The following is a 286,691-nucleotide window of genomic DNA, read 5'->3' as shown; positions in this document are numbered from 1 at the left end:
GTGCGGCACTGGAAGGATACACATAATGAATTGTCCCCGAATACTGTTTAAGCCGCATTTTCTTCTTACTCAGTAGCTTTTGAGGTTGAACCGAGCCCTGATGCGATGCTGTGGCATCCCGGTCTCGTGTTCCTGCAGCTCCTTCTGCCTTCGACAGGCAGCTGGCCGTGGGAACGCCAAGGGGCATTTCCCTTATGCCCGCCAGTGGCAGGGGACTGTGACTTCGGAAGAGATGCCAAATCCCCCCTCTTCCCTTTCACGTGCATCGGTCACAGCTCAAAATGGGTAGAGGCGTCTCAAGTGGGGAGGGGGATCTCTCAAAAGGTTTAGACACGCCGGGGAGGGGGGAAAAAACCCTGCCACCCATTAATCACTGTGGGTAAAGCAGAGAAACAGACACGTCCCCATTGATCGGGTGGCTCCAAAGGAATCTGAACTCACGAGACCTCTCCAAGCGTAAAGGAGGGGGAGACAGGCCTGCAAATAAGCCTTGACCCTAAATCTAGGCAGAACTCTCTGTCTGCACCCGCCAAACCATGCCCACCGGTGAGGGTTAGGCTACTGGCACCCCCTCCCCCACCCCAATCCCACACGACAGACAAATCTCTAAGGGCAAGGTGAGTAATGAATTTAATGATGCCTTAAATGTTAATTTTAAATTAATTAGATTTGTTTTATTTTTTTTAATATTCCGGCATTGTGACGATGTGGTTTTTTAATTTATATTGTGAGTCTGCCGTGAGTCTGCTGAGTTAAGATGGATTAAAAGCTGGTAGGTAGGTAGGTAGGTAGGTAGCTAGGTAGGTAAGTAGGTAGGTAGGTAGATAGGTAGATAGGTTGGTTGGTTGGTTGGTTGCTATGGCCTTCCTCTTCAGGACCTTCCATTGTGGTCTCCCATCCAAGTACCAAACCCTGTTTGGTTTTTGAGAGCCGTGACCATGCCACTTTCCCTCCCTGGACACCTGTTTAGAATATGTGCAAAGTGCTTCTGATTTGGACCGCTTTGGCTGAGGCTGCCTCTGACTGCCTCAGCTTCGGCCAGGGCCGCTTCAGACTGCTTTGGCCAAAGTGGCCAAAGCGCTTTGGCACCAATGAAAGTCAATGGCACCATTGACCTTCATAGGAATCCCTGCTTCCCTGCCTTTCCCAGGGGCTGGGGGAATGTAGGTTAAACCCCTCAAACTTCCCGAGTAGCTCAAGGAGGGTCTTCCCTGACTCCCCTCCAATTTCCAAAAAGATTGGACCAAGGGGTCCATTCCTAGGGGCTTCAAAATAGGATGCCCCCATCCCCCCCCCATTATATCCAATGGGACAGAATTTCCCATTCTGTTCAGCTTCTTGTCACCTTAATGGGTCCTTTTCCAACCTGACCCCTTCAGCTTAACGCACAATGCCTCCGTTAAGGTCAGACGCCTATATTACGGTGCTCCTCAAGCAAAATCGAACTAGTAAAGCATTTTTTCGGTTACAACTGTGTTAGAGACAGCTATTGACTCCCCTTTTTTATTGCTCTATAAAATGTGCTATAGCCACAGACCAAAGGAAAAAAAACAACCCCAACAACTTTATTCTGCAACAGACAATTGACAGGCACCATTTACAGCCGACTCTCCAGGTCCTTGGCTACATGTCCCGCTGCTCGGGGTTGCTTGAGATATTCAGCCAACCAATTAACTCTCCCCCAACCGGCTACCCTGATGTGTATAATGAGAGACGGCGCTTTTATACACTTGTATAAGGAGATGCTAAAATGGTCCCCTGAGCCTTTGGTTGCATAATCAAAATACAAACGAAAGGTTATGAGTCCCCATTTCTTTGCTTTATTACTTGGAGGCAACAAGCTGCTTCCCTTGCGTTGACTCACAAGTGGGCTGGCAACTGGCCCCAGGAGGTTCTTGTCCCACCCGACCTCGGAGGATGTCAGAGCCTTGTACATAGATCTCTGCTGCTCCATTTGGACTTCACAACCACCCTGTTGAACTGAGAGGGAGGGAGCAAGAGGCTCAAGGTCACCCAGGACGCATCATGGCCAAGTGGGGCCATGGCTGAGTGGTAGAGCATCTGCCTGGCACGCAGAAGGTCCCCGGTTCAATCCCTGGCGGCATGTCCAGATAAAAGGACCAGGCAGTAGGTGATGGGAAAGACCTCAGTCTGAGACCCTGGAGAGCAGCTGCCAGTCTGAGTAGACAATACCACTTCTTGTCCCCATACAAAAATGAAATTTCCATGATTCGACCACACTGTGGTATGTTTATTCCTCCCTCCCTCCCTCCACCTTCTTTCTTTCTTTCTTTCTTTCTTTCTTTCTTTCTTTCTTTCTTTCTTTCTTTCTTTCTTTCTTTCTTCCTTCCTTCCTTCCTTCCTTCCTTCCTTCCTTCCTTCCTTCTTCCTTCCTTCCTTCCTTCTTCCTTCCTTCCTTCCTTCCTTCCTTCCTTCTTTGTTTCTTTCTTCCTTCCTTCCTTCCTTCCTTCCTTCCTTCCTTCCTTCCTTCCTTCCTTCCTTCCTTCCTTCCTTCCTTCCTTCCTTCCTTCCTTCCTCTCTGCCTCTCTCTACCCCCTTTCTTTATTCCACCCACAACAAAGAGCTGCACCTTAATTGCCTGATTTGATCTATTTCATTAAAACTCTACCCTCCCCCCCCCCCACCACCCCTATACTTCAAAAGGTTAATGCCACTCATATTTCCTCCTTTTATCGTCTGGCTTCACATAACAGCACGGGACAAGGCAGAATAAGCCACGGCTTGGTTCTTTCCAGCTCAGCAGCGGCTGGTTGTAACTCAGGCTATTTTTAAATACAAAAAAAGAAAGAAAGAAAGAAAAGTGCTAAAAATACAACATCCCACCAAGGCCAGGCCACTAGACCTCAAAAGGCGTAACAATTAGCACTCCACCGCAAGGGCTGTCGGCTCTGATGTGGGATCCAGGCTGTAATATTTGTTCTTTGCAATCAGGCCAGTCCATTAGGAGACACTTAGTGCCTTTATTAGAAACAGATTTCCCTTCTTTTCAAACGCCGCTGAAATCACCGCCAGTGCATGAGCCCCCTCTGTCACCGGTCCATTAGTTGACCTCGCTCGGGGGGTGAATCCACAGGGTGCCCTTCAACACCTTTCCCGTAGCCCACAAGTCATTGTAGAAAGTGGGTGGGGGCAGCCAGGCACTTGCCCAGCAGGGGCCTTGAACTGGTGACCAGAGATCCAATGGGCTGGGAAGATCAAAATAATGTTCTTTCCTTAGCAGCTGCCACCACAGTGTTGGCTGCATTCTCTCTCACTCCTGTTACCTGGTGTATTTTTAAAATTATCCCTCCCTCTCCCTTTCTTCTGCACTTGGGCTTTCTGCCCACCACCTTGTGTCAAAATTCCAAAGGTGCTCAAAGGCTCAAAAAGCTTGGAGACCCCTGGTCTCACACCTTCCCTAAATGCAAGTTACTGCTGGCAGAATTTAAATATGTAAACAAGCAAAGAATAATTGTTGAATTTTTGCACCTATAGCCAGTAATGAGGAATACTATGGCATGAGTTGACTGGACCCTGGTCACCAAAGGGGCATACTTTCACTTAGAATCTTTTCCAGCTCGTTCATGGCTGCCCCAAATAATCACACCACATTATTTTCCTCTCCTCTGTTTTTATCCTCACAACAACCCTGTGAGGCAGGTCAGATTGAGGGGAAGTATCTCAAGATCACCCAGCATGCTTCCATGAAAGCACGTTGGGGATTTGAACCTGGGTATCCTGCATCCTTCTGCACACGTTCAATAATGCACTTTCAATGTGCTTTTGCAGTGGGATTATGCTGTGCGTAATAGAAAAATCAGCTTCTAAAGTGCATTGAAAGTGCATTATCTGATGTGTGTAGAATATCCAACATTCTAACCATAATGCCTGGTTTGTTTCATGGATTTGCTAGCTGGTTTAATGCCTCCCTGCTTTGGACCCTTACTCTCAGCCTGGACTTTCTGGTTCAAGGCTGCCACGCTTTGCTCATGTGCATAATTTACGGTTGCCAACCACCAGGTAGCACCTGGAGAGTTCCCACTGTTACAGTGGATCTCCAGACAATCAAGATCAACTCCCCTGGAGAAAATGGTTGCTTCGGAGGATGGATCCTCTAGCACAGCATCCTGCCAAGGTCCTTCCTTCCCCAAATCCCACCGTCTTCAGCCTCTGCCCCCCAAACTCTACCCCCACCCAGATATTTCCCAACCCAGAGCAAAATTCTATGCCATCATAGTCCTCTGCCATGTACATACGATGCTCAGCAAAGCTATATAAAACTTCCTTAAGTGCTATACGGCTGTCAAAATAGCAAGCCAACCTCTTCTGTGCTGCAGAAATGTAGTCCTATTTAAATCCCAAACAAAACAGGGATCTTTATCAAAGGAGAAACGAGCTCAGCTGACCCATCTCAGCAATATCAAGAGTGATGGGCCAGCTGCTGTGTGCCACCTGTACTGTACTGCAGTGCTCCAGAGCCCCTGCCAAAATGCCTCACCTTCTGCGAGTTGACAAGAGCATCGTGGGACTCCATAAATCCCCCAGGGGAAAGTGCTGATTAATGACTGGACGAGAGCCAAAGGGAGAACGATTGTCACAGTGCCCCTTTAGCAACTTTACTGGGGAGATTTATATATATATATATATATATATATATATATATATATATATATATATATATATATATATATATATATATATATATATATATATATATATATATATATATATATATATATATATATATATATATATATATATATATATATATATATATATATATATATATATATATATATATATATATATATATACACACTATTAATTCAAATAATTGTCTACGCCATGAGAAAATTATTTTAACACTTGGAGTTCTGCAGTTCACAGGTCGGGAGATTGTTCCTTGGGGTCTGGTGAAGCATTTATCGAGGAGCTTCATGCCCATGTTGAAATGAAACAGGTTTCTTGCTCTACTCGTTTCTCCTTTAGCACAGACGCACAGACGTGCACACACACACATTCCAGCGAGTTTAACACATTTCAAACCTGGTGGTCTTAAAATGTAGCTCAAGGTCTTTTGCATGTCTGCCATGCTTCTGGCTTCGCAAGCAGCGGACATGAAGTCACGCATTTATGGCATTGTGTAAATAAAGAACCCATGACCCCATTCTTTGGAGTCATGGGGGGAGCTGTACCGTGAGAATACATGCAGCCAGATGGGAACGTGTCCTTTTGCACACAGCATGACGCCCTGCCCTTGCGAGATCTATGATCAGCTCGTCCCAGCATCCTTTTACAGCTTAATTTCTGCTGTGCGGAATCCCTGTTGGGATCACCGTTATGCAGGAAGGTTAGACTGTGTTTAACTTTTTCATCCACGCATTTTTTTAAATGCGGGTTCTTTACAACTGTAGATTTTTTTTAACGAAAAAGACAGGGAAATAATGAACACACCCTTTTCCTTTAACAACGGTGGGTTTTTATTAGTGGAACCATGCGTGGATTAACAGGTTCACCCTGTATCCTTCACCAGAGCTACAAAACTAGAAAAGTGTCACTGGGAAACAAAGTGAAGGATAACAGAATCACAGAATCATAGAGTTGGAAGGGGCCATACAGGCCATCTAGTCCAGCCCCCTGCTCAACGCAGGATCAGCCCAGAGCATCCTAAAGCATCCAAGAAAAGTGTGTATCCAACCTTTGCTTGAAGACTGCCAGTGAGGGGGAGCTCACCACCTCCTTAGGCAGCCTATTACACTGCTGAACTACTCTGACTGTGAAAAAGTTTTTCCTGATATAACGCAGGAAAAGTTACTAGCTTTTTTGGGTCCCCATTGGGGAGAGAAAAACAGAATATTCACAGAATTGTGATGGATCTTCAGACTCCAAAAATGGGTTTCCTGGAATCCAAGGGTTATTTTGTAAGGTCTGCTCTAGGGCATATCCTGCTAGCCTCCCCCCAGCTCGAACACCAAATTCTAAATCCAGGACCGGAGACTGTACTCATGGTCTGTAAACAGTGCCATGACATCACTATGGGTCTGCCCCTGTGCTATTTAACTGTCCTGGGCCCATTCCGCACACATTGGATAATGCGCTTTCACTCTGCCTTGGCAGCTGGATTCTCCTGTGCAGAACAGGAAAATCTGCATCTAAAGTGCATTGAAAGTGCATTTATTGTGTGCAGAATAGGCCCTGGACTTTATACAAATGACAAATTGGTTTGCCTTTCACGCATTTTTGTAGAACTTCACCCAGTCAAGGGGGTCTTAGGACTTCCTTAATCCTCCCCCCCCCTCCGCATCTACTATGTTGTTTTTTCTTGGTATTCAGTCTGAGCGGTTTGCTCTTCACTCCCTAAGGTTTCTAGGACTTAAATCCGTAGGCCAGGATCCAGTCTTTTTGAACCATGATAACCAAGTGGTCATTCCTGACTCAACAGTGTGGTCATCAGCAGGTGGCTAGAGAAACGTAGGGGGTGAGTAAGCTCCAGTTCTAGATTAATGGGTGAAACCAATGGACACCAGCATCCAGTGTTCTCAGAGGACAATGAGATCACGTTAGCGATGAGTCTGAAATGCATCATCTGGCCATAAGGAGTCTGGTAACGGGTGACAGTCTCTCTCTCTCTCTCTCTCTCTCTCTCTCTCTCTCTCTCTCTCTCTCTCTCTCTGTCTCTCTGTCTCTCTCTGGTTGTCTCCACATCAAATAACTCACAGGTAGAGGATTGGTACCCAAAACGGATACCTTCATGACTTAGAGCTATAAAATGCATTTTATGCAAGGCTGCCCTACATCAGGGGTAGTCAACCTGTGGTCCTCCAGATGTTCATGGCCTACAATTCCCATGAGCCCCTGCCAGCATTTGCTGGCAGGGGCTCATGGGAATTGTAGGCCATGAACATCTGGAGGACCACAGGTTGACTACCCCTGCCCTACGTGACCCTTTCAAAATCTGGCAGATGATAAATGCCACACACCCCATGTTCTGATAGGGTTGGGTCATCATAACGCATGACACGTATGCTCCCGTATCTGGATCAGTTTCCTATTGCCTTCCAGGCTCCATTCACAGTGCTGTGGGTGTGTACTGAATGCTCTCAAGTCACAGCCAACTTATGGTGGACCCACAGGGTTTTCAAGGCTAGAAGCCTTCATAGGTGATTTCCCACTGTCTCTCTTCCTCTCCTTAACGACCTTGGACTTCCTTGGTGGTCTCTCATCTTAATATTAAGCAGGGCTGACCCTACTTAGGTTCCTATAGCTGATGAGGTCAGGCTGGTGGTTATAAATCATCTGAGTGCAGAGTATGCAAAACATTTGCCTTAGTGCTGTATTCAAACACAATTTATAAAACAGATCGGCAAGGCTTTCCTTTGTATACTATGAATGTGTCAACTCAGTAACTGCCCCAAGACTTTGGAAACCTGGGTGTCGTCTACATGGGGCTTTTTACCCACTCCCAGTTTGAATGAATCCCTGCAGTCTACACTGAATTCGATTTCCACTTTGATCTGGGGCACTTTAACATTTTTCCTCTACAACATCCATGATTGATTCATGGTGACCCCACCTTTCCCCCACAATATCCTTGATATAAGCCTTGATAGTTGAAAGACCACCATGAATAAATGTGTAGATGGCTCCCTTTTGAGAATTATATTACTGTTCCATGCCTGGGAGCAAAGGAGTCTTCCCTGATTGGTCACGGTGTCAGTTCAAGGACTTCCTGGTTCCCAGTTGCAAGGTTTCCCTTAAAGTGACTGCGCTTCAGAAGGCCTAACTTCTCTCAGCAGAAATTTGCCTCTTGTTATTTCCCCCTCCTCAGCTGTCTCCAATCCTCCCCCCACCCCGCTTCAAGAAAAGAAAGAAAGAGACTCCTGCTCAAAGTGGAGTGGGGAATCGAACCCAGTTCTCCAGACCACCTCTCTTAACCAGTATACCAAGCTGGCTCTTGGATGATGGCCAAAATGGGTAGACATTGGTTTGGATCTTGATATTGATTTGGAACTTCCACTGATGACAACCCTTTCTTCTGGCCCAAAGAAGTCTCCTCCACTTATGCCCGTCAAAGTTCCTTGCCCTGAAGGAAACTAGCAATGATGTTAGCAGGATGGCTTCCCTCCGTACCTGCAGAATCCAGCTCAGGGTGATCAACATGTTGTTATCCACCTAAGCCCATTGGATGTGATGGACCGTACTCCGATTAAAATGCATACAGGGATGAGACCATATTCCGAATACTGGGTTTGCCTTCAGAAGGTGTGAGCTCACAAACAGTTGCGAGGAAATCTGATGCTCCGTGCCTCAGTTCCCCATATGTAAAATGGGATAATTAATGATCTGCTCCATATATTGTTGTGGAGGAGAATTAGACTAGGAAGACAGCACCGTGCTCTGCGATCATAAGTCCCGTATGAAGGCTTAATTATAGTTCCTTTGTCTTCATCGAAGCAGCATTAAGTATACGTTTCAGGCTATCCCTGACAGATGTTTACCCAACCTGTTATTTAAAAAGCTTTAGAAGAGGGGAACTTCACAACCTCCTGTGCTTATAACTTGCATTCTTGTGGTCGGGAAGTTGCCCGTGCCATCTAGAACTCCCTCCTGCAATGGGTGGCCATTCGCTCTGAGAACAAATTGAACGGAATCAATATGCGAAGCATGCCTTTTGCAGCTTTGGAAACGGCCGTCTCATGAAGCCCTCTGCAGTGATGATGGAACAGGTGAGGTCTACGGTTGAGGCAGGCAAGGCAAGGAAGATCTGAATGGCCCCCCTTCCAGGATAGAGCAATGTGTATGGCAGCTCCGAGTTCCTTTTTTCCCCCCTTCCCACCTCCCTCCATAAGATTTTTACTGGGGGAATGGATAGTGTTTACAAATTGTTTTTTCTGCCATGTCTCCTTTTTTGTATTGCGATTACTGGATCTATGTGGTTTTATTGGGGATTTTATTCAGACTATTGCAACCCGCCACGGGCCACTTGGGAGTGGTGGGTAATATATTGTTGTTGTTGTTGTTGTTGTTGTTGTTGTTGTTGTTGTTGTTGTTGTTATATTTATTTCCCGCCTCTCCCCGCAGGCTCGATGATAATAATAATAATGATGATGATAATAATAATAATAATAATAATAATAATAGCAACAACAACAACAACAACAACAACAACAACAACAACAATAACATTCCTCTAAGGACTGGTCCCAAGACAAAGAGTAGCATGAAGAAACAATCAAGACAAGCATGAAAAAATGGATGCTACTCTCAAAAACTTTATCTATTACACGTGGACAAAGGTGGGGATCTGTGCGTTTCCTTACAGGGAAAGTGAAATTTCATTTTTCCAACTACCCCATTTTTCGCTGTGTAAGCCTTGGTGTTTGTGGAACTGTCAAGGTTGTCCCGAATTTGCAGAGGTTTTGATCCACACCGGAGCCAGCTCTTGGTTACTGGATACAGAGAGGGTGAAGCTCAGCTACAGTACCAAAGGACATGTGATATTCGTGTTCTGCATGTAAAACTCCAGAGGTGTGTCCTAAAATACAACGGAGGGGTCTGTGGCTGCAGACCTGGGGAACAGAGGAAGCTCTTTGTCCCTACACCATTCCCAATCAGAAAAAAAAAGAACAAGGACATTTTTTAAGGAATAAAAGTTAAAATCAACTCAAGGGGTTCAAATTCCAATCAGGAAAACAGCACCCAGGGAGCGTTAAAAGCTCTCATCCTCAGAGACATTGTTCTGATCCATATAAGACCCTCTTAGGGGCACAATCACAATTTTGTTGTTCCAGTCTCGAACCAAAGCCTCTGGTGTAGTTTGGCCCTAAGACAGGCCAGATAGGCCAGGAAGTCCCTGGTTCAAATCATGCTCCTGCAATGGACTCAGGAGGGACTTAAGCAAACCCGTCTTGGTGCCTTGCCTGGAAAAATGGCAATAATAATAATAGTCACCTTTATGTGCACATGATTTCATAGAATCCTAGAGTGGGAAGGGGCCATGAAGGCCATCTAGTCCCACCCCCTGCTCAACGCAGGATCAGCCTCAAGCATCCAGGATAAGTCTCCGTCCAGCTGCTGCTTGAAGACGGCCAGTGAGGGGGAGCTCCCCACCTCCTGAGGCAGTCTAATGTATGAGATGTCTCCATTGGCAAGAGCAGAGTTTGAGAGGATATTGGTTCATATTAACACCTGCTGATTAGCCCGGGGTGACTCATTCACACACGTCAGTCAGTCAGCAAATGAGAAGCACTGCTGAAAAATGCAGAGCAGTACAGGAAACTGAGAAGTTTAAAAGGAATCTTGGATCCCAAGTTTGGCAATGACAGAATCCAGTTGTACAACTGCCAAGTCTTCCCTCGTTCAGGGCAAGATTGCCCTTTCATTTGTTCAGGCAATTGTCCTTGGTGCCAGTGGCCTATGCCAGCCTTTATCGACTTTTTTACCATTGAGAAACCCCTGAAACTGTTTTCTGGCTTCGAAAGCCCCCAGGAGTGGCTTGATCATGCAGAATAGAGTTGGGAAGTACAGCTGCGGACAGGCCAATCCGGGGCTCCTCCCCTTCCCACCCCCTCCAGGCCTATCATTGGCTGGGCGGGGGATTTTTTATGTGACCATATATGGTCAAATATAATTAACTCTCACCCATTTGGGCCATCAAGAAAGCCTAGCCAAAGCAAATTCAGCAGGACAAGCCAACAAGCAATTCTGGCAGGAGCAAGGAAACAGCATGTGCTGTAATACTAGCACCCATTCCGCACACATAGGATAATGCACTTTCAATCTACTTCTAAAGTGCATTGAAAGTGCATTCTCCATTGTGTGCAGAATAGGCCTAGGTGAAAGGAAGAAAATTAGACTAGAGGCTTCCCGCTTGGGTGGGAGCCTCGTGTTGAGTGTAACCACTCACTCTATCTGATATTTGGTTTGCAAGAGATCATCTTTTTTTTTCCTCCTGCACAATATCCCTGTGGGTTGGGTCAGAGTAGGAGGGAGGGTTTTGTCTAACACCCCTGTAATTCATAGGCATATGTGTGATTTTTGTTGCTCACTTCCCTCCCTCCTTCAGAAACCCTCTTGAGACTGCACAGCAGTTCTGAGCACCTGATTTTCCTAACAAATAACAGCTGCTAATGCCATCAAGTAGCTTAAAGAGCTGTCAAAGACAACACTCAGCATCTCTTTCTCTCTCTCTCCCTCTCTCCCCCTCTCTCTGAAGACAGTTGTTTTCTTCTGTCAAGCAGTCAGAGAGTGATTTTGTTGCTTCAGAGGAGGAGAAGGAGGTGGTGGCAGTCAAGGATGTCTTGAATATTACAATAGCCTCTTTTTAACTCTTCCATCCCTCTTTTGCCTGTCACAGAGTTTCGAAAGGACGTAAAAAGCTAAGCGCCACAGCTGTCACCATGTCCCCGTGGCACTGTGCAGAAAACGAGCTACACCCTTCATAGAATGAGGGGGCAGAAATCCAATCTGCGGCACTTCAAAAAATAAAGAGGCCGTGCGTTGGGTCGGTCAACATTCTCCCACAGAGAACTAGCAATTCAGGGAGGGGTATGTCGTGAGGCTCTCTCCTTTATGCTCTTGTTCTCTTCTAGGCAGAAGGTCTTTTTTCCTGAGGAGGGTAGCGATGCCAGAATATGCCCCTCCCCCAGTTTGGAGAGAGGAGACTCCAGGATGATAATCTATCTGGTATACTCGCTCGTTCTCCAAAAGGTCTGCTGATTACTTTTTTAAATCCTGCGTTTCCTTCAAGAGCCTGATGTGGGGCATGGACATGATCCAGGTCACCCGCCATGAGCCAATTCTGAGAGTGGCGGATAAGAAAACTAATAATTAATTAATTAATTAATTAATTAATTAATTAATAATTTCTCGTTTTTACCTCTGCAACAGCTAAGGAAGAGAGGAACTGGGCCGATGAGTTTTTCAGATAGATAGATGGATGGATGGATGGATGGATGGATGGATGGATGGATGGATGGATGGATGGATGGATGGATGGATGGATAGATGGATAGATGGATAGATGGATAGATGGATAGATAGATAGACAGACAGACAGACAGACAGACAGACAGACAGACAGACAGACAGACAGACAGACAGACAGACAGATAGATAGATAGATAGCACCATGGCTAGATTTTGAGGGAGATTAAAATGACATTGCTGCATTAACACAAAAAAAGGAAAAGTGAAACAGTGAGTGATGCATCATGGGAAGATGCATCATTTTGGAAAAGTTTCAGAAAGATACAGCAGGAAACAAAGCCCTGCTGCAGAACACCTTGCAAGGAATCACAGTTTTCCTTTGGAAACCAATGCGGAAAGCAAGGAAGGAATGTCTGTACTGTGGGAAAGGGCTGTAAAATCTAGCTGTAAAGTGCAATGAAAGTATTTTGACAATGCACTCCTTATTGTGGGTAAAAATGCCCTCTATATTCATTGCTATTTGAATGTGTCTTACGCTGATGTATGCCCCATCGGCCCTTTTTGGCTGAAAAGTGGAGTTCAAAATTACAACAAACTGACAAGTTCTAAATATTGTTGACAGGAATCAAGTGTGAATCTATTCAGTGGGGGAAAAGGTCAGACTTGGAGCTAGATGCAAATCAATCATTTTGTCACAGATCTCTTCATTATACCCTTTCCAGATTCTACTCCCCGGTCAACTTGGAAACAAGGGATTTGAAGTGCCACTTAATAATGGATTTGGAAGTAAAACATTACATGTCAATGTTTGAAAATGGTTAGAGCAATGAGGCTGTTAATTGGCCCTGGGTGCACATCCATTGAGCGGTTCTCAAGCCCAGCACAAACCTCCATTACAACCTTGAATATTTTGGATTTCACGTGAGATCCTGCAAGGTTGTGACTATCAGCCTTTTTAGCGTTGGCTGTTCTTTACTCTTTTGAGTAAATATGGAACTTCCTCCTTACATGTCCAACTGGGCTGTTCTTTCCCTCTTGATGGAAAAAGCAGATCAACAAGGGCTAGGGCTAATCCTGCGTTGAGCAGGGGGTTGGACTAGATGGCCTGTATGGCCCCTTCCAACTCTATGATTCTATGATTCTATGATTCTAACAAACATACAAAAATACCAGAAAATTACAAGGGACAGTTGAAAAAAAGACTTCTGTTACTAAACTCTGTACATGGCAGTGGTTCTCAACCTGGGGGTTGGGACCCCTTTGGGGGTCGAACGACACTTTCATAGGGGTCGCGGCAGGGCAAGCAGCTTGGCTGGAGGGGGGGTGCCATCTATACAACAGCCTTGCGGTGTAGATCGAGATAGAGGGTTCATCTGTCTGGGGCAGCGGAAAAGAGCAAGATCGGCATGGTGGGACAAGAAGCAGAACTGAACTGAGAAACCATGGAAAAAAACCAATTTATATACAATCATGAACAAAGAAAGCCGCCCATGCTTCTGACAGTCAATAGATTCAACTCCCAGGGGGTTAATCTATCACAAATTTCCAGACCTCTTCAAAGAGATGTTTAACCCTACATTCAACCCTATTAGGCTTCATGAATATGAGTTCATTAAGCCGGGTTTTGTTTTAAAGGACATCGTTGTTATGCTTCTCCCTTATTATGCCGGCATGCATCAGAAGCACAAAATTCGTCCAAATCAACAGAGCAAGATCCAAAAGAAAACCCAGGAAAGGGAAATGGAGAACGAGCGGCGTAAAAGGCGTGCTTGTGTGGATAAAACATAGAATTAATGCTCAAAAACGTTTTAAAACTATAAAATAATATTTATTGGGCACACAAAATATCTCAAGGAGTACACCAGTAATGCCAATAAGTTTATATTTTCCTACATTTGGTTTTATCCCTAACCTTTTTGGGTCTCGTCTGTTTTGCAGGTTGGATTTCTGTTTCCCCTTATGTTAAAAGATAGGATTGCCAGATCAGAGTTGCAAAATTCCTGGAGATTTGGGGGGGAGGAGGCCTAGGCCAGGGAAGATTTAGGGAGGGATGGGATCACAACAGGGTACAATGCCATAAAAGCCACCCTTCCAAGTAGCCATCTCACGAAGTGAATGGACCAGCGACCTGATTTGCTATAAGGCAACATCAAAGCAAGGGACAGTGGTAGGGTTGCCAGCTCTGGGTTGGGAAATACCTGGAGACTTTGGGGATGGAGCTGGGAGTGGGCAGGATGTGGAGAAGGGAGGAACCTCAGTGGAGTAACTATGGAGTCCACCCTCCAAAACAGGCATTTTCTCCAGGGGAACTGATTAGTCTGGAGATCAGGTCTAGAATCTGCGTAATTTTTTATTATTGTAAGCCACCATGAGTCACTGGAGAGTGGCAAGATATTAATCCAAGAATAAATAAATAATTAAATAAAATAAAGGCTCACTGGGTGGGTTGAGCCAGCTATCACCTCTTGGCCTAGCCTACCTCAAAAGACTATTCTGAGATTAAAATCGAGGAGTAGAAAGCTACGTTCCCTGTCCTGAACCCTTTTTGTGGAACAGCTGGAAACTGTAAGTTCTTAGGACTATATTGTTATTTTATGAGATGTTTTTATTGTGAACAGCCACAAGCCAATTCACTGAGAACAGCGGTATACAAATCCAAAACTAACTAACTAGAATCTGGGTGATCCAAATTCATATAGAATCATAGAATCATAGAGTTGGAAGGGACCTCAAGGGTCATCTAGTCCAACCCCCTGCTAGTTAACTAACTAACTAAACAAACAGACAAATAAATAGCTCAAATGAAAGACCAAAACTTCACTCCGTTTTTGGACCAGAAGATTATGCAAAAATATATAACTGCTTGTGTATTTTTTCTCCCTCTTTTGAACACGGCTCATTTTTTAAAACATCCTTGTGTGTAGAATTGCTACTGTTGTGTATATGGACCGGCCAAGGAGCTGAGCTTGAGGTCTGAAGCAGGATCATAATTCTGTGCCACGGATTGGCTTGTGCCTGACCGGTCTGGCCACAGGAGCCAGTGGATTCAAAGGTATTTGCCTCATCCTGATTGGACAGTGCGCATCCAGATCCCCCCAGGATCCAATCACTTTAAACCGTGTAGGCATCCAATCGCCTGCAAGCAAGGGAAGTCCTTTTGTCCTTGGGGGGGGGCAGCCTTTTCTAGCACAGTTTGTACCATGAGCTGAATCACAATAAAGATCTGAATGATTCTGGTGCCTCCGTGTCCCTTGACCAGGGGTAGTCAAACTACGGCCCTCCAGATGTCCATGGACTACAATTCCCAGGAGCCCCTGCCAACATTCGCTGGCAGGGGCTCCTGGGAATTGTAGTCCATGGACATCTGGAGGGGCGCAGTTTGACTACCCCTGCCCTTGACCCACAGATCTAACAGCTACACAGAGGCAGGCCAAGGGAAACCACTGCCAAACATCTCTGGCTTTAAAAATCTGATGGAGTCACCATAAGTTATCAACAACCTGATGCCGCTTTCCACCATCATAAAAACGCCACATAGACATTTCCCCAAAGTTCATGTTCTCTTCTGTATCCATTAAAGTTTGCCTTTAAAAAAAGAACAAGCCTAACTGCTACCAGCTGTTGATTTACTACTAGGTTTGACAAGAGCTTTACCATTCTCCTCAAAAGTACATGCGAGGGGGGAGAGTTGTGGGCATGTGGAAATTATGATTGCTCCGGGCCAATGCGTTTCTTGACATCCCCGGTGTGTGAATTGCTCCCAGCGGTGTGGTCCAAGCAATCGATACAGCACAGAATATCACTGAAAGGAAGGGGCAAACACCAGCACTGGAACGCCATGGCATACTTAATAACAGAGTCGCTAATCTCACCGCCCTGCACAAAAAGCAGCTGAAAGGGGCCACCTGAAAACAGCTGCGATTTTGGGAGAGCTCCAGGCCTCAGGCTGGCACCCCTAACCCCGAACTGTGCTCACTGCGGCCCTGAATTGCCTGCACTAATTGAGAGAGCAGAGAAACGTGAAAAGAACCCGAGGAGATCCCACACATGGACCATTCTGGCAGCATGGTATAGTGGTTAAAATGCCAAACCTGAGTTCGAATCCCCAGTTGGGAAACCAGAGTTCGAATCCCCATTCATGCCATGGAAACTTGCCATGGAAACCTTTGGGCCAAATGATCCCTTGACAGCCCCCTCCCTTTTTTCCCTTGACACTCCCCCCCCCCCCCCAGTTTCCTAGGCAGAATAGAACTGCCGTAATCTTCAAATGGGCAAGAGGCAGTGCAACGTCCTACGTGGCTCCAGATTGCTGCTGAGCAGGGCTTCTTGTGTCCATGCACTTGGAGGGAGCCCTGCTTGGGCCAGATATGCTCTCAGCCTAACCTACCTCAAGAGTGTTACATATGTGGACATTCTGCACAGTATGCCAATAAAGCAACTGATGGCTTGAAGGTTGCCCTGCCACTGACTGTTAAAGACTGTAAAAATGGACCAATACGGGGGACAATCAAGTTCCTCACTTAAGGGCCGATCAGACCTATTAAGAAGATTGATAGGGATGCCAGCCTCCAGGTGAGACCTGGAGATCCCCCTGGGATTTGTTAAGCTTGCGGGTTCGGTAGACACAGATGCAGTTTCTTCTAAAACAACATCTCTTTATTTGACTTCGACTCCGAAATAGTAACACAGCATGAACATGTATAGCTTTCAGATGGTCCGTCAAAAGCTCCGATTGGTCCTTAATGGAGTAATGTGATTGGCCCATGAGAATGTTCTGAGACAAGTCCCTCATCGGCTGGATTTGGATCTTTCATTTGCATACTGTAAGCCTTGGACCTACTGTCTACACAACAGAATCACTGCTCATCTCCAGGCAACAGAGATCGGTTCCCCTGGCGAAAATGGCCAGTTTGGCAGATGAACTCTATGGTTTTATACACCATTGAAGGCCCTCCCCTCCTCAAATCCCACCTTCTGAAGGCTCCGCCCCCAAAGTCTCCAGGTTTTCCCTAACCTGGAGCTGGCAACCCTAATTATGTTAGTTGATGTGGGTCCCCATTTGGGAGAAAGGCAGGATCTAAATCAGGGGTAGTCAAACTATGGCCCTCCAGATGTCCATGGACTACAATTCCCATGAGCCCCTGCCAGCGAACGCTGGCAGGGGCTCATGGGAATTGTAGTCCATGGACATCTGGAGGGCCATAGTTTGACTACCCCTGAGATCCTGCCCTTCTTCCAAATGGGGACTCAAAGGACAAGGAGCAGATCGTAACAAAGTATTGTCAGACCTCATAATATGTCTCTGAAACCTTCCCCCATTTCAGACAGCATCGCCAGATAACAATTCCTGCGACGGTTGGCAGGGAGGGGAAGGACAGTAAATCCTGAGCCGATACGGCCAGCTCCCAAATAGAGCTATCGCTTTCTAAGAACACAGAGCCACGTGTATCTTCCAGGCGGCTTGCCTAGAAATTCTTTCCCTGTGAAGTACCTGACAAAGCAGTTTCATTTTCACTGCACTTAAATTTTTTTTCCCCCAAGCGTGCTGTCCAAGATGTTCTCGTGCAAAGCGACAAGTGCATTTCCGGCTGGTCGCTGGCTCTCCATTGCTGGCTCCAGGGGAGGGAGCTGCTGTGCTCAAATCAATGGGCATAAAAAAGGCATGACCCCCCCCTCCTCTCCAAAAGCCCCTTGTTGAGAGTCCAGGAACGGGGGTGATTAGGGGTAACTCCCTTGAGGAGACCTGGCATTTTCCTAGAATTACCAGTGAACTCCAGACCCCAGAGAGCAATTCCTCTGGGAAAAAGAAGAGTTGGTTTTTATACCTTGCTTTTTACTGCCCAAAGGACTCTCGTCTTCCCTTCCTCTACCCACAACAGACACCCTGGGAAGTAAGTGGAGTGGACAGAGCTCTGACAGAACTGCTCTGTGGGAACAACACTATCAGGACTGTGACTAGCTCAACATCACCCAGCTGGCTGCATGTGGAAGAGCGGGGGATCAAACCCAGCTAGCCAAATTAGAACCCGTAGCTCTTAACCCCTACACCATGCTGGCTCCAAACAACAGATTTGGAGGGAAGACTCTATGACTGGGGTCTCCAAAATGGCAGCCATGAACTGACATGTTCTAGTTGCCGGCCATGTTGAATTCCCACCCTTTCCCATGCTCCATCCTTCCTGGGCACCATTCCCAATTCTCCCTGATGTCCCCAACCTAGAGATAACAATTCCACGGGGCCTACGGCACTCTTTCAATCTGGGGAGTCTGGTTTGATTCCCTGCTCCTCCACATGCAGCCAGCTGGGGCCAGTCACAGTCCTGATAGTTCTGTTCTCTCAGAGCAGCCCTGTCAGAAGTTCTCTCAGCCCACCTCCCTCACAGGGTGTCTGTGGTGAGAAGGGAAGGCAATTGTAAGCCGCTCTCAGACTCCTTCGGGTAGGGAAAATCGGGGTAGATAAACCAAAATTTTTTCTTCTTGTTGTCCTCCCCCCATCCCGTCCCCTCCCCGTACAGCAACTAAGATGACATTTCCCCTTCGAGACCCCATCCTTTATGACCCAGCACGGGCAGCTTTTGCCGTTGCTATGGCGAACCAAGTCAGGAGAGAACATCCAAACTGGGAAATCCTCCCTCTTTCACGCCCCAAGCACAGGCCACGAACTTTTCTCCCATCAGTCGGATCTGCAGCCAGTGAGAGTCCGCTGGGAGGCAGTGTCTGGCGCAATCCCCTCTCCCCCCTCCCCTGGTGTTTGACACACCACAATAATTCATGTCCAGCGTTGGGCCTGACTGCTGCTCAGCTGACAATTTTGCAATTCCGTAGCCGTGGCTATTTTTAAGACGGAGCCCTCTCCTGAGCCCCCCAGTGCAATCCAGAGCCAAGACCTGCAGGAGTCATGCAATCCTCATGAATGATGGGGTGGGGAAACAGATTTAAGGCTGGATGTAGGGCCTGCAGGGAACTGCTACAGTGTTGAAAATAGCTCTCCGTGTGACATCCCCTGACTTGAGACTCTAAACCATACAGTTAGTGAGATAGACAGGAACTCTGACCTCTCACCCTCTGATCTCACTGACCTGTCCCTAGAGGGTCATTTCCTGTTTCAAGAATCTTCAACCTTCTTTCTCCTCCATCCCTCCAGCCTGCAACTTCATGGATGCAGAGATGCCTCAAGCATCGCTCTCTGTCCAGCGATTTAGATTAGAATAGGAATCTTCTCTTGACATCTAAGTACCGTATAGAGAACCAAGTTGACTAGCCAAAATTCACGATGAACTTTATTTTTCTTTTCAGGTTTTTATACAACCCTTGTCCGGTTCATCAGCCAGTTCGTACCCATCTCTACTTACCAGCAGAAAGGATAAGACCTTGGCCACATTGCTACTTTTGCAAAGGAGTTGATGTCCTCGTGCTGGTGACTTCTAGGTGACGCTCTGGTATTGGGGCAAAACTCTATGTTAGAAGCTGGGCTTACCATAGAGTTTCTTCCCAAATACCAGAGTATCACCTTGACGTTGCTGGCATGAAGAGGTCTCTTCCTGTGCGACCCTGGTGACATGGTCTAGGCCTTCTTTCTACTGGGAAACCCACCTCCCTCCATCTCTCACTGGTTGCCAAAAGGGACTTAGCAACTTTGTTCAGAGTTCATCAAATCAGGATTGGAAACCAGGGTCAGAACTTGGTTTGTTTGGCATAAGCACACACACAAATAAACACCTGGCCTTGTTCTCCAACACCTCCTTCCCTGGCTTAGAACAGGCTGAAGTTCTAGAACTGCCAACTAAGCAGAAGCCATAACTTTTTTAAGGCAAACCCAGATTTGAGGAATCATCCGTAAAAGAGCCTCTTGTGGCGCAGAGTGGTAAGGCAGCCATCTGAAAGCTTTGCTCATGAGGTTGGGAGTTCCATCCCAGCAGCCGGCTCAAGGTTGACTCAGCCTTCCATCCTTCCGAGGTCGGTAAAATGAGTACCCAGCTTGCTGGGGGGGTAAACGGTAATGACTGGGGAAGGCACTGGCAAACCACCCCGTATTGAGTCTGCCATGAAAACGCTAGCGGGTCAGACATGACTCGGTGCTTGCACAGGGGATACCTTTACCTTTACCTTTACCATAAGCTGAGGGATGGTTGACAAAATCAGCCCAGCTGTTTAAATGATGCCTGAAGAAAACTGCTGGATGGTTTCTGTGGACCAGGTCAGTCAGAACACAATACCTCCATTGATCCAGCACAGGGAGTTTCAGTGGATTTGGGTTTTCTTAGCAAATCCTGCCTCCTTGCCTGCCTCCCAGAGACCTGGCTGTTGTCCCAGCCTGCCTTGCATTTGGTTGCACCACCAACTTCCTTTCTATTGACTGCCAGGGAAAGCTTCTCTTGGGCAACTTCCTTTGTTTGCAGAACAGGAACTGGAGCACCCCTCTGCCCAGCCTTGCCTCCCCTCTTGGGGGCTAGCCAAGGAAGTTGCAAGGCGTTTGCAGCAACTCTCTCCTCTCAGGCAGATCAAGTCCTGCTTCTGGCGTTAGAATCTTCATGAACACGCAGGAATCTGCCTTTTTGGTCCATCAAGGTCAGAATTTAGCTGCACAGATTGGCAGCAGCTCTCTGTGGTCTCGGGATCTTTCATAATAATAATAACTTGGAGAAGCTGGGGATTGAACCTGGCACCTTCTGCATGCCAAGAGGATGCTCTTCCACTGAGCCACAGATCCTCCCCTTCGGGATAACTTATTCTAACTGGCTGCAGGTCTCAGAACAAGGTCTTTCACCATCATCAGCGGGCAGATTCACTAACTGGAGAAGCCGGGGATTGAACTAGGGACCTTCTGCATGCCAAGCGGATGCTCTGTCACTGAACCACAGCTCCTTCCTACCCAAGCAACCTTTCTCTGCTCCAGGACATGGCAGCAGGGACTGCATGTTCTCCTCTGGAACCTTTTCCACAGTCGAGAAATAACAAATGTTTCACCCAAAAATCTGGCGCTTTAGGACTGGATCCTAATGCAATCCCTTTTTGCAGGGTGGTCTGTGAATATTCAGAAACTACAATTCCCCTGCCCCCAAGGCAATTTGCAGTTATCCAATGAGGAAGCTCATTACTTGGCTTTGTTTCCTCCTCCATTCCTGCCTCCCGTGACATCATCATAGATACACATCAACTCCGCCTACTACCTGCCTCTCCTCCCACCTGAACCCCCCCTCCCCTCTGTTTTTTTTTTTAATTGACCGTGATGGCATTACAGTGGAAATTTCTAATTTGGCCCTCTGAATAACGTGTCATTCAGCCCCAAAGAGAGCACAGGTAAGGAAGGAGAGAGGAGTCTGCTGCAAGATGAACTCAAAGCCGTGGGCAAGGGCAGTCAGATAACCAGAGAGAGCCAATGGGTTAGAACAGAGGTAGTCAAACTGTGGCCCTCCAGATGTCCATGGACTACAATTCCCAGGAGCCCCTGCCAGCGAACGCTGGCAGGGGCTCCTGGGAATTGTAGTCCATGGACATCTGGAGGGCCGCAGTTTGACTACCCCTGGGTTAGAAAAACCATCTTGTTTTGGAGCCAAGTGACTCTGTAGGCAGGATAAGGGCAGGGTACTGGTGACCAGAGAACAAACCAGGATCAACCATGGTGGAACAAAATGCAAAACCATAGTTAAGAGCATGGGCCATAAAGAGGGCGGCCAGCTCCGGGCTGTGAGCTGGGGGCTGTGGAGGGCCGGATTTGGGAAAGAAGGGACCAACAGGGTATAATGCTATGGAGTCCACCTTCCTGAACAGCCATTTCCCCAGATGAGCTGACCCGCTACCTCAGAAGAGCCAGCTTGGTGTCGTGGTTAAAAGCGGCAGCCTCTAATTTGGAGGACCAGGTTTGATTCCCCACTACTCCTCCTCTACGTGCAGCCAGCAGGGTGACCTTGGACCTGTCACAGTTCTCTCAGAGATCCCTCTGCCTCCATTCTCTCAAAGGGTGTCTGTCGTGGGGAGAAGAAGGGAAGGTGACCCCTGTGTTGGAGACCCCTGTGTTGACAGTGACAAACGGGGTACAAAGAAACCCCAGCTCTTCTAATCTCCATTGCCTGGAGATCAGTAGTAATCCCAGGAGACCTCCAGCCACCACCCAGAGCTTGGCAACTCCATACCATGCCTTCATATCCTGATCAGAGAAACACAGCCGGTGTGCTGTTACAGGTCCAGATGATCCCTTAACCACGGCTCTCTTAATTCAACCGCCCTTTTGCCTTACATTTGAGTAGACCCTTGTAAGTTTTTCCTGTTTTAAAGAATGGGGCCTCCAGCTTCAGGAGGGCTGAGAAAAGGTAATAATCTTTCAAGGCCTCAAACTCCCTTCTGTCTGCCCCACCTCCCTCCTCCAGTTCTGGCTTGCTCGGTCCATTGGATTCCCTCAGCTCCCAGGGAGTTGACTCTTTCCACGGTCTGAGCTCTTCGGATCATTTTCCTGCAAGGCCCCCCCTCTGTTTCCATTTCATCCTGTTAGGATTTGCCTTCCCCCCTCCCCCTCCAGTGAAATAATTCTTCTCCCTCCCTGACGTTCACACCTTCCAGAGCCTTCCTAGACGTTTCTACCCATTGTTGTTGACGTCTGGCCAAGCTCTTTGTGTCTACTTCTTCGGCCTGTTCCAAGAGGCTGCAGCCGATTAAGTAAACAAGGACGGTCATTCTTCTGACTACACTTGGCTCCGCTTAAAGGCGTCCATCGGAGGGCCGAACTTGCATTTGGCTGCTGCTTTCTATGGAAAGATGCTGCTAAATGCTAGACAGTCTGGAAGGACAGAGGCGAGGAGTTTTCACCGTGTGAGAATTGCACTGAGCCCAAAAGCACGTTCAGTGTGCAAGAAGAAACTGAAGGGAGATGAACAGTCAGGGTCAACATTTCATCGAGTGATGGGAGAAAGAACACGCAGAGCCACACAGTCACCCCAGAGCAGGGGTCCCCAACCTATGGCTCTAAGCCAAATGTTGCATGGAATACAATGTGGCTTTTTGACCCCCCCAAAATAAATGCTTGAAGTTAAGCTTCAAGAAAGGGTTGGTGCCTGGAGATCTCCCAAAGTTACAAGGGATCTCCGAAGCACACAGCTCATTTCCTCTAAGGAGAATGGCTACTTGGCATGGTGAGCTTTATGACAGCTGAGATGAATGCTTCCTTGTTTTGCTCAGGCAAGGTACTGCACACACAAAAATGGAAATAACTTCTTATTTAGGAAGCATTTTATTTTATTAGTGCTGCCATGCACACTGTCAATGTGTGACTTCCGGGGTTGTGGCAGGGATATAAAATATATATTTTTAAAATTAATTTACTCTCACCCAGCCGTGAAACCTTTCCAGGGCCGTCAAGAAACCCCCAGGTTTCCCGAAACTCTGCTTGAGAAAGATTGTCCTAGAACGCCACAGTAGCCTGTGACATCACTTCCTGGGATCCACTCAGAAATTACATCAAGGCATTTTTTTCAAGGCATTTGCTGCCCATTGATGAGTAGCAGGTGAATGGATGGGGTGGTGGCCATTATTTGCTGCAGCCCTGGAGCATACACTCTTATTCTCCTGTTTGGGGAGAGAGAGGACCGAACAGAGGAAACCGCTCTCAGGTTTTTAATGTCCATTTTATTACTAGAGGCCTCCCTCCTGCACACAGTCAGACTGCTGCAATCCCATTGACCCTGCTGGGATTTAAACTGCCTAAGTGCATGCAGGATCTTGGCCACAATAGGCTGCGCTTGGCAGATGTGTGGATCTCAGGCAATGTCGCAATTCATTCCAGGCCTCTGTAGAAACCTCTGATGAAATTTCCCTCCTTTTTGCGAATACGGAATCTTGGCCCGGCCTCGCGGTTTTGTAACTGAAGATGATGCAGGCCCTGGATCCATATGGCATTTGGAAGCCTGGTGGACTCGAAATAAGGGGCAAAGTTGTGTCAGCGTGGCTGTGGAGGGAGGAGGATGGGGAAACAAGTGCCAGAGTCCCAAGACCAAATCGGGTCTTTCTAAGAATTCATTCTGGTTTCCTGCCTGTATTTGAGGAACTTTGTACCCGCATTCTGCAAACACTGATCGGAAACTAAAGCATCTTACACTGAACTGCATGTGATCATATAGAATCATAGAGTTTGAAGGGAGCTGCTGGGTCATCTAGTCCAACCCCCTGCACTATGCAGGACACTCACAACCCTATCGCTCATCCACTGTCACCTGCCACCCCCTTGAGCCTTCACAGATTCAGCCTCTCCATCAGATGGCTCTCCAGCCTCTGTTTAAAAAATCTCCAAAGATGGAGAACCCACCACCTCCCGAGGAAGCCTGTTCCACTGAGAAACCTCTCTAACTTTCAGGAACTCCTTCCTGATGTTTAGATGGAATTTCTTTTGAATTAATTTCATCCCATTTGTTCTGGTCCGTCCCTCCGGGGCAAGAGAGAACAACTCTGCCCCATCCTCTACATGGCAGCCTTTTAAATACTTGAAGATGGCTAGCAGATCCCCTCTCAGTCGTCTCCTCTCCAGGCTAAACAGACGGAGCTCCCCCAAACCTTTCCTCATACGTCTTTGTCTCCAAATCCCTCACCATCTTTGTTGCCCTCCCCTGGAAATCCTTGTGGTTCCCAAAGCTGAACATAATACTCCAAATGAGGCTGAACCAAAGCAGAGAAAATGATGCTGATGGCGCCTTAAAAATAAAAAAAACTAACAACCCCCCCCCCCCCCCCCCAAAATTAGCCTCCTTGCTTTGGATTAAGACCCAAGCACAACCTTTGCCCCTTCAACCATTTTCCAAACCTGGCATTGCTCCCTAGAGTTACTAACTGGGGTAAAGATCCAGACAGCATTCAGAATGCTGCTGTATTTACCCAACAAGGCCATTTTAGGTCAGGAGGAAGAAGGAGGAAGATGGAGGAGAAGGGGAAGCTTTTCACTACCTGAAGGAGTTCCAAAGCAGTTTACAAGGGGGTATAGCTCAGTGGTAGAGCATTTGGCTTACCAAGACTTTTCTGTTCCTCTCTTCACAACAGACACCATGTGAGGTGGGTGAGGCTGAGAGAGCTCTGAGAGAACTGTGCCAGCCCATGGTCACCAGCTTGCTGCATGTGGAGGAGGAGTGAGGAACCAAACCTGGCTCTGATCCCATCGTCGTCATCATCGGCTCTCTGGGAGCGCTAACTGATCGCTCACGACCGCTCGTTACTCCCTGAATGCCGGTCATCCCTAAAACAGCCCTGCAAGATCTCCACCGAGAGCACGCTCATAGCTAAAGTTTTGGGGATAAGTGAGCCATCCTGCCTTTTTCAAGAGAGCAGCTACTTTCTAAAGCACCACTGGGCAACTGAGAGCTTGGCTGAGAGACGCTTTCCTTTTTTACAACGTGGATCTGGTCTAATCTCACAATGCAAACGGCCTTGGTCTGGCTTCTCTTCATGGCCGTACGGCAGCCTGCTTCCCAGCATCTCGCTCTCTTTAGCAATCCTCAATCCAGAAGGCCTGGGAGGGGCGCCAGGACGGCCTGCTTGCTGCCCTTTCTGCTGAGTTCTCTCTGAGGACGGGGGATTCCGTAGGAATGCTCCGAGTGGATTACTTAGCTAAATATTGGCTTTGAAGTGCACATAACATCATTTGCCCACATCCACTCCACCCCACCCGTCTCTCTCTTTTCCATCCGTCCCCTTTCTGTTTTCTCCATTAGTGGGTCTCTGGCTCAGGAAGAGGGCCCAGACTTGAGATGTCAAAGGTTCCCGGCTCAGCCCTAACACCTTGCTAAGGAAAAGCTTTCCTCAGTCTAGAGTCCTGAAGGGCCTTTCCCAGCCAGCTCACTATAAGCCTGGTGGATCGATGGTTTGACGCAGCTTCACACTTTCGATGAAAGATTCGCACATGGACAAGGATGGCCACCAGCTTGGAAAGGGACACATTTATAGAAGGTGAGGCTATCAAGGGCAACTAGTCATGATGGAGATTGGGTCACTGAGAAGCACGGGAGGGAGGAGGCAGTTGTGGTCACTTTAGATCAGGGGTAGTCAAACCACGGCCCTCCAGATGTCCATGGACTACAATTCCCAGAAGCCCCTGCCAGCATTCGCTGGCAGGGGCTTCTGGGAATTGTAGTCCATGGATATCTGGAGGGCCGCAGTTTGACTACCCCTGCTTTAGATAAACTGGAAAATGCCCAAATCGATGATATTTAGATACCTTATGGGATCTATCCAAGCCGAATTGCCCATTCCTGAAATTTGTTGAAGGCCACCACAGGATGGCTGGTTTCAAGAATGGCAGCATAATCACCCAATCAATCAATTAATCAATCCATTAATTAATTAAAGGGGCCAAATCAGTGGTGGTTGAATCTTGATTCGGCAATTCGGCCATGATTCGGCCAGCTTAAATGCCTCCTCCCTTTCCTCAAGCAGTGCCTGAGAAGGCTGAGGGAGAGAGAGTGAGTCCACCAAGCCTCTGATGAGGATGTCCACTCTGCCCCCAGTCTCCCCAATCCTCACTTGGTGCACCCTTTAAATGCCTCGCCCACAGTCATTTTCTCAAGCAGCTGCTTAGTGGACCCTTTAAATGCCTCCCCACCAGCTCCTGCCCTCCCTGAAGTTTCAAGAGATCAGCCGGCTGCTTTCCAACCTTTTCCGATTCAGCTGAATCAGTTCGGCCAAACCAAGATGTCCAAGGGTGCTTCAACCTCTTCCAGATTCAGTCGAATAAACTGGAGCCGAATCTGAAATGGTGCAAAGAATTTTTTCCTGAGCACATGCCTATTGTGAAGTGTGAAAGAAGCTGTGTCATGATCCATTGTATCATATAGTCTGAGTGGCATAAGCTTGATGAGATCAGCTGGAATTAAGGGAATAGGTAAGGCTGGGAGGTGACTACTCAGAACAAAGAGATGAGCAGCCATGTCAAAATAAGATCACTCAGGGGCAACACAGCAGGATGTGAAAGTTCAGTCTGAATTTAAAAAAAACCCAGGATCTTCAGGACCAAGGACAGCTCCCAGGCAGAAGACAAGTTGCTCTGACAAGGTGCGACACTCATTTGAGATCTTATCTCTTGGATTACTAATCAAATTGCAACTCAGCATAAAAAGTGAAGTCGCTCAGCAACATCTCCCAGCATCCCAGGTAGGCTTCACTGGGATATCTTATATGGGCTCAAGCTTCACAGGCAGACTGGTAGAACCGAGACCATATCTGCAGTTGACATTGAGGTTTTATCTTCACTGGAGTCTACGAGTGACTCTCTCTCAGACTGAGCTTTGGCTGAACTTGGGATATGTGACTTGCTTTGAGCTTCTCAGTGCCATTCTAGGATCTGGTTAGCCACCAGCATTGGCTTTCTGATTAGCTTTTGACCCAGGCCCTGCTATTGCTTCTGCTGCACCCTTTAGACTAGTTATGTTTGAACACTCACTGGTTCGGCTCACGTTTTGCTTGCCAGTTAGCATCAGGGAACTGAGATTCCATCCAATTGTTCTGCTATCTGTGAGGGGCCCAGCCTTGTTCACCAGGTCACCTGCCAGAAGATGGTGGCGGAGCACAGTTAGGTAAAGGATATTTCTAGCATCCCTCTATCTGCCCAGAAATGTGCTTCATACAGAATGTCAACCAGCATAAGGTATCCCCTGTGCAAGCACCGAGTCATGTCTGACCCTTGGGGTGACGCCCTCCAGTGTTTTCATGGCAGACTCAATACGGGGTGGTTTGCCAGTGCCTTCCCCAGTCATGACCGTTTACCCCCCAGCAAGCTGGGTACTCATTTTACCGACCTCGGAAGGATGGAAGGCTGAGTCAACCTTGAGCCGGCTGCTGGGATTGAACCCCCAGCCTCATGGGCAAAGCTTTCAGACGGCTGCCTTACCACTCTGCGCCACAAGAGGCTCTAACCAGCATGGGGGGACCTTAATACTAAGCAGAGTTTTACCAGAAGAATCTGATCCTTGGCCACACCTGCAAAGAGCTGCCCCTCAGTCCGCCCAGGGCCCCGTTAACCTTGCAGGGTGGGGGGGGGGGAGCAAAGCCATATTCTCACAACAGACATCGATGGGGACCAGCCATGAGAATACTTAGAATCAGAGATTCATAGAGTTGAAAAGGAATAAAGTGGTAACATCACCTCACATGATCTGGACACTATACTTCTTTTAATACAATCTAAAATCCTATTTGCCTTATTAGCCACTGAACCACACTCCTGACGCATGTTCAGTGTATGGTCTGCTAAGACCCCCAGATCCTTTTCACATGTACTACTGCCAAGACAAGTCTCACCCATCCCATAGTGAAGCATTTGATTTTTCCTACCTAAATGCAGAACTTTACATTTGTCACTATTGAATTTCATTTTATTCACTTTAACCCACTTCTCAAGCCTACCAAGATCATCCTGTATCCTGATTCTGTCATCTGGTGTGTTTGCATCATCTGCAAATTTAATAAGCACCCCCCCCCTCATTCCTTCATCCAAATCATTTACGAATATGTTGAACAACACAGGCCCCAGGACAGACCCCTGAGGCACTCCACTCATCTCTCCTCTCCAAGTAGATGCCGAATCATTTACAAGCACCCTTTGGGTGTGATCTGTCAACCTGTTCTTGATCCACCTAACAGTAATAGGATCCGTATCGCATTTTAGCAACTCGCCAATAAAAATATTGTGCGGAACATTATCAAAAGCCTTACTGAAATCAGAGTTAATGATGTCCATAGCATTCCCATGATCTAGCAAGGTAGTAACTTTCTCAGAGAGAGAGAGGGAGAGGGAGAGAGAGGGGGAGAGAAGGTTAGTCTGACATGACTAACTTTGATGTCTGCACTTAAAAAAAAATCACAAGAGCTGCCTGAGAACTATATTTAGTTTCAGTTCACTTGCAGAGTCAGGCTTCCCCGTAGAGGCCCTCTGTCTCTCTCTTGGCAGCCCTACAAGATCTAATTATGGCTTTAAAATCTGGCTGCAGAAAAGCAATAGTACTGTCCCTTTATTCATTACTAAACAAGGACCTTCTGTGGACAGCAACGCAGGCCTGGAGCAAAGCCTCCCATTCTCCGTAGGGAGGGGGAGCCGGGATGTTCCGCAGATTGCCGAGAACCTCACGTGAGGATGCAGAAACATCTCATTGGACAGGCAGGAGGGGACCGAAAAGTGTTTTTGGTGCAGGGTGCAGAATCAGACTGGCGCATTCCAAGTCAGGCCACTTCAGGCTCTGTAAGGAATGTTTTAAAATGCTCCTTCATGTAAGGGGGGAAAGTTCGTATATGTGTAGAAAAGTAACGCCCTGCCTCAGATAGCCTGGGGTAGCCACATCCCATCAGTTCGTGGAAACTAAGCAGGGTCAGCCAAGGCTAATATTAGGATGGGAGACCTCTGAGGAATACCAGGGTCGGGACACAAAGGTGGACAACCTGTGGTTGACGCCTAAAGGAACATCGGAATCTGCTGGCCTCTCCGTCAGGTGCCACCAAACTGAAACCCCAGTGAGGGTTACTCTGTATAATGTCTCCCCTTCCTTTTTCCCAGACGACAGTCAAAAATCACAGTGGGCAATTGCGTGTTTAATGCTCTGTTTTAATGTTTTTCCAAACTAATCTCAATTCTGGTTTTTTTGCATTTTGAAATTTGATGTATACAATTCCATCTTTGCTGTGATCCGTCCTGAGTCCGTGCAGGAATAGAAACTGATGAGGAAGGAAGGAAGGAAGGAAGGAAGGAAGGAAGGAAGGAAGGAAGGAAGGAAGGAAGGAAGGAAGGAAGGAAGGAAGGAAGGAAGGAAGGAAGGAAGGAAGGAAGGAAGGAAGGAAGGAAGGGCAAACCACCTCTGGGAGTCCCTAGCCTTGAAAATCCCATGAAGTCACCATGCCAGCTGCAACTTGATGGCAAAAAGAAAAGAAAACCAGGTTCTCAGGAAGAAAGGTTCCATGTAGCAACCTCTCCTTGACGTACAAATTTACATCATGCAGAGAGGATTTTTTTTTAATGTGGGACAGCATCTAAAAATATGATACCTCTTGAAATCTGGACATCCCAAAATTTGACTCTGTTTTTCTGGCTAGAGCATCTGACTTCAGCTGAGGAGACTGTTCTGTAAACCTCATTCAGTGGGGAGGAAATTATGCATTCAAAAGCTGGTTTTGAATCTATGATTGATCTATGATTTATGATTGATCTTGATCTATGATTTTACTTACGGTGAGTTCCGCAGAATATAAAGGGTGCCTTGCCAGTTCGCCCAATTTTTAAGAGGCTGCATTTCAAAATCAAAATCAAGTGCACCTTGCCCTGGTCCCAGCCTGGTGGAATGAACTCCTGGAAGAGCTGAGGGCCCTGACAGAACTACCTACATCCCGCAGGGCCTGCAAGACGGAGCTCTTCCGCCAGGTGTTTGGTTCAGGCCAGGTGGATGATAGGGATTGTCAGCTGTGGGTACCCCCTGGTTATGCATTGATATCAACTCCCTAACTTATATATAGGGGATGCCTAGACTCCCAGGTTGGAGTAGCAGATCTGGGACTGAGAGATTTATGCCCCGATGTATTGCTCTCTTTATTGTTTGGTAATTTTTATAGGGCAATTATGGGGTTTTATGGTGATTTTTTTCTGTTTTATATTGTAAACCGCCTTGGATGGCAATTGCCATGATCAGTGGTATATGAATCTAAAATAAAGAGAAGTGGCACTTCCTGGAGGGGATGTTTTTGCCAAAATGGGGTTCACATTCAATAGGGGGGTTGCCTTTCCTTTTTGTCAGATGGATCAAATTAAGCCAAGCAGAAATAATAGGGGAAATACTTTGGGTGAGTCAATCAGGAATAGGCCTTAAGTTTTTCGTTGCACAATGAAATTTTGACAATTTAGGGTCAGGGTCCGCAGCACGGTGTCCCAGGGCACCATGGCATATGGGGGTTGGACTATATGACCCAGGAGGTCCCTTCCAACTCTGTCATTCTATGATTCTATGATTCTCAGTGGAACAGGCTTCCTAGGGAGGTGGTGGGCTCTCCATCTTTGGAGATTTTTGAACAGAGGCTGGAGAGCCATCTGACAGAGAGGCTGATTCTGTGAAGGCTCAAGGGGGTGGCAGGTGACAATGGATGAGTGAGAGGGTTGTGAGTGTCCTGCATAGTGCAGGGGGTTGGACTAGATGACCCAGGAGGTCCCTTCCAACTCTGTCATTCTATGATTCTATGATTCTCAGTGGAACAGGCTTCCTAGGGAGGTGGTGGGCTCTCCATCTTTGGAGATTTTTGAACAGAGGCTGGAGAGCCATCTGACAGAGAGGCTGATTCTGTGAAGGCTCAAGGGGGTGGCAGGTGACAATGGATGAGTGAGAGGGTTGTGAGTGTCCTGCATAGTGCAGGGGGTTGGACTAGATGACCCAGGAGGTCCCTTCCAACTCTATGAGTCTATGATTCTTTGATTCTATGTATGACTGAAGGTAGAAATTGGACAAGAGGAGAATCGATCCGTTTGAACTCTGGTGCTGGAGAAGGCTCCTGCGGGTTTCATGGACAGCAAAAGTCACAAACAAGGACATACAAGAGCGCATAAAGCCCCATCTATCACTGGAAGGCAAAATCACAAAACTCCGGCTCCCTTACTTTGGCCACATCATGTGATCCAGCTCAACGGAGAAAGCAATCTTGCAGGACTCTAGTTTACAACTCGGTCACTTCATGTCCCATCCCCCACCCCCTGGGCCATAGTTTGAAGGTTCTTTTGCTTCAGAAAAAACCGGCATGATGTAGCCATTAAGAACAGGGGGTCTCTAATCTGGAGAACCAGGTTTGATTCCCTACTCCACCTCCCCATGCAGCCAGCTGGGTGACCTTGGGCAAGTCACAGTTCTCTAAGAGCACTCTCAGCCTCATCTACCTCACAGGGAGTCTGTTGCGGGGAGAGGAAGGGTAGGCTATTGTAATCCACTTTAAGATACCTGAGGCCTGGTGAGTGACCTTTTACAAGTCACGGTTCTCCCAGAGCTCTCTCAGCCTCACATACCTCACAGGGTGTCTGTTGCAGGGAGAGGAAGGATCGGCAATTGTAAGCCACTTTAAGACACATGAGGCCTGTTGGGTGGCCTTGGGCCAGTCATAGTTCTCTAAGAGCTCTCTCACCCTCGCCTACCTCATAGGGTGTCTGTTGTGGGGAGAGGAAGGGTTAGCAACTGTAAGCCACTAAGATACGTGAGGCCTGCTGGTTGGCCTTGGGCCAATCACAGTTCTCTCAGGGCTCTCTCAGCCTCACCTACCTTAAGAGTGTTGTGGAGAGAGGAAGGGAAGGTGATTTGGGTAGTGAAAAGCAGGGTATAACAACCAACTCTTCTTTTCCTCCTTTATCCTCCAGGCTGCATCCACAGCATGACACCTGTTCATGAACTCTTTATTTACATCAAACAAAACCAAGCTGTGTTTTGTTCAAGGCAGGCAGGTTACAATCGCCTTGTAGGCCCATAATCCTGCTGGCTGTGATTTCTCTTCTTTTCCCCCCGTATCTCTCAAGCTCTTTGCTTTGCTCAAGCCTTAAACAAGCTCCTTAAACAAGATACGGGCTGCGGATTTCGCAACGCTGAGACTTGTCAAAGATATAAACTTCCTTTGTTGTCCAAGGTTATGACAGAAGGGGTGGTGGAAGAGGTGGGCAGCGGGCGTGGCGTTTGATAAGGTGGCCATGTTCACCTGTCAAGCTTGGCATCTTTGTCCAAGGCGGGTCTCCCGGTGGGGCAGGGGCTCTTCCCCGGCGGCCCGGCACTTTGAATATGAAAGATATGGCCCTTTCTCCTGTGTAAACGAAGCAATATCTCCCCTCTAGTAAAACGGGGTCAAAAATCACAGAGATTAGGACTGGAGGTGAATGAGTTTCGAGAGCAATAACAGGTGCTTTGAAATCAGAGCTATTTCCACAATACACTTCCAAGAAGATGGTTGAATCACGCCGGGCGTTTTTTCTCCCTTCCCAGAAATCTTGGCAGTAAGGAAAGCAATGGCCGTTGACGTGAGGACTCTCAACGAGAGCTCGAATCGGTTTGCAATAATATAAACAGATTATCTTTCGTTATTTTATTGCTATTTTCAGCATATGATTCCCCCCACCCCCACCCACCAAGTGGCATCATGGCAGGCTATTTTGCTTTAGCAATTTGATGCAAGACTTTCTTGCCTCTAATGGCATCACTGGGCTCCAAGATAGGGATGCCAGAACAACTCCACGCATGCATGTGTCCATATGACATCTTTGTAGCCCATGAGCACACACACACAGGAGTGAGCACGTTCGTTCATTCATTTGTTTGTTTGTTTGTCTGGAGGCTCAGGGCGGTAGGTTCAGGGCGGCCTACAAAGGGTTAAAATACATAAACAAAACATTAAAGATTAGGTTTTAAAATATTTAAACTAATGAATTATTAAATATGAAATAAGTAAGTTGGTTTCTCACCGCCTCCTTCCCCAAGAAAAAAGAGGGAGGAATACATTAAATGATTCGGATGGCTTTTTGTGGAAGGATGGTAGACAGGGAGGCCAGCAACTCAATGTTGTTTCTAGGCCTCAGCCATAGACCTAGCAGAACAGCTATGTCTTGCAGGCCCTGCGGAACTCTTTAAGATCCTGCAGGGCCCTGATCTCATTTGCCAGAGTGTTCCACCAGGCCGGGGCCAGAACCAAAAAGGCCCCGGCTCCAACCGAGGTAAATTTTACTTCCTTGAGGCTGGGACCCCAAGTAGTTGCATGAATCAGGTTTAATACCCCACTCCTCTTCCACATGCAGTCAGCTGGTTGACCTTGTGCCAGTTGTGGGGAGAGGAGAAAAAGGATGTTGTTGTTGTTGTTGTTGTTGTTGTTGTTGTCACTATTATATTTTGTTTTATAGGCCGCCTCTTCCCATGAACAGGCTCGAGGCAGCTGACAGTACCTTTTAACATCAATAAAACCTTTTTTTGAAAATTAGTTTAAAATTATCTATTGCCTTTCTCTTCCCATAGCTCTCCTGCCATTCTATATTACGTTATTCCAAGCCTCTGCCTGAAAGTCTTTCCATGCGGGGAATAACCCACATACCCAGAGAAGTTGAAATAGGGGAGACAGAGGGACGCCCATAGTTGTTCCCGTTTTATCCTGGCCTCAGCAATTGTAAGCCACTTTGAGACTTCCTCGGGGTAAAAAGCGAGGTACAAAACCAGACAGCTGTTCTCCTCCTCGTTGCCCAACATGACCAAAGCAGCAGACCATCCTACCATGTGGGGAAATGCAACACAGCGCATGAACTTTTCACAACCTCTGGCGAGGGCCCGTTTTATCTCCAGAAGGGCCGCCGGCAACAACTTTAATCAATAATAAATCCATCAATAACGAGGAGAAGAGGGGAAACTTGGCAACTGCAGCCTCCTCTCCAGCCTCGGAAGATCTCTGGGGTGACGTCTGGTGATTCAGCCCATGCGCTGTTGAGATTATTTTAGCTCCAACCAGACCATTGACTGCTATGCTCCATCGAACGCATCGCTGGCAGTGAACAAGCATTAAATGGCAGCGGTCCTTTCTCAGTCTTTCAGCCGAGAACTAATAAGGCCAGCTTCACCGTCCCAGTTCCACCGTAGCTAAGCAGAAGCTCTTTGGCCGCTTTGCCACGCTTGCATTGCCACAGACCGTGGCCTGATCTCCTTCGGGGATTAAAGCAGAATCCAAATGCACGTCATTCGGTCCAGTTTGGAGTCTGAGGCGAGCGTGCCTAGTTCAGCTAATTAATTAACACGTCCACTCCCTGCCCAGCGCCTGCCTCTTGAGACTCGGGGTTAACAACCGACTCAGAGTTGCATTCGGAAAGTGGGACGGGTTGGAAAGCAGGAAAGTGAGTGCGAGACAAAAATAAATCCTGTTTGGCCCTGCCTGGAGTGGGCAAAGGAAGAAAAGAAAGAGCCTTTGGCTGAAAATGAGGAACAAGGCAGAGGCCTTCTTAAGAATATCAGAAGAGTCCTGCTGGATCAGACAAATGGTCCATCTAGTCCAGCATCCTGTCTCACACAGTGCCCAACCAATTCCTATGGAAATCCAACCAAGGGCATAGAGATCAAGGCCTTCCTAAGATCATAAGAAGAGTCCTGCTGGATCAGATCAATAGTCCATCCAGTCCAACATCTTGTCTCCCACAGTGGCCAACCAGTTCCTCTGGAGGGACAAGAACAGGGCAGAGAGGCCAAGGCCTTCATAAGAACATAAAGAGAGCTTTGCAAGATCAGACTGGTGGTCCATCTAGTCCAGCCTCCAGTCTCACACAGTGGCCAACCAGCTCCTCTGGAGGGCCAACAAAAGGGCAGATAGACCAAGGCCTTCATAAGAACATCAGAAGAGCCCTGTTGGATCTAACCAGTAGTCCATCTAGTCCAGTACCTTGTCTCATACAGTGGCCAACCAAGTCATCTGGATTCAGAGGATTTATGCCTCTGAATGTGGAGGTTCTCCCCAATCACCATGGCTAGTAGTCACTGATACGCAAATCTTCCATGAACCTATCTAATCCCCTTTTAAAGCTGTTTATTCCTGTGGCCATCACTGCCTCCTCTGGCAACAGATTCAATATTTTAACCACTTTCTGTGTGAAGTAGTATTTCTTTTGGTCCCTCCTGAACCTACTGCCCATCGACTTCACTGGATGCCTTCAAGTTCTACCCTTTTGGGAGAGAAAGAAACATTTCTCTTCTTCAACTCTCTCTCATCGTGGCTTTCTCTGGATCTGGAGCCTTCCCCGCCGCCCCCAGACATGCTGGCAGTAAGGTCTGCATATCTACTGATGAGGTTGGGAGAGGGGGGGGTTGGGTTTCTTTCGTCTCTAGCCTGATATCCTGAAAGGACAGGGGGCTGGTTTTCTTCTGGAAGGTTTTATTTGCAAAATCTAAGCTCCGGCTGCCTTTATGAGCTTCCTCTAAGGCCAAGAATCTCTTCCAAAGGGAACGGAGGAGAGCATGTATGTCCATGGCGTTTGGAAAGGGGGCTTCAAGAATCACCATATTAGGCAATCTGTCTGGGCTCAGTTCTCCAAGGGGGGAAAAAAACGCATCAATTGGAGATCAGAAACAGCAGAGAGTACAAAGTCAGGGCGTTTAATCGTGTCGCTGCTTGACAATTAGAAATGCTGTGAAGAGGCTTTCCAGACAATGGCCAAAATCCAACCCAGAATTAAGTGCACCGAAAGACACTGGAAGGAATGAGATGAAACACTCTAAGCTCCTATGTCGGATTGCAGAGTGTACAATTGCACGGTATATTAAGGCCGTGCAAACATGTTACTCCCATGTCATGGCACGGAGATGGTCCCCAGTTTAGGTCATCAGAGCTGCCAGGGGTGGGGGGGGGGTGGGGGGGTGCACTTACCAGGAGTGGGAAGGAACTCCGGAAATTAATGTGACGTACCTATGTGAACCATAAGGGATATAAACGTGTCAGGGATGTCACGGGGGCATGACACTCTACCTTTTGGGCAAAAACTCTATGGTTGAATTAGCTTCTAACCATAGAGTTTTACCCAAAAATCAGAGTGTCGCCTCCCGACACCCCTGATGTGTCTGTCATTTCCGGGTCATGTGTGTACATTGTGTTAATTTCTGCCATTCTTCCCTGGGGCAGGAGGGTTAATTGGTGAGGAGCTGCATCCTGAAAACAGGGGACCCCCCCCCCCTGGACTGGGGTCTGGGAACCCTATCCCCAGTTTCAGTCCCCGGCATTGAACTCACTTCTGTCTAATCCTGCTCCAAAATTGACGGCCCAGTAAATTAACTACACCGCACTGCATTGACTGTCCAGTAAATCAACAAGAAGCACCCTTTAAAGATGAGAATTCCTGCAGACTCTTAATCTCAGGGGCATGCAGTAAGAAGCCCTGTATGGTTTCTCCAAAATTCAAAAATCCAATTCCTCGAATTCCAGTGAGAGAGTTGGGGGGGGGGCTGGGTCCCTACCTTGTGTCAGACAAATGCAGCCACAGATGAATTGCTGGTTCTCCTCAGTACCCACCCAGAGAATAGCGTTCTCTCTATCAGGACTAGAACTTCTAAAACATGGAGATCGTTCCCAAGGGTAGCCGTGTTGGTTTGCAATAGAACAGCTAAGCCAGGCACATTTTTTATGGGTCACTCATTTTTTAGAACAGATAGACTTGAGTGAATGAATGAAAGAAAGGTGACAGGGAGGAAGTTGATTCATTTGAAGAACATTCCTTAATTGGATGGAGACTCTTATCTGAAAATTTGACTAAGGTATTGAATAATTATATTGGAAGATATTATCTTCCAGAAACGGATTTAATGAAATCATGTAAAATTTATACCCAACTTGGATGGAAGCTCCTTTCTCCTGATTTCGCTTTTCTTTTCCCTTTTTTCTTTGTTTTTGCAATGTACATTTCACCTTTTTTGTTTTTTCTTTAATGGTTGGAACAACGCTATATCAGCGGGTGGTTGCTGATAACTGCCTAACTGATCATTTTCATGGGTTTGGAAATGGCTTTATCACTATTAAGTGATACACATTTTAACGTTTATTATCAGTTTTATTGTCACTGTCCCCGCAGATTGTTGTTCACAGCCCCGAGATGGTGAGGCCGAGAGGGGCAGTATATGAATCGATTAAATAAATAAATAAGTAATACGGTCTCTGTTTTGGATATGAGATTTATCAGATGGTTTGGTTTTGCTGCGCTTTAGTGTTGTGGCATTTGTGTTGTGTGTGCAAAACCAATAAAACTTAAAAAAACAAAAAACAGAAGCCCTTCCACTGTTTCCCCTAATAATGGTGGCAGGGGTTAGGGGAGTTGATTATTTGGAAAGGTGACATTGGCAGCGTGTCATGGATACCGTGGACTCCCCAAAAGTGGGATATAGATCAAATTGAGCCTGAATTCTCCCTAGAAGCTAAAATGATGAAACTGAGGCTATTGCCCTTTGGTTGCATTATGAGATGACAAAACTCACGCACAGAAGGACAGTAATGCTAGGAAAAAATTGAAGGCAACGGGCAATCCAGCATGACATGGATTGTGTCTATTAAGGAAGATGGCTCCACTTTGCAAGACCTGGGAAGGCTTTTTGGAGATAAAGTTAATTTATAGGTTCGTCGTAAGTCAGAAACCAACTTGACAATTTTTAACACAGAGAGATTTTGAGCGCTGTAGCTCCTTAGAACCAACACGATTTTCTAGATATCAGACAGAGTGACCTTTGACTCTCAAAAACATATATTCCCAAAGTTTTGTCCATCACTCAATATTTGGAAGGTAGCTGTTTTAAAATATGAGCAGTCCAACTCAGGTTAGCTAAACCAGGGGTAGTCAACCTGTGGTCCTCCAGATGTCCATGGACTACAATTCCCATGAGCCCCTGCCAGCATTTGCTGGCAGGGGCTCATGGGAATTGTAGTCCATGGACATCTGGAGGACCACAGGTTGACTACCCCTGAGCTAAACCTTAAAAACATTTTTCCCCACGTCTGGGTTGGGGGAAGACTTTACTGCCTGGCCTTTTAAACTTTCGATTCTGTAGCGTTTAGTAATTGTTATCTTGGTTTCATTTTTGATGAAGCTCTTGAACGGAGAGGGGTGGCAAAGCCGTTTGCTTTGATCTTTCCCGGCAGCTGTATGAAATGCAAACAAATAGTCAAACAGCACTCTTGATAAGAGAACAGCTGCCTCTGTTTCTGGAACACAATGACCAAAGTGTTTGGGTCGCATGCATGCGTGCACACTGGGCAATTGGGGAAATAAAAGAAAGGCGATAAAAAGGGGTTGAAGGAAACTGTCCCTTGAGTTGCACAATTGCCGCCTTTCCAAGGTGCGAGTGAAGCCAAAGCAGAAGTTGGAGTGCAATTCTGTGCAGGATTAGCCCCTGGTAGACCCACAGCAGATCTAGGAGGGTGGAACTCTGTTCCACATTGCACTGTCACTCACCCCTCTCTTTCAAAAGTGACTTGGCAGGGGTGCTGTTCCCATCCAGAAAATGCCCAGGTGTTGCAGGGAGCTCTTTATAGTCCTCGGCGGGTTTTAAAATAAATGCAAGGAAAGGGAATATCCAGCCTTGGGTCTCCACGATACTGTATACTCTAAAGCAGTGGTCCCCAACCCCCGGTCTGGGGACCGGGACCGGTCCATGGATCAGTCGGTACCAGGCCGTGGCTCCTCCTCGTCCTCCTCCCCAGCTGCTGCCTCAGAGGCTCCCTTGCCACTCTGCTGCCAGCTCACCTTTGATGCTCTCCAGTGGCCTCCAAGGCTGGGGCTCCCCCTCGTCTTGGCACTGTGCAGCTGCTGCTGGCAGCGCCCCCCAGTGGGCAGTGGGAAGTCAGGGGTGCTGGCGGGAAAGCAAGTGGAGCAGGGGCTCAGGTAGCGGCAACGTCCCTTGGCAAAAGACTACCCCCCCCCCGGCCTCAGTAAAATTGTCAAGCATTGACCAGTCCCTGGTGATAAAAAGATTGGGGACCACTTGTGCATTCTATCATGCATGGGATTAATCCATCCTATTGGGCCTATCCTATTATTGCCCATGGACTGGGGAAATCCCCTGCAGCCCCCAGTTCCACAATCAGATATATCACAAGAGTTTGTTAATTCTGTGTTTTGCCTCCCGGCGAGGAAGTGCAAACATTGTGCACTCTCTTGCACATAAAACAATGGCAACCTCTAGTCTTAAGGCATTTGCTCAGGAGAATCAGGTTTCACTTCCCTTCATCACAGGTTTCTCCTATTCAGCCTTTGGTTATTATTTGCCCAGAAACTTGAAAAGAGGAAAGGCATGGTAGAGTATAATGAGATCTCACTAACCCCACTGCTTAGAGGCACACCCATCAAGCAGCTAGATTTAAAGAACCAGCAGCCATTTCAGGCTCTGAATAAAAGCTGATTCCCCCAGCTTTTATTCAGGCATATTCAGCAAGACCAATTCAGCAAGACCAATCAGCTATCTGTTTTGCTCCCCCATCCCCAGCTTCCAAAAAGAGGGAAGCGAAAAGAATCATCGGAATGTCTGCAAGCGAAAGGAAGGAAGCGGAAGCTAGGGTCGTAATGGCTACCAGCCATTTAAACTTAACAGCCGAGAGGCAGACTTATCAAGCTGCTAGGTTTAAATGGCCATAGTGTAAGGACAACACAATAAGAATTTGTACAGTATAGAGACAAGCTTTATCCAATGCTTTGAAAGCATAAACAAAACACTGTAATCCTACAAAGGTATTAAGAAGCTGTAGGAATGCCACTGGAAATTCCAAATGCAAACAAAGAACCGGTAAATCCTGCATTTCACTCATGAATGCTTCCTCAGTGGGCACCAACAAAAACTTTATTGCACAGTTGTCTAGAGGCCTCGATATAATATTCAAATCCTAATGAGTTTCTTCACAGTTTCATTGCAGAGAACTCCTAAATATATAAAAGATTAAGGAAGGTACAGAGGGAAACAGGCACCCCAAAAGAAGAAGAGTTGGGTTTTTTGGTACTCCACTTTTCGATCGTATTAGTATTAGCATTAGCATTAGCATTAGCATTAGCATTAGCATTAGCATTAGCATTAGTATTAGTATTAGTATTAGTATTAGTATTAGTATTAGTATTTATTGCCCTCCACTCTCAGTGGAGTCCTCTCCTTACAACAGACACCCAGTGAGGTAGGTGGGGTTGAGAGAGCTCTGACAGAACTGCTCAATAAGAACAGCTCTAACAGGACTGTGACTAGACCAAGGTAACCCTGCTGGCTGCATGAGGAGGAGTGGGGAATCAAATCCGGTTTACCAGATTGGAAGCTGCCACTCTTACTCACTACACCACACTGTCTCTCCAGCTCTGAGCTGAGAGCTCACCGACTGCACAGGAGACCATAGCCAGGCTCGCCTCAACAATAACTCCCACCAGTCACAGAGTAACATGCAGGTGAGGCCTCTTTTTCAGCCATCTATGGAGCCAGCCAATCAGAACTGGACGCTGACCACCTGTCAGTATCTCCGCAAAATTCGGGCACTTTCACACACACTCTGTCTCACACCCACCCACCCACAAACACCCGTACACACACAAAAATGCATTTTCAATCCACTTTGCAAGTGGATTTTACTGTAGCAAAATCCCCTTGCAAGCCATCACTGAAGTGGGTGGAACCTGTGTTGTTTGACAGGTGATGGAAGCATCCTTAGGGCTTTAAAGGTGCCGCTAGATTCAAACTTCATCCTGCGGCTTCAGACCGACACGGCGGCCCACCTGAACATGTCAGGAGGTATGCAAGGGAGGAGTCTTGGTCTGCACTGCAACCTATTGCAAACCTGCCTGGAGGGAGGGTTCTTGCGGCCGTACACGGTCCAGGTCCCTAGGACGGGCATGGGAGAGCCTCAGGGCAATTGCAGCTTGGGAAAGGGAATCCCTCTCCTGTGCTTTCCCACTTGAGCTCCACTGTCCTTGTATCAGCAACTGGAAAGTCAAAGGTTTGCTTTCATTTGCAGAGCACTGAGCTGAGCACGGTTTAAAGCAGGGTAATCAAACTGCAGCCCTCCAGATGTCCATGGACTACATTTCCCATAAGCCCCTGCCAGCGAATGCTGGCAGGGGCTTATGGGAAACGTAGTCCATGGACATCTGGAGGGCCGCAGTTTGACTACCCCTGCTTTAAAGGATGCCACAGCAGCGGAGGTTCTCTTTCTTGGCAATATCTGTGCACAGTACTCCCTTTTTGTGCAGTGTATCTTTGCTGTGTGTTTCCAAACACCAAAGTGAGTTCCCCAGGTACCAGACACAAGGACAGAGAGATATCGACCCGTACAGAAGGACGGTCTATAAATCCAATAAATAAATAAAATAAATATCAGGCTAGCCAGTCGGCATGTGTTTCTAACTTTCTCTCCTTCCTGACCTATGTTTCAGTTCATATGTAACCCTAAATGGTTTTAATGCGCAATTGAGGGGGGCTTTTTGGAGGGGGGGGGTTAAAATGTGCTCTTATTGTGGACATCAGAAAAGGTGTACAATGAAATAAATAAAAAATAAACTTGTGCCAAATACTTATTGGGATATCTGGTTAATATAGCAGAGTTTTACCCAGATGCAGTAGCCAAGACGACCAACTTGAGAGGGGTAGTACATAAAATCTAAATTGAATGAATGAATGGATGGATGGATGGATGGATGGATGGATGGATGGATGGATGGATGGATGGATGGATGGATGGATGGATGGATGGATGGATGGATGGATGGATTAACCTGATCCTGTGCAGTCAATAAATCTCCCAAGAAGTATATTGCAAAAAAAGGTCAACACACATTTATTCAAGTAGACCCAGTTCACATCCAGCTTGCCGTTGAAAAGGAAGAGAGAAACCCAATCTAAAGACTACTTTCCTTATCACACATGGCCAGCTTCTCCAGCCTCATGGGTGTGGGGATGAGAACATTGTCCCCACACGAGAGCCCTGTAGAAACACGGATCTCCATGGAAAAGCCATGTGGAGAGAGTGAGAGGACAAAGCGAGGAAGGGTCAGAGGGCAATCCCAAGTGAAGACAAAGAGCATAAACATCCTTAGAGAGTTGGGGCACCACCCCCACCCCCAATGTCCAGGCATGCTGAGTCGCTCACCCCAACTATACAATCATCTGAAGCAGGGAGCATGCTCCCACCATGTTAAAGGTCCTAATTGCCTTGCTGGCCCCATTAACTCCATGATAACAGACCAGAGTAATGGAAAATGAAAGGAAAATCAAGCCTGGCAGTTGGGTATCTTCAACTGCGATCTCAGTTCTGCAATTCTGCAGAGAAGATTGGGGGGGGGGGGGGGTGTTTAAAAGTGAGCCGGTAGCTTTTGTTTGCCTTTGAGGGATTAGTGGCTCCTCTCTAGGAGATAAGATCAAGGAAGTTGCAGGATAGATAAAAGCTCTCTTCCCTTCTGCCCCCACCCCACCCTCATTTCCTCCATCACTGGCAATTCAAAGGAGCACGACAAAATCGGAGTCCAGGAGCTTTCGCTCACGCCTTGAATAAATCTTTGTTGGTCTTAAAGGTGCTCTTGGACTCTGATTTTGTGGTGCTACTTCAGACCAACCTGGCTACCCACTGGAATCAGTTCAAAGTAGGTGACTCCCAGTGACTCTTATCTTGGTAGTACAAGTACAAGATTGGGAAACATTGAATGAATGAGTTTATGACTTCCGGCAGGCGGCATATCATTTTAGACTGTATTTCTCTCTCTCTCTCTCTCTCTCTCTCTCTCACACACACACACACACACAGACACACGAGGTCTTCAGTTGATGGCAAGGAAAACAAAGATGCTGCTTAGGGTTGCTAGCTCTGGGTGAGGAACCACCTAGAGATTTGCAGGATGGTGCCTGCAAATGACACTCAGTCCTCCCTCCCCAGCATCCATCTTCTCTGGGGGAACAGAAGTCTATTGCCCAGAGGGCAGCTGTCATAGCAGGGCATCTCCAGGTCCCACCCAGAGGTTGGCAATCCTATAGACCAGGAGGATCTCTGTTGCATGTTTTAGAGTCGCTGTGGACTGTCTCTTTGTCCTGGAGCTGGGAGAGGATTGGCAAAGGGTCACCTGCCGCTGGGCATCCAGGAATTTTCCAGGCTAGAGATGGTACCCAGCTCCTCCCAGTGGAGACTCATAATTCTGTGGGTTCAATAGACACAGACTCCAAGTTCTTTGAAAATGCAGTACTTTATTCAGTCCAAACACCAGCCTGACACCAAACAACAACTGGCGGGAAACATGGACTTATATGCAAGATTAGGAGCACCTTGGGAGGTCAGTGGGGGACTGAGAGAGACCTAAGAGAACTGGGACTGGCCCAAGGTCACCCATCAGGCTTCAGGTGGAGGAGTGGGGAATCAAACCCAGTTCTCCAGATGAGGGGCCGTTGTTCTGAACCACTATAGCGATAAAGGCCATGAAGATTCTTGAATCTAAACATCCGGAAGAAGTTCCTGATAGTTAGAGCGGTATCTGAGTGGAACAGGCTTCCTCGGGAGGTGGTGGGTTCTCCATCTTAGGAGATTTTTAAACAGAGGCTGGAGAGCCATCTGACGGAGAGGCTGATTCTGTGAAGGCTCAAGGGGGTGGCAGGTGACAGTGGATAAGCAATAGGGTTGTGAGTGTCTTGCATAGTGCAGGGGGTTGGATTAGATGACCCAGGAGGTCACTTCCAACTCTGTTATTCTATGATTTTATGATTCTATGGATCATCCCTTTGATGATCCCTTTCCACTGCATTAGATTTTATATGTCCCTGACAATGAGAAACAGTGATCTCTTTGCTGTGTACAGAAGTTCATGGAATTTCCAAAACCTACACACAGACACATAGTCCCCCAATACATTCATGTGCATCCACTAGTTCAGTCTCATCTATGACTATAATGATTCAACTTATCCTTCAGGAGCAAAAACAGTAACAGAATTCCAAAGGATAAGAGATTTGGGTTTGTTATATTATATTTTTTTAAAGAAAAAAAACATATCTCCCCTCCACCCCCCTTCTCTGCAGCAAGTAAAACTGTGGGAAATAAGATTGAGTATTGGAAACAATACCATAAAGCGTCCTTAATTTAAAACATTAAAATCCTTCTGGTTTGTGACTCTCTCTGCAGAAGGCAAGTTAAAAGAGAGCAGACAGTGGAAAGTTAAATCACTTTATCCGTAAAATGGCGGGAATAGCGTGAAGTCAGACATAATGTCTTGAAAATGACAGAGAGGCCTTGGGGGAAAATCCTGAAAAATGTGTTTCTCGGTCAGGGACGGAGCAATGAGGAAAATGAGCGATGGTGTAGGTCTTACAAAGAAGAAGAAGAGTTGGTTCTTATACCCCACTTTTCACTGCCCGAAGGGGGCTCAGTGTGGCTTACAATGGCCTTCCCTTCCTCCCCCACAACAGACCCCTGTGAGGGAGGTGAGGCTGAGAGAGCTTCTGACAGGACTGCTCCATCAGAACAGCACTATCAGGACTGTGACTGGCCCAAGGTCACCCAGCTGGCTGCATGCGGAGGAGCGGGGAATCAAACCCGGCTTGCCAGGTTAGAAGCAGCCACTTTTAACCATTACACCATGTTATAGTTTCCAGCTCTGGATTGTGAGACTCTTGGAGATTTGGTGGGCTGGTCCCTGGAAATGGTAGGATTTGGGGATGAGAGAGACCTCTGTGGGGTATAATGCCTTAGTGGCCACCATTTTCTGCAGGGGAAAGTGACCTTCTTTTTCAGATTTTTCTGCAGAACTGACAGGCCCCCAACATTATAGAAAAATCCTTTTGTGTAAATCGTGGGCCCAATCTGCAGATTTAACTATCTGCAGGTGGGTCCATGCTTCACAAGTCGATATAAGTCTAAACTGTTTCCAACCTTACATGTAGACCAAACCTTTCAATCGGAGGCTTTTACCATCACATTCTACAATGACCCCAAAATTAGGGGAACCTCTATTAAAAACATAATAATGCCCTGCTGGATTTGACCAGTGGTCCATCTAGTCCAGGGGTAAGTCAAACTGCGGCCCTCCAGATGTCCATGGACTACAATTCCCAGGAGCCCCCTGCCAGCGTTCGCTGGCAGGGGGCTCCTGGGAATTGTAGTCCATGGACATCTGGAGGGCCGCAGTTTGACTACCCCTGATCTAGTCCAGCATCTTTTTCCGCACAGCAATCAACCAGTTGCTCCGGGATTCCCAACCTGGGTCCCAGGAAACCCTGGGATTATGCGAGATGATTGCTGACATCACTAGATGCTCTACAGGCCTAGTCTCTTTCTCCACCATGGAAATGGTAAATGACTGGCTGGCTGGCTGGCTGGTTGGCTCCCACATCTTATTTCCATGCCCAATTCTCTGTCACTGCTTCCAGGGTTCCTCGAAGCCTGACAAATATTCTGAGGTTCCACTACAGTCAAAAGGTTGAAAAAAGCCTGCCCTGGAGGGTCAATCGCAAACCGAACCAACCCCGAATTTGCCTTCTAGCACTGGTATTCAACGATCTACTGCCTCTGAATGAGGGTTTCCCTTTAGGCTCCACGATTAGTAGCCTATTGGTCTCCCCCCACTCATCCATGAGCCCCATGTGGAATACTTTCCAATTTCCCTTAACAAGGCATGAAAAAAGTCAATAGGGTGTTGACCAATTGGGTCAGAATGAAACCATAATTGTACCATTCTGGGACAACCCTGCTCCGAAAAACTCAACCCGAATCATAACTAAAAGGTTTTGAGCAAACGGAAATCAATTCACGGGGAATGTGCAGCTTGCAAGAAATGGAGAGAGAGAGAGAGACTCGGATAGCTTTTCCCTCCGTCTCTTCCGGAGATAATAAATTAGATATAAAGCCATTTAGCTGTAAGATAATGAGGTTTATGCAGATAATCAGTCAATCTTGTACAGAATATTGCTGACTTCATTGTCTGTGTTAAGCCAATCTTTACTTGTTAAAGCGTCCTGTTCGCTTCCAACTGCGTTGTGTCTAGTCCGATAGCCCGAGGAAAATGGCCAGACTCTGAAAGTATTCCATCCCAATGGCACTGAGGGGGAAGAGAAAGGCAAAATTAGAATTAAACAATGATAAGCCAAGAGGATAGTTAGTCAGGACAGAACAGATGGAAAGAAGAGTGCCATTTGCTAACAATCATAGGGCTACTATTGGTCCACTGAAGAAGAAGAAGAAGAAGAAGAAGAAGAAGAAGAAGAAGAAGAAGAAGAAGAAGAAGAAGAAGAAGAAGAAGAAGAAATGTTGGTTCTTATATGCCGCTTTTCCCTACCCGAAGGAGGCTCAAAGCGGCTTACAGTCACCTTCCCATTCCTCTCCCCACAACAGACACCCTGTGTGGGTGAGGCTGAGAGAGCCCTGATATCACTGCCCAGTCAGAACAGCTTTATCAGTGCCGTGGCGAGCCCAAGGTCACCCAGCTGGTTGCATGTGGGGGAGCGCAGAATCGAACCTGGCATGCCGGATTAGAAGTCCACACTCCTAACCACTACACCAAACTGGCTCTCGGGAAGGTCAACAGTAGAACAGAGACGATCTGGACAGGCATGAATCACAGAATCCTAGAATTGTTGTGTTGGAAGGGGCCACAAAGGCCATCTAGAAAGTATCCTTGACAGCGGCCGCTACTTGAAGACTGCCAGTGGGGAGGAGCTCACCACCACCTCCCTAGGCAGCCCGTTCCACTGCTGAACAGCTCTGTAAAAACTTTTTCCTAATATTCAGCCAGTACCTTTCCACCCATAATTTAAATCCATTATTCTGAGTCCTATCCTCTGTTGCCAACAGGAACATCTCCTGCCTTCTTCTAAACGGTAGCCTTTCAAAGGGTTAGAGCAAATGTGTCTCCCCTCAACCTCCTTGCCTCCAAACTGAACATTCCCGAGTTCTACAAGGGAGGGAGGGAGGGAGGGAGGGAGGGAGGGAGGGAGGGAAGGGGAGCGGGGGAGAGGGAGAGAGGGAGAGAGATAGAAATGAAGGAAGGAAGGAAGGAAGGAAGGAAGGAAGGAAGGGAGGGAGGGAGGGAGAGAGAGAGATAGAAAGGAAGGAAGGAAGGAAGGAAGGAAGGAAGGAAGGAAGGAAGGAAGGAAGGAAGGAAGGAAGGAAGGAAGGAAGAAAGAAAGAAAGAAAGAAAGAAAGAAAGAAAGAAAGAAAGAAAGAAAGAAAGAAAGAAAGAAAGAAAGAAAGAAAGGTCAGCTTTGGGTGTCAAATTCCTTACTCTGCACAAGAGCCTATATTTTTCCGCAAAGATCTCTGCACAATTTGTAATGATCTGGGATGGAGCTCTCATGCTCTGCGTGGCTCCAGAAGAAGAACACTAAATTATGCCAAATAAGTACATTCCCCTGATTGCACAGGGGCTGCCTGTCCTGCCATCTCCCACTCATTTGTCAAAGTGCTCCTCCGGCAGAGGTGGTGGTTAGCTGGGTCTTTGTGCTTTGCAGGCTTTGCCTGCATTCTATTGTTAAGCTGCCAATCTTCAGGAATTCCAGGAAATGCGAATCTAAACCCATCAAGCCCGGACGACCGGCTGCCTCCGTCCGTCTGCACGTAGCGCGCTGAGAAAAGTGACCCAGTGCAGAATTGACCTTCACGGCCCTGCATTTGGGGGAGGCGGGGCCTGTCTGTTGCTTGTTTGTTTTCTCCCTATCCCCAAAGGCCCTCAGAATATCAGAAATCAGCTTCATTGTCGAGGATGATTACTTGGGGGTGTACGGTAGCCCAAAAACAGGCCCGAGAGGCTAAATCAAAACTTGACACAAACCTGTACGCAAGTGCACACAAATAGTTCAAAGAAGAATCATGGGCAAAAAAGGCAGAAGTGTTACAAACTGCTTGCAATGAAGGCAATCCCTTTTCAGGGAGCAAGCTGTCCCCCGGGCACTATACATAGGGCATTTCCGCACAGACTAAATGACACGCTTTCGATCCACTTCGCAACTGTTGCGTGGAAAGGCAAAATCCGCATGCAAACGGTCACTGGAGTGGCTTGAAATGGCAATATTTAGCACAGCCTTTCTCAGCATTTTTACCATTGAGAACCAGCTGGAACATTCTTCAGGTGTCAAGAAACCCCAGTGGCCTGATTGTGTAGAATGTGGTTGGGAAGCAGAGCTGTGGACACGCCCACCTGAGGCCCCTCCCTTTCCCACCCCTTCCAGGCCCATCATTGGCCATTTGAGGAGGAGGCTCAACATAACCATATATGGTCATATCACATGATAACTGTGTAACAAATTTTAAAAATATATTTAAAAAATTTATTTATTAAAAAAAATTATTTAAAAATATATTTTAAAAATATATTTAAAAATATATTTAAAAAATTAATGAATTACCACTCCTTCAGGAAACCCTTTCAGGGTGGTCAGGATACCATAGGATTTCACAAAACCCTGGCTGAGAAAGCCTGGGTTAACAGGTGTGAAACTCTGTCCACAAACAGGCCATCCATCCCATCAGCAGGAGGTATTGGTAGGGTTGCCAACATTGGGTTGGGAAATTCCATGAGATTCGAGGGTGGAGCTTGGGGCTGGCAGGGTTGGTGAAGAGGAGGGACCTCAAGAGGGCCTAATGCCAGAGCCCACCCTCCAAAGTAGCCATTTCTCTCCAGAAGAACTGATCTCTGTCGCTTGGAAATTACTTGTACTTCTGCGAGGTCTCCAGGATCACCGTGGTGTGAGAACCAGCATGGTGTAAAGTGGTTAGGAGTGCAGACTTCTAATCTGGCAAACCAGGTTTGATTCCCCGCTCCTCCTACACATGCAGCAATGATAAAGCTGTTCTGACCAAGCAGTAATCTCACAGGTACAAGAGAACTGAAACATGAACTCAGGAAACCCCATGAAACATCCAGATCGATACAGCAAGAGACAATAGGAGATCCCTGCCAGCACGCGTGCCATTGGTCAGTTTCAGCTGATTGGATCCAGCAGACAAGATCCAGCCATGCAATTGCAGGATTGCAATCCTGCCTCGGACCTCAGGTTCCGGTCCTCAGCGGGTCCACATGCACAACAAGTATACAAGTACAATAGCAGACAAGCTGCTGGTTAACGCTGTGTTTCAAAGTATTCTTCAGCAGCAACAATCTTTCCCTTCCACCTAGCAAGCATGCATGTTGCATTACAGAGAGTTTCGTCTGCACATCTAAATGTTGGAGCCGTTGGAGCTTTTTTTGCACTGGGAAATTACTATCACTGACAAAGGATGCTTAAAACACAGCATTCACTGGTGGCTTGTCTGAAATTGTACTTGTGCATCAATATTATTATATTTTACTCGTCTTATCGGTACTCCTGTCTTTTCTGCTTGTGTAGGATAATGCACTTTCAGTCTACTTTTGCAGCTGGATTTTCCTGTGCAGAACAGGAAAATCTACTCCTAAAGTGCATTGAAAGTGCATTAACTAATATGTGCAGAGTGGGCCTCAGTGTGGAGATGTATAGTATTGATTAGCAAGCAGATTCCACAGAAATATATGTTTATGAAACTGAAGCAAATATATAATCTGTAGCCTTGTCCTGGGAATCACATGCACAGTAAGTGCCTTGTGCTTATAATGCATTATAGTTTCCAGGTGGTGAATGGAAATCCTTTGCTATTATCACTCATCTCCAGGTGACAGCGTTCGATACTCCGGGAGAAAACGGCTGCTGGGGAAAGGAGACTCGGTCCCCAAACCTTTCTCATGCTACACCCCAGGATTTCCCAACCTGAGCTTGTGTGAAATGTGACAAGCCACTACGGTGTGGAAGAACCCACCTCTTCTGGACAAGAACGGTTGCATCCTTGTGGTTGAACTGGGCTAGAGAGATAAGGAAGAGGAACTGTGGTCCATCTTATCTACTGCCTGCCCCCTTCCTCATCTTTCCCTTCTCCCAAGGATCTCAAAGCATTTTGTCTTCCTCACGAAAATCCTTTGAGAGGCTGTGTTTCCTACTGATTAAAGTAGGCTTTCTCAACCAGGGTTTGATGAAAGGGTTTCCTGAATGGGTGGCAGTCCATTAATTTAAATATATATTTTTAAAATTGTTAAATATTTATTGGGATATGACCATATGTGGTGGTCATGTTGACGTCCCCCCCCTCCCCAAATGGCCACTGATGGGCCTGGAGGGGGTGGGAAGGGCCTTGGGTGAGCGTGTAGCGTCTTTCCCAACTATGTTCTTCACGATTGCTCCACTTCTGGGATTTCTCGAAGCCTGAAGGACGTTTCAGGGGTTTCTCAATGGTAAAAAAGTTGAGAAAAGCTGGATTAGAGTGTTGGACCAAGACCTGAGGAGACCCAGGTTCAAATCTTCCCTCAGGCACCAAGGTCAGCAGACGACCATGGGTCGCTCATTCTCTTACACTTTAACCTGCCTCACACAATGGTTCTCAGGGTATAGTGGAAGGGAGAGCCATAGAAGCCACTCTGATCTCTGTAGGGGAGACTGAGGCAAATATTAAGCAGCAGGGTGGAGCAACTGGAATGAGGTCTCCCAGGGAACTTTGTGGCTGAATGGAGTAGGGTTTATCTATTGATTTAGGGATTTGGTATAGTGTAATGGTTAAGCTTGGTGTAGGGGTTAAGAGTGGCAGCTTCTAATTTGGAAAACTGGGTATGATTCCCCCCTCCTCCACATGCAGCCAGCCGTGTCCCCCCTTGGACTAGCTATGAGTTCTGTTAGAGCTGTTCTCCAAGAGCAGATCTGTCAGAGCTCTCCCAGCTTCACCTACCTCACAGGTTGTCTGTTATGCAGAGAGGAAGGGGAGACTAAGCTGCTTTGAGACTCCTACGGGCCGTAAAAAGCGGGATATATAAAAATTAACTCTTCTTCTTCTTTATATTCCACCCTATCTTCAGAAACTCAGGGCGCATTACGAAATTGCAAAATATACACAGAATCCATGCATAAAAATTAAGATTAAGTACCACATTACTGTATTATGACGTTCAATTTTATATAATATTGTTGTTGTTGTTAGGTGCGAAGTCCTATCCGACCCATCGCGATCCCATGGGCAATGATCCTCCAGGCCTTCCTGTCCTCTACCATTCCCCGGAGTCCATTTAAGTTTGCACCGACTGCTTCAGTGACTCCATCCAGCCACCTCATTCTCTGTCCTCCCCTTCTTCTTTTGCCCTCGATCGCTCCCAGCATTAGGCTCTTAACCAGGGAGCTTCCTTCTCATGAGGTGGCCAAAATTAAATATCAACATTGGCCACGGTGCTTCCTCTCAGGGGCACGGCAGGGGGAAATCATTCAAAACCTACATTATCAGCTTCAGCTTGGCGAGGTCGGACAGAGAGGCCAATGGCTGTATACGTTACTTCTGGATCTTTCTCCAGGTGAACCAATTGTCACTTAGAGGGCTGATCCTGCATAGAGCAGGGGGTTGGACTAGATGGCCTGTGTGGCCCCTTCCAACTCTATGATTCTATGATCAGTCAGAATGGGAGAGCTCCAGCTACCCTTGGCAATTAGCAACCTTAAGGTGTGGCGATTCTTCTCTCACATGGGTCATGTTTAGGGGCCAAAAATCTCTAGAGGATCCAGACCAGGAATGGTGGAAAGGGAACGGACTCTGTCGCAGACTCGGAAGCAGAGACCTCTCAGACAGATGAGGCATCAGGGTGAAGCGGTCCAAGGTAAGACAGAGCCGGGGGTGGGGATTCAAACTAGGTTTGGGGCTGGTTATGGGTTGCGTGCTATCCACAGGAAGGGTGCCAAGAAGTGAGAGAACTGGGGAAGGCTGGATTTCATACCGTGATTCCTCCTAAGCAGCCAAATCTTTGGATGACTGCAGTCAAGAAAGGCTAATCCTTTAAGCCAACGACAGTTGAACTGTGATAAGATTGGGGATGTTATGCCAGAAAGGAAAACTGCAAGTTATGGGAACCTGCAGTCACATGACACCATAAATCCACTGGTTCGTAGTAAGCAATAGAGAATATAAAGAGTAAAATATCCCGCTACAGAAGGTCGGGCCTGCATTTCCACTTCTGCAATAATTTATCGTACGAAAACAATTCACTGACCTTTCTCAGCTTTACTTATGCTTAGGGGAAGCAGGAACATTAATTACACCTTTGCTGTTTTCTTGAGCAGCATTAGCATACAAAGAGGCCATCAATAACCGATTATTATCGGCGGTACAGCAAGCAGAGGACTACCCGTCCACAGACGGAGCGAAACGTTTGATGACCGGATACTGAACCTACTTGTTTATTATTAATTTCAAATCCACGGTGCCCCCTCTTCTCCTGTAGCAGCATGAGACAACGCAGCTAAATGCAATGCGAAGATTTTAAAAACGTCCGCTAGGTTATGTCCGATATCAATCCATCTTACGCCGGTTCAGAATATTTGTCTTTCAAGGTGGCACCCCACAGTGTCCAGCCGAGGGCTTTCACATCAGTCGGGGTGGCCAAACTGAGGCCCTTCAGCTGTCCACGGACTACAATTCCTCCAGGTGCCCAAGGATTACAATTCCCATGAGCAGGGGCTCATGGGAACTATAGTCCATGGACTTCTGGAGAGCCACAGTTCGGCCACCTCTGATAGGGTTGCCAGTTCTAGGTTGGGAATACCTGGAGATTTGGGAAGCGGAGCTAGAAGAGGGCAGGGTTTGAGAAAGGGAGGGACTTGCAGAGTGGCATGATGTAAGAGGATCCCCCCTTCCAAAGTGGCCATTTTCTCCAGGTGATCCCTACCACATGATGGATGGTTAATCTGTTATACAAAGTCCCTACGCATTTTGCGATAGCCTGAGGAAGGCCGCACGGAGAAACATGTAGCAGCATTGCATAATAACCTAGTCATCCATCACCTGGCATGATAGCCCTCTTTAAGTATTTGAAAGGTTGTCATTTGGAGGAGGGCAGGATGCTGTTCCCATTGGCTGCAGAGGAGAGGACACGCAGTAATGGGTTTAAACTTCAAGTACAACAATATAGGCTAGATATCAGGAAAAAACTTTTCACAGTCAGAGTAGTTCAGCAGTGGAATAGGCTGCCTAAGGAGGTGGTGAGCTCCCCCTCACTGGAAGTCTTCAAGCAAAGGTTGGATACACACTTTTCTTGGATGCTTTAGGATGCTTTGGGCTGAGCAGGGGGTTGGACTAGATGGCCTGCATGGCCCCTTCCAACTCTATGGTTCTATGATTCTATGATTCTATGATTCTATCCCCTGGTTGTACCAGAATGCAGTAAGTGATCTACCGACTGGGATAGCGGAGGAATGTTGCTTCAGCCATTTACAACCTCCAGTCGTTTCCCAAACCAGACCTAATCCATGGAGCCAGGTGATGAGGTGTAATTCTGGGAAATCCCAAGCCCTATCTGGAGGCTGACATCCCTATCGTATTGGTCGTTCATACCTGAATTCCTTATGTCCCTCCACAAAACATGTGAGATGGGGTGGTGTTAGCCACAAAGGGCCTCAGAATTTCAGGAATCCTTCCTACTAACAAAGGAATATCCATGCCCTCTCTTTTCAGGCACCGCTAGATCCCAAGATATGAGTGGAATCTAGATTATTAAAATGCTAGGCATACCTACAGAGATGCCAAAATATCTATACTCTTCCATAGTCAACGAGAAGGAAATCTAAAGCCGCCCCAGGATAGAGCGAGGTATTCCGGAGACGGGAGCATCGGAGAATTATGCTTTCCATCTCTTCGATGTGGGAAGTCAGAATCAAGCATGCAGGCAGAGTCTACAAATAATATCTGTCTATCCAAACCATGTGAGGATAAGGACATGCTGTACATGTTTTAAGCATGGGTGAAAACAACGGTCTTCCAAAACCCCTGGGGTCATATTTCTAACATTTCGACTTCCGATGCACTTTTAGAAACTTTATTCAAAAAAAAAGCTGACTGCATCTAGGACAGTGGTCCCCAACCTTTTTATCACCGGGGACCACTCAACGCTTGACAATTTTACTGAGGCCCGGTGGGGGGGGGGTAGTTTACTCCTCTACTCTCAACCACTGCCCTAACGCTCTCTGATCGCTATGGTCATGTTTAAACATCCCTTCAAAATAAGATACAGACACGCCACAACAATGAACATAAGGAACATTTTATTTTCATGGAAATTTTAACTCATGACAAGGACAAATCAATGGGAACCCTGAGCTTGTTTCTCTGCAACGAGATAGTCCCATCTGGGAGTGATGGGAGACAATGACACCCGAAGTGTGTTGTAAAGGGCCGGGGGGGGGGGATGAAGTAAAGGGCCGGGGGGGGGAGGCGTCCTTCGCGGCCCACCTCCAATTAGTCGATGGACCACATGTGGTCCGTAGCCCACAGGTTGGGGATCGCTAATCTAGGAGATTGGGGAAGGGATTATAGGACTGCAGTGCCAAAGTATGAAAAAGAAAGACCTATATATATAAATCACGGGTCTCCAGCTGCTGCTGCCAGGGCGTCCACTCACATCTTTCCTGGTGTCTGCCAAGTGTTTTAAGAGAGTGGCCAAGTGTTGCTTCTGCCCAGTCAGGCTTCTAATTGCCTATTGAGAGCTTGATTGGCTGGGCGGATTTTTTTAATGCTCCTTTGGCGGTAGCTGCTACCACAGCACAGGGATCTGAAGGGTAAACAGGGCAGCCATTTTGTGGATGGCTCCACCTCCTGTGGCAGCCATTTTGAGGCAGCTGTTTTGTGATTGCATCTGCCATGCAATAATAGGTTTCCTGAAGCTCTAAAACAGGGGTAGTCAGACTGCGGCCCTCCAGATGTCCATGGACTACAATTCCCAGGAGCCCCTGCCAGCATTCGCTGGCAGGGGCTCCTGGGAATTGTAGTCCATGGGCATCTGGAGGGCCGCAGTTTGACTACCCCTGCTCTAAAACCTCAAGCCAGGCAGTAACCTGTTATCTCAGCATCGGATCATCAGAGACATAATTTCCCCTCAATAATGGGGTCCTATCCTCAGCTGTCATGGCTAATAATCAGGGCCATTTCGAACGGCTTCAAAATAGCACAATGGTTGCTAATTGAAAACGCTACTAATTTGCCTTAACGCACGACGTCGCAGACAATCTGCAACACTCCTGAAACCAATCAGCAAAAAGCGCTTCGTTGTAGCGCTTTTAGGGGAATCCAGAAAAGTGGATTCACCCTCCGGATAGCGATACACTCCTGCAACCAATCTGCAACACTAGCGCTAAAGACCTGTGCGTTACCATTGTTGCGGGTTCTTCAAAGTCCCTCCTCCTGAGCCTGTCCTCCAAACTTCCGGCGAAGCGATCGCCATTTTTTTTTCTCCGAGCGAGCGGGGATAAACGCACCAGCGAGCCTCTTTCTGTTTAGAGGCTTCCCTGGCTTCAGTCCTTCACCTTTAGTCACTAAGCACAAACCACATAAAAGCCCGTTTGCTGAAATAAAGTCCCTTTATTTTTTACACATTAATTCAGCCGAAAATCGGGCCCGTGAGAGGGGGGGGGATTTTTTTTTTTCACTCGGAGGCAGCGTGGCAACGATCAAACGATCAAACGACAGCTCACATTAGGCAGCTGGATGGGTCTCTCCGTTGCAACGAATCTACCTAGATTCGTTGCTATGGGTCTGTTTTTTTTTTTTTTTAAACCTTTCTTAAAGGGAAAGGGGCTGTTTGGGAGCATGCTAACGGCTGCCCATTGGCTGCTTGATGGCCAGGGGCAGGACGAGCTTGGCAATAGCGCTTCCTTTCTAGCGATTTCTGCCGAGACCGGAAGCCTGTGGGAAACGCTAAAAAACGCAACTGATTCCACTACAAAGGCAGGTATGCATAACGACGAATTCCACTATTTTAAATGGTGATTTTTCATTCCGCAAACAATTTGCAACAAAGATCCCCGTGCGTAAAGGCCCTCAGTGACAGGCCGTGAATTTATTGCCTCATTTTCAAGCCCCTTATGCTGCCTTCACACACTTCTGAAACAGACCTAGGTGGGGGGCCGTGTTAATCTGTCTGTGGCAGTGAGAAACAGCAGAGTACAGTAGCCCCTCACAGACTATGGCACGGCATAGCGGTTAAAAACAACAGCCTCTCATTGGGAGAACTGGGTTTGATTCCCCACTCCTCCTCCACCTGCAGCCAGCTGAGTGACCTTGGGCTAGTCACAGTTCTCTTAGAGCGGTTCTCACAGAGCGGTTTTGTCAGGGTTCTCTCAGCCTCCCCTCCCTCACACAGTGTCTGTTGTGGGGAGAGGAATGGGAAGGTGACTGTAAGCCGCTTTGAGCCTCCTTCAGGGAGCGAAAAGCGGCATATAAGAATCAACTCTTCTTCTTCAGTAATCTCAGGGCTCTCTCAGCCTCCCCTCCCTCACACGGTGTCTGTTGTGGGGAGAGGAAAGGGAAGGTGACTGTAAGCCACTTTGAGACTCCTTCGGCGAGAGAAAAGCGGCATATAAGAACCAACTCTTCTTCTTCAGTAATCTCATGGCTCTCTCAGCCTCCCCTCCCTCACAGGGTGTCTGTTGTGGGGAGAGGAAAGGGACGGCAATTGTAAGCCGCTTAGAGACTCCGTGGTTAGTGAAAGGCAGAGTATAAAAACCAACACTGCTGCTTCTAACAATATTTGTGTCAGAGTGTGAGCTTTCACAAGTCACTGTTCAGTTCTGTAGATGCTATTTGTCCGTCTTTAAGGCACTACCGGACTCCTGCTTTCTTCTACTGCTCCTATATTGGCCTTCTGCAGGGTTAGCACGGACCCCTATATAGCACAAGGCAGTCCGGCACAACTGAATTGTCTCTTCTGCATGCAAGAGATTTTGCATCCCAAATAGGACCTGGCCAGCCATCTGCCAAGCAGGGAAGCAATGCCATGCAATCCCTGCGCAGGATCGTCCGCTCGCTTTACCTGCGGCTTACGTTTGCCGAAATCGCCCAAAGGAGAAACTACGGCATCCGTGTTCTTGCCACTCCGCATGAATGAAGACTTGGACCTCCTCGGGTGAAGAAGTGCTGCGTCACTGCCAAGACGGAATCGCTGAACTTTGCTCTCCTTGGCAAATTTTGCACAGCTCCGACTCGGTCGAACGAAATCAGCGGGGGTTTTGTACACAGTTAGCTGGGTGCCGTGCTGCGTCTGTTGTGTTTTCTTTTCTTTTTAAACCCACACAAGTTGCCAATGTTGGTGTGCCGGAACATTTCCGCGAAGCCTCTCCCTTCTAAATCTACACTCCACACCTCTTCTTATAGTTGCAATAAGTACATTTTCACTCAGGCCAAGCTGCATGTAACTGTTTATTACCATGACTACCAAAAAGCATCCTTTAATATTTCCAATATCCAAGCTTTATTTCCAATATTAAACCATCTGACAGCTGGACAGATCCTTATCCTGGACGCTTGAGGCCGATCCTGCATTGAGCAGGGGGTTGGACTAGATGGCCTGGATGTCCCCCTTCCCACTCTAGGATTCATTGAGGCTATGACCATTACAACAAGGTTAAAAAAACACATGTGAATCAGATTTTCAAGGATTATGTGAAAGCACAATCTGCCACAGTCTGATTCTGCTCGTGCCACCACTCCCAGCCCCATCTCCTTCATCTTGGCATGAAGCTAGGAGAAGACCATGGCCCTTGGCCATGGCCGCAGGATGATCAGGTGTGGCAGCCTAGCACTAAGCTCCACTCGCTGTGCCACCTTTGCCAGCCATCTTTCGTCACTGGCCCCGCTGCCAGGAGTGCAAATGACGGTGGAATGGGCATGGTGGTAGCTGTCCAGGCACAGGACTCAGCCCTGCTTGGTCCTCTGCCATCGCCACCTCAGCTGCCCACCCCGCATATCTTAGCACACTCTTTGGCGTGGGCCAAATGGACGTCATGTCCGTTGTCATTTCCGTTTCAGGGAGTGCAGCAGTAGATGTGTTTCCACATCAACAACCTGTTTCTGAATATGACATTTTGGGCAGGAACAACACTCTTAATGCATGTGGAGGTCAGCAGGATGAGGACAATTCTGCCCTCCCTGATACGACCATAAAGCAAAGCATACATATCCATCCACCAAAGAGGGCAATCATCACACAGCGGAGTAACAACGGGAACGAGAAAAAGAAATTGGCTCTTCTGAGGTTTGTTTGCCTGCAAACATAGGTGTGAGAGATGGTAATAAAAATGGCCTTGGAGCCAGCACTGACTCCCATTGACAGCTCCTGGATTCCTCTTGACATTTGTCCAAAGGGTTATGAGGGGGGTGGCCCCCCTGTTAATCTGTTATGTTTTAAATGTAACGACACATAAGGGAGGGAAGCAATTAAAGCCTGGGGTAATGATCAACCCCGGGAAATGATTGGCATGGATTTATAGAGACTTTCAAAGCTAATTGCTTTGAATCCAGCTGAATAACTTTGGATGCTAAACACAGGAAGGGCTCTGAAATTGATCTGAAAATATCACAAAGCGGAGGGATAAATATATAAAGGTAAAGGTAAAGGTATCCCCTGTGCAAGCACCGGGTCATGTCTGACCCTTGGGGTGACGCCCTCTAGCGTTTTCATGGCAGACTCAATACGGGGTGGTTTGCCAGTGCCTTCCCCAGTCATTACCGTTTACCCCCCAGCAAGCTGGGTACTCATTTTAGCGACCTCGGAAGGATGGAAGGCTGAGTCAGCCTTGAGCCGGCTGCTGGGATAGAACTCCCAGCCTCATGGGCAAAGCTTTCAGATGCCTGCCTTACCACTCTGCGCCACAAGAGGCTCTGGATAAATATATACAGTGATGCAAATACTAGTGTAGTATCCTGTCTTACACACTGGCCAGTCAGTTCCTCTGAAGGGCCACCATAACGACATAAAAACATCAGAAGAGCCCTGCTGGATCAGACCAGTGGTCCATCTATTCCGGCATCTTGTCTCACTCAGCAGCTTGCCAGTTCCTGTGAGGAGTCAAGAACAGGGCACAGAGGCCGAGGCCTTCATAAGAACATCAGAAGAGCCTTGCTGGACCAGATCAATAATCTATATAGTCCAGCATCCTTCCTCATAAAGTGGCCAACCAGTTCCTAAGGACAGCCAGCTACAGGGCACAGAGGCCAAGGCCTTCATAAGAACATGAGAAAAGCTCTGCTGGATCAGACCAATGGTCCACCTAGTCCAGCATCCTGTCTCACACAGTAGCCAACCAGTTCCTTTGGAAGGCCAACAACAGGGCATGTTTTTTGAAATGCTGCTGTGGCGGCATCAGTCATGGCAAAAGGATCGTCGCTGTGTGACTGAAGTTACGCTGAAGCGATGGTTTTGTGGCTGGCTCCGCCTCCAGTGGCAGCCATTACATGGCAGCCATCTTGTGGCTGTGCCACTGCCCTGTGTCAGAATTCCAAACGTACCAAAAAGGTCAGGGAACCCTGTTCCGGGGCTTTATAGCTCATGCAAGGAAGACTCTGGCTCGGATGAAATTCCCTGAGGTCAGAAGAAGAAGAGGAAAAACTCACTGGGCTTCTAAAACCAAACGTGAAATCTTTTTCCGTGGCAGAAAAGGCCTCCCATTTGGCGTGGTATGCAGAGGGGAAGAGAGGGATGTCAATTCATCAAGGGCGGGGGAAGAGGTCCAGTTATGTGGTTGTCTGACAGGCTTCCAGATGTGCCTTGAGGTTGCCCCACTAGCTGCTTAAACATCTGCTTCGTACAGAGAGATTTATGCAACTGTGGGGAGCATCGGGGCCGCTCAATCACCTGCTTGCCCCTGTCTTAGGCATCAGCACCGGTCATGACACGGTTGGGGATGTGCTCATTCAGGGAGGGATCTCCAGTCGTCATCAATCTAAGGTGCTTAACCTTTCGGGGGGTGCCCCACTTCGTACTATCTAAGTGAAGACAGCACACACACATATATTTAAACCCTGTCACGTAATCCAAACCATCTGTGCATTTGGATTAAATTAAAGAACAGCAATTCAAAATTACACTAGTTGTTTAATTCATCACTATATGATCATCTTCTTTCTTCATAATTCACTACAGAGAGAGAGAGAGAGAGAGAGTACAGTGTCTTGTGTGTAATATTCAGCCTTGTTTTTCAAAGACTCTGTATCTTCCATGGAATTTGCTGGTTGTGCTTTTGTATCATCTCATTGGACTACTGTAATATGCTCGACATGGGGCTGCCCTTGATGACAGACTGGCTGCTACCGCTCGTTCAAAACGCAGCTGCCAATCGGTCAACACAATCTAACTGGTTCCATCCTGTAATGCTGCTATTTCAAACAACTTCATTGGATTCTGATTTCCTTTTGGATTCAATACCAATGGCTGGGGCACACATGATCTAAACCCCCAGTTCTGAAGAACCATCTTCTCTTCTTATAAACCAGAATATTGTTTGGGCCCCATGGAGCAGTGCTTGATGAAAGTGCTTTTTCTGGGTGTAGCCATGGATAGTCACTTCAAAAAGGACGTGGCCAAAATTGAGAGTGCAGAGGAGAATGACGAGGATGCTCGGGGACCAAGCCCTAGGAGGAAAGGCTGAGGGACCCGGGAATGTTCAGCCTGGGGAAGAGGTGGTTGAGATGAGACAGGATGATTCTCTTGAAAGATTGGAAAAGTTGTCACTTAGAAGAGGGCAAGGAGAGTTCCTGTTGGCAGCAGAGGAGAGGACCTGCAATAATGGGTATAAACTCAATGTAGAACGGTACTGGCTAGATATCAGGAAAAGTTCTTCACTGTCAATATAGTTCAGCAGTGGAATCGGCTGCCTAAAGAGGTGGTAGTGAGCTCCCCCTCACTGGTAGTCTTTAAGCAGTTGAACAGATACTTATCTAGCCTGATCTTCCATTGAGCAGGGGGTTGGACTAGATGGCCTATCTGGCCCCTTCCTATGATTCCATGATTCTAGATACAAACTGTCCCAGTGCCTCTTTTGTTGCTACATACAACTATGGAATGAGCTCTCCTTGGAGGTACAAATGACCTATTTCCTGGTCTTCAGAAAGGCATAGAAACCGTTCTGTTTGAGAGACATTCCTGGACTACTGCAATGTATAGTCATCATTTTGCATTGGTTGTTTTGCCATCAGAGTAATTGCTACACACCTGAGCAGATTCCCAATGGAGATCCAGGGAGGAAATCTGATCATGGGTTCCCAGCATCGGCTATACTCTGGGTCATGTTCTCCTGTTGCAAACCAGAAGAGGAAAACAGCACACCTACCACGGTCATAGCTCAGGTGACATCTGAACAAGGTACTTCCCAACTTAACAGATCGCACATTTAGCTGCTGCATGAGGTCAGGCCATGGGTTTGTAGGGGTGCCAAAGGAAAGCTGCCATCTTCTGGTCCCCAACCCACTGGTCCCCGATATTATGGGGAGGGCTCAACCAAATGCACTTCTTTCCTTGGTCACCTAAGTAAGTAAAGCTACAGAAATGCTCTGAACATCGAAGGTGGAAAGTTGTTGTTGTATTTTTACCAGTGCTTGCCCAGCTACACTGGCTCCAGGTTGGAGACCGGATCAGGTTCAAGGTTTTGGTGCTAAGTTTTAAAGCTCTAAAAGGTCTGGTACCAGCGTATCTATGGGACCACCTCTTCTACTATGCCCTCCAAAGACTGGGTTAACCTGGACCACCCAGGTGACCCCACAGGTCTTTCAAGGCAAGAGATGACCAGAGACAGTTTGCCATTGCCTGTCTCTGCATAGCAAGCCCTTTCTTCCTTGGTGGTCTTCCATCCAAGCCCTAACCAGGGCCAACCCTGCTTAGCTTCTGAGATCTGACAAGATCCAGCTAGCCTGAGCCATGGAGGCTGAGAACCTTAGGGCACTCTCCTCCTAAAGAAATAAAAGGAATGGGACTGATGCATTTTTCAAACTGAGAAGTGATTTTGTTTCACAGTAGACAAATCTGCATTTTTCAACGGTTGGCTGTGTTTGGGTTTCCATTTCTGGAGCGCCAGTCTCCTAGCAACTATGAAGAGTCTACCGAGCCAGTGCTGGGTTATGTTCCCCCCTTGTCGTATTCAGACTGGTCGGGGGAAGGATTTGTTTACGCCTTGCTAACTGTCAGCCACAAGCTGATCATAATTACACTTAATCGAACCAGAATTCTGGGGCATCGAGCAAACTGTTCCGCCTGGGAGCCAGATACCCAAGCTGTCAATGACTCACGCGGGGTTCTGAGGCTCTTGCGGAGAGACCACGTTGGACTCAAGTGCCAGACGTTGATCACAGATGGACCCCGACACCCCTTATCGAGCTCTGTACATCCATGAAGCCTCAGTTTCCCTTGTGGCCGTGCAGGGAAGGGAAAGCGTTTTGACCCCTCAACCTCCATTCGGTTTCACTGTTGAAAGCCTGGCTCAGAATTCGAAAGGAGGAAGATCTTGTCTTTAAAAACACATAAAAAAAAAAAAGCAGGGGGCTGAGGTTCAAATAGTGAAGCAGGGCGGAGACTGAAGGGTTAAACGGCTTTTCCTTCCCCTGCATTGACCCGAGGCAAAGTGAGGCTACATAAGCTAGCATGGTGCAGTGCTTAAGAGTGGCGGCCTCTAATCCAACAAACAGGGGTTGGCTCCCCAGCTGAGTGACCTTGGGCCAGTCACAGTTCTCTCAACCTCACCCACCTCTCAGGATGTCTGTTGTGGGGAGAGGAAGGGGAGGTGATTGTAAGCCGCTTTGAGATTCCTTTGGGTAGAGAAAAGCAGGGTCCAAAAAACAAACAACCAAAAAACAACAACAACAACAGTGTTCTCTCTTTGTCTATTGTATGGACTGAATGAGATTATGTAATCTTGGTCTCCTCTGCTTAAACTCCCAAACTTCTCATACCTCTAATCAGGGGTAGTCAAACTGTGGTCCTCCAGATGTTCATGGACCACAATTCCCATGAGCCCTTGCCAGCATTTGCTGGCCTAGGGCTCGTGGGAATTGTAGTCCATGAACATCTGGAGGACCACAGGTTGACTACCCCTGATCTATTGTGTGCAGAATAGGCCAAGGCTGAAGATTCATAATCCTAGTTTTCGCCCAGACCAATTATTTTTGTCTCCCAGGACAACGTCCTGTCCCTGTGACTATCTCGTGCATTATTGTTCCTTGCAAGTTTATAAACAGGGCTTACTGTTTCCTCTTGCCCTCTTTTATCTCCCCCAACGCAGCCTCCCGCCGATAAGATCAACGAACCGTGTTGCTAAGTACATGACCATCAGCGCTTTCTCAATCACCGTTACCCTTATTAACTGCATCGCTTCTCTGTGCGTAATCTGACCAGAGCGAAAACCCACAGAAGAAAGAAAAAATGCACTGCAGTGTTTCAGATGCGAGGTGAAACCCTCAGTGGAACAAGACTTTGGAAATACCACCACTCTTTTCACCTGGTGCTTACTTCCCACACGTGCTAAACCCGTGCGTTCGGAGGAAGCCAGGACCACTGGGAGTACGATCGGGTCTTTATTGTGATCTCAGCATGAGGTTATAAGAGGCAAAACTGAACTGAGACACCCCTGAAGCCCCCCGACTTATATACAGTAGCAAACAAGGGACCTTCCCACTAGTGTGCGCTATTGAATCATAGAATCATAGAATCATAGAGTTGGAAGGGACCTCCTGGGTCATCTAGTCCAACCCCCTGCACGATACAGGACACCCACAACCCTATCGCTCATCCACTCTAACCTGCCACCCCCTTGAGACTTCCCAGAATCAGCCTCTCTGTCAGATGGCTATCCAGGCTCTGTTTAAAAATCTCCAAAGATGGAGAACCCACCACCTCCCGAGGAAGCCTCCTCCACTGAGAAACCGCTTTAACGGTCAGGAACTTCTTCCTGATGTTTAGATGGAATTTCTTTTGAATTAATTTAATCCCATTGGTTCTGGTCCGTCCCTCCGTCAGTTTTGGTTTAAACTGACTGGATCCTGCAGACGGGATCTGGCCACACATTGGCCAATTACATTGCCTGATTTGATCCTGTACATTTCCTGCATTGAGCAGGGGTTGGACTAGATGACCCTGGAGGTCCCTTCCATCTCTATGATTCTATAACCTATCCTCAGGAAAGCCACTCTGGATAGAAACAAGATTCATGCAGATGTGCAACTGAAACCCCCTTTGAAAATGGTTGTTGAAAGGGTCATAATTTTTTTTTGGGGGGGGAGGCGGAATTTAATGCTGCACAATTTAAGCATTATTGCTGCACTGAAAAATAAAGAGCTTCTCAAATGTCCCATAAGAGTCTTTGCCCTTGTTTTACCGAAGTTAAATCGTAATACAGACGTAATACAGATCTGTAGCCCACAGCAAGAGCCCCCATCAGGAGCTCAATATATTTTAGGGGGTCTGCTGAATAAAATACAGAATGGTTGTCAAGCACTCGTCCTTTCCCAATATGATCTTCAACAACCCCTCAAAAATTGTTAGGAAAAGTAGTCCAGAGAGAGAGGAGGGAGGGAGGAATCATAGAATCATAGAGTTGGAAGGGATCTCCTGGGTCATCTAGTCCAAACCCCTGCACTATGCTCATGCTATAATCCCTATGGCTCATGGTATAATCCCTCAAAAGTTAAAGCTGCCATCCACTTACAGCTTTATTTTTACCAAGAGGCTTACGTAATTTCTTTTACCATGTCCAATGCAGTATCATTGCTCCTGCTTGGTATGTTTCTTTTAAAATTAGTCCTGACCCGGATAGTCCAGGCCAGCCCATCCCGACAGATCTTGGAAGCAAAGCTAAGCAAGGCTAGTGTTTGGATGGGAGACTTTCAAGGCCTTGGATGGTAGTTCCTCCAAGGAACACTAGGGGGCATGATGCAGAGGCAGGCAATGGCAAACGGCTCTGGAAGATCCCTTGCCTGGCTGCCATGCAAGCTACATGGCATACGTCATATGATTTTTTTTTTCTCCTAAAATTTAAAAAGACTGGATCCCCTCTCACCTCACTCATCTTCAGCCAAGCTGTGTTTTGGTTTGGTTTGTCTGTCCCGGCAAGGATCAAATGGCCAACGAACAACCCATTCACTTCCATTCACTTCCCCAGCACCCTTATTTCTTCCCCTTGGGCCTGGCAGAATCCCTCCCCGTTGGCTCCCATCTTACCAGAATTGTTAGAAAACACCAGGTAACAATTCCTGGGCTGGAAACACCACAGCTCTCCTCAGGCATATATATAGAGAGAGAAGCCATAATACACATAAAAATCTAATGTGCCTTCAAAATTACCTCATCTTTTATTTAGAGGTTATTCTGCCCTTGTCTTTCTTTATAGCTCTTTATATGACTGAAGTGGGCAGGTTGGCTGTGATGAGGCAGTTTCTGATACCGAGCAGGATTGGGCTACACGGTCCGAGCCCGACACAGGAGAAAGGAAGGAATTGTTCTTCTCCCCGCAAATGCCACTCTATCCCCCATTTCAGTCAGCTTCATGGGGCCGGGTTCCTTTGGGGCTCTTCTCGGTGGCTCTTTGACAGAAATGGGGGGCTACACCAAGGAAAGCGACAACGGAGAGCAGAATGTGTGGCACACGCAGCACCACTTGTATCCCAGTCTCTTATCCCAGTGGCTGACAGGGAAGGAAGTTGGCGCTCCCACGGCACGTGGAATTCCTTGCCACAACTCCTTGAAGAACTGTTGTTTTTTCTTTTAAAAAAAAGAGATTTTAAAAATTCAGGGAAGAGGAATGTGAATGGGCCAGTCCCGGCTTCCTCTTCTTGCTTTCTCACTTTGTGCCAAATAGCTTTGAATTTGTTTTTATCCATTTGGTTGATTTGTATAGGCGACCTGGGGCGAACTTTGTTCTACCTGGTGTTTTAGTTCCCCCACCCCCCATTTTATACTGAACATGGCCATTTTGCATTTTTACTAATATTTTTTTATCCCCTGTCACCTGTCTGTGGTCTCTATTAGGAGAGAGGGATTTGATAAATATTTTATAAATAAATGGTCAACACCATCGTGAATCTCAGTGACAATTACTGGTGCTAACAGCGGTTTGAGTAGAGTTTCTAAAATGTACCGTTTGATTTTTAATGTTACAATTGATTTTATCATTTTTATAATGCTATAATTAATTGTTGTTCAGTGACCTGAAACGGCAGGTCTGAGAGGGGCGGGATATCAGTGAATGAATGAATGAATGAATGAATGAATGAATCAATCAATCAATCAATCAATCAATCAATCAATCAATCAATCAATCAAGGAGAGGAAACAACAGTTCCCATTTCTACCACGACTCCTGCTATTTAAATTGTGTCACACAAGTGCATGGTTCTTTAAGGAGTAATGGTTGAGATTTGCCTCAAGGAATTTACTGTATAATTTATTAACTTATTGACTTACTTTATGTATACCCTGCCTTCTGCCCCCGTGGGGACTCAAAGCAGCTTTCCAGCGTTCTCATCTCCTCCCTTCTGCCCTTACAACACCCCTGTGAGGTAGGTAATGCCGATTTAGACAGGGCAATAAGAGAAGTGAGAGGAAACAATGGTGAGAGATTAAGATGACCCAGTGTAATTATACATACTAAGGATCTGCGTATTGGATGGGAAGGTAAATCCACACCGTGTCTTGTTGAACCAGATGGGCACCCAGAGTTCCACGTCAAAACTTAATCCTCAGCCACCCAGAGGCTAAATTTGGAGAAAGATCACAGCATGTAGGCAAGGTGGCCATCTCCAGGGAGGGAAATTCCTGGAGATTTTGTGGTTTGGAGCCCATGGAAGGGACTTATGTGCGGTGACAACCTGTCAAGGTGGTCATTTTCTCCAGGGGAACTGATCTCTGTCCCCCGGAGAGCAGTTATAATTCCCAGGAGATCTCCAGCTACTCACTACCTGTAGGTTGGCAACCCTGCCCCTTTCTGCCGTTGCTGTTCTCTTGATAAAGCAGACATCACAGCTAGATTGCACACACACACACACACACACACACACAAATGCAACATGTTGTTGATGCATCTGGATTGCTGCCAGATGTTTTGAGTGAGAACAAGCTGATGCAGCCGCTTTTGATTGGCAGGTGCCCTTGACTGTGACTTCGGGCCTGCCGAATCGTTACAAAATCCACCTTTAATCAAGACCAGCCAAAAAAAGAAGTTATACCCCAGTTTTCACTACTCGAAGGAGTCCCAAAGTGGCTTCCAATCGCTTTCCCTTCCTCTCCCACAACAGACACCCTGTGAGGGAGGTGAGGCTGAGAGAGCTCTGTGAGAACTGCTTTGCGAGAACAGCACTGAGAGAACTGTGACTGGCCCAAGGTCACCCAGCTGGCTGCGTGTGGAGGAGGAGTGGGGAATCAAATCCAGTTCTCCCGATTAGAGGCCGCCTCTCTTAACCAAGCTGGCTGTCCGCAGCAACCATACCAAGCAAATTTTGGGAGTTCTCCAGAAATCTTCACTCAACTGGATATTGAAAACAAATCCAGAATGGGGCAGAGGAAACGCCTCTTTCACACTACAAATTTAAGGCCTCTCTTTCTCCACTCATTGTGCAGTCCTTTGTGGATTTATTTTGGCCACTGAGGCCATCTTCTAGTGGCCTGCTAGGGTTTTCACGGCAGGAGATGTATTTAGAGGTGGATGGCCATCGCTGGCCCCTGCCTAGCATCCATGGACTCCCCTGGTGATCTCCCATCCCGGCAGGAGCCAGGGCTTACCCTGCCTGGCTTCCAAGATCTGATGAGAGCAGCCTTGGGACTTCAGTCAACACAGGAGGCAGCTCGACGGTATCAGATCTCCCGGAATGCCGGGCAGAAGCCAAACAGGAAACCCTCTAGCTGACAACATCACGACCAGCACGAAGACAAAGGACTTGGGTTCCAGCAGCCAGGCCCCTTAGAGCCCTGAGAAGAAAGGGGAAAGGCAGACGCCCTCAGAAGGACAATACGGACATAGGTGCAGTCGAAGTGCAACCAATTTCAGGTGACCTGTGCAACCGGCCGTGAGGCACATGAGAAGCTGAGCGGGGTTGCCACTGTCTTCTTCTGCAGGGTTTTCCTTGGTGGTCTCCCACCCAAGTACCGCCCCTTGCTTAGCTTCTGAAATGTGACGAGACCCTGAGTTCAGGGGTGGCCAAGCTGAGGCTCTCCAGATGCCCACGGACTACAATTCCCATGAGCCCCTGGCCATGTTAGCATGGGCTCATGGAAATTGTAGTCCCTGGACATCTGGAGCGCCACAGTTGGACCACTAACTCAAGAGTCAAGATAAACCAAATTGTGTTGATGCTAGGATCGAGATGACGGTGTCTTCTGTTGCTTTTCTACCACCTCCGAGCCAAACTCTGCTGAGGCTCGTATTTGGCCTCTTGTTATTTCTGTCTCTTAAAGCGGAAACCACCTTCCCTGACCCTCCAGCCGAGGCACTCTTTGCATGCCTCCGATCGCTCGTCCACGACAGCCCGCTGGAAACGCCTGGAAAAGGGAAGATAAAATCGCCTCTTATCGTCCCCTCAACCTCCGTCCAGCTTTCCCCGTTTTCTCCCAAGCATCTTATCTCTGCGTCTTGCTTTGCAGGCACCATGATAAGGTCTTGCAGGATCGTCTCACTGGGCCGCAGAGGCGCATTTTGGAACTCTCCCAACGGCAGTGGTGTGACCGCACACAGCGAGGGCAGTGGATCCAGTGAGGGTCAAGGAAAAGCTTGTCAACCTCAGCTCGGAGGATTCCAAGAGATTTATTTTGTAATTATTTTTTCAACTCATACCCCACCATTCCCGGACAGGCCGGCTGGCGGCGGCTTACGACAAGGTTTAAAAACCATACAAGTGAAAGCACAAATATTTATTTGTTTATTATTATAGCAAATATTTTATTTATTTATTATTATATTTATATACCAGCCTCCCCGAGGGCTCAGGGCGGATTACAGGAAACAGGGAAGGATACAATTAACACATGGTAAGAGGTAACAATAACAGCAGTAATATTATAACAATAACAATTTAACAAGATCATAACAATAACACCCTAAAATAGAAATTGTAAGAGCCTCAGCTCAACTGTTCCTGGACCCTGTGGGCAACCGATTAATGTTGGTCGTAGAGGAGGGGGGGGGAGCTTGAGGGCCAATTGGAAGCGGTGGTTTGGTCAACCTCAACCAAATGCCTCCACCTTCCTGACAAATTAAACCTACCAAATCCAGCCCAAAACAGCAACCTTACAGTGATCATAACAGCGATCAAGACACTCAGCTGCCGGCTAACTGATGGTATCTACTAGCCAGTAGAGGAGCGACGTTGCTCCAGGCGGGACCTGGACAAGGTGAACGTCCCTTATCCTGGCCTTGACCATGTGCCTGGAGGAAGAGCTCCGTCTTGCAGGCCCTGCGGAACTGGACCGGCTTCATCAGGCCCCTCAGCTCCTCCAGGAGCTCGTTCCACCAGGTAGGGGCCAGGACCAAAAAGGCCCCGGCCCTTGTTGAGGCCTGGCAGACTTCCTTCAGGACAGGGACCACCAACCTGTCTGTACTTGTAGAAGAGAGTGTTCTACAGGGGGCATAGGCAGACAGGCAGTCCTGCAAATACACTGGACCCAGACTGCGAATGGCCTTAAAAGCAGGGGTAGTCAACCTGTGCTCCTCCAGATGTCCATGGACGACAATTCCCATGAGCCCCTGCCAGCAAATGCTGGCAGGGGCTCATGGGAATTGTCGTCCATGGACATCTGGAGGACCACAGGTTGACTGCCCCTGCCTTAAAGGATCTGAAGCAGATCCGGAATTCAACTGGCAACCGATGGGGAAGGGTACTTAGGGAGGGAGGAGTTTGGGGAAGAAGCCGGATGAGCCTATGGCATTACGGAGTCCACTCTTCAAGACGGCCTTTTCCTCCAGGAGAACTGCATCTCATTCGTAGACAAGTCATCTTTTGAGGACAACTCCAGGCCTCACCTGGCAGTTGGCAACCCTGGTCAGAGGTGATAAAGGTGACATGTGAAATTCTGCTCTATAGAAAGGGTGGCCAGTTTTTTTTCTCCAGCAGGGCTCCAGGGTTTTGAATGGCTCTACTGAGGGGAGAAATTGGCAATGAACTGAGGAGAGCTGTTGGAATAAGCCAGACCTGTAGTGTGCATGAATCAATAGTATATGGAGAATATCCTGCAGGGGGCATCGGAGATGTGCAGTTAGCATATTCAGAATAGGGGCTTCCTGGTATCTTCAAATCGTCTCCTCCTGGGCCCTGATTGGCTCAACTGGAGACTTCCTGCTCCTCGGAGCACACTTCCTCTCTGATTGTCTCCAGGACAACAGAAGAACAACAGTTAGTCAGTTAGACTGTTAGGGCTCTCTCTCTCTCTCTCTCTCTCTCTCCAAAGTTTCTCCTTTTCACAATAAAACTATTTATTCTTTAAGCGGCCAGTGCTTTGCTCCTCCGTTGCCTATCTTCCAACAAGACCCTCGATGACAAGTGACATATAAATGTGCATCCGAGAATAGAGGAAGTTGGGGGAGGAAAGAAACAACCCTTTTCCTGCCTCTCATTTCCCCGCTCCAAATCAACCCGTCCTGCAAACAGGTTTCCCTCCCAGGGACATTTAAATGTGGAGATTTAGAGCGGGGGAATGTCAAGGGAGGAAGGCTTAAACCAGCACTTCCCAAACTGTGGATCGCGGCTTTCACCCACGCGGATCGTGAATAGGGATGCCAACCTCCAGGTAGAAACTGGAGTGCTCCTGGAATTACAAGTGCACCTCAGTCTACAGAGATCAGTTCCCCTGGAAGAAAATGGCATCTTCGGAGGGTGGATTCCGTGGCATCACCCATCTTCAAGCTCCACCCCCAAATCACTAGGCCCTCCCCGTCTTGGAACGAGGGTCTCAGTGGGGTACAATGCCACAGACTCTGCCCTTGAAAGCAGCTATTTTTTTCCAGGGAAACTGATCTCTGTAGTCTGGAGATGAGCTGGAATTCTGGGGGGAGTTACCAGGTCCCTCTGGGAGGCTGGCATCCCTACTGCACAGCTAGATTGCACACAGAGTCTCTACTGCAAATGCCTACCTGACAGACCCAGGTCAAGCTCTTTCCTGGCTCCCATGAGGAGGACAGCTTTACCGGCTGAGTTTCTGTCTCTTTCAAAAACCCAAAGAATCTGACCATGCATGGGTGGGTGGGGGAAGCTAGAGCATTACTTCTACTTTCTGCAGAAGCAAAAAATAGCTCCCGAAAACATTCAGGCAAAACCAGAAGAAAAGCCAACGGCCTTTCCTACCTCAGTGATGCATTTGAGGCTTCGAAGTTCCGTGAGTCACTTCTTCTTTTACGGCAGAGAGGGGAAAGCTTAATTTACTCATTAGTTCCACTCAGTAGTAAATTGCAAAGCCATTGATGGAGTGCATAGTTTTAGAATGAGTCACGCCCTTCAGCATCCCCTGAAGCCCACGGATGCAGAAGGGTGTGAGTTGCGTGGAATCATAGAGCTGGAAGGGTCCAGTGAGGCCATCTAGCTCAACCTCCTACTCTGTGCAGGATCAGCTTAAAGCATCCAGGATAACTAGCTGTTCAGCTGCTGCTTGAAGGCTGCTGATGAGGAGAACAAGGGGTTCTGGGAGAGAACAGGCTAAGAAAATTCACCAGGGTACCCTCTAAGCAGTTAGATGTTCATAGCATCATATAGTTGGAAGGGTCCATAGAGGTCATCTAGTCCAACCCTTTGCTCAATGCAGGATCATCCTAAAGCATCCATGAGAAGGATCTCTCCAGCTTCTGTCTGGAGGCCACCAGCGAGGGGGAGATCACCACCTCCTTAGGCTGCCAATTCAACTGCTGAACTACCCTGTGAAAATATTTTCCCTGATATGTTGACCCTCTTTGGCTTTGGTTTACTTCCTGTCCCGTCTTATAAAGGACCTCTTTTCTTCTCTCTCTCTCACCTGGGCTTGGAGCTGTAGCAAGCTAACCTTTTTGAAGGTAATCGGTCCGCAAGTAGTTACACAAATATGCCGTGCCCAACGTGATCCTAGTTTTGCAAGTAAAATATCTTTCTCTTGTTACCTTTAGAATCGGGTCATCTTTGTCATTTGTTTGAAAAACATTTTCTCCTTACCTGGAAAATGTCAAGGATCAGGGATACTGCAAAAAGACTTCCGCGCTCCCAAGGCAAATAACATTTTACATATAACCCAGTACCAGAAAGGAGAGCTCACCACCACCCTAAACAGCTGATTCTACTGCCGAACTATTCTTTCTGTAAAAAAAAAAGAAAGAAATTAAATCCTAATATCCAGTCAGTACTTTTCCACCCATATTTTAAACCCATGGAGGGATGACCAAATTATGACTCTCCAGATGAACTACAATTGCCATGAGCCACTGCCAATTAACTATACTGGCAGTGGCTCATGGTACTTGTAGTCCATGGACATCTGAAGAGCCACAGTTTGGTCGCCCCTGCAAGGAATCCTTTCCTCTAGGTGGCAGCCTTTCAAGTACTTCAAGGGAGCCATAATGTCCATGGCCACAGCTGAAACAACCCACAGGTTTAACAACTAGAGTAACTATTGGTCTGATCCAGCAGGGCTCTTCTTATAACCTTATCAGGGGAAAGTCTTGGCCTCTCCGCCCTTTTTTTGGTTTTGTCCCTCCGGAGGAACTGGTTGGCCATTGTGCGAGACAGGTTGCAGGACTAGATAGACAACGGGTCTGATCCAGCAGGGCTTTTCTCCTGTTCTTATGAAGGCCTTGGCCTCTCTTCCCTGCAGTTGGCTGTCCAGAGGAACTAGTTGGCCACAATGAGGCAGGATGCTGGACTAGATAGATTATTGATCTGGTCCAGAAGGGCTCTTCTGATGTTCTTATGAAGGTCTTGGCCCTGCGCCCTGTTCTTGGCTCCTCAGAGGAACTAGCCGGCTGCTGAGTGAGACAGGATGCTGGACTAGATGGACTTCTGGTCTGATCCAACAGGGCTCTTCTGATGTTCTTATATCATTATGGTGGCCCTTCAGAGGAACTGACTGGCCACTGTGTAAGACAAGATACTACACTAGTCTTTGCATCTCTGCATATATCCATCTCCCCCCCCCCCCCGCTTGTGATATATTCAAATCAATTTCAAGACCATTCCTGTATTTAGCACCCAAAGTTATGCAGCTGGATTCGAGGCTTTTTCTGACCCACGTGGGAATGCACTGTGGATTGCAGCGGCCAAAGCGTTCTGTTAGTGGCACAGGATGGCAACGGAACACACGGCAGGCTTAGGCAAGCTTTTGAGTCCCGCAGCCGTCCCCAACATCTGAGAAAGGCTCTTTGGTGTCATGCCCTCCCTTTCCACTCCACGGCAGGTTCCTCTAACCGCACAAGAGGAAGGCGATGTGTTTTGCTAAAGACGCCCACAACGCAGGCTGGAACAAGGCAGAAATTTCTTCTCTTATTGGGGGGCGGGCAAGCAACCTCTGCCATTCTTAACAAACAGGACAGGGCAGAGAATGTGATGACGTTGCAGTGCCGTTGCGTTGCGTTGACATCGAAAGTAGCCGGAAATTTTTGCCCAGCTATCTTTTTCCCCTTGAGGGAGCCAGCGTGGTGTCGCGGTTAACAGCAGCAGTCTGAAGGTTCATTCTGAACTGGCCTTCTTTCGATGCCCGTTTCCTTGGTGAGGACGGCACTCTTGACGCGGACAACACCCCTCTCCCGAACGCAGGGGCCCGAATGTCCTGACCAACTGCCCTCTTCCTGCCTCGGTTTGGCTTTTAGGACTTTTTTTTTGAAATCCAGTGTTCGCCGACTGCGCTTTGCAAATGCAAAGAATAAAGACTCTTTTGAGAGAGAGAGAGAGAGAGAGAGAGAGAGAGAGAGAGAGCAGTGGCTTCTAATCTGGTGAGCTGGCCTTGATTCCCCACTCCCCCACATGCAGCCAGCTGACTGACCTTGGGCTCGCCACAGCACTGATAAAGTTAAAGATGTTCTGACCGAGCAGTGATACCAGGGCTCTCTCAGCCTCACCCACCTCACAGGGTATCTGTTGTGGGGAGAGGAAAGGGAAGGCGACTGTAAGCCGCTTTGAGCCTCCTTCGGGCAGAGAAAAGCAGCATATAAGAACCAACTCTTCTTCTTCTTCAGTAATCTCAGGGCTCTCTCAGCCTCCCCTCCCTCACAGGGTGTCTGTTGTGGGGAGAGGAAGGGAAGGCGAATGTAAGCCGCTCTGAGCCTCCTTCGGGCAGAGAAAAGCAGCATATAAGAACCAACTCTTCTTCTTCTTCAGTAATCTCAGGGCTCTCTCAGCCTCACCCACCTCACAGGGTGTCCCTTGTGGGGAGAGGAAAGGGAAGGCAAATGTTTGGGGTGGAGGAACATCGGCAAGGGAACAAGCAGGTCAGGAGTGGTGGCCTATTAAGTTGGATGGATGGATGGATGGATGGATGGATGGATGGATGGATGGATGGATGGATGGATGGATGGGATGTCAAATAAAAAGTAAGGCCAGAATTCCATGAACACTCACTTGTGAGGAAGTCCCATTGAAATCGATAGCACCTGCTTATGAGATGTTCAACCTGAGACAGCTACAGACATTGTTCCAGTACCTTTATTTATTTATTTATTTATTCTTAAATTTATATACTGCCGATTCCCGACAGGGCTCGTAGCGGTTTACACAGTAAAGAAGAAGAATTGATTCTTATATGCCACTTTTCTCTACCCGAAGGAGGCTCAAAGTGACATACAGTCGCCTTACCCTTTCCTCTCCCCACAACAGACACCCTGTGAGGTGGGTGAAGCTGAGAGAGCTCTGAGATTCCTGCTCGGTCAGAACAGTTTTATCAGTGCCGTGGCGAGCATTTGGGGGCGGAGTGCAGAATCGAACCCGGCTCACCAGATTAGAAGTCCGCACTCCTAACCACTACACCAAATTGGCTTTCCATAAAGAATAAAAAGCATAAAACCCATAATTCCCTTAGTAATAATACATAATACATAAAACCTTGAACATTCACCTGCCACAGATCCTCAAGAAAGCCTGGAGGGGAGAGTTTGGGGCCCGTTTGATCCAGCCCCTTCTTTTCAGCTGTTAATGACTGTCTGAGGCTTCCAGAAGCGCCAGTCCAAAAGACAGCCAGCTTGGGGTAAGGGTTAGAGGGCAGGACTGGCATCTGGGAGACCCAAGTTCAAATCCTTGATGTGCCAAGAAAGCTTACTGGGTGATTTTGGGCCGGTCACACATTTTCAGCCTAACCTACCTTAAAGGGTTGTTGTGAAGGTAAAACAAAGGAGAGGAGGAGCACATCAGCTGATTTGGGTCATCAGTGGGGAGAAAAGCAAGGCACCCTGTGAGGTAGGTGGGACTGAGAGAGCTCTGACAGAACTGCTCCAGAGACACCTTTAAGACCAACAAAGTTTTATTTGCAGTACAAGCTGTTGTGAAAAGGCACATTTCTGCAGACACAGTGGAATGGAAGTCACCAGTCCCTAAACGCAGGCAGAGAATGAGCAGCAGGTTAGCAGACAGCCTATTCAAGTTGTTCAACAGATGCTGGAACAACAAACTGGAATACCAAGCAGAGCTTATATGGTCACCATTTGTTTAGGTTTCATTCTGGGGGGAACGTAGTGAAGGAAATAAATTTCTCAAAATAGGAGATTCATGGGCAGATGTACCCTTCTTAATGGTGCAACCCCGCGAGTGATTAACAAATTAAATGAATGTTATTAGTCTTCATGGCACCACCGGAGTTTTGTTTTAAATCCCATTTAGGTACTGAGAACCTCCTCCCCGCCCAGAAGTTGTCTTAAGTCCTTTTTAAAGAAAAGAGTCATCTCATCACATTTGGGGCCAGTAAAACTACACACCAGTGTCTTTTCCTGGCACGGCGATTAAAACAGAGACAGATATTTCCTCTGATTCATTTCTGCAGGTCTCTCCCCAGAGGAGGGCCAGGCCATTTGAAAAGGTGACAACTGTCATTGCCAACTTGTTTTAGCACCTCGGCTCCTGTGCCGTTAGCTGGCACCATCTGCAACTTTTGGGGCCAAGCATAACTAGCTTCCCTGGCGGACTTCCACAGGTCGGGAGGTCTCAGAAAGGGCTCGGCCCCCCACATCTCCCGGGCCAGCTGTTAACCCCTTTTCCCTGAGGCATGCAAATACCAATCCAGGGATCAGGACCCAAAAAACATCACGAATGCAAGGTCTCATCTGAACAATCCCAGGTCCACTGTGTGTCAAAACAGCCTGGGCAAAATTCCCAGCCAGGCACTATGTCCCGCCCCCATTCTGCGGTTCCAAGCTATAAAACCGGGTCGAAATGTCATCTGGATCCCGCGCCTTTTTATCAAAAGGAACCGCGCGCGTCGCAAGAAGGCACTTTCTCCTGCGCAACGCCCCTCCCTTCCGCTCGGCCTTCCTCGGGAGACACTAGGGGGCGCAATTACTTCACTTTAGCCGGCGGCGCACCGCTTTGGCGGGCGGGGCGCTTGGAGGGAATGGGGAGAGAGGGTCGCCCAAAATATTTGGCCCGTCCGGATCCTATGGGCGGTTGCGCGCAAGCAGGGGACAGGGTTTGCCTCTCCCTCTTGAGTGAGATGCGCGTTTGCAGGCAAGTCAACTAGCCAGGTTTGGGGTTGCTTTATTGGCTTCTAAAGGAGTTCTCGAAACTCTTCTCTAAATTAAATCCTCCCCAATTTGTAGCCCAGTTCTGGGCATTTTGTAGAGAAATATCGATCCACTCTGGAAAAGAGGCGGTTGTCAGGGTTAAGAGAAGCCGCTTCTCACCGGGAAGCGAATTGCAAAGGGGGGGGGGGGTCACCGACTCGCGAGTAGGTGCATTTCCTGAAGGCAGGTTTGCAATCCGTGCAAGTGGGCTATTTGCATGTGAAAAGGCAGCTCTGTCGCGCCACTGAATCCCCTTCAGCTGCATGGTTTTGATGTCGTCCCTCTGAACCGCTTTGAAAGGCGGCCCAGCTGATTTGGAGCTGGCGGGCGGAAAGGGGTGGGGGCTGGTGGGTGGGTCCGGCCGTCAATTAAATCTACAGACAATCAACCTGAGTGGATTTGGGAACAATTGTTTGCAGAAGGCGCGGGAATATGCAAAAGCCGAGCCTTCGAACAATGGCTGCGTTTACACGGAATCTAGTCTCCCTTCGGAAGCTCCTTCCCCACCCTTCATTTAAAGGGGCTGATCTAATCCGAATCAAGAGCATTCATGGAGGGGGAGGGGGGCTTAAATCGGTTTGCACACACCGCCTGGGTCAGGCTTGCTTCGAAAGGTTTAGCAGACCGGCGTCGTGTTGGGAGGGTTCAATTTGTCACCGCATTTAATTCGGCGGAGCGCCGGGAACCGGTTCGAGCGCAACTCCCTGGCTAGTTAACCGAACCGGCGCGATTGATTTTTTAGGAAATAGGGGGAAGGAGGAAGTAAGAGCTTGGCAAAGTTCGCAGCCTCCGGGCTACGTTAGCGACGGGCTGTCTTCTTCCTCTCCGGGAGACCGGATTGCGTAGTAGTCGCGTCTGGAGGTAAAGCGTGAACCCGTTCACCGCCCCGATCCTACCAGCCAGCGGACAAGGGCGCGGGGAGAGGAGCCCTGAAAGAACCCTCCCCGTGTAGCTGCCCGCCCCGAGCCACTGGAGCCGTTGCCTGGGAGTGGCCGCAGTAATGCAACGCTCGGTGCACCCTTCCGAGTTCCACAGAACTCTTCGGCAGGCGGGATGCTGCAAATAAGCCTCTGTCGGGGCTCGATGTTATGCAAGCCCCTGTTTCCTCGACGCGCACTTTCTGCGTGTTTTAATAACAGCCACATTGCTGCAGAGTTCTGGGTAGCTTGCAAGTTTGCACACCGCTCACGCAGTTGGGTCGCAATCCAATGCAACGTGCAAATGCCCCTTCGCCGCAATCGCTTCCAAGGAAACGTACATGGGGGCGGGAGGGGGAGTCCTTCATGCCACTCGCTCTTGGCGGGGAATTAAGCCAGTCTGAAGCGCAAGGGGGGGGGAGATACTAGACCACCCCCCTTCTCTGCCTCGCTTTCCCCGCAGTCGGATCCCTGGCACGTCAACTCGGAATCAAGCCCCAGTTATCTTAGGGGTGGCTTTTAAATTGGGAGGGGGAAGATATCATGGGGGGGAGGGGAGCGCGCCCGTGACCTCTCCGACAACCTGATCCTACGCGGAGGTCCAAACCTACTACCAGGTTGGGGGCGCATTGCTCCTCCCAGTTGGAAACCAGTCTCATGGGCGGGGTGAGGGTCTTAGCAGCGGGCCCCTAAGGATGGTCGACTCGGGAGATAGCAAGGGGCGTCGCTTGCCAGAGAGGCAGACCCGCACCCCCGGTATCCTCCCGACTCCGGCGTTTTACTATGTGTTTACTTCCGTCGGCGCTGCGTGGAGGCGCGGCTGTAGTAAAAACCGGCAAGGGCCGTCCAGTCCAGGCGCTCCGTCCCGCGGCCGCCCCGCCCGGCCTTAACGCACTGCGGAGAGCCCCCCCCCAGTGCACCGCTCCCCCTCCCCTCCCGTGCAGCCCCCGGTCAGACCTTCCCCCCACCCCGGTCGCCTTGCAAGTCCCGCTTGCCAATCCCCCGGGGAGGGGGGGAGGGAGTCGGGGCCGGCTGGCGCGCTCCGCGGCTCCGCCTGCCATTTTTTTGGGCGCATTTGGCGGCGCTGCTCTGCTGGCTCCGGAGCCGCCAGCTCTTTGCAAGAGCTCCGCCGGAGTCTGTTGGCGGGAAACGGGCGGTGGGGGCGGAGCCATCCGGCCGCAGCCTATAAAAGGCCGCCCGGCCGCCGGGACTCATCACTTTTGCGGGAGAGCGCGAGCCGAGGGGAGGGTCGGTGGCAGCTGGCGGTGCAGGGAGCCGGGAGCCGGGGGGCGACAGCCCAAAGCCCAGTGCCCAAATAAAGCCCACTCCCCCACCCCGCCCACCCCCCCTGCGGCAAGCCGGTGGCGCTTTTTGCAGGCGGAGCGCGCCCGGGCGCCCTTGCTCCGCCAGCCTCTTGGACTTACAGGAATATTTCGCGGCGGGGAGAAGCGAGCCCGGCGCAAGAAGCGAGTGCGGGCTGGGTTTATTCTCGGGCGACTCTCCAGCGGGATCCTTCCTTCCTTCCTCGGCTGGCTTCGTCGCTCCGCACCGACCCGCTGGCTTGCCTCGCCGGCCCCTGGACGGAACCGGTAAGTCCCGGCTTGTCTCTTCGGGGCGTCTCTCCCGCTCGCCGGCCGGGCGGCTTCTGCCTTCGGGAGGGAACAAGCGCGTTGGCCGGACCGGGTCCGCGGAAGAGGCGCCCTCCTTTGAAAGGCGGTGGGCTCGGAAGGGGCGGCGGCGGCGGAGAGGCTGCCGGCACGGAGTAGCTGCCGGCACGCTGCCTTTGCACCGCGGGGCTCCTGGCGGGCGCCGGGAAGGGGACCCTCGCCGCCGGCTTCTCCGCGACTGGCTGCCCCTTGGAAGGGGGGGGGGCGCCGGACCTTGCGGGTGGCCTCCGCGGAAGGCGTGGGAGCGGATTGGGGCTCGGGCTGGGGGTCGCTCCGGTTTCCCGGTGCCTGGTTGCGCGTTGCGGAATGAGAAGCTGCGGACGGCGGGGCGAAACGGGGAGGCGTCTGCGGAGGCCGGTGGGGAAGGGACGGCTCGCAAGCCCCGGAGACGCCCGCCCTGGAGCCTCGAATGGGGCGAAGGGCTGGAGGACCGGACTTACTACCTCGCCGGGGCTGTCAGCCAGAGGGGAAGGCGGCGCGGAAGCGGCTCTGTTGGAAGGAGGCTCCCGCGGCGTCGCGGGTTCGAATCCCGGGTCGTGGCGGGTGGCAAGTGGAGCTGCCGGCGAGCTCCGTGACCGTATGTCGGCGGCAGGGGGTGGTCAAGGAGGCGCAGTTGGGGGCGTTTTGCGCGCTGTCGAGGTTTGCGCTGGGCTGCGCTGCCCGGGGAGGGGGGCCGTTCCTTGATGCCCCCCACAGTGGGGCGTTCCCTTTCCCCAGCGGCGGCGCTGGTTTGCCGAGAGGCGACGGGGAGGGGAGGGCTGCGGCTGGGCCCCCGTCCCGAAGAGGAGCGGCCGGGCGGGAGCGGCGCCTCGCCGGAGAGCGGCGCGGAGTGCGGCGGGCTTTGCAACCGGACCCGGAGGCGGGGCTGCGCTCGAGGGGAAGGGCTTTGGGAGCCGCGGGAGGCGGGCGGGGCGACGCCAGCGGGGCTCGCCGGCCCTCCTCCGGGCCGCCAACTGCGGATCCGGCGCCCCGAGTGCGGTTTCAGCCCCCTCGAGGTAGCCTCGGTTCGGCAGCTCGGCGCTGGTTTAGTGTCTGCTTCGGAGGCTGTCCAGGAAGCCCTGGCGATGTTGCGCCGGAGCGAGCGGGAGAAGGCGCCCGTGCCCAGCGCCCTCTGGAAGTCAGCGGCCGTCGGACGGCAAAGCGGCGCCTTCCCCCCGTAAGGGAGCGTCTGATCCGCCTTAAGGGAGCGTCTGATCCGCCTTAGCGGGGTAGTTACTTCGGGTTTTCGGATTCTGTCGGTGGGGCTACGGCGTCGAGAGGAGGAGGGGGGCTCTTTCCCCCCACGTCTCCCCGGGGACTGATCGGTGCGCCCCTCCTTTTCTCCCCCCGCCTTCAGGCCCTGCCCTCCGCCGCCATGCCCTTGACGGTCCCGAACTTCCCGAGCCGGACTTACGACTACGACTATGACTCGGTGCAGCCCTACTTCTACTTCGAGGAGGAGGAGGAGAACTTCTACCTGGCGGCGCAGCAGCGCGGCTGCGAGCTCCAGCCGCCCGCGCCGTCGGAGGACATCTGGAAAAAGTTCGAGCTGCTGCCCACGCCGCCGCTCTCGCCCAGCCGCCGCTCGGGCTGCTTCCCGTCGCACGCCGACCAGCTGGAGATGGTGACGGAGCTGCTGGGCAGCGACGCCGTCAACCAGAGCTTCATCTGCGACCCGGACGACGAGGCCTTCGTCAAGTCCATCATCATCCAGGACTGCATGTGGAGCGGCGTCTCGGCCGCCGCCAAGCTCCAGAAGGTGGTCTCCGAGCGCCTCGCCTCCTACCAGGCCACCCGGCGGGAAGGCGCGGCCCGCGGCGCCGCCACCGCCAGCCTGCCGCCCGCCTCGCCGCCGCCGCCCCAGGCGCCCGCCAACGCCATCGCGGCCGCCGCCGCCTCGCCCTCGCCCGGCAGTAGCGCCTACCTGCACGACCTGGGCGCCTCGGCCGCCGAGTGCATCGACCCCTCGGTCGTCTTCCCCTACCCGCTGGGCGACAAGGCGCCCAAGCCCGTCGAAGCCGTCGCGGCGGCCGTCCCGGGAGCCAGCCCGGCCGTCGCGGCCTCGCTGGGGGAAGAAACGCCGCCCACCAGCGCCAGCAGCAGCAGCAGCGACTCCGGTGAGTTCAAGCCCCTTGTGCTTCGGGGGGGGGGGGGGTCGCCATCCTGCTTCCTTTGGGAGACTTGTCAATGGGCTTGTTTGAGTGGTTGGTATCTGGGTGTGAGGGGGGGGGTTGGCTGTGCCCAAGTTCACCCAGCAAGGGATTCGAACCCAGGTCTTCCTAGTCTGACAGTCTTCAGCCCCGTACCATCTGGGCCGTAGTGTGACTGGTAGCGCCCTCCAGAGAGTGCTTGCTGGGAATTAGGCCTGGTGGGTGTGCAGGTTTTGTTCAGTGCAATCCAAGGTCAGCCAACAATGGGGATTTAAGTCCCTGGCAAGTAGCCCCTTTAAGGTTGGCTGTTTGGGCAAAGTTTGAAAGTAAGTGGTGTGTATAAAGTATATACAGACCACAGGGAGGGCGTTGGTCAAGTCTTCTTTACAAACACAGGACTATTAATGAATTACAGCCTGCAGGTTAAGGTGAGGGTTATGCTGGGACATTTGGGGCAGGTTGTTTGAGGTGGGCAGGGAGCTGTTTGCTCCTCACGGGATTCCCTCGCTGCTTCCCAAACGGAAGGGTTTGTCTGGCTTTGTCAGACACTCTGTGCTGGAAGGCAGTGCGGTCCCCCCTGTTCCCACTGCACAGATGGGAAGACCGAGGCCCATGAACCACTGTCAGATACCACAGCCTGTCCCGAACGGGAGGGAGAGGGAGTGGGAGCAAGAACCCTCACTTAGATGTAGCAGTCCCTGCAACTAAGACCCCCCCATGGGGGAGGGGCATACTGGTCTTCACCTGGTTGTGAGCCTCAAAGGCAGGGGGTAGTCAAACTGCAGCCCTCCAGATGTCCGTGGACTACAATTCCCACCAGCCCCTGCCAGCAAACGCTCATGGGAATTGTAGTCCATGGACATCTGGAGGGCCACAGTTTGACTACCCCTGCTTTAAGGTATAATTTTTGCTTTGGATCAAGGTCAGCAAGTTTAAGCAGGGAGAAAGGGAGTCACTTGCTCAATATTCATGGGCTGACTCCTGGGGGGGGGGTGAGGGGAATACCTTGGGGTTCCTTAAATCAAGGGTAGTCAACCTGTGGTCCTCCAGATGTTCATGGACTACAAATCCCATGAGCCCCTGCCAGCAGTTGCTGGCAGGGGCTCACGGGAATTGTAGTCCATGAACATCTGGAGGACCACAGGTTGACTACCCCTGCCTTAAATCACGTGTTGGCTGGTGTGAGGAGAGAGACTTGTCTGTCTCCTCTCCCTCCCCCCCAGCCCCAAATATTTCAGTGCCTTGAAATGTCTCTCCTCCCTGTTGACATATGTGTGCTTTTTATAAAAATGCCACGTTTGCGCCTGCCACGGCCAGGCTTCCCACGAAGCAGGCTTCTTGGAAAAATGCGTTCAGGGAGGGAGGGAGGGAAGGGGAGAGACCCTACTTTGCTGTCGTGCGGGAGAAGGCGGGGTCAAGCCACTGTAAATTTAAAACTCCTGACCCGTCCTGCCTGCCTCCCCTTTGGACTTCCTGCCCAGCCACTGGGAAAGCATTTAATAACTGCAGGGGGTTCGGGAAGGCGGGGCTAGCAAGCAGGCTGGTGTGTGTGTGTGTGTGTGCTTTTCTCAAGACATTTTCTCAGGTAAGCTAAACTTCATCCCACAACAAGGCCTGCCTTCTACAGATCTTGCCAAGCGATCTCGCTGGGGGGGTGGAGGGGGGGGGGGAGACTATTCCCTAAAGGCATTCTTAAAAGAAAGGCGCACCATATTGCGCAATCCCTGGGTGTAGCTCCTGCAGCCCAAATGCGCTCTGCATGTTGAGCATTTGCATAGTCCTGCCTGCCTGACCTGGTTCAGTTTTCCCCCATGGGATCGGCTCACTTAACCAAGTCCTAACGGGTGAGCCGGGGTGAATTGCCGGCCTGGCCAGGAGCTGTTTTGTTAGCCGTAGTTCCTTCCAGCTGGCATGAGAGTCGGGTGCAGTGGTTGGTGTCCGACTAGTATCTGGGGGGACCCGAGTTCGAATACCCACTCATTCCGTGGAAGCTTGCCGAGGGACCCTGGGCAAGTTGTATTCTCTCTCAGCCTATCTCGCAGGGTTGTCGCCAGGGCAAGATGGAAGAGAGGGGAATCGCATAAACCCCTTAGGGAGAAAGGCAGAGTATAAATTGAATGAATAACTAAAACAAGCAAAGTGAATAAATTAGTTGTGTTTGCACACTATAAAAGGGTATTGGGGTGCCGTGTGGGACGGCACCCCAATACCCTTTTATAGATACCAACTACCATCTGTGTAGCTTCCGTGCTTCTATCTCAAACTTTCCCGAAGCCGATCACTGCTTCATGCTCCAGGCTGTCCTCAAACAACCCTGTGAGGTAGACCTGGCTAGGATTGGTGGCCAGCCCCAAGTCAGGTGGACCAGTGGTAGCCAACCTGTGGTCCTCCAGATGTTCATGGACTACAATTCCCATGAGCCCCTGCCAGCAAATGCTGGCAGGGGCTCATGGGAATTGTAGTCCGTGAACATCTGGAGGACCACAGGTTGACTACCCCTGATGGCATTTGAACCCCAGATTCCCACAGCCAAGCGGGGTTCCCCAGGTGGCCCACGCATGCCCTTGTCCCGGTATGTCTGGCTGTTGGGAGTTATGCAACTTGCGATTTCAACATCTGGAGATCTGGAAGGGAAGGCGGGAGTCAGTTTAACAGCACTTCACGGAGCCTTAGAGCAAAAGTGTGGTTGTAACTGATTCTGTTGCGTAACCCTTACGGGCCTCCTCCCCTTGGAGAAGTTCAGCATTCAGGAGCCAGGTTACACAATATTTTCAATCGGGCTTTCGGGTCAGCGTGTCCCCTTTGTGCAACTGTAAATAAACATCCACTTAAAGGCAATTTTAAAAGGCACTGTGTGTGTAGCATGGAGGGGAAGAAGCCAAGGGCGGTGGTGGTTGTTGTTTTTAACCCGTCTGTTTGTTTGTTTTTTTTTACAGAAGAGGAGGAAGAACAAGAGGAGGAAGAAGAGGAAATCGATGTGGTGACGGTGGAGAAACGGCAACCCTCCTCCAAAAAATCAGAGTCCAGTTCGCACAGCAAGCCCCCTCACAGTCCACTAGTCCTCAAGAGGTGTCACGTCCCCATCCACCAGCACAACTACGCCGCGCCTCCCTCCACCCGGGTCGTGTACCCCTCAGCCAAAAGGTTAAAGCTGGACAGCGGCCGGGTTCTCAAGCAGATCAGCAACAACCGGAAATGCTCCAGCCCGCGCACGTCAGACTCTGAGGAGAACGACAAGCGGCGAACGCACAACGTCCTGGAGCGCCAGAGGCGGAACGAGCTCAAGCTGAGCTTCTTCGCCTTGCGCGACCAGATCCCCGAGGTGGCCAACAACGAGAAGGCCCCGAAGGTGGTCATCCTCAAAAAGGCCACGGAATACGTCCTGTCCATCCAGACGGACGAGCACAGACTGATAGCCGAAAAGGAACAATTGCGGAGGCGGCGAGAACAGCTGAAAAGCAAGCTTCAGCAGCTAAGGAACTCTTGTGTTTGAAAAGGGACAAAACGGAAAAAAAAAGAATAATTCCCATGGACGTTGCTGGGGGTTATCGCATAGACTGCGGAATGAGACTGCGGAATGAGGGCCAATGTGATGAGAAAGAGAACAATAACAAGTCCCAGTGAACTGAATGATTTCATGAAACCTGTTTTTGCATGCCCTACAACTACACAACCTTGGCTTGACCTTGACGAAGTGGCCAGCCAGAACCTCAAACTGCTCAGAACAAATTTTGGGTAGACGGGGGTGGGCAGGCAGATATCTCTTCATGTTTGAGGGACAAACTCTTTTTTTTTTTGTCTTTTTTTTTTTTGCCCTTTTATTTTCCGCCTTTTTTTGTATTTAAAGTGTTTCTTCCCACCTTAAGGTAATTCCTCTCCCCCCCCCAAATTGGTTGTTGTAGATATATTTACAGCTATTAATGACATGTAAATATCTTTAATAAAATCCTTTATAGAAAAATTCTTTTAAAAAACGCAAGGAAAAAAAAAACACAAAGCGCAAAGCAGAATATTGCGTTGAAGTTGTGGCCACCAGACCAATGACTGTCTCCAACAATTCTGTGCCATAACATTTCACAAAACGGAAAAAAAAATCTCATTTTTATTTAAAGTACTTTTTTGTCATCTTTTTTTAAAGAAATGATTTTATTTTGAGTTTAGATATAAATAAAATATTTGACTTAAATCTTATCAGCTAGATCTCGTATCAACTGCTCTTTTTGCCTTTGCGTTTAACGGCTTCCCCAAACCATGCGCAGAACTGCCGACTGGCGAAAGCTTGTAAGCACATTGCGGCTCAGAGGTCCTATCTGGCAAGGACATGGTGGTGGGAGTGGTTGTGTCTCAAGTCCCAGCCAGCTTTTGGTGACCCCATCGGTGGCCAAACTTGCTCTCCAGACGTGCATGGACTACAATTCCCATGGGCCCTGCCAGCCATCTGGAGAGCAACTGGTTGGCCACCTGTGCCATTGAGTTTTCAAGGCAACACACAAATGGAGGTGGATAATTTCTGATGGGTCCACTAGGTTGGTCTGAAGCAGCAGAACAAGAGTTTGAGTGCAGGGGCCCCTTTTAAGACCAACAAAAGTTTTATCAAATAGGCTTTTGTGTGCCTATGTGAAGAAATGTACTCTCGCACAAAAACTTAGATAAAACTTGTTTTAAAGGTGCCGCTGGAGTCACAATGATCTACAAATTGAGCTGGTTGTCCATTGCCTGCCTCTGCGCGACAACCCTGCCCTTCCTTGGTGGTCTGTCATCTAAGTATTAAGCGGGGCTGACCTTGCTTCACTTCCTGTATCTTACCGGGTTGGGCTGGCCTGAGCAGCCAGATTAGGGCAGTAAGAACATAGATAGCCGAATGAATTGGATTTACCCCTGATCATAAGAGGTTGGCCCTCAATATTTAAAGATCAAGATGGGTAGCTGTGTTAGTTGGTAGCAGTAGAAAAACGCATGTTAGTTGGTAGCAGTTGGTAGCAGTAGAAAACGCAAATCCAGTAGCAGCACTGATCTCCCCTGCCCTTCAGGTGGGTGTTCGCGTTTTTCTTTGGTCCTGGGACTTCCAAGGAGCTTTCCAAATGTTCTGGTAGAACCTGGAAAGCAAGATTCAAGGCTGGTAGCGTAGATTCATTTCATGCTTTTTAATTGAGCCTCGGGAGTTATGTGCATTACAACAAATTTGTTAAGAAGTGCTAAATCTGTGCCCTTATACTCTCAATGTTTTTACCACTGAGAACCCCCTGAAACATTCTTCAGGCTTTGAGAAACCCCAGAAGTGGCGCAATCATGCGGAATATGGTTAGGAAACACAGCTGTGGACATGCCCACTCAGGACCCTTCCCCTTCTCACCCCCTCCAGGCCCATCACTAGCCATTTTGGGAGGGGCGGGTGGGTCTACATGACAATATACGGTCATATCACGAGATAAATGTTTTTAAAATCTGTAAAACTCCTGCCCATTTGGGAAACCTCACAACTCAAACCCCAGAGTTTCATGCCTGTCTTAGATGAAGGGCTCATGTGTCCATACAAAAAAATACTCCATGCTTGTAGGGAGGAAGTATATGGTGGCCAAGGCTTCCAGCCCAGCCTTACCTTCTAGTGGTGATAAAGGCATCAATTGAGTGATTCCTGACCTGTTACTTGGATGGTACTTCTGCACCTAGATCTTGCAGATCTGTCAGCCAATGCTTTTGTTAGGAAAGTTCCTCTTGATAGGGCAAGGTGCTGCCTGTAAAGTTATAGGGCTGAAGGATCCAGCGTTTGGGATGAGTTCTGGTTGTATTCCTATCTTGGGGGACAATGTGCAATCGAGCCTGCTGTTGGCCGCTTTTCAAGGTTTTCTGGGGGAGTCGTTTACTGTTGCCGAATCCAAAATTGCTCCTGTAATGCAAACTGGATTTGATCTGCTGTCCAAAGTTCCTTTCCCCCAGAAGGGACAGAAGTTGCTTCCATTAGTGCAAGGGGAGCAGCAGGATTCCACCCCATGTTACACAGGTGTGAATCACATTGTTCCCAACCAGTTCAGCCTTTGAAGGCAAGGTCGTTCACAGATTTAACCTGAACAGCTGTCAACCTCAGTAGGTACCTCTTTCAGGCTTGGGATGAATGCCATCTTCCCATGGTTGATGGCCAGGTATGTCTGGGTCCTTCCTGAAGTTGAGCCGGTGCAGGAGTCCCCCAAAATTTGGGGCCTGTGGGCGTATTTGAATTCTGAAACTGAAGTTCAGAAACAAGATAGCCACCCAGGAACCTGGAGCGCAGGTGATGAGAGGTAAATTTTAATATGCATTGGGGGGAAAGAAGGATCAAGAAGGAACAAAACCAGGGTGGAAGTGGCAGCTGCCTCTAGAACAGGGGTCGTCAAACTGCGGCCCTCCAGATGTCCATGGACTACAATTCCCAGGAGCCCCTGCCAGCATTCGCTGGCAGGGGCTTCTGGGAATTGTAGTCCATGGACATCTGGAGGGCCGCAGTTTGACTACCCCTGCTCTAGAATGTTACTTTAATCTTTACAGCATATCAGTGATGGGCCTAGGGTGGGTGGGAAGGGGAGGGGCCCCTGGGGGGGGGTGTCCACGGCTCTGCTTCCCAACCCTATTCTGCACGATTGCGCCACTTCTGGGGTTTTTCGAAGCCTGAAGAATGTTTTGGAGGTTTCCGAATGGTAAAAAAGTTGAGAAAGGCTTTTTTTTTATCTTACAAAGAGAGGCCAGGCTGGGAAAAGTATTCCTAGGAGCTAGTTGGTATTTAGCTCCCCTTTGTTTCCTTTCCCGTCTCCTCCCCACCCCCTTTATGGATCTGTCTCCATTTAAATAGGGCTGCTTTCCCATGGGTTCAGCTTGTTGAACAAGAGAGGCAGTACATTCCAAATAAATTAATACTTGGGGAGAACTAACCTGTTGGGTGAGTGCAGGGTTGCCTGAGTCTGCCCCACTCCCTCGGTTTCGAAGTCAGCTGGAATGAAAATAAGGCATTTCCATGGGTTGGATGCATGTGTGGCTTTGAAGCTGGGGGGTGGGGGAGGTGTTGTGTACTGTGTGCAGGCTTCCTGTTCAAGGCCAGTGTTGGTTACAGCCTTATGAGACAGGTGACTGTTGTGCCCATTTTACAGACAGGAAGAAAGGGGAGATGAGAAGTAGCAGGTTGCCCCCGATTAAAAGAAATAGAGGTTTCATAGAATCATGGAGTTGGAAGGGACCTCCAGGGTCATCTAGTCCAACCCCCTGCAGAATGCAGGACACTCAAAGCTACCTGCCCAACCACAGTGACCCCAATTCCATGCCCAGATGATGCCCCCCCCAAAAGTGTCCCTGGTCTGGAAGAAATGCACGTTCTGATCTCAAAGTGGTGATTGGCATTTCCCTGGGCCTGCAAGAAAGGGCCACAAGAGCCCAGCTCAGACACATTCCCGTCTGCCCACCCACTCACCATCTGCCTAGGTTCACAGAATCAGCTTTTCTGCCAGAGGGCTACCTAGCCTCTGCTTAAAAGCTTCATAAGGAGGAGAACCCACCACCTCCCGAGGAAGCCTGTTCCACCGAGGAACCACTCTCACTGTCAGGAACTTCTTCCGGAAGTTCAGCCGAAAATTCTTTTGAATTAATTTCATCCCACTGGTTCTGGTCTGACTCTCTGGGGCAACAGACAACAACTCAGTAGTCAACCTGTGGTCCTCCAGATGTCCATGGACTACAATTCCCAGGAGCCCCTGCCAGCAAATGCTGGCAGGGGCTCATGGGAATTGTAGTCCATGGACATCTGGAGGACCACAGGTTGACGACCCCTGCTCTATATGACAGCCCTTCAAGTCCTTGAAGATTTGCAGTGTGGCTAAGTAAAACAAGAGACAAAGAAACGTCACCCAGCTGGCTACATGTGGAGGAACGGGGAATCCAACCCCATTCCCCGGATTACAGGCCACTGCTCTTAACCGCTACACCAAGCTGGCTTTGAGATCTCAGCCAGAGGTCTATCGCATTACCTACTGCCTGGTCCTTTCCCAAATGTCCAGGATCAAACCTGGGACTTGCTACACGCCAAGCAGGTGCTCTGCCACCGACCCTCTGCAGCATAAATGCAACTCCTCGCAAACAGAAAGCTGGCTCTTCAGGCTAAAAGCCAGGCTGTTTACAGGGAGCTCCTTCTGCAGCTCGGGAGGCGCGTTCCAAACCTATGTCTACCACCTGTGGTCTGAAATCTGTCCTCCCACCTTGTCCCCCTCTGTATGCAACCCAGGCATGGCCCAGCTGCTTCCAAGCCTGCAGGCTGTAAATGCGGAAGGCCTCTGCCTGAGACCTCAAACAGCAGCTGTCTAAGAAGACAGCGCTGACCTTGATTTTATTGAGGAGGGAAGGGAAGGGACCAGACAGACCCAGGGCAGGCTTAGGAATCTGGTATCCCTTAGTTTCCAGATGGATAGGCTGATGTCATCCTGTGACAATGGGAGGAATTTTGACTCCGGGCAAAACGCTCCCTCCCGCTTCCTCTCCTGAAAGGCAGAGAGAACTTTTGCACCGGCTGAATATAGCTCAGATCAGCATGGTTGGTCCCTTTCCCTGGAGAAATTGGAACAAGTCAGAGGTTTTGCGCCCGGGCAATTCTGACCTAGGAGTGGATTCTCCAGTGGGTTTTGGAGAAGAGGGCAGGGAAGACGAGAGTGAGGGCTTTAAAGGGAGAGGGGGGCGGGACTGACAGCCCTGTGGAGGCACTGGTTATTTGCACGACTGGTTTTTCACAGTCAGAGTAGTTCAGCAGTGGAATAGGCTGCCTAAGGAGGTGGTGAGCTCCCCCTCACTGGCAGTCTTCAAGCAAAGGTTGGAGACACACTTTTCTTGGATGCTTTAGGATGCTTAGGGCTGAATCTGCGTTGAGCAGGGGGTTGGACTAGATGGCCTATATTCCAACTCTATGATTCATTTCAAGGTGAATTTCTTTATGCCTGTTTTGATGGTTTCTGTGCAGGGGTGGGGGTGTCAAGCTTATTTTATATTTATTTTAAAAATGAAGAAGAGTTAGTTCTTGTATGCTGCTTTTCTATACCAGGAGTTTCAAAGCAGCTTCCAGTCGCCTTCCCTTTCCTCTCCCTACAACAGACACCCTGTGAGGGAGGTGAGGCTGAGAGAGCCCTGAGATTACTGGAGAAGAAGAAGAATTGGTTCTTATATGCTGTTTTTCTCTACCTGAAGGAGTCTCAAAGCGGCTTACAGTTGTCTTCTTCCGGATGTTTAGCTGAAAGGAGGTCTAAGGGTAGTGATGTCACTTCCGGGCATATGGAGGTGTGGCCAGCTGATATCACTTCCGGGGCTCCTCGAAGCCTGAAAAATCATTTCAGGAGCTCCTCCAAAATCAAAAGGTTGAAAACATTGATATGGAGTTTTGAACTCAGGTCTCCCAGACCCTTATCTGGCCTTACAATCATTACACTTTGTATGTGTTTATATCATCAGTACTAAAGTAAATGATGTTTGGCCTTCTCTACTCTTAAGGGCTCAAGACTTGTGACAAACCTGCATTCAAACAAAAACCTGAGTAGAAAAACACAATATATTTGCCATAGTTTTCAGCAGAGGAACTGGAAAGCCAAGGGGCCCGTGACACCAATACATTAAAATTAACTTTTCAAAATGTGATATCTCTGGGATAAGGAGAACGCCACTGGCAAACAAATCTGGCTTCACTTAGCAGCTGAAACGAAGAACAGGTGCTGGGAAAGCAGCCCACCGCATACCAAAGAGAAGGAGCCAACACCAAAAAGACCTGTTTTCTTGTTGCCAACTGTGGTGTTTCTGTTGACCAGCAAGCATCCAGCAGGTGATTCTTTAGGTCCCCAGATCTCAGACTGCTTTGGGTTTTAAAAGTAATGACCAACAGCTCTCTGAACTGTGTCTGGAGGTTAGCAATCCATCCAGTCTATGGATCAATCTTTCATTAATATCAAAGACCCTACTTTTCTCTCCAGTGCTGACTGAAAGCACCTTACAACATTCTTGCCTGTTCCACATTATCCTCACTTGATTTTGTGAGCAAAGTCAGGGTGAGAAAGAACAATTGGCCAAGATCACATTACAAGCTTCATGTTTAAGTGGGGATCCGAAGTTGAGTCTCCCAGATCTTAATGTGCTATTCTTATCAATGCACCATGCTGGCTTTCAGTGTAATATTGGAAACACAAGTTCTTGATTCTTTGCAGCTGTCAGCTGTCTAGCTGATATATTTTGAACTCAAGGAAGCCTCATAATATTGAGCCAGCTTGGTGTAGTGGTTAGGAGTGTGGACTTCTAATATGGCGAGCCTGGTTTGATTCCCTGCTCCCCCACATGCAGCCAGCTGGGTGACCTTGGGCTCGTCACAGCACTGATAGAGCTGTTCTGACTGAGCAGTAATATCAGGGCTCTCTCAGCCTCACCTCTCTCACCGGGTGTCTGTTGTGCGGAGAGGAAAGGGAAGGCGATCGGAAGCCGCTTTGAGACTCCTGGTAGAAAAAAGGAGTATATAAGAACCAATTCTTCATCTAGTATCCAAGGGCAGTCCCACAAGGAGCCCCATACAGTAGACCAGCCCACTTTGGAGGAGAGATGTAAATCCTTTGAAATCAGAGTAGACTAATAATAATAATAATAATTTTATTTGTAGCCCGCCCTTCCAATGCTCAGAGTAACATCAGTAAAAACAACATTCAGTATATACTGTATATAGTATGTTGACCTAGAGCTGTGGGGTGTGTGTGTGTGTGGGGGGGTGAAGCTCAAAGAGTATCTGGTTCTGAAATAAGAGATTAGACCCAATGTGTTTTGCAGATAAGGGGGTAGGACTCAATGCAAAACTCATCTACATTATATTAACAGAACTAAGCATGAAATCTGGAGATTGGGATTGTCCCTAATTTTGGGGAAATTAATCCCCAGTAAGCACACACACCAGTCATGGATTGGTCTGTACAGTTGGCAATCTCCGAACAACGTTCTATTTATTTGCACCAACCTGAGAGCTTACCCCCCAGGGATCTTGTCCAATTTTCTTTGCAAGCCGTCATGCCGCTGTGATGTGACATTTTGATTTCCCTGTAGGGTTTTTTAAAAAAAGAAAGTTGTATAATTAGATGCTATGAATTAAGAGCTTTAAAACAACAAGGAGGCTCTAAGAAGGAAGAAAATTGAACTAGCTTTATCAGGATGAAGAAGAGTTCCAAGGGAGGAAATTCAATGTATTCCCTTAATTAGTTGTTTTCACTTCCTTCCCGTCACTAACTACGCTGAGTACTGAAGCAGGAAACACCGCAGAAATACAAGAGTTTAGAAACAGTATACTCTGCAGCCCTTGGATAAAACATAAACTCCAGTGGTCAAAATTATACAACGATTTCAGAGGCATAGTAGAGAGCGGTAAAAGCCACACTAGATATATTGATGGGTATAAATCGTCTTGTGGCATTTCTGGCTTCTTAGACATAGAAGAACATTAATCTCAGAGAATATCACTTCACTTCTTTACAAAACACAAATAGGTAAGATATTGGCTTGTATTTTTATTTATTTATTATATTTCTATACCACCGCTTCCCGTGTAGCTGGCTTGCAGCAGTTCACAAACATAACATAAAAATAACGGAAGAAGAAAAAGAAGTTCTTATAAGCTGCTTTTCTCTAGCCGAAGGAGTCTCATAGTGGTTTACAATCACCTTCCCTTTCCTCTCCCCACAACAGACACCCTGTGAGGTAAGTGAGGCTGAGAGAGACCTGATATTACTGAAGAAGAAGAGTTGGTTCTTATATGCCACTTTTCTCTATCTTCCCTTTCCTCTCCCCACAACAGACGCCCTGTGGGGAAGGTGAGGCTGAGAGAGCCCTGAGATTACTGAAGAAGAAGAGTTGGTTCTTATATGCCACTTTTCTCTACCCGAAGGAGTCTCAAAGTAGCTTCCAATCGCCTTCCCTTTCCTCTCCCCACAACAGACACACTGTGAGAGAGGGGAGGCTGAGAGAGCCCTGATATTCCTGCTCGGTCAGAACAGTTTTATCCGAAGGAGTCTCAAAGTGGCTTACAGTCGCCTTCCCTTTCCTCTCCCCACAACAGACACCCTGTGAGGGAGATGAGGCTGAGAGAGCCCTGATATTACTGAAGAAGAAGAAGAGTTGGTTCTTATATGCTGCTTTTCTCTACCCGAGGGAGTCTCAAAGTGGCTGACATTCACCTTCAGGAGATCCCCAGATCCCCCCTGGAGGCTAGCATTCCTACACCATGGTCAGGTTGCTGGGTCCCCCCTGGCCACTGGTATAGGGATGAGAAGATGGGGTCAGCAGATCCAGGTGGGGAATCTCATGGAGGCTTGAGGAGGGTGGAGGGAGGACAGCAGGGGTGTACAATGTCACCCAATCCACCCTCCAAAACATCTATTTCCTCCAGGGGGACTGATCTCTTTAGTCTGGAGATGAGCTCTAACTCAAGGGGATCCCCAGGTCCCACCTGGAAGATGGCATCCGTACACCACACTGGCTCTCATTATTCAGCAGAGAAAGCACTGGAGTCCAGACCTAAGCAGTTCTAAGGATCGGACCATGTGAAGCGGGCATTAAAAGGTCTCTCTCTGCGCCGGTCACCCAAGAATTCCACACATTCCTCCTCGGCCTTGAAGCGATCAGCTAATCTTGCTCTTTGGAAGGGACGAGTGGGTGGCCGGGACTTCAGGCTGGGGAGGCAGGGCTTGAACGGCCTTGAAGCTGCCCTCTCACGGGTCCGCCAGCAAAACTGCAGCTGGCCCAACTCTGCCTGCTAACTGATGGCCTTGGGTCCCCTTCCAGGTGGAGCCCACCCTGAAACCGCCATCAGCTTCCCAGAAGGGGGAGGACCCTGCAAGGAAACCAAGCTAACCTAAATTAACCAGCAGAGAAACACATCCAGTGTGACGGCTGAATTGAGCCTACAGGTTTGCCACGGAAAAGGAAGTAAAGTTTGAACACCCATGTGTCTTTGATGAATTAGTTTGCTTCCCAGATCCACCTTTCTCTCCAGTGGGGAGTTTAGGGATGCCAGGCTCCAGGTAAGACCTGGGGATCCCCTGGAATTATAGCTGATCGGTTCCCCTGGAGAAAAGAGCAGCTCTGGAAGGTGGACTCTATAGTATTACTCTCCACTGAGTAATACTATACTCCAGGGGTAGTCAACCTGTGGTCCTCCAGATGGTCATGGACTACAATTCCCATGAGCCCCTGCCAGCGTTTGCTGGCAGGGGCTCATGGGAATTGTAGTCCATGAACATCTGGAGGACCACAGGTTGACTACCCCTGCTATACTCCACTCCGCTGCCAGCCCTGGATTGGTAAATAGCTGGAGACATTGGGGAGGGAGCCAAGGGTGGTGGGATTTGGAGAGAGAGGGACTTCAGTGGAGTTTAAGGCTGTGGAAGCCACCCTCCAAAGCAGCCATCTTCTCCAGGGGAACTGGTCCCTGTAAAATTGGTGGATCCCCAGGTCCCACCTGGAGGCTGGCATACCTGAGGTCCCTCCCCACCCCACATCCTCCATCCCCTGTCTCTATTATTATTGTTATTGTTGTTATTATTATTATTGTTATTATTGTTATTCCATTTTATGCCACACTTCCTCAAAGGCTTAGAGTGGCTTACAGGTTAACATCATAAGATACATCATCATTCATAAGACTGTTCAAATCATTAAAATTATAAATACTAAATATAACCCATTGCTGCATGAGGGAGCATATGTATTTCGCTGATGTTCTAGTTGGGTAGATTCCTGGTTAGGGAGGCCAGCAGGTTTGATGGCCCCCGCCAACCCGCCTCATCCATATGCTTGATGTCTCTTAAAACCTGCAGAACAGATTGAGGAGGTCCCAGAGGGCTCTGATGGTATTTGGCAGAATGTTACACCTGGCTGGGGCCAGAGCCAAAAAGGCCCTGGCCCTGGTTGGGACAAGTTTTATTTCTTTAGGACTGGGAACCATGAGCAGATTCTGGTTACTCGAAGGAGGAGGAGGAGGGAGGAGAAGGAGAAGAAGAATTGGTTCTTATATGCCGTTATTCTCTACTTGAAGGAGTCTCAAAGTAGCTTACAGTTGCCTTCCCTTTCCTCTCCCCGCAACAGACACCCTATGGGGTGGGTGAGGCTGAGAGAGCCCTGATATTCCTGCTCGGTCAGAACAGTTTTATCAGTGCCGTGGCGACCCCAAGGTCACCCAGTTGGTTGCATGTGGGGAAGTGCAGAATCAAACCCGGCACGCCAGCTTAAAAGTCCGCATACCTAATCACGACACCAAACTGACTCTAGACCGTAATGCTCTCGGTAGTTCCCAAACTGGAATGGGTAACCTTAGCAGTTAAGGTTGCTCGATCCCTCTTAGTGGAAAGGGTGCAGAAAAGCCCTCTTGACCTATTGGAACACCCTGCTTTCCCCAAACCCATCAGCCTTCCATCCTATATAAATGCCAAAGCAGTGATACTAATATTACAAATTTTGCAAGCCCCAAGAATCGGCAGTCTCTATTGGTGGGGCAAATTAATCCAGGGGATGCTGAACTGCATGGGAACATAATTTGGGGTGGGCTAGGGGGCTAATGTTCCATTTTAATCCTATTTAAACCTATTTTTCATCGCTGTTATTTGTGCAAAGAACATACGCGCTCGGCTTCACCCGCCAGGACTCAATCCGCTGGTGCCTGGGAGGCAGAGATGCTTTTGATCATGGGAAATTAAATGGAGGCAAACCGCTGGGCCCCTTTGTCTTTTCCTTTTAATTTCCTCCTCAAAGCCTCCTTCATTTTCGGGGAATTGCACACGGCGATAATGGATGCGTGCCCCTCATCACACAGCAGAATGCGGTGCCTGCAGCCTGTCATCAAGACCCATCTGACACTTCCTTTAGTGAGTCTGCGGTGTGTTGGGGAGCCGGGAGAGAAACAACAGTTTATTTTGGGATAATGTTTATGTAGCGCAGGGTTTTTTTTTTAATGTTTACCGGATATGTTCTCCTTGTCAACCACAATTAAGGCCAAGGAGAAAAGAGTGTTCTTAAAAGGAGTCAAAAGCGATTTGGGTTTATTTACAGAGGTGTGCCGGTTGTCATCTCAGTGCTCGGATCCTGGTGTGTATTGAACATCTTGGTTCATTCATAGGTCACGTTCGCTGTGTGCCTTTATGACTGCGTTCAGATAACACAATAAGTGCTGATTTGTTCAAGCTGTGATGTGTGCAGCAAACACTGGCTAGAAACAAACAACCCAGGTTTGCATGAAAATCTGCAATCTAAGGGGAAAAAAATAATAGAAGCAGCACCTGTAGCTTTAAGAAATGAATGCCCTCACTGTGTTGCTAGGCAACTATGCAGTATTGCCAGCCTTCAAGCCTCGGTTTTCGGAATTACAGGTCAGAAGCAGGGCCTTTCCAGGGCTGCTTTGTCCTTTGACATCAGAGACAGGGCCAAACTGGTGGTGAAAAACAGCCATTGGAAAGGGTTCATCCACTGGCTCACCTCCCCAAATTAAGGAGGGAGAGAGGAAGAGGAAGTTTAACTGGCCGCCCCCCCCCCCCCACAAGGTTGTGTGACTGTTATATATGTGGATCTCCCAAGGACTGAGCTTGAGGTCCGAGGCAGGATCCATGCACAGCTAGGATCCCATCTGCTGGATCCAAATGGTTTAAATCGCTCTAATTTGATCTAACCAATTGCACACTGGTGGGAAAATCTATTGCTACGTGTATTGCTATGTTGGGGTTTTCTGCGGGGTGCTCTCGGTCTTGTTGTCACCTGCTACAACCTGCACTAATGCTGAGATCACAATAAAGAGCTGTTTGTTTGCCCAGTAGTCCTGGCAGCTCTTCTATGAACAAATGGATAGCAGCTGCTACCAAAACAACATTTAAAAAAATCTGCACAGCCAATCAGAAGCTTTGCCGGGCAAAAATCCTTTCTAGTCCACCCACTTGCCAGGTACGAGAAAAGGTTTTCCTGGGTGTCATGGTGCTTGTGCGGGCCCCAGTTTATTGCAGTGTCTGAATTCAGCCTGTGCATGGAGTATTCCAAGCTTTTATCTACATAGATACTTTTCAGATTATTTTGTCTGCTGCTGCACCAGACTGAGCACCATGCAAACTAAGGGCATACTTAGGGTTGCCAGGTCTAGGTTGGGAAAGACCTGGAGACTTTGGGGGTGGAGTCAGGAGTGGGCGGGGTTTGGACTGTGGAGGAACCTCAGAGGAGTATAATGCTATGAAAGAAATCTGGTTTGGGAAATTCTTGGAGATTTGGGGCTGGAGCCCGGGAAGTTGAGATTCGGGGAGGAGAATCCACCCTCTATTGCAGGGGTAGTCAAACTGCGAACGCTGGCAGGGGCTCATGGGAATCGTAGTCCATGGACATCTGGAGGGCCGCAGTTTGACTACCCCTGCTCTATTGCCTGCAGATTACTTGTAATTCGTGGTAATCACCAGGCCTCACATGGGGGGTGGCAGCCCTAGGGTCAATTTCTGGTATACGGAGATGAACACTGTCCCACCAACATCTGGTTAGGGACAGACAGCTACTTGTAGAACTACCAACCCAACTGGCAGTAAATACAGCGTGGTGTAGTGGTGAAGATCAGCAGCTTCTAATCTGGAAAGCCGGGTTTGATTCCCCGCTCCTCCACATGCAGCCAGCTGCGTGACTTTGGGCTAGTCACAGTCCTGTTAGAGCAATTCTCTCAGAGCTCTCTCATCCTCACCTACCTCACACGGTGTCTGTTGTGGGGAAAGGCAGGGAATTGTAAGCCGCTCTGAGGCTCCTTCGGGCAGTGAAAAGCAGAGTATAAGTACCAAGCCTTCTGTTTCTTCTAATGTCATAGCTAAAAAACAGAGGTTATTATGAAAATAGGAAAATAATTTAGAATGAGAAGCAATTAAAAATGGTATATAAATGTATGACCATGCTAAGGCAGAACAAGAGCATATGAATATAAATGTATAAAGAATTGAGAGTTGGGTAATAATATTTTTATTCTCTCTTTTACTATGAGATATAGGATAGATTTTTTAAATTAAATTTTTTCATACTAAGGGTTACAGTTAACATGTAGAAGTGATGAAATGTGCAATATAAAATCTAGCAATGATGAAAATTAATAATGTAGTGGAAAATAGACTAGTTATAATATTAGAAGTTAAAATATCTGAAGTAGGGACTACTGTAAAGATTATGATGATGTAGATGATGAGACTATATATATATATATGTGTGTGTGTATATATATTATATATATATAATTAAAATTATACATTACAGGATATATAGAAATATCCATCCATTCATCTCGCTCTCTCCCCCTCTCCCCACTCACCCGTCCATCCACCCAGCAGTTCTATATATCCTGCAATGTATTACAACTTTTAATAATATGAGGCTTAAGGGACTGGCAGGTGACAGTGGATGAGCGACAGGGTTGTGAGTGTCCTGCATAGTGCAGGGGGTTGGACTAGATGACCCATGAAGTCCCTTCCAACTCTATGATTCTATGATTCTGTGATTTGTTATATGACTCCTTTTTTCTTTCTGCATTTCATATTTCTACCTTGTTTTCATAAAATAAGAATATGAGAAGAAATAAAAAGGGTTTGTTGAAGACACCCTATGAGCACATCCTCTAGCTGGGTCCTGTGATTGCCTGAGATGACAATGTCTGTTGAAGCAAAATAAAACGTTACATTTAGTGGCTCCAGTTTCAACTGGAGTGCAGTGGTATGGACGTGCAGAGAGACCCTGTGGTCAGACCACACCAAGATAAGGGATTCCTTCTTAGTGCTTTTCTAACATTTTCATATTTCCACACCTGCATATCAGTAAAGCACTGTCAACTTACGACCACCCTAGCAAGGGGTTTTGAGGAAAGTGAGCAGTAGAGGTGGGTTTGCCAGCACTTTCCTCTGCTGACTCTTCTGTGGGGTCTCCCATCCAAGTACTATCCAAGCAGATTGTGAGTGGGTGGGCAGGAAAGGATGTACTTGTGTTTGTCTCTTGTGGACCCTCCTTGTATACCCAGGGAATTGCTAATTGCTGCTGTGGAATGGTAGGTGAATTTCTTCCAGGCCACATTGGATTCTGGAGATTCTGGTGGAGGGATCACTTGGGCATGGAATTGGGGTCACCATGGGTGGGCAGGTCGTTGTGAGTTTCCTGCATTGTGCAGGGGGTTGGACTAGATGACCCTGGAGATCCCTTCCAACGCTATCATTCTACTAGCCAGGACTGACCTTGCTTTGGCCTCTAAGGTCAGACACGATCGGGCTGTACCATGCCACCTTCCATCTGCATCATCAAGAAACTGCATGCTAGGCAGACATTCACCAGGGGCAGTTTCCCACCTGGTGGGAAACACTGCCTGTGCTAAGTGTGTGTCCTGTGCACAGCTCAGAACCCACCTAAGGAGATGATAGTGAGGTTAGCAAGGCCTTCAATGAGGCAGGGGACAGGATGCCCATGTGTACTTCTGCCGAGGACCCAGCTTGAGGTCCACGGCAGGATCGTAAGCTTGCACTGTAATTCAGGGGTAGTCAACCTGTGGTCCTCCAGATGTCCATGGACTACAATTCCCACGAGACCCTGCCAGCGTTTTCTGGCAGGGGCTCATGGGAATTGTAGTCCATGGACATCTGGAGGACCACAGGTTGACTACCCCTGCTGTAATTGACCAATGTGCAGCTGGATCCCATCTGCCGGATACAGTCAACTAACATGCTAACTCTTGCATCTCTCAAACCAGCAGGGAAATGTCAAGCTTGAATAAATCACCCCCCCCCCCAAGCAGGGGATGTGAATCCATCAATATCTGATAAACGAAAGCTGCTCTTAAGACAGGGCCTTTTCAGTTGCAGCCCCAGGTGAGCCTGGCCCCTCCTCACTTTGGATCTTTGAGAGGCAGATGAAGGCGATTTAATTTAGTAGAAAAGAGAAAGAGTTTAGTAGCACCTTAAAGACTAACGCAATTTGTGGTACAGTAAGGGGGCAGTGACCCGGGAAAGGGTCACTGAATTCTTGCTCTTTTTGGCTGATACAGGTAGAGTTACAGGGTCTGCCGATCTTTAGGGTCACATTTGGTTAAAGCAGCCCTTTAGTGGAATTGGAATCTTTGGTTCCCTGTATTTTTCAGGTACCTGGTGTCCATATTGCAATCCATCTTGAGCTCTGAAAGACTAATAAATGCAAATAGATGCATGCATTTAGAATCAGAATCAGAAGATATTTATTGGCATACAATGCTTACACATATACATATATATAAATATACATACACACATATTTATTGATTGGTTTGACATTATATTGTCCCTCTCAGCAGTTGCCGTCTTGGGGTGGTGACTTGCACAACCAGTATTAAGTACAATAAAATCCACAAGCAATTAATAAAATTAACGTACGTATGTATATTCTTCGTTCATGCACTGAAGGACCTGCCATACCCAACAGGCAAGCTAGGAAATGATTTATTAATTTAATTTAATTTATTTTTTTGAATTTGCCAAGCACCCTCTCTGCTGGAGTAGGCTCAGGGCAGTGATGCCAAGAGCAGGGTGGTGGTGGGGTGAAATGGGCAATCAGATAATAAACTAGTAATTAGTTGCCGAGTAGTGATACACAATTCTAAATGTATATGAAATTAAATCAAGTCTGCATGTATTTTAACAGGGTGTAAACAGTCTCAAGTACCAGTGGGGGAGAAGTGGTTAAGAACTCTTCTAATAATAATGTTTGACAATTAGAGCAGATCCTCGGTGGAACAGGCTTCCTCGGGAGGTGGTGGGTTCTCCTCCTTTGGAAGTTTTAAAACAGAGGCTGGAAAGCCATCTGGCAGAAATGCTGATTCTGTGAACTTAGGCAGACTGTGAGTGGGTGGGCAGGAAGGGATGCGTCCATGCTTGCCTCTTGTAACCCTTTATTGCATGCCCAGGGAAATGCCAATGGCACCTTTGGGGTCAGAAGGCAAATTTCTTCCAGGCCAGGGATTCTGGTTTTTTGTTTTGGGGGAGGGGGCATCATCCAGGCATGAAATCAGGGTCACTGCAGGTGGGCAGGTAGTTGTGATTTTCCTGCATTCTGCAAGGGGCTGGACTAGATGACCCTGAAGATGCCTCAGCTTGGTGTAGTGGTTAGGAGTGTTGACTTCTAATCTGAAGAACCGGGCTCCTACCCCACATGCAGCCAGCTGGGTGACTTTGGGCTCGCCATGGCACTAATAAAACTGTTCTGACCGAGCAGGAATATCAGGGCTCTCTCAGCCTCCCCTCTCTCACAGGGTGTCTGTTGTGGGGAGAGGAAAGGGAAGGCGTTGGAAGCTACTTTGAGACTCCTTCGGGTAGAGAAAAGCGGCATGTAAGGACCAACTCTTCTTCTCCTTCAGTAATCTCAGGGCTCTCTCAGCCTCACCTCCCTCACAGGGTGTCTGTTGTGGGGAGAGGAAAGGGAAGGCGACTGTAAGCCGCTTTGAGCCTTCTTCGGGTAGAGAAAAGCGGCATATAAGAACATAAAGGAAAAAAGCGGCATATAAGAACCAACTCTTCTTCTTTTCCTTCTGTGATTCTAGGATGGTGATAGCATTCTCTGTTCAGAACCTGGTTTCTGCTTTCCCGTCCTTTCTGCCCTGAGGCATCATCCCCCATCTCCCCATCCCAAGTGGTGAAGGGCTGCCCGGTCCCGTCCTCCTCCTCCTCCTCCTCCTCCTCGGCAGGCGGGCAGGGCGGCCGGGCGCGCGCGGGGCCGGCTGGGCTGCTGGGGGCCGTGACGTCACAGCGCCTCCCTCCCTCCCTCCCTCTCCCGCCCGGCGTTCCATCGAGGCGAGCGCGGCGGAGCGCGTGCTCCGGAGAGCGAGCACATGGATGGGGGACGGGCGGCGCGCTGCATAGCGGAGGCCTCCGCGGTGCTCGCCGCCCCGGCCCGGCGGATGGAGGATCGGGGCCGAGGCCCGTCCGGAAAAGCGCCCCCGACTTCGCAGCGCCCGGGGATCGTGGGCCGGATCGGCCTGGCCCGGGGAGCAGAGGAGAGGGGTAAGTGAAAGGGAAAGGAAGGGGGGGGGGGAGGGGAGATGAGATGCGGGGGAGGGGGGAATTTTTTTGGGGGGGGGGGAGGAGGAGGAGGACGGTGCATTGCATTCGCGGGGAGGGGGTCGCCGCCCTCGGAAGTTGGCGAGAAGTTTGCAGGTGGCGCGCGCCTTTTGGGGGGAAGCGCCGGGGATGGATCTCCCCCCCCCCTCCCTGCACGTATGCCTCCCTCCGTCGGAGCCCGTCTCCGCGAGCTGATGGGGGGCTGCAAATAGCCCCTCCGTGCAGGACCCCCCCCCCTCCAGAGGAAGGGAATCCATCAGGCCCGGGGTCGAGGGGAGAGGCTTGGCCCAGCCCCCCTCCCCCAACGGGGCCTGGCCTCGTGCAGACGGCTGCCCCCCCTCCCTCCTCCGCAGGACACAAGCGCCAGAGTGCGGGAGGGAGCCAGCTCCGGATTTCTCCCCCCCCCCCACCCTTCTTGCTTTTCGGGCTGGGACTCGTGCAACTTCTTCTTCCACTTGCCCCCCCCTCCACCGGGATCCCCCCCCTCTTCCTTAGCAGGAAACTCTGGGGGCGCTTTGGGACCGGCTGCAGGGCTGCTCTCCGGCCGTCAGGCCCCCTCCCTCCCTCCCTCCCCGGGGGTGGTTGGCACCCGCGCTTATGCACCCATCGAGGGTGAGAGTCGGGAGGAGAGGCGATCTTGGCAGGCTTTGGCCACGGGGCGAAGCTGCCGCAGAGCTGGGACTTGGCCTTTGCACCCCCCTCCCCGGCAGGGAGTCGAATAGGAGGAAGCGGCTGGGCCTGAAGGTCATCCAGTCCACCCCCTTCTCAGCGAGAAGCATCTAACGGACAGATCTGGAAACAAACAAAGAAAGACCCCTAAAATTCAGCACAACCCCCCCTTCCTCTTTGATCCTTAGGCCGCAGCAAGGGACTGTGGCTGTTAAGCCCACTTGCCTCCTTCCATCATCAATCTGTAACAGTCTTCTTAGATCTTAATGTTTGTCTGTTTATTATTGCATTTATACGACGTTTTGGCTGATCCTGCCTTTGGGCAGGGGGTTGGACTAGATGGCCTGGATGGCCCCTTCCCACTCTAGGATTCTCGGATTTGCATTCCTCCCCCCCCTCTGCTGTTTGGATCAGACATGAGATATACTGAATATTGTGGGGTCCAAGGAAGGCCTCGGTGAGGAGATGGGGAACTGGCAAGGCGGAGGTTGTGTCTGCTGGGGCTTCCCCAAATTGGACGTGGATTTGACATGTTTGGGCCTGTTGGTGGATTTGTACAGGTCCCTGGTGATGGGTGGACAGAATTAGTCAAGCCCCCTCCCCCCTCTCAGTGTGAGAAGAGCTCATTTCCGGTTTTGAATGGATTCACGATACATAGGTTATTTTTTTTTAAATGTGAAATCTGATATACGACTTTTATTTGCATGCATTAAAAATATTAATTGCTAGTGGCACTTGAAAAAATACCAGTATGTTTTCCAATAAGTATATTATCATTATTATAGTGCAGGGGTAGTCAAACTGCGGCCCTCCAGATGTCCATGGACTACAATTCCCATGAGCCCCTGCCAGCATTCTCTGGCAGGTACTCATGGGAATTGTAGTCCATGGACATCTGGAGGGCCACAGTTTGACTACCCCTGTTATAGTGACACTTGAACAGTACCAATATGTTTTCCAATAATTTTCTTATTATTATATTATTAATTGCTACAGTAAGATTTATGACTGGTGGAAGTTTTCTGCAATTTGAGATCCAGACAAAATCTTCTGAATTGCAGATGTATATTAATTTTGTTATTATCTGTACAGCTTCTCTCCCCATAAAAAATACAAAACGATGCAACTCTTTTCCCCTGGAAAATTAATCAGGATTGGCAGTTTGCTTGTATGTTTTTGCTTGGTTGTATACTTTCTTATCTATGGCAGATATAGATTTTTAATAATGTTATCCAAGTTACCCCTGTTGAGCTCCTGAAGCATAAATTCTGGAATATTTAGTAGATGTAGCTTTGATAATTCAGGATTTGAAGTTGTGTTCCATAAGGGATATGGATTGAAGGTGTACTTTTTAAATTATTATGTATTTTGTTCTTCTTGTTTCCACCTCTTGCTGAAACTGGCATAGAATGTCTTTCAGTGGTTTTATTTGTTACGTTCTCCATTTGGCCCAATGATTATTATTAGTTAAAAAAAAATAACAGTGTGTTACCAAGCATGGTGGATTGCTCTTCCAGAGCCCCCCCCCCCCGGTTCTAATCCCCCCCCCCAATGGTCTACGGAAGAAGACAATAGCAAGAAGTTTAGAAAAGAGGGTGCATGTGGGTAATTCTGTTTCTTCCACGCAATTTATGTAGCTCCAGCTGGGAGGAATAAGTTTTCGAAGGTCACCCAGTGAGACCAGTGGCTAAGCAGAATTTGAATCAAGGGCCTCCCTGGACCTAGCACACATTTTCTTCGACCTCCATGAGTCTTTGCATGCCCAGAGCCACGTGTTTTGCCTTAAGGCCCAGCCCCATGCTTTGTTGCCGCTCGCAAGGACGGTCTCTGCCTCAAAAGAACAGATGGAAGCTCCGTCTTGTTTGTTCTGTGCTGAAAATCCTCTTCGGGTTGAAGACACTTTGTGCATCCAACGCTCCACTCTGTTGGTCCCACTTGCACTTTTGGATGGATATTTTGAATCTGCGTTCGCGGACTGCCTTGGCCAAAACAGAAATAGGGGCATTGTGATGTCATGTTATGAAGACATATGGTCCCCAACTGCTTCAGAGCATGGAAGCCAACCTCCCTCCTGTTTTGCTTTCTGGGCATCGCTCCCTGGATCACCTGGAGATGGGATGATGGGATGTGGACCCTAGCTGCTCTGTTCCGTCTGCTGTTACGATTTTACATGGCCGCACCACAGACGTATAACGCTGCCGACGTACACAGACTGGTGCCTCTGAACGTAGCCGCGTTACCTTGCCGGCCTCCTGCCGAATGGAGCAGATTGGAAACTGCACCTGTGGTTCCTTAGCAACCCGCAGGTGGCCGTCATGGTTTCCCTTGAATTTGGCGAAATGTCTTGCCCTGGGCTCTACATAAAAGCCATCCTTGCTGCCCTTTATTTCAGAGATGGAAGATTGGCACCTCGGTGCGGAGACCTCTGGACCTAGACGCACCTGCTGACCCCAAGGATTGAGGGTCAGACGCGGAAGGGTGCCGGGCTTCTCTTCAAGGCCTCTGGTGATGTTTGTGTGATGGGTGGAAAGGGGGGGGGGTCAAGACACCCTGGCCGGTGCCTAGGTTTATATGAGGAAGAGGTAGTGAATTGAGGAGACATTGAGGCCTTGTTGGGTGCAGAATTGGGGCTTCTTGAAACAAAAGGACAAACAAACTTGCCAGTGGTGGTGTGGTTTTTAGCCCAAATTAATCATTTAAATAATGTCACTAGGATTTAAATAATGTTCATGAAGGAGGGCAAAGTACACTCCCATGCAAGCTCTGTGGTGTGCTTCATATCCTATATTTAGCCTAATATCCCACATTTAGGCTAATTTGCAGCCCAGCAGCCCTGATGGCTATAGATAAACACACTGTATTTACAGAGACGGGAAATTTCACACAAGGAACTAGATCAGGGGTAGTCAAACTGCGGCCCTCCAGATGTCTATGGACTACAATTCCCAGGAGCCCCCTGCCAGCGAACGCTGGCAGGGGGCTCCTGGGAATTGTAGTCCATAGACATCTGGAGGGCCGCAGTTTGACTACCCCTGAACTAGATCATTGGAAAACTTTTCCCTCAACACCCTTGCACAATAGCTGCTGATCAAGGGTGTAGGGCGCAGAGCCGTGATATTTTTATTTATACAGGCCATATTGTTTCGCCTTCTAAATCAGCATCCCACAAGCTCGTTTTTTAATTTTTTATTACATGAACTGTGTGTGAATTTTAGTATTTGTAAGCTTTGTCCATTTGACTTTGTGAGAGTGGCAGAATTTTTTTAAAAATCAGTAAATATTAGTGTTGGTTGTTCCAGTATTTTTCATGGGTTGCTTGACACCCCCTCCCTAACCAGCAATTTTTGACAGGGTATACCTTTGTCTGGGCTGTACCACTTCAGAGTGGAGGCTGTACCACTTCCCAGGAGAAAAGTATGTCTTTATATATCACAAGCTAGCGTATGTGTATGTGGGGGTAGAACCTTCTAGGAAGCATGAGGTTGCCGTGTGGGGGATTTACCTCATGTGGGATTTTCCCCCTCCCAAAGAAGAAATACTAAGTTCTGCAGATTGTCTACTTGCAGTGTAAAGGGGCATATAAGTGTATCACCTCAAGGTGACCTAAACTTTGGACACCTTTGGAATTCTAAAACTGGACGGTGGATGGCGGCTCAAAATGGCTGCCTGAAGAAGTGGCGCCAACTGCAAATTCTTAGCGGGGAGAAGTCACACATAATTCACAATTGTACGTTGTGCACCCCTGATCTAGAACTGGCTGCTCTCAGTTGCTGGGCTCGGTTTAAGGCAGGGGTTCCCAGCCAGGAGTGCATGAGGGTCTGAAGGGGGTCCTGGGAGCTCTGAGACAGCAGGGTATTTTTTTGGGGGGGGTCTAGGCTGTCTTTTCAGCTCTTACTCTTCGTTCAGGCCTACATGAGGCAGAGCCGCCATGGTAGTAGTAAAGACAGGGGAGGGAGCAAAAGGAGGTCTACGGGTGTGGGTAGTGTGGTGGGGAGGCATGGCCAGCTGACATCTGGGGCTCCTCAAGGGCTGAAAAATGATTCCAGGGGCTTCTCCATGGTCAAAGGCTGGTTTGAGGTATTGGCTGTCACACGTAAAGCCCTTCATGGCCTCAGAGCCTCATATCTGTGACGCGGCCTCTTCTCCTTTTCTCCCTTGTGACCGCTTTGCGTGTGCAGGTTCTTTGCATGTGTGAACCTGCAAATGGGCAAAATCAGCACTTGCTGGTACAAGGGCCTTCTCTGTGGTGGCCCCCACGCCCTGAGGATGTCAGGGGGGCTCTTGGCTTTCTGCAACCCCTGCAAATTTGAACAACTCAAGAGTGCTTCTCTACCCATAGGTGATACACAAAGTGACTTGAAAACATTATTAGGCAGCGCAGTCTATACTATGCTGTTTAGTTTACTGAAACTAGGATCCTGCTATGAATTTTTGCATCAATTAATGTGTCGTGTAAATCCTTATACTTTGTTTTAGTCCCCCCCCCCCCAGTTTTCTGGTTGGTTCTTCAACCTGAATCCTGCTGCACCGTTTACTAAATGTCGCCTATGTTAATTGCCTTGGCGTTTCCACCTTAAGTCCCAGTGAGAACGTACGAGGCAGTGGTCTTCCCCACTGAAAGTTGGTACCATAACTCAATGAAAGCTAAACTGGAATCTGAACTGATACCCCCCCCCCCCCCCTTCATGGAATACCTGGAAATATTTGGACAAAATAGCAGGTGGACATCGGCTTGGTAGAGCGTTTGGTTTGTATGCAGAAGGTCCCAAGTTCAGTCGAACACTGCTTATTGTGACGGTGACTGTGTATAAAAGAGCAGCAAACCTGGAAGACTAGCTGTGATAAGAAGGGTCTTTTTGTACCCTGCTTTTTACTACCCGAAGGAGGCTCAGAGCGGCTTATGATCGCCTTCCCTTCCTCTCCCAACAACAGACACCCTCTAAAGTAGGTGGGGCTGAGAGAGCTCTGTGGGAACTGTGAGTAGCCTGAGGTCACCCAGCAGGCTTCATGGGGTGAAAGAAGAAGACAGAGCAGGGAATATTTTATATCCCACTTTTCTCTACCAGAAGGAGTCTCAAAGTAGCTTATACATTTTTTTCCTTCTGCTCCCCACGACAGGCACCCTATGAGGCAGTTGGGGCCGGGAGAGCTCTGAGAGAACTGTGACTAGCCCAAGGTCACCCAGTTGGCTGCATGCGGAGGAGGAGTGGAGAAGCATATCCAGTTCTCCTGAATAAAGGCTGCTACACCAACCAGGAGCATAGGAAGGATCTAAGCCGGCATGAGCACAAGTCCTTGAGAATTAGTCCCAAGAATGTGGTGGCCCTTGCCTCTGAGTCACCCTGCCCAGAGTTGATCCGTGAAATGCTTTGGAGTGGCTTTGGAGGCAGAGTTGTTTGCAATGGACTGGCTCCCTCCCTCCCTCTCTCCTTTATGGTCCCAGGCCTGTGGAACTGCGTGCCGTCATGAACTGCAGTCCTCTGTAAAGGGAATTTCTGTTTATGGGATTCACTGCATGCGGAGGAACAGCTGTGCCGGGTGGAACAGCAAGCCTACCATGCAGAAGTGTAAATATTGCGTTGCTTAACAATGGGCGGGGGGGGGGGGGGGGCTGTTGGCGTTTAAGGAGAAAAAAATCCCATTGTGCAAGAGGACCTGAATCCTGGAAAAACAGCCGCTCTGACTTATACGTTGCTTTTAGGGCAGCCATGTTATGGTTATGTTATGCCATTTTATGATATGATTGTTATTTGTTGTTTTACTATAATATTCCATGTAAACATTCTACAACGTTTAATGTGAAGCGCCCAGAGCCGTAGGGAAGGGTGGTATAGAAATCTAAATAAAATTAATTAAATAAATAAATACATTTTTACCATTGAGAAACCCCTGACACATTCTCCAGGCTTTGAAACCCCCCAGAAGTGGTACGATCGTGCAGAATATAGCTGGGAAGAATAACTCTTCACATGCCTACCCAGAGCCCCTCCCCTCCCCACCTTCTTCAGACCCATCATTGGCCATTTTGGGCTGGTGAGGGTGGGTCAACATGACCATATATGGTCATCTCACCCGATAAATATTTTAACACATTTTTAAAACATATTTAAAAATTAATTGACTCCCACCCATTCGGGAAACCCTTCCAGGGCAGTCTAGAAACCCCAGGAGTGCATGAAACCCTGGATTAGAAAGCCTGTTTTAGGGTGCATAGCTGTCCCCTGCTGACCTTCTGCATTTGTCCCACTTAGTAGACAAAGCCCTGATCTGGGTAGTCCTGGTTAGTCTGATCTTGGAAGCTAAGTAGGTTCAATCCTGTTTAGTGCTTAGATAGGAGACCACCTCTGATCGTCTCTTATTTGAATTTGTAACCCGCCCCCTCTGCCGAGGCAGACTCAGGACAGTGAACAGCATGTACAGTTTAGGCACATTAAAACCATTTTTTAAATTCTAAAATTACAGCCAGAAGTCTGAAAGCCGGAATTCTGGAAACCTTTTATGTATGTGTGTGTACAGTGCAGGAAGGAGGACAGTCTGTTGTCAGTATAGATCAATAGGTGGAAGTTAATTGATTTTTTTAATTAAAAAAAGTTAGTCAAAGATTTATTTGTGGTGTGACCATATATGGTCATGTCGCCACCCACCCCCTCCCAAAATAGCCAATGATGGGAAGGGGAGGGGCCTGGGGTAGGCGTGTCCACAGCTATGCTCCCCAATCATGCATGATCGTAGCTCTTCTGGGGTTTTTCGAAGCCTGAAGAATGTTTCAATGGTCAAGAAGTTGAGATGCAGTGATGGCCACAGGAATAACCAGCCTTAAAATGGGAAAAGACCGATTGATTCATGGAGGATAAGTCTACCTGTTGACTTTGGGGGATCTCCACACTCAGAGGCAGTCAACTTCTGAACCCCAGAGCCAGGAGGCGACCTCAGGGAAAGGCCTCAGCCTCTATTCCCTGTTGCTGACTGTTCAGAGGAAGTGGTTGGCCACTGTGTGAGACAGGATGCTGGACTAGATGGACCACTGGCCTGATCCAGCAGGGCTCTTCTTGTGTTCTAATCAGGGGAAGGCCTTGGCCTCTGTGTCCTGTCGTTAGCTCTCCAGAAGAGCCAGTCGGCCACGGGTCTAGATGGACCACTGGTTTGATCCAACAGGAAAATTAAAAAATGAAGAAAAGAACCAGCCTGCCAACTATGAGCAAAGTATACTGCAGATGCATTATTCAGTGTGTGTAAAAGCAGCACAGAGAGGAAAAAGCTCTGATTCTGGTCAAGATTCTGGTCTTGAGATCTACTCTTAGTCTGGAACTGAATCTAGGCTGAAAGAAGAAGAAAAAGAAGAGTTGGTTCTTATATGCCGCTTTTCTCTACCCGAAGGTGTCTTAAAGCGGCTTTCATTCTCAGTGCTGTGGCGAGCCCAAGGTCACCCAGCTGGCTGCATGTGGGGGAGCGCGGAATCAACCCCCTCTCTTAAGATTAGAAGTTCACACTCCTAACCACTACACCAGGGGTAGTCAAACTGCGGTCCTCCAGATGTCCATGGACTCCAATTCCCATGAGCTCCTGCCAGCGTTTGCAAACGCTGGCAGGAGCTCATGGGAATTGGAGTCCATGGACATCTGGAGTTTGACTACCCCTGCACTACACCAAGCTGGCTCTCTAGGTCAGGGGTAATCAACCTGTGGTCCTCCAGATGTCCATGGATTACAATTCCCATGAGCCCCTGCCAGCATTCGCTGGCAGGGGCTCATGGGAATTGTAGTCCATGGACATCTGGAGGACCACAGATTGACTACCCCTGCTCTAGGTGGTGGCAACTATTCCAGCCTTTGAACAGTGGAACTTAAAAGTTCAAGTGGAAACGAAGCAAGGGCTTGCAGAGTGCAAAGTCCATCTCCAGCAGAGCCTCCTTGGTTATTGTAGCGCATCCTGAAGGGGAGGAGTATTTGTGGTGCTATGCGATAAAAGTGTGGCCAGCCCGTTCTGTGCCAAGACAATTCGTGCGCTCTGACTTCACCCAGTTGCATCACATAACTTTTGCTGGTCTCGGAGCACGAGATTCTGCTGAGGTCAGATGGCTGGAGAGGGAAGGGAGGCTTGGCTCCCTCTGAACTCCTGTTCTAGATAGGGAGTTTGCTGCTTTTAAGACACTCTTGGTGCAGGATGATATATAGGCATTGGCCAGGGTAGCTAGCACCGTCCTCCTCTGCCAGATGTTTTCACGGATTGGGCTGTGTGTGTGTGTAAAGCATTGCCAGGAACATTTACTGGTGTGGAACTTGAGAACGTGGGAATCAGTGTTTCTTTGGGAGCGGTATTTCCGCTTGGCTGGGGGGGGGGCGGTCCCATTCACACAACAGCCTTGCAGGGTAGATCGAGATAGAACGTTACTCTGCCTGGAGCAGCGGAAAAGAAGAAGAGTTGGTTCTTATATGCCGCTTTTCCCTACCCGAAGGAGGCTCAAAGCGGCTTGCAGTCGCCTTCCCTTTCCTCTCCCCACAACAGACACCCTGTGGGGTGGGTGAGGCTGAGCGAGCCCTGATATTCCTGCTCGGTCAGAACAGCTTTATCAGTCCTGAGGGGAGCCCAAGGTCACCCAGCTGGCTGCATGTGGGGGAGCGCAGAATCGAACCTGCATGCCATATTAGAAGTCTGCACTCCGAACCACTACACCAAACATGCCGAGTGAGATCGGCATGGTGGGACAAGAGGCAGAACTGAACTGAGAAACCCCGGGGAAAAAAACCAATTTATATACAATCCTGACAACGCCATTGGTCAGTTTCGGTTTAATTTCTGTGAAAGAACCCTTGCATAATTTTATAGTTGGGGGTCACCACCGCACGAGGAACTGGATTAAAGTGTCGCGGCATCAGGAAGGCCGAGAACCACTGCTCTAGAGTCACCTCGGGCCACTCTGTCCTTTATTTAGACTTGGAGGAAGGCCTGCCAACATGCAGTGGGACCCAGAGGTAGGATCGGCTCCGTCGGTTTACAAAACCTGATGGGGTTGGCACGTAGCAGCATTTAATGGGGGAAACCTGAAGATGGGACTCTCTGGTGTCGTTCTGCGGCAGGGCCTCGAGACAGAGAGAGCAGGCTTTAGGCTCTTGGCTCGCATCGACCAAACAGCGTCCTTCCAAGAAAGTCTGGTGCCCGTGGAGGCCGCGTCCATGACGGGGAAAACACGCTCGGTCCAAGCCCCTGTTCTGAGCCTTGGCAGCTGCCTGCAGCGGTCTTTGGCGCAAAGCGAGGCCCGCTGCCGCCTCCTCAGGCCATGAATCTCAGAGGTCATTTCAGTTAAACGCTGGATAGATTGCACGGCAGGCCTCTGGCTTTGGACAGCTAAACAGCCTGGGCGGAAGATTTAGCACCCTTGCTGTTTAGAGGAACAGAGGCATAAGGGGGGTGGTGGGGGGGTGGAAATCTCAGCTGAAAGGCTGTAAGGAGCAAGCAAATGTTTCCTAAACAAGGCGATGAAAGGTGGTCCTCTGTTATTTCCCTGACTCATTACCTTCGCTGTTGAAAATTTCTCAACACTGCTACGCATTGTGTTTTCCCCAGCCTCTTTGGGTGCATGGGCATCTCGGCTGCTGTTAACGGCATCTTTCCTAAATGGGATTTTCCAGTGCATATGCTACTGGGCATATTTGCCACGAGATCGGGACATTCTGAAATGGGAGCTCTGTTCCTCTTGAAGCAGGGACCGCGTTCCCTTAAAAATGCCGCAACCCTTTAATACAGTTCCTCATGACCCCCAACCATAACATTATGCAGGCGTTCTTTCACAGAAACCGGAACTGACCAATGGCATGAAGAACCATTGTTCATTGTTGTTGTTAGGTGCGAAGTCGTGTCCGACCCATCGCGACCCCATGGACAGTGATCCTCCAGGCCTTCATGGTTGTATATAAATTGGTTTTTCTCCAGGGTTTCTCAGTTCAGTTCTGCCTCTTGTCCCACCATGCCGATCTCATTCTTTTCCACTGCTCCAGACAGATGAATGCTCTATCTTGATCTACCCTGCAAGGCTGTTGTGCTGATGCCCCCCCCCCCCCCGGCCATGCTGCTTGCCCTGCCGCGATCCCTGTGGAAGGGTTGTTTGACCCCCAAAGGGGTCCCGACCCCCAGGTTGAGAACCACTGCCTTAAACCTAGTGGGATTTGGCAGTTTTAGGTTATTCGGCATTAGTTGTCTCCTGCGTGAGCCTGTACCTTTCTTGGAATATCTTCCATTTGAAGCTTTCTTCCCCTCCCTTCCCTTCCCCGCATCCATTTTGTGAAGTAGGATAGGCTGGCTCGCTCTGCGTGTGTTCTGGTTTCAGATGTCATTTCCCCATCCTGGTTAGCAGGTGGAAGGAAGACACGGGAACCCGGAGTCATGCAGAGCCCAGGAATATATGTGTGTTTCAATGCTGAACCCTTCCTTAGGACCTGGATTACAGAACAACAGTGCAAACATTAAGCTGCCTGAGGCGTATTATAAATAATGCAATAATGTAATTTGCGAAGGTAGAAGACAATGCAGTAAAAGCAGGATACCACCTAGCATAGTTATTGCTATTTAATGCTTCTGGAGCACTGGTCTACTCTTCAGTGAACTCTATGGAAGTAGCCCTGGCTTCTGGGCACATGGCCAGTATTGTCTGCTCAGACTGGCAGGAGCTCTCCAAGGTCGTTCCTATCACTTCCTGGGAGATTCAGCAGGCCATGCAGATGCTCTTCTACAGAGGCACGGCCTCTCCCCAAAACATGAGCCCGTGAGCTGGTGAGGCTACTTGGACCAGCAGTGGCTTTTCAGGGCAGAGTTGTTTTACGTCACCTGCTAGTTCAGCCTTTGTCCTATTCTGCACACAATAGATAATGCACTTTCAATGCACTTTAGAAGGAGATTTTCCTGTTCTGCACAGGAAAACCCAGCTGCCAAAGCACATTGAAAGTGTATTATCTAATGTTTGCAGATTGGGACTTTTTCCCACTCATTCAAGAAACTCTCCCAGGGGTGTGAAGAAACCCCATGGTCCCCTTGAAACCCTTACGACCTGGTCTTTAACTGGAGATGCCGAGGATTGAACCTGGGACCTTCTGCATGCCAAGAAGACCCTCTGCAACCAAACCTCAGCCTATAACATATATTGAAAATATAAAGTCTGCATAGTGTTTTACTGATGCTTTCTTTTATTGCAGCTCTTTAATCTGGTAATGAACTGTCTTGAGCAGGGCCGTCTGGAAACCCCAGGGTTTAAGAAAACCCTGGTTGAGAAAGCAACCCCTGGAGAAAAACAGCTTCTTTGGAGGGTAGGCTTTATGGCCTCGTACCCTGCTGAGGTCCCTCCACACGCCCCGATCCCCGTCCTCTCCAGACTCCGCCCTCCAAATCTCTAGGTATTTCCGCACCCAGAGCTGGAGATCCTACATCTCAGTGACTGCTGCCCTACAGCTGAGGTGGCCAAACCATGGCTCTCTAGAATGTCTATGGACTACAATTCCCACGAGCCCCTGCTAGCACATACCAGCATATAGGGACTCTCTCTCTCCCCCACCCCTTTTCGTGTTTCCTGCTGGTATCTTTTCAAAACTCCAGGCATGCAACCATAAATCGTGTCTCCGCTTGCTCGGGAACGGCTCTTTTCTGGTTTCAACACAGTGATTGCACCTCGAAGTAGGAGGACAGCCGGATGGGTTTTGTGGTCTTCACCTCCCCCCCCCCCCCTTTTGTGGTGGTTCTGCCTTAAAATGGGAAACCTACAGAGAGGAGGTTATTTTCCCTGTTCAAAGTAATTACATGCTAGGTTGCCATTCCCTGCCTTTTGCCACAAACGGCTGCTTCTCTCCCCCCCCCCCCCCCCGCTTTTTCCTCCCTCTTCATCTTGTATCTCTTGCTCGGGAGAGGAGAGGAGAAGCGGCCAGACATGAAAAAAAGCCGAGGAGCACAGAAGGCCCAGTGATGAGCCGAAATTATTACTGCACAGGGTGTAAATCTAGTCATGGTCCAGGGCTCTTTCTTCTCCCCCCCCCCCTTTCTCCTTTGGCCAAGCAACAGAAATACAGATTACAGACCTCCTTCCCAGGGGCTGCAGTTGGACCTTGCCACTCCGTTTTATGGTTTTCTTAATAAACCTGGCTCAGGTTTGAAAAGCGGGCGTGCTCCTTTCGGGCACCCCGTTTATGTTTTCCAGTAAAACAGGGCTGGACGGCGGGATTGCGAGAGAGGGCTTGGAACAGGCTGTTTTCTGTCCAATGTTTCGCTTTCCCTCCCCTTTGGACTACATTGAGACGTTTGTCTCGGGGCTGGGCCGGAGCCCTGAGCTGGCCGGACGGGGAGTTGGGCCTTGAATGCGAGTGTGTTACCCAGACCAGAGTCCCTGCTGTCAGGCCGGGCTTGAAATGCCAGGCTGGCAAGGTGAAAGCTCTTTCCCTTTGCGTGGGCTCAGGGGTCCGTTTGAACGGTGCTGCAGCAACGTGTTAACGTTGCCAGCCGGGGGTGCGTAGCTCTCGCAGATGCTGCATAGATCCTTTGCACAACTGTTTGTTTTTCTAGATCAGGGTTATTCAAACTGCGGCCCTCCAGATGTCAATGGACTACAATTCCCATGAGCGGTTCATGGGAATTGTAGTCCATGGACATCTGGAGGGCCGCAGTTTGACTATCCCTGCTCTAGGTCATTCTTTCTCAACTTTCGGACTGTTGAGAACCCCCTGAAACATTCCTCAAGATTTGGGAAAAGCCCAGAAGAGGCACGATTGTGCAGAATGTGGTTGGGAAGCAGACCTGTATATTCACCTACCAGGGGCCGCTCCCCATCCCATCATTGGCTATTTTGGGAGGGAGTGGGTCGCCATGACTATATATGGTCAAATCACCCAATAAATGTTTAATAAATTTATATATATATATATATATATATATTAAAAAATCAATTAACTCCCACCCATTCGGGAAAACGGGTGGAAAAGTGGCGCCATTGTGCAAGAATATGGATGGGAAGCAAAGCTGTTTAGCCACTGACCTGGGGCCCCTCCTCTTCCCACCCCCTCCTGGCCCAACATTGACCTTTGGGGATGGGGGTTCGACATATATGGTAATATCACTCGACAAATGTTTAGCAAATTAAAAAAAAATATATAAAAATGTACTCCCACCCATTTGAAAACCGCCGTCATGGCCATTGAGAGCCTCTTGTGGCGCAGGGTGGTAAGGCAGCCGACATGCTGTCTGAAGCTCGGACCATGAGACTGGGAGTTCAATCCCAGCAGCTGGCTCAAGGTCGACTCAGCCTTCCATCCTTCCGAGATCTTTAAAATGAGTAGGCAGCTTGCTGGGGGGTAAAGGGTAATGACTGGGGAAGGCACTGGCAAACCACCCCATATTGAGTCTGCCATGAAAACGCTAGAGGGCGTCACCCCAAGGGTCAGACACGACTCGGTGCTTGCACAGGGGATACCTTTACCTTTTTATCATGGCCGTCATGAAATCCTGGTTGAGACAGCCTGACCTAGTGCTCTGAAGAAGGATCTTACTGGCTATAACTTTAGCATTTGGCCACAGAGATTAGGGTTCAGAAGTCTGGAAACCCAGTTGGAAATTGATTTCTCCCTGCTCAGCCAACCTGTTGGTGTTGTGAGCAGGAAAATGTGTATATTTTCCTTATCTTCTCTAAGGACATTTGTGCACAAAGATGGTCATCGAATGTCAGCTGGTATTAGCAAATACCTTGATTTATGCATACCATTCTTTTTCAACCGTTTGTCCGTGGAGGAGCCCTTGAACTATTTTTTAGGCTTCACGGAGCCCCGCAACTGAGCTGGGATTGTGGCTGAATCCGATAAGGCAGGATATAAGAGACAGGCCTAGGAGCCCTTGGGGAGCTCTCATGGCGCCCCAGGGAGCTCTGGTTCGGACCTCCTGGTCTACACAGTTGATATACTAACAGGGAAACTTATATTATGGGCATTTCCACACATTACTAAAAATTGTGTTACGCCAGCAGAATGGCAAAGCGCAAAACTGTATAGCATTTTCCAGCCCCATTACCTTTTTCTGTCTCACCTTTGCCGCCTTTAAGCACGTCTCATCCTCCACATCCACTGCTGGAAATGGCGGAAGAGAGCAACACGCCTTATATGCGTCACACTTCCAAATGTCAATCAATGCAGGCAACCAATCCCCTTCCTCCATATTTTGATGCAGTTTTAAGGTCCCGTGATGCCAGCTGATTTTTTTTTTAAACCATACTTATCTGTTGCAATGCCTATGTATAGAATCATAGATGCATAGTGTCTTTTGAATGCCATCCTTTATGGGATCACAAGTCGTTTGAAAAATTAATATAGTTCCTGATTTTGGGAGAAGAAAACTTTGGAGGGGCATGCTTTGTGTTACAACACTGGAAAAAATTATTTTTTTCTGGTATCGACTACATGCATGTCCACCTATTCATTGCTCCAGGCACATCACCATTTTTAAAAAGAAAGAAATTCTCGTTCCTGGGAACAATGGAGAGGGAGGCGGATGCGAGGGCGGGATGATGCAGACAACTGTAGCGCATTTGAGCCTCCATATGTTACTTCTGCTGATTGTCCACCAGTGGATCACACTTTTTAGGTTGGTGAATCCACTTTATGTGATTCCCGAACTTGTGTTTTAAAATGGAGGATGTTGTGAGCTGTCAACTGGCCAGATGCTGGATGTGGGCGATGTCTTGCGAAGCAGCCGGAATATAACGCCTACATTAGGTAACCATTTCACTGTATTTATGGCGTGTGGAAATCCCCAATGTGTCTGTCCACCCAGAACATGAAGTGTGCCAATTTCTTTTGGAAAAGATAATCTGGTCCGTTTGATAATCAGGCTTCTCATTGTTTGGTCAGTGCTTTCTTTTTTAATAATCTTGATTCATGTGGAAACTTAGTACAATAGGAGTTCCAGTAAAGCATGACTTCATTCTCTTACTCCCCGTCCCGCCCCCATCCACGAGGGGCTTCAAATAACTTTGTGTTCTTGAAGAGGATTGGAAAAGAACTTCAAAGAATTTCACTGAACCCTGGATCACTTTCTAAGGCCAGGGTAGTCAACCTGTGGTCCTCCAGATGTCCATGGCATTTGCTGGCAGGGGCTCATGGGAATTGTAGTCCATGATCATCTGGAGGGCCACAGATTGACTTACCCCTGTCCTAAGGATTCCATTCTCATTTCAGGATGTAGAAAGAATCGACCTGGACAAGCAGGCAGAGGGACAGTGCTCTGAGCGTCCCGATGGAGCGGCAGGGCAATTAAAACTGAAGGGTCAGCCTCGCTCCGAGCCAGTACAGTCGACACAAATTTGCATAGCCCTGCCTGGAGCAAGAGAAGGCGGGACCTAACCAGTTTGGATGACTTCCCCCACTGAAGGAGAATGAGTGGTTCAAAGTAACTCAGACCATTTCCACCCCGGAGACTATGCTGGGCTGCAGGCTGGAGTATGAGCAGGGGCAGGTTGCCGCGCCTCTTCCTGCTCCTGCACGGGGGAACATTTGGCCTGGTGCACTTCGTCCGCCCCGGTTTGTGCTCCAGCACAGGAGCCAGGGCAGCAAAGTTCCCAGTGCGTAAACAGCCTCAGTGTTTCATGGCAAGTAGGGATTTGATCCTAGGTCTGGGGTCCCCAAAGTTTTTCAGCCTATAGGCAGTTTTGAGGCCTTAATGGTTTGTTTGCACCAGGGTGACCAGCACACAGGGAATAAATGTGCCTATTTATCCGCACAGTCAGCTGAAATCGACTGGACCCCCTACTTTGTCTGGACTGTGCTGGTGAATTTCTGTGAGCTACAACTTGGCAACAGTTCAATGGCATGAAAATCTTCAGGGATTTGTATATAATGCTCCGGGCCAACCTGAATGTGCAATCTTCCCAAAGGCTTTCCTGCTACCTTTATGAAGCTGGACCCTCATTGGTCAGTTATGAGGCAGCATCTCTTTGAAGACTTACCCCCATTTTGTTGTGTGCTCAAAAATCCGGGTTGGTGTCTTGGAAGCAGAGCAAAGCTCACCAAACAAGCTGAAACTGCATACTTCGATTGCCCTGTAGCGACGTTTCTTTGTTTTTACTCGGAGTTGATGTTTCAGCTACTGTGATTTAACTCTTAGGGCTGTTTGAATGTTTGTGGAGAGTTTTGATTTCGTCATTCAATTATAAATTAGTTGCTGTTCCTTATTGCCTTCTTTGTAAGTTGATATTTCTAATAGGTTGGGGTTTTGGGGGGTTATATTTTCAGGTTGCAATCCTGAATTATTGCATCTGTTGTCAGATGCCCTGAAGGATTTGTTTATTAAACGTCCGTCAGGGAGTCTAAAAATAAACCAGCTAGACTTTATTCCAAGTTCAGCAGGGTCAGAAGTTGCGAACGGGTTTTAATTCAGCATTGTCTGGCAGTGGAACCTCCCTTTCAAAGTTTCTTTGTTGATGTGCGGGAACCTTAAGGTCAGCAGTGGAACGTCTCGGAGAGAGGAAATGCTCCTTTTATTGGTGCCTGAATGTGGCTGTTTATAATCAATAAACATCCTTTGGGGTGTCTCACAGATGGTGGTGGATGGCTGGATGAATAATCCAGTGGTTGGTGGTTAGTTCTGTAATCATGCTGCCCAGGTGAAGATTGATCTATTTATTTAATTCATTTACACCCCACTTTCCTCTCTAATGGGGTCCCAAAGTACCGGAGAGCATTCTCCTCTCTTCCATTTTATCCTCACAACAACCCTGCGAGTTTGGGTGGGAGACTGACTGGGACAAAATTACCCAGCAAGCTTCCAGGGCATTGGTAAGGATTCAAATCTGGGTCTTCCAGAGCTGGCGTGTGGGTGTTGGGCAAGGAGCCTAACTTGATGCTGTTTCTCAAAAGAAGAAAAACTGTAATAAGTCTATTGAGGCACTGGTGTGACACCATATGCAACTGTGATTTATTTGGTGCTGCGGAGTAATCTAAAGGGAATGCCATTTTTCTGAGTTGGGTTCCAGCAGACTTCCCACACTGGTGCTAAGCCTGTGTCCGGGCTTCTGAGGAAGTGAGCAGTGACTCACGAAAGCTCCTCTCCTGCCACAAATTGTGTTAGTCTTTAAGGTGCTCTTGGACTCTGGGGGTTGGACTAGATGACCCTGGAGGACCCCTTCCAGCTCTGTGATTCACAAAGGTTCTTGCCTTGCTTCTCTCTGCGGCATGCTCCAGTGTTTGGCAGGAAGGGATTTTATTATCTGGAGGAGCATTCCATCACGTGAACGCCTCACCCCCCTTTTGGAACCTGGAGTGGTACAGTCCTGACATCCCTTTGCCACCTCAAAGAGAATTCTATCCCTGGTGTCGTGACTGGGCCAGTCCCAAAGGAGAAGTCGGGTGCCTGTCTGGAGCCCAGCATCTCAAAATCCCTGTTATGTGCCAGCCGCATCATTAGCTCAGCTACAAGACAGTCCATCTCCCAAGCCCTAGTTTCTCTCATCCTTAAATAAATTATGTTATATTGCTGTAAACCGGTTGGTATTAATACTATATGCTAAGAGCATGGGTGGACGTGGAAGGAATTAAGGGGGGGGGATTGTGTTTTCCTAATTTTCACCCTCAAAAGCCTGCTTACAAGCATGAATTAAAGATTGCGCTAGACAAACAACTTTCCATGAATCATGAATGCCATAATTCCATTAAATCATGCGCGTGCATACATGTGCGCCGGCGTTTAATAATTTAAAGCGGCATCAATAATGCATGCAGCCATCTTGAAAGGCAGAGTTCTGTTGCGCTTCCCGTTCGAGGACTGCTCGCAGGGAAAAGGGAGACAATGCACGTGTGCGCATTTAAAATATTTACATGTCGCTTTTCTTTCATGCTCTGGAAGCGGCCTTTCGTTTCGGCGATAGTACCATAGGCCAGCCTTTTTCAAGTTTTTGACTGTGGAGGAGCCCCTGAAATAAACGTTCAGGCTTTGAGGACTCTCGGAAGTGATGTCAGCTGGCCACGCCTTCCTGCCACGCCCCCTGGAAGTGACATAACCACCTGCACCCTTCTTTCTCCCCCTGAATCGGAGGACATCTGCAAGGATGGGTTTTCCCTTCGGCTTCTCAGGGAGAGCCCATCCTTGAAGATGTCCCTTGTACTCCAGGGAAGAAGGACCGTCTTCGGTAAGTCCAATGGTCGTTCACTCCCTCCACCCACTTTTACTATTGCTACAGTAGCTTTGCCTCATACAGGTTGGAAAAAAGGGGAGGAGCCGAGAAGATGTTCCGGAAGCCTCATACTGCACCATAACATACCCCCCCCCTTTATTTTTGCCCCCACGGCTCACCCACCAAGATCCCCAGGCAAAGTAGGCAGTTCCCTAGCTTGTGGCCCAGTCCATTTAGGCAGAAGGGGAAAGGCTGTGGACCCCATCTGGAGCTCCCATGGCCCCCCCCCCCCGGGCGTCCACGGATCCCTGTTTGGGAATTCTACCAAAGACAGCAAACAAAATACAGTAGATTTGGGCCATTGGCACCCCAGCAATGCCTTGACAGCGCTTAAGACACACAAACAAGTTACTACTCAGGGAACACTCAGGGATCAGTGGGCCCACTAGGAATGAGGGAGGGATTTGTGGGAGATCTGAGGCCTGGAATGAATGAGCAAATGAGTGATCTGAGATAGAGGTGATTGGTGAATGAAAATTTCATTGGTAACTGGGGATACCTGTTGTTAGTTACTATTTTCAAACTTTTTGACCATGGAGGAGGCCCAGCAAGAATTTTTCTGGCCTCGAGAAGTCCCGGAAGTGATGCCAGCTGGCCACGCCTTCTTGGTGCGCTCCCGGAAGTGACATCACCACCCATGATAACGGGCAGCCTCGTGGAGGACAGAGGGGAGAAGAAACAGGAGGTGGTTTAAGCCAGGAGTAGGTGTGCAGGCTTTTCCCCCTCTGAGGTGCAGAAACCATGAGAACAACTCACTCATGCTCGCAACAGCTTCCATAGCTTGTGACGGAGTCCAGTAAGGCAGGAGGGGCAAAGGCCATGGGCCCCCTCTGGATCTCCTGTGGACCCCTGCACTGAGTTATCGCTCACTGCTTCAGATACCGCTGTGATTCACGATAACTCCTCTCCAGCCACACATTGAGTCAGTGCTTAAGGTGTTATCGAATCTTGCTCTTCTTCACTGCTATGGGAAAGACTAACACAGTGGCCCTCCTCAATGGTATAAAGCCCCGAATCCGAAGACCATGACCAATCTGGATGGCAGAAAAGCTCTGCTACTTAAAGTCAACAGGTACCCCTCCACCTGTGTGTAACAGTTGAGGAAATTCTGTCTCACAGTATCGGATGAAGTGTGCTTATGCACAAAAACTTTATTATGCCTTGACTAAAACGGTGTTGGGCTTAAAGATGCCCCTGGACTCAAGACTTTGTTCTGCCACAGGTTTTTTTTAGTCTTTAAGGTGCTATTGAACTCTGGCTCTTTTTCTACTACCGGTAGTAAGAGAACGCCCTTGATGTTGCTTGCTTCCTCTGTCATTGGGATGCTCTTAGGAAGTTAAATCTGGGAGGCTGCAGGTGCCCAGGGTTTCAGATGTGGCTGGGTGACCTCCTTGCATCCTTTTATTTGCAGATGGGAGAGCATTTCCCCCCAGGCAAGGTTGGCTAATGGTCTTTGCAAGCTGCTTGGCACACTTTTGCGGTTTGTGGTTTCGTTCAGGGGCAGAAGTCGACTGGGGGAATGGGCTCCATAAGGAAACGGCTTTCTCTTCTGGATAAGTGCAGCGGCTTTGGCTTTGTAATGCATTTTTAGGGGCCCAGTTGCTACGTGGTCATTATCTCAGTCGTCTTGGCATTAACCCTGTATGGGAAGACCTGCAGGTCCTCAGTGGCTTGAGCCCTGGGTCCAACCAGCTCACAGAAGGGAACTTTCTGCTTTTCCTCTGCAGCGTGGTTGATTCTCTTGGGGGAACACTGGCAGTTTTCAACAGCATTTTTTGGGAGGTGGGGGAGTTGCTGGGGGGAGCTGCCGAAAATCGCATCCATGGCGTTTTGCATGGCTATCTGAGGCATCCTGGTGGGTTTCTGGCACGGACTTTTGAATCACCATCTTTCCAGTTCATAACTTGTGATCAGAGAGCGGTAGGGCAGTGGTTGAGAGTAGAGGAGTAAAATACCCCCCCTTACCGGGCCTTAGTAAAAGGCGTTGAGTGGTCCCCGGTGAGTGGTCCCCAGCATTGAGTGGTCCCCGGTGATAAAAAGGTTGGGGACCACTGTTCTGGAGGGTATAGAGATGCTCTGATCTTGCACCTGGGACATAAGAGGTTTGGTTTCGTTCCCTCTTGCTAAGATTCTTTGACTCCTCTGCCTCCAGTCCCGGCTGTGGAAGATTAATAGGTTCGGTTCCATCTTGTCCGACAAGTCATTACCCAGATGGAAACGTAACAATATCATAACCCTCCTAACATCAACACAAAGATTAATTTAAGCACCACTGTAAGGCCGTGAATTACACAGATAGGAGGCTGCACCGAGCTTCGGAGGGTACTTTGCCGCTCAATCAATTAATGTGCTTAATTAAGTAACTAAAATTAAACGATTAGTTAAAGCATCAAGCAGGCCTGTTTGAGTCGCCCTTGCTGCTCACCGTTATTAATGATTTATATCTGGCGTTTTGCGTATCCACACTGTTTTCCCTGGAACTTGTTCACAGCTCCCCTTCGCCAAAAGGTAATGGAAGACTCACTTTTTGGAGACCGAGGGGAGTTGTGGGTCTGTTTTAGTCCCAGATAGAGGGCCGGGTTAGTCTGCAGTAGCAGAACGACGATTTGAGTCCAGTGGCACCTTTAAGACTGACAAAGTTTTGTTCAAGGTGTGAGCTTGCGTGTGCACACGCCCTTCCTTAGGCAATGAAATAGAAATTACTCAACGACTCCATCCAGCCACCTCATTCTCTGTCGTCCCCTTCTTCTTTTGCCCTCAGTCGCTCCCAGCATTAGGCTCTTCTCCAGGGAGTCCTTCCTTCTCATGAGGTGGCCAAAGTATTTGAGTTTCATCTTCAGGATCTGGCCTTCTAAGGAGCAGTCAGGGCTGATCTCCTCCAGGACTGACCGGTTTGTTCGCCTTGCAGTCCAAGGGACTCGCAAGAGTCTTCTCCAGCACCAGAGTTCAAAAGGAGTATGTGCTTCCATACCTGGCTGCTCTTTCTCCCTTGAACACATGGCTTATATTGAATCCATTCATCTATCTAGCGTTCTGTTGTTTTGCTCTTGGACCAGTCACACTCTTAGCCTAACCAGCCTTGCAGGAGGAAAGAACAAGCATCCAGAGTCTAGGAACACCCTCAAGACTTGCTTCTTCAGATACAGCTGGAACGCAGGTCCGTCTGTCCTAGCTAAGAGAGCAGAGTGACTTCAAACGTTGATTAACATTCGCAGGCAAAGTGACAGTAGCTGGTAAATGAAAACAGCAGGTATGATTGGATTCAGTATGATAGGCAGAGGGGCGGTAGGCATGGAGGAATCATGAGACAGGCAACCTAGGTCTCCATTCCATCTGCAGCCTCCGAGCCTCGGAGGGAAGTGGAAGGAGGAGGGGGGTGGTCAGGAGTGGGGGATGGAAGGCAGTTGGCTGGCTGCTGGACAGACAGGCAAGCCGGTTGGAGAAGGAGACACTCAAGGGCGGGACAGCTGCCCTGAGTGGGCGTCAAGCGCTGAATGGCACTTAAGCCATGAGTCCAGCTCCTCCTCCAAGTCCTTGCCAGAAATATTAAGTGGAACAGATATACGTTGGTGCCGGAGAATGCTGTCAAGTCTTATCTGACTTATGGTGACCCTGTAGTTTCTTTCAAGGTAGTAGACATTCAGAGGGGGTTGGACATTGCCTGCCTGTGTGTGGAGACCCTACACTTCCTGGGTGGTCTCTCATCCAATGTAGAAGAAGAGTTGGTTTTTGTACCCCACTTTTCACTACGCAAAGGAGTCTCAAATGGGGTTTACAATCGCCTTCCCTTCCTGAAATATGACAAGATCAGGCCAGCTGAGGCTATCCGCGTAATACAGAAATACATAGAATCGACCGAGGCAGTCCAAGTTGGAATCCTGACTCTCTTCTGCCGAATTCTGACTCTCTTCTGCCGAAAAAAAAAAAAAAGCAACAAACCCAACCCAGTCAGCTGGGCTGGAAAGCATTCCAAACGTTTCCTGTAAATTACCAGCCCTCCCTGGCTTTCTCTGCTCCTTCCGTCAGCACCTTTTCCCCCTGTGAAATACTTGCAAGCCCTCCCTGTGCTATTAATAAACTCCTGATTCATCTGAACATGATCTCACTTGCTGGAGAGCTTGGGGCATTGGCCGGGGGGTGGGGTGCAGTGGGGGGAAGGAAGAGGGAGAGGATGAGTTTGCTTTTTCGCTTTTAGGCCCAAGCCACGCAAGGTCAGTTGCACGGATCCCACGGGTTTTCCTCGTATTGCTGCCGACCGGCGTCGACTGGCAGCTGCCTGACCACTTGTTTACGGATGGCTGACCAGGGGCCGGGTTGGACGCGAGCCGGCCGGGCAGGGAATGAAGGCTCTTGTTTGTGTGAGCTGATTTCCTGGCAGGCACGTCATTGTAACTCCGGGCCACCGACCATTCTGGCCTTCCGTTCCGCCGCTGGAAAGCTCGAAGCGATTAAAGAGACTCTGTCTTCCTGGACCGGCCTGCCGTGACTGTTGCTGTCCCTAATCCTGTTTCTCAAAAGTGAATCACCGGAGCGGCATAGAAGTGTGTCCGGGAGAGAAACCTCTGAGTCATAATCCGGGATTTTAAGGAGCGTGTGTTGTTGTGCGCTTTCATGCACCTTGCTGAGTAATGCAAGGGGGGGAAAGTCATGGCTTTCTCTCTCTTTCCCTCCTTCTGCCCTGGCTTTTCCTACAAGGCTGTATTTGACATTGTCTCTGCTCCCTGCCACACACCATTAAATCCAGCTAGGGAATACTCGGAATTTTGGGGTGTGGAGGGATGAGAGCACTGGGCAAAGGGGTCAGTTACCTTGAGCAACTCACTGTCCTGGGGGAATGAGCTCCCGGGGAAATGAGCTCACAGTTCCACAGGGCCTGCCAAACGGAGCTCCTTCCCAGGTCTTTGGTTAAGGCCAGAGCTGGAATATCAGGGCCCCCTCCTCGGGTTACACTAGAATAGCAGGCGAACCCCTTACCTTGAGGTGGACGGCTGTCTGGGTGGGCTGAGGGTGTGGGGAAGGGGAATATTGTCCCAAGTTTTGCAATGCTGCATTTTATACGTGGGGGGACCATGGCCCAGCGGTAGAACATCTGCTTGGCATGCAGAAGGTCTTAGGCCAGTAGTTCTCAGCCTGGGAGTCAGGACTTGATTGGGGGTCGAACAACCCTTCCACAGGGGTCACAGCAGGGCAAGCAGCTTGGCCGGGGTGGGGGCGCCATCCACACAACAGCCTTGCGGGGTAGATCGAGATAGAGCGTTCGTCTGTCTGGAGCAGCGGAAAAGAGGGAGATCGGCACAATGGGACAAGAGGCAGAGCTGAACTGAGAAACCCCGGAAAAAAACCAAGTTATATACAATCCTGAGCAATGGATCTTCACGCCATTGGTCAGTTTTGGTTTAATTTCTGTGAAAGAACCCTTGCATAATTTTATGGTTGGGGGTCACCACAATATGAGGCCTTAAACATGATATATTAAAGGGTCGCAGCTTTAAGAAGGTGGAGAAATGTCATTCTTGAGTAGAGATTTGAAGTCTTGAAGTGTTTTGGGCTTCATGTGACAACTTGTGATTGTCTCTTATTGTCTCCTTTGGGTCTGTCTTCTAACAGGCCTTCTCCGGGTACCATTCTGACCTTGTCAGTCTGTTCCTTGACTTCCCCGGGTGGTAGAACAAAATTTCCCATCTTTGCTCGCTGTTCCCGGCTGCGTTCGTGAGAGGAATATTAAAACCTCCAAGCGAGGAGGAGCGGGAGCTGTCATGACAATTTACTGTGTCTACAGCCCTTGAATTTGCAAATTGCATTACAGTCTCTATTATGCGCACCCTTATGAGAACCCTGCGAGGTGTGTCTCTCGGTGCAGTTTTTGCAAACGGGGAGCTCGGGTTCGGGTGGTAGGAGGTTGCCACAGGCTGGCACCGCTCCTGTGTAGTAATCTCTGCCACACAGTTGTCTCTTCTCTTTGCTGTTAGCCCTCTCCTATGCATCAAGCTCCTCTCTGCCCTTCCTGTGTAGTTTTAGGAGCTGTAGACACAATTCTGTGTATGAGCAGAAAGGCATCTGACCCGTGGGAGCATCTGATCATCTTGCTTTATGGTTTGTCGTTGTGTGTTCCCTTCGGACAGTGTAGTTCAGGGGTAATCAAACTGCGGCCCACCAGATGTCCATGGACTACAATTCCCATGAGCCCCTGCCAGCAATGCTGGCAGGGGCTCATGGGAATTGTAGTCCATGGACATCTGGAGGACCCCAGGTTGACTACCCCTGGTGTAGTTGTTCGACTGGGAAGATATTGTGGCTTGATGGGGGAGTATTTGCTTTGCCAAGGCTCCGTGGTAGAGTTTCTGCTTGCGATGCAGAAGGTCCCAGGTTCAGCTATCAGCACCTCTTCTGGTGGACCTCCTGCCTGCCCCTGGGGTTTGGCCACTACGTGACACAGAGTGTTGGACTGGATGAGCTGTTGGCCTGACCCAACATGGCTTCTCTTATGTCCCATTTAAAAGGATCCAGTGGTTGGTTATGTGAAAGACCTCATCCTGAGTCCCGGTAGAGCCACTATCAGTCTAAGCGTACTGAGATTGGTGTCATGGTTAAGAGCGGCAGCTTCTAATCTGGCAAGCCGGGTTTGATTCCCTGCTCCTCCACATGCAGCCAGCTGGGTGACCTAGGGCTCATCACAGCCCTGATAGAAGCTGTTCTCACAGAGCCATTTCTCTCAGAGCTCTCTCAGGCCCTGTGTGGCTCCAGATTGCTGCTGAGCCTGGCTTCCTGTGTTAATGAGCAACCACTCACATGCACAGCTTAGACTTAGACAAAACTCTGGACTTAGAATCATAGAATCATAGAGTTGGAAGGGCCCTTCTGGGTTCTAGTCCAACCCCCTGCCTTATGCAGGACACTCACAACCCTCTCGCTCATCCACTGTATGGAGGAGAGGAGAACGGCGTAAGGTCATTTGGGTTCCCGTTGGGGAGGAAGGCAGGGGATAAATGAATCAAACAGAGGCTGGAGAGCCGTCTGACGGAGAGGCTGATTCTGTGAAGGTTCAAGGGGGTGGCAGGTTCTAGTGGAGGAGCGATTGGGATGTGAGTGTCCTGCATAGTGCAGGGGGTTGGACTAGATGACCCAGGAGGTCCCTTCCAACTCTATGATTCTAAATAACAGCAACAGCTGTTGGAGATGTGCACCGTGGCAGGCTGATGCAGGGTGCGTCCTCTCATCTTGAAACAAGTTCTCCCACGAGGCTGAATCAGCTCCCTTTTTTCCCTTTTGTTTTCGGATTCTTGGGTGGTGTCTGGAAGAGAACTCCCCTGCACGGTTGCCCTTGAACTAATCATTTAAGTATCTTTACGGGGAGGGGGGCGGGCGGGAGAGATAAGGGAGGCGTCCTCTTTTGATGTTCTGATGCAAAAACCGAGCAGATCACAGGCACCTGTGGTTGATCGCCTCCCTGAAGGAAAGGAGGCTCAGCAGCTAATCGTTTCTGTCGCTGGAATATCAGCTCCTCCAGGCTGGGCTGCGTCTACCGCCCTAATTGTTTTGACAGCTGGCTATACCTTCAGTTGAAGGGCTTGGGTGGTCAGCTGCGAAGGGTCGGCGTGTCCTATTTCCCTGTGCATAGATCAGTTTTTCTCGACTCATTTACCATTGAGAACACCCTGAGACATTCTTCAGGTTTTGAGACACCCCAGAAGTGGCACGATTGGGCAGAAGATGGTAGGGGAGCAGAGCTGTGGACACGCCCACCCGGGGACCCTCCCCTTCGCAGCCCCTCCAGGCCCTTCAGTAGCCATTTGGGGTGTATGTTGGGGGGGGGGGGAGGTCGATCTGACCAAAATGGCCGTATCACATATGGCCGTATCACCTGATAAATGTTCATCAAATTAAAAATATATAATAAAAATTAATTAACTCCCACCCCTTTGGGAAACCCAAGGCTGTCAAGAAACCCCAAGACTCAGCTTGGTGTAGTGCAGGGGTAGTCAAACTGCGTCCCTCCAGATGTCCGTGGACTACTATTCCCATGAGCCCCTGCCAGCGAATGCTGGCAGGGGCTCATGGGAATTGTAGTCCACGGACATCTGGAGGGACGCAGTTTGACTACCCCTGGTGTAGTGGTTAGGATAGGGTTGGGTGCTTCGGCCGCCGAAGCCGCCGTTCCAGCTCAAAGCAGCCAGTGGCCCCCAGTTGGTGGAATGAGCTCCCAAGAGAGCTGAGAGCCCTGCCGGAACTTTGTCATTTCCGCAAGGCCTGCAAGATGGAGCTCTTCCGCCAGGTCTTTGTTTGAGGCCAGATTGAGGAAGATCTAGGGCCCCTGTTCATTCTTAATTGGGACAGCCGGTCTCCCCAGACCCTGAGGTGCTGGGAGGGTGGTAGGTGGAGTGGGAGAGGGTGAGTTTTTGTTTGCCGCTGGGTTATTGTGGGCTTTTAATGTTGTTTTTCTTCTTTTTATGTGGGTTTTTACTGTTGTGACCTGTTTTCCAATAGAGGCAGGAAAGAAATCCAGATGGATGGGGGGGGGGGGGAAGGAAGACACTGAGATTGACAAGAATATAGGAGAGGGAAAGAAGAAGAGTTGGTTTTTATACCCTGTTTTTTACTAGCCGAGGGAGTCTCAAACCTTACAATCGCCTTCCCTTCCTCTCCCCACAACAGACACCCTACGAGGTAGGTGCGCTGAGAGAGCTCTAAGAGAACTGCTCTTTAAGAACAGCTCTAACAGGACTGTGATTAGCCCAAGGTCACCAGCTGGCTGCATGTAAAAGAACAGTGAGGAATCAAACCCAGCTCTCCAGATTAGTAGCCACCACTCTTAGACATGACACCAAGCTGGCGTGGTCACTAAGAAGAGCCAAACAGGCTAGCCGAATCAGGGAGCGGGAGAGGTTTCCCTGCACAGCTGTTTACAAGGTTATATGATGCAATGCAGCCAAGGCAAGGAGTGCTTTTGCATTTGTTTTTACAATATCTGTTAACTAGGATCACAGACTTTGAACACGAGTGGCATAGTCTCTCTACCCTTGGCAGGTTTCCTTTCAGCCCAAACCTCTCCTCCTGACTTAAAAGCACATCGCATCTGGGGAAAATATCCTTTGAAGTAGCATTTCATTATTCAAATGAGACAAGCAGTGCTTGGGGCATCCCTTCCTTAGGAAGCCTTTTAATTTATGCCTGCTAATGCTGGCCTCTCTTTAAGGTGAGATGGTTTTCGTTGGGGACGGGGTGGGTGGGGAGAGGCAACGAGGAGAGGCTTCCTTATATTCCCCCGGCCTTGTGCAGGATAATGCCAGAGGTCAGGGGGAATATCTCTAGGTCAACATCAGGCACAAAAGATCAGTGCTCAGTGAGAACAGTAACAACAAACAAATCATTCCACCAGAAGCATTCACTGATTTCTGGGGATTCTTTTTAGGTTGTGTGGGTAAATAAAGCTACTTATGTGAAACTCAAATACTTTGGCCACCTCATGAGAAAGAAGGACTCCTTGGAGAAGAGCTTAATGCTGGGAGCGATTGAGGGCAAAAGAAGAAGGGGACGACAGAGAATGAGGTGGCTGGATGGAGTCACTGTGCGAGCTTAAATGGATTCCGGGGAATGGTAGAGGACAGGAAGGCCTGGAGGATTATTGTCCATGGGGTTGCGATGGGTTGGACATGACTTTGCACCTAACAACAACAACAACAAAAGCTATTTATCCCTTAGTGTATTTCATCATCCAGGCGGGGGTATAATAATAAATAATAAATATTTTTAATAAGGAGGAACATTTGCAGCTGAGCTTACAACCAAGCAGATGCCTGGGGGGGGGGCTGGGGGGGCAGGAGGAGACACCCTGAATAACTGTCTGGTATAACTTGAAATGCAACATGTGATAAAACAATGTCATGGACAATATTTGTCATAGATGTATTATCTAATCTTTCTTTTTCAGTGCTTCTTATTCTGCAGTTCATATTTCTTCTGTATTTGTCTTTATTTCAGAATAATAATAATAATACTAATAAAATAATGACCGAACACCGTGTTTTACTCAGAGAGCTAAATTCGAGGCCAACAGCACCCTAAAAGCCAATGGTTTAGTTGGCCAAGTAATGAACACAGCAACAGTACACAACGTGATTAAAGAATAGATAATGATCTCTTTACGAACTAATATACTTGATAGGATAGCAACATAGATGTGTTCCGAGCTAGCTCTCTAGCTGAGAGAGAGAACTAGTGGTTCTACTCCAGACCCACCAGGCTGCCCTCTGAAAATACCACTGTAGCTTCAAACGCTGGACAAGGATTGACATTTGAGTCTGATGTGCAGTCTTACTGGTCTGTTCTGGGCGAGAATTCTCGATAGCTCGTTGGCGCTGGGCTAATAAATGCATAGGCCTAGAGCCGGGACCTTCGTCAAATGCACAGTGCAGATCCTATGCAGAGTGACTCCAGTTTAAATGCATTGGTTCCAGTGCCAAAGCTAGGTAATATTTTCCAGTCGTCTCCCCCCCCCCCCTCCCCAGCATAGAAACTGGGTTATCTCCGGCCAAGCACAGCCTCGCCTTAACCTCCCTGCCCCACAGAGTCTTTGTGAGGATAAAATGAAGTACTGGAGAACAATGTAAACTGCTGAGCCCCCCCTTCCCCCTTGGGCAGAAAGCTGGGGGGATTAATGAAATCAGACAAAAGATTGACCTGGCCATTCCGGGCCTGCTTATCACAACGATAGCCGGGTTTTCCTTTAGGGGCCTTTTGGGACATCTGGAAACTGGGCAGAAGGTCACATCCTCTGAAGGCTGCAGCGCATCCTGTATTCCGTTGTAAGATTGTGCAGGTCCCTGCATAGCGCAGGGGGTTGGACTAGATGACCCATGAGGTCCCTTCCAACTCTATTATTCTATGATTCTAGGTTGCCCATCTGGGGTTCCTTCCTCCGGGTGCTTCTCCTCCTCCTTTATCTTTTGTGTTGAATATCTCATGTTCTGGGGGGGGGGGGACTCCAGTGCCTCCATCCAGAAAGGATACGATCATTTCCTAGGAGCCAAACATAGATACGGCTAATCTTAAAACCCACCATGGTCAGGACAAGAGAGCACCCTGTGTAATCTAGATTATTTGTTCCTGATCTTGTCTAGAGACTCCTGGGGGGTTGAAAGCCCGGATGATAACAACTTCATTTGCCATCAACAAGCCTTGGTTTGCATATCTGAAAACACCTGGAATGACTCTAGATAGCTTGCAAATTCAGGCTTGTTAGGTGGGGACAACTCATTGTTATCAGAGTCCTGTTTTTTAAGAACCCTTTGTGAAAGGATCCCGGTTATCAGTTCCCGAGAATGAGGGGGAGTGAGGCAATAGACAGCCATCACCTTGACCGGTCAGGTGACTTCTAAATTCAGATGCCTTTCCCAGGTTTGCTAATGGACTTTGCTATCTTCATGGAAGTGGCTCCATTCCCCCCCCTCCCTTTGATGCAATTATTCTTTTAAAACAAGGAAAGAACCAGGCATGCTCCTCTGCGCTCTTCGGCAGAGGGACCAGATCCCGAAAATGTGACGGACGAACCTTATTTGTCCCGTGCCACATCGGAACTATGCTCCTCTAACGAGTGTGGTTTAAACAGGAAGGGGATGACTCTTTTCTTGCTTCTTGACTGCAGAGCTTGTAGGCTAAACTTTACCGAAGCTGTTTGGCAGTGTCACAGTAGGAATCTGCTGACTCAAGCTTGGGTTAAAATAAACAGGGCAATTGGCATGCTGGGTCAAGGCCTCACATGTCCTGGGAAGTGTTTTCAGCTTAGTTCACCCTGTTGCAAGGTTTTCTGACAATAACCCTTATGTCGCTTTGTTCTTTGGGGCTGCAGAAGGCACCCCCATTCCTTTTGAAATCCTGGCGTCATTCTTGCAGCTCGGTGGCCGAGCCTGTGTTTGGTGCACAGAAGGTCCCGGGTTCAATCCCCGGCCTGTCCCAGGGAAAGAATGCAAGGTAGTTCGTGACGTGAAACACTTTGGCCTGAGACCTTGGGGAGCTGTCACCAGTGGTCTTGGAATTGGCGAAAGGCAGCTTCATGCATCCTTTTGACACCCATTTGCCAGAGCTAGGGAAGTTCCAGCTGGGCGGGTTTGCTGGAGGATTCTGCTGCCAGCAGATTGAAATCTTAGAATACTATTTATTCCTGTGTATGGCTGGCACCGGGCACTTGGATGGGTCAGGCTAGGTCAGCCTCCTCATCCGATCTTGGAAGCCCCGTGGAAGGCAAGAGCAAAACCCACCTCTGAACATCCCTGGCCTTCAAAACCCTGTGATGTCAGCAGAAGTTCCCTGGGACTTGACGCCATTTCTCTTCGTCATCGGGGTTATTGGCCCTTACAAACTCCTCTCTTTTCTCTCCCCCCCCCTCCAATTTTGCCATTTTGCTTTCACTTTACTCAGTATTGTCAGCTCTGACCGGAAGGGGCAAAGCTCTCTCGTTATCGCCTCCTCTGTGATGTTTTTAAATGCCTGTGCTCAGGATTGGAGCGGAGACCTGCATGCAAAGCAGATGCTTTGCCGCTCAGCTGCACAATATCAAGCAGCTGGACAATGAAATCCATTTTTGAGCCTAGAGTTTTTTAACTCCTTGTTGTTATACTTGCTCCCAGCAAGCTGACTCGCGGCAGTTCACAGAAAAGAAAATACCATAATCAATAATAAAAAAACATATAATATTAATAAACACGTTAAAAACAATCCCCAGCAACACACAAAATGGCGGTATCCAGTATGACCTAAGAAACAAATCCCTCCCCATGCTCCGGAACATTGGTCTTGGTGCAGATGAAATTGAAGATGTGGCTGGCAGATAAGAATGACATAATGCTCCTGGCACAGTCTGGCACTGTGCACAGGGGCTGGGTGGGGACCCGATCACATGCCCCGGGACCCCCACCTGGCCTCAACTAAACACCTGGCGGGAGAGCTGCATTTTGCAGGCCCTGCGGAACTCAAGAAAGTCCCGACAGGGCCCTCAGCTTATCCGGGAGCTCATTCCACCAGATAGGGGGCTAGGACCGAAAAGGCCCTGGCCCTGGTTGAGGCCAGGTGCCCCTCCTGAGGCCCTGGGACTCTCAGCAGAGCGGAGTGTCCTGCGGGTGACATTATGAGGTAGACGGTCCTGTAGGTAAGTAGGCAGACAGAGGTATTAGTGTCACCTGACATGCTAATTCAGGGATTTTTTTTTTTGTGTGTGAGGGGGTATTAAAAATGTGAACCCAAAACAAGTCTTAGAGATAGTGTTGGCCAACATTTGGCCACCACACTGTTCTTAGATTTGTACAAGGAGAAGTCAAAAAATGTTGCTACAAAATCATAGAGATATTAAACAAAAAGATCAGAATGTGAAGCCATTGTTTCCTGACACCTCCTCCATCTTGGCCTGTACAATTCTGAAGGTGGTGCTTCCATCTTGTAGGGTGGATGGGGTAAGATTTCTCAAGGAAATTGCCTACTCCCGAACTGAGTAGTACTCCTCATTCAGTCCCTTTCCAAATTTTATTTCATTCTATGGAGATCTTCTGTGAATTCTCCCCTCAAATGTTTTCTGGCCGAATGTATTTCTCTTAAGGGCTTCAAATGCCAATTGTGTCTGCATTATCTTCTCATGGTTCAAAGCAGGCCATATTATAAGATAGCAGTGGGGGGCCAAGATGCCATCTAGCAGTGTACCCCCCCCCCAAAAAAAAAAAAGTTATTCTTCCTTTAAGACCAACGGTTTTATTCAAGGTATAAACTTCTGTGTGTATCTGACAAAGTGTGCTTGCATATGAAAGCTTATACCAGCCTTTCTCAACTTTTGTACCCCTGAAACATTCTTCAGGGTTTGAGAAATCCTGGAATTGATGTGATCATGAAGAATATGGTTGGGAAGCAGAGCGGTGGACACGCCCACCTGGGGCTCCTCCCCTTCCCACCCCCTGCAGGCCCATCATTGGCCATTTGGGGTGGGGGCAGGTTGACATGACCATATATGGCCATATCACCCGATCAAAGTTTAGCAAATTAAAAATATGTCTAAGAAATCAATTAACTCCCACCCATTCAAGAAACCCTTCCAGGGCCATCAAGAAACCCCAGGGCTTCATGAAACCCAGGTTGAGAAAACCTGGCTTATACCCCGACGAAAACATTTTTGGCCTTCAAGCTGCCACTGGACTCCCAACTTTCTTCTGCGCACAATCCAATTCAAATCCATGCTCAGTTGTGGCGCTCAAAGGGCATCTCTCCGGTTGACAACCCCTCACAGTGATATTGTGAAGATTAAAAAGGACATGTTGGATCTAAATGACATGATAGGCCTTTGCTTGTATGCGGATGAGATCAGTTTGGAAAGATAGTCATCTGTTGCTTTCAATCACTGCCTTTCCTCCCCCCTAGACCATTGTAATGTCTGGATTTTCCCTGTAGGCGTGATCCCTCCCGCCACAACATAGCTTTGTGTCCACATTATTCCTGAGCAACGGAACAGTCATCGGTGCTGGAGTTTGCCAGCGTGGGGTCAAATAACTTGTGGTGCAAACGACACATCCTTTGCAAAAGCTGAGGAATTCGCTCTCCCCGTAGGGCAGTGGTCCCCAACCTTTTTTAGGCTGGGGACCGGCAGGGCATTGGGCCGCGCCCGCAGGGACCGCGCCCGCGCGGGCCACGCCCACGCTTCGGGCCGCGCCCGCGGCCGCGCCCGCGGATCGGGCCGCGCCCGGCCGCGCCCGCCGGCCGCACCCGCGAGCCGCGCCCGGCCGCACCCGCCGGCCGCACCCACGAGCCGCACCCGCGGGCCGCGCCCGTGGATCGGGCCGCGCCGGCGCGGCCTGCACGGGCGCGGCGCGGCCCTGATTCCTTCTCCCCGCCCTCCCGCAGTAAGTAGCTTCCCGGGTCGCAGGCTTGCGGCCTGGGAAGTTTTTTACTGCGGGGGTGGGGGGGGGCGGGGAGAGGGAGCCGCGGCCCGGCGCCATGGCCTTTGCGGCCCGGCGCCGGGCCGCGGCCCGCAGGTTGGGGACCACTGCCGTAGGGCACCGTTACATTCCGATTCATCTCATGGGGTGAGGTTTACGTGGCGGTTGAAAAAGGAAAGTTATTGTTGTCATGAGCGATAACAACATTTGGGTACCACCAGATCATTTCCCCTCCCCTCCCCTGACCTGCCTGTGCAAACACAGCAGCCTAAACCACACTCCCTTTCTTGGACCCCTTCCAGAGATAAACAGTATTTACTATGGAATTCTTCTTGTCCGCCCTGTGGTTCATCCCCCTATTAGGAAATGGATTCGTAAATTGTTTCACCCGACATGGAAATCGTCACTGACACGGAGAGAGAGAGAGAGAATGTCTGGTTAGGACTCCCTTGAAAGGGCGGCCTGCAATTGGGTTAATAGTGATAAAACGGATTAAAACATGTTATGATTATTGAATCGTTCACTTAGAAGAGGCCTGTTGGGTTCTTAACTCTCTACCCAGTGCAGGAAATTCAAAACTAAAGGAACACGAGGAAGACTGAGATTCAGTGCTAGGTTGCGTCAGGGCTGGGTTTTCCTATAGGCTAACTGGGCTTCAGCTAATCAAAATAATAATTGTACCACCAGGGTTTAGCATTTGTATTTTCAAGGGTCCTTTGGCCATGCCTTAAATTGTCGTCTTTGCCAAAAGTTTCGGGAAGCGAGTACTATGAAAGAAGATGATCTGAGACCCAGGACATTCCACGGACCGTCAGAGGAGACATTAAATCAGTTTCTGGTAGACAGTCAGGAGTTCCTTGGGGGAGGAAAACAAATGCACAAAAGGGTTTCTCTGAGGGCGGATGTGTTGCAAACATTTGCCCTGTCAGAACGTGAGTGAAAACAGGCTGACATTGCACTGGTGCTGGTGGCGGTGTTGGTGGCTGCAGTTGAATTGCTAACCTCTCCTGGAGAGATGCGGGTTCAAGTACCCACTTAGTCATAAATCTAGGTGAGTGACTGTGACTGATGGGCAAAGGGCTCGTCCCCTTTCTGGGACCCATGGAATGCTGGAGGAGCCAGATGGGAGGGGAGAATGGAGTAGAAAATTGGTCAGTTTTGAGTCAGAGTGGCTGGACATCTGGAGAGGGAGACCAAAGGATTGCTATCTCAGAGCTGGGCTTCTAGGCTAAAACAGTAAAAGTTTTGAGAGCGGGTTTGTATCTTCCGAAAGCATGCTGGAAAGATCCTGTCTCGGGAGAGCTTGTAGGTCTCAGAGCCTGGTTTTTGGAGAAGGCTGACTACCACAGTGGATGCTTTAGCTGTCTCAGAGCCCAGTTTCAGTGGAAAGCTGGCTGAGGAATTTTGGTCAGCCAAAGGAGTTTACACTATGGAATTTCCAAGGCTGCGGAAAGGCCAGGGAGGTTGTTCAAGAAGAAAAGCCTGGCTGAAAACCATTATCTCAGTCATGTGAAATGTTATGGCAAAATGAGCCTGGCAAATGCTGTGTGTTATGTTTTCTATATTGCTTCCGGTCTCTTTAAAGAATAACTCAATTTTGTCCAAGGAAGTTAATAAATAAAAGTTGGGAATTTTCTTCCTGTTTACCTCATGCCTCGTCTGAAATTGACGTATTGAGAAGCCACCAAGGTTCATTCTGTCAGGTGGAGGTTAGAGTTTCAGTTGCCAACTTTGGGTTGGGAAATACCTGGAATTTTTTGGAGGCTGCAGAGAGTGGGGATTCGCGTGACCTCAGCAGGGTACAATGCCATAGAAGCAGCTGTTTCGATATACAATCAGGAGACGACTGAGAGGGGATCTGATAGCCATCTTCAAGTATTTAAAAGGCTGCCATGTAGAGGATGGAGCAGAGTTGTCCTCTCTTGCCCTGGAGGGACGGACCAGAACCAATGGGATGAAATTAATTCAAAAGAAATTCCATCTAAACATCCGGAAGAAGTTCCTGACAGTCAGAGCGGTTTCTCAGTGGAACAGGCTTCCTCGGGAGGCGGTGGGTTCCCCATCTTTGGAGTTTTTAAGCAGAGGCTGGAGAGCCATCTGATGGAGAGGCTGATTCTGTGAAGGTTCAAGGGGGTGGCAGGTGACATGGGATGAGCGAGAGGGTTCTGAGTGTCCTGCAAAATGCAGGGTGTTGGACTAGATGACCCGTGAGATCCCTTCCAACTCTGTTATTCTATGATTCTGTGATTCAACAGTGGATTTTCATGCCATTGGTCAGTTTCGGTTTAATTTCTGTGAAAGATCAATTGCATAACTTTATGGTTGGGGGTCACCACAACATGAGGAACTGCATTAAAGGGTCGCGGCATTAGGAAGACTGAGAACCACTGCATTTGATTATTTATTAGTGTCTGCGGTATATCTGGCTGCTTGCTCTGGAATGGCAAATGTGGAGAAGCAGTATTGGCCAGATGTGCTTGCGAAGAGCATGAGATCCCCCCCCTCTTGCTTTGATGGCTGCCTCTAGGGCAGCAAAGTCATTTTAAAAGGACCTGACAGAGATGAAGAAGCCCTTTTCAACGCTTGCTCTTGAGTTCACCTTGTGGGCAGGCCTGCGGAGGAAAAAAAAAAACGGTGCTTTGGCCTCCCACAGAGAGGTCAGCCTCTCACCCCCCTTCTACAGAGGAAGAAAAATGGGCAAGTTAGTTTTGTCTTGCAGATGAAGCCATTTCCAGCCTGTTTTGCATTTTTTTCCTCCTTTCACGTGTGTGTCTGTCCCCTGTAATAACCTCCTCTTGTTTCTTTCTTTCTTCAAGGTCTCGATTTCTTGGCGGATCCAGCCGCGGAGCCTACTGAAATTTTGTTCCCTCCGTCCAAGGATTTCCAAGGCTGTGGGATTTAATGAGCCGCTCAGAAGATTCGGAAGAATGTCAACTTCGGATAAAATGCCTTTGGGGGGGAGGAAGGGGAGACTTTTTGGCAATTCCTGTACTCTTCTCCTCCCCTTCCTCCCCCAAGAACTGCACATCAGGATCCTGTTTTTGGTGCCGAAGATGGATTATTTTCTCATAGCTATGGGATATGTCTCCTTACCTGGTCGCATCACACCAGTGTAACGGTGGTTGAAGAGATGGGCTGTGTTTTTCCCAAAGAGTTCAAGGCAATTTGCCAGGTACGTGTGTAATTTCCCCAGACGCACAGATCACTTTTAAGTTTCGTTAAGGCTGTGGGAGGTTGCGTCTCTCACGCCAGTTCAGCCTCCCTTCCCTGGATACAGAGGAAATGTTCCCGATCTTTTGGCCGTGGTTAAGGTCACAAGTCACGGCATTGTGTATTTTCTCTTCCTGCTGTCCTCTTTGCTCACATCAGTTCCTCCTCGTACAGCGGTGTCCCATGAACGCACCTCTCCCCCTCAAGGTTGAATGTAACCACAGCGAGAGATGCGCAATCCCACCGTGGGGAAAGGTCGATGTTACAGAACAAGAGATACGACAGACCTATCCCAGCAGCAATGCACCTGTGTTCTGGCTCTGTTCATAAGTTGCGTTGAACACACGCACCACCTGTGTACACTGTATAGCAGGGGTAGTCAACCTGTGGTCCTCCAGATGTCCATGGACTACAATTCCCATGAGCCCCTGCCAGCATCACAGGGTGTCTGTTGTGGGGAGAGGAAAGGGAAGGCGACTGTAAGCCGCTTTGAGACTCCTTCGGGTAGAGAAAAGCGGCATATAAGAACCAACTCTTCTTCTTCTCCAGTAATATCAGGGCTCTCTCAGCCTCCCCTCCCTCACTGGGTGTCTGTTGTGGAGAGAGGAAAGGGAAGGCAATTGTAAGCCGCTTTGAGACTCCTTTGGGTAGAGAAAAGTGGCATATAAGAACCAACTCTTCTTCAGTAATATCAGGGCTCTCTCAGCCTCACCTCCCTCACAGGGTGTCTGTTGTGGGGAGAGGAAAGGGAAGGCGAATGTAAGCCACATTGAGACTCCTTCGGGTAGAGAAAAGCGGCATATAAGAACCAACTCTTCTTCTTCTCCTTCAGTAATCTCAGGGCTCTCTCAGTCTCGCCTCCCTCACAGGATGTCTGTTGTGGGGAGAGGAAAGGGAAGGCGAATGTAAGCCGCTTTGAGACTCCTTCGGTTAGTGAAAAGCGGGGTCTGAAAACCAACTCCCCCCCCCCCCACCCTTGCGGAGGTTACTCTTGTTGGAGTCTCCCTGCAGGGCTTTGACTCACGAGTTTGCACAGGAGTTTGGCATTCTTCCGGATTGGAGCCGCCTGTTCCCTGGATGAATATACCTTACAAGCTCTCTTTATTTGCGCCGACTTGATTTATTTTAGGATTAGGGGAACGGTATAGGAAGCCGGATGCCTGTTAAGAGTCAATATTTCAGCTCAGCACACAGAGAGGTGGGAAGCAGGAAATGTTGGCTCAGTGCAGAAATTGTCCGGGACGATGAGTGACGGCCACAGCTTGCTCGAAATGTGAAGGTGGAATCTCACTGGCGTGCAGCGCAGTGAAACACGAAAACGTCAGGTGCGCTGATTGTCCCAAATTCTTCTGTGCGAGCTTACTTACATGGCAGGAGGTCTCACCAAACTGGGTGGAACTTGGTTGGGATTAAGTAAATTTTGCTGGTGAACATCAAGAAAGGCAGGAGCCTGGAAACGGACAAAAATGTACGCACCCGTTTGTTGGAAGACACAACTGGCAACTTTACTATTTGTCTTTGAGAATTATTTGCAAAAGCTCCAAGTAAACCTCCATTAAAAATGATGCTGGTGCATGATAAGCCAGAGACAGGTTTAAAAACCAAACCAACCTCTGGTTATTCTCATGCAACTTTCCCTTGCTCTGTGGCGAGGGCTGCAAAATGGTTTTGAGCAGAGTCCCTGATTGGATGGCCGAAGCTAGCTGGTTCTCATCAGAACACGGAAGCTAAGCTGGCTCAGCCCTGGCTAATTCTTGGATGGGAGACCACCAAGGAAGTGCAGGAAGAGTAAGCAGAGGAAAGCAATGACCGGACATCGGTGTTGGCCTCTTCCGCTGAAAACCTCATGGCAGGATTTCCCAACTTTTTTTTACCACTGAGAAACCCCCAAAACATTCTTCCAGCTTTGAGAAACCCCAGGAGAGGTGCAATTGTGCAGAATATGGTTGGAAAGCAGAGCTGTGGACATGTCCACCCCGGGTCCCTCCCCTTCCCACCCACTCCAGGCCCACCCTTGGCCAGTTTGGGAGAGGGGGGGACAGGTTGACATACCCATATATGGTTATATCACACAATAAAAGTTTAACAGGTATTTTATTTCTATTTATTTTTATATAATTAGTTAGTAATTATAACTTACCTACCTACCCACCTCTTTCTTCCAGGGCTGTCATGAAACCCTGGTTGAGGAAGCCCGCCCTACAGGGTCGCCATGAGTCAGCTACAACTTGATGACGTGTCGTGCAGTCAGGCAGTGACATTGCTTGGCAAAACTCAATTTATTTCTGTTTCATCCTTTGGGGAAGGAAAAAAAAACCTCTTTGACTTTTCAGGGGAAAATAAAATGCATGCCAAAGCTCGAGATTTTATTGCTTTAACAATGCAAAAAGTACATGATTTGCATCGAAGCAGCCTCAAAAGCTGCATATTTGAATATGAAGTCAAACTTTATCACACAGAAAGCACCCAGCTCTTTAATAATGTGCTGTTATTCGAAGCCTCTTAAATGTGAGTGCTTTTTGGCAAGTTAATGTGTTTTAGTCACATTCATGATTATGTTGTACGTTGTAATATACACACACACATGGACACACACACACACACACACACACACCTGGGTTTATTGGATGATATGACCATATATGGTTATGTCGACCGACCAACCCCTTCCCAAATGGCCAATGATGGGCCTGGAGGGAGGGGAGGGGCCCCGGGTGGGCGTGTCCACAGCTCTGCTTCCCAACCATTTACTATATCAGGGGTAGTCAACCTGTGGTCCTCCAGATGTTCATGGACTACAATTCCCATGAGCCCCTGCCAGCATTTGCTGGCAGGGGCTCATGGGAATTGTAGTCTATGAATATCTGGAGGACCACAGGTTGACTACCCCTGTTCTATATGGTGGTGCCACTTCTGGTGTCTCTTGAAGCCTGAAGAACGTTTCAGGGGGTTCTCAATGGTAAAGGGAGGGGGAGATCTTTCCCCCCTTTGGAACATTTCTGGTATTTCCCTTGTTTTCTACATCTCTAGCTCCAGGCATATGGAGACTTCACACAGGTGATGGACCAGTAGCCCAGTCTTGCTTGCGGGTGCCGTGTCATCAGTAGCCGTTCACAACTGTGGCCCAGTTGTTCCTTCTCAAGGCAGTTCGGCTGCCCGGTTGGGACCATCCCATCTCATTGCTACGGGCAAATGGTCGTAACTCTGTGAAATCTGGAATTCACCTGGAGCTCTGAATTGTCAGTGTTGTGTTTAGATATCTAGCTGGATGAAAACAAAAGGTTAAGCAGTGGTTGGGTGGGTGCTGGGCAGAGACCAGAGTTGCCAACTTCAGCCTGGGAAATTCCTGTAGATTTAGGGGTGGTCCCTGTGGAGAGCGAATTTGGGGAGGGATTTCCTCTGGAATCTGTGGAATACCATCGAGCCTGGCCTCTGGAGCTGTCATTTCCTCCCAGGGGAACTGTTGTTTGGAGACCAGGTGTAATTTTGGGAGATCTCCAGACCCCCCCCCCCCCAAGTTTGGCAACTCTTACGGAGGCAGTGAAGGTGCTGAGCTTTGACTTTTGGACCTTTGGTGAGAGGCTAGCTCAGCACACCAGAGTACGACTGCAGCAGTCCTGGGTTCAGATCCTCCCTCACGATGCTGTGAACGCGTGGCAGGTGCTCTCTGCGTAGCATATGTCTCAGAGCGGTTTTCTAAAGGAAAACAAAACAACGGAATGGGGAGTCATAAATTTCGGTCTCCAAGGAGCCCAGGTTCAGTTTAATTTCGCAAAGTGTTCATGTCATAATATAAAAGAAGGAATATTCCCATTCGTTTCTTTTGAGTTGATCTCTCCCTCTGCTCCTGCTGCTCTGAGAAGCTGCATTCCACATTGCTGAGAGCCAGCTGTTTGGGCACTGTGTCCGATGCAGCAGGGGGGAAAAATGAGCAGGCATTCTTTAAAAAGAAAAAAAAAAGAGTTAGAGATGGATTTTTCCTCCCTGACTGTAATCTGCACAGCACCAATGACTGTGTTATTACAGGGCCAGGAGGAAATTCCATCCTGGTTAGGATGCTACTGTACATCTGTTGGAATTTCATTTTTATCGTGGTAACTTTATCACTTCCTCTGGGCTGGAATTTTGGTTCTCATTGTCCAGCCCTTCACCGCAGCTTGTGGAATTTGCCCTCTGCTTGGAAGTTGTTGAATTTTTAACTGTTGATGTAGCTTTGCCTCTCTGCCGACTCATCGTGAGCTGTTCGTTTCTGCTCCTCCACCACCGCTGATTTCATGAATCTTCACTTAAAAAAAAAAAAATCCTTCTCCCTTTTTGGAATCACAGTTCCCATTCAGCGTTCTTACCCAAACACTTCCTTCTGATGGCTGTGAAATCTGGAGCATATCTATTATGCATGCATTTTTCTAAACGACATACCCTCCCTTTCAGTTCTCCCAATGCTAATGACAGCAGTGTAAAACCAACAAATACATCTCAGAACTAACAAAAGTGTCCTGGGGACGGGGTGTGTCAAAGCAACTCATTCCATAATAACTGCCTCGGGGCGTAGGCAAAAAAATTAGAATATACAGACGTATTTTAATAAATAAAGACAATGCTCAGCTTTAACATAGTCTCCAGTGCATCACCATTCCCTGCCAGTATCAGTTTTGTCTGGATGCGGTTTCAGTCTGGCTCGGGGGGCAGTGGTTTAACTTTTGCTTATATATTCCCACTGTTATGATGGTCAGTTCATAGTCCGAGGAAGAGTGCTTGCACTCGAAAGCTCACGCCCTGAATAAATCTTTGTTGGTCTTAAAGCTGCTACCGGACTCTGATTTTTTTTGTGTTCCTGGTGGATGGCGTAGGGCAGGGGTGGCCGAACTGTGGCTCTCCAGAGGTCCATGGACTACAATTCCCATGAGCCCCTGCCAGTGTCGTGCAGACAGGGTCTCATGGGAATTGTAGATCTGGAGAGCCATAGTTTGTCGGTGTGAGGCTTTCTCAACCAGGTTTTGGTGAAACCGTGGCGTTTCTTGACAACCCTGGAAAGGTTTTCTAAATGAGTGGGAGTTAATTCATTTTTTAAAAATTCTATAAACATTTATCAGGTGATATGACCATATATGGTCATGTCGACCTCCCCCCTCCCCAATGGCCAATGATGGGCCAGAAAGGGGAGGGACCCCAGTTGGGTGGGTACAAAGCTCTGCTTCCCAACCACATTCTGCACGATTGCGCCACTTCTGGGGTTTCTCGAAGCCTGAAGCATGTTTCAGGGGGTTCTCGTTGGTAAAATGGTTGAGAAAGGCTGCCGTAAGGTGTAGTGTACTTGAGTGTGTGTATTGACCATTGGGAGCAATAGTATGTATTGCCTGGTGTAAAGGATTTTATCTCCTGGAGCTCCTAAAGTTCTGTATCCTGTGAGTTATTGCTAACTGTCTAAAGCAGGGGTAGTCAAACTGCGGCCCTCCAGATGTCCGTGGACTACAATTCCCAGGAGCCCCTGCCAGCATTCGCTGGCAGGGGCTCCTGGGAATTGTAGTCCACGGACATCTGGAGGGCCGCAGTTTGACTACCCCTGGTCTAAAGGGAGTTGTACAAGCTACATCTAAAGCCAGTGCTTTGAGGGGGAGAGTCCTAGACACACAGAAGGCTGGACAGTCTCCTGTACTGCAGACAGTTTGGAAGCAGCAAGAAGCAGCCATTTAAATATGAGGCGCTAGGCTAGGCTGTCTCAACCAGGGTTTCGTGAAACCCTGGGGTTTCTTGATGGCCTTGGAAGGGCTTCCCGAATGGGTGGGAGTGAATTAATTGGTATATATATTTTTAAAGTTGTTTAAAAGGTATTGGGTGATATGACCATCTATGGTCATGTCAAACCCCCTCCCAAAATGGCCACCGATGGGCCTGGAGGGGGCGGGGAGGGGAGGGCCCCATGTCCACAGCTCCGCTTCCCAACCCTATTCTGCACGATAGCGCACCTCTTCCACGGTTTCTCGAAGCCTGAAGAATGTTTCAGGGGTTTCTCAGTGCTAAAGAAGCTGAGAAAGGCTGTGCTAGGTCATGCCCCCAGAGAGCCACTGCGGGGGTGCGCATGGGTGATGGCTAGCAAGACGAACCAAGCATTGCAGCGCTGGACAAGGCCGCTCCCTGTTTCTCCACGCCGCTTCGGCCTGCCGGCGGGAATGCTGCCGGGCATGGAGTTAAAAACGGGTGGCTAGTGCTCGAAGAGGTCGCTTGTGGTTTCCCAGAGTGTAATTGGCCATTGGGCCGTGCAGTCACACTTCTGGTGACGGCTGTCTTTTGGCAGCGCCGTGTTCCAGACGGTGGCCGGGCTTCAAAGCCGCTGAGTGCTCCTGGGGCCGAGGCCAGGGTGCTCTCCTTCTCCGTGTAGCCTATTACTCAGCATTCTGCCGGCAAATGGTTCATTGTGCTCGGTTATGCGCTGGGAGTCATCTTTTTTTTTTTTTTTTAGTGTAAAGGCCAAAACATGTTTCCGGAGGGAGGAAAGGGACAAAAAACACAAAGGCGGGAGGGGGGGGGGGAGGATAAGACGGCATCACACATTTATCCCTGAGAGCAAAGGGAGATTTTGAAAGCTTTGGCTTCCCCTGTTCCTGTTAAAGTCAGCTTTCTTTTCTGGGAAAGCTCCATCCCAGATCATTACAAATTGTACAGAGACCTTTGCGGAAAAATATAGGCTCTTGTGCAGAGTAAGGAATTTGACACCCAAAGCTGACCTTCCTTCCTTCCTTCCTTCCTTCCTTCCTTCCTTCCTTCCTTCCTTCCTTCCTTCCTTCCTTCCTTCCTTCCCCCTCTCTCTCTCTCTCTCTCTCTCCTCTCTCTCTCTCTCTCTCTCTCTTCTTCTTTCTTTCTTTCTTTCTTTCTTTCTTTCTTTCTTTCTTTCTTTCTTTCTCTCTCTCTCTCCTCTCTCCTCTCCTCTCTCTCTCTCTCTCTCTCCTTTCTTTCTTTCTTTCTTTCTTTCTTTCTTTCTTTCTTTCTTTCTTTCTCTTTCTTTCTCTCTCTCTTTCTTCCTATCTTTCTCTTTCTCTCTCTCTCTCTTTCTTTCTCTCTCTCTTTCTCTCTCCTCCTCTCCTCCTCCTCCTCCTCTTCTTTTTTTTATTTATAAAGGCATCTCTCTAATAAGCAGCTTTCGCTCTGCAGAAGATCAGAGGCTCTGTGTGTCTTGGCCAATTTTGGTTTAGCTGATGAAAGCTTCTTGTCATTACTTCAAGCATCCTCTGTGGTTTAGCATTCCCTTTAATCTCTTCTAGTGGGGTCGTTTGACTTTCTGTGCGCCACGTAAAGTATACACACTAATGTGTGCCTCTGTATAAAGGGATGCACACAGACAATACAATCCTGTCCAAAAGAAAAAAGAGAAAAAAATATCCAGATTACAGAGGCCAATTCTAAGAGCTAACCCTGTATATGACCGAGAAGCTTATCTGAATTACAGGGGCTTTATAGGAATTACAGGAGGAGAAACAGTGGGGGCAGGCATCTACTGTCTTTGTTGGTAACCGATACTGGAAAATAGGAAGCTTGGACCCTGTCATTCGTTCTTTGGCAACTTCCAGACTAGACTGCTGTATAGCGTTCTGTGTGGGTCTGCCCTTGAACACGGTCTAGAAACTTGCCTGAAATTCTGCTGCTTGACTGTTTAAGGGAGGATTCTCATTTCCCCCTGTATTTGAAACATTTTTTCATTTTATTTTATTTATTATTCCATTTATAGCCCTCCACTCCCACACGGTGGCTCATGGCAGGTAACATCAAAACCCCAGAATTAAATTCCTTAAAATAAAACCAAGTAAAACCCTCCCTTGGGGACATTAATTCCCTCCTTCAGCCCCGCAGGGTACTTATCAGTGCCTCCGGAACTGCAGCAGAGGTAGTCTGATGACCTGGCCGACTCAGGGAGGGGCCGAGGATCTTGAGGCACCAGCCTCAAGCAGGCCTCAAGCAAAGACTTGGCGGAAGAGATGTCTTGCAGGCCCTGTGGAACTGTGGTAGCGCCAGCAGGGCCCTCAGCATTCTTGGGAGCTCATCCCACCATGTCTGACATTGTGGTCATTGTGGGTGGGCAGGTAGTTGTGAGCTTCTTGCATTGTGCAGAGGGTAGGACTAGATGACCCTGGAGTTCCCTTCCGACTCTGATTCCATGGTCTTGGGCTTCTCTGATCTGTCTGCTTTGGAAATTGGCGTTGAGATGCATGGTATTGTCACTTGGAGGAGGGCAGGATGCTGTTTCTGCTGGCTGCAGAGGAGAGGACACGCAGTAATGGGTTTAAACTTCAAGTACAACGATATAGGCTAGATATCAGGAAAAAGTTTTTCACAGTCAGAGTAGTTCAGCAGTGGAATAGGCTGCCTAAGGAGGTGGTGAGCTCCCCCTCACTGGAAGTCTTCAAGCAAAGGTTGGAGACACACTTTTCTTGGATGCTTTAGGATGCTTTGGGCTGATCCTGCGTTGAGCAGGGCGTTGGACTAGATGGCCTGTGTGGCCCCTTCCAACTCTATGATTCTATGATTCTATGTATTGAAAACAAAACTTGTAAGCAGAAGCACCTCGTGGACTAAACAAGTGGCAGAGGTCAGACAAAGGCTGGGCAGGGGGTAGAGCATAATTTCTTACAGCGTGTCACAGTGGCCTCCCATCTGTTGCGTGTCACCTGCTGGGCGCTGTAATCGCTTGTCATTTCAGGACCCTTCTCCCGCTGCACTTGGCGAGCCCAGAGAGCGGAAATTAAACAAGCTGCTATCCTTTTATAAATATTTAGCTCCCCCTGTTTAAGAAGCGTCCTGCGCAGCAGACAAAATAAATGGAAGCGTCTGAACCAGTTTGTGCTCGGCTATGGTCTGCTCCGGCACCGGATTGTGGGGGTGGCTGGCCTGGCCTGGGGGTGCAGAGCTTTGGGTTGTCATTTCCCTCCATGAGAAAGAATCAATCCCCACCCCACCCTCATGATAGATCCTGGCACCTTTGGGGGTGTTGGGCCTTGTAACTCTGCATGCAGGAGTATCTGGTAAGGAAAGGGTTAATAGCAGGCTTCCTGTAACCCTGGAGCAAGAATTAGGGAACCTGCATTTATTTATTTATTTATTTTGTATTTGTAACCCGCCGCTCTGGAATCCAACAGCAACAATCCAGCAACAAAACCCCATTAAAACCCCAATCAACAATATTACAACCCCAAGCAGTTGGCAGAACTTCATATGGGAAAGACCGTACAAGAAAGGCATAGGGAGAGACCAACCTGTGTCAAGATGTCCGACACCAACATCTAGGGGGACCCATACCCCCTCCTCTAGCACTGGCCATGACCATATACCTGGCGGAAAAGCTCCGTTTTGCAGGCCCTACGGAAAGCCTGCCTGGCACCATCCAGCTTGGGAGTTCTCGTATGCAAACCCCATTGAATTGAACGTGCCTTTAGGTCCCATTCCAGTTTCATCACAGCTTGCTTGGATGAGCTCGTCCCTGGATTGTGTTTTAAACCTTTGGGATGTTCTCTTCTCTTTGATAACAGCTAGAAATGTAGTGTTTTTGTGTTTATGCAAAAGGGGGAAGGGGGGGAACACCCGCACCAACACCCACACCCGCATTCACACCCAAACACACAAGTTCTTCACAATTTTAGATCCTCTCGCCTAAGCTGGGACAGTTGCCTCCCATGTTTTAATGCTGTATCTTATCACTGGTTGCTTTGATAGTCAACATTGTGAAATGCGGGAAGGAGGTTATTTCTTGGAGCCCTCCGGCTATCTGCGGTTCTTCTGAAGGTCTACGTAGCCATCTCAGCGCAGCCCATCAACGATTTTGGCAATGGAGTGGTCCCCCCGCCCCCCACAGCCCCCCATTTCTTTTTAGACCTGATAGAACATCTCTTGTCCAGAGGAGAGGTCTTTCGGGGGCTACTAGCCATGGGGACTGATGAGAACCCTTGCCGTCAGAAGTAAGTACCCCTGAATCCCAGTGGCGGGGGAGGCCCCAACCTCTATGCCAGCCTTTCTCATTCGTTTTACCGTTGAAAAACCCTTCAGGCTCCGAGAAACCCCAGAAGTGGCATGAAGGTGAAGAATGTGATTAGGAAGCACAGCTGTGTCCACGCCCACCTGGGGCCCCTCCCCTTCCCACCCCCTCCAGGACCATCAGTGGCCATTTTGGAAGGGTTGACATGACCATATATAATTTCACCTGATAAATGTTTAACAAATCATAAAAATGCTAGGATCAAAGCCCGTTGCATTCAGGAATACAACGGGCACTAGATTGGGGGTGGTGGGTGGAAGAATTCTGCGGAAGGCCCCTCCCCCCCCCAGGAACTGGAAAGGCTGCAGGCAGCTGTTAGGGAACTCACCGGCAGGGGCAGCTCTCACACAGCAAGGATCTGCAGCCTCCGAGCCTCAGAAGGAGGTGGAAGGAGGAGGGGATGGTCAGGGGTGGGGGACAGAAGGCAATTGGCTGGCTGATGGACAGGCAGGCAAGCCGGTTGGAGGAGGAGGCACTCAGGGGCGGGACAGCCCACCCTGAGTGTGTGTTAAGCACTGAGTGGCACTTAAGCCATGACACCAGCTCCTCCTCCAAGGCCTTACCAGAAATATTAATCAGTTAATTCCCACCCATTCAAGAAACCTTTTTCAGAGCCCTCAATAAAGCCGAGGGTGTCACGCTCTGTGCCACGGAACTGGCTGGCTGTTGTGGGCGGCTGGATGCTGGACTAGATGCACCTCTGGCCCGATCCAGCAGGGAGGAGCATACAAACAGTGTGGCTCACAGAGGCGCCAGTCTCATGTCAGGGCTGGAGGAAAGCGTGGCTCTTTTGGGTGATGGTGAAAGTAGATCTCTGCAAAGGGGCCCCAATCAGCATGGTAGAAATGCTGTGGGCCAAGGACCTTTGCATGCATGTGCGGCCTTGCTCAGTAATTATCTCAGGGTCTGCAGTTTGCTCACATGGCAATGACAGTAAATTGTGCCTCCAAAAAGCTACAGGATCCAGGGCGAACTGGACGGGGGGGGGGGGGCGAGGAAGAGTTGACCTGCCAAAGCCCTTCTTCTGCTCATTGTTCCAGAGAATGGTTTTTCTTTTTCGGGGTGGGGGAGCTGGGGGGGGGGAAGCCCATTGTTAATTCCAAAGAGGGTGGCATTAGTAATGCTTTATTCGCATGCCACTTTCTAAGGACTGGAATCCCAAGCATTTCAGAAAACCTTTTCGAAACAATGAAGGGTTTGCAAATAACTCTCGAACAACGTTAACGGTCTTGGGTTTTTTGGTTGGCAGTTCTGAGAACTGTGGTTTGCCCTTTTGAATGGAAGGAACACTCCCCCCCCCTGCCACCCCCCTCCCCCCGACTTGGACTCAGATAAAGTGAAAATGGCGTTCAGGGCAGAGCATGGTCCCCAGTGTAATCTGGTCTAGCATGCCTTTGTGTGGGCAACTTTGCAGCTGCTTGGTCTGTTGTGTGTGTGTGTTTTTTTTAGGTGCATGGTGCGGCCAGCCACTGTCGAAGCAGGGCGGAATGGCCAGCGAGCTCTTTTGGGGCTGACTCAGAGCATGCCTTTCACTGAATCACCCCTGATTGCTTCCTGCACCATCTAGAGAAACGGTGATTAAGAGCGAATTTGTATATACAAAAATTCGGGCAGTGGTTTCCGAACTGGATGTGGTCTTTCTTCATCCTCCAGAAGTCAAGAACTCAATGAATGAAGTTTATCCTCCCCCCCCCTCCCAAATCCTTGTGTGGTACCCACCTGCTCTGTCGATCCATGCTAGTTTTCCTTGTCATCACTTCCGGGTAACTATCGACCTGTCAGGCTTCCTCAGGAGGTGGTGGGTTCTCCATCTTTGGAAATATTTAAACAGAGGTTAGATAGCCATCTGACGGAGAGGCTGATTCTGCGAAGGCTCAAGGGGGTGGCAGATTACAGTGGATGTGCGAGAGGGTTGTGAGTGTCCTGCACAGTGCAGGGGGTTGGACTAGATGACCCATGAGATCCCTTCCAATATTATTCTATGATTCTGTTCCTTGCAAAGCCCCACAGAAGTTTTACAATAAAATCACAGTCCAGTGGCATATTTAAGACCAACAAAGATTTATTCAAGGCGTGAGCTTCCGAGTGCTTTGTTGGTCTTAAAGGTGCCACCGGGCTCTGATTTTATTGTGCTACTTCAGACCAACACAGCTACTCATTTGAATCTGTCCACAGAGGTTTTAGTTTGGCGATATGGTTCTGAGCACCGTTCTCAGGCCAGCATTCCCAGAGCGATAGGAAGGGGTATGAGTTCCTTTGAGATCTGCCAATCGTGGTGCATCACCAGCAGATAAGTTTCTTTCCAGCTATGTAATGGGAGACGCACTGGTGCTGGCCCAAAGCTTCAGTGCTAGTCCTTCATTTCTGCTGACCCTCTCTGGGGCTCAGGGAGCTGGCTTCCAGTGGCAGCCACCCTCAGCCCCCTTGCAAAGGGTGGGTCCCAGTTGTGTAGGGGGGAGGTGAAGGGGCAGCAATGATAGGCCATCCTGGCCTGTTCCCCAGACTCCAGAATCTCTGCCAGAGGCTCATGGGAGCCATTGTTGAGATGGGCAAGGGGGGTGGGAGGAATAGGAACATGTAGGCCAATGTAGGTGTTTGTACAACCTTATCAAGTGGTTTTTGCTCAGGCCAGTCTGCAAGGCTGTGAGGTCAGGCGAGGTGGCGATTTTTGCCCATCAGGACATGCTCTTCTCACAAGAGGTCACTCTTCTGCAAGGTCTTTAAGAAAAAAAAAATTAAATCCCGTGGAGAAAAGCGCAGCAGAGAGTCTTCCACCTCAGTTGAACCTTGTTGCATGCCAGCGGGTGGTCACTTGCGTTCCAGGAACTAAAAGGACCATTAGGCTAAATTTGGCTTTGGAAAAGAGGTATTTTAGTCTGCCTGCCCCCTCTGGTTCTGGACGTTCTCCTGCCCGGTGGTTAAACTCTGCCGTTGAAGTAGAGGTGCTTGTGTTTTACAGAGGCATGATTTATACAGGCTGGACACTTCAGCTGCATAACGCGGCAGGATAAATTGAGTTAGCTTTCTGGGCTTGCCGCTCTTGGGATGCAGTGTGGGGGGAGGATGGGAGGTATCCTGAAGGAGAGGGCAAGAGGTTCTACGGTGCTGTTGAATTTGGGAGTCCCGTGCAGTCTCTGCTGGACCTTTTGTCAAAATAAAGAAGTGAGATACATCGGTGTAATTTGCATGTCTGGCCGTACGTAGAGCATTTCCTCTTGAAAAGCCGGAAAACGGCCGGAGTGGATTGAGCAAATGATGACCACAGTCTCTCCAGAGCCATGGTGCTGAATTGCAGACGGAGGAGATGGATTCAGGTGGGTGGCCAGGTGGGTTGGAAGCAACAGAGCAAAATGCGAGGCCAGGGGCACCTCGAGGACCAACAGAGTTCTGCTCAAGTTGTAAGCTTTCATGTGCACGCACACTTCGCCAGATGTGTTGAAAGGGGAGTTGCCAGCCAATACGTACAGGTAGAGCAGCCTGTCTTCCTTACTGCAGAATAGGGTTGGGAAGCACAGCTATGGACCCAGGCCCATGATTGGGAGGGAGTCGACATGACCATATATGGTCATAGGTAAAGGTAAAGGTATCCCCTGTGCAAGCACCGGGTCATGTCTGACCCTTGGGGTGACGTCCTCCAGCGTTTTCATGGCAGACTCAATACGGGGTGGTTTGCCAGTGCCTTCCCCAGTCATCACCATTTACTCCCCAGCAGCAAGCTGGGAACTCATTTTACTGACCTCAGAAGGATGGAAGGCTGAGTCGACCTTGAGCCAGCTGCTGGGATCGAACTCCCAGCCTCATGGGCAGAGCTTTCAGGCTGCATGTCTGCTGCCTTACCACTCTGCGCCACAAGAGGCTCATATCACCTGATATGGTCATATCCCACCCATTCAGGAAATCTTTCCAGGGCCGTCAAGAAAGCCTGGTATTTTTATTTTATTTATTTAGATTTTTATACCGCCCGTTCCTTACGGCTCTGGGCGGTTTATATGAACACTGCATACATTTACATGGAACATTATAACAAACAAATTTCAATGGGACATCATAACACAATCTGTCAGGTAACATAAATAGAGGTTGAGCAGCAAATGAGGATACGGCATAATAAAGGTGTTCAAGAGATTCAAAGACCAAACTGGAAGAACAAGCTGAGTGCACATGGTCGCCGTTTGCTTGGATTTAATTCTGGGAGGAAACATAGTGAAGCCAATATCTCAAAAAATGCAGAGTTCCCTGACCACATCCTCTAGTGGGTCCTTTGGGAGAAATGCTGCTCTCACTTCCTGCCTCCCTAAAGTTCACATGACCCCAGTTTGCTTCATTTTATTTCAGCTTCCTCTTGGCTGTGCCACTTTTGAAAAGCACCTGGCTGCCATCCCTGATAGATCAGGATGGACTCATAGAGTTGGAAGGGGACATAGGCTCCATCTAGTCCAACTCCCTGCTCAGTGCAGGATCAGCCTCAACCCTCCAGGATGAGTATCTGTCCAGCTGCTGCTTGAAGACCAGCAGTGAGGGGGAGCTCCCCACCTCCTTAGACAGCCCATTCCACTTCTGAACTATTCTGGCTGTGCAGTTTCCCCCCTAATACCTAGCTGATGTTGTTCTACACCTATCCTCTGCTGCCAACAGGAACCTTTCCCTACCCTCCTCTAAGTGACAACCTTTCAAAATACTTAAAGACAGCCATCCCGTCCCCCCTCAACCTCCTCTTCTCCAGGCTGAACGTTCCCAAGTCCCTCAGCCTTTCCTCCTAGGGCCTGGTCCCCATCCTTGTCACTCTCCTCTGTATCCTCCCAGTTTTGTCCACGTCCTTTCGAAAGTGAGGCCTCCAGAACTGCACCCAGGACTCCAGGTGGGGTCTGACCAGTACAGTATACAGAGGGGCTTTGGCATCTTGCGATTTTGATTTGATGCCTCTGTTGATACAACCTAAAACTGCATTTGCCTTCTTTACTACCACATCACACTGTCTGCTCCTATTTAGCTTACAGTCCACAAGTACCCCCAAGATTACGTTCTTAAATGCCGCTTTTCTCTACCCGAAGGCGACTCAAAGTGGCTTACAGTCGCCTTCCCTTTCCTCTCCCCACCACAGACACCCTGTGAGGTAGGTGAGGCTGAGAGAGCCCTGATATTACTGCCCAGTCAGAACAGCTTTATCAGTGCAGTGGAGAGCCCAAGATCACCCAGCTGGTTGCATGTGGGGGAGCGCAGAATCGAACCCGGCATGCCAGATTAGAAGTCCGCACTCCTAACCACTACACCAAAGATGTCATAGTCTCATTGTATACGGCACTGGTCAGACCACACCTGGAGTCCTGGGTGCAGTTCTGGAGGCCTCACTTCAAGAATGACATAGATAAAATTGAAAGGGTACAGAGGAGAGCGACGAAGATGATCTGGGGCCAAGGGACCAAGCCCTGTGAAGATAGGTTGAGGGACTTGGGAATGTTCAGCCTGGAGAAAAGGAGGTTGAGAGGGGACATGATAGCCCTCTTTAAGTATTTGAAAGGTTGTCACTTGGAGGAGGGCAGGATGCTGTTTCCGTTGGCTGCAGAGGAAAGGACATGCAGTAATGGGTTTAAACTTCAAGTACAACAATATAGGCTAGATATCAGGGGGGAAAAAATTCACAGTCAGAGTAGTTCAGAAGTGGCATAGGCTGCCTAAGGAGGTGGTGAGCTCCCCCTCACTGGCAGTCTTCAAGCAAAGGTTGGATACACACTTTACTTGGATGCTTTAGGATGCTTTGGGCTGATCCTGTGTTGAGCAGGGGGTTGGACTAGATGGCCTGTATGGCCCCTTCCAACTCTATGATTCTGTGATTCTATGATTCTATGAAACTGGCTCTCCCATCCAGTAGGCATGCTTCTTATTTTTGTGACGTCTGCTCTACCAGCATCGTACCACAATCTATCCTTCCATCCTCCATTTAAAAGTCTCAGGCTTGTCTGTTTTCTCTGCTTAGCAGCATTTCACAGCTGGACGCCTGCATGAGAGCCAGATTCAAATTCCCACTTCTCTGTGAGGCTCACTGGCTGATCTCGGGGAGGTCTTTCTCTCAAAGCTTCATCTACCTCATGGTTTGCTGGGAGGGTGAAACGGAGGAGAGGAGTCCCATTGGTGCTACCCTGGCTCCTTGGAAGAAAGGTAATTTAGAACTGTTATTCTTTTGACCCAATCCTCCGTTTCCCTGTTGAGGACACACATGGGAAACATTGCATCAGGGTGGAAACTCCATGCCGATTTTGCACCGAGTATTTGCAGGGATTTTGCATTTCCCGTCAGAGCCCCAAATCTGTGTTATAGCCAAGGGATTTTTTTGCTTTAGGGATGATGAAGAAAAAATAAGAGGTGTTTTTGATACTCAGCTTTTCACTGCCCGGAGGAGTCTCAAAGCAGCTTACAGTGGTTTTCCCTTGCCCCTCCCACATCAGACACCCTGTGAAGTAGACGAGACTGAGAGAGTTCTGAGAGAACTGTGACTGGCCCAAGGTCACCCAGCCGACTGCGTGTGGAGGAGCGGGGGATCAAACCCAGCTGGCCAGATTAGAAACCGCTTCTCTTAACCTCTCCGCCAAGCTGGCTTCGGTCCACCATGACCATATCTTGAATAAGACTTTGTTGGCCTTGAAGATGCCCTTGGACTCAAATTTTGCCCCGGCTGCTTCAGACCAACGCAGCCGCCCGCCTGCATCCGTCTTTTCCAGTGACGCTTGTTTTCTTATAACGTGGCCAGTGTACGATTTAAATCCCCTGTTCCTTTCACCTTTTAGGGAGGCTTCAGCCTTGATAGCTGTGATTTTACCATTGATAGGCATGCTGCTGTTTGCTCCCAGGCAGTATTCCCATGAGCTACCAATTACTAGTGAAAGTAGCCTTGCCTTAGTAAAGGCCAGACCCTCTGTCTGTAAACAGGGATGTATATTAGCACCCCCTCCCTCCCCAGTCTGAGAATCTGCCCCCATCTGTCTGTTGGATAAGCAGAAATTCCCCCTCCACCCCCCAGGTTGAAGGCTTGCCCAAGAAGCAACCAGAAGGTCAGCGGCTGTGCTTGTGTTTGCACTGCTGCTAATCTCATCACACCCACCCGGCCCTGAAGATGCAGATTTTCTCACATTCCTGAGCGCAGAGGTATGGGGAACTGATTGTCCGTATGCCCCAGCCCTGTCTCAGAAATGCTAAACATGGCCGGCTCTCCCTTTCACCCTCCTGCCAAAGTTTTCAGGGCACCTCCGGGTTAAGTCATTCTGCAGTCGGCGCGTGGGCCAGCGGGATGCTCCCTGGCTGAACGCCGGTTCGAGGTCTGGTCTGGGCTACGAAGTCAAGCTGCAGAAAATAGACTTTTCCTTTTCTCCAGAAATCCTGGGGGACTGTCACTCTGTGGGGGAGAGCCTGTAGCAGAGTGCTGTCAGAGCCGTGGCGTGACTAATATCGGGTCCTGCAGACCTTGTTCTGTCCATGCCGGTGCTTTTCTCCGTCTGCAGTGACACTTCTGCTTTTTCAACAAATTCAGAGTCCAGCTCCCACTGCCAACGAGCTATCAATCTGGCCAAATCCTCATCTTCTTTGATAAAACAGTTCTTTTTCTCTGCAAAAGGTAACCAATTTATCCCTGCAGCAATTAAAATTTTTAATGCCAAAGTAATGTCCCAGCTCCTGTTTGGATGCCCCTTATGGGTTCCTGCCTTTAATAAATCTATTGAGGGTGTTCAATCTGCTTTCTATAGGCAAATTGCAGGGGTTCCCAACTGTGTCTCCTACCATGCCATTTGCGCAGAATTTGGCCAAATTAGGGTAGAGACAAGAGCCTGGATAGCTACTTTTAAATTTTGGGTCAGACTGTTTTTTAGAATAGAAACTGGCAGCCTTTTAACTTGTCTAAAAAGTGACCCTCTTAAATTTCAATGGTTCCAGGCTATTGAACAAAAATTAGTCTCCATTGGCATCGATCTGAACTCCCTACTACCTCTGGAAGAAAAATGTATCTTCCGGATTATTAAACAGAGAATTTTAGACCATGAGCAGCAGGAACTCATACCTACCCAGCCTCGAGTCTGCTCACCAGCATTCTTTGGCATCATTATGCAGAGAAATATTATGCCTTCATATTTGCATCTCCTTGATGTCCCACCCCTGAGAAGAGCTTTTCTCCTCGCACGAATGAATGCTTTCCCCTCAAAGGTCTTAGAGGGAAGATTCCACCATATCCCATACCATGCGAGACTCTGTCCGTGTGGTTCTGGTTGCCCTGACTCTGTCTCACTCATTTTGTTAGATTGCCCCTTATATGAGCAGTGTCGGGATGACAGCTTTGTTGCTTTGCTGGGAAACAAGCCTTCTGTAAGTAAATCTATGACCTTGCAATTTCTGCTCTCTGACAAAGACCCAGAGATAACCATTTTAGTTGCCAGAGTTTTAACTAAGATGCTTTTATAATATGCTGCCTACCTTGTATTTTATCTCTTATAGTTTATTTAATCATTTTAAGATCTGTTTGGTCATGTAACCCCATTTTATTATTTTGTTGAAATTTTAAACCCTATTTTTATATGTCTTATACATTTTATGCCAATAAAAGGTTACTGACTGACTGACTGACTGACTAATATCGGGTCCTGCAGACCTTGTTCTGTCTACGCCGGTGCTTTTCTCCGTCTGCAGGGACACTTCTGCTTTTTCAACAAATTCAGAGTCCAGCGGCACCTTTAAGACCAACCAAATCTGATTCAAGGTGTATGAGCTTTCTTAGGCACACGCCCTTCCTCAGATACAACATCAATACTTCTGCTTTTTGGGAGACCCTCTTGAGTCCCACCTCCTTGCAGGCGATGAGGATGTCTGGGTCAGAGGCTCCCACGGGTTTCCCCTACCCCCTGCTGCTCGGTCGTCCCCTATTCACCCCCAAGGAAGACGACCCCGGAAGAAGTTCCGCTTTAGAAACAAAAGAAGTTATACCCAAAACAGGTGTTTTGATTTTCTTTGAAAAGTGGACATAGCTCTTAACATTGATGCAAGGCTTTATGCCCCCCCTCTGCTTTTTAAATGGGCATTTTGTTTTCGCTTCCTGCTCTTTCAGTGTGACCCGTAGCGATTTGCTACAAAAATGGCCTTCTACCCACCCTGGATGCTCAAGTGGCTGGGCGCATCATCCTGCTTTTGGGATGCCGTGCCAGCCACATGGGTGACCTCTGATTAAAAATACATAACAGACAGTGGCCCACCCTGACGGTTAAAGGTAAAGGTAAATGTATCCCCTGTGCAAGCACCGAGTCATGTCTGACCCTTGGGGTCACCCCCTCTAGCGTTTTCATGGCAGACTCAATACGGGGTGGTTTTCCAGTGCCTTCCCCAGTCATGACCGTTTACCCCCCCAGCAAGCTGGGTGCTCATTTTACCGACCTCAGAAGGATGGAAGGCTGAGTCGACCTTGAGCCGGCTGCTGGGATCGAGCTCCCAGCCTCATGGTCAGAGCTTCAGACTGCATGTCTGCTGCCTTACCACTCTGCGCCACAAGAGGCTCTTACCCTGACGGTTGGGAGGGGCTTATTCATTTCCTCTGGAAAGCATCTTAAAAGGCTTTTTTGGGGAAGCTTGGTTGTACTTTCGGTTTGTGTTTCCTCGTTGATACATTTTACTGCTCTTGCCTAATAATTTACCCCTGACCGTAGCCGAGGCTAGCCTGGGTGCATCGGATCTCAGACAGTAACCCCTGGTTCTCCTGGGAGGTGGCCAAGGAAGCTTGGGGTTGCCAGCTTGGTGTAGTGGTTAGGAGCGCCGACTTCTAATCTGGCGAGCCGGGTTTGATTCTGCGCTCCCCCACATGCAGCCAGCTGGGTGACCTTGGGCTCTCCAGAGCACTGATAAAACTGTTCTGACCAGGCAGTGATATCTGGGCTCTCTCAGCCTCACCCACCCCACAGGGTGTCTCTTGTGGGGAGAGGAAAGGGAAGGTGACTGTAAGCCGCTTTGAGACTCCTCTGGGCAGAGAAAAGCGGCATATAAGAGCCAACTCTTCCTCAGTAATCTCAGGGCTCTCTCAGCCTCACCTCCCTCACAGGGTGTCTGATGTGGGGAGAGGAAAGGGAAGGAGATTGTAAGCCGCTTTGAGCCTCCTTCGGGTAGAGAAAAGCGGCATATAAGAACCAACTCTTTTTCTTCTTCAGTAATATCAGGGCTCTCTCAGCCTCACCCACCTCACAGGGTGTCTGTTGTGGGGAGAGGAAAGGGGAGGAGGTTGTAAGCCGCTTTGGGACTCCTTTGGGCAGAGAAAAATGGCATATAAGAACCAATTCTTCTTCTTCTTCAGTAATCTCAGGGCTCTCTCAGCCTCACCCACCTCACAGGGTGTCTGATGTGGGGAGAGGAAAGGGAAGGCAACTATAAGCTGCTTTGAGACTCCTCTGGGCAGAGAAAAGCGGCATATAAGAGCCAACTCTTCCTCAGTAATCTCAGGGCTCTCTCAGCCTCCCCTCCCTCACAGGTGGGGAGAGGAAAGGGAAGGCGACTGTAAGCTGCTTTGAGACTCCTTTGGGCAGTGAAAAGTGGCATAGAAGAACTCTTCTTCTTGCTACACAGACGGAAGGCCGTGGCAAACTACCTCAGAATGTATCAGGCCTTGAAAGCCCCACAGGGTGACCACAAGCTGTCTGCCAAAAACAACCACCATCACCCTCCCTTAATCCTTGATTTTAATTTGTGCCTCCTTGTTTATTTGGATCGCGTCTGTTCCTGCCCTCGCTCCCCAAAACAGTTGTGGTTTGGTGTTTTTTTCCAGAGGTTTGACGCTGTGCAGGTTTATAAAACTGAGCAAGAGTTTCAAGAAAAGAGGCTGAAGCAGATTTTTAAAATAGAGAAGTCTTGCTCTCCGGAAACAGGTGGGGTGGGGGGTGGGGTGGGGGCAGACCCAATGAAGTGGATGAGTTGCAGAGTTCAGGCTGAAGAAGCAGGTCCTCATTTGCATCAAGGCGCAGAGGAATACAATGCTTAGCCCAGCTGGTAAGTCTTCCTGTTCAATACTGGGGCCAGCCAGGTGGACCTTAAGGGCAAAAGCTGGGTTTGGAGGCTGGAGGCTGTCCCTCTTGTTCCTCCACCCTCCCGCTACCCCCCCCCCCCCCAGGTATCACAGAATCATAGAGTTGGAAGGGGCCATACAGGCCATCTAGTCCAACCCCCTGCTCAACGCAGGATCAGCCCAGAGCATCCTAAAGCAGTATTCAAAAGCATGCTGCCTTTTTACCATTGAGAAACCCCTGAAACGTTCTTCAGGCATCAAGAAACTGCAAAAGTGGTGTGATCGCCTGGAATATGGTTGGGAAGCAAAGCTGTGTACCCAGGCACCCCGGGTACATAGAGGCCATCTAGTCCAACCCCCTGCTCCATGCAGGATCAGCCTCAAGCATGGAAGCTTGACCTGTTGATGCAAGAAGCCGTCTCAGTTGATCAGGTTACTCTTTTCCTTGTCTGGGCTGTGGTGCTGTTGCTGTTGCTGTTGTTGTTAGTAACGAGGTTGCCGAGCCCAGAGTTGTTGTTGTTGTTATGTGCGAAGTCGTGTCCGACCCATCGCGACCCCATGGACAATGATCCTCCAGGCCTTCCTGTCCTCTACCATTCCCTGGAGTCCATTTAAGTTTGCACCGACTGCTTCAGTGACTCCATCCAGCCACCTCATTCTCTGTCGTCCCCTTCTTCTTTTGCCCTCGATCGCTCCCAGCATTAGGCTCTTCTCCAGGGAGTCCTTCCTTCTCATGAGGTGGCCAAAGTATTTGAGCTTCGTCTTCAGGATCTGGCCTTCTAAGGAGCAGTCAGGGCTGATCTCCTCTAGGACTGACCGGTTGGTTCGCCTTGCAGTCCAAGGGACTCGCAAGAGTCTTCTCCAGCACCAGAGTTCATGGTGCATAATTCCCTTAATCTGCTCTGAAAACCTTAGGGACTTACTCCCCCCCCCTCCCCTGCTTCAGTAAGCCTCCACCCAGGGTTAAATCCTGCAGGGGGCGGGGGGAAGGTTAGTTGTGTCATCTCAAAGCATCCCTGGCATTTGGGTTCGAGTTCCCAGAATTGTCTGACGATAACTCACATACCTGCATTATCTAGGCTCTGTGTTCCCTCCCATCTTACGCTGGACCCGCTCCGGCCCAGTCTGCCTTTTCCCACACTGCCTGCTGGGGCGGCGGCAGGAAGATCGTCTCCTTAAGCTCCAATCGCCAACCTAATCTCTCTCTTTTGTTTCAAAACGGACATTATCGCCAGTATCTTAAGTTAAAAATATGTGCATGCCGTGTTTCAGAATGCCATTATCTCTCCCTCCACCCCCCCTGCAAACAGGGAACGAAAAGAGGTCAGTGTCACAGTGAAGGTGCCAAGGCTCCAGTTTGCTTCTTGTGGACCAGTAAGGGGTGGGTGGTGGAAGTTCCTTTCCCAGCTGCTGGCCCACTGCAGTACTCACACAGTTGTTTTGAATGTAGCCAGTGCCACCATCTACCTTGAAGCTAGGGGTTAGAATCCTAGTTTGGGAAGGTGCCATAGAGGCTATCTAGTCCAACCCCCTGCTTCATGCAGGATCTGCCTCAAGCATCCAAGAGAAGGATCTGCCCAGCTGCTGCTTGAAGGCCCCCATTGAGAGGGAGCTCACCACCTTCTTAGGCAGTCAATTCCACTGCTGAACTTCTCTTGACTGTGATTTTCCTTGATATCTAGCTGGTACCATTCTACACATAGTTTAAAGCCTTTACTGTGGGCCCTATCCCCTGCTGCCCACAGGAACCGATCCCTGCCCTCCTCCAAGTGACAACCTTTCTGATATTTTAAGAGAGCCATCCTGTCCCCTCTCAACCTCCTCTTCTCCAGACTGAACATTCCCAAGTCCCTCAGCCTTTCCTCCTAGGGCTTGGGCCCCAGGGCCTGGGTCATCCTCATCACTCTCCTCTGCACCCTCTCAATGATGTCCACATCCTTTTTGAAGTAAGGCCTCCAGACCTGTACACAATGGGACCTGTCCAATGCGATGTAGAATGGGACCATGACATCTTATGATTTTGATGTGATGCCTCTGTTGATACAGCCCAAGGCTGCATTGGCCTTGCTGGATCTTAAGACGATGGCCAGAAATGTACCTTCATACACCCAAATCAATGGGTCCTTGTGGTCTGGGTCCTGCATAGGTGAGAGACCACCTTTCTATCTCCCCCCCCAATGAAAGTTACGTTCCTCAAATCAGTTGGGGGTCCCTGACCCCAAGGAGGTATGTCAGGTCTCAAGTAAACCCCCAGATCAGCCTGACTATTTGGGGATCACTGGAACATACATACTGTGGAGAAATTAATCTGGTTTAAATAAATTTTAAACTCAATTTTTAAGTTATTATTATTATTTAATTTGTTACCCGCCACTCCCAAGCAGGCTCGTTACAGATGTCCAGCTGAAACCCCCCATTTAAACCCCCCATAGACAGAAAAATACAGATACAGAAGACCAACAACATGGCGGAGAACCCCCTTCCCCCATCCCCTACTCCTACCCCTACCCCTAGAGGGAGGAGGGAGGAGAGACAAGGTTACCAACGTTGCAGCGTTACACCAGGGGCCCCGCATCGATCTTTTAATGGTTGTATTTTACCTGCAACCTGTACACCACCCTGAGCCGTCCTGCCTGGAGGGCGGTCTAAAAATCAAATCAATCAATCCAGCACCTAAGCTTCCAAATCTTCCTTTCGGCCCTTTTAGCAGACTTCTGTGTGCGCTGAGCTGGCTGCTGCAGGCTAGCCCCGTCTCTGAAGCTCAGAAGGGTCTGCCCTGGTTCATACTTGAATCAGAGGCAATCAAATAAGCTCAGGATTGCTACAGGGAGGCAGGCAATGGCAAACCACCCCTGGCTGTTTCTCACCTGGGAAACCCCCTGAAGTCACCACCAGGCGCCCTACCTACCACCATATCCACATTGCAGGGAAACGCAGCCCCTGCTCACTAACGTGGAGAGTTTGCTGTGATCAGCAGAGGAGGCGGAGAGATGGTTCGGATGTTCCATCAGGTCGTGGAACAATGTCGGCGTAGTTTCCGGGAGGGGGCCTGTCAGCCCTGCTTGAGCCAGGGAGATGTGATGGGCAGAGAGCGAGGGGCTTGGACTAGATTTTCAAATAGTCCCCGCTCAGCCCTACGTTGATCTCGGTGGCCTTGAGCAAGCCTGCAGCTTACAACTGCACTTCGCCACGCGTAAGATGGAAATGTGCATATCATCCTTGACAGGGTAGGTCATGAGAGCTGCAGCAAAACTCTTTGCATGGCGTTTTCTTCTTTTCTTTCTTTTTTTTTTTCCATTTTAAAGTGCTGTAGAGACGGCAGCAGTCCAGCTTTGCAAGTGCCCTGGAACCTTATTAAACCACAGAAGTCTTTTGCTGGCTTACCTGCCCATGTGTATACCTGCCTTATGTAGGGCAGCCTCGCTCAGCTTTTTTACCGTTGAGAAACCATTGAGACATTCTTCAGGCTTCAAGAAACGCCAGAAGTGGCGCGATCGTGCAGAATATGGTTGGGAAGCAGAGCTGTGGACACGCCCACCTGGGGCTCCTCCCCTTCCCCTTCCCCTTCCCCTTCCCCTTCCCCTTCCCCTTCCCCTTCCCCTTCCCCTTCCCCTTCCCCTTCCCCTTCCCCTTCCCCTTCCCCTTCCCCTTCCCCTTCCCCTTCCCCTTCCCCTTCCCCTTCCCCTTCCCCTTCCCCTTCCCCTTCCCCTTCCGGCCCATCAATGGCCATTTGCGGGGGTTCAGGTTGGCATGACCGATATGGTCCTATCACCCAATAAATATTTAACAAACACGAAAGCCTGTTTGAGAAAGCCTGGCCCAGCTGCTGCTTGAAGACCACCAGTGAAGGGGACCTCACCACCGCCTTAGTCCACTGCTGAACTTCTCCGACTGTGACATCCCTTCCATTTTTGTTCCGGAAGTGATGTCGCACCATCAGTGTGATGTCATCCCGCTGTCCCATTCTCCTCCCATTGGACGTTAGCCAAGAGTTCCATGCATTTTGCTCCAACCCAAAATCAAGTTGCTACTTAAGAAAACAAAACAAAACAGTGACCATTTCTCTGTTTCTAATGGCGGCCCCATCAGCTTGCAGTAGCCAAGCTTGGAGATGACCCGGGAGCACGGATGGTTGTTGCCAGTTCGTTGGAATTTAGAAAACGGCCTTCTGGCCAGATGTGGTTGACAGAAGGCCCTATTTGCAACACGCCTCAGCTGTTTCCCCATCAGCCAGATTACATCTGGCACCACACCTGGAGTCTACTCTGAGTCAGTCCATGCAAAACCCTGCCTCATCCAGAGCTGGTCCTGCAATCCCGTCCAGGGCATCTGTGATATAAATAAAATCTCATTCGCTTCCCATTCCTTTAATGTTTACTTGAGGACCTTTGCTTAGCATCTTCCCTTCTGTTGGAGAAGTTAACCCAGGGTTTTGTGAACCAAAAACCAAACACCTACAGCTCCCAGTCCTCCCTCCCTTGAACCCATGTGACAGATCTGACCAACCACGGGCCTGTTAGATTGTTCACTGCGGTAGAATGTTATTCTCGGTTTATTGTTACTACTATTGTTATATTTATATATTATAATCAGTCAGTTTAATGGATTGCTCTGTTATGTTCTAAGTGAGTCATCCTGAGCCTTAGGGGAGGGCGGTATACAAATATAATAAAATAAAGTAAATACATAAATTCCATGTTACTTTGCTGAGAGCTGGCTGCTTTGGCCGTGACTGTTCCTTGTACTTTTTGTTTTTGATTTCTGTGTTAATGGCCTTGTTGACGTCTCCTGCCCTTTGGCTCCAACCAGGCAGGATGCCTGAAGGGGAAGAAGAGTCAGAGTGTTGAAAGAACAGATGCTGAAGGACATGTGTCTCCTCTTAAAATCCCCCTGAAGGTCCTTTAAGCATTTGGCTCAACTATCCCAGGCTGGCTTGTCCTAGCACCAGGTCTACAGAAGACCATGATGACGACAACAACCACAACAATAAAAAATACTATTATTTATTTAATTTGTCTACCGCTTTCTCATGCAGGCTCAGGGCGGTGTAATCATCACAACTTTATTTTCATAGCCCGCCCTTTCCGGTTTGCTCAGGGCAGGTAACAACAGGAATTCATACAATTAACATTACATCGATAACAGTTTTCAACATTTAAATGCATTAAGTTACATTGATTAGAGGGGTAGTCAACCTGTGGTCCTCCAGATGTCCATGGACTACAATTCCCATGAGCCCCTGCCAGCAAATGCTGGCAGGGGCTCATGGGACTTGTAGCCCATGGACATCTGGAGGATCACAGGTTGACTACCCCTGGATTAGAGTATATTGAATTATGTTCATAAACGACCTTATAGAGGGAGCCCAATTTCTATTAGGCAGTAAGTTTGTGTGTGCCCCCACCCCCCCATTTTTCTAGGTGGGGAGGTCAGTGTTTCCTTGGCATTAGCTTTTTTGGCCACAGCCAAAACAATGAACAACAATGAACTCTCTTCAGGGAGAGTGTTTTGCCAGTTTGGAGCCAGAACCAAGAAAGCCCTAGCTCTGATCGAGGCCAGTTTTATTTCTCTTGGGCTGGACATCCTGAGCGCCTGTTGTTTGCTAGATCTTAGTGCTCTTTGGGAGGTATAGCGGAAGAGCTTATGGAGTTTTGGACACCCCAGTTGAAGAGGGTTGTGGACAAACTGGAGGAGGACGGCAACAAAAATGGTGAGGGGCTTGGAAACCAAGACGTATGAGGAAAGGTTGGGGGAGCTTGGTCTGTTTAGCCTGGAGAGGAGACGACTGAGAGGGGATCTGATCGCCATCTTCAAGTATTTAAAAGGCTGCCATGTAGAGGATGGGGCAGAGTTGTTCTCTCTTGCCCCAGAGGGACGGACCGGAACCAATGGGATGAAATTGATGCAAAAGAAATTCCAACTAAACATCCGGAAGAAGTTCCTGACAGTTTGAGTGGTTTCTCAGTGGAACAGGCTTCCTCAGGAGGTGGTGGGTTCTCCATCTTTGGAGATTTTTAAGCAGGGACTGGACAGCCATCTGACGGAGAGACTGATTCTGTGAAGGTTCAAGGGGTGTGAGTGTCCTGCATAGTGCAGGAGGTTGGACTAGACGACCCAGGAGGTCCCTTCCAACTGTTCTATGATTCTATGATTCTAAGAGGCGGCCCCGTAATTACAGGGGTCCAAGACCACGAAGAACCCCAGCAAACTACTGGCAAGTTTTGGGTGGAGCGCAAGATACCTGCTTCTGCCAAAGGACCAGTTGGAGTCTGATTTGCACAAGCGCAGCAGCTCTTGTCCAAGGGCGCATACCCCGGATCACGCGGCTTAGTCGCGCCTTGCGAGCTTGCCCTTTCGCTTTGCAAACTGGAAACATTATGCGCGGACCACGTAATCCCAAAGTCAGCTCGTTCGTGGAACAAAGCCAAGTGTGTACATAGGGCCGGATTCCCGATTCATACCCCGTCGTGCTCTGCGTGCTGATCCAAGGATGATTCATCTGAATCGGCTCTTGATCCGAGCACTGGCGTTGCCTCTGGGCACAGGAGATCCTGGGGACGAGGCGATACTTGATCACGGGAGCTTCTGCAGCGGAGTTTATGGGAGTGCAGCTGCCAGGTGGGAGATCTGCATATTTCCACCCTGACTTCAGCGTGGAGGAGCAGGGAGCCCAGGGTGTTTCCCAGCAGTGAAAGCTGCGTGCCATCGCCGTGCACAAGCATATAATAACAGAGTGAGGTCATTGCGGTTGCAGTGATCCTGCTGCACAGGTGCTGGATTGAGGTCAGGAAGGGAAAGTGGCTCGGTAGGCTTTGGGGAAGGTGGAGGGAGCCAGTGGTTGGAAGCGGCAGCTTCTCATCTGGTCAGCCAGGTTGGATTCCCTGCTCCTCCTCCACACGCAGCCAGGTGGGTGACCTTGGGCCAGTCACAGTCCTGTCGGAGCAGTTCTCCCAGAGTCCTTCTCTGAGCCTCACGTGCCTCACTGGGTGTCTGTTGCTTGGCTCTTGTGGCCCTTTCTTGCATGGCCAGGGAAATGCCGATTGCCTGTTTGGGACTGGGAAATGAATTTCCTCCAGGTCATGGATTCTTGGGGTGTTTTTTTGGGGAGGGGGCATCATCTGGGCATGGAATTGGGGTAAATGTGGGTGGGCAGGTAGTTGTGAATTTCGTGCATTCTGCAGGGGGTTGGACTAGATGACCCTGGAGATCCCTTCCAACTCTGTCATTCTGTGAGACGACAAAAAGGCGATTGGAAGCCGCTTTGAGACTGCTTTGGGTAGTGAAAAGCGGGGTATAAAAACGAATTCTTCTACTTCTTTTCTTCTTCCTCCTCCTCCTCTTCCTCTCACCCCCCCTACAAATGCATCTGGGTGCCAAGCCACAACAGACTGTGCTGTGAAGCATTAATGCTGCCGTTTTGAAAACGCCCACTTTTCTATCCTCCTTGAATTTTTAAAGAAAATGTATTAAACACTTATATGGTGATATGACCATCTACGGTGCTGCCAGCCTTCCCCCTTCCTAAAATGGCTAGTGATGGGCCTGGAGGGGGTGGGAAAGGGAGGGGCCCCAGGTGGGCATGTCCACAGCTGTGCTCCCCAACCCTATTCTGCATGATGGCTCCACTCCTGGGGTTTCTTGAAGTCTGAGGAATGTTCCAGGGGGTTTTCAACTGTAAAAAATTTGAGAAAGGCTGGGTGAGATTCTTAGACTAAGATCTAGAGACCCATGTTCATGTCCTCGCTCTGCCATAGAAGCTATCTGGGTGATGTTTTGGCCATTCACACATGTTCAGCCTCATCTACCTTGCAGGGTTGCTGTGAGGAGAAAATGGAGGTGAGAAGGATGCGAGCCCTTTTAGGGTGTCCACTGTGGAGGCAACAAAATCAGAGTCCAGTTTCCCCTTTAAGACCAACAAAGATTTATTTAAGGTGTGACAGTTCAGGTGAATAGCCTGGTGCTCAAAGGGGGGGTACTTTTCTTCCTTTTTCACCAGCCCAAACCCTGCTTGGCTCCAAGCCAGATTCTTCAGCGAACTGGCTGAAGCACTTCCTTTGAAGAACTGCTGTGGGGTTGCAGGTCTGCTGCCCTGAGCCTTCCCCTGTGTTATTCAGCCTGCAGAAACCTTCAGGGCTCCCTCCTCCAAAGAGAGCCAGACCAGGTAATCCCTACCCTGGCAGTTCTTCTCTTTTACAGAACCTCCATGTTCAGAGGCACTCAGCCTCTGAATCCCAGTGCCCCTTGTTAGAGACAGGATGCTGGACCAGGTGGATCCCTTGTCTGATCCAGCAGGCTCTTATCAGGGGAAGGCCTCAGACTCTGTGCTCTGTAGTTGGCCCTCCAGAGGAACTGGTTGATCACTGTGTGAGACAGGATGCTGGACTCGATGGACCCCTGGTCTGATCCAGCAGGGCTCTTCTGATGTTCTAATGAAGACCTTGGTCTCTATGCCCTGTTATTGGCCCTCTGGAGGAATTGGTTGGCCACTGTGTGAGACAGGATGCTGGACTAGGTGGACCACTGGTCTGATCCAGCAGGGCTCTTCTGATGTTCTTAGGAAGGCCTCAGCCTCTCTGCCCTGTTCTTGGCTCTCTAGAGGAACTGGTTGGCCACTGTGTGTGTGAGACAGTGTGCTGGACCTGATCCAGCAGGGCTCCTCTTCTGCCCCAAAGTGGAGAGCAGGGCGTCACTGAGCATGCCGTGTGGAACGCCTCTCTGACTTTAATCCAGGATTAATCACTCTGCAAGGCAGGCGTTTGATCGTCTCCGCGCTGGGCCTTTATCTCTTTGGAAGTCACAGGTGTCGCAGCGTATTCTGCGGGGAAGAAGACAGGGCAGGATTTCAGCAAAGGCAGTTAAGCGTGCATGATGCAAGGGGGGGCTGACTAATCGCTCATCATTCCCCCCCCCCACACACACCCCACCCTTACAAAAGGCATCACGGAGCAGAGTGACAGATGGCTGTGCCTGGGGAGCTTAGCACCTGGCTACCGGCGTGGCCATGTTTTTCCGCTTATCTTTGCAGCGGGAGAGATTGCGCACGCTTGCTGCGGCATCTGCTCCCGAGGAGGAGAGGGCAGCTACAGGGAAAGCGGCAAAGCACCTTTCCGGTAAACACTTGAGAAGCCTGCGTCAGCTCCTGTACTCTTTGCCCCAATTTCTCAATAACAAGCCAGGTGACCCAGCTTTGACAGCCTTCCAGAGAGTTATCCAGAGAGAGAGAGAGAGAGAGTTTTGCAGAGAGTTTTCTCCCCCTTTTGCTGCTGCTCCGTTTGTTTTGCTCTTCTCAGCTGTGCTGCTTTGGAGGTACAAATTTAGCGGTGTATTTTCGGCGGCCGAGACCTCATATGCCTCCTCCGGGCGGCCTGCTTGCTTTCGTTTGCTCTTCTCCCCGCTTCCCCCACCCACCGAACCTCACCACCCGCCCGGCTCCTTCAAGCTGCCTTAATCGACTTTGGCTGACGTCCTGGAGCTGAGCTCTGAATGCACACGCAAACTTGGAGGGTTTCTGAAAATTGTAAAACAGAGTTCTGCCTGTGTTAAGGGAGGGAAGCAATCCAAGAGAATGGGTTAGAGCAGGGGTAGTCAAACTGCGGCCCTCCAGATGTCCATGGACTACAATTCCCAGGAGCCCCTGCCAGCATTCGCTGGCAGGGGCTCCTGGGAACTGTAGTCCATGGACATCTGGAGGGCCGCAGTTTGACTACCCCTGGGTTAGAGGGTGTTTAAATGGTTTGCCAGGCGCTTTCAGGGTGTGTGGACACGTGTGCAGGTTTACACGTGAGCATATGGAACTGGATTTTTGCAAAAACGGGGGTATGTTTCTGGTATTCTTCTCCCAAATACAGGCCAACGGACGCACCATACTTTCCACCTCCCCAACATGCACACTAATGCTCCTAAATCCTGGCTTCTAATGCAAAGAAAGCTCTAGCGTTTTCTTGGCTGACTCAATACAGGGTGGTTTGCCAGTGCCTTCCCCAGTCATTACTGTTTACCCCCCAGCAAGCTGGGTACTCATTTTACCGACCTCGAAAGGATGGAAGGCTGAGTCAACCTTGAGCCGGCTGCTGGGATCGAACTCCCAGCCTCATGGTCAGAGCTTCAGACAGCATGTTGGCTGCCTTACCACCCTGCGCCACAAGAGGCTCTCTCTTGCACACCTAGACTGACGCTTTATTTACCGTGCCCGCCCGGCTTGTCGTACAGAGGCGTCTTTTCAAGGGTCGGGTTCCCGGTGATTCGGATACCCTTGTGAGTCAGCAAACGTCATAAAGCTCCAGTGCCCTTTTATATGCAGATATAAAAATGTGCAGTAAAACATTTCTCATAGTTACCAAATGTAATGCCCCGTGCAAGACAGAAAAGGGGCTGTGCGCGTTCTAGAGTTACTAACTGCTTCCTGTAAGAATCTCCTCACCAGCCTGGCCGGCTGCCCGGGGGCTTGCTGCTGTTACAGCTGTGTCGGCTTCATTCTTCTCCCCAGCCACGGCGTTTGGGAAATTTTCGTCTCCCAAGGAACTGGAATGTTCTCTGAGCGCTGATAGTAAGGGATCGTTCTTACGTAATGCCGTTTGTTCTTTCCAGCCGGTGTTGCCAGGAGCAAAACCGGCACTGAAGAATCTGGATGACAAGGCTGACCAGGCAGTGGACGTCAGCTTGGCCTTTGGCAGGCAAGGGACTGACTTAGAATCATAGAAGAGTTGGAAGGGACCTTGTGGGTCATCTAGTCCAACCCCCTGTACTATGCAGGACATTCCCAACCCTATCGCTCATCCACTGTCACCTGCTACCCCCTTGAGCCTTCACAGAATCAGCCTCTCCGTCAGATGGCTATCCTGGCTCTGCTTAAAAATTTCAGGGGGCTCCAGCTGGCGTGCGTGGGTCTCCTGTCCTCCGCTGTATCCTCACAACAACCCTGTGAGGTAGATGGGGCCGAGAAGTATTGGCCCACGGAAACCTAGTCAGTTTCATGGCAGTTGGAGATTTGCATTGAGGTCTAGATCAGTACTCCACAATTCCATCAGTACTCCACAATTCGAATTTCCATGCTGAATCTTAGGGCCAGGAGACAACATCAGGGGAAGGCCTCAGCCTCAATGCCCTGTTGGTGACTCTCTGGAGGAACTGGCTGGCCACTGTGTGAGACAGGATGCTGGAGAAGATGGACCACTGGTGAGATCCAGCAGGCCTCTCCTGATGTTCTTACTAAGGCGTGCTTTCTTTTTTGTGCACTTAGGCTTGTTTTCAGTCGGAACGGCTGATGAAGAGCCCCAAAGGCTGTGTAGGACAGGTGGTTTTTGAAGAACGTGGGTGTGGTCATCACACAGGTGCTCTGAGCCGCATTGGAGAATGGAAGAGGACAGCCGAGCTCCAGTTTGAGAGAGCTGGGCTGTCTTCAGCCAGCTGGGTGTCCTTGGGCCATTCACAGTTCTCTCAGAGCTGTTCTCACAGCAGTTCTCTCAGAGCTCTCAGCTCCACCTAGTTCACAGGGCGTCTGCTGTGGGGAGATGAAGGCAAAGGTGTTTGCCAGCTGCTTTGGGTCTCCTTCAGGGAGTGAAAAGCGGGGTATAAAAAATTAGCTCTTCTCATCGTAGTATTGCTTGCCTGGCCCCTGCAACAGTCACCAAACTGTGACATCTTCGTTTCCTCTCTGGCTGTTCACGGTAATGATTAGATTTTTTTTTAAAAGTAGTTTAAATAGGACAATGTAGAACATATTGCCTAGATTTGCAGTTGGCTGTGCATTTCTGCGGAGGATGGGGAAGGACATGTTTCCCTGCCGCGGCGAAAATCTTTTACTTTCTTTCTGGTCCGCATCTTTATTCCACTTTTATTATTGCTTGTATTATTATTTCCTTCATTTATGCCCTGCCTTTCTTTCTAGCACGAGCCCAAAGCGGCTTACGTTATTCCCTGCTCCTTTGGACTCCCACAACGACCCTGCGAGGTAGGTTAGGCTAAGGGTTCATGTCTCAGACCCAAAGTCACCCTACAAGCCTCCATGGCAGAGTGAGGATTTGAACCTGGATCTCCCAGATATTAGGCCAGTGCTCTAGTCCGTACACTGGTTTTTCCTCCAAAGAGCTCAGGGTGACAGCATGCATGGCTCTTCCTCTCCTCACCCAGTGCCAGGGGATTTCAGCCTGCGCAGATGAGTTTGATTCTCTGTCATAACACCATTCTGGCTCTCGGCTGTCCGCCCTTTGAAGAAAGCAAAGTTATTTGGGTTATTCAGCTCTCCTGTTAATCTTTCTTGCCAGATATCTTGTCGGCCACCATCCAGAAGGGGCGCGTCCCTCCCTGTTTTATTTTGAGACTCTTTCCAGAAATAGACTGAGAGTTATTGTTAACATAAACGGAATGGAGATCCCATTAGATTTTAAATGGCTCTTAAGCAGACTTTTGCCAAAGAATTCCACATGGGGTGGGGTAGGTGTGGGCGGGAATTAAGCCTCTGCAAGAACTGTATATTAACAGTGTCCGGCAGTATGTTGGAACTGGCAAAAAAGCCTGTTGTATTTCAAAATACACTGGGCGCTAGAGCCCCCACCCCTCATGGAGGTCAGCCGAGGCCTGGAGGGGCCTCAGTGGACATTTTAGGGTGGGGGGAGGAAGCACTGATGGGGACTCTGTGCCTCCCCCCACGGCCCCTAAAAGGCACAATGAGGCCTCTGCGGGTCTTAGCGCGTGGTGGGAGAAAGTGCCTTTGAGCATGCCCCCCCCCCGCTACCATGAAAAGGCGTTTTGAAGCCTAGGTGGGTATTTTTGGGGTGGAGGCACAAAGTGCTGCCCAGGACTCCTCCCCCCTTCGCCCTTAAATGGTATGCAGAAGGCCGGCTATGGGTGCCAACTCCTCCCACCACTCTCTTACCATTTTATTTATACGTACAGATACAGATGCTTGCGTCTCTCTGTAAATGAGCAATTCCAGGTGCTGGCTTCAGCTGCTGCCTAAAATTCTTTGCGAAGAAATCAGTGTGCTTCCTTCTGGGCCGTCTATCTCTTTGACTATCATCTGGCACAGGAGCATTGCCTGAGTTAATTCTGTCTTCCCTGCGAAGGGGGGGGGGCATCTAGAGTTCCAAACCCAGATTTTGCAAGCAAGTACGCCCTTCAGATTCGGTCGGCAAAGCCTGCGTGTTCAAATCCAGAAAGCTCGCCAAAGTCCCCGTAAATTCGGCCACCCACCCGGCAAGCCGCCTTTTGCCCCCATCGAATTACGTTTGCTATTAGTGCTGCAGACCAAAGCTTCCCAGCCTGCCTGGTTATGCATCCCAGGAAGGCCAAGTTGCATGGCTGACGTGCAGGTGGGGTTCATGCGCATGTCTGCGTCATGGGGCATATGTTTGTGCACATACGGTTTTCAGAGCAAGTATATGCCAAGTGACACCCCCCCCCCCCGATATTCTGTACCAGACTTTCATGTTCTTTAATCTCAGAGCAAAATGATCAGGCAGCTTGGATTTCATTCTTTGAAAGTCCCCTGTTTTCCATAAAAAAACGGGACCTGATAGGGCTCTCAGGTGTTCCTTCTCAGCCTCCTTCTCAGCCTTCCAGGAATTGGCTTGTCTTGACTTACAGATATCTGAGAAGCTGGCGTTCAGCTGTATTTGTTTTGTAAATGATTGCATCTCCTCTCCCTCCCTCCCTCCCTCCTTCTTACTCATCGTCCGCCCTGTACCGATCACTCACTTCATCTTATTAAGAGGATCAGGTCAGCGTTTCGGGGATGGAAAGACACCCCCTTCTCTGGCTTACAGCAGTGCCCGTGCACTGCGCACTGTTCACATTTGCATGCATTTGCTTATTTGGAATTGCTTCCTTCATGTAGCTCATGCTGCTTTTGTCGAAGAGGAAGCTGTTTATTTATACTCCCCTTTTTACTACCCGAAAGACTCTCAGAGCGGCTTAATCATTGCCTAGCCCAGGGGTAGTCAAACTGCAGCCCTCCAGATGTCCAAGGACTACAATTCCCAGGAGCCCCTGCCAGCGAATGCTGGCAGGGGCTTCTGGGAATTGTAGTCCATGGACATCTGGAGGGCCGCAGTTTGACTACCCCTGGCCTAGCCTTTCCTTTCTCCACAACAGATACCGTGTGGGGTGGGCGAGGCTGCAGGAGCTCTGAGAGAACTGGGGCTGGCTCGAGGTCACCCAGCTGGCTGCATGCAGCGGAGTTGCCGTTGTCTAAGCTCAGTTGCTCTGGGTTGGTATTGTCTACTCTTGCGTTCCGTCGGCTTTTCAGCAGCTCTTCTAAGTCCCCTGTCGTCCGCCCCTTTTAGCTGGAAGTGGCAGAGTTTGAACCAGGGACCTTCCGTGTACAAAGCAGATGCTCTTCCACTGAGCTACAGCCTAGCCCCTTGATTGTGGGGTAGAATCATAGATTCATAGAATAATAGAGTTGGAAGGGACCTCATGGGTCATCTAGTCCAACCCCCTGCACTATGATGGACACTCACATTCCTATCGCTCATCTACTGTAATCTTCCACCCCCTTGAGCCTTCCCAGAATCAGCCTCTCCGTCTGATGGCTATCCAGCCTCTGTTAACAATTTCCAAAGATGGAGAACCCACCACCTCCCGAGGAAGGGTAGATCACCTTGTCCCTTTCTTCAAGGAAGATCGGCTTAACTTTCAACACCGCTAGCAGCAGGACATCAAAGGAAAGCCTTGACCTCAATGCCTTATCTGAGGGTTCTCCAGGTCAACCGGCTGGCCACAGTGAGAATGATGCTGCACTGGATGGACCACCAGTCTGGTCCAGCAGGACTCTTCTTAGGTTCTTCTGTTCTCAGCCGCTTTCATTGCCAACCTGCTTGCATGGTGAGGAAGTGGCTCCTAATGTGCAGTTGAAAACCGCCCTCCTCTACCTTAAGAAGAGGAAGAAGAGTTGGTGTTTATACCCTGCTTGGTGCAGAGAGCCAGCTTGGTATAGTGGTTAAGAGCAGCGTTTTCTAATCTGGCAAGCGGGGTTTGATTCCCCGCTCCTCTCCCACATGCAGCCAGCTGGCTGACTTTGGGCTAGTCACAGCCCTGATAAAGCTGATCTGACCAAGCAGTCCTGTCAGAAGCTCTCTCAGCCTCCCCTCCCTCAGAGGGTGTCTGTGGTGGAGAAAGAAAAAGAAAGGTGACTGTAAGCCGCTTTGAGACTCCTTCGGGTAGAGAAAAGTGGCATAGAAGAACCAACTCTTCTTCTTCTTCAGTAATATCAGGGCTCTCTCAGCCTCACCTCCCTCACAGGGTGTCTGCTGTGGGGAGAGGAAAGGGAAGGCGACTGTAATCCGCTTTGAGACTCCTTCGGGCAGAGAAAAGTGGCAGATAAGAACCAACTCTTCTTCTTTTCACCACCTGGAGAAGTCTCAAAGCAGCTTATGATCTCTTCCTCTTCCTGCAACAGACACCCCGTGAGGTGGGAGAGGCTGAGAGAGCCCTGAGGGAAACTGCTCAGTGACAACAGCTCTAAGAGAACTGTGACTGGCCCAAGGTCAGCCAGCTGGCTGCGTGTGGAGGACGAGTGGGGGATCCAACCCGGCTTCTCCACATTAGAAGCCTCTGCTCTTAACCACTACAGCAAGCCCTTCGGAAGTACTCTTCCTCTCTGAAAGAGCGAGGAGCAGGTCTTTGTCCTCTTTCACCTGACAGGTCTGTCCTGATTTGAAAAAGCGCAACCATCTTCCCCCCCTGGATCTTCTCTTTGGGCTGAGCTGACTGGCCGCCCCCGGAGACAAGATGCTGGACCAGAAGGGAGACCAGCCGGCTTCAGCAGGGCCCTCCTTGCATCGTTTTTCTGGGAGACACCGGACGCCAAATTGCACCTGCCTGAATCGTTCACTTTTTAAGAGCCCCGCAGTTTGGGGAAGTGACTATTTATCAAGAAGGCCGCAGACCGGCAGGAGCAGCCAGGGCAGGTGTCTGCCGAAAGCACTCCAAGGCTTTATTACGGCAATATATCCCACACCTGCTGTCGGGTTTACTGCAAGAAGAGCCTTCTTGCTCTTTGTCGCTCTTAAAAAGGAGCCGGCCGGGATACAGGAGCATGGACAGCTTAGCTGCGGAGTAAATGGGTCAGTGGCCCTGGGCACCTTGTTAGCGCCTTGACTCAGCGTCTCATTTCTCCCCTTCTTTTCGGTTTTGCTTCCTTCCTTGCAGCTAATTAAATGCAATGCTGCAGAGTAGGCCCTAGCAATGAGGGAAAAAACGACACCAGACTCAGGGATGGGAGTGGGGGGGGGGGGCGACAGGCAGAAACAGATGAGCTGCTTTCTCCCCCCCCCCTCCCCGAAACAGGGCAGGCAGCGCCAGTTCCTGGCTGGGTTACATCTCAGTAGGGGCGTTTCCTCTCCCTCCCCCCCCCCCTCGCATCAAAGTGGCCCGTAATGCCATCTGCACAATTAAATTAATTTTGCAGGGGGATTTCCACCGGCAGCAGCTTAGGCGGCTCTCCCCTGGACAGCCGGGCTCGCGACAGCCCTGCCTCCACCACCGGGAGAAATGGCTTTTGTGCAATTAGCTGATTCGGCAGCGTAGGATTGAGCCGTCAGCAGGACGGCTTGGCGCTGGCTGGTCTGCGTCCTTTGGGGATTACACGGGGGCTAGCTGCTGCGGATCTTGGCAGGCCCTTGCGGCAAGGGCCCTTGGAAGCAGGAGGAGACGTACAGAATTTCTGGAGATTCTCCGGGGCGGGGGGCAGGGAGAACCACAGTATTTTGTAGGGTAGGGGGGGAACTAGAAAACATGCAATACTGACAGTCCTGGTAGAAAAGAGAATGCACCCACTAGGACCTCAGGGACTTACAGAATTAGAGGCAGAGTCACTTAGTGGCTGTGAGTCGCTGCTCACAGAAGCAGTCACAATGGGGGTTCCATTTGTTCTTCTGTCCCAGAGGGTGGAGTGATTTCGGGTGCCGAATGACAATGGTTGGGCATGGGTGCATTCGGGGTGATAGGCAAAGGAGCGGTAGGCGTGGAGAAATCCGCATTGGCAATGAGGCAGGAAGCCTGTGTCTCCTTAGGGGAAGGATCCTGGAGATTTCAGGATTTCATAGAATCATAGAATTACAGAGTTGGAAGGGATCTCCTAGGTCATCTAGTCCAACCCCCTGCACCATGCAGGACACTCCCAAATACAGCTCACCCACTTTCACCTGCCACCCCCTTGAGCCTTCACAGAATCAGCCTCTCCATCAAACGGCTGTCCAGCCTCTGTTTAAAAATCTCCAAAGATGGAGAACCCACCACCTCCCGAGGAAACCTGTTCCTCTGAGAAATTTGCGATGTCACTGCAGGTTTGAAGGTTGTCGTGATCTAATCCAATGCAGGTGGCAACGGACTTTGAACTTCCCCGGAAGCAATGATGTCAAGAGCAACAATAATAAAAATGAGGGAAAAAGAAAGAATATAATAAAAACCTGACTAAATGAGCAGTGACTCACCGAAGTGTTCTATGCGGCATCCTATTTGTTTATGCTTGAAGGTGCCACTGGACTCTGGATCTTTCCCGCTGCCATAGACGGACTAACATGGCTGCTCCTCTTGGTTGCCGTATCAAACGGAAACTATTTGTACTGCTTTATTATTATTGGCCAAAATAAAAGGCATCGTTCATTTATAATGTAGCATGTAATCTGGCAATATGACTTGCTTGTAGGATGTAAAAGTTACAAATGTCTTAATTTTGAACGAGCAACATTGCAAATGGACCCAACACTTGGAGGAACCTGCAAGTTGATGCACTCTATGCTACTTGAGTGCACCAAGAGCCAGCTTGGTGTAGTGGTTAGGAGTGTGGACTTCTAATCTGGCATGCCGGGTTCGATTCTGCACTCCCCCACATGCAGCCAGCTGGGTGACCTTGGGCTCGCCACGGCACTGATAAAACTGTTTTGACCGGGCAGTGATATCAGGGCTCTCTCAGCCTCACCCACCCCACAGGGTGTCTGTTGTGGGGAGAGGAATGGGGAGGCGACTGTAAGCCGCTTTGAGCCTCCTTCGGGTAGGGAAAAGCGGCATATAAGAACCAACTCTTCTTCTTCTTCTTCTTCTTCTTCTTCTTCTTATACCAGGCTTTCCCCCTGGGGTTTCTTGATAGCCCTAGAAGGGTTTCCCAAATGGGTGGGAGTCCAATAATTTTTAACATATTTTTAAAATTTGTTACACATTTATTGGGTGATATGACCATATGTGGTCATGTTGACCGTCTCCCAGAACGGCCAATGATGGGCTTGGAGGGGGGTGGGAAGGGGAGGGGCCTTGAGTGGGCCTGTACACAGCTATGCTCCCCTACCATATTCTGCACGATCTCACCACTTCTGGGATTTCTCATAAATTGAGAAAGTCTGAGTTAGAGCTCTGTTGTTAATGACACTTTCAGAGTTGCCCTTTGAAGCTTGTTGTGGTTTCTGCCCTTCCCACTTCTGATCCCCTCCCCTCCCCCTGCAAGTTACAGCAATCAGTGGCCTTTGACCCAATCTGTAGTGGTTTGAGGAAGAGGTGGAAAGGTCAACTACAAGGTCAACCAAAAGTCGGGTCAAAGGGACTATAGAAGACAGGCAACAGTTGGAGAGGAATGAGAGTATCTTGAAGGTGAACAGCATTCGTGGCAGGGTAGAAGGTTTCCTGAGTGACTCTTGAATGTGCTGGAAGGACGTAGATAAAATTGAAAGGGTGCAGAGGAGAGTGACAAGGATGATCTGGGGCCAAGGGACCAAGCCCTATGAAGATAGGTTGAGGGACTTGGAAATGTTCAGCCTGGAGAAATGGAGGTTGAGAGGGGACACGATAGCCCTCTTTAAGTATTTGAAAGGTTGTCACTTGGAGGAGGGCAGGATGCTGTTTCTGTTGGCTGCAGAGGAGAGGACACGCAGTAATGGGTTTAAACTTCAAGTACAATGATATAAGCTAGATATCAGGAAAAAAATTTTCACAGTCAGTAGTTCAGCAGTGGAATAGGCTGCCTAAGGAGGTGGTGAGCTCCCCCTCACTGGCGGTCTTCAATCAAAGGTTGGATACACACTTTTCTTTAATGCTTTAGGATGCTTTGGGCTGATCCTGCATTGAGCAGGGGGTTGGACTAGATGGCCTATATGGCCCCTTCCAACTCTATGATTCTATCATTCTGTGATTAATCTTTTCTCTTTTCTACTGCTATGGACGGACTTCCATGGCTACCCAGCTTGATCTGTCTTCTAGGTGTAGAAATTCGCCTTGGATTCAAGAGCTGTATGTGTCCACAGCATGCCCATCCTGTCATTTAAAATGTTTCACTCTTCCTAAAAGGAGGTTTTGGGACTTTTGCATCAAAATAATTCAAGCTCCCCCCCCCCCCCCCCGAATTCTCCCCTTCCCTCCAGGCCTTCACAGCTCTAAGCAGGCCCCTTGCTAGATGTTGTCTGGAGCCCCACTGGGTTAGAGCAGAGGTCCTTCTAGTTCAGCATCTGTGTTCCCAGCTGGGCTCCAAACCAAGAATGAAATCCACTCAAGGACAAACCCAATGGACACAGAGCTCACCAGAACTTCCCCCTCAGATGGTTTCTTTTTTTTGGGGAGGGGGGAATTAAAAACAGAATGATGGATTCACGGATGATCAGACCTTCACATGGGGGGTCTGAGCAGCCTGATGAAGCATTTTCTTATTTCAAATTCGATTTGTGTCCTGCCCCTCTCAAACCGGCCACCTGGTGAGCTCAAAACCACGCACAATGTTTGGTGTTGCTTGGGATGGCTTGGGTTTTATTGTTGATTTTGGATTCTGCATCGATGTAGAATTTCTTCCAGAAGTGGCTGGCTCGACGTGGCCTTTTTCGTGTCCTTAGCCCTTGGCACGCATGCGTAGTACCGCCTGAGAGTACGGGGTCACGCATGGAGACATGAAACTGCCTTTAATACTGAATTGGATCCTTGCTCCATCAAAGTCACGTTGTGTATTTGGACTCTCCAAGCCGCTCTCCAAGGTCGCAGGCAGGCGTCTTTCCCATCTCCTCCTGCCAGATCTTTTAACTGGAGATGCCAGGGATTGAGCCTGGGACTTTCTGGATGCCAAGCAGATGCTCTACCACTGAGCCACAACCTAAGAAGGAGATGGAGACTCTCTTGTTCTCTTGTCTGATTTATTCCTCTTCTCCTTCCTGTAAGGAGCTAGGGGCAGGAGACATGATTTTTGCTCTTTATATCTTTGCAGGGGCTAGTGTGTTAAGGTTAACTGTGCTGAAGTCCCGCTTACATTGTCTGGATCCTCAGAAGTACAGTGGCCACTACCCATGGCCCATCTAGGAGATTTGCCCCAAGTTAGGAGGCCGAGATCTAAGCTGGGCGTTGGGGGTGACGCAGCAGCTGAGCCGAAAGGGGATCTGCTAGTTCTGGTGAACTCTAGCCTATTTTACCCAATATACCGCTGTTCTTCAGGCGAGAGCTGTTCTTCCTACTTGAGCACAGGTCAAGGAGGCTGAGCAAATTGGGGAGCTTTCGAAAATAGCTGTAGGTATGCATTGAAACACAGCGACGACCTTGAAAGAAAATGTATTTGGATACCCGTTGGCATGACTCAGCCCCCCAGCTCCATTGCCTGTGGTAGAAATCTTGCATTATAGCTCCCCTCCCCTCTTTTGCTATAATAACTCTGTGACACACCTGCGTCAGCTTTGGTGAATGGTTCCCGCTGAAACGTTCCAAACCCGGATTGTCTTGTCTGTTTGGCGTTTGTCCACGCGTGCAACGGTCGGACCCACGGCCAGGGTTTGGAATCGGATCCGGCACCGGGAAATGAAAGCTGCCGGCAGATGTGGAGCTGGACAACGAAGAAAGCGTGGGGGAAAACACAATACCATCTTTCTCCCCCCCGCCCCCCCCACCTTTTTCTTTTGGCGGCAGGCTCTGAGCTATCAAATGGAGGGGAGTTTTTTCTGTATTAGGAAGAAAGGGAGGGAGGCGTGTTGGTGCCAGCTTGCTATGGGGAAGTGCTTTTGTAAAGGCCAGGGAGTTGTCGGGCCTGGAGTCCTGCAGAGCAGTGGTCCCCAACCCCCGGTCTGGGGACCGGGACCGGTCCGTGGATCAGTCAATACCCGGCCGCGGCTCCTTCTCGTCCTCCTCCCCGGCTGCTGCCTCGGGGGGCTGCCCTGCCTCTATGCCGCTGGCTCACCTTTGGTGCTCTCCAGCGGCCGCCATGGCTGGGGCTCCCTCGGCGTGGCACTGTGCAGCTGCTGCTGGCAGCACCCCCCAGCGGGCGACGGGAAGTTAGGGGCACCGGTGGGAAAGCAAGTGGAGCAGGGGCTCAGGCGGCAGCGACGTCCCTCGGCAAAAGACTACCCTCCACAGGGCCTCAGTAAAATTGTCAAGCGTTGAACGGTCCCCAGTGATATAAAGGTTGGGGACCACTGCTGCAGAGGACCGAGCTTGAGGTCTGAGGTAGGATCGTAAGCCTGCCGTTGACCAATGCGCGGCGGTATCCCCTTTGCTGAATGCGGTCAGTTTAACGTGAAAATTACCAATTGTGTGGCTTTGAGAACTCCCAAAGTTGGGTTCACTTTTGGGTGTTTTCAGTTTTTGCTTTTTTGTACCATCACGCTGGTGTCCCAGGGAAGAGCTGATTGAACTCCCAGTACCCTGGCGTCCTTCGAACTCTTGGATCTAACAGGAATCACTTCTGGATTCTGTGCAAAGGTACTCGAACCCTCCACGGAGAAAAGCTGGATTCAGCCATTTTTCTGGCATCTGCACATGGAGGACCTCTTGCATGCATCTGCTTGCTTTCATATTGCTTCCCTAAAGGTAAAGGTATCCCCTGTGCAAGCACCTGGTCATGTCTGACCCTTGGGGTGACGCCCTCCAGAGTTTTCATGGCAGACTCAATACGGGGTGGTTTGCCAGTGCCTTCCCCAGTCATTACCATTTCCCCCCCAGCAGCAAGCTGGGTACTCATTTTACCGACCTCGGAAGGATGGAAGGCTGAGTCAACCTTGAGCCGGCTGCTGGGATCGAACTCCCAGCCTCATGGTCAGAGCTTTAGACAGCATGTCAGCTGCCTTACCACTCTGCGCCACAAGAGGCTAGCATTTGCTGGCAGGGGCTCCTGGGAATTGTAGTCCATGGACATCTGGAGGGCCACAGTTTGACTACCCCTGGGCTAGATGGACTAAATGTGGTGGGGATCAGGAGGACGGGGGGAGCCCTGTCCCTGGTTCAGGTGTCCTATCTAGGTAGAGTGCTGACAGTGTGCGCACATGGAGATATGAAGCTGCCTTAGCCTGAATCAGACCCTTGGCCCATCCAGGTCAGTAATGTCTACTCAAATTGGCATGGGCTCTCCAGGGTCTTGGGACTTTCACATCACCCGCTGCGAGATCTGGTAACTGGAGATGCTGAGGATTTGAACTGGGGACCTTCTGCATGCCAAGCAGATATGCTGCCATGGCCTCTTCCCCATTCAGCCATGGCACAGAGGGAGGGCAGGAACAAGGCTGCTGACCCCTCCCGCTCTTGACTGAACATGCTGGGCTGGACCTAGAGAAAATGTCCATGGATTCCCCCTTCAGACCCCCAGTCCTTTGAGTCCTAGAGCAGCATTTCATCAGGATCCGTAGACTGCAGGGGGAGGTGGAAAAGTTCCATTTTATTATTTATTATTTATTATTTATTTTATTAGATTTTTATCCCACCCATATGGCTCAGAAGAGCTGTCTGGCTCCACCCACTGGAGGTGGGATCAGCGCATTCCTCCTGGAAGCGGGCATGGCCCTGTATGCTGGTTCTGACCTCTCCTCTTATGTGCATTTGCGTCTAGCTGGGGAGACAATCCATTTGGGATTTAAGCGGGCCAGGGGAAGGCCTTGGTCGCTGTGCTTTGCTGGTTGACATCTCAGAGCGACTGGTAGGCCCATTTCTTGTGCAGAAATTAACCAGACCATAAGGGAAACCATGTTGGATCAGGCCAATGGCTTATCTTAAGTCCAACACAGTGGCCAAAACTCAGGGGTCATTGGGAGGTCCATCAGCTGGGCCAGAACTCCTGAACCCCTCCCTCTGTTGACTCTCAACACAGCCCAAGCACCCAGAATACAGAGCACCACTGACTCAGAAACCAGACTCAGGAATGCTGTCCTTTGTTGGCTCATTGTTTATTTGGTTTACATCGTGCTCTGCTTTTCTCCTCGCTGGGGAGCTGAAGCATTTTCCAACAGCGTTCTCCCCTCCTCTGTTTTACCCGTACATCAACAGCAGCTACATGTGGTAGGCTGAGAAAGACAGTAGCTGGCCCGTAGGAGCCTTGCGTGGCAGAGTAGGGATTCGAACCGGCATCTCCTGGATCGAGGTCTGACACGACAACTGCTACATCCCGCCGATAGAAACTATGCTCCGCGCTTGCATTGCTCTTTGTAGCCCACAGCATTTTTCCACGTAGATAGCCCGGCACGGTTATTGTGGCATCACCAGCCAGGAAGGTACGGGACCACCAACGGGAACCCTGGGTAGCACCCGCCCAGTGAGCACATGGCATAGGTCAGAGTGGAACTGTGGTGAACCCATTATTCACACCTGAGCCCAGCTTGCCCTCCGGAGAGGGCAGCGCAGAGTAGAATCATAGAATCATAGAATCATAGAATCACAGAGTTAGAAGGGGCCATACAGGCCATCTTGTCCAACCCCCTGCTCAACGCAGGATCAGCCCTAAGCATCCTAAAGCATCCTAAAGAGTAAATTCAGGCGAGGAGGTGGCGCGTCCAGAAAAACTCTGCAAGAGGAAGAGCTCAGACTGAATGTGTGTGTGTCGTCGTCCCCCCCTGCTTTGCCCAGGAAAAGCCAGCATTGCAGAGCTATTAATCTTCCAGATGCAAATAGCTGTTCGGCGGAGTGAAAGGTAGACGAGTGCAGCCAGCCAGCCAGCCAGCTTGCTATATGCCTAACAAGTTCCTTTGCATTCTTCCACCACTGCCTTTGGGTTTCCTCCCCTTCCAAAGAGCACCTGATCTCTCTCTCTCTCTCTCTCTCTCTCTCTCTCTCTCTCTCTCTCTCTCTCTCTCTCTCTCTCTCTCTCAGATGGCAGCAAATAAAACAGAAAGCTTTGCAGCAGTCCCTTGCAAAACTCCTAAGCTGCCTTTTCGCCATGGGGAGGAGGGGGATAAGTAGGAAGAGGTTGTGAGAAGCACCAGGGACACCCTCGGCCAATGGATTGGTGGTCCTCAGGAGCTGGCCGGAGGAGCTTGTAAGCTGTGACGTCTTACATAGGAGTGGACCGGAGAATTCAGCTTCCCCACAGTGGTGGCGGGATAGGGCAGGCTTTCCCAGCCGGGGTTTCTCAATGTCCCTGGAAGGGTTTCCCAAATGGTTGCTTGTATATATTTTTAAGACGTTTATCAAGTTATTCCCCCCTCCCCCAGTGGCCAGTGATGGGGCTGGAAGGGGAGAGACGGGGAGGGGCCCTGGGTGGGCGTGTCCACACTTATGCTTCCCAGCCGTATTCTTCACAGTGGCACCACTTCTGGAAGAAAGCCGGAAGAATATTTCAGGGGCTTCTCAATGGTAAAAAAGTGGAGAGAGGCCGGAATTTGGGCTCACTGGCGCCCCAGCTGCCGTGACTTCCCGGTTCAGCGGACGAGCCTGTGCTAGGAATGCAGAAGGCTTCAGGCTCAGTCACCACTTACAAGGACCGGGCAGGAGGTGACGTGAAAGGCCACTGCCGGAGACCCGGAGGCAGGAGCTCTGCTCATCTGAGTAGACGGTAGGGACCTTGCTGGACTCATGGGCTGTTTTGCATATTCATATTCTCAGCCTGAGACCCTCCAGAGACGCTGACCTTGGTCTGAAAAAGGCGTAAGGCGGCATCATGTGTCTACCGGCGGGAGCTGATTGGCCACATACCTCCAGGCCTAATGCCATTGGTCAGGGTGATCTTGTGGCCTGGATCCTGAGCTACTGCTTGAAGAGCTGCGCAGCCAAGCTCCAGCCATGGGGAGAGGAGAAACAAGCACGTTGAGCCCTTGGAGAGCTGCCTCCCATCGTAACAGCAGACCGCACCGAGCTCGGCTGGACCGCGGCCCTGCGTCGGCGTGTGAAGCATCTCCTTGCGTATAGCTGGTGGCTTCCGTGCCAAAAGCCGCTTGGCGTGGTCGCCATTGTGACACCGCGTTTTCCCTGCCGGTGGTTGCGATCCGTCCTTTCCCTGGATGCAAATCAGGTTGCTAAATGCAACTAAAGAACCTTCGGCCGCTATCAGCCGGAGATCTCGGAGAGCCCTGGGCAGACTAGGCAGACCTGAGCTAGCTGTCTTGTCAGCGGCTTCGTGGAATTCCCTGGGCCGGCCCAGCTGGAGGAAGGATTCGGCGAGCCACGCGGTGGGAAGTCTTGCTGGCTACTCCTGTTGGGGTGACGGATAGAGATCTTCGCTTCACCCTTCCTTACCCAATCCGTGAAAGGGAGGTTTCTGGGAGAGCTTTGCCAAACGCACTTGAGTGACAGCCGGAGGCAGGGACGGGAATCCCTGATTACATGTGAGTTGCTCTCCAGGAAGGACAGCATACACACGATCATTGCTTGCAGGGAGCGGAGTCCCCACGGATGCTCTCAAGTAACTTGTGTGTTCCACAACTTGGGACGCTTCCCGTGTTCCTGTGCACCCTAAACATCAAATTAGATACATCGAGTATCCTCCCTCCCCCCTAGCCATTCCCTCATTTATTAATCAAACGAGTGAACAGCTCCCCCCTTCCTCTCAAGTTTCTAGTTCTCATAGGGAGCAAAGTTTGGAGATTTCAACATGGCCCCAACTTTGGCGCCGAAGCCCAGCGGGGTCCCAGCCGGAGGAGCTAGCGCTGCGGAGGCTCTTCCCCCAGCCACCCCAGCTGTGGCCATGGGCGACCCCCCACAGGAGGTGACTGGAGAGGGACGAGGGCCCTATCCAGGGAGGGGGCTGCTGCTACTGCTGCCGCCACTGCGTCCACATTGCTTGCTGTCCCGCTCCGGCCTGGGCTTGCGCGCGCGTCTTGCTCCCTTGGCTCGCCACTTCTCTCCTTTCTCCCTTCTTTTAACCGCAGGGGGGGGGGTTCTGCGGTGGCCCTGCTGCAGAGCACACGGGTCTTGTTGGGTGGAGTTGGGCGGGATGGGGCAACTTTGGATCTGCGTGGGGAGGGGATTGTTTTCTTGCCAGCTCCGCAAGAGCTGAGCAAAGCGTTTTGGCGCATTCCTTGGCAGGCACCGGTGCAGCCCTCCAGGCAGGCTGGGCAGCTGCAGAAGAAGCCAGTGGGGTGCTGGAAGCGCATGTGCGCACGCATGCGCACAGCAATTGAGACGGCCTGGAGGCAGCCAGTGCCATGGCTCTGCCGCTTCCGCCCAGCTCTGCTGGCCACTGGCTGCCACCTCTGCTGCCGCTGCCACTGTCACCACCACCACCACCACCACCTGCCTCCACATGCTGTCTCCTGCCACCGCAGTGGCGGGCGACCTGGCGACCCCAAATGGGGTCCCGACCCCAAAGTTGAGAACCACTGCCCTAGGTGGATGGCTTACTTCCGGTTCCTTCCTGAAACACATACAGATGAAACTAACCAATATCCCAAATAATTAGACAATAAACTCTTACAATCTTTTTCTAGTCTATGCCAAATGAAGCATACCAACCTGAACCTCACAGCTCGGAGGGTGCAGATCCCTGCCGCATGAGAGCTGCCCCTGCTAGTGTGTTCCCTGCCCAGGGGCCTGCAGCCTTTCCAGGTCCAGGTGGGGGGTGGCCATCTGCAGAGTTCTTCCACCCCGCTCCCCCCCCTGCCCCAATCTGTTGCCTGCTGTATTCGGCTTGGCCCCTAGTATTGTAACATTTATTTGTAAATGTCAAACTGTAAGGTTCAGGTCGGTATGCTTCATTTGGAACAGACTGGAATAAGCGCATGGGTTTATTGTCTGATTATTTGGAGCATCGCTGAAGAAGGAACCCAAAGAGAGCGATTCACCCTAGGGGCTCATTTTGACGCTCCGAAAGAAATACACTTTTTCAACGCAGGCTTGCTTCTCATTGCTCTCTGCTTCTCGGCCGGCAGGTCTTCTGCACCTTGGTAAAGAGCTCTGGTTTTTAAAAAGGAGCTTCCCTTCCCTGCAAGGCCTGATATTTCCTACTGTTTCCTCACCGCTTCCAGCCCAGATGTGCAGGTGAAAGTTGTCCTGCTCGTACAACCTGCCCAGACTTTTTTCTTTCTTTTTATTTTCAAAGGCTGAGGTTAGGGAAAAGGGTTTGGCTGTAAGATTGGGCATTTCCTTTGATCTGGGAACCGCCCTGCGGGCAACCACAATGAAGTTGCGTAACATTTGCCGCGCTCTCGTAATTGGCAGCGGCCCTGTGCCAGTGGAAGGAGGCGGCCTGGCCAGCTAGCCTGGAAGCGGCCGACACAGGAGGCTTTGCTCCGAGGAAGAAAGGCGATCTAATATCAAAGTGGACGGGACACAATGCACCTTTGCAGATGGCACGGGGGATTAGGTGCGGTGTTCTCTCCCTGCAACACACGATCCTGGCCCGGTTCCTTTTGCAGCTCGGTTCAAACCGGGCTTCAAGAGGAGCTGAATTTCGGCATAGCTGAATATACCCTGATAAAAGTAGGGGGGGACATCGGTGTTTGTTCAGGCTCAGCTGTGTCAGTAGCCGATCAGATTTTCTGATCTGTATGGCTTAAATCAGGGGTAGTCAAACTGCGGCCCTCCAGATGTCCATGGACTACAATTCCCAGAAGCCCCTGCCAGCGAATGCGAATGCTGGCAGGGGCTTCTGGGAATTGTAGCCCATGGACATCTGGAGGGCCGCAGTTTGACTACCCCTGGCTTAAATAATACTGGAGAAATTCCGGCAAAAGGGTTTTCGGGAATTTCTCAGGCTCAGGTTATGCCGAATGCATGCTCCTACTCTGGGCTCGCAGTAGAGCCTCTTGTGGCGCAGAGTGGTAAGGCAGCTGTCTGAAAAGCTTTGCCCATGAGGCTGGGAGTTCGATCCCAGCAGCCGGCTCAAGGTTGACTCAGCCTTCCATCCTTCCGAGATTGGTAAAATGAGTACCCAGCTTGCTTGGGGTAAACGTTAATGACTGGGGAAGGCACTGGCAAACCACCCCGTATTGAGTCTGCCATGAAAACGCTGGAGGGCGTCACCCCAAGGGTCAGACATGACACGGTGCTTGCACAGGGGATACCTTTACCTTTACCTTACTCTGGGCTCGGCGACCTCTCCCAGTGGTCTGGAAAGCCAACGAGCCAAACCTGGCGTCTCTCTTCCTCCTGGATGCAGGAAGCACTTCAGCAGCACCCAGGAGACTCCTTTTGCTTCTGCAGGGACAACCAACTGGGAAGAGCCATCCTCACTTCCCTGAGCGGCCACCGGTCTGTATCGCCAGGTTCTGCTTCCTCTGCGCCGGGAACCGGCTCGATCTTCCCATGTGCTGTTCTGTGGCTTGGAAGGCGAGGGTCACGGTATGCATTGCCACTCCTGCTTGCGCATGTTTTCTGTGGCATGTCTCAAGCCAGCGGCAGCTTTAATTGCGGTGCGCATGCAAACGCCGCCGCCCACGGAGAAGAGGGCTGAGGAGGGCATTCAGTGTACTTCCTTGTCTGTTTCCAACCTCTCGGTCTTCGAGCTGCAAGAAAACAGCAGAATAATCTCCCTGTTCATGTGGCAATCGAGTTCCTTCAAGGGAGAACACGGAAGGGACATTTTCCTCTCGAGGCCAAGGTCAAGGGGCCACCGGGTTGGTTCTTGGCTGCCTTTGGGGTTGGAGGGCCTTTTGTTTTCAGTTCTGCATTTCTAACATGCAGCGCCATTTCACGGTCTGTGAACTGTGACCATAGTTACATAGAAGTAGGGATCCGAACAGGCACATGGGGCATGTGCATGGGGGGGGGGGAGCTAATTCTCAATTCCCTTGATCTCTTCTCTCCGTCCCCAGGTACTGGTGGAATCTTTGAATTCCTGGCAAATTCTGGGTGTGGGTTGCCAAGCTCCCCCCCCCCCCCGATTGGCCATGGAAACGAAATTTCCAAACCTAGTCTTGTGGGACACTTTCCTTAAATTGCTTGTATGAGTTTTGTATTTGCTTAGCTCCCTACTTATTTGTTTGTGTGTTTATTTATTTATTTATTGTATTTCTATACCACCCTCCACGAAGGCTCAGGGTCGTTTACATGATGCAAGAAACAGTACAGGTATCTCCATTTATAGTTATAACAAGGTGATAACAACAATAACATTAACATTAATAACTATAACATTAAAGAATGTTTTGTCTTTCTTCCCCCCCCCCCCATATTTTCATGCAAATGTGGTAGTCTCCTCCCTCCCCCCCCCTGCTTTCAGAAGCACCCTGTGTCACCCCTGCTCCTATTGTATACATTTTTTCATCCACACTCTGTGGTCAGATTCAGGTTAGGCATAGTAATACACACATGTATATGTGCTGACACGCAGTGGCATGTCTGGCCATGCGCGTGCTGTGATGCATGGGAACTCTCAGTTGAATGTGACTGTGGGTACTGAATTCTTTTCTGCTTTAAAACCTGTTTCTAATCTTCATTGTGCAAGGGTGTGGACAGGGTCAGGCAGGCAGAAACTCAGAATTGAGAAGAGTTGCTGAGTAAAATATCCAATGCTCAGAGGAAAGCAGGGCCTCAGCCAGCTTGGTGTGGTGGTTAAGAGCGTGAATTCTAATCTGGAGAGCTGGGGTTGATTCCCTGTTCCTCCACCTGCAACCAGCTGGGTGACCGTAGGCTAGGCACAGTCCTGTTCTCACAGAGCAGTTTCTCTCAGAGCTCTCCCAGCCCCACCTACCTCACAGGGTGTCAGTTGTGGGGAGAGGAAGGGAAGGTGATTGTCAGCTCTTTTGAGACTCCTTTGGGCAGTGAAAAGTGGGATATAAATACTGACTCTTCTCCTTCCACATTTATGTATTACGTGTCATTGCTCACCATCCTTCTTTCAAAGGAGGGGATTTTTTTAAAAAATCTTGAAAACCCAAGCTGCATAAAAGAGGAGGAGGAGGAGGAGGAGAAGAAGAAGAAGAAGAAGAAGAAGAAGAAGAAGAAGAGTTGGTTCTTATATGCAGTAAGTAACAGATAGTTAGCTGGAAGTGCGTGTGTATTTCCAGCTGCTCTGGTATGGAAAGTGCTTGCGCATATCCTACGCACAAGGAAGCAACTTAACACAGCCTGCCAAAGGTGTGGATTTGATGTGCAAGTTGCTGGGAGGCAAATTGCTGCAACCCTGTTGGTCATGGGACCAGAAGCTGTGAAATCTGGGAAGAAACGCTGATTAACGTTGGGCAATGCAGGAGCAACTCCTCCCTCCAAAGTGCATGGCTTTATGCAGATGGCAGCCCTTGCAGTTCTTCCCTAGTCTGCAGGATTTCTCTCTGTGCTGTTCCCTAGAAACAATGACCCCCCCCACACACACATACAGACACTGGAGATTATGTGTGCTGTGTCAGCGTGGCCAGTAAGTCTGCAGTTCGGTGGACAGAAGAAGAAGAAGAAGAAGAAGAAGAAGAAGAAGAAGAAGAAGAAGAAGAAGAAGAAGAAGAAGAAGAGAAGAAGAAGAAGAAGAAGAAGAAGAAGAAGAAGAAGAAGAAGAAGAAGAAGAAGAAGAAGAAGAAGAAGAAGAAGAAGAAGAAGAAGAAGAAGAAGAAGAAGAAGAAGAAGAAGAAGAAGAGCTGAGAATTGGTTCTTATATGCTGCTTTCTTCTCTACCCAGAGGAGTCTCAAAGTGGCTTCCCTTTACTCTCCCCACAACAGACACCCTGTGTGGAAGGTGAGGCTAAGATAGCCCTGATATTACTGAAGAAGACGAATTGGGGAGGCTCAAAGCGGCTTACAGTCGCCTTCCCTTTCCTCTCCCCACAACAGACACCCTGTGGGGTGGGTGAGGCTGAGAGAGCCCTGATATCACTGCCCAGTCAGAACAGTTTTATCAATGCTGTGTTGAGCCCAAGGTCACCCAGCTGGCTGCATGTGGGGGAGCGCAGAATCGAACCCGGCATGACAGATTAGCAGTCCGCACTCCTAACCACTACACCAAACTGGCTCTCCAGGTTACAAGTCATTCGAAAATAGAGCTGTGTTATTGAATCCAAACTCCAGCCTGAGCCCTGAAAAAAAAAACAATGGAGAAGAGCTCTGATCCAAGAGCTCTGATTGGCCCTTCATGTAGCCCTTTGATTGGTCTATGGCATCTGTGATTGGTTGTTTTACAAGCCTTCATTTGCATTGTGGGCCATGTTTGCACAACTTGGATTGCATACAGAACAGTGGCCAAAGTTGGCCAGCCGTGGCTTCGTTTTCGTGGTCAACACTTGGGGTCCCATTCTGTCCCTCTGTTCACAGTACATCTGCTTCCTGCGGCTTCACGTGGATCCAATGAGAACTGAGCCTTGTTGGGCAAAAGATTTATAATAAAAATAAAAGAAACTTTACAAATAGCTCTTTTTTCTTAGAAGGTGATTTTATTGCAGGAATAGGGACCAGTCATGATCATTTAATCCAAAATTGTAGGTCCTAACAACATTAGTCCCTGGTGGCTTTGTCGGTCATCAAAAGACATGGTGATCAGTGCCAGCAGCTTGAGGCTGGCCACACTGATTATCCAAAGCAGTAATTTTGAACGGCCACTGGAGAACTGATGCTGGACTAGATGGACCGCTGGTCTGATCCAGCAGGGGTCTTCTTATGTTCTTATGAAGGCCTTGACCTCTATGCCCTATTTGGCCATTGTGTGAGACAGGATGCTGGTCTAGATGGACCTCTGGTCTGATCCAGCAGGGCTCTTCTGATGTTCTTATGAAGGCCTCAGACTCTTTGCCCTGTTGTTGGCCGTCCAGAGGAACTGGTTGGCCACTGTATGAGACAGGATGCTGGACTAGATGGACCATGGGCCTGATCCAGCAAGGGCCGTCCTCTGTTCTTTGTGTGAGGTCACTTCCCCCTAAGAATTTTGATGCTTGATTTGAGGAAGAGTGCAGGCTTATCAAAAGAGAAACAGCAGAAGTCTGAACATACACCCAAGACTGGCCCGAAACCGACTGCAAAACTCTGCATCACCCCCACGGATGTTCAGGGAACGGAAGGTGGGCAAGTTCAAGGCTGTTCAGAAAGGAATTGCAGAAAGCTCTGACTTCATTCTCGGTTGGGCTTGGGGTGAATTGATACAGTAACAGAGAGCCTGTTTTCCTTTTCCTCCACTCCCTGGCAGGAAGGAAGTCTCAAGAACAGCAGAAGGGACTCCCTGATGTCTAAAACACTGGGGGGGATTTTTCTTGTGTGTGTTACACTTTTCCAGAAAGGGCCGTAAAGCAGAAATCCACCGTCCAGACAGGAAGTGATTAAGACATGAATAAAGATTTCAAATAGACTCGGGGTCAAGGCAAAGATGGAGGCTGGCCGCGCGCCAGAGAGACACGGATGCCCTTGCAACAGGAGAGCAGTGGGAGGAATAATGAATTTTAGGAGCCTGGGATGGAGCCGTGGGAAAAAAAAAAGGAAAGAAGAGCCTTTCCTTTGGAGGAAGTTGCAGCCATAGAAGGACTCCCAGCCGTAGGAAATTACTCATCTGTATCCCATTACCCCCCCCCCCCACCCGTCCCTGATGTTGATCATTGCCTCATTTCATAGGGAGGAACAGCAGACCTTTTTTTCGGATGCTTGAGCATTTCCGTAAAGCTGAGCGATGTTGCAGGTGTGGCAGTCCCACGCCCAAGATTTGCCAAACAAGGGTGGATGGGTGGTTCAGTGGGAGATCTTCTCCTTGGGGGGGGGACCTGGTTGAACCCTAGATTCTCCAGTTGAAAGCATCAGGTGGTGCATTATGGGGAAAACCACTGCCTGAGATTTTAGGAGAGCTGCTGCAGTCCAGAGTAGATGATACGGACCTCAACAGCCTTGGTGTAGGGCTTGGCTTGGTATAGGGTTTGACTGCCTACACAGGGGTGACCGAACTGTGGCTCTCCAGATGACAATGGACTACAATTCCCATGAGCCCCTGCCAGTGCATGGTGGCAGAGGCTCATGGGAATTGTAGTTCATGGGCATCTGGATAGCCCCAGTTTGGCCACCCCAAGTGACAACTTTTCAGATACTACAAGAGAGCCATCCTGTCCCCATCCATCCGCCTCATGTTGGGTATATATGTATATACTTACATACATGCATGTATATATTCCTTCCTTCCAGAAAGTTAGAAGTGTACCAGGCTCAATAGGCAAGTACTAGTTGGAGCTCAAAAACAAGACAAGGTTGGCCATGGTCATTCCTGGGGTGGGAAACCTCCAAGGAAGTCCTGAGGTTGTTGTGTAGAGGAAAGCAACGGCAAACCGCCATCACTTGCCTTGAAAACCCCGTGAAGTTGACCATAAGTTAGTTGGGGCTTGGCGACATTCCATTGGTTAGAGCTCTAAGCATATGTATGGTAGTGTCACATTGCAGCTGACTTACGGTACCCCGTAAGGTTTCCAAGGGAAGAAGTGATCAGTGGTGGGTCTTCTATCCAAGTATCAACCTGGAATGGTCCTGCTGAGGGTCTGATGAGCTCTCTTGGCTCCAGATTGGTGCAGTGGTTAAGAGCAGTGGCCTCTAATGTGGAGAACTGGGCTTCATCCCCCACCCTTCCACATGCAGTCATCTGGGTGACCTTGAGCTAGTCACAGTTCTCTCAGAGCTCTCTCAGTCCCTCCTACCTCAGAGGGTGTCTGTTGTGGGGAGAGGAGGAGTAGGCAACTGAAGGTAAGTTGCTTCGAGACTCCTTTGGCTAGTGAAAAGTGGGGTACAAAAAATAGCTCTTCTTTTCCTTCATCAGGCTAGCATGGCCCATCCAGGTGTACATAAATGAATGGATGCGGGCTTTATCTGCATCCCCAACTTTCCCCAAACCTCTCCCAGCCCCATGTGGTTGATTTAGGAATTGCATCAGACAGCTACCTCAGTGAAACGCCCTCTGCCTTAAAGCAGGGGTAGTAAACCTGTGGTCCTTCAGCTGTCCATGAACTACAATTCCCATGAGAATTCCCATGGGAATTGTAGTTCATGAACATCTGGAGGACCACAGGCTGACTACCCCTGCCTTAAAGGGTCAGGAAGAAGAGGGAGGGTCTAAATTAGGGGTGGCCAAACGGTGGCTTTCCAGCTGTCCATGGACTACAATTCCCATGATCCCCTGACAGCATGGGCCCATGGGAATTGTAGTCCATGGACATCTGGAGACTCACCGTATGTGCACCCCTGGTCTAATCTAAATCTATGAATAAAAAACCAATGAAAAGTACTTTAGATGCGTCTAGCTGGAAGTTCAGTATCTGAGTCTTATCTCTCCCTCCGAAGATCTTGTCTGAGGACATTTCCTTGAGCCCCGCGCATGCCCAGTGCGTCAGGCACACCGCTTGCCCCCGAGGGGCTCCTGCTTCTCCATTCTGGGCTGCATTCCTCACATACTTCTCCGCACACAAAGGGCAGAGCCAGCTGCCTCAACCCGAACTCTCTAGTTGGAAGCAACCCCGGCCTACCATGACAGCTGCCTCTTCCAGGAGAGATGCTCCAAAGCCTCCACTTTGGAAATTCATGATGCGCATACCTCGAAACCTTCTCCCTGTGATGTTGCTTTCCCCAGGCTGAAGGTGTGATTGGAAGGAGAGAGAGCCTCTGGGGATGCAGGCCTGAGAATCAGGAATCGATTGGCTCCTCAAAAACTTCCAAGCGGCTTTCCTTTGTTCAAGGCACCTGCCTTGCTTCCAAGTAAAAATAAAATGCGTTGGGTTAGGCCAGGCTTCCTCAACCAGGGTTTCACAAAGGCCTTGGAAGGGTTTCCCGAATGGATGGAAGCTAATTAATTTTTATATGTTTTTAAATTTATTAAACATTTATTGGGTGATAAGATATATGGTCATGTTGATCTTCCCCCCCCCTTCCAAATTGGCCAATATTGGGCCTGGAGGGGGGTGGGAAGGGGAGGGGCTTCGGGTGGGCGTGTCCACAGCTCTGCTTCCCAACCATATTCTGCACAATGGCGCCACTTCTGGGGTTTCTCAAAGCCTGAAGAATGTTTCAGGGGTTTCTTGATGGTAAAAAAGCCGAGAAAGGCTGGGTTAGACCTTGCAGATCCTATCTGCTGCGAAATGCTCTGCCCTGGCAGAAGAAGCATTCCCCTGGTGGAAGATGCCTGGAAGGAATGCATGGAAAGAATGTGTCGTCTGTTAGCGCAGAGAGTCCACGGAATTCAACACATAAAGGTCCTAGGATCTAGGGGGTTATGCCCCAATCCAGGCACTGCTCAGATCCAAGCGTGTGTTCTGTACGACACCCATTTCTGGGTGGTAAGGGCATGATTGTGAAATAGACCGAATCCAAGGTGGGTGTAGCTAATTGTTTCAGGAAACTGCTTGTAAGGAAGGGTCATGCCAAGCTGTTTAGAGAAGGTAACGAAATATTCAAAGGGGTTGGAAGTTCCATGCTGGAGTTAGATACGTGGTTCTCAACCTTCCTAATGCTGCAACCCTTTAATACAGTTCCTCATGTGGTGGTGACCCCCAACCATAAAATTATGAAAGTGTTCTTTCACAGAAATTATACCGAAACCGACCAGTGGCATGAAGATCCATTGTTCAGGATTATATCTTTTTCCTGGGGTTTCTCAGTTCAGTTCTGCCTCTTGTCCCACTATGCCGATCTCACTCTTTTCCGCTGCTCCAGACAGACGAACGCTCTATCTCCATCTACCCCCCAAGGCTGTTGTGTGGGTGCCCCTCCCCACCAAGCTGCTTGCCCTGCCGCGACCCCTGTGAAAGGGTCGTTCGACCCCCCAAAGGGGTCCCGACCCCAGGTTGAGAACCACTGAGTTAGATGTTCACAAATTGGACCAAGATGAAGGTATCCATTCCCACTTCTTTGATCCGGGCATCTCCTGCTGGGAGGTCCCCCATCTCCATGGTGGCTGGTGGTAGCTGGAAGAGCCGTCTTCCATGAATGCCACCTAAGGTATGTTTTCTTTTTTCAAGCTGGCCATGGCATCCACCACAGCCTGTGGTTCCGATTTCCACGCTTTTGCGATGTGTGGCAATCAATTTCATTTCCCTTCTTTTAAAGCCAGGCGAACGGCCAAACCCAAACGGAGACACCCTGTGAGTGTGTGTTTATGCGAGCGATCTATAGTTTGCCTCTCTTGCTTTTAAGTCTATGCAGCTGTCTCTATAGTCAACTGTTCCATGTTTTTTATATATACCCCCAGAGGACAGCTAATGAGGGAGGAGAAATCCCAGTCTCCTCACTGACCCCCACATCCATCTGCTCTTGCTCTTCCTCTGTGTATCTCCCCTCCCCCACATTTCTGGTCCAGATCCCCAGTTTTGTTGATTTCCACATTCCTAATCCACCCAGTCCCCGCTGCCCACATAACCAATTGAAGCCAGCAGTGTCCCTCGACCAAAATTTTCTCATCAACCTCCTCTCTTTCCAATTCCCTCAGCTGTTTTCTCCCCTAGGGCTATGAGGGTCAGGGCAGGCCAATCTTTCTCAACTTTTTTACCATTGAGAACCCCCTGAAACATTCTTCAAGCTTTGAAAAACTCCAGAAGTGGCGTGATGATACAGAATATGGCTGGGAAGCAAAGTTGTGGACATGCCCACTCGGGGCCCCTCCCCGCCTCCTCCAGGCCCATCATTGGCCGTTTGGGGAGAGGGTGGGTGTGTCAATATGACCATATATGGTCATATCACCCAATAAATGTTTAACAGATTGATTAACTCCCACCTATGTGGGAAACCCTTCTAGGGCAATCAAGAAACCCCAGGGTGTCACGAAACCCTGGGTGAGAAAACCTGGGATAGATTAATGCTTCTTAACCTGTATTCTTCTGCTGCTTTCCAAGCCCGCATTATTATCATGGGTTGCTCTCCGGTGTATTAGATTGAAATATTTATAAGCTACCTTTCCCAGCGTGGAACACAGTTGACCCAGAAATATAATAATAATTTTAAAAATGTTTATAGTTGGAGACCTATGGTGACTGCCCTCCAAGGATCTTGGATCCCCCCTCCTCCTAAGATTAAATTATCTTATAAAAATGTGTTCCTATGTTACATTTGATTTGCTTTATATTTATTATTGTGTGATTGATTGTTTAAAGCAGGGGTGGGCAAACTGTGGCCCTCCAGATGTGCATGGACTACAATTCCCATGAGCCCCTGCCAGCAAACGCTGGCAGGGGCTCATGGGAATTGTAGTCCATGCACATCTGGAGGGCCACAGTTTGCCCACCCCTGCTTTAAAGCATATTGGTACCAGCCCTGAGCTCAGCAGGAAGACCAGGCCACAAAAACAAAGTTGTTTATTATTATTGTTGTTGTTGTTGTTAACCTGATTCAGCTTCAGGCGGTCAACACAAAAAAATGGTGGGTCACATGGTGAATCATATAAAGCGACCAGCTGTCATGCCTTTGCTAACGTGGGTTTCCTTCTAGACCAAGCAGGAGCCTCAAGCCATGAGTGATGCTCAGTTTAGGAGATGCCACCTTTAATATCACCTGGAAAGAAAACCTTGAGCCCCTGTGGATAGACTTGTATATCTCTGTTTTATGCCCTCTGGCTCTGTGACTCTGCGGCGCATTGACGTTGCAAAGGGTGAATATTTATGACTCTACAAACCAGCAAACGTCCCTTTTCCATCCGGCAAGAGCAAAACTTGTTCTGTTCAGCAAGTACCATCCCTGGGGCGTGAAAAGTTCCAGATACCTGTGGCCTAGGTCTTTGCACATTCAGCGGGGCTCCGAAAGCAGCACACAGAGGTTTGTGTGTGCCTCAGCTTTCAAATTAAGCGATCTAGCATGTACAGCGAGAGAGCCAGACGTCCAGAAATCTCTCTGCATGAAAATAGATTTCAAATTAGATGAGGTTGTATTTGATTCCGGCTCCAGTCCATTTGAATTGTCTTAGCAGTCAGGAAATATATGAATTTCGAAACAGGATTTTTGAATTTAATTCCGTTTGACTTGAGCCTCGTAGCTCCTTGAAGACCAATGTGGTTTTTAGCACATTAGCTTTTGAGAGTGGAACTTTGACACATTGGTAGAAGAAGAAGAAGAGTTGGTTCTTATATGCCGCTTTTCTCTACCCAAAGGAGTCTCAAAGCGGCTTACATTCACCTTCCCTTTCCTCTCCCCACAACAGACACCCTGGGAGGGAGGTGAGGCTCGGAGGGCCCTGAGACTACTGAAGAAGAAGAAGAATTGGTTCTTATATGCCGCTTTTCCCTACCCAAAGGAGGCTCAAAGCGGCTTACAGTCGCCTTCCCTTTCCTCTCCCCACAACAGACACCCTGTGGGGTGGGTGAGGCTGAGAGAGCCCTGATATCACTGCTCGGTCAGGACAGTTTTATCAGTGCTATCGTCAGCCCAAGGTCACCCAGCTGGCTGCACATGGGGGAGCAGGGAATCGAACTCTGCTTGCTGGATTAGAAGTCCGCACTCCTAACCACTACACCAAGGTGGCTGCCAGCTCTGGGTTGGGCAATACCTGGAAACATTGGGGGTGGAGGCAGGAATGAGCAGGATTTGGGGTGAGGAGGGCCTCCATGGAGTATAATGCTATTGAGTCCACCCTCCAAAGCAACTGTGTACTCCAGGAGAACTGATCTCCTTACTCTGGAGATAATTTGTAATTCTGGGGGATTCCCAGGTCTCACCTTTTGATCCATAATGTACTACCAAAGTCAAACCTAAGCCATTCTACTGCAGGCCAGGACAGCTACCCTCTGAAACTTGAGTCAGTTTGGCTGCTTGAAGCTGGTTTATTTCTTCTGGGTGATTCCAGCCACATGGAAATCAACCCACCCGGTCTGCAGAGATCATTGTGCAAGGAGAGAGCTGTGGATGGGGAGCATCCCTCAACATTGTGCAGATAGGCCTCAGCTCTGAACTCTCTGCGTCGCCTGCAGCTTCATTGTGACCCAGCCAGAGTGGAGAATCAAAACAACCAGAAACTGAAACTTGGATGATGATTATTTTTTAATTCCTCCACCGAAATATGTTGAAATGCCTTGGGTAATTTCCTGCATTGCTGCAGTTCTAAATATATTACGGAGGAGCAATGGCGGTGTTTGCGTGGCTCTATTTCCCCATCTTTCGGCGGGGATAGGGAACCCTCAAGCGTAGGACATGGACTGTGTGCGTGGGCCACAAAGAGCGACACCAGAGACCCTGTGCGGGATAGCGGTTTGAGTGTTAGGATGGGGTCTGGGAGACCCAGGTTCATATCCCCTGCTCTGTCATGGACGCTTCTCGGGCAACTGTGGCCAGTCACACCCTCTTTCTAATGCACCTCTCAAAGATGTTCTCTCCCTCAGGGGAAGTCAGCATAAAGAAAACCCAGACGAGAGAGACTCCCTCTGTGCTTGGTTTTCAGGCAGAGTCTCCCAGCTGTTTACATCTGGCCTATGGAGGCTTCCTTCTTCTTCTCATAAATCACACTCGGTAGTACTCTGCCCTTGTTCTGGTGAGCTCAGAGCTTTACACTCAAAATGACTTTGTGTGCTAAGTGAGAGCCTGTGTTGTGTGTGTGATTGGCCCAGGGTCATCCAGGCTTCTCCTTGGCACATCAGAAATTAGGGGGAATAAATCAGCCTCCCTACTAATGTGAGAGCTGGGGATCTCTTGTCCAACCTCCCAACTAAGGTTGCCAACTCCTGGAATGATGGGGGGGGAAGGGAGAGGGAGATCAGTAGGGATGTGGGGCCTGCAAACCTATCCTCCGAAGCAGCCGTGTTCTCTAGGGCAGGGGTAGTCAACCTGTGGTCCTCCAGATGTTCATGGACTACAATTCTCATGAGCCCCTGCCAGCAAATGCTGGCAGGGGCTCATGAGAATTGTAGTTCATGGACATCTGGAGGACCACAGATTGACTACCCCTGCTCTAGGGCACCTGATCTATTCCAGTCTGTAATTCTGGTGGTTTTTTCAGGTCCCACCTGGATTCTGGCAACCTTACAACAGCCTTGTAATAATGAGCAGAACCCTTGTTCATGGTCGAGAGAGCCTGGATTAGCCTGTGGGCTTTGTCTGTGCTTTTAACGTTTTAGATTTATAACTAGGGACGAAGCCCGTTGCATTCAGGAATACAACGGGCACAAGAATGGGGGTGAAGGTGGAAGAACTCTGTGGATGGCCTCCCCCTCCCCCCAGGAACTGGAAAGTCTTCAGTCAGCTGTTAGGGAACTCACCGGCTCTCGTGCATCAGGGATCTGCAGCCTCCAAACCTCGGAGGGAAGTGGAAGGAGGAGGGGGTGGTCAGGGGTGGGGGATGGAAGGTGATTGGCTGGCCGCTGGACAGACAGGCAAGCCGGTTGGAGCAGGAGGAACTCAGGGACGGGACAGCCTCCCTGAGTGGGTGTTAAGCACTGAGTGGCACTTAAGCCATGACACCAGCTCCTCCTCCAAGGCCTTACCAGAAATATTAAGTGGAACAGAAATATTAAGTGGATCAGTTAATTCCCACCCATTCAAGAAACCTTTTTCAGAGCCCTCAATAAAGCTGAGTAGCACTTAAGCCACCAGACACGCTCCTCTTCCAAGCCCTTACCAGAAATATATAGTGGAACAGATATCTCCATACTCTTGCTTGAAAGGAATGTAAAGAGAAATGGCAAAAACACAGGTAATGGGATGGGAATGTCTTTAATTTTATTTATAGACTGAAAAACAGCATGGAAATATATTGTAATATTTATTTTGCAAGTTTCATGCTGTAAGGTTGAGCTTGGGGTGCTTCATTTGGGACCCCAAAGCACGGCGACCCACCTTTGATGAGAACTAGGCCAAGCTGTGGGGAGACACTCGTTGCTCCCACGGGGAGGCCTGCCTCATGCTCTGGGAATTTGGGCCCCACGTCTCCTTCTTAACCTAATGCAATTCTCTTATCCGGCCGCCAGATCTGCTAACGCAGCCGTTCCTCTTGGGGTTTCTTTGTGATCTCAGGGCTTAATTTTATGGGAATGCAGATAGCGGGGGACCGCAGTTGTGTCATCGCTCCCATGCCGCAGGAGCCCAAGCCGTTCCTGACACTTTGGTTCTGTCGGGGCCACCCTTTGAAGCGAGTGGTGTCAAAGCACGCCAGGGCGGGGCACCTGACCGTCTGTCACTTTGGGGCGCACCTGGAGGCTTTTGGCACCTTTCCCCGCGATGCCTTTTGATGGAGGCTCCAGGTAAATACCACGGCCGGATTGCTCAATCCGTCTGCATGAGCGTTGGACCTACTTGGCTACGTGTTTTGGTAGTATTCTGTGCTTCCTGGGTGGAACTCTGCCACACGGGGAAGGAAGGCAAAGGGGTGGTGTCTTTTCTCTTCGGGGTGGGGATATAATCCCGCAGCACGTGGTTCAGCAGTGCTGTCTGATTTTTCGCCTGTCCCAGTTTGTTTTAAAGGTCCCCCCCCCTGCCCTGGCTTTGCGTCCGGCATCCCTGTATATTGCCTAAAAAGACGCCAGCCAGTTTTGCGAGGGACGCAGTTGTGGTTCTCCCTCCCAAAGCCCTCAAAAACAAATTCTGGGAAAGTATGGAAAGGAGACTCCCGCATAAAGCATGCTCTGTGCTTGGGCATCATCTGGCCACATCGGGCACATCGGGCTGCACACTCCTCTGCCGCCCGACAAAGGGCTTTTTCAGCCACCTCCCCGGTTCTCCGGAATGGACGACCTGGGGAGGTCAGGAGGGCCCCTGACCTCCTGGTTTTTTTTCAGAACGTCTTGAATACCGGCGCGGCTTCCGAGAACCTCTGGCGAAGCGGGGCCGCTTCAGTCCCTTGCCGTCTACTGCTCGGCTAGCAGCCGTTATGCGTTTTTAAAACGTTGCTGTTCTCCTGCTATTTTAATGTGCGTATCGGGCTTCTGTTTTCCCGTTCGAGTTGCCAGGTCTGGCATCAATCATCTCTCTGAGAGAGATTTTTAAAAAAAAGCAATCCCTGCTGGCATCTGCTCCGGTTGGCTGCTTCTGGGTGGCTTCAGGAATCGCCAGGAACTCCGTGGTTTCCGGCGATTCCTAGAGCCACCCGTTGCCGGTTTCTGGGTGTGGCTGACAGGGATGCGATGGTGTCGGGAAGGTCTCCGATGGCACATGCCCCACCCACCCGCCCAGCCCTGCCGCTTGGTTGTGGGGCTTGGCCTGGCAGCCCTGTTTACCATCAGTACTCCGAGGTAAAGGATCCGAAGCCATGTGCAAAGACTTAAGGAGGCCGGCTGCCAACCTGGCAGGATATTTGGTCCCTGAAGGGTCAGGTTTGCCCTTCTTCGTGGAAAGGGCTGCTGGCAACTTCTCCTTGGTGACACGTCACCTTCGCAGAACTGGGAATAGGAATTTGTCGTAGAGCAGGTTTTCCCACGAAACCCTGGGGTTTCTTGAGGGCCCTGGACGGGTTTCCTGAATGGGTGGGGAATAATTAATATTTAATATATTTTTAAATGTGTTAAACATTTATGAGGCGATATTTATTTATTTATTTATGGTTGGATTTATATACCGCCGTTCGCCAAAAGGTCTCACGGCGGTTCACAATAAAATATAATAATCAAAGTAAAATGACATAAAATCCCATAAAACCCCATAAATGCAACATGACCATATATGAGCAGATATGGTCATGTTGACCCACCTGCCCCTCCCCAAATGGCCAATGGTGGGCCTGGAGGGAGGGGAGAAGGGGGCGTGACCACAGTTCTGCTTCCCAACCATATTCTGCACGATCACGCCCCTTCTGGGGTTTCTCAAAGCCTGAAGAACGTTTCTGGGGGTTCTCAATGGTAAAATGGTTGAGCCTGCGGTAGAGGCTGGGGGATACCAGTCTTGACTTGGTTTCATCGGTTCCCAATTTGTTTCCAATTCTGGTTCCGGGTGCCGCTCTTAACGAGGCGCTCGGTTCTAAGTGGAAGTAATCCCCTCTAAACCCATTGCGTTTCGGCTGGAGCTAGTCAGCGTGGGACCGCACCACCATGGGTTTAAGAGCTGAATCTCTCTCTGCCTGCTTGCCTCTTCCAAAGCGCATTCTCACGGGTTAAGGCGGACAACAGAGAGGGTCCATATTAAACAACATTTACACAACATCGGCCTGGCTGAGAGGAAAGTACACAAAAGTCCTGCATGCTGAGTGCTCCTACTCCTGTCAGGCCAGTCACCCCATAACAGCAGCGCATAGACTGATTCACTGCCCCTGCCTATTCAGTTGCCCGTGAACGTTACCTTACGCCAGGCTTTCTCTACCAGGGGTTCTCCAGTTCTCCCCCCAAAAAACAACTCAACGCTTACTGGGAGAACACATCCACTTACCACAGTGGTTCTCAACCCTCCTAATGCTGCGACCCTTTAATGCAGTTCCTCCTGTTGTGGTGACCCCCAACCATAAAATTACGCAAGGGTTCTTTCACAGGAATTAAACCAAAACTGACCAATGCCGTGTGGATCCATTGTTCATGATTGTATATAAATTGGGTTTTTCTCATGGGGTTTCTTAGTTCAGTTCTGCCTCTGGTCCCCCCATGCTGATCTTGCTCATTTCTGCTGCCCCAGACAGACGAACGCTCTCGATCTACCCCGCAAGACTGTTGTGCGGATGGCGCCCCCACTGGCCAAGCTGCTTGCCTTGCTGCCACCCCTGTGAAAGGGTTGTTCGACCCCCAAAGGCGTCCCGACCCCCAGGTTGAGAGCCACGGACTTACAAAATGCAAGTCCCACATCCTTTCCGACCTGTGGCTGCCACACGCTTCACAGCGGAGTGCGTTAGGCCCAGTGCCATGGGTGAGATAACCCAGCTGCCCTGCCTTGGGCCAATGTCCAATCTGGCTTCTGGGGGAAATTCTTTCCATCCTTATTTAGATTGTCACCAAACATGAGTCGGCTTGTCGGGCCGCATTTCTGGGCTCATAACCTTGTTGATTCCTTGTTGCATAAGCCGAGCGCTCCGGCCTGAACCCTCGAGGCTGATTGGTTTCGGAATGTGTAGCAAGGGGGGAATGAAGCTAAGATGGCCCCAGGTTCTCTTCGCTCACAGGTACTGCTGGGTGCTCAATTCAGGGGTGGCCAAACTGTGGCTCTCCAGATGTCCATGGACCACAATTCCCATGAGCTCCTCCCAGTAGCATGCTGGCAGGGGTTCATGGGAATCGTAGTCTGTGGACATCTGGAGAGCTACAGTTTGGCCACACACCCCCCTTTTAAATAAATGTGGACGGACAGGACTGGCGCCATCACAGGGAACTGTTTTTGTTTTAGTGACAGACAGAATGGTCAAGATCGTCTTTATCAGTTTTCTTCCTCCTTTTCTAATAATAGAATCACAGAGTTGGAAGGGACCTCCAGGGTCATCAAGTCCAACCCCCTGTGGAACGCAGGAAACTCACAACTACCTGCCCACCCACCATGACCTCAATTTCATGCCCAGATGTTCCCCCCCTCCCCTAAAAAAATTGAAATCCCTGGCCAGGAAATACGCCTCCTGAAACCAAAGTGGCAAGAACAACTCTGCTCCATCTTCTCTACGACAGCCCTTCAAGTATTTCAAGGATGTTTATGATATCACCTCTCGGCTGTCTTCTCTCCAGGCTAAACAGACCAAGCTCCCCCAAACTCTCCTCATATGTCTTGGTCTCCAAACTCCTCACCATCTTCTTTGTCCTCCTCTGGACACGCTCCAGTTTGTCTACATCTTTCTTCAAATGTGGTGCCCAAAACTGAACACAAGTGAGGTCTAAACTCAAGTTTTACCAGTGACCGTCAACCTATCTTTTGTGTATTCTCCCTACCCACCACTTTTTTTGGCCTTTCTTCCAGCTTTTGACATGATGAGCAATTCAGTTTGGGTACTTCATCCTAGGCGGGTCTGTGGCTCAGTGGAAGAACCTCTGCTTTGCACCCAGGAGTTCCCAGGTTCAATCCCTGGCATCTCCAGGGAAGGGGTAGGAGGTAACGCAAAAGGTCTGTGCCTGAGACCTTGGACAGCTGCTGCCAGTCTGAATTGATAGTACCCGTGTGGATGCATCAGTGGTCTGGTTGAACATAAGGCAGCTTAGCATGTGTGTAGGACCCCCCTTCTCCCCAAATGAATTGCATTTTATCCTTCTAAATTTGTAATCCACTTTCATGGCTTGAGACCGTTTCTTGATTGCCTGGTTTTGCAGTCCACCTGGAGTCTCAGTAAGAAAGGTGGGCTGCAACGAGATCAGTAGAAAGGGAGAACAGAAACAAAATGTGTCATGCTTTCAATATTGCTGCAGCCTACCTTCCCTACACGGAGCTCAGGTGACGGCGCCTGACTCCCCCATCCTTCATCGGCATCTCTCAGCAGCCTGGCAAAAAGGCAAATTCCATGACAAGTCGGGATTTGCACAGGGATCTTAGAATCATAGAATAGAAGAGTTGGAAGGGACCTCCTGGGTCATCTAGTCCAACCCCTTGCACTATGCAGGACACTCACAACCCTATCGCTCATCCACTGTCACCTGCCACTCCCTTAAGCCTTCACAGAATCAGCCTCTCTGTCAGATGGCTCTCCAGCCTCTGTTTCAAAATCTCCAAAGACAGAGAACCCACCTCCTCCCGAGGAAGCCTGTTCCACTGAGGAATCGCTCTAACTGTCAGGAACTTCTTCCGGATGTTTAGATGGAATTTCTTTTGCATTAATTCCATCCCATTGGTTCTGGTCTGTCCCTCTCGGGCAAGAGAGAACAGCTCTGCTCCTTCCTCTTCCCAGGCTTTTGTCCAGCACCCAAGACTCTCTTCCCCACCCGCTCTTCTGAAAGAAGCATTGCTACTCGAAGAGACCAATAGCCCTGATTAGCTGAAAGTTTTGCTGATCTGGGCGGGCACTGAGCTCTCTAGAGGTGGCTCAGGCCAAGAAGTTCTTTGCGAATCCCACGTGCAGTTTGCTCCTTCTCGTCGTCTCCTAGATGTCCTCTTATTATCAGCATTTTGTCTCCTGCACTCCTTCTGTTCACGGTGACTCACCGGGTCATTTGCTTGTTGAACGCATAGGCCTCTTGGGAAAGGGTGTTGCAGAGGTTCCGCAGAAAAGCAAAGGTTTGTGTTTATGAAATGAAGTGAAATCTCTTATCGGCCCTGATAGGAGCGGCGCCTGCAATTCGCCCTTCAGAGAACCCTCAATGAAAGGGGCCGGCGGAAGGTTACCTGAGGACTGCGGGATTGGCCCTCTGATAAGCCATCGATGGCTTGTGCGCTTGGAAGAGAAAGGGGCCGAACACCCCGGGACTGGGCTCCTTTGGTGCACGCCTCTGTCAGTTCGGGTCAATCCAAAGTTTGCCGGATGGAGCTTTGAGCGCCGGTCGGTGGCTGGGAGGGAACGTTGCAGGGTTTGGGAACGCGGGACAACACGGCAAGCCAATTTGGGCAGTAAATCGGGCACGCAGCTCTTGGCAAAGGGTTTAAAAGCAACATGTTTTGACCTGTGGGCCGCCAGGGAGCTGTTGGCGAGAAATCAACATTATGGAGCTCCAGAGAGTCCCTCAGAGGAATATTTCCTGCTGCATCTCTTCCTGTTGTATCTCTTCTTCCCATTTTTACCTTGCCCTTCTTGTAAACTCTCTCCTCCAGGGACAGGCGAAGGCCCACCCAGTTTCTGCCTTTGCTGGGCCTGGTGCCTCAAATTATTAAGGGTGGGGGGGAGGATGAGATCTACTTGATAGTATTTGCCGATATTTTGCAAGGTTGAAGGAAATGGATGGAAACCACTCCTCCAATAGAACGTGGACTCCTCCTATGGAATTGTTTGTCAGGAGGTAGATGCTGTCATGGCCAGAATCGCCACCCCTGCTAATGCTGCATGAATGCAGGAGACAGTAGCCGTGCAGGGGGAATGGGAACACTAGATGCTTCGGGAAACTCTGTAGCAGCATCAGTTGTAGAAGGAAATCCTCACCCTACAGCCAGTTCAAACAGGTGAGTTGCTTCTCACCACTTAGCCCAAAAGCCAAAGGTGTGCACCAGATGTTCCCTCTAAAGCAGGGGTGGTCAATCTGTGGTCCTCCAGATGGCCATAGACTACAATTCCCATTAGCCCCTGCCAGCTGGGTTCTGTTTTTTGTTTTCCAAACCGAATAGTTCTGTTTTCCAAACGAAGCGGCACATCAGATTCCTAAGATGTCTTTGCCCTTTTCTTTTTTAATCCCAGACAGAAGACGGCTGTTGTCCACATCGAGAGAAGATCCTCTGTTGTTGGATGGTGATCTCTTAAGGAAAGGGAATGGAGCCACTCTGGAACCCGAGCCTGTTGACTATGAAGGGGAGCAGGTAAGACACATGTGCACCCTTCTCTTCTTAGCTGTCCAAATGGCCTGTAGATCCTTCAGAACTAGCTGGAATATTCTCTTGTCCCCAAAGCCCATGGAGCGTTTCGCTGTTGGGGACTGCCCCAGACTATTTTTCTTTTGGTTTTGTTGAAGAGTTGTTAAAAGACCAGAAGGGCATTATTTTCTTTATTCTGCTTTAGTCTGCTCTGGTTCGGCCTCACTTGGAGTACTGTGTTCAGTTTTGGGCACCACAGTTGAAGACAAAGTGGAACGTGTCCAGAGGCGGTCAACAAAGATGGTGAGGGGTTTGGAGACCAAGACGTATGAGGAAAGGTTGGGGGAGCTTGGTCTGTTCAGCCTAGAGAGGAAGTGACTGAGAGGGGATCTGATAGCCATCTTCAAGTATTTAAAAGGCTGCCATATAGAGGATAGAGCAGAGTTGTTCTCTCTTGCCCCGGAGGGACAGACCAGAACGAATGGGATGAAATTAATTCAAAAGAAATTCTGTCTAAACTTCCGGAAGAAGTTCCTGATAATGAGAGCGGTTCCTCAGTGGAACAGGCTTCCTCAGGAGGTGGTGGGGGCTGGATAGCCGTCTGACGGAGAGGCTGATTCTGTGAAGGCTCAAGGGGGTGGCAGGTTACAGTGGATGAGCGATGGGGTTGTGAGTTTCCTGCATAGTGCAGGGGGTTGGACTAAATGACCCAGGAGGTCCCTTCAAACTCTGTGATTCTATAATTCCTGACTAAGCAGGAGGTCCTTGGTCCAAATCTCACTTGGGCGATGAATTCTCAAGATAGTTGGCATTAAATTTGTAGACCTTAGCTGATTTTCCGGGGGGAAAGGTCTGTGTGGCAGGATTATTTTAAAGTGCATGGAAATTATATATGTGAGGCCCCTTGAAGATATAAATGTTAGACATTTGCAGTCAGATTTGAACACAGAACTCTGTTCTTAATATGCAGGACAGAAACACATGAAGTTTCCTTATATTGAATAAGTCTATTAAGGTCAGCATCATCTACTCCAGGGTGACCAAACTGTGGTTCTCCAGATATCCATGGACATCCATGGACTGCAATTCCCATAAGCCCATGCTGGCAGGGGATGATGGGAATTGTAGTCGATGGACATCTGGAGAGAAAGTTTAGCCACCCCTAGAGTCTGTTCAGACTGGCAGCAGCTCTCCAAGGTCCTGCACATCATCTGTGACGGCACCTTTACTGAAGACGCCAGGTCTTTCCCTTTGGCCACCACCTGATTCTGTCATCAGAGAAATCCGTGATCCTGTCTCCTGACACTGTGATTTTTAACTGGGAAATAGCCCATTGTGTCTAGATTCAGATTGGAACAGTCATGCAGGGAGAGAGAACTGCTGTTAGCTCTCCTATGGAAAATGCACACTTTACAATATTTTAGAAGACTTAAAACTTGGTAGTTGTGAAGAAGAAGAAGAAGAAGAAGAAGAAGAAGAAGAGGAAGAAGGAAGAATGAGAAGGAGAAGAAGAAGAAGAAGTAGTAGTAGTAGTAGTAGTAGTAGTAGTAGTAGTAGTAGTAGTAGTAGTAGTAGTAGTAGTAGTCTCAAAGGAGCTTACCTTTCCCTCTCCCCATAACAGACACCCTGTGAGAGAGGTGAGCGAGCCCTGAGATTATTGAAGAAGAAGAAGAGTTGGTTCTTAGATGCTGCTTTTCTCTCCCTGAAGGAGTCTCAGAGCGGCTTACATTCGCCTTCCCTTCCTCTCCCCACAACAGACACCCTGTGAGGTGGGTGAGGCTGGGAGAGCCCTGAGATTCCTGCTCGGTCAGAACAGCTTTATCAGTGCTGTGGCAAGCCCAAGGTCACCCAGCTGGCTGCATGTGGGAAAGGAGCGAGGTAGGGGAGAGAGCTCTGTCAGAGAGCTCTGTCAGAGTTGTTCTGTGAGAACAGCTCTTACAGGACTGTGACTAGGCCAAGGTCACCCAGCTGGCTGCATGCGGAGGAGGAGTGGGAAACCAAACCCGACTCTCCAGATCAGAAGCCGCTGCTCTTAACCACTACACCAAGCTGGTTCTTTAGTGCCTTAACCCCTCCCCCGACCCTCTATCACTATTCTGTCTTAATCTGCAGCCTTTCGGCGGCTGTATTTAAATGAAATGTTTAGAAAGGTTGGACAATTTGATCACCAAGTCCCTCCCCCCCCCCCCCCGGTGTCTGTTTGCGCCTTCAGTCAATAGATAAAAATTAATGCTAGATTGCTGATATTCAGGGGTGGGGGAATTGCCCATCCCTCCTTCCCTTGTAGTCATCAAGTTATAGTTTTATCTGTTTAGTTGTTTTATTCATTCAAAAAAGTTTTTGGTTTGTTTATGGATATTTATCTCTATAGGTCGTTTTATTATCTGGGCGTATTTTGTGTCCCTCCTAGCATCTTTGTATATTTTCTACTGAGATTTTAACACATTGTTTTTAATTGACTTTTAGTACTAAGCGTTAAAATGTGTACTTAATCATCTTAAGAATAGAACCGTTTTTAGACTTCTCAGCCTCTTTGGTTCCTGGCTTGTTTTACAGGTCAGGTGTGTTTCGTGTCCCTTTTTTGTTTTCAGTAGAATCTGGGGGACCTGGTCCAAGCCCCCCCCCCAATCCCACCCCTGCCACCAGTGGAGCTTGCCGGGTGACTCTGAGCCAGCATCATGCTCTCCTACCTCGCCGGCTTGTTGTGAGGCCGAAGGGGAGAATATTGCCAGCCAACTTTGGGGTCCCCATTGGGGGAATAAGAAAGGGTACACATGAAATTAGTAAATAAAGGCTGCTCAGCTAGTCTTCCAAGACCATAACGAAATGGCCTTTTACTGTTCCAGGAAACCAGCACAATTCCGTGCCCGGTTTGCTACTGAGCAGTCCCTCTTAAATAGGTTAAAGCCAAGAAATCATGACCTGCCCCAGGCCATGAGGATCCCTGTGGAGTGCTCTGTCAAGCTGACTCAGCTGTCCTCCCCAGCTGTTCCTAAGAGCTGTCTGTACACACGGAAGGTCACCCCATTGAGCTACAGCTGCCCTCTCCCCCTCCAGTAGGCACGCTGGTGCTGGAGCTGCGTGGAGTCATCTCCTCTCCAGGCGTCTCCTCGTCGTGCTGGAGCCTCCTTGGCATTTGTGATAATTACACGGCCCGGCATTCGTTCTCGCTTGCCCGTCGTGCCAGCCTTCCTTGCCATGCGGTGGAATGCTGGAAAGGAAGAAAAGCCGGAGGTTTTCCAGGCCCCGGAGAAGCTGAGTGTGGTAATCCGGGGTGGAGTGCGTGTGTCTGGGCTAGGGGTGGGGGAGCCGCCGGGACGTTGCTCCCCTTTTCCTTGGAAAGCAACCAGGTGAGACTCTGCCTGCACGGCCTCACCCACGTTTCCCAGGCTGTGCTCGCCCTGGGCCTGGAGGGGCGGTTCTGAGTCATAGAGCTTGGGCTCCTTTTTCCCAGACGCATCCTTCCAGGGAAAGGGGAGGAGACCGGCTTTGTCCGCCCGTAGGGCTGGCACAGGAAAACCTTGGCTGCGCCAGCGGGGGCCGTGCTGGGTACTTTCCCACTCGCTCGGTGGAGACAGATTTCTGGGTTGGCTTCCTGGGTCTTGGTGCAATGCTCTGCCTCTCCAGCCAAAGAGCGTGGGGGGGGGGCATTGTTTTCCTATGCCGCTCGAGTGCCCTGTCCGCGGGCCAGCTGGGCGCCCAGTTGGTCAGTCCAACAAGGAGAGGCTGGGATCAGGTTTTGCTGAAGTTTCATTCTGGGTTGTAACTCCAGCCAAGCCCCATGTTCCAGCCTCTGGCTCCATGCTGCCCTCCTAATCCGGCCTTTGTCTATTAGTCTATTAAAAAAGTCACGGATGTGGCCGATTTGGTCAGATATAATTGAGATACAGGCTTTGTGTCCTTGCATCCTGGTGAAAAGAGCAGTATTCTGGGATGGCTGTAGGTACACCCCAGAAGCCCCAGGGTCACATGAGATGTATTGCGGGGAGAGACACCAGTTGATGAGAATTATAAATGGATTATTATTATTATTATTAACAATATCAAAAACAACAACAATTATTGTATTTCTTTCCCACCTCTTTCTTTGGTCTCAGGATGGGGTGCATTACCGTGAAACATACAGACTAAATAAAAAAAGAATATAAGAGTATAGGATACAGTCCATAATTTAAACATCTGTAAACAGCTTTGCCCTTCATTGCCCATTCTAATGGCAAGGAAGGAAAGAGGGGCAGAGGGGGCTTACCCAGCCCCAGATGGGGTATAACTGGGGTTTTGAGGGGCAGTCCAACTCAATTCCAATGAGTTTTTTAGGCCTCGACCATAGACCTGGTGGAGAAGCTCTTTTTTTACAAACCTGCTGGAACCATTCAACGCTTGCTATATGCACTTGATTCTATATGCTCACTCCTGCAGCTCAAGGACCAGGACTCAGTGGAAGAGGAGGAGGAGGAGAAGGAGAAGGAGAAGGAGAAGGAGAAGGAGAAGGAGAAGAAGAGTTGGTTCTTCTATGCCGCTTTTCTCTACCCAAAGGAGTCCTAAAGGGGCTTACAGTGGCCTTCCCTTTCCTCTCCCCACAACAGACACCCTGTGAGGGAGGGGAGGCTGAGAGAGCCCTGATATCACTGCTCGGTCAGAACAGCTTTATCAGTGCTGTGGCTAGCCCATGGTCACCCAGCATGCCAGATTAGAAGTCCACACTCCTAACCACTACACCAAACTGGCATCTGTTTTGCATGGTGACAATCCTAGGTTTTTTCCTTGGCATCTCCGGATAAATGGGTGAGTGAAAGGCCTCTGTCTGAACTCCCAGAGAGCTTCTGCCAAGCACAGAAGACAATCCTGACCTTGGCACGCCAGTGGTCTAACTCACTCTAAGGTTGCTTCCTATGCTCATTCAGTCGGTACATTTGGAAGCAGCTGGCGGGGTGCAAAGGTGTCATGCAGCTCCAGCCGTTTTCCCTTGCAGTATTCCCCAAAGAGGTGTTCCAGATGTTGGGGGGATCGGGGGGGAGAAGGATTAATTTTCAGACATTGCGGAATTGCACAATTTTCATCCTTGCTGTTCATTTCCCCGCTCTTCTTACACATGTTCCTAGTCAGTGGTTCAAAGTTGGGAGTCGATACGATGTCAAAGATCAGAGATGGGGAATGTATCTGCCTTTGGTCTCTATCTGAAAGGCAAAATTAAGTCCAGCTGCTGTCTTTTGCGTATGGCTGTCAGGTCTGATCTTGAAAAGACTTTTTGGCATAGGCTATGTGAGCACAGTATTTCTTTTTGCCTACTATTAAGAGGTAAATGTTGAGGGTCTGCAGCCTCTTGCAGGTTACATGCATCTTTTTTGCAGCAGAAGCAGCCCTCTGGACCAAACGGCATGCACCCATACCAGGGAGACCTGCGGGCACAGACAGCTTACTTGAACGATTTATGAACTTGGCAGATTGTGAGTGGGTACGCAGGAAGGGATGTGCCAGTGTTTGTCGCCGTGGGTGAGCAGGTAGTTGTGAGCTCCTGCATTCTGCAGGGGGCTGGACTAGATGATCCTGGGAGGTCCCTTCCAGCTCTGCGATTCTATGATTTGCTCCAAATGGCTTCAATTGGAAATGAGTACCCCATAATGCATCTTTGGGTGGAAACAGACGTGATAGTCCCCAATAAAGCATTCAAGTTTGGAAGGGTGATTTGCGCACGTGAACACAGATTCAAGTCACTTTCTCCTTCGCAAGGAATTCTGGCCGTTGTAGTTCTGTGACCAAAGCTACAGGGGCCAAACACGTAGCTTTTAGCAAACTACAATTCCCAGGATTCCTTGTGGGAAGTAAAAAAATACTAATGCAGATTTGCCTCTTAAGCGCCTGAAATCCATTTTGTACCATATGGGGCATAAAGTAGTAAGAAATTAAGTGGGTGTATTTCAGTCCTCCGATGGATCTGCAATTGTCCTTCTAAAGGTTTAAACAATTTTTTTTTATATTAATCTAGCTTTTAGCGTCCCTTTGTTCCAATTCAATGCTCCGGCATTGTTGTAATTTCTGCCAATGGTTCCCTTAATGTTTACTACTGATTGCTGGTTTTATTACTGCCGATTTTACTATTAAATGCCATTTCTATCGCTTCTGAGATTTTATTAGCTTAATTCCCGCCTGCCTCCCTTATTGTCCTTTATTGGCATCTTGGTGGGATGCTGTTTTAGACTGAAATGTTTCTCTCTGTTAAATGCTCAGTGTCCTACAAATTTGCTGATGCACGGTAACTTGAGTGTTGCTTTTAATAGAACGGCCGGCATTGATTTTTCTCAAGAAAAAAAAAACAACCATCGCTCTGCAAATGAGTGACCAGTGTATCGAACCAGCCTAAGACGCTCCCTAAGTGACTTGCTCTCAACCTAGCCTCCCTCGCAGGGTTGTTGCGCCAATTTGGTGTTGAAGGGAGAGCAAGCCCCGAGCATCTTTGAGGAAAAGGTGAGGCGAAAATGCAAGGGACACTTAAAATCTGGACAATCGGGAAACATCATATATCTGAAGACGGTACCCTTTGAAGACAACTGGAGACATATCTGTATTTGTACAAGGAGTCACTTGGCACTGAAGTTCGGAAAAATTAAAATTTTTGTAAGAGGGGGCTCATGGTTCAGCAGTGGAGCATCTCTTTGGCACACAGAAGGGCCTAGGTCCTTGGCAGCTCCTGTTAGAGGAAGAAGAAGAAAAGTTAGTTCTTATATGCTGCTTTTCTCTACCCGAAGGAGGCTCAAGGTGGCTTATAGTTGCCTTCCTTCTCCTCTCCCCACAACAGACACCCTGTGAGGGAGGGGAGGCTGAGAGAGCCCTGATATTACTGAAGAAGAAGAAGAGTTGGTTCTTATATGCCGCTTTTCTCTACCCGGAAGAGGCTCAAAGTGGCTTATAGTTGCCTTCCTTCTCATCTCCCCACAACAGACATCCTGTGAGGTGGGTGAGGCTAAGAGAGCCCTGATATTACTGAAGAAGAAGAAGAGTTGGTTCTTATATGCCGCTTCTCTCTCTTAAAATCACCTTCCCTTTCCTCTCCCCACAACAGACACCCTGTGGGGTGGGTGAGGCTGAGAGAGCCCTGATATTCCTGCTCAGTCAGAACAGCTTTATCAGTGCCGTGGCGAGCCCAAGGTCACCCAGCTGGCTGCATGTGGGGGGAGCAGGGAATCAAACCCGGCTTGCCAGATTAGAAGTCCGCACTCCTAACTACTTCATCAAGCTGTCTTAGAAGGTTCAGGAGGTAGGTGAAGTGAAAGGCCTCAAGCTGAGACCCCCAGAGAGTCACCCCCGTGCCGAGGAGATAATACAGACCTTGATGGAGCCTTCATACAAGGCAGTAGCTTCTCTGTCGGTGTTTCATACAGGCACCTTTAGGACTCGTGGAGACCCTCTGCTCTATTAGCTCCGGTCCCTTGCTGGGCTTGAACACTTTTTGGGAGCAGTCGAGGAGATATGAACCTGAGGTAAAGGTTTGGGAGAGCCAAGACTCATTTTTGTGGGGTGAGGCACATCTCTTTCATATCTTTATAGTGTTTTGCTGTCACGGAGCAAAAAGCCGGGAGATGCTATCGGGATTTCATGAACACCAAGGCTGGGCGGGGAGGGGGGGGGGTCCCTAATCGTTTCCAGTTCCCCAAGTCCACGAGGGCCTTTTCCAGCCCTGCTTCATCTTGTATCGTCGGAGATGAAAGGGATTAACTACAGGGCACAGCTAACTATTACATCTAATTACATGTGTAGCAATCATGCGTTTGCCTACACCGAGGTGCATTTGCACGGCAGAGCTTAGGTTAAGTATTTAAAAAAAACAAAAAACCATTCCCCCGCATACCGGCAGATCAGGAGTTGGGGAGGAGAAATTAGGTCGGGAGGTTAAAGGATAGTGGTCCCCAACTTGCGGCACGCAGCCATGGCGCCGGACCGCGGCTCCCTCTCCCCGCCCCCCCCCTGCAGTAAAAAACTTCCCAGGCCGTAAGCTTGCAGCCTGGGAAGCTTCTTACTGCGCGAGGGCGGGGAGAGGGAATCAGGGCTGCGCTGTGCACTGCACATGCGCAGCCGTGCCGTGCCTGCGCACATGCGCCATGCGCAACAGAAATTGCGCATGCACAGCACTTTTGTGCATGCACAAAAGTGCAGCGCATGCACTGTTTCGGCCGTGCATGGCGCATGCACGGCCCGGCCACGCATGCACGGGCACAGCCCATGCATGCATGCGCGATGCGCGGGCGGGGCAGTTGCCCTGCCGGTCCCCAGCCTCAGAAAGGTTGGGGACCACTGGGTTAAAGGGTAGCGGTTGAGGAGACCTAAGGAGGACAAATGGCTTCCAGAAAGGCTGAGAATTAGGCAGAGGGCACTTTCACTGGAAAGACCCAGCGGGATGGGGCGATGCTGTTGAGAAATTTCATGTAACTGTGGCCGAGGAATCCAAGCTGGAGAAGGCAGCCATCAGCGTGGGACTGCTTTGGGCCGAGGAGCTGGAAAGGTTCTGTCAGTGCTCAGGTCATTGGGATGCTGTGCCTGGAGACCACCAGGGTCTCCCTAGGCAGCACTCATGCTGAGAGCCAGTTTGGTGTAGTGGTTAGGAGTGCGGACTTCTAATCTGGCATGCCAGGTTCGATTCTGCGCTCCCCCACATGCAGCCAGCTGTGATATCAGGGCTGTAAGCCGCTTTGAGCCTCCTTTGGGTAGGGAAAAGCGGCATATAAGAACCAACTCTTCTTCTTCTTCTTCTTCTTCTTCTTCTTCTTCTTCTTCTTCTTCTTCTTCTTCTTCTTCTTCTTCTTCTTCTTCTTCTTGAAACCAGCCCCATGAAATGTGAAGGAGATAAGGAGCTTTGCCCCCTCCCCAACCCCCCCCCCAAAAAAAACCCAGTTGTTTTACCTAGGGTTGCCAGCTCTGTGTTATTCCTAGAGATTTGGGGGATGGAGCCTGGGCAGGAAATGGTTTGGGGAGAGACCTAAGCAAGGCGCAAGGCCATAGAGTTCACCGAATCAGACATTTTCTCCAAGGGAGCCAGCCAGCCTCCCCAAGAGAAATTGTAATACTGAGAGATCTCCAGGTGCCAACTGGAGGTTGGCAGCCTGGTGTTTACCCCTTGTCAAGTCAAGCTCATCTATACAGGCCAGAACGCAAAGATTAAGCGTGATAAAACATTTAGGCAATAAAAAATGTAAACATTTCAGTTTGGGTAACTTAAAAGGACATGGGATTATAATGGTTTGGGAGTATTTTATATCCTTCTGCTGGGCTTGAATTGTGTGGGCATAAAATTTTGCTATCTGGAATAAAACCTGAGGCTTTTCCCCCAGGAGTAATTCTTGGGAATGGCTTCCTATTCCAAAGGGGATGGGTAAGCTCACTACGGGCTGTTTCAGACAAAGAGCAACATAAAAAGATGTATTTGGTCATCTCCACTTCCCTTATTTTATTTATTTGTTTGTTTGTTTATGAATTATATTTGTATTCTACCCTCCCTTGAGGCTCTGGGGCAGGTGCACAATCTCTCTGAGATTGGAGTTTTAGCCCTTGGCCCTTCTCTCCCCTTTGCACAATTGATGATGAGGATAATTAGATTTATTGCCCACGACAATCAGCCAAGCCGTCTCGAGGCGGGTTATATGATATTAATACTCCACATAAAATACATAAAAGATAATTAATCCCTCTGTTAAGAGCATATCTATATGCTCCCCCTGATCCAACAGTTCCCTCTCTGCGGCTCCAGGGACAATCCATGGGTGCCAGCAGTCCACTACCAATGATCATCTAACCTGGAGGGTCCCTTCTGGTCTCCCATGCTCTGACCTCAACCAAAGACCCTTTTTAAAATTATTACATTAAACAAAAATCCCAGCCTTCCCCTACTGTGACCCAATAACTCTTCGAGGTGTGGTGAGTCAGCCCGAGAACTTCTTGATTGGTGTGTACGGGCAGGATTTGAACCCGTGGCAGGGCATTCACACTGACTCCCATCTCGCAGTGGATCTCCCTGTCTCACCGTTAAATAGGGAGCAATATTATCTTGCCAGCTGCCAACCACAGGTATGGGGAGATATCATCTATAAGGCAGCCTTTAGAGGAGCGTAACTGGGGAAACAGATTTCTTTTCTAATTGGACTCCAGCATTATTTACAAATGTTGGGAGTTTTCACCCGGGAATCTTCCCGCCCCACCACTCCCTTCCCTTGTCATCTGCATTTGGAGAAAAAGCCAAACAGAACAAGACGGAATGAGCCCTTACTTGTCCGAGTTATGTAGTTCAGAGAACAAAGGATTGTGCTCATTTCAAGTTAATTTAATTAAAAAGCTAATTTGGTCTGGGGGGGGGGGGATGGCCGGTTCTCTGCAAACCCGGTGTTTAGCTCTGTAATGGGAACAGCGTGGCGGGCAAAGAGAACAAACATTAAGCTGGGTGCGCATAGCTGAGACCGGGTGGATACAGTATACTCAGAAAGCAGATGGCAGGAACGGCAAAATTGGTGGTGGGGGGGGGGCACTGTGCCAGGAGTAGCCTCTCTCAACTTTTTTACCTTTGAGAAACCCCTGAAGGTTTCTTTGGGCTTCAAGAAACCCCAGAAGTGGCGCGATTCTGCAGAATATGATTGGGAAGCACAGCTGTGGACACGCCCATCCGGGGCCCCTCCCCTTCCCACCCCCTCCAGGCCCATCATTGGCCATTTCGGGAGAGGAGGTGGGTCGGGTCAACATGACCATATGTGGTCCTATTCCTCGATAAACATTTAGCAAATTTTTAAAAAAATAGATTAATAAATAATTAACGCCCAGCTATTCGGGAAACCCTTCCAAGGCCATCAAGAAACCCCAGGGTGTCACGAAGCCCTAGTTGAGAAAGGCTGAGCTGAGCCAGTGAGTAATTTGAATAAGTTTTTATTAACGACCTGTAGCAGTTTGAACCCACCTTCGCCCTCTTGGCTTCCCCCAAAGGATCCCGGGACTGGTGCAGATGTCAGTTTGAGATCTCTAGTCAGCAAATTCACAAGCACGCACGCATCTTCCATTCCCAGAAGGTTACTGAAAACGAGAGAAGTCTATGATGAAGATTTGCCGTTCATTTGGTTTCGTTGTGATGGCCTTGTCTTCTTCTCCTGCATCCTGTTCGTAAAACAGAGGACGGCCCCTACTGAAGACAGCTTGGGATGAGGGTTTCCCAGGGAGCTTTTCACCCCATTTCTGTGTGAACAACCTTTTGTCAGCTGCCTTCTACAGAGTCAGACCGTTGGCCCATCAGGGTCAGTATTGTCCGTGTATTGCCCTCCAGGGTCTCAAGCAGAGGTCTGTCCCATCATCTTCTGCCTGGTCCTTGGAACTGGAGATGCCAAGGATTGAACCTGGGACCTTCTCCATGCCAAGGTGATGCTCTACCACTGAGCCAGGGTCCCAAGTTGAAGTCTTTCTCATCACTTCCTGCCAGATCATTAATTGGAGATGGCAGGGATTGAACCTGGGACCTTCTGCATGCCAAGCAGTTGCCGCAGTCCTGAGCCACAACCCAGAGGATACACCGACTGCTTTCCTCTGCAGAGTCTTCCTTGGTGGTCTCCCTTCCAAGTACTGCCCCCATGTAGCTTCCAGCATATGGTGACCCCAACAAAGCGTTTTCATGGCAAGTAAGCAGCAGAGGTGGTTTGCCATGGCCTTCCCCTGTAGAATCTCCCTTGGTGATCTGCCTAATAGGCTGCCTAAGGAGGTGGTGAGCTCCCCCTCACTGGCAGTCTTCAAGCAAAGGTTGGATACACACTTTTCTTGGATGCTTTAGGATGCTTTGGGCTGATCCTGCGTTGAGCAGGGGGTTGGACTAGATGGCCTGTATGGTCCCTTCCATGATTCTACTATCCCTGAGTAGCTTCCAACTTATGATGATCCTAGCAAGGGACTTTCAAGGCAAGGTTTGCCACGGCTTTCCTCTGCAAAGCCATTCTTGGTGGTCTCCCTTCCAAGTACCAGCCCTGATTAACTTCCTGCCTTGTAGAAAGGGAGGGAGGAGGGCAGCGACAAGGAAAGAGGGAGGGGAAGGAAAGAAAGGGATCTCTTGGGTTTTGTGTGAATCAAGGAGGAATCAGAGATTCCCGGCCAGAGTTCGAATCCTGTTAAAGGCAGAAACTAACCACCCTGACAATGGCTCCTTTCCTCAGCGTGCCTGTGTAATTGCAGCGTTGCCGGAAGCCCTGCTCTAGAGAGAGCAGGTGAGAGCAGGTGTCACATCCAAGCAGAGCTGTCTCCACCAAGAGCTCCCCATTGATCATATCGTTGCTCGCGGTCTGGAAAAAGTCCCAGAGCTGCGTTCCAGCCTGACCCTGCTCCACTACACCCTTTCCTGGATCTTCTAACACTGAGTTTAAAAGCTGCTGCTGGAAAATAAAATGAAATGGCTCAAAGGGAAACTGCATCGTGAAGTTGCTGAATTGGAATTCGTATGCAGAGGTAACTCTGACAGACCGGGCCTCCCTAGAAAGTGCGAGCCGGGATAATTGTTGTGCTTCTGTGACTTTGAAACAGTCTTGGCCGATTCACGACTGGTTGGGCCAGTTCATGACCCTAACCCTGCCTTGCTCAGATTGGATTCTTTCCTGCAGGCATTTTGTTAAACCCTGGGGTTTCTTGACAGCCCTTAGAAGGGTTTCCCAAATGGGTGGGAATTACTTAATTTTAATATAAATATATATTTTAAATTTGTTAAACATTTATCAGATGATATGATAATATATGCTCATGGTCATGGCCGACAAAGGGAAATTTTGTCTCCCTCTCCCAAAATACAAGAGCTTGAGGGCATCAGATGACTTCAGTGGATTCAGGATGGACAAGGAGGAGACACTTGTTTACATAGAGCAGGGGTAGTCAAACTGCGGCCCTCCAGATGTCCATGGACTACAATTCCCATGAGCCCCTGCCAGCATTTGCTGGCAGGGGCTCATGGGAATTGTAGTCCATGGGCATCTGGAGGGCCGCAGTTTGACTACCCCTGACATAGAGAGTCATTAATATGTGGGGGATGTCACAATGGCCATGGGAACAAACAACTTTAAATGGGGATTAGGCAGATTCATGGAGGAGAGGTCAATCAGTGCTACTCGCCGTGGTGAAGGTCACATTCAGTGACACAAAACCTCTGAATTCCAGAGCCAGGTTACAATGTCAGGGGAAGGTGCCTCTGTGCCCTATGGTTGGTCCAACAGAGGAATTGGTTGGCCACTGTGTGAGACAGGATACATGACTAGATGGACCTCTGGTCAGATCCAGCAGGACTCTTCTTATATTCATTGGAAGGCCTTGGCCTCTATGCCCCGTTGTTGGTCCTCACCAGGAACTGGTTGGCCACTGTGCGAGGCAAGATGCTTGGCTAGACAAACCACCGGTCTCCTCTAGCCGTGTTCTGTTTACGTTCTTAGGGTCTTCATTCCCCTCCTCATTACAGCCACCATCTTCCTGGACTTTTGTCCCCTGCAGGTCTCAAGCTCTGGAGCTTAACCTTTTTGAGTGTTCAAAGGCAGGGGGGCTTTTTGAAGCGACTGATCACAGCCTTTAGCACAGACAGCCAATTGCATAGGTGTGTGTGGGAAAGGGAGAGAGGGAGAGAGCTGGTAAATGAGAGAGAATGATTCAGTTCCTTCTCACTCGGGCTTCTATGTACGCCATGCCAGTCTCTGGATGGTTCTGGGGAGACGGTTGGAATGTTTTTGAAGGACTCTGCACAGACTCTTTCTCAGCCGGTTGTCTGAGATACGGGCACTGTCAGATCAATTGAGCGCCAGGCTTCCCAGAGGGCCTTGCATCTTATTTATTTGTTTGCCTTTGTGCCTCTTTGCTATTGGCCAACACGGTCGGCCCACTCCCCAAGTGTCCTTCGATTTCGGCCCGCCTCGTTTGATAACATTCCTACCTAAAGCCGTTTTGTGCCGTTCCCTTTTGCACACGGAGAAACGCAGTCCCTCGAACGTGACCCGGTGTTAACGCGAACCGTTCAGTTCCCCCCTTCTCTGCTCTATTTCCCACGCCTGGAAAACATGCTGATTTCAAGCTCCGGGATGCCCTACTTGAAAAGATCTCCACGTTTTGGAACAGCGTTTACAAACCCGCCAGGTCGCTTTCTTGGTTTGTTTTGCTGGCGTGCTAATCTAGCTCCCGTGTTTGAAGAGGAGGGGCAAAGGAACAAAGGTGCAGCCGTGCCCTGAGAAGACGGAAGTTTGGGATCTGTAGTAGAACTGCCTGTTTATAGACTCCTGCAGATTTTACGGTCTCCTAAATAAGGATACGTTTTTCTTGCCACGCACATTTTTGCGGAAGAGAGCCTGCTTTGACAGTTGTACATTGTGGGTCTTCATTAGACAAGCATTGGTTTATACATGAGGGTGTGTGTTTTTCCCTTTCCTAGATTCAAATGAGTAGCCAGCCGTGTTGGTCTGAAGTAGCACAATAAAATCAGAGTCCAGCAGCCCCTTTAAGACCAACAAAGATTTATTCAAGGCGTGAGCTTTCGGGTGATGCCCCCACCCCTGGCCAAGCTGCTTGCTCTGCCACGACCCCTGTGAAAAGGTCATTCCACCCCAAAAGGGGTCTCGACCCCCAGGTTGAGAACCACTGGTCTAGCCACTGGTTAAAGATCACCAGTGAGGGGGAAGCTCACCCCCTCCTTCTGCAGCCCATTTCACTGCTGAACCACTCTGTGATCCCTCTCCGCCCTCCCCGATATCTAGCTCATGCGAGATTAAAAAATTGCTTTCTTGTTTGTTCATTTTTGCTGGGACACGGCTGCTTCTCTGGAGTTCGGCTCTTCATTTCTTCATTATGGAATGCGTCCGTTTTCATGATTTTTTTGACCACCTTCCGATCCGGAATTATAGCAAGGACGAGATGTTGGCCGTGCAGCTCTCTTGGTGCCCCCTTCTCCCTCCCCAGTTTCCATTTCCCGTCCCGTCCGTCCGATTCGCTCTTCACCCTGACCTCAAAGAAAGATCGCGTCGCTTGTTGGATAGAAGAAGTGTGCTGCCAAGGCGGTATTTGGGGGCAGCACACCTGGGCACTCACCCACGGGACATTTCGATAGGGTATGAAGCCGTCAAGCCCAGCCACATCCCTGGCACCTTCACCTGGAATGACTTGTCAGGGGAGCCAGTTAATTAGTGAGACAGCTTCATAGGGAGGGTGTTCATTTCCCTGTTAAAGCACAATGACTGTCACCGCAAGCTCGTCTGCGCTCAAAGCAATGAGAATATCGGCCGGTCATTTGCTGCCATGAGACGCTGAGTTTTTACTTTCTCGGGCTGGGGGAATTGACCCTATAGGATGCGTCTGCTGGGTGTTGAAGGAGCTGCTCTCAATGGGAGCAGAGATGGTGGGGCCTTCACTGGAAGGGGTAGGGAGGTCCGCCTGAGCTCTGCAAGAGGGCATTGCGTTTGCCGATAACGTGGGTGAAATCACTGGTCAGTCTCGGACTGGGGAGACCATGGATCGAATCCTCTGCTGTGCCGCTAGGTTCTCTGGGCTTCCTGGTTATTATCAGAATAAAAGGAGAAAGGGGTGTATTCAAATGTGTTACGTGAACCGTCCTATCTGTTTAATTGTCGCTCGATCGATTGTACAGCATCTGTGTATTGAAGACAGGAGATCCAAGGATGGTCTGGCAGCTGGGCAGGAGATGATGGGAGGTGGTTTGCCATTGCCTGCCTCTAAGACATGATCCCTAATGTCTCTTGGAGGGACTACATCCAAGTCCTTGGAGATCTGCCCTGCTTAGCTTCTGAGATCTGGAGTTGGAAGGGGGCAAAGAGGCCATCTAGTCCAATCCCATGCTCAGTTCAGGATGAGCCTCAAGCATGGAGGATAAGGATCTACCCAGTGACCAAGTGTTTGGATTGGATTTCCTTCCACGTTAGCCCCACGAGAGCAGAACGGAGAACTGCTGGGTTTCATGCTGCCGAGGGGCTCGTGACGCCCCGGTAAACGACGGCCCTCCCAAACATCCTGCCTCCTGCAACCTTGCTCGACCTTGCCCTTTTGGCAGCTCCATCCTCCTGAGCCAAGTCCCTACCAGGGAGGCGGCAGTCTCAAGTCGGGACTGAACAGACAGCGTGGGGCTGCATACCTGACCTAGATCCTTGTGACCCTTCTCTGGTATTCTCCTTGGGTGTGTGTATGATTAGCCTGGAGTTCTCCTCGGGCCTGCTTTCCGCCCCTGTCCTCGGACGACCGGCGTCGGATGATGAGGCTGTGAACGCCGTGGCTGGCAGATGCCCCAAGAGGGGATCGGCCTCCTGCCAGCATCTTCCCTCGCATCAAACGCTGCGATCCCTTGGCATGCCACAGTGGCAGAATCTTTCAGGTGCCGATGAATCAGCTCCCTCGGGGAGGTCTTTTGCAGAGCGGGGGTGGGGGCGGGGGAGCCAAGGGACAGGGAGTGGCTTTCTGCTCCAAAACTGGAGTATCAAAGCCACGGAGACATAGCCCGCCCTTTCCCACCCTAGGCAGAGGAGGGTGCGAAGACCCAAATTCCATTTTCATTCTTTGATCGGACGCTGTTGATTGGTGAGCTGCCACCAGTTTGAGCTGCCACCCGTTTGCTTTTCCTCGCTGGGTCCGTTTGATTCAGGCCATCTAGGCCTGGGTTCGATATTCTTCCTCCTGTCAGGTTTTCCCCTCCTGGGTTGCTGCCCTGCAGATTCACGATGCCAATCAAAATGCAGTTCCCCAAACTCCCAGGCTGCACTGCCAGGAATTAACAGGTGTGCAGGCTTCTCCGTCTGCTGTTGGGTTCTGTGCAGGTGTCATCTAGGATTTGCATGTTTTTTTAGAAACCCTATTATCCTAGCATCCCGGAGACGGATTATTACAGCAGAGGGTGGCTTGGGGGTGTGTCTCGAGCAGTCTGGAGGTTCTGAGGATAGATTTGGTTGATAATTAAGAAGCCATTGGTATGCTGGATTGCATTCCCAAGCACGCCGATTCTGGTTTGTTGTCCTTTCCCAGACGGTTGAGTTCTTTAATGACGGCTATTGAAGTTTCAAGGTGTCGGGCAGCTCTGTCTTTCGGTGATCTTCCCCTTTCCTCTGAGCATATTGAGTGGATTTCCCCCCCCCCCATTTTTTATAATTAGTTGCAACCCCCAAACAGGAAAAAAACAAACAAATTATAACAACAATAAGCATCTGTAAAGGGTCCCCAAATATATATATATATATATATATATATATATATATATATATATATATATATATAAAGAGAGAGAGAGAGAGAGAGAGAGCCTCTTGTGGCGCAGAGTGGTAAGGCAGCCGTCTGAAAGCTTTGCCCATAAGGCTGGGAGTTCAATCCCAGCAGCCGGCTCAAGGTTGACTCAGCCTCCCATCCTTCCGAGGTCGGTAAAATGAGTACCCAGCTTGCTGGGGGGTAAACGGTAATGACTGGGGAAGGCACTGGCAAACCACCCCGTATTGAGTCTCCCATGAAAACGCTAGAGGGCGTCACCCCAAGGGTCAGACATGACTCGGTGCTTGCACAGGGGATACCTTTATATATATATATATCTGTTGCAACTGTTATCTGTATGCCAGCCATTCAAACATTGATAAGGTTTTATTGGTTCTCAATCCGTTGCATTCTTGGAGATGGACATTGTCATGTCAGTGTTGTCATGTAAGTCATTTCTCCGGGAGATGAGGAAATAGTTTAGAAGTGCCTAAGCATCCACAGAGATTGGTGAGAGAGCATCCTAGAATTGTAAGGGGCCAGACAGGCCATCTAGTCCAACGCCCCCCCCCCCCCACCGCTCAGTGCAAAATCAGCCCTAAAGCATCCGTGAGAAGTAGCTGTCCAGCTGCTGCTTGAAGACTGGCTCAAGGTCAGAGGATGCCTTCCTCAAGGTCACCCAGCAAGCTTCCACAGCAGAGTGGGCATTTGAACCTGTGTCTCCCAGATCCTCATCTGACCACCACACTGCAGAGACCCAGTTAGGCCCCAACATCAGACCACTGTCGTGTTCCAGGTTCAAATCCTGCAGGTGCCAGTGCTGGGGATCAGGGGAGCTTTTTGTGCTCCATGCAGAGGGCTGCAGATTGGTTCATCAGAGTACAGAACCCTCTGGAGATGCCGATTCCTGGGAGCAATGTAGGAGTCCCCCTCCTTTCACGACACCCTCCTTTCTTCTCCTGTGCATTTGTCCTCCCTTTCCTCCCAAAGATCACCAGTCTCCTTGGAAGTCACTGCCAGAGGACAGCCCCAAGCTTAGAGGGCTTTGAATGGGAAGGTTTGTGGAGGACAAATCTATCAGTGGCTGCCAGACTGAGGGGGAACCTCCATATCCAGAGGCAGTTGACCTCTGAATCCCTGTGCTCGGACGTAACAGTAGGTTGCTAGATTAGATGGGTCACTGGCCTGATCCAGCAGGGCTCTTCATGGGTTGCCGATGTATTCTTCCCCCTTCTGTTGCTCGCAATGACTCTACTGAGATCAGAGAAGGTGGGAACGAACCACTGGCCCACAGTCACTCATCGAGTTTTGTGCCTGAGAGTGAATTCGAACCCATCTCTCCCCTGTGGGCAGTGACTGTCTCATTCCCATCTCCCGGTATCCCCCCATAGAAAAGCCATTGCCCAACTTTTCAGCCTATTATCCCACCCTTCTCCCATCCTCTGGCATGGTGGAGAAATAGGTCCCAGGGCAGGACTTTGCAGAACTGGACTGGCTTACGTCTCAGGCCTTCCGGAAGAAGGAAGGGAAATGTCCTCTCCTGCTAATTCAGCACCGCACGTTCTCGATATTTTTAAGTCCTGCGGGCGAGAAGGCCTGGAACCCGGGCTTCCCACCCCCTTCTCCCACCCACCTGTCAGAACTTGACGGGCCTTTGGCTGGTTCCGGGCTAATCAGAGCTAAAAATGTCAGCATTCTTCGTCAAGGTAGCTCATTATGCAGATGAAGCAAATGCGCATATGTTTGCTTGCTTGGCAGAGCTTATTTGGCTTCTGCCCATGAGTCGGGGCAAGGAACGGTACGGGTGCCAAAGCCTCACCCCAGTGACTGGAAAACCTCCCCAGCAGACCCAGTTCCCGCTCTCACTCCGTGGCAGGAGTTTCCATCTCACTGGAGGCTTCCAGGGTCCATGTTCAGCAGCATTAACTCATACTGGAGTTCCCTGATGTCAGCGGGCTTGGACAGCACTGTTAAAGGGTTGAATCCCAGGGTTTGACATTGGGTCTCCCCCCCCCCCACCCCCTTGGGCTCCCAAGCTCAGTATTAGACTGGACCCGGGATGCTGCTGATGTACTCCCATTACACCATCCCCAGTCTATACCAGAGGGGGGACTGGAAACGTTGAGGAATTGTCGCCATGGAGTTTGTGGGTTTTGAGGATAATGGCTGGGGGGGGGGTCGTATTTTACGATGTTTTATGGTTATACATTGTTTTTAATGAAATATTTTATTGGGAACCGCCGCAAGCCAACTTCCTGGGAGCGGTGGTATATAAATTTAATGATGGACAGACGGATAGATAGACGGATAGACAGATAGACATAGACAGACAGACAGGTAGACGGACGGACGGACGGACGGACGGACGGACGGACGGACAGACAGACAGACAGACAGACAGACAGATAGATAGATAGATAGATAGATAGAGACTTGAACATGAATTCCCAACCAGGGTTCTGAGAACTCCCTGGGAATACACAGCCTTTCCCTGAAGTTCAGATGGCTGCTGGCATCACTAGACATCACTGGAGCCCCCGTCCCCTGTTGTTCCATAGGCCTAGACCAGCCTTTGTCAACTTTTTTGCCATGGAGAAAGGCCTGAAGCCTTCTTCAGGCTTCGAGAAACCCTCAAAATGGCACGATCGCGCAGCATATGGTGGGGAAGCACAGCTGTGGACACTCCACCCTGGACCCCTCCCTTTCCCACCCCTTCCAAGCCCATCCTTGGGGGGGGGCAGGTTGATGGGACCGTGACTTCCTTGGTTTCCTCTCATCCAAGTACCAACCAAGATGGACCCTGCTTAGCTCCTGAAATCTGATGAATTCTGGCTAGCTAGGACATTCGTTGAACAGGGGTTCAAAACAAGTGTCCTTCCACACCGTTTTGAGCATGCCAGAGTTGAGGCTGCCGGGAGGGACCATAGAAGGATGACTTCCACAGCTGTTTGGTTCTTCCAGGCAGCCTTGAGCACTTTCAGAGAGACCTCAGGTTGCTCGATGCTTCATCAGGTACATGAAACAAGCCCTGTTCTGTAAAGATGGGGGCTTTTGTCTAGGCGACCCTTTCCCCAGCCGGAGCACAGAATCTCTCCCGTTTATATATTGGAAACGTACATCCATTAGAAGGCTCTGTGGGTGGGGGGAGACTTGGAGGTAGAGCGTATTTGGATGCTTCGCTGTGAGCTTGGCTCGACGTACTGTTTGAGTGTCCCAGTTCTCAGAAAACCGGTACGGGAGTCATTGGAAGGTTCTCCGGCTTTATTTGCCCAACGATAGGAGCGAGGAAAGTACCGAAGCAGGAAAAACAAATACATTATTCATTTGAGCCTTCGATCCCAAGTCATTACCTTGATATTTTCCTATTTATACCTGTTTGTGATTAGGCGTGCAGGTCTATTTTCGGCACGCCGGCGACCGGAGCTTTTTAATCTTGACGTCGTAATGTCTGAAAGCAGGTGCCTTGTGACCTAAACGAGCTGTACGTCTGCACGATGACTCAGAAGGAAACGCCGCCGTTGTTGTTGTTTTTTCCACCAGCACATCACAGTTTGTACCTGTAATGCTGAAGCGGCTGTACTAGGGAGGCTCGTAAGCTCTGCAGCCCCGTGGAAGGGTCCTGCAGTTCGTGGAATTAAGAGGGAGCTGAAAGGTCATGCAGGCTGTTGTGTGCTGCTACTCCAAGGCACAGAGCCTCGACTGAGAAGGAGAAGCAGGAAAGCTCCCGTGTCCTGGGAGATTGATATAGAATCATAGAGTTGGAAGGGACCTCCGTGGTCATCTAGTCCAACCCCCGGCAGAATGGAGGAAACTTGCAGCTACCTGCCCACCTACAGTGACCCCAATTATATATCTCATATGTACTGTATGTTTGTCACCTGAAACAATCAAAGAGTACCTACCATTGGCTATTATTTGGTCATCTTGCCAAATCTTGGAAGCTACAGTTGGCGGGCGAATGACCCCACCCTAAGTTTGATCTGTTTGAGGTTTGGGATCTCAAACAAGTTCTGCTCGCCAGATCTGAAGCTTCTCGGGGGGGGGGGAACATAACGGAGGAGGCGGTCCCGCTGATTCCCTTATCACTAAGTCTGGGTCTGCAAATGTATTTCTTTATTTTATTTCCTTTTATTTCTTTTCTTTTATATTTCATTTCCTTCGTCGATCCCCTTCCTTTCTCCCCCATGGAAACCCAAAGCCGTCTGACATTCCTCTCCAATTCCCCCTCCCGGTGAATCCTAGTGATGACGATCCTGCGAGGTAGCGCTGTCTGAGCATGCGCAAGAGGCCCCAGGCCACCCAGCACAAGGTCTGGCCACAGCACCAGGCCAACACTTGTCGAAGCAGTCATAAAGGGACAAATGCTGGCTTGAAGCATCTAGGGGTAGCCTTAGATCAGGGGTAGTCAACCTGTGGTCCTCCAGATGTCCATGGACTGCAATTCCCATGAGCCCCGGCAGGGGCTCATGGGAATTGTAGTCCATGGACATCTGGAGGACCACAGGTTGACTACCCCTGGCTTAGATGACAAGGATTTCATCGTGAACTTCTGCAGGGGTCCTGGGTGTGCGGGAGAGCTAGACCGAGGGCCAGCACGGCGGGCACGTTTCCCATGTAACGTGACGGCCGAGAGCCGTTCCTCCGATCGTAGCTCCCCTCCCTTCCGAGAAGCACGAGAGTGAAGGTCAAGACTCTTAAACTTGATCAGGGTGATAGTATTTCCCAGCACCCTCGAAGGGATGGGGCAGGCGGGGGGGTCGGGGTCGGGGGTGGAGCGGGATTTCCTTACAGGAGAAAAAGCGGAGAAAGGGAACCCAGCGGGCAGCTTTGCCCACCTCATTTACCATGAAGAGCACAGAGGGGGGGGGGTAATCTGAAACTCAAGCCGGTTATGCTGCCGGTCAGCACGTTCCCCTCTCCTTTGGAACCCTGCCCCACGGGGCGGGGGGAGGGGGGGGCTTCCTCAATGGCTGCATGAACTGCTCCGTAGCAGCAGCCGCAGCTGTGGGTGTCACTTGCAGAACGTGCTGTGCGAATGCTCTGTGGGTGTGCGCGCTCACATACGCACATACTGAATCTTGCAGTGAATGTAAAGGATGCGCCGTCATCTGTATGTATTGGCTTGTTTTGCATGTGTTTTATTTATTTATTACATTTGTATACCGCCCTTCCTTAAGAACTCTTTCAGGATACCTTATTTTGTGTCCGGAGAGCCAGTTTGGCGTAGTGGTTAGGAGTGCGGACTTCTAAACTGGCGAGCCAGGTTCGATTCTTCACTCCCCCACATGCAGCCAGCTGGGTGACCTTGGGCTCGCCATGGCACTGATAAAACTGTTCTGACTGAGCAGTGATATTAGGGCTCTCTCAGCCTCACCCACCCCACAGGGTGTCTGTTGTGGGGAGAGGAAAGGGAAGAAGGCTGCTTTGAGCCTCCTTCGGGTAGGGAAAAGCGGCATATAAGAACCAACTCTTCTTCTTCTTCAATAATATCAGGGCTCTCTCAGCCTCACCTCCCCCACAGGGTGTCTGTTGTGGGGAGAGGAAAGGGAAGGTGAATGTAAGCTGCTTTGAACCTCCTTTGGGTAGAGAAAAGCAGCGTATAAGAACCAACTCTTCTTCTTCCTTCAGCTGGTTGGCACAACAGCGATTCGCACACATTTCCTGTGATTTCAGCTGACTCGACAGCAAGGGGTGGACCGAATCTCAAAAAGCTATGGGTGATTCAGACAGATTCGGTTTAGCTTTTTTCTTGTACATCCCTAGAACCTTACTGAACTGATTTTGTGTAGGGCGGCTTCATTTTGATGCGTAAACATTGTGTGGCGTTTACAGTGTGACTTCAACAAGTGCCAAATTGCTCTGAAGATGAGTTGGCTTGCAACCGGGAAAAGAACAAACAACTGATATAGTGAAGAGTTTCCACCCCCCCCCTCCCCTCCTGCCAACGCACCACCTGAACTCCTGAGACCTTTTGCCTATCTGCATCGCACAAAAATCAAGGCAGGTTTCTGGTCCTTTGGTTGCCAAGGGAAGCAGGAGGAGAGGTGAGGATTGACCCCAGGAAGTTGAATAACTGGAATTCCCCAGGGGTCATTTGGTAAAACACTGGTGACCAGTTGAAGACCAGGATGCTGCTTGGCCCTCGCTGGTGCACCAGATCAGAGGCTCAGCATAGGCTCACCTGGCCGGTCCCCAGTGGCTTTTTGGCGCCTGCAAGTAAATTACCTTGCCTCTTTGTAGCATGTTCTGCTGCAGCCTACCATATGTTTGAGCCTGATATAGATTCTTTATCTGGCAGGGCTAAAATTACCCAGTAAATGATGGCATTTCTTATCAAGGGCTTTGCTGAATCAGAGGAAAGGCAGGAGGGGGGGGAGGACTGGGGGCCCGTTGCCAGGGAGATGAGCTGCCGAAGGGGCTCTTTGCCCAGGGGGCACATCCGGCAGTTCTGACTTTGGGGGAATCCTCTCCAAGCTGGACTTTGCCAGCTGGATGTTGGAGAAGGGAGGGAAGACAACTGAGCAGGGGGGCCACACTGTGGCTTCCAGGGGCTCATGGTAATTGTAGTCCATGGACATCTGGAGAGCCGGTTTGGCCACCCATGGATTAGCAGGGGCCGATTAACAGCAGGAATTTGCAAAAACTGTTCTGCAACTACACTGGATGGTCAGAGTGTCCCTTTACCTTAAATATTTAAGGATTAGAGAAGAGCTGGTTATTTTATATCCTGCTTTTCAGTACCCAAAGGAGCTTACAATCCCTGTTGCCTTCTTCTCCCCACAACAGGTACCCTTTGAGTAGGCGGGACTGAGAGAACTGCTTTGCAAAAACTGCCCTTAGGGAACTGTGACTGGCCCAAGGTCACCCAGCCGGCTGCCTGTGAAGGAGTGGGGAATCAAACCCAGTTCTCCAGATTAGAGGAAGGAGGGTTCGTTTTTATACCCTGCTTTTCACTACCAGAAGGAGTCTCAAAGCGGCTTACAATCACCTTCCTTTCCTCTCTCTGCAGCAGACACCCTGTGAGGTAGATGGGGCTGAGAGAGCTCTGAGAGAACTGCTCTGTGATAACAGCTCTAACAGGACTGTGATCAGCCCAAGATCACCCACCTGGCTGCATGTGGAGGAGGAGTGGGGAATCAGACCCAGTTCTCCAGATTAGAGGCCACTGCTCTTAACCTGCTGGCTCTAAACTGGTTCTTGGGGATTTGGCCTGCTTGGGTTTGGAGTAGGGTTGCCAGGTGGATTGGGAAATACCTGGAGCCTTAGAAGCCTTAGTAGGCAAGATTTTGGGCATGGAGGGGCCTAGTGTACAATGCTGTGGGGTCCATCCTGCAATGCAGCCATTCGCCTGGAGATGAGCTGTAAAACCGGGGGTTCCCCAGGTTCCACCTGGAGGCTGGCATCCCTTCTTCACTTTTAAGGATGATCCTTCTCCATTTTGGGGCAGTCATAAGGAACCCTTTCCTCCTTCCCTTGGCCCTTTCCGTTCTCTGAGTGAATAGAACTGCCCCTGTGCTTTAGGATGCTTAGGGCTGATCCTGCGTTGATCAGGGGGTTGGACTAGATGGCCTGTATGGCCCCTTCCAACTCTATGGTTCTACGATTCTATGTATCTGAGTCCTCTTGATCTGCAGACCAATGCTGATGCTGTTCCATGATCTTGTCTCCCCCCCTCCCTCCCCCAATTTATTCTTCTTTAATGCCGACAATTGTCCCTGAGCTCACAGGAAATCTGGCCTTGGGAGCCTCAATGCACCGCACATTTCCAAGGAGACAGATACACCTGACAGGTGGGGACTGGAAATCCCATTTCATTTACTTGAATATCCTATTTCCATCCCGCCCTTTCCCAGAGTGCTCGGGGTGGGTCACAGTATGCCAAATACAGACATTTTAAAATTCTAACCCTCCCCCCCCCCCAATTTAAGTACACAAATATTTCCATTTAAATCATTTGTACAGCTTTTCTAAAATTGTAAAAAGCTACTGTGCTGGACAGCACATCCTTAATGTAAATCAGAGGAATAGAATCATAGAATCACAGAATCATAGAGTTGGAAGGGACCTCCTGGGTCATCTAGTCCAACCCCCTGCACTATGCAGGACACTCACCACCCTATTGCCCATCCACTGTCACCTGCCACCCCCTTGAGCCTTCACAGAATCAGCCTCTCTGTCAGATGGCTCTCCAGCCTCTGTTTAACAATCTCCAAAGATGGAGAACCCACCACCTCCCGAGGAAGCCTGTTCCACTGAGAAACCGCTCTGACTGTCAGACAAGCTATGTGAGAGAGTGTATTTCTCAGATGGAAACTAAGGCAGGGTGGCCAGCTAGAGTGCGGATCTTACTCTAGGTCTCAGCCGTAGGCTTGGCTCCCTGTTGCAGGTCCTGTGGCAATGTTTGAGGAACTTCAGGGCCCTAATTTCGCTGGGTAGAGGGTTCCACTCAGCAGGGCCAGGGCTGGAAAAGGCCTGGTTCTGGTTGAGGTCACTCTGACCTCTGCGGCCCGGGGTCCTGAGCAGGTTATAAGCAAAGAGCGATTATGAGCAAAGCGGTTCCTCTCCCCTTGAGTTTTTTCTTGGTGCCGGCATGCTCCTTGTTTTAGGGCTCCTAGTAAATCAGTAATTACCTTCTTGTACGTGCGGTGTCCCGTACATCTTGCATTCTTTTTGCAGAAGTGAGATAGGAGCAAGGGGGCCATTGCAAGGTGTCTGGAGGACAAAATTCACCCCTGGGTACTTTGCACTGTCCCCCTGTTAGGTCCTTGGTTCAGCCTGGCTGTGTGCTTCTGAGGCATTCGCTAAGGCAGGGAAGAGCGTACGCCACCTTCAGAGTTTCAAGTGACTTGCTTTCAAATTGTCATTCCAAGATGCCGGATTCTGCAACCTCCCAAGGTAGATTGTGCAGATCAAATATGCACAGTGTGTCAACAATTTTCATTGTTTGGCATAATATCTTATGGCTTTCTCGTTTGAGGCAGCCAAGACCTGCCCCGGTTTATCCCACTATACCAAAGGTTTCCTCCACCCAAAAGCCTCGTAGGGCAAACCGGCCCCTGCTTTAGTATCATAACAAGTAGACTATGAACCTCTGGAGCATGGTTTTCAATTGCTGCCGCTCCGCGACCCCTGCAGCAGGGCTCCAGCACCATGCCGCTGCGACCCCCCGGGAACGGCCGTACGACCCCCCAAGGGGTGACAACTGCTGCTCTGGAGTTAGATTCATCCAATACCAGTTATCCCCCTCGGAACAACGGAGGTGGACAGCCAGGCATTTTGCAGATAACCCTGGAGGTCCTTTCCAGCTCTTACGTTTCTATGACTTCTATCTTTGCAGGAACCAGGGCCTCTCTCTGGCTACAGGAAGGCGCAGGGTTCTCCGCTCCCTATGAGTCTTTAGTTGGGCTCTCCTACTCGGCTCTTGCTAGAACCACACCGTTTCCGGTTAATCCGGCTTTTGTTCCTACGCCAAGGATGCGCTCCAACCCAATTTCACCCCCAACTGCCTTCTGGATCTTTCGTTCTCAGTGTCCAGGTCAAGCAGGGATTCCCAGCCAGGGGTCCGTGGACTCCCAGGGATCTGCAGGAGCTCTGGAGGGGGTCTGCAGCATTTCCCCCACAAACCAGCCACTTCCATTGCGCTCCCCCCCCCCCAAAGTATGTGTTCTCTCGTGGTTTCTGTGCCTGGGAGGGGGTGGAGCCTGCATGCCCACTCCCGCCTTAAACGGCCTCTCGTCTCTCCCCCACCTCTGTCCTGCTCGAGCCTGTCTGTTAACCCAGGTGGTGCTGTCACTTCCAGTGACATGTCATTTCTGGGGGACGTGGCAGGGAGGCGTGGCCAGCTGACATCACTTCCGGGGCGCCTGAAAGCCCAGAAAGTGTTTCAGGAATTCCTCCGCGGTCACAAGGTAGAAAAAGTCTGAGGTAGGCAATGGGGCAAGGATGCTGAGACCCCGCCCCCGGCTATTGCAAACTGGGAACCAGCAGCTTTAAAAGGGGATTACTTATGGGGTGTGTTCCTCTCCCCCAGTGGCACATGCTAAGCTTCCGTTGCAGAGAATTTTCTGCAGAGGGGAATTCTCGAAAGAGCAAGAAAAAGAAGAGGGGAAATGCATATCTGTATCTGCTGAAGAGATTCAAATGACAAGATTTCTGTTTTTAATAGAGATGATGATAAAGTGGCCAAGGAGTAGATGAGTCAGACTTCCTCTTTCCTACCCCACACCCTTCCCCTTGAACGGCTTCTGGTGGCGCACAGCGGAGGTGTGGCTGACCTGACCTCAGGGTTTCCCAGGTAGGGGGTGGGCTATTTTGGGGTGGGAGGGGAGGGGGTGCGAGCCATCCAGTTGGCGGGGTATCTGGAGGGGAAACGTCCTCAGTCCGACCGTCTGTAATTCCACGAACCTGAGTCGGAGGTGAAAGGGATGACCATGTTAGAGAGCCGGGAGACCGAAATAGAATCATAGAATCATAGAGTTGGAAGGGGCCATAAAGGCCATCTAGTCCAACCCCCTGCTCTACGCAGGATCAGCCCTAATCCAAATGGATTGGATCTGCCCGAGGGGGTGGGGTGCGGTGGGAGCAGCATGCAGCTGCAGTTTGGGAGGCGGACGGAAGATGCATGCGCCCATGCGGCCTCTGTCTTCTTGCTCAGTGCTTGCCAGCTGGGGACCTCTTCATTTCCCAATTGAAACAGAAGGCAGTTTAACAGCACAGGTGGATAACAATCGATTTCGTGGCTGCCTGTGTTCTCATTGGGCTTCTGCTCAAGTCTCTGTTCTGGGAGCGCCTCCTGAGGAGATGAAAGGAGTCCGGGCTCGAACAGTTACTCATGCAGAGGTGTATCGGGTCATCTCTGGGAGCAGGCATGCATTCCTAGCCAGGAATAGTGGAAAGATCCAGTCGTAATGCAGAGATGTGGCAGAATGTGGGTGAGGAGAGGAGAGGTCAGAACTGGGAAGCATGCAGAGACTTAGCCGACCTGGGTGGGATGGGTGGTTTGGAGCTTACAGGGGCCTTGCATTGAATAATAACTGAGGGGGGGTATGGTTGAGTGGTAGAGCATCTGACTGGCATACAGAAGGCCCCAGGTTCAATCCCTGGTGTTTCCAGATGAAAGGAGCAGGTAGCCGGTGATGAGAAGGGCCTCAGGTTGAGACCCAGGAGAGCTGCTGCCAGTCTGAGTGGACCATACTGACCATACCGACCTTGAGTAGAAGGCAGCTTCATGGGTTCGTGGGTTCAGTTCAACTTTTTTACCGTTGAGAAACCCCAGAAGGGGTGCAATCATGCAGAATATGGTTGGGAAGCATAGCTTTGTACTCGCCTACCTGGGGCCCCTCCCCTTTTGCAGAATGCAAGAAATTCCCAACTACCTACCTACCCACGGGGACCCCAATTCCATGTCCAGATGATGCCCGCCCCCCCCCCCTGAAAAAAAACCCAGAATCCCTGGTCAGTCTGCATTGGGGGAAATTCGCCTTCTGACTCCAAAATGGTGACTGGCATGCAAGAAAGATCCCCAAAAGCCAAGCACGGAGTTCACAGAATCAGCAGTGTGTTAATGAACCGTTTTATACAGTGCCCAACCCTATTCTCAGCACAGGAAAGCCCTCTTGGACGGTTCCTTCAACATAGTTTGCAGAGAGTCAGGAGAACGGGAGCTTCCCCGATTGCCTGGAGCCTTTACGCCTCAGAGCCCCAGCCGAGAATTGCTCCAGGGCCTTTGAACACTGCAGCCCACCCGCAGCACTTCCGGCAGATCTGCAAGACAGCATGCAGAAACGGAGGCAACAATAAGCCGTAGCACGATCATCTCCCTTGCGGAATCTGCATTTCCTTGGTGCAGCTTGGGTTTCCTTCGTGTCGCAGGGCCCGGGATCCTTTTACAGCTTGCTTGGTTAGCAGCACTGGAGGTAATTGAATGTAAATCAGATTCGTCCGCGCATTTACGCATTATTTGTTTTATTTATTATATATTTGTATACCGCCCTCCCCGAAGGCTCAGGGCGGTTCACATAGAACAGAAGAGAACAGAAACAATACAGATAACTTAGATTAACCACAATGAATGAAGTGAAACAACAAGCAACGTGGAACAGTAGAAAAATTACACGTTGAAGTAACTCCTACTCATAGCCCAGTGGGTTGGGCGGAACTGCCGTGGGTGCCATAGGAGGGGGTCTCAGGAGGAGGGCCCTTAGGAAGCAGTGGTTGAGGTCGACCTCAACCAAATGCCTGGCAGAGGAGAAGCAGTTTAATGACAACAGAGCAGAATGGAAACCGTTTTACTACAAGGCTTTTTGGAAACTATCTAAGGCTGTCCTGAAAAATGGCGGTCCTTTTTGATGACCTCCCCCCCTCCCGCATCAATGTTTATGAGGAAACTGACATTAATTTCCACTGCCCTCACTTGCCCTCAGCGGCTTCATTGGCTGTAGTTATTATCCGCACACTACGCTTACTTTCTGTTGTATCCAAATTTAATGAGAAATCCATTCCAGCAGCCGTGACAATTATAGTGTGCACCAGCCTACAAACCGTGATTCACTTTTCTATTTATGCTGAGCTTGATGTCAAACATATGGAAAATGCTTGCGTCCCTTTAATTCCTCTCCTCTCCCAGCCCTGGGATAACTCATCTAGGCTTGAATAGTGGCCTTGTGCCTGTTTTGACGGCACCATTAATAAATTTGGACCTCGTCACAACAACACTCCCTCACATGTCTGGTTGCAGCGCATCCCTTGGGAAGTCCTGCAGACTTCGTTTTTTAGTTCCGCATGCAGAAGGGTAGCTGGTATTCGGGGAAAGGCCATGGCTCAGTGGTAGAGTATCTGCTAGGCAGGCAGAAGGTCACAGGTTCGATCCCGGGCATCTTCCGTTCAAAGGACCAGGCAGTGGGTGAATGGAAAGACCATAGTCTGAGACCCTGGCAGTCTGAGTAGGTAATACCGACCTTAATGGACTAAAGGTCTGAAAGCAGTTTTGTGTGTGCAGAGATGGGATGTGGGTTTCAGCCACGCGTCGGTCCTTCCCCAGCTGGCATCATTGTTCACCTGTTGTCTTCATTAGCAGCCTTACATTGGGACTGTGCACATGCAGACCTGCCACGAAAATATTTTTCCTAGTCATAGAAAGCTAGGGGGTGGGTTGCCCCCTCAGAAGAAGAAGAAGAAGAAGAGTTGGTTCTTATATGCCGCTTTTCCCTACCCGAAGGAGGCTCAAAGCGGCTTACAGTCGCCTTCCCATTCCTCCCCCCACAACAGACACCCTGTGGGGTGGGTGAGGCTGAGAGAACACTGATATCACTGCCCGGTCAGAACAGTTTTATCAGTGCCGTGGCGAGCCCAAGGTCACCCAGCTGGTTGCATGTGGGAGAGCACAGAATCGAACCTGGCATGTCAGATTAGAAGTCCGCACTCCTAACCACTACACCAAACTGGCTCTCAGGCCCAGCACATGTGCCGATTTCTTCTCGGGGCATCTTGTGTCCTTGGGCCACGCACCCCCTTCCCCTCAGTTCCCCTTTTGCCACTGCAAAGAGTGGATGCGTTTTTCCTTGCTGATATCTCAGAGTTTGGACTGTGTTCATTTTGCGATTTTAGAAGATTGTTTCCTACATTGTTTGAAGGTAGAGCTATAGAGTTGGAAGGGACTGTACAGATCAGCTGTTCCCCACCCCCAGCCTAAAGCAGGGGTAGTCAACCTGTGGTCCTCCAGATGTCCATGGACTACAATTCCCAGGAGCCCCTGCCAGCAAACGCTGGCAGGGGCTCCTGGGAATTGTAGTCCATGGACATCTGGAGGACCACAGGTTGACTACCCCTGGCCTAAAGCTTAAGTATCTCTCCAGCCACTGCTTAAAGACTGCCAGTGAGGGGGAGTTCCCCACCTCCTTTTGGAGAAAGAAGATTGGGCTGGGGCCCACAGCTTCTAAGGCCCTTCTAAGTGCAACTCTGCCCAGGACTGCTCTGCTCTCAGGCATTTATTTCATTGCCCTTTTATCCTGCCATTCCTCCAAGGAGCACAGAATGGCATGCATTCCCTTCCCTTCCACTGCAAGAACAACCCAAGGTCACCCAGTAAGTGCACTTATGATCCCAGGTGACGTGGGTTCAAATCCCAACTTCTAGCATGGAAACTAGCCTTGTGACCTCGGCGTGTCACAAACTCGCTGCCTGACCTGCCATGCAGGGTTGTTGTGTGAGAAATTGAGGTGGGGGAATGATATTCTAAGCCTCTTTGAGTCCCTACTGGGCGTGGGAAACAGAATATAATTAAACTAGGGGCCAAGCCTGTTGCATTCAGGAATACAGACAGGCAAGCCGGTTGGAGGAGGAGACACTCAGGGGTGGGACAGCTGCCCTGAGTGGGTGTTAAGTGCACTTAAGCCATGAGACGCCCTCCTCCTCCAAGCCTTTACCAGAAATATATAGTGGAACAGATAAAGTGAGGACGAGAATCATGGCCTCCCTTGTTGTGACCACTATACCGCACTGATTTACAAAAACAAAACAAAACAAAACATGCAGCCTGCGAAATATCTTTTGAGCTATAGTTTGTGGATCTTGCTTTCAGCCCGTGATCTAGGAGAGGACATTTGCCCTCGTGGCTCTTCTTGAATCAGTAGCGTGACGGTCCCATATCTCGGTTACCTAGCACCGGCTCTCGAATACAGAACGTTTCCGGGAGGCTCCCCTTGCTGACCTTCGAAGAAAGCAAATCGCGAACGCGCTGTATCACTCCCTCCGTCGCTTGCTGCCTCATCATGGCTGCTGCCGGCCAAGATAGCATCTCTCATTAACCCGAGGCGGAAATTAATAAACGGGCTGCAGACTTTCTGGGTGAAAGCTATATTTATCCACTAGCATGTAAACACAAGCAGGATTAGAAGCCACTCTGGGTAGCCTGGGCGGGGAGGGGGGGTGATATGGACACCTTTGGAGGTGTCCTGCCGAGATGAAGTAACCGGACTCCGAAAGAGGGCAGCAGACAGAAAGACCCAGCAGAGCAGAGAGGAGATTCACCCCGTGCTGGGGAGACCCGTGTCCTGCGGTTGGCATTTCAAGATTTGTTATGTCACCGTTAAGCAAGCAGGCAGATGCTTTCTGGCTTTGCATCATCGTTTTGGAGTACGGGCGGGCGGGACAGTTTGGTGCAATTTTGGCATACCAAAGCAAGGGCTAACTTGTCATGGGTTGTTCCTGTCTGTGTTTTAAGATTTGCTTAGTAATTCTGGCATCCTGGGTGCCCCGTGGAGCCCTGGGTGTTCGCCTCCTAGGTGAGGCTTGGTTTGACTTAAAAAGGAAATATTCGACCGCTTAAAAAACCTGCATCAAAAAGAGCTGCATTTTGGAGAACCTGGAAATCAAACATGCTGGAAAAGGCATAGCCCTGATTCCAAATGTGTAGCCTCGTCCGCTTGCTTTCTCCTTCACGGACCTCCTGGAGGCTGGCAGCCCAGCCTGTGCAGCACCTGATTTTCAGAACAAGCTGCCAGTCCAGTAATAGTGGGAGAATTCTCAGCGTCCTAGCGTGTGGAGGGGAGAATAGATCATGCGCCAGCCCTGCAGTGCATAGTGACCTCACTGCCACTAAAAACCAGACATGACCCAGTGGAAGCTTGAGCATTTCCACCCCCGCCCCCCTGGAGTTTTTGCACATGTGAGCGCATCTAAAGAGGGCACTTCTGTTTTTTTACCGCCACTGTCCCCTGATTCCTCCTGGGGCTTGCAGGACGTGGTGGGGCTCGGTTTGTGTGTCGGCTGGTGGTTCCCCCCTCCTTTTGCCCTGTGCCTTTTCATGCCACCCCCTCCCGGAGACAGCTGCACCTGCTGGCTTTTTACTGTTTCAGGGTTTTAATCCCCCACCTTCTTTGTTTCATATTTTCTTACGGAAACATCCCCCTGATTCTGGGTGGCCCACAGCTCGAAGATTTTTTGATCCTCTTGCAGGGGCTGGAGTCGAGGATTACATAGGTGGTTGCTGAGTCACCAGCAGATCTGATCAGGGCTAGAGTAGGCCCCAAGTTATGAAAGCGGAAACCATTTGCTGGGCCTTCCCAACGCAGCAGAGCTGTAGATCGATTTTCTCCAAAAGTGGCCCAGAGAACACACTTCGCTCTTGCGCAGGGGTAGTCAAACTGCGGCCCTCTAGATGTCCATGGACTACAATTCCCAGGAGCCCCTGCCAGCGAATGCTGGCAGGGGCTCCTGGGAATTGTAGTCCATGGACATCTGGAGGGCCGCAGTTTGACTACCCCTGCTCTTGCAGGTCTGCCTCCGTGCCTCATCTTCACGCGCACACAGACAAATCCCACCCGTTCCCCTAGTTTACGGAGGAGGCGACTCTTTCTTTGAAATTAACATTAAATTTACATGCCGCTTCTCAGTGCAAAGCTGTTTCGAGGGGGCTAACAGCAGCTAAAATATTAACAGACATCCTCAATTAAAAACCTAATACAAATCAAACTAGGCCGGCCTAAATAAGCAGGCTAAGCTTATGAAAAGCTAAGCAGGAGAGCTCTGCTTTGCAGGCCCTGAGGAATTTGTGTAAGTTTCGCAGGACCTAGAATCATAGAATCATAGAGTTGGAAGGGACCTCATGGGTCATCTAGTCCAACCCCCTGCACTATGCAGGACACTCACATCCCAATCGCTCATCCACTGTAACCTGCCACCCTCTTGAGCCTTCACAGAATCAGCCTCTCCGGCAGATGGCTATCCAGCCTCTGCTTAAAAATCTCCAAAGATGGAGAGCCCACCACCTCCTGAGGAAGCCTGCATGCTATTTGACAGCTGGTTCTGCCAGGACGGGGCCACTCCAAAGAAGGCCCTGGCCCTGTTAGATGGTAGTCGCAGGTTGAGGAACGCAAATTTTGGGGTGGGTGGGGGATACATATCGGAAGAGGTGGTCCGCCAGGCATGAAAGTCCCAGACTGTTAGGGCTTTGTGCCTGTGAATGTATCACCTGGGGAAAGGAGAGCATACCCACTGCAGGTGAAAGATCATGTTCTCCCTGGCGAGTAGAGCTGACATTAAAATGGCCTCTCTCTTTCTCTTTAAAGTTCCTATCCTAGTTGCAGGAAGAGAGATTTGCCTGCCCCTGGTTGGCTACTGCTGTCAATTTCTGTCATTCCTTAGCAGAAACGGATATTAATATCTCCACTCTCGATCAGCTGATGTGGTTTCCTGAGCACTCGTTTTTGAGACATCGTATTTTCTAATGGCTGGATCCGACTCCAGAAGCACTTGAGAGATCAACAAGATTTGGGGGACTTTCACACTTTTGACAGTCAAAACTCGCTTCGTCAGATAGAAATGGGAAAACTGCCTCTCGAAAGCTTATGCCCTGGTAGGCTTGCCCGGTCTGGGTTAGGAAATTGTAGGAGAAACTCAAATCCTTTGGCCACCTCATGAGAAGGAAGGACTCCCTGGAGAAGAGCCTAATGCTGGGAGCGATCGAGGGCAAAAGAAGAAGGGGACGACAGAGAATGAGGTGGCTGGATGGAGTCCCTGAAGCAGTCGGTGCAAACTTAAATGGACTCCGGGGAACGGTAGAGGACAGGAAGGCCTGGAGAACCATTGCCCATGGGGTCGCGATGGGTCGGACACGACTTTGCACCTAACAACAACAAGGAGATTTGGGGTCAGAGCCTGGGGAGAGCAGGGAGGGACCTCAGTGGGGCACAGTCAAGTTCACCTTCCAAAAAACGCCATTTTCTCCAGGGGGGTTGACCTCTATACTCCAGGGAGCAATTGTTATTCAGGGAGGTCTCCAGCCAGCCCCCACCCTTGGTGAGGCTGCAGTCACAGCTCCATCTCCTCCTCTTATCACATCATTCCCCATAATGCACTCCTGGCCTTGGGGGACCCCTGCAACTGCTTGTATCCGAGAGGTTTGGAAAAAACACCCCGGCATGGAGCATGCAGTTCATCCTCCCTCCGGCCCTGCATTGCGGGGAAAAGTCAGCGGTGTGGATCAGCTTTCCTTTTTTTTTTTTTTTAATGGTACCTTCTCCATCTTAGCAGATCCTCTCTGCGATAACGTTCTGTGGAATCCAAGCGTTTCCTGGAACACGCTTTGAAAGCTGCCGAAGGAAAGAACACGCCGCATCATAAACAAGCCACCGTCTGGGCGATAGCCTTCCCTGGCATCCCGGTCTTTCCTGGAACGCAGTGTCTGAAAGCTGCAGGAGGCCCACCGTCTGCTGAGCATCGTATAGAAACATGGAGAAGTCCCATCACGGGGAGGGAGTATCGGAGTGGCGGGAATGGCTTGCAGGGGATGATGTGCGTGAGCAATAGAGACTGGTTGCATTCCTCAGCCTGCTTTTCAGGCAGGGGCTGGATTCCGGAGCATCGTAGCATAAGGCTAATGGCCAATTTTAAATAAAAGTGTGATGGAGTGATGGAGTCTGTTGGCTGTCCTGCCGGCTTCCTGGCTGGCCTCAAGACTGATGGTTCTGATGCGAACTAATGTACAAAGGAGCAACGTTTGATGCCTGTGGCACCTTTAAGACACACGGAGTCTTATTCTAGATCACAAAATCATAGAGTTGGAAGGGGCCATACAGGTCATCTAGTCCAACCCCCTGCTCAACGCAGGATCAGCCCAAAGATGCAAGTTTTTGTGTGCATGAACGCCAAAGGGATTGTGCAGACAAAAGTTTATGCCCAGAATAAGAAGAGAAGAGCTGTTTTTGTATACCCTGCTTTTTACTACCTGAAGGAGGCTCCAAAGTGACTTACAATCGCCTTTCACGTCTCCCCACAACAGACACCCTGTGAGGTAGGTGTGGCTGAGAGAGCTCTGAGAGAACTGTGATTGGCCCAAGGTCAGCTTTCCCTTCGTATCCCCACAATTATAAGTTGCTTTGAAACACTTGAGACCTGCTGGCTGACCTTGGGTCAATCTCCCTGTCTGGGCTGAGAGAGCTCTGAGAGAGCTGTGACTGGCCCAAGGTCACTCAGTTGGCTGCACATGGAGGAAGAGTGGGGAATCAAACCCAGTTCTCCAGATTATAAGCCTCTGTTCACTACACTGTGCTGGCTCTTGAAAGTGCCACTGGACTGCTATTTCAGAACATGGCTCCCTACCTAAATGTATGGACATGCAGACTTTGAACATGGTGAGTCATTTGGAGAAATTTCTGTACCTGATGGGGAAGTTGCTCACTTTTCCATCCATTTTCTTAAGGTCCCTTCTGGAAATAGGGCGCCCCCAAAGTAAAAACTTTAATCTATTTGTCTTCTTCATCATTTATTTGCAGAGTTTTCAGCTCTAGGTTGGGAAATCCCTGGAAATCTGGGAGGGGAGGGGGAACCTCAATGCCATCAAGTTGACCCTCCCTCCCTGCCATTTTCTCAAGGAGACCTGATCTCTCTACCCTGGAGGCCAGCTGTAATTCCGGGAGGTCTCCAGCCACCACCTGGAGGGTGGCCACCCTGTTTACACGAAACACTTGTGAGCCACTTTGCCACTCGAAATGGGTGAACACCATATGTCCCAGCACCTTTAAAAAAAAAACTCTCCCAAAAAGAGAGAGAGGCACTCAACCTTGTACAAAGGCCAGCTGCATTCAAGTCCTGCTGCGATGCCCTATCAAACCAGCCTCCTCTCTTTAGTTTTGAGCACTCAGGCATGAGTCTGGCCTGCAGGGTATTTGCTGTGGTCGGTAGCCTTCCAGAGGAGGTAACGGGTAAGGCCACACAGAAATCAATCCTGTTTTGCTGCGGTCAGCAGGGCGAGGTGAGGGTGGGTGGGTGGCGGCTTTCGGCGGGCGTTTCAGAGACTCTCACTGAAAACAGGAAAGGGGCAAGAGAAGGCCATGCTGGAAAGTCAAGCCTGGACTTTCTTCGGTCCCTGCTTCCCTCCACTCACGCGTCTGGGTTTTTTGTGGGGAGGGTGAGAACTGAGAAAGTGGACCCCTGTGCCATTAACACAACCGACTCCTCTGGGGAGCTCTTTGGGGTAACCTCAGGACTGCACACCTGTGGTGACTTTTAGAGAGAGAGGTCATGCTCGAAGCACACCCCGCCCACGCACCACGCGGTGGAGCGGAAAGCCACGTTCCCCGTTCACGGAGGGACGGGGGACGCCGCCCCATCTTTCAGAGGGGATTTTCCAGGAGGAATTAAATGAATAACCGAATGAAAGTCCCTTGCTTTTGAATATGATTATGCAGAAGTTCCAGTGTGCATTCAGTTTACGCGTAATCGTATGTGTCATCTGTATTTACCCGCTGTCGTGGCCACCCCCCCCCCACACCCCCACAAGTAGGCTAATTAACCGGTAGTTCCATTTTGCATGGCTTAGGCCTTCGGTGAGGAGTTTGCTTCTCGGGGGGAAAAGTGTTTTCCTGCCATGAATGCAAAAGCCAAACGGCCAGCTTAGTTTGACAGGAAATAGCGTGGCTCATGTAGAGTTGGGAACGTCCCCACAGCAGAGGCAGGTTGCCCACGGAGGCCACCGGGGAAAACGGCCTGCGGGCCCTATGCGGGGTGGGGAAAGAGGGGCCAAACCATGCTTGGCACAGGGCAGGAGATCCCCCCCCCCCTGCCACCAACAAAACTGAGGCGACCTCAGCCCAAACTGGGGCATGGCCTCAAGTGGGGCAAGGAAGAAGACACCAGATTGGACTTGGGATGGGGAAGGATGCAGATGGATTGAAGAGAGGGTGAAAGACCCTGCCCATCCAGCCCCACATGTAGCTTGGCCTTCTGCCCCACGCCGTGCTGGACAGGATGGAGTAAGGTTTGGGGATCTGAGTTGTAGAGCACGGTTTCTTCCCCCTCCCAGTCCACCCTTGGCTCCCTTCTATCCTGCCTGGAGCTTTTAGGGTTGCTTGCCTGGTGTGCAATGGCCAAATAGGCTGGAAAACACCTAGACTGGAAAACCTTGTATGATTTTTATTCAACTGCGGAAGAATAGAAATGACACAGGTGGGATAGATCCCAAAAGTACCTACGCAAAGGACAATACAATTACAAGATATTAAATAACTTCCCATCGGAGGCGGGGAAAAGTGATGCCCTTATGGCTCAAGCCAATAACCTGGCGTCTCCACCCTCATTTGAACCCTAATTTGGCCATTTGGCTATCATATCTGTTACCATCGACCACCTCCAGTTGAGGAGTAGAAGAGTTGGTTTTTATACGCCGCTTTCCCCTACCTGAAGGAGTCTTAAAGTGCCTGACAATCACCTTCCCTTCCACTCCCCTGTGAGATAGGTAGGGCCGAGAGAGCTCTGAGAGAACTGTTCTGTGAGAACTGCTCCAATAGAACTGTAACTAGGCCAGGGTCACCCAGCTGGCTGCGTGTGGAGGAGGAGCGAAGAGTCAAACCCAGTTCTCCAGACTAGAAGCTGCTGCTCTTAACCTCTATACCAAGCTGTCACTCAGAGCAGGGGTAGTCAACCTGTGGTCCTCCAGATGTTCATGGACTACAATTCCCAGGAGCCCCTGCCAGCAAATGCTGGCAGGGGCTCCTGGGAATTGTAGTCCATGAACATCTGGAGGGCCACAGGTTGACTACCCCTGACTCAGAGGACCGATGTGGGCACGCTCAGGATGGCTCCGCCCACAAGGATCCCTGCAGGCTGATGAGGTCATCACATTGCGCCAGGAAGCATTGGGAGAGGAGAGAACCGCTGTCTGGACCCCAGTCGCCAAGGGATGGCTCAATCTGCCCGGGGAGAGCACTGCTGTTCCCGGAACAGATCCACAGCCTCTCCCGACCCACGCAGGCCCAGAGCAGCACCAGTCAAAAGCACGACACGCCAGAAGCGGGGCTCAATGGAATTGTGATTCGCAGTCTGAGGATTTCACATTTAATCACAGCCCTCGTGGCGACACTTCGGCACACCGCTAAATGTTGTATCACAGGACAGGTGCGCCCACCTTTCCCTTTCCCCTCCATACCCACAACGAAGACGCTGGACGAGCACCAGCCCTGGCCCTGAAGAGCCCCCCCCAGCCTGCCGTGGGGAGCTGCCCTCGGACTCCTCCCAGTTTAGCAGGGCCCTTGGCGTTTCCCGGTGCCAAAGCGCGGGAGAAGCATTTCCTCCTCCTTGTTTTGCTTGCCAGCCCCTACCTGGACGGCGGTCGCGGCAGGCTTTCCCGAGGACAATGCCTCGTTACAGAGGAACTGGACCGAGCGCTTTCGGTGCCAGGAGGAGAGGGGAGGGGAGGGAACCCGGCTTTGTTGCAGGTGCCGCTTCAATCAGCTCAGTAACGGGCGCTTGGCAAGCCACACAAAGCTGTGTTTTGTGGCAACGTCTGCTTGTTCCCCGCGGCCAAAACGTACGCAAGTGTGAGAAAGGGACTCTGCTGCCCTCTTTCCCACCTCTGTTTTCTTCTTTGTCCTGCTTCCCGCCGGCGCGAAGCCGGACCTAACCCACCTGGGCGCTGCCCGTCCAACCGAACCGACCCGGATTGATTTCGTGCATTTGCAACTGCCTGGATGGCAGGATGCAGTCAGCTGTGGGAGCCTTTTGGCCCTCTGCGAGGTTTTTTTCCTCCTCGAGCCTCTTTGCTTCCCTCCTCCCCCCCTTCCCTTTGCAGCCCACGGTTCCCTTTTTCCCTTGAAGAAAAAGAGGTGGGTGGGAATCAAACAAGCATTGATTTATTACAGTCACTGACCAGCAGAACACAACATACCCTCCTCCTTTAAATCACATCTCACTTATGGCGACCCCCGTAAAGTTTACAAGGTAAGAACTGCTGTTTTTTTTTTATACCCTGCTTTTCACTATCCGGAGGAGTCCCAAAGCAGCTTACAAACACCGTTCCCTTCTTCTCCCCACAACAGACGTCCTGTGAGGTAGGTAGGGATGAGAGAGCTCCAAGAGAATTGCTCTGCAAGAACAGCTCTCGGAGAACTGGCTAGCTCCAGGTCACCCAGCTGGCTGCACATGGAGAACTGGGGAATCAAGGCTGGTTCTCTAGATTAGAGGCCAACACTCCTTAACCGTTAAGATAGTGTTTACCAACCAGGGTTACAAAGAATCCCAGGGTTACTGCAGAACCCCAGAGGGGTTAAAAATGTATTTCAAAAAGATTTTTGCAAGGTCTCAGGGGGGTTTGGTGTAGTGGTTAGGAGTGTGGACTTCAAATCTGGCATGCCGGGTTCGATTCTGCACTCCCCCATGTGCAGCCAGCTGGAAGAGGAATGGGAAGGCGACTGTAAGCCGCTTTGAGCCTCCTTCGGGTAGGGAAAAGCGGCATATAAGAACCAGCTCTTCTTCTTCTTCTTCTTCTTCTTCTTCTTCTTCTTCTTCTCCTTCTCCTTCTCCTTCTCCTTCTCCTTCTCCTTCTCCTTCTTCTTCTTCTTCTTCTTCTTCTTCTTGGTGACCTCAGGCTCCCCACAGCACTGATAAAACTGTTCTGACAAAGCAGGAATATCAGGGCTCTCTCAGCCTCACCCACCCCACAGGGTGTCTGTTATGGGGAGAGGAAAGGCAACTGTAAGCCATTTTGAGCCTCCTTCAGGTAGAGAAAAGTGGCATATAAGAACCAACTCTTCTTCTTATTTGGGCAGGTTGACGTGCTCCCTACCCAGATGGCCAATGATGGCCCTGGAGGGGGTGGGGAGCAGGGGGCAGCCATCCAGATCTTTGCTGGCCAAGGTGTCTCTATCGTGGTGGATCTGTTAGGGGCTGCAATGTATGGAGGGACTCTGAGGACCCCAATACAGAAGCACAACTGCCTTTATTAAGTCAGCAGTCTCTCTCCAGCAACTGGCAGTCTCTCTCCAGCAACTTACACAGAACACCCCCCCACACACACACACACCCTTATAGAGTCCAGATTCCCACCCTAACTTCCCATGTGCTGAAACAGTTCAATGACAGGTTAACCCTTCATTGCCCGGAACTATAATTAACACAGCATCCATCCCAGTGGTGACCAGAGTCCATCGCAGTGACTCCTCTTGGGGATGGGGGGGGGGGATTGTTGTTCAGTAAGGTGTCTTCTCTGCAGGCACACCTTCCCTCCCTCCTATCCCACTGTTGAGTTCATAGGATGACATGGTGGCTCAGGAGGACCGAGCGAAAGTGGGGAGCTCTTCCTTGTGGAGCACATGATTGTCAGGCTCCCCTTAGAGTAGTAGAGAAATATGAGTAGCTGTGAAAGAGTCTCCAGTGGCTGGCCGGCGCAAGCACACTCCCAATGTGAGACCATGCCTTGATGAACAGCAGTTACAGTTAAGTGTCACACCATCGATCTTTGGCTTGATCCAGCAGGAGTTTCTTTGCAGGAAGGGAGAGAATGCCATGTTTCTTTTCTCCTCCCCTCCCTAAATTTCCTCAAGCATCATTTCTTCTTGTTGTTTGACAGGTACCCGAGAGAGAGAGAACCTGCGAGAGAATCTGAACAGGAAGCTCAACGCCATTAGATAAGTACCTCGTGTTGTGATGTTACTCGTGGGCCTGGGCCGAAATGTCATGAAAAGTTATGCACACGGACTTTGTTAATTCTTTGAGAATATTCCTGGGAGTTTGGCCTGGGCTTCCAGGCAGTTGATTGGTTCCACATATGCCTAATATCGAGCCTCTTGTGGTGCAGAGTGGTAAGGCAGCAGACATGCAGTCTGAAAGCTCTGCCCATGAGGCTGGGAGTTCAATCCCAGCAGCCGGCTCAAGGTTGACTCAGCCTTCCATCCTTCTGAGGTCGGAAGCTTGCTTGCGGGTAAACGGTAATGACTGGGGAAGGGAATGGCAAACCACCCCGTATTGAGTCTGCCATGAAAACGCTAGAGGGCGTCACCCAAGGGTCAGACATGACTCGGTGCTTGCACAGGGGATACCTTTACCTTTATGCCTAATATCAGTGAGGCTAACACCATTTATTGGGTGAGTGCGCATAGACATGGGGAGGGGAGGTGCGCAGTGCATCAATGGCGGGTAGCCCATCTGCTCTGAGATGTCCACACAGAGGCACGCCCCCTCCGTCAAGGGTTAATGAGCTGAACTCGTTCAGCATAATTAAGTGGCAGAATATAGAAGGTCGGGTGTGAATTGGCCAGCACCTAAACTGTTGCAGGATTTTATTTCATTAATTATGTAGAATGTTTATTTATGTGCCCGATTTTCTGCTATCTTAGGATTCATGGCAAGTAGCAGCAATGTAAAAGCATTTTTAAAAAAATAAAGCTTTTTTAAAAATAGCGTATTTAAAAAGAAACTAGTCTAAACTGACACGAGGCTATACCAGGGAAAGAATCCATAACGCCATTCTTTCCCCCGAATGCTTCGATCAGACTGAAGGGCCAAATGAGATGGTAGGGTGTCCCCGGAGATAAGCCGCCATCTTGTCGGAGTGAGTTTCAACCTGGCTGGTTGGAGAGAGAATGCAAGGTTAAGTCAGCTTGGGTCAGAACCAGCAAGGACTCTTCCTTCAGAGTGTGGAAACCTTCTGTGAATTGCGTAAATGGGTCTTGCTAAAAATGTAAGCAAGAACCTTCTCGTTGCCTCTGGTCCATGCAGTGGGTGGCTTTCCTGTCTTTCTGTTTTCCAGAGGCTGGACCTCTCCTCCCTAAAGATCGGATCCTGGGAACCCAAAGGTAAGGGAAGCGTTGAGGGTCGGTAAGGGTTAGCTGAAAGACCCATGGCTAATGCGTTTGCTGGCAGGGGGCTCATGGGAATTGTAGTCCATGGACATCTGGAGGCCCACAGGTTGACTACCCCTGTCCTAGGACACAGGCTCCATTTGAAATGAGTTTGCAGTGATTATGGGACTTGAACAAAACAGAAGTGGCCGGGCCCATTTTGGCAGCGGGTCTTGTTCCTTAAGGCGGAGAGTGAAGTAGGTCTTGGGGGCAGGTTGGGTGGGGTTGCCCCTTTGCTCTATTCTGAGTGCCTAAGAGTCAGGCGCTGGCTGCCCTCCGGCCTCAGCCATTAGTCCCCCCTCCCTCTCCCCCTGGCCTCCCACTGCGTTTCTTGAAATAGCCCAGGGGAAGAGACCGCTTTGAGCGGAAGAGCAAAAGGAGAAGGAGCCTCTGCAGGAAGGGAAGGAGGAAGGATGAGTCCGCTTGCCTTGTCAAAACCCTGTCTGTCATTTTCTGTGCATCATGCCTGCGAGGGCTGGAGGATTTGCCAGCTCTGGGTTTAGGAAAGACTTGGAGGATTTTTCTTTGGGGAGGTGGAGCGTGGGGAGGATCTCCGCAGGGTTATAATGCCGTAGACCAGCCTTTCTCAACTTTTTTCCTATTGAGAAACCCCATAAGTGGCACCATCGTGCCGAATATGGTTGGGAAGCAGAGCTGTGGCCATGCCCATCCAGGGCTCCTCCCCTTCCCACCCCCTCCAGGCCCATCACGGGTCATTTTAGGAGTGGGTGGAGGGAGGTAGACATGACATCCTGCAAGGTAGGTGAGTCTGAGAGAGCCCTGATCTTACTGATCGGTCAGCACAGCTTTATCAGTGCTGTGGCGAGCCCAAGGTCACCCAGCTGGCTGCACGTGGCGGAGCGCAGAATCGAACCCGGCTCGCCAGATTAGAAGTCTGCCTCCTAACCCCTGCTCCAAAAGATCAGCTTAGATCAATTCAGACTCTTTGTCGTTTCAGGGCTGCCTTCGTGCCTGTTTTCTTCTGCACACAGAGGACCAGAAACATGGAGGCTTAAAATGCGGGACCAAAACGTCAGGCTGTGCCGACTTTTTTGCCGGAGCCCCGAAACGCACTCTCTTGCCGCTGCCTTCCGCACATTCGTGATACGAGCAGTCGTCGTCACGACACAGCTGCCGGGCGGCAAATCCTTTGAGTCACCCTTTGAGTAGGAAAATCCCAGCCGGCCTCTTCACCTTCTTCTGAAGTGCTCGTTGCCGAAACTGGCCTCAGAGGACCTTAACGCTTCGCCCCTGGTGGTTCCCCCCTCAGCATCCTCCCGGTGTGAAGATATTCAAATGTGCCGTTCATGCTTCTCACCCATTGCAAATTTGTGGCTGCTCGCTTAAGGGGGCTTTCCAGCCGAGCGGCCTGATCTTAGTAAGCTAGCATTTATATATACCTTTGTGGTTACAACTGCGAATGTCGAGTTGTTGTCCGGGGCGAGGGAAAGGGGAGGAGAATATCCGCCCGTCAGGTGGTTTTCTGAGAAACCCGGCAACTTCCTGTGTGTGTGTTTGAACCGGCTCAGGTGATCAGATGTTTTCTTGCCCCTGCCAAAAAATTTTGCTTTCTGGATGTAAGATTTTTTATATCACAGAATCCTAGAGTTGGAAGGGGCCACACAGGCCATCTAGTCCAACCCCCTGCTCAACGCAGGATCAGCCCTAAGCATCCTAAAGCATCCAAGAAAAATGTGTCTCCAACCTTTGCTTGAAGACTGCCAGTGAGGGAGAGCTCACCACCTCCTTAGGCAGCCTATTCCACTGCTGAACTACTCTGACTGTGAAAATTTTTTTCCTGATATCTAGCCTATATCGTTGTACTTGAAGTTTAAACCCATTACTGTGTGTCCTCTCCTCTGCAGCCAACGGGAACAGCATCCTGCCCTCCTCCAAGTAACAACCTTTCAAATACTTAAAGAGGGCTATCATGTCCCCTCTCAACCTCCATTTCTCCAGGCTGAACACGTATACATTTGTTTCCATATGTAGGTAGTGTGTTAGTGTGTTGAAGGCTATGATAGTATCCTTGTGAAAAACTGTTAAGAAACACTACACTGTAATAATAAGGTAGAAAATAAGTTCAGTTATATAAAAAATTATGTCTATATTCTTTATGTTATATAAGGTCTGCATGAGGACATGATAGATCAGGGGTAGTCAAACTGCGGCCCTCCAGATGTCCATGGTCTACAATTCCCATGAGCCCCTGCCAGCTGGCAGGGGCTCATGGGAATTGTAGTCCATGGACATCTGGAGGGCCGCAGTTTGACTACCCCTGTGATAGATTCTGATTTTGTTACAGTTCACTGATGAAGTGAAACTAAAACGACGCTAATTGTGCCTAGGAACTCGTTCGGTTGTTTGAATAAAGTTTTTGCCGTCGCCAGCTTGAAAATTACCTTTTCTTATCTGCTCATCTTCGGATGACGGGTCATCTCTGCTTATACTAAATGTTTTTCAAAAGCGGGCAGGGCCAGGGCGGGGGTGTGTCTCTTGCTCAGCGACGCTTATCAGTGTCCAAGGATTTTAGTATTATAAATCTGAACTGATTTTGAATGTTATATAGGGACGGCATGTGTATTCTAAGAGGCAGTCTGCCTGAGCTGCTAAAGATCGGGCAGATTATAAATTCCAGAATAAATTTGCCCGGCCTCGGCCAGGGCCTTTTCGGCTCTGGCCCCAGCCTGGTGGAGTGAGCTCCTGGAAGAGCTAAGGGCCCTGATGGAGCTCACTTGATTCTGCAGGGCCTGCAAGATGGAGCTCTCCTGCCATGCATTTGGTTGAGGCCAGCGGAGTACCCGGAGTGCTAACTGGGGTCCCGCCGCACGATGCGTGCAGTACATCTGGTGCAATCGATCTGAGCCTGGAGGAGTTCAGCTAAGTCGATGCATCGGAAGATGATAACCGCTGACTGATTTAGAGGATAAGTGTAGGTTTTTGCCGCCATCTGTGGTCTTGATAATTTTATTGTAGGGAATTGGATGCTAATTGGTTTTTTTTACAGGTTTTTATGGCGTATGTTTTCACTGTTGTAAGCCGCCCGGAGACGACTTAGTCAAAAGAGATGGCATATAAATTAAATCATAAAGAAATACAAATAAACAAATGAATAGAATGAAATCTCAGAATTTGGAATCCTGCACTCACAGGAGGCCTCAGCTCTCGTGCGATCAGCCAATGCCCCAAGTCTTGATGGTAACTGACAACCATGCGCTACTACAATGAGGATGCCTTACTCTGAATCCAGCTCTCGGCGCACCAAATTCAGTATTGCCTGCTCAGACTGGCAGCAGCTCTTCCAGCCGAGGTCTCTTGCCTCGTCTTTCCGGCTGAAGATGTCAGGGATTGAACCTGGGACCTTCGGCATCTACAGCAGAAGCTCTTCCGCCAAGCCACAACCAAGGGAGTGAAGGTGCCTGTGATGTAGCCTGGTCTCCTCAGGTGCTGGCAGCTACGCAGAGTCGGTCCTTGGCCGGCAGCCTTGCGTGGAAGTCCCTGCAGGGGAAGAAAGCGGCCGGGCCTCCTCTGGTTTGTCACGGGTCTGGAAAGCCCCTCACCAGTGTTGCTGTAGGCGGCTTGGGTGCACGCTACCAGAAAGAGTCTTTCCTGGGCAAAATGCGTCCTCTGCACCTTGAGCAGCCCATGCCAAGGAGAACGCTTGAAGCATCTTTAAAACCCCTGTTTAAAGTGACCTCCTAGGGACATTTCACAGGAGCGGTCCTAGGTAAATTTGCAATGGCTGCTTTGAGAACCCGTCGTTACCCGCCCTGAGCCTTCCAGAGGAAACTAGAATGGAATTGAAATTGAAATCTGACAAACACGGCCGGCCTTCCCCCTCTGTTGAGGCAGAGAAAAGGACAAGAACAGACCCTGCTGGGCCAGGCCAGCCGCTTGGCGGGCCGTCGAGGGGCTCTGCAGGCCAAATAACATGCACCGGAAGGGCCACTCGCGGTCCTGCTGCCTCCCCTTATGGCCACAACGTCCACCGCCCTCCCTGGGAGCGTCGTTCCGGAGAGGAAGGTCTTTGCACTGGAACGGCTGCCGCTCAACTCTCCCCTTCTGCTTCTCAGAGTTGCCCATTCTGCAGAGCTGATTCTCGGCTACAATTAATGGGTTTCTTTTGATCTTTTTTGGGGGGTGGGGGCCGGTGACTGACAGGTGGCTTTTTTGGACTTGTTGTCTAGGATGCCGCAGGCCCTCGGCAAAGCCTTAGCCACTATCGCACACACACACACACACACCCGCAAACACACACACACACTGCCCGTGGCCTGTGTCAGCTTAGCCGGCTGAATTTCTGAGGGAAATCCTGCAAGAACTGCCAGCGGCTGGCAAGAGCTCCTCCCCGCCTCCCCTCATTGGTATTCCTGGCACAGGGTGAGTTTGACAGACCACCGAGAGGAGAGGAGGGTAAAAATAACCCGGCGTTCACTGCTAGCTGCACACAGCTTTGGTATTTCCCTTCCTCCCAAGGGCGCGTTTGGGGTGCGGATTGGCTTTGTTTCCAGAGGGCTTCTGGATTTGGTTTTCCCTTTTCTTCGGAGTGCAGTGGAATACCCTGCCGCCTGCCTTTGGCCACGGGTCTTCCTTGCAGGAACCCCAAGGTCTGCTCTTTGCTTTGGGGAAGACGCAAGTGGGCATCAGGAAAAGCTTTGGTGGGTATTAAGCCCCCATCAGGACAGAGAGCTGTTCTCCTGGAGAAAATGGGGACGTTGGGTTGAGGACTCCTTGGCATGACGCTCTCCCCGGGCTCCACCGCCCAGATCTTCAGGCACTTCCTGGCACAAGCCTGGCAACCGGATCAGACTTAAGGTTGAATTCCGGATCAGACTTATGGCTTTGGTTGTCACCTTGTAAGGCCATGCATGGTCTTGGCCCCAGTGTACCTGAAGGATCGCCTCTCTGCTTACACCCCTCAAAGGGCCTTACGCTCCATCAGTTCCAAACTCCTGTGATCCCTGGCCCCAGGAAGTCTGCTTGACCTCAACCAGGGCCAGAGCTTTCTCCATCCTGGCCCCCACCTGGTGGAACGAGCTCCCAGAGGAGAACAGGGCCCTGACGGATCCTGAATAGTTCCATAGGGCCTGCAAAGGGAGCTCCTCCGCCAGGCATTTGGTTGAGGTTGACCTCAGCCACCGCTTCCGATTGGCCCCTCTGAGCCTCCCTCCTACAGCCATCACTGCAGCCTCGCCAACCCACCGGGCCATCAGTAAGCGTTGATTTATTGTTCTCCCCAATGTTGCATTGGTCACAATGTTATTGTTATTATTGTATTATTATAAACTGAGTTATTTGTATTATTCCTGTTTGATGTAAACCGTCCTGAGCCTTTGGGGAAGGTGGCATATAACTATAATAAATAAATCAAGGGAAGGAAGGAAGGAAGGAAGGAGGGAGGGAGGGAGGGAGGGAGGGAGGAAGGAGGAGGAGGAAGGAAGGAAGGAAGGAAGGAAGGAAGGAAGGAAGGAGGGAGGGAGGGAGGGAGGGAGGGAGGGAGGGAGGGAGGAAGGAAAAAGGAGGAAGGGAGGGAGGAGGAAGGAAGGAAGGAAGGAAGGAAGGAAGGAAGGAAGGAAGGAAGGGGACCTCCAAGAAATGTCAGGGTTGTGACACAGGAACCTGGGAATACCTCTTGCCTTTAAAGTCTCTTGAGAGGTCATCAGAAATCAGCTATGATTCGGCGGCCAAAACGTAGAAACAGACAGTCAAGCTTATGCAGGACGGGGACTTCTTTTGGATTCTGTTTCTAGTTCTGCCTTGCTCCACGGATCCCTTCCACTTGCCGAACAGCTTTGCAATCCTGGAAGAACGTTTTGATCGAGAGCCAACATGACATCGTGGTTAAGAGGAGCAGCTTTTAATCTGGAGAACTGTTTTTGGTTCCCCGCTCCTCCTCCGCATGCAGCCAGCTGCATGACCTTGGGCCAGGACCATTTCTCCCAGAGCTCTCTCATCCCAACCTACCTCACAGGGTGACTGTGGTGGGGAGAGGAAGGAGAGGCAATTCGGCCGCTTTGTTTCTGTTTCAGGTAGTAAAGAACAGCTCTTCCTCTTTCCTTGTACCGGGGGAAAGCTCCATCCGCTGGAGGAAAGTGGGAGGGAGTCTCCGAGTCAAATCGCCCATCTAGTTCAAGGCCGAGATGTTTTTTAGCCGGAGGAATTTAATCTGTTCCACGCACAATACTTGTTTATAGCACTGAGTTTATCTTTTATACTGCCTCAGAGCTTGTAAAGTATTGTGCATGCCACAAAAAAAAAAAACCTGCAAAATAATTAGGGTAAAATCTCATCTAATAAACCCCATAGATCCCGTGGTAAAACAACTATTAAAATGAAACCACAGTTGTAAACATTTATAACTGAAATAGCAGCAGGTGTAAAAGACAAAGTCATTTGTCTCAATTCTGTTCTGAAGAAAACAGAAAACATTCATCTATGGGAGAGTGATGTCATAGTAGAAGAGTTGGTTTTTATATCCTGCTTTTCACAGCCCAAAGGAGTCTCAAAGTGGCTTACAGTCACCTTTCCTTTCCTCTCCCCACAACAGACACCCTGTGAGGTAGGTGGGGCTGAGAGAGCTCTGAGAGAACTTGCTCTGCAAAAACAGCACTAACAGGACTGTGACTAGCCCAAGGTCACCCAGCTAGTTGCATGTGGAGGAATCAAATCCCACTTGCCAGATTAGAAGATGCCACTCTTAACCACTGCATGCTGGCTAGTTTGAGTTTCAAACCAGAAGCTGAGAGATCTTACGTCTAATCCCTGCTCTGCTGTGAAACACTGTCTGAATTTTGGGCTAGTCCCTTGCTCTCAGGTAACCAACCTCACAGGGCTGGTTTGAAGATAACATGGGGCATCTTGGGAGGGATAAAAACGTACTCAACATAGCAGTGAGTTTTGCCTCAATAAATATTTGTCGGTGAAGCTATCAAAAGCAGTGGAACTATTCAGAGTTTTTTAGGTGTCCTGTTACCTGAAGCCAAATTTGCAATTCCCAGGGATAGAGCAGCAGGGTAGAATCCCCCCACACACACACACCAAAAAGACCCTGCCAGTTGTCCCCCATCAGTATACAGGGGGACCACTGAACAGTATATCAGATGATGATTGTAATGTTCCAGCAGAATCCAAAAAGCAGAGAAAAGAATAGGAGAAGGAACCATCAATGGGGTGTGGAAAGCCCAATGTATTTTGTGCATAAGCCCCTCATGGCCCAGGTAGGGTTTCCTGAATGAGTGGGAGTTAATTCATTTTTAATATATATATTAAAGTTGTTCAATATTAATGGGTCGATAGGACCATATATGGTCCTGTTGACCTGCCCCCCCCCCAAATTGGCAAATGATGGACCTAGAGGGGATGGAGAAGGGCCCCAGGTAGGCCTGTCCACAGCTCTGCTTCCCAATCATATTCTGCATGATCATGCCACTTCTGGGTTTTTTTGCCTCCTGAAGAATGTTTCAGGGGTGCTTGAGGCTGACCCTGCATGGAGCAGAGGGATGGACTCGATGGCTTAGAACCATAGAATCCTAGAGTTGGAAGGGACCTCCTGGGTCATCTAGTCCAACCCCCTGCACTATGCAGGACACTCACAACCCTCTCGCTCATCCACTGTAACCTGCCACCTCCTTGGATCTGTGTGGCCCCAATTCTATGGGTCTACGACTCATGTTGTTAGGTGCAAAGTTGTGTCCGACCCATCACATGGACAATGATCCTCCAGGCCTTCCTGTCCTCTACCATTCCCCGGAGTCCATTTAAGTTTGCACCGACTGCTTCAGGGACTCCATCCAGCCACCTCATTCTCTGTCGTCCCCTTCTTCTTTTGCCCTCTATCGCTCCCAGCATTCGGCTCTTAACCAGGGAGTCCTTCTCATGAGGTGGCCAAAGTATTTGAGTTTCATCTTCAGGATCTGGCCTTCTAAGGAGCAGGCAGGGCTGATCTCCTCTAGGACTGACCGATTGCAGTCCAAGGGACTCGCAAGAGTCTTCTCCAGCACCAGAGTTCAAAAGCCTCAATTCTTTGACGCTCGGCCTTCCTTATGGTCCAACTTTCACAGCCATACATTGCAACTGGGAAGACCGAAGCCTTGACTAGACACACTTTGGTTGGCAGGGTGATGTCTCTGATTTTTAGGATGCGGTCTACAACTATAGAGAGCCAGTTTGGTGTAGTGGTTAGGAGTGCGGACTTCTAATCTGGCATGTCAGGTTCGATTCTGCACTCCCCCACATTCAACCAGATGGGTGACCTTGGGCTCAACACAGCACTGATAAAACTGTTCTGACCGGGCAGTGATATCGGGGCTCTCTCAGCCTCACCCACCCCACAGGGTGTCTGTTGTGGGGAGAGGAATGGGAAGGTGACTGTAAGCCGCTTTGAGACTCCTTCGGGTACGGAAAAGCGGCATATAATAACTAACTCTTCTTCTTCTTCTTCTTCTTCTTCTTCTTCTTCTTCTTCTTCTTCTTCTTCTTCTTCTTCTTCTTCTTCTTCTTCTTCTTCTTCTTCTTCTTCTTCATTCTATGCCTATTCACGAAAGCTTATACCGCAAATAAAATGGAATTGCTCTTAAAGATGCCGCCAGCCTCCAGCTTTGCTCCCCTCTTAGAAAGCCCTGGCTAGAAGCCCAGTGTAAATAAACGCTATCAAGTGCTCCACGGCATGTCCCTCTCGTGAGTTGTGGGAAATAGAGCAGGATGCTGAAGAGAAGGTGCCCATAATCAGGGCTCAGAGGTTCTTGGGGGCTTTTGCTCTTTCTATGACAAGCGTCAACATCGGATTCCAAGGTACACCGACTGGCCGTTTTAACTCTTGTTTACCGAGTCCTCGGAGGGCACAAGGGGTCATTTTTCTGAAGGCCGTGCCGGAGCTGAGGACAGGGGCACAAACATACAGAGACCACAGGGCCCTGTCACATTCTTTCATGAAAGGACCGAGTGTATGCTATTGATGGAAATTTGACAAGGCGAGGGGTGGGGTGTGGGGGGGAGAGAGAGAGAGATGAAAGAAAATAAGCCCTGCTGGTTGGTTTAGGGTTTTTTCCCCCTCTCTTCTCCCCCCCCTTGTCTTGCTGTCTCTCTCTCTCTCTGATGCTTGCGCATGCAACGGAGACGGCGCTTGCTTGCTAGAGTGGAGCGAATGGGGAGGGCGCGAGAGCTGGAAGACATCTTTTGAATAGGTGCCAAGGTTGATTTAATTAGCTGCCTTGAATTCATTAGCTGGTTTCTTCCTCTCTCTCTCTCTCTCTCTTTCTTCCCCCCCCTGTCCCCCCCTTTAATGACGTGTCCGCTGTGAGGCGCAAATTAGTAGCCGTGAGCTGTTGACGGATCCCCGCAAACGCTGACCTGCCAAAAGGCCCAGCAAAGCAGAAAGATTGACCTAGTTTTATCCACTCCGAAGGGATCGCCTTTTAAAGCTCTGCTCAGCCGGCTCTCCCTCCGCTGCCTTCTTCTTGCACAGACACACACTGGCCTCTCTCTGCTTTTAATCTCCACCGCTGCCTGAGGCTGAACCAGAAAATCCGCACCTCTGATCATCAAATGCGGCCAGGTTCCCTCCCCGACCTCCCACCCCCGTGTGGAGCTTGCCGCATGCGCCGGCGCATGGCGCATCCTTGCAAGTCGGCAGGTTGCGCGATGAGCACGGGGGCTGTCTGTGGGCGAAGAAGCTCTGTTAAGGCTGAGCCGGGCTCCTTCCATCTTGGGTGCACGACAGCCTTTTGGTCTGTGCAGAGCAAGGCCTGTCGGGCCAATTCCGCACCTAACGCAACATCTCGATCTGGCCGTAGTTGTTTATAATGCAAGGCAGCCTTTACCATTCCCTCCGCCCTTGTTCTGTTGTCGGAACGAGCACCTCGGTTAGAGTAGGCTGACAAATCCGCTTTTTTATGGTACAGTGGGCATTTGAACGCGGGTCTCCAGAGCCCTGGTAAAATAGTGTTCTAGCCCCCCAGCTTTCGAGATAACATTTTTCTCTCTCTCTCCCATCATACGAAATTTTGGAGGCACCGAGGGAGGCTTACGGGCAGTAGATTCAGACCAGGCAGATGAAAATACTTATTGATGAGCATCAGATCTCAGGAGCTAAGCAGGCAGGAAGGAAGGAAATCTCCCTGAGTAATGCTTGAAGGGAGACCACCCCGGTAGACCAAGGTTCCGACACAGAGGGAGGCCATGGCTGACCACCTCTGTTTGTGTCTTGCCTTGAAGACCCCACGGGAGTCCCTTTGGACCGAGGCGTAGCTCCTGAAATATTCAGTGAGCCCCAGAACCAGGCCAGAAGTGATGTCAGTTAGCCCCGCCCCCCTGCCCCACCCAAGAAGGACTGAGGAGGAGGAGAGAAAGGAGGCACTTGGTGGCGGGAGGAGGCATCCAGGCTCCACCCCCTTTCCCAGGCGTGGTAACCATGCAAGAACGCCACCCCTAAATCAGTGGAAGCCGTGCTTCTGGTAGCTTGTTAACACCTTCATTAAGGCTGGGGAGCTCTCTCAAGGCTCCAGGAAGTCCAGGTTGGGGTTCCCTGCCCTACAGGACCACCATAAGCTGGTGGCAACTCAATGGCGCCTATAAAAGTCACATGTTGGAATTCACAGCCAGTGGATGTAGTGTAGGGATTCCCAACCAGGAGTCTATGGACCCCTATGGGTCCACAGCAGCTCCAGAGGGGGTCCATGGCCTTTCCCCTAATGGACTTGGCTGCTTCCATTACTCCCTTTTCCTGCCTCCTGAGCATGAGTGAGTCCTCTCATGGTTTCTGCGCCTGCGAGGGGGCAGAGCCTGCACACCTCCTGCCACCTGAAACCGTTTCCTGTCTCTCCCCCCCATCAGTTCTCAAGCCTGCCTGGGTACATAGGTGGTCATATAATTTGTGGTGATGTGTCACTTCCGAGGGCGTGGCCGGTTGACATCACTTCCAGGGTTCCTCAAAGCCTGAAACGTTATTTCGAGGGCTCCTCCATGGTCTAAATCAGGGGTAGTCAACCTGTGGTCCTCCAGCTGTTCATGAACTAGAATTCCCATGAGAATTCTCATGGGAATTGTAGTCCATGAACATCTGGAGGACCACAGGTTGACTACCCCTGGTGTAAATGATAGGCATGAGACTGGATCATCTTAAAAGGGGGTTGGACAGGTTCATGGAGGGGAGGGTCCATCAGCAGCTACCAGCCAAGATGACCAAAGGCACCTCTGAATCCAGAGGTAATAACCTTCTGATCCCCAGCGCTAGGAGGCACAGGCAGGAGAAGGCTTTGGCCTCGGTGTCATCCAAAGCCTGATCTTTGTGTGAAACAGGGTGTTGGAAGAAGATGGATACGATAGAGCAGGGCTCTTCTAATTGCCAGGGGCTCTTTTCCAAGCTAGTTTTTGAAACCTGTCAGACAACTGTCTAGAATGGGAGTCCTCAGTACAAAGATCAGTCCTTGGAATATCTCCAGGGCGACATCCTTGATGCAGCTTAATAGCCACATCTGATCTTTCGGCACAGTGTCAAGTAGCATAGCTTTCTTACGTGTGTTGCTATGTGCGTGGGAAGCCCCCCTGGCTGTTTTCGTGTGGGAAGTTGGGGAAGCCCACAAACACGGTCTGAAATCGTCCGGATGGCCCACTGTGGGAGACGAGGCAGTGGACTAGAGGGACCTTGGGTTTGACCCAGCAGGGCTCGATGTCCGTTCTTATTTTGGCTGTCATGGTAGAGTAATTGAACCACATAAGCTCGTCCTGTGAAAGCATCCCTGGGATTTACTGCCTTTCTCAACTTTCTTACAATTGACAAACCCCCCAAATGTTCTTCATTCTTCAAGGAACCCCAGGAGTGGTGCAATCATGGAGAATGTGGTAGGGGAGCACAGCTGTGGACTAGGGTTTTGTGCTTAGGCCACGGAAGTGGCAATTTGAGCCTGAAGCGACCAGTGGCATGGCGGGGGGGGAGGGGCGACATCGGCGCACCAGTTGGCGCACGGACACAGCCGCAGAGCTCTATGCCTGCATGTGGGCACCTGCTCACATGCTGCCGCTCCCTCCCACATTGCTGGCCGCTTCGAGCTCGAATGGCCACTTTGGTGGCCAAAGCGCACAAGCCTACTGTGGACACGCCCACCCAGGGCCCCTCCCCTTCCCACCCCCTCCAGGCCCATCGGCTGTTTTGGGAGAGGCAGGGCAGGTCGACATGAGCACATGTGGTCCTATCATCCTATAAATGTTTAAGAAATTTAAAAAAAACCATGAAAAAATTAACTCCCGCCTATTTGGGAAACCCTTCCAGGGCCGTCGGGAAACCCCAGGGTGTCACGAAACCCTGGTTGAGAAAGCCTGCCTGGACTATAGAGAGAGCGGTCCCAATAGCTTTTCTGTTGATTAAGGAAAGTCCATCTCAGCCCCCTGGATAGAAGAGGACAGAGAGTGTGTTTGTGTGTGTGTGTGTGTGTGTGCGGTGGGGGTTGCGAAATCTCCTCAGATGGGGCTTTGTGGCCGAGTGAAATGGCAACACCTTCTCCAGGCAGACACAACACACACAGAAGAACTGTTCCTGAGGGCCCATTTAGGGCTTCCTTTTTGGGAAAGAGGGTGACACAGATGCCGGAGTGTTTTGGCCTGGATGCTTTGAGGTTTTGTGGCTTGCTTTACAAGCTGCTTATTACAGCCGGATTTTTTTTTTCTTTTCCATTTTGACTTGGTCTGTCGAGCGTCTTGCTCAAAGGCCTCTGCCTCAAGCAGGCCGCTCTCTCCCTCTTTGTCGCCTGTATCTGATTGTATTGGGGTGGCAGTGGCAGCAAAGAATGGTAACTCATTGTGTAACTCTCTTGGGTTGGTTGGAAATGGCCTAGTAGGGGTGGCCCAGGCTCCCTGAGTGGGTTGGCCTAGGCTTCCTGATAGGGGTGGCCCGGGCTTCCAGATTGGCTTGGCCTAGGATTCCTGATAAGGGTGGCCCAGGCTTCCTGATAGGGGTGGCCTAGGATTCCTGATAGGGTGGTCGAGGCTTCCAGATTGGCTTGGCCTAGGATTCCTGATAAGGGTGGCCCAGGCTTCCTGATAGGCTTGGCCTAGGATTCCTGATAGGGTGGTCCAGGCTTCCAGATTGGCTTGGCCCAGGCTTCCTGATGGGCTTGGCCAAAGCTTCCTGATAGGGGTGGCCCAGGCTTACAGATTCGCTTTCATTATTGTTATAGGCCTGATATCACCCTCATTACAGTAGAGCAGATGCCTATATGATATCCTCTACTCATATTATTAGGAAAAAATATTAATCTTCAAATTAAGAACAAAGAAGCAATCATTGAGAAAGTTTTCAGGAAAACATGGGGAATACAATACCTGAGACCCCATTCTGGTTGCCCAAGATATTTATCATCTGCCTAAGAAGTTTATGATTACAGAAATAAAACATTTGGATTTTGAAATTGATTTATTTGAGAATATATATATACACAGACTGTGGATCTTCTTATTTCAATTTTGACTGTTAGAGGAATTGATGGTTCTGTTCCGATAACACATCAAGCACGGACAAATGCTGAAACATTTCCTTGCAAGAAAAACTGAGACCCTCCTTCTGTGCATGCATTGTTGTTCCTTCTTTTTAAATGCTTGCCATCAAGGAATGCCCTTGGAGCTGTTTTCTGCAACTCTTGCGGGGCCTTGTAGATTCTGTGCCCCAAATAGGGAAAACAAATAAGATTCTGCTTCAGGAAAAGATGGATTTTGGTCCTTTGTGGGGCCAGGCGTCACTGATAAGATCATCAGATCTTCTGGGCCCGGCATGTGTGCTTCTGTATATGAGCGGGGAAAGCATTCCAGCAGGGGGGCTACCTGTCTGTATTCAACACCCTCACACATTACACATTCCTATGCACAGCACAACCCAAAGCAGCCCCCAACGTTCACACACGTTGTCCCGGATCCAGCCAGGCGACTCACTCCGCTGCCGTGGATAATTGGGTACTGGCTGAAAGTCACCAGGATTTGCAGCCCCCACAGTCACTTGTGGGACCCCACAGTTCAAGAAGCTTTCCGCCATGCAATTCAGCAAACTTTCTGCCTGCAGGAGCATGCGAGGAAACCCGGCCCCCTCCAGCACTCCAAATGCCATCCTAAATGACATGAGCCATGGATTTGGAACCGCGTCACTCTGTTTAGGATTGCATTGTGAGATGCTCTTCATAGACAGGCTGGAACAGGCTCTGTCACTCAAGACCTGCCTCTTGACAAAACGCTTGCTTAGAATGAGCTGCAGACTGGATGAGTGGAGCAAAACATGAACATGGAGGGGAATGGCTTCTGGGTTCTATGTATGAGGCCTTTGTCAGAGGACAGAAAACATGCTCAAATACAAATCTATCTGAATCAGTGGTTCTCAGCCTGGGGGTCGGGACCCCTTTTGGGGATCGAACGACCCTTTCACAGGGGGTTGCGGCAGGACAAGCAGCTTGGTCGGGGAGGGGGCACCATCTACACAACAGCCTTGCGGGGTAGATCAATATACAGCGTTCGTCTGTCTGGAGCAGCGGAAAAGAGCGAGATCGGCATGGTGGGACAAGAGGCAGAGCTGAACTGGGAAACCCCAGGAAAAAGCCAATTTATATACAATCATGAGCAATGGATCTTCACGCCATTGGTCAGTTTTGGTTTAATTTCTATGAAAGAACACTTGCCTAATTTTATGGCTGGGGGTCACTTCAACAGGAGGAACTGCATTAAAGGGTCGTGGAATTAGGAAGGTTGAGAACCACTGATCTATATTGAAATGTATGCAGTCACTGTAGCCTGTCCTTTGCGCCGCCAGGCCTAACATCCCATGCTCTCGTAACCGGCTATGCACGACACATAAAGCCATAACTCGGTGCGTGCCAACATAACTGAGGTGCAGCAGGGGACACCGTGTCTGCGTTCCTCTGTGAACGCCCTCCCTTGCGTCCCACGGGCCGTGTTCCCCGTGCCGAAGGGAGCCCGGTGTTAATTATGTTCTAAAATTAACGATGCCTTCGCGAGAGCGCGTCCTTATTTTGGCTCCCCGGCCTTGCCTTTGCAGCGAGACCTTCAAACAGGCCTCTTCAACAACCTTCTTTTCACATTAAAAAACAAAAAATCTGAAGGACTCCCTAAGGGAGCCTCCACAGCCCTGGTTTTCAGAAGGGTCTCGTGAATTAACATATTGTAGCCGGTTGCCGCTGAGGTAATTCCGCACTGCGCTGCCCAGGCACAAAGCATCCTTCACCCTCTTTCAGACCCCGCTGTGAAATATCACTAAAGGCCCCTTGCTGGAGCGAAGGGCGGCGTCCCTCACAAACGCAGGCCTGTTTGCGGCTTTTCTTGGGAACTGGGCCGTGCTTGCGAAGGACTGATAAGCCCTGGGAATGGAGGCACAGAAGAGCAGGAGAAGATGGACGCTGGAAGGTTCAGAGCGTGAAGGCGATGTTCTTTGGAAGTCTCGCTTTAGGGTCTTAGAATCCTAGAGTTGGAAGGGCCCTCCGGGGTCATCTAGTCCAACCCCCTGCACAATGCAGGAATTCACGGCTACCTGTTCACCCACAGTGACCCCAGTTTCATGCCTAAGTGATCCCCCCCGCCTCCACACTCCAAAAGTCTCCAGAATCCAGCCTGGCCTGGAGAAAATTCACTGACCGTCCCACAGTGGTGATCAGCAATTCTCTGGGTTTGCAAGGAAGGGTCACAAAAGACAAACACTGACACATCCCTTCCTGCCCACCCACTCACAATCTGCCTAAGTTCACCAGGACCCACCTAGCCAACAGCAGGGGATGGCAGAAAATAGGCTTCCCAACTCCAGGTTGGGAAATTCCTGGAGATGTGGGGTTGGAGCCTGGGATTTCAGTGGGGTCCCATGCCATGCAGTTGACCCTCCAAAGCTGTCATGTTTTCCAGGGGAACTGATCTCTGTGGTCTGGAGAGGAGGATCCCCAGGTCCCACCTGGAGGTTGGCATCCCCATGCCTCCTTTGGATACCTGCCCACTTCCAAACATCCAGTGGGTTGTAGTGACTGGCGCCAGTTTAGCATCTGGCCGATCTGGAGCTCACATCCCTGCTCTGATACCTTGGGCAACCAATCCTCTCTACCTTGCAGGGTTGTTGTGAGGTTAGGATGTGGACGGGAGAAGCATGTACACTGCCCTGAAGACCTTGCGGGAAGGGTGGGGTCAGTTTATTTGCATTATATTTTATGGTCCACCTTTCTTGGCTCACGCTCAATGTGGCTCACTCAGAGTAGTTTTACATGGGGGTCCCCACCAACACCTTTCCAGTGTGCTTAAAAAGTGGGTGTGACACAACATGAGTTGCCATTGGCCACTGGAGATTTGATTTCATATTTTTAGGGGGCAGCACCTTCCACCACAGCACCAGAATTTTCACTCTGTCATGAAGACAGAGACACCCCATTAAAACAGGAGTATTTTAGAGACTTTTCCATGTATATTCATTGTTGGGATTTCTCCCCCCTCCCCCCCCCCCTGGCCGCCCAAGGTTCTAGTCCTTAATATTCTGCAGCCTCTGCCTTTTGAATTTGCTTACGGTTCCTACTGAGCTTCTTGCAGAGATTATTTCCCTGGGCCTTCTTCCCACTCTGTTGCTTGTTTTCTCGCATTCTTTGGAAGCCGTGAGAAATTTACGGTGGCTTTTTTTAGTCGTTTGGTTTTTGTTTTAGGAAAGGATTCTCTCTCTCCCCCCCCCCCTCCACTTCCATCCTGTGAGCTGGCCGTTGGTCATTTCCTGTCTTTCTCCTGACGGTCTAATCATATTATTATGACTGCAAGAAAGATGCTGGGCAGAGGTCCATCTTGGCCTCCCCAGCGGTTGTGCAGCTTCCCCTGACGGGATTGACAGCTGTGTGCTCTGCGCAGCCCCTCTGCAGGCACCCTCTGCTGAAGCTGGCATTGATCCGAGGGCACTTTTGTCACCCAGTGGGCCAGGCACCCAGTAGGCCAGGCTTAGCCTTGGGTGTGGTCCAAAAGGCACCTCCTTCTTAAACTGGTGGGTTTGGGGTAGGGTTGCCAGGTTGTCCCCTCTAGCCCCCAGTGGAGGCAGGGCAGGTTTGCCAGATCCAGGCTGCAAAATTCCTGGAGATTTCAGGGGGACAGGGACTTCAGTGGGGTACAAAGCCCCACCACCCACCCTCCACAGCAACCATTTCGTTTAGGGGAACGGATCTCTGTAGTCTGCAGGTGAGCTGCAATTCCGGGGGTCCCCAGATCCCACTTGGAGGCTGACTTTCTATTCTGGTAGTCAGTTTCTTGATGGGAGAATTCTGGGGGGAGACATGAATACCCCATGATGAAAGGAAAATGGTCCGTCCTTCCTTCCTTCCTTCCTTCCTTCCTTCCTTCCTTCCTTCCTTCCTTCCTTCCTTCCTTCCTTCCTTCCTTCCTTCCTTCCTTCCTTCCTTGCCTTGTTCATCTGCACTCAAAGTGGATGACACTGAAATAACTAGGGGCAAAGGAAACCACACTTCAGCTTTCTGTCCTGAGAACCTTGACATCAAGACCCTAACAGAAGCAAAGCTGTTGGTGGGTGGGTGAGTGGGGGTGGGCAGAGAAGTCGATGCCACAGGCCAGGCCAGGGGCTGGGAGAGTGCCTTGCCTGCAGGAGACGCAAAGCATTGCTCAGCAATGCAGTAGAACTCTCCCAGGGCTTCCCACAAAGGCTGGGTGGTTAGAAACATTCCAGACATACCAGAGGCCGTTTGTGTCAGGGATGAGCCACCCCCAATTTCTAGCTCTCCCTTTTGCCTGTGGCCACTTTCTCCTCTCGAGCTCTTGCCTGAACCCAAAGACTTCCTGTGTCATGCAGAGGCAGCGTCCTGGTGGATTTCTTCCCCCTGTTCTGTCCTGGGTTGGCCATCAGCACTCTCATCCAGGTACGTGGCAGCGTTCAGCAGGGAAGGAGCCATCCGTAACCACTGGCAGTATTCAAACAAAGGCTGGATACACACTTTTCTTGGATGCTTTAGGATGCTCTGGGCTGATCCTGCGTTGAGCAGGGGGTTGGACTAGATGGCCTGTGTGGCCCCTTCCAACTCTATGATTCTATGATCCCGGAACTTCCTCTTTCATTTCGATACAAGTGAGGATACCGGTTTGGCGCACGCCCTGAGTGCAGTTCGTCAGTTTTTCGTCAGTCTGCCTGTTCTTCAACCCATTTGTGACCGGTTGGGAAGGTCGCTCCAAATGTGCTTTCCTAACCGTACATGACAGCGCAACTGGCCTTTTGCACATGGGTAGTCTCGTAGGGTGCAATGGGGTTTGCCCCCCACCCGCTCCTTATTGCTGCCTCCCTCCCCCTTTTCCTTGTTTATTCTGCTTATTGAGGGCAAATCTCTAAGTAGGGAGTTGAACGGGTCAGACATCGTATCAATCCATTGGATGTACATACTGTGCGTTTCGTTTTTGAAATCCTTCAGTTTGGCCTTCGTCTAAGTCGGTCTTAGCCATGTGACTGGTTACCCCCTTAACTTGGATCGGCAGTGTTTCTACGCAGGCAAAGCACCCCGGCGGACATGTTCAGCGAAACCTCGCAAACACCAGGGGTTGGCTCACATCCAAACACGACACCATCCAAACACGACACTTTCAATCCGTCAAACTGCGGCCCTCCAGATGTCCATGGAATACAATTCCCAGGAACGCTGGCAGGGGCTCCTGGGAATTGTAGTCCATGGACATCTGGAGGGCCGCAGTTTGACTACTCAAACGTTAGACTCATGTGCTGCTAAATTTGTGGCCTCCTGATTTGTGCACGGATACAAACCTGTGTGATGGGGCTACGAGTCACTCGTCGTCGAACTTGAAGACACCCTGTGATGGGCTCATGAAAAGAAGCAAGATGATGCTACGTGCTCAAATTTACCACGATGGTACTAAGAGAGCCAGCATGGTGTGGTGGTTAAGAGCAGCAGACTCTTATCTGGAGAACCAGGTTTGATTCTCTACTCTTCCACGTGAAGTCAGCTGGGTGACCTTGGCCGGGCTCAGTTCTCTCAGAGCTCTCTTGGCCTCAGCTACCTCCCAAGGTGCCTGTTGTGGGAAGAGGAAGGGAAGGTAATTCTAAGCTGCTTTGAGATTTCTTGAGGTAGACAAAAGGGGGGGGGGTATGAATAAAAATCAGCCCCTCCTCTTTCTTCCCAAGCCAAACACAAGTCTGACCTTGCAGGGTCCAGGCTTGGAGTGTTTATCGTTCTTAAACTATGTTGTAATTTTGAGGACTGCTTGTGTACGTGTGTTGTGTGTGTGTGTGTTTTTTTTCCTTTCGGGAGAATCTTGTTGCTTCTAACCGAGATGGTGTTTTGTGCTTTTTTATCTAGCCTGGAAACAACAAGTAGACCTTGAATCGCATTTTAATGCCAGGTTTCGATGACAGGAATAGAACAAAACGCCCGGCAGGGAGAGCGGCGTTCCTATCTGGCTGGGCTGACATGGCCTTGCTCTGTTTCTTTGCTTGAAAAATACCTCCATTCATTCTCCCCTTGAAACAAGAGTCAGGAGTAACACGTGTGTGTGTGTGTGTGTGTGTGTGTGGGCTGGCGACGTCCTCCCCCCCAGGTGGAAAGGGAAGCGAAAGGAACAGAGGGTTAAAGGCAGTTTGCAAAGCAGACGGAGAATCTGCCTGTGGATTGCAATGTGCTTGGTTGCCAACCTCCTGGTGGGAGCTGGAGCGCTGGAATCACAGCTGACCTCTAGACTACAAATGTTTCTTATTTATTTATTCTGTATTATTTAAATTAAAACATTGATTCCTCTTCTCCTGGGGACCATGGCTCCTTTGGGAGGCAAACTGATATTCTAGACTGCTGAGGCCCTTCCCCTCCCAAAACACAACTCTCTCCCAGGCTCTGCCCTCAAGTCTCCAGGCACTTCTGGTCCCAGAGTTGGCATCCCTCTACAAGTGAGGATGACTGGACAAGGACAGCAGCCTGTTGTGCTGTGTTGTGTTGTGTTGCGCTGGGGGTAGGGCAGGGTCGACCCTCTCAGGGAGGGGATTGTGAAGGCTTATCCTTTGAGCATCTTTGGACTTCTGACATGGGATTGGTGGGCGCAATCACAACATGGCTGCCGCAGGAGGCAGAGCTGGCCTCAAGATGGCCGCCATAAGAGGCGGAGTCACACATCTGCATGCGGAGGAAGCCCAAGTGCAAAGGAAAAGAGAAGGAATTTTTTTTGTTTAGTTGCATCAGGAAGGAGGAGCAAAAAGGAGACTAAAGACAACGCTATCAGTAGCTGTTGCCCAAGCATTAGAATCATAGTATCCTAGAGTTGGAAGGGGCCATACAGGCCATCTAGTCCAACCCCCTGCTCAACGCAGGATCAGCCCTAAGCACAGCCAATTGGATCTCTGATGGCCAATCAGAATCCCCGGTGGGCAAAAACTCTTGGCAAGTGCCAGGAAGGGTGTTGGTGGGCACCCCTGGCTGACCCCAGCATTTAAAAAACCTCATTAATGTTCCAGGTATTCTGGGAAGAGCACCGTTACCTGGCCTTTGATCCACCATTGAGTTCCAGTGGATGGATTTCCGCACAGCATGCCTGTTTCTCTTCCCCACATCTGCTGCAGCCGGAAGTGCCCCTTGAAATACTGTTCCTGAAGGCCGCAAACAGACATGGGGGGAGGGAGCATTTTGTACTGTTAACAGGAGCTTGCAAGGTGAGAAATGCACACTTTACCGGTGAGGATCCTTCTGTTTGCTGAAGAGCTGCAGCGGATCTGTGCCAGGGGTGGCCAAGCTGAGGCTCTCCAGATGTCCATGGGCTACAGTTACCTTGAGCCTATGCTGGGAATGGCTTATGGTCATTGTAGTCCACGGACATCTGGAGAGCCACAGTCTGGCCACCCTTGATCTACGCCTATGTTCTTAGTGCCATTTCACAAGGCTTATGCCACAGTCCTTTGGCTCAGATGCCCCCCTGTATTCAGTGGGTCTTATGTAATTCCAGGGAGCTGTTCCTGGTCCGAGTCGATAAAAGTTGACCTCAATAAACCAGGGGTCTGATTTAGAATCATAGAATCATAGAGTTGGAAGGGACCTCCTGGGTCATCTAGTCCAACCCCCTGCACTATGCAGGACACTCACAACCCTCTCGCTCATCCACTGTCACCTGCCACCCCCTTGAACCTTCCCAGAATCAGCCTCTCCGTCAGATGGCTCTCCAGCCTCTGTTTAAAAATCTCCAAAGATGGAGAACCCACCCCCTCCCGAGGAAGCCTGTTCCCCTGAGAAACCGATTTGGTGTACACTGATTTGGTGTAAGGCGGCATCCTGTGTTCAGCTGCCGCCTTGCGTAACTCCTTAAGGCCGCCTTTCGAAAGGGGATGCACCTCCAGCGCCTTTTGAAATAAGAGCCAGCTGGACCCAGTGCCCCCCCTCCTTCACCGGAGGGGTGTTAGCGCCTCTCTCTCTTTTGTCCTCGTCCTTTGTACCTAAAGGCCGCTGCGCTTTCAATAGAGAAAAAGGCCCAATTGAAAGGGAACACTTAACCGGTCAAAGTGATAATAGCGAAGTTTGGCACGAACCAGGAGCCAAGCTCACCGCATAATGCTCATGCCACCCGGCCTGGCACGCACGCACGCCCGTGTCTAACACTCCGCAGGGGGCTGGTTGCCCCGGTGGGATTTAATGAAACATCTGCAGAACCGAGACACAGAAACAAAGTTCTGACCCTCGAGGGGAGGCTATTTTTGAAGGGCCACCCGACACATATTTTGAGTCAACAGTAAGCTGAGATTAGTCACCGGGAGTTCCTGTTCTATAGCCCCCCCCCCCGGCCCCCAGGACAAAGGCTTTCCGTGAATGGATCTGAAACCCGTTAGAAGGTCGCGTGACTGCCGTAGCGCTTCAAAGACGCGTTCCCTTGTTTTGTGTGTTTTTGTCCAGCTGCTGCATGTTGGCAACCTGGATCACTTCCTGGAACCATAAGGATTATATTTTGGGAGGGATGTGGCCTTCAGGGAATGCAACCGTTGCGTAAATTGGCTCCCCGCTCTTGGACCACTATGAATCTGCACGAGATTTGTTAGGGAGTTTCTGATATAGACGATCCTACAGGCTTGGCTAGACAAATTACGGTTGCTTTCCATGGGCATTTTGAAAATTCTTAGAGATGTCAGTCTCCAGGTGGGACCTGTAGATCCCCCGGTTTTACAGGTGACAGAGAAATTGGCTGTTTTGGAGGGTAGACTTCATAGCATTATGCAACACTGAGGTTTCTCCCACCCTGCCCCAAATCCCATCCTCTTCCAGATCCATCCCTAAAGTCTCCAGGTATTTCCCAGCCCAGAGTTGGCAACCCTACCTGCTCCCCATGAATGGGAAATTCTGATGGATGGATGGATGGATGGATGGGTGGATGGATGGATGGGAAGGAGGGAGGGAGATGGATGGATGGATGGATGGATGGATGGATGGATGGATGGGAGGGAGATGGATGGATGGATGGATGGGAGGGAGATGGATGGATGGATGGGTGATGTAAAGATGACAGATGTATAGATAGATTTGTACTTCATTTATACCCCACTTTTTGCCCCAATGGAGACCCAAGGTGGCTTACATAATTCTCCTCTCCATCATTCTATTCTCACAACAACCCTGCAAGGTATTGTTAGGCTGAGGACGTGTGACTGGTCCAAGGTCTCCCACTAAGCTTTCATGGCATAGGGGGAATCTGAACCTTGTTCTCCCAGATTCTTGTCCATGACTCTTAACCACTGCAACCACACTGGCTACAGGACTCACTGGCAGGGGCAGCTCTCACTAAGCAGGGACCTGCAGCCTCCGAACCTCAGAGGGAAGTGGAAGGAGGAGGGGGTGGTCAGGAGTGGGGGACAGAAGATGATTGGCTGGCCGCTGGACAGACAGACAAGCCGGTTGGAGGAGGAGGCACTCAGGGGCGGGACAGCCACCCAGAGTGGGTGTTAAGTGCTGAGTGGCCAACAAATTCTGTAAAGGAAGAGCTTGTTCTACAAAAACGTGCCTTATTTTTTCTGTCCAGAATCTGTTTGTTTTGGCCGATCCCGGTTCTGGAAACAGGGATGCAAACATGCAGAGCTGCGAGGCATCAGAGTGGATGGAGCCCTGAAACGCAACGGAATCGAGGCACTTCAGAGAAGAAAACAGACAGGGTGTCCGGGGCACAAAGGAAGTCAAAACATGTCCCGCTCCGTTCCAGCCAAGCGCGGAGGCTGGATCTTATCAGGAGAAGGCTGTCAGGTGTAACAAGTCTCCGCTTTCTTCTCTTTGTCAACACACCACTAGCAATTTTCTCCACTTCAAAGCTGGGGCAGCCTGCCCAGGAGCACACTGACCTTTGGCACAATTATTCCCCCCCCCCCAATTCTAAAAGCACTTCTCTGGAAATGGAGAAAATGTGATGTTTCGTTACCTTTGCCATTTCGCCTGTCTTTCTTGAGTGCTGCTTAAGGAGGGCAAATTGGTCCCGATAAAATGAAGCAGGTGAAGTGGGTTTTCAACGCAGGCTGATGTCCTGTTCTTCCCGCCTGAGCAATACGGTGTCCATGCGCTTGGAGTTGCTCCAAATCGGATAGCATTGCTGATGCCATGAGCAAAATGGCAAAGACCTCTTGTAGACCACTTGAGCTGGGCCCATTCCGCACACATAGGATAATGCACTTTCAATGTGCTTTGGCAGCTGGATTTTCCTGTGCGGAAATGGAAAATCTGCTTCTAAAGGGCACTGAAAGTGCATTATCTCTCGTGTGCAGAATAGGCCCTGGTTTCGGTCAGCACTGACTGGTTGTCTCCATTCAGAGCCTTTCCAAGGTTCCCCGCTTGAGATCTTTCAACTGAAGGATGCCCGATGCTGAACCCAGGAGCTTTTGAATGCAAGCGGTCTGTTCTGCCACAAGGGTTGCCAGCTCTGGGGTTGGAAAGACCTGGAGATTTTGGTGGTTGGAGCCAGGAGTGGGCGGGATTTGGAGCAGGGAGGTACCTCAGTGTACCATGATGCTATGGGACTCCACCCTCCCAAGCAGCCATTTTCTCCAGGGGAACTGATCTCTGTCGCCTGGGGATGAGCAGTAATTTCAGGGAATCCCCAAGACTAGCATGCCAACTCTTTGAATATCACTGCACTGCCTCAGCTACTGCAATACAACAATATCACAAGTCTCTCTGCCATTCTGCCGGTGTGGAGGCTAGTGGTAGCCAGCCTTCAATCTGGAGCCAGTGAAACTGGGAGAGCCAGGTCGTATATGGGCCCTTTGAACTGACATCCCCTGACATGATCCACAATTTTCCCGAGCATAGCTATACCATCAAACTGCACACATTTACCATCACAACACTTGGTGGGCATCAGGAAAAGGTGTCAAAAGGTACTGAATTGGTAACCCTTGTGCAGAGCCCACCGGAATCTCCTGGGGGGAGGGGGGTACCACACGCTCAACACATTCTGCTCTGCCCTGTGGTACTTCATCCCCAGAGGAGTGTCCCGAGGTATACTGCTCCTAAACGTGGAGGTTCCACCTAGTCATCAGTTCATAAACCTCAGTGCCTGGTTTTTCCCTTTTGCCTACGGGTTTCAGGAGGGGACAGAATTTGTAAACACAAGATAGTCTCCTAGAAGCCTTCCTCCATAACAAAGGAGGTCCTGGATAATTAAGTACCACTTTAGATGTCTCTCTTAAGATTATTGAAATGTGATATTTATGTCCTGTTCTTTGGGACTGAAATGCAAATGTCTCCTGTATTACCTCCCTGCAGCAATAGGGGCTGCTGGGGTTGGGGTTCTCGAGGAAGGTCTCCATCCTCACTCTGAATGGCCACCACATGGGAGGTAGCAGCATAGCAGATCATAGAGTTGTGGTGCTAGAAGGCCTAAGGAGGACAAAGAGGTCCATCTGACTAGCTCTTTCTGGTCTGGTGCAGTATATCTCTTTGGGACCTGCAGTTAGAAGCAGAGCTCAGCTCAAGATCTCAAGATCTCCTGAAGGAAATAGACCCCAAAGGGTCTTTTCTATTCAGGCCAGCCAGTTCTCAAGGGGACAGAACATTCTTTCGACTGGGTTTTTGTGACCATTTTTCTTGTTTCAGGTTGAAAGTGGCTGGGAATATCCGTGCCAATTTCTGCACACAAATTGTGAATGAAAATCCCCCACCTCCAAAGTCATGGCCTTTTCACCCTAGCATTGCCGCAGAGAGAGGAAATTCCCATCATGCACTCTGTGAAACAGGCGGACTGTCAAGTTAAGTTGCACCACTCTTTGGATTGAAATAATACACATAGAAAAAGTTTCTTCGTTTGTTAATGAAGCTTTCTATTTTTAATTTAGGCCGTTCTCCGGTGATTGGCGGAAAGTACTGTCAAGTTGCAGCCAGTTTACAGTGACCCTGTAGACCTTTCAAGGCGAGAGAGGTTCAAGAGAGGCTAAAAAGACAAATGGGGTTTTGGGCTGTATCAAACGGAGTATCGTGTCCAGATCATGGGAGGTGATGGTACCGCTTTGCTCTGCTCTGGTTCGGCCTCACTTGGAGTCCTGTGTTCAGTTTTGGGCACCCCAGTTGAAGAGGGATGTGGACAAACTGGAGCGTGTCCAGAGGAGGGCAACAAAGATGGTGAGGGGTTTGGAGACCAAGACGTATGAGGAAAGGTTGGGGGAGCTTGGTCTGCTTAGCCTGGAGAGGAGACGACTGAGAGGGGATCTGGTAACCATCTTCAAGTATTTAAAAGGCTGCCATGTAGAGGCTGGAGCAGAGTTGTTCTCTCTTGCCCCAGAGGGACAGACCAGAACCAATGGGATTAAATTAATTCAAAATAAAGTCCGTCTAAACATCAGGAAGAAGTTCCTGACAGTTAGAGCAGTTTCTCAGTGGAACAGGCTTCCTCGGGAGGCGGTGATTTCTCCATCTTTGGAAATTTTTACACAGAGGCTGGATAGCCATCTGACGGAGAGGCTGATTCTGGGAAGGCTTAAGGGGTTGGCAGGTTGCAGTGGATGAGCAGTAGGGTTGTGAGTGTCCTGCATAGTGCAGAGGGTTGGACTAGATGACCCATTATGCCCCTTCCAACTCTTCTATGATTCTATGATTCTTCTCCCATCCCAGGACGAACGAGGGCTGAGCCTGCTTCACTTCTGAGATCTGGTGAGGCCAGCCCTTTTCAAGTCATTAGAATGTCTTCCTGTCCTTTAACGTTAGGAAACAGGTAGAAGACTCACCAGACCATTCCCCGGTTCTACAAACGCTTTCATAAAACAATTTCTTCAGGGACAAGTCTAAACGAAAAACAGCAAGCTCCATCAACAAACAAAGAAACCTCTCCTCTGCGTATCGTTTCAATAACAAATAAATGAAACCTTGAACTTCTCTTGCCTCGAAAACCCCATGAGTCAGCTGTGTGCCTTGACAGCTCTTGCATACATCCATATTGAAGTCCCCCTTACCAAAAACAGATCCTCCCATTTCTTCTTCTGGATAGCTTTTTTGAAAAAGGGATTATAACATCAATGAGCGTCTTAGAAAACAATGAAAACTCCATGGGGCAGTGCGTACTTCCCTTTAAAGTGGCCAACAGGGGCCAGTAAGGAAAGAGGCCTGCAGAAGCCTCAGACGGTGGCAGGGTCTCCATTACGGCTGACCGAGCATCGTGCTCCCGCCAAGAATCCATTCCAAATCACTGATCGAGTGATCTTTTCGTCGTTTGGGGAGTGCTGCTGATTCACAAGCGTCCAGACGTGGTGAATGACTCTTTTTTTTTTTGCATCGGTGAATCACAACCTCGGACTGTTACAAGGCTGGTTGCGTAACATCAAAAACAATAAGAGCCCAAAATGATTTTCATTATGCCCAATTTCCTCCTTTTGTCTTCCGAGGCAGGAGCCAGTCCGACAAAGACTTTATGCTCTTCATCTCGGCGAGGGGCGGGAAACGATCGCTGATTTCTTGCCAGAGAATCCAAGACACATCAAGCACATGTGTGCTGCCAAACTTGCCGATTAGAAGGCTAGGACTCCTGTGTGCACTCAAACGCCTGTGACGTTTTTCCAACCCACTGCTGAAAAATGTCCTTTTTTGTGCAAATTGACCCCGGGGTGTCTTTAGAACAGTGGAAAGTTAAATAATAGAATCCTAGAGTTGGAAGGATTCTATTATTCTCTCGTCCAACGCTCTGCTCTATCCAGGATCAGCCTAAACCAGGGGTAGTCAAACTGCGGCCCTCCAGATGTCCATGGACTACCATTCATGGTAGTGAAATGCTGGCAGGGGGCTCCTGGGAATTGTAGTCCATGGACATCTGGAGGGCTGCAGTTTGACTACCCCTGGCCTAAACCATCCAGGATGCGGATTTGTCCAGTGCATCTTAGTGTTATCACGATCGCTTTCTGTCCTTAGACAGGAGTTCTGCAGAATGATAGCTGAGAGAAAGGAGAAAGCATCACACTCCCAGCACAGAGCATTCAATAATAGCTCAGTAGCCCTTTTGGGACCCTCTCATGTCCTCAAGGCAGCAGTCAGTGGAGAAGATTCCTAGCTGAGAGATCGAAAGTGATGGTGAACAACTGCAGTTTACTGCCTCGTCAAGTAAAACCTTAGTTGTGAATGTCCTGGGTTGGACTAGATGACTCTGGATATCCCTCCCAACTCTACTTTAAGACGATTTTGTTGGTCTTAAAGGTCCTACCGAACTCAAACATTGCTCTGAAGGTAAGCTGCGGTAGCCATTTTGCGGCTGGCTCCGTCTTCTGTGGCCGCCATTAAGCAGAAGCCGTTTCATGGCTGGGCCCACCATGCTATGTCAGAATACCAACGGCGCTCGTGGGGTCAAAGAGGTTGGGGACCCCCTGCCATATTCCCTTAATTCCACCCCCCCCCCCACTAAGTGGAGCAGTTCACATCCTGAGCAGAATAGAAGTGCTGTATCTTAGAAGGGATGATCATAGAATCATAGAATTGGAAGGGGCCATGCAGGCCATCTAGTCCAACCCCCTGCTCAATGCAGGATCAGCCCAGAGCATCCTAAAGCATCCAAGAAAAGTGAATCATAGAATCATAGAATCATAGAGTTGGAAGGGGCCATGCAGGCCATCTAGTCCAACCCCCTGCTCAACGCAGGATCAGCCCAAAGCATCCTAAAGCATCCAAGAAAAGTGTGCATCCAACCTTTGCTTGAAGACTGCCAGTGATAGGCAGTGCAAGACCCTGAGTGGCTCCAGATTGCTGCTGAGCCGGGCTTCCAGTGTTCATGAGTGGCCGCTCATGTGCACAGCTTAGAGGGAACTCTGGACCGCTGGCCTGGAGGAATCTGAGGAATGAAGCTGAGGAATGCCGTCTATGAGCTTTTCCACTTTTTGTGCCTGCACAGCTTCTTAGCTGCATCAGCTATTCCTCTCCTTTACAGGCGCTGTGATGGGCTGGTTGTTGATCTCCTGTTCACTTTTCTTTGTTTTTCTCTGGTTTCTTCCCCCCCCCCCCCCCTCAGACCACCGCAACAGGAAGAACTTGAATAAAAACCAGGAGAACACCGTCAGGCAAACAAAGCTGTGTGGTTGGGAGGAGAAAAAGCAGTGTGTGGTTTGAGCAGTTAAGTTTTCTTGGTAGGGTTCTCTATGGGGTGAGCCCAACTTTGCAAGGAATTTTCCTCTCCTGGATCCCACCTCTCATTTACACGGTTGCAAGGGATTTTGTTTCCGAAATGTGCTTATTTTGTAAGACACACCGTAGGAAAACACACTGGGTGTGTGACAAGGCTCCATCCATGGGGAGGTAGGGGGTCACACTTGGAGGCTTAATTTAAACACTGGCCTGCTGGTTTGTCAACCCTGGAGGAAGGGGAGGCGGTGGAGAAAACAAAGAAACAAACCAAGCCCTAATCCTCCAGTTAAGAGTATAAGGTAAGACGTGAAATTATGGACAATACTCGCGAGAGCAAGGATTTGACTCAGTGGTGGACAATTTCATATGTTTGGGCTTCAAAGCAGGATGCAACCAGAAATTAAATTGATCTTGCGTATACAGGGTAGGTTGATGGCTCAGTGGTAGAGACCATGCTTTGCTTGCAGAAGGTCCCAGGTTCTAATCCTCAACATCTCCAGTTAGAGTATTTCAAGCATGAAGTTGCTGAGAACCATCTAAGAAGAAGAGCTGGGATTTTTTACTCTACGAAGGGCCCCCAAAATGGCTTACAAACACCTTTCCCTTCCTCTCCCCACAAGAGACAGCCTGTGCGGTGGGTGGGGCCGAGAGAGCTCCGAGAGAACGAAGAGTCATTGCCAGTCGAGCAAGCAAGAATCAATGGATAAAACCCACAGCCCAAATCAGTACAAGGCAGTGTCACGTCTCCATGCGGAAGATTCCTGCTTGCGGTCCAGGTAAAGAGTTAACTGAAAGGCCCCCAAATATGACTTTTCTCTCCCACGTCTTTGCTATTCCATACGTTTTATTTAATGTTTAGCTTTGGAAAAATTGCTTCTAATTTCTGTTTTGGCTGGGCACGGCTCAATGGTGCATTTTCCCATCGCTCCGTCCCTCGCTGCCGCATACCTCGGCGTGTTTGGTGTGCTGTCTCCTCGAGACGCTTTATCGCCCCTTTTCCCCCCACAAGCCTTTGCTCCGTCTGGCCGGGCAAATGGCTCGAAATGAAAGGCCCAGTTCACGCTTCTGGTGGCGCTGAATTTATATCTCTAAATAAGCCAGTTGTGTGTGGAGGCTAATTTGTAAACACTTCCCAGATGACAAATTGCAGGCCGTCCCTGGCCCTTAATTGGCGCCTCTCGGGGAAACGTCTCCATCAGGGCTCCCCTGGCAGGGTGGAAATATATCGTGGGAGAAGGGGAGAGGCGGGCAGGCTCGGAAAGAGAGAGAGACGGAGGCCCTGGACGGGTTGGTTGCTTGACTGGCCTGATCAGCTCAAAAGCCGGAGGGGTGGCGGTCCAGATGAAGGGGCTCCAGCAGGAGGGAAGCCATGTAGAGTTGCCAGCTCTGGATTGGGAAATACCTGGAGGCTTTGGGGGTGGAGCCGGGAGTGGGCGGGACTTGAGGTGGGACCTCAGTGGAGTTTAATGGCACAGAGTCCCCCCTCCAAAGCAGCCATTTTCTCCAGGGGAACTGTTGCCTGGAGATGAGATGTAAAACCGGGGGATCCCTAGGTCTCATCAGGGGACTGGTGTCCCTAATTAGATACGAGATCCCCCAAAGAGGAGAAACCTTCAAGAGTAGGATGCGAAAGGTTCTTACTGAAGATGCAGGGATGAGGGAAGAGATTTCAGAGAGGTTTTAATTCCGAGGCTCAGTCTGAAATCGAGCAAAGGACTTGGGGCCACGTACCTCCACACAGAGCCTCTTGTAGCGCAGAGTGGTAAGGAAGCAGACATGCTGTCTGAAGCTGTCTGCCCATGAGGCTGGGAGTTCGATCCCAGCAGCCGGCTCAAGGTTGACTCAGCCTTCCATCCTTCAGAGGTCGGTAAAATGAGCACCCAGCTTGCTGGGCGGTAAAACCCAGGTGAAGGGGGATACCCCGGTGTGTTACTTCACCAAGGCCCTGCCTAGTATTTGGATGGGAGACCTCCAAGAATTTGGATGGAGTTCCTCCAAGGAGCACTAGGAGTCATGACGCAGGAAAGGGCAAACCACTTTTGAACGTCTCTTGCCCTGGCGGCCAGACAATACTTGGATCTCCTGGCTATACCCAACTTTTTACTACCTGAAAAAGTCCCAAAGCGGTTATCTAGTGATCACAAAATCCCTACATGGTTATCACAAAATCTATACTTGGTCATCACAAAATCCCTAACCAGTTATCCCAAAATTCCCACCTGGGTATCACAAAATCTCTACTTGGTCATCACAAAATCCCTAACTGGTTGTCCCAAAATCCCCACCTGGTTATCCCAAAAACTCAATCATCGTGACATCCTTGTCTAGTCTTCACAAAATCCCTACCTGGTTATTGCAAAATCCCTATTTGGTTCCCACAAAATGCAGCTTTTAATAAGTCTGAAAACCTACCATGGCTTAGAACTCACTGCTCTCTTGACACGCCATCATTTAAAATGCAATTTTAAACCCCAAATCCTTCATCGTTTAATACAGGAACTAAATCTCAGTAGTTTGGCTCCTTCTCAACCTTGGGAGAAGAAACTGACGGGGGAAAAGTCGTCTGCTTGGGGTTTAGTCTGTTTACCCAAAAGCAGCAGCAGCTGTCATGGGCTGTGATTTTAGGAGCTGTTTAAGGCTTAATGTCCCTGTGACTTTGATACTGAATCATGTTTAAAGGCTTGTATCCTGAAATCACATTCTACAGACATAAATCTTCCTCTGAAATCCTGCATAATGAACCTCAGATTCTCATTTTTCAAATGCCCTCCCTGCCAAGAACACGGAGGCAGATTTTGTTTGTTTCTTCATCCGAGGGAAGACTCTGGATCTTGAAAGCCTCAGGCCAGGCTTTCTCAACTAGGGCTGATTCTGCACTTACTTTCTTTATTCCATTGTCAATCCTGTTGAATTCAGATCGCTTTGAACTCGGATCTTCCTCTCCCCCCCCCCCCCATTGAAACAGGAAAGTCTTCTGCACGTGGTTAGGGTAGTTCAGAAAGGGGGGGGAGCCATACCTCTTTCTTTCTTTTCTTGAAGGGGGGGGGGGAGAGGATCCAAGCAGGGAGCCTCTTTCTTTTCTTGGAGAGGGTGGGGGTGGGGGTGGGAGAGGATCGAAAAAGGCAGAGAAGGGAGAAAAAAATTCATTTTATTCAGTTTAGCCCACTTCTTGAGCCTATCAAGATCATCCTGTATTCTGATTCTGTCTTCTGCTGTGTTGGCTACCCCTCCTGGTTTAGTATCATTTGCAAATTTAATAAGCATCCCCCCAATTCCTTCATCCAAATCATTTATGAATATGTTGAACAACACAGGGCCCAGGACAGACCCCTGAGGCACTCCACTCCTCACTCCTCTCCAAGGGGATGACAAACCATTTACAAGCACCCTTTGTTACTCTTACTGTTGTTGCCTTATTTTTGCTATATGTTGTCATTGGTACAACATTAAATATACTTTATTTCTTTAGCCTGGCCGTAGATGGCCTTCTTTCTGGCTTCAAAGAAAGGTTCAAAGTGGCTCAGAGAACAATATGCGCTTTTAAAGTACAACAGAAGTTCTACGAATGAAGGCAATAAAATCCAGACGTGAAGAGCTTTAAAGCCAGGGCAGGGATCCAGTTTAAAAGGGCCTTTTGAAATTTAAAAAGAAAATCCTCAATGGACATTAGACGCTTGCAATGCATCACTCTTGTGGGAGGCGGTTCCAGAGGCATAGGCTGCACTCCCTTACGTTAGAAAGTATGTTGCTAAGCTCTGGGCATTGAGGACCATCTGTTTCCTGAACGACACTACACAATTCTGAGATCCGTCCGAGACAGTCTGGTCAGCTAGCAATCATCTCCCCGCCTCTGAAGATGTGAGGGTTTCATGGCCTGCCTACCTAGCTTCCCCTAATCAGGTCAAGGGCTCTAGTCAAAGTTCCAGCTTGCCCTCTTTCCTGCATTCTCAGTTGTACATGGCTTGGTCTAACTACATCGACTGGTAGGTTATCGCAGCCTACTTTGCGTTTGGTTTGCTTCTGTGGCTGCTTTGCCCAGACCAAAGGCATCTATAGAAAGACAATGTGGAATTAAAGACCAAGCAGACACTGTGGCTCCTGGCCCAGAACTCGTGCCCATCTACATTCCAAGTTGGAGAGGTTAATTGCTGACCCAAATGCAGACTGCTGTACACTCAGGCCGGCTCAGTGAATGCAGTGACCCGGAAGGTGTATCCTTTGACCCACGGCTGAAGCCAGAGCTATAGGCTGGCCTACAGTTGGAGACATAGTCTGGGGGTGACGTTAGGCACTTCCCAATTCACTGCTGTGTTGACCTGGAAGGGCAGGTTTTGGGGCAATTTCCTGCTGTTTTTGTTGGGGGAGGGGATGAATGCACTGGTTGTTTGGCCTGGATGCGGCTGGAACCTGGTGAGGGGCTGGGTGGGGAAACAGGGTTGCCAGCTCTAGGCTGGGAAAGACCTGGAGACTTTGTGAGTGGAGCTGGGTGTGAGTAGGATTTCGGGCAGGGAGGGACCTCAGTGGGGTATAATGCTATGGAGTCCAGCCTCCCAAGCTCCAGTTTCTCCACGGAGACTGATTTCTTTCGTCTGGAAATGAGCTATAATTCTAGGAAAACAAGGGGGCAACAGCTCAGTGGCCGAGCAACTACTTGGCATCCAGAAGGTCTTCCACTGTTATTACTAGCCATGACCTCCAGTGGAGAGGGCTACGGATTGGCTACTGCAAGAAACTGCTGGAATAGATGGCCAATAGAGAGCCAGTTTGGTGTAGGGGTTAGGAGTGTGGACTTCTAATCTGGCATGCCGGGTTCGATTCTGCACTCCCCCACATGCAGCCAGCTGGGTGACCTTGGGCTAGTCACAGCACTGATAAAACTGTTCTGACCGGGCAGTGATATCAGGGCTCTCTCAGCCTCACCTACCCCACAGGGTGTCTGTTGTGGGGAGAGGAATGGGAAGGCGACTGTAAGCCGCTTTGAGCCTCCTTCGGGTAGGGAAAAGCGGCATATAAGAACCAACTCTTCTTCTTCTTCTTCTTCTTCTTCTTCTTCAATAGGCTTCTTCCGTTCCTGTTTCCCAGGAATTCTGCAGGGATGACAGGACCCCCTAAGAAATTGTACTGCGGAATTTCTCTAGATTCCAAACTTTTTTTGAGAGAGAGAGGGGAGAGGTCTCTTTCCTAACACTAGCCTTCGCCAGTTTCTCCTCTGTGGGCTGTTCTGGTTCCTTTCCGTTTTTATCATCCCGACATCCGACGAAGGTCCATCTGTTAGAAAGTTAGAGTACAGTTCCAAGAACCTTTAAATAGATTAGCCAGTTTGCACTGGCGGGGGGAGAGAGAAAGACAACAGAAAAAGAAGAAGTGGAAAATGTTTGGGCTCGAAAGATCCCAAAATCGTCGATAGAGAGGAGGGGGTTTGAACGAGCGGCCGGCTGCCTGTGAGTCAGCGGTGGGGTAGGAAAAAGTTATGTGGTGGGACAAAACCAGAAGCCTTGTTTGTTCAGACCAGCCAGGCATTTTTGCTGCCTTCAGCAGGGGCTGGGAGAGGGAACTGCGGAAAGAACATGCCAGTCACATCTCTGGGGAATCTGGAAAGGGGGTGAAGGAGCACTGCCACAAGTACAGATTGGAAGCCCCCCCCCTTGGGGGGAAGACCCTCGCAGATCTGGTGCAGATAGTGGGGCAGGGAGCCGGGGTGATGGAATCGTTGAGAGGTTATCGGGGAGTTTTCTGGTCAATCAATGTTCAATAGGTGTGCACCTCAAGCTTCAGCTCAGCTCATGGGCCCTCCTCCCCACTCTTGACCTCCATTTCCAGCCCCCGGGGGTGGTGTCTGCAACTGGGGTTTGTGCATAGACACCACAAAGAGAGCTGGTTCTAGTTTTTTTTTTGTGGGGGGGGGGCTGCCCAAAGCAGACAGGATCCAGGTTCCACCCTCTGTTCACCACCAGCTCTGCTTCCTGCCTTCCAGCCTGGCTCTATCTGTTGGTTTTGCAAGCCCCTCTTCTTCCCAGGCTGCACAATCAGTGCCATTCACCCCCCCCCCCCCCGTGGGGGCTTGGATCCCGCATGGCCAGGCCCCACCCCACTGTTGCCGATCAGCTGGCTGGTAGGGAGCAACTTATCCCCCCAAGGAAGGAACATTCAACGTTTCAGCGATGCTCGTACGTGATTTCAACAGGACTCAGAAGTGACTTGGACACCTTGAGCCGATCCTCTGGGGTGGAAGGAAAAGCTCTGCAGGAGAAGCTAATTCTCCCCTAGAGTTTTGGCCTCCAAACCGCTTCACCCTGACCTGTCTTTGTCACTTCCGGGTCAAGCTGGGAGTCGAGTGGGCGTGTCACTGAACCGTGGGATGAAACTCCCTACTCCTGGGAAGCCCATCTACCGCCGGCAGCCCGGAGGAACCTGGCAAAACTACCGCAGGCCTTTCCCCGCCAGGGCCCAGCAGTGCTGCCGCTGTGTGCCACCTACAAGGCTAGGCCAGAGGGCCCCATTGCACCCACCCACTCCTTTCCTGCCAGGTATTTGCAAAAAAATGGGCAGGGCCAGGTGGAGCTTTAGCCCGCCAAAGCTTCTGATTGGCTATTGGAGATTTGAGTGGCGAGGCAGTTTTTTAAACATTGCTTTGACAGCTGCTGCCGTCTCCCCGTGAGGATCTTCACGGAGGGACTGCAGGCCCGGGGGGCAATGCGCAGCTGGGAGCATCAGTGGCGAAGCAAACAGGTGGGGCAAGGGACGGGGAAGATTACGTAACCATTAGCCCCACCACAGTCCTGGCATTTGCAGCTAGCATGCTGATACTGGCCCTGGTTGCAAACCAAGACGTGGGGAATCGCTTCAAGGCGCTTTCTTGAGAGCCAGCGTGGTGTAGTGGCTTAATAGTGGCAGACTCTAATCTGGAGAACTGGGTCTGATTCCCCGCTCCTCTTCCACATGTAGTCAGCTGGATGACCGTGGGCTAGTCGCAGTTCTCACAGAGCAGTTCTCTCTAATCTCTCTCAGCCCCACCTACCTCATGGGGCGTCTGTTGTGGGAAGAGGAAGGGAAGGTGATGGTAAGCCGCTTTGGGAGTTCTTCTGGTAGTGAAAAGTGGAGTACAAAAATCCATCTCTTCTCCTCCTCCTCCTCCTCCTCCTCCTTGTCCTCGAAAGCCACTCAAGAGACACTGACTTCCTTGCTTCGTCTCTGGCACCGAGTCCTCCCCTTACAGCTTTGCAGAGAGCTGCTTGATGTGGTTCGCCTTGATTGGACATGACAGGCAGGTACATGGAGGGGGTGAAAGGGGAGGCCGGGGCGCTCCACCTCCTTTCCCTGCATCACCTTGCCTGACAACAGGGTGAGTGATTAG

At 49.8% G+C, this 286,691-nt stretch overlaps 1 protein-coding gene and 1 long non-coding RNA gene across 5 annotated transcripts; both read left to right on the top strand.

Moving 5' to 3' along the window:
- Positions 1 to 79,188: 79,188 nt before the first annotated feature.
- Positions 79,189 to 85,790, top strand: MYC (MYC proto-oncogene, bHLH transcription factor). Of its 2 annotated transcripts, none has more exons than XM_077351501.1 (3): positions 79,189 to 79,392; positions 80,807 to 81,566; positions 84,536 to 85,790. In XM_077351501.1, exons 2-3 carry the CDS (start codon positions 80,825 to 80,827, stop codon positions 85,090 to 85,092), a joined length of 1,299 nt encoding a protein of 432 aa, XP_077207616.1. In that variant the 5' UTR covers positions 79,189 to 79,392; positions 80,807 to 80,824; the 3' UTR covers positions 85,093 to 85,790. The 2 variants fall into 2 exon arrangements, with proteins under 2 accessions (XP_077207616.1, XP_077207617.1); XM_077351502.1 differs by lacking the exon at positions 79,189 to 79,392 and adding an exon at positions 80,477 to 80,678.
- Positions 85,791 to 102,406: 16,616 nt separating this feature from the next.
- LOC143844417 (uncharacterized) lies at positions 102,407 to 244,820 on the top strand. 3 transcript variants are annotated; one of them, XR_013233975.1, is made up of 4 exons: positions 102,407 to 102,628; positions 139,267 to 139,622; positions 207,848 to 207,966; positions 243,205 to 244,820. It is a non-coding gene; the product is annotated as an uncharacterized LOC143844417 (long non-coding RNA). The 3 variants fall into 3 exon arrangements; XR_013233976.1 differs by having other exon boundaries at positions 243,202 to 244,820; XR_013233974.1 differs by lacking the exons at positions 207,848 to 207,966; positions 243,205 to 244,820 and having other exon boundaries at positions 139,267 to 142,398.
- The last annotated feature ends 41,871 nt before the right edge of the window (positions 244,821 to 286,691 follow it).

The sequence above is a fragment of the Paroedura picta genome, chromosome 9 (genome assembly GCF_049243985.1).
Source record: "Paroedura picta isolate Pp20150507F chromosome 9, Ppicta_v3.0, whole genome shotgun sequence".
Taxonomy (NCBI): Eukaryota; Metazoa; Chordata; class Lepidosauria; order Squamata; family Gekkonidae; genus Paroedura; species Paroedura picta.
The sequence above is the reverse complement of the archived record's forward strand: the minus strand, read 5'-3'. Positions and strand labels throughout refer to the sequence as shown.

Bases quoted from the DNA above. Each gene is read 5' to 3' on its own strand.
- MYC (XM_077351501.1), top strand. From the start codon at position 80,825: ATGCCCTTGACGGTCCCGAACTTCCCGAGCCGGACTTACGACTACGAC. The intron at 81,567-84,535 runs GTGAGTTCAAGC...TTTTTTTTACAG, and splicing joins CAGCAGCAGCAGCGACTCCG to AAGAGGAGGAAGAACAAGAG.